The sequence below is a fragment of the Pipistrellus hanaki genome, assembly GCF_964339955.1.
Source record: "Pipistrellus hanaki genome assembly, chromosome: 2".
Taxonomy (NCBI): domain Eukaryota; kingdom Metazoa; phylum Chordata; class Mammalia; order Chiroptera; family Vespertilionidae; genus Pipistrellus; species Pipistrellus hanaki.
The window spans coordinates 154,219,230-154,507,587 of NC_140504.1; the positions used below are offsets into that span (position 1 = coordinate 154,219,230).

The window sequence follows — 288,358 nt, forward strand, 5'->3', positions numbered from 1 at the left end:
CTAGCATCATTTATTGAAAAGACTACTCCTCCTGCATTGAATTGCTTTTGGGCCTTGGTCAAAAATCAGCTTGGCATGTTTGTGTGGGCCTGTTCTCGGGTTCTCTATTCTGTTTTATTTATGTACATGTCTATCCATCCAGCAATATGACACGATCATGATTACTGTAGCTATATTGTAAACCTTAATATCAAGTAGAGGGATTCTTTTCATTTTATTCTTCTGTTTTAAGTGTGTTTTTAGCTATTCTATATATTATGCCTTTCCATATAAATTTTAAAATAAGCTTGTCTATGTTCACAAGAAATCTTGCTGGGATTTTGACAAGAATTATAATTATATTAAATATAGAGATCAATTTGGAGAAAACTGCATATTTACCCAGTGTGTCTTCTAACCCATGAACATATTATGTCTCATCATGTATTTAGGTCTTCTTTGATTTCTTTATTAGGATTTTGTAATTTTCAGCATTCATATCCTTTATGTGTTTTGTTAAGCATATACAAAGTATTTAATTTTCTTTAGCATGATTGTAAATAGTTTTGAGTTTTTCATTTTGGTTTCTACATATTCTGTGTTACTATGTAAAAATATTTTTCTTTTGATCTATCTGTCATTAAATGTGAAATGAGTTTCTTCTCAGTTCAAATACCACATTGGCTTGTGAATGTTTTAGTGCGTTTTCTTGTTGTTAATCCTCACCAAGGATATCTTTTTTCCATTGATTTTTTAGAGAGAGTGGAAAGGAGGAGAGAGAGAGAGAGAGAGAGAGAGAGAGAGAGAGAGAGAGAGAGAGCATTGATGTGAGAGACACATCAATTGGTTGCTTCTGATATGAGACCCAAACGGGGGCCAAGGATCAAACCTACAACCCAGGTATACACCCTTGATTGGGAATCAAACCTGAGACCCATCTGTGTGCAGGCCAGTGCTCTAACCGCTGAACACACTTGCAAGGGCTTTTATTTATTTATTTATTTATTTATTTATTTATTTATTTTTTAATTCACTCTACCAGTCTGCCTTTTTAATTGGTCTATTTATACTAATTTGCATTTAGGCTATTTTAAAAATATATTTGAGGTTATGTGATTTTATTATTTGTTTTCTGGTTTTCCTCTGTTTCTTTTTTCTCACCTTTTTGTGGGTTACTGGAACATTTCTTTAGATTTTCATGTTAGTTTTCTTTTAGTTTGCTTGAATATATCTCTGTATAAAAAGTTGTTGTTCTGGACATTAAAATATTCATATGTGACTTATCACAGTCTATTGGTTTCAACATTTTGCCACTTTGAGTGAAGTATGGAAACCTTACCTCTATTTCAGGCTCTTTGCCTTCCCTAATTTTAAATATTATTGCTCTGAGTATCAGATATTGTTATGACTTTTTGTTTCAGTCATCAAATATGATTGTAAAACCTCATGAAAAGATAATCTGTCATATTTACCCCTACTTTTTTAAAAAATATATTTTGATATTCTACTTTCCTTTTTGAAATTCCAAGTTGTCCTCTGTTATCTTTTCCTTTTTTGTGTGAAAAAGCCTCCCTTTTCCATTCATTAAAGCTATGTCATTAGCAACAAATACTCTTAGCTTTTCTGAACATATCACTATTTCTTCTGTGTTTCTTGAAAGATCACTTTTTTGGATATAGAATTTAGTGTTTTGAGTGTTTTTCTTTCAGCACCTGAAAAATGTCATGCCATTTACTCTGGCATTTATGGTTTCAAATGAGATATCTGCTGTCATCAGAATTAGTGCTTCTCTATAGGAAATATGTTACTGTTTTTCCTAGCTGCTTTCCAAAGTTTTGTGTGTATGTGTGTGTGTTCAGCTTTCAGAATGTGATTATAGTCGTTCCTCTCTACTTGTGGCTTCACTTTCTAAGGTTTCAGTTACTCACAGTCAACCACTATCCAATAATATTAAGTGAAAAAATCCACAAATAAATAATTCACAAGTTTTAAATTGTATGCTGTTCTGAGTAGTGTCATGAAATCTCCCGCCATCCTGGTCTATCCCACCTGCGATGTGAATCGTCGATTTGTCCAGCATATCTATGCTATACATTCGACCCACCTATTAATCATTCAGTAGCCATTTGGGTTATCAAGATTGCCTGTCATGGTATTGTAGGACTTGTGTTCATGTAACCCTTATTTGACTTAATAATGGCCCCAAAGCACAAGAGTAAGTGGTGCTGGCAGTTTGAATATGTCAACAGAAGCTGTAAAGTGCTTAATTTAAGTGGAAAGGTGAAAGTTACCCACTCAGGAATGAAAGGGAAAAGATCATATGCTGAGGTTGCTAAGACCTATAGTAATAGCGAATCTTCTGTGAAATTGCCTCATTTATAAACGAAGCTTAGGTATGTGTGCATAGAAAGAAGCATAGTTAAACATAAGGTTTGGTAATATTTGCAGTTTCAGGCCTACATGGGATCTTGGAATGCATCCCCCACAAATTAGGGAGGCGGCCGTATGTGTTTTGACATGGGTTTCCCTGCAATTATCCTGGTAGCGTTTGCTCAGTCTCTTGGAACTTAGGTTGTGTCTTTCACTAAATTTGAGAAAATTTCAGTCATCATTTCTTCATTACTGAGACCCACTCTCTTTCCCCCTGCTTCTGGGGCTTTAATGACAGAAATGCAGGAATGTACTACGTGTCCTTGAGACTATTCAGTCCCCCCGCCCCTCCGCAGTCTAATATCTCTCTGTTGTTTACATTAGTGCCTTTTATTGCTTTATCCTCAGCTCACCGATTCTATCCGCCGCCACCTCCATTCTACTATTGAACCCATTAGGAAGCTTTAAAAAGTTAAACCCTGGCCAGTGTGCCTTAGATGACTGAGTGTCATACCAAGCACAGAGAGGTTTGCCAGTTCAATTCCCAGTCAGGGACACATGCCTGGGCTCGATTCCCAGTAGCAGGTGTGCAGGAAACAGCCCGGGGATGTTCTTCTCATTAATGTTTCTCTCTCCCATCCTCTCCCTATAAAGTCAATAAAAGCATATTTTTGAAAAAGTATTTTTCAGTTCTATAATTTTCATTTAGATCCTTTTTATATATTTTATTTGCTGAAGTTTTTATTTTACTTGTTTCAAAACAAAGCGTGCTTGTTGAACTATAATGGCTGCTTTAAAATCCTTCTCACATTATTCCAACATCTGATTCATTTCAATGTTAGTTTCAGTTAATTGCCTTTTTCCCTGATATGCATATCTCCAAATTGTGAATCCTAACTAGCTGATATCTATTTCGGAACTCTGTTGTAGCCAGTTCTTTGAATCCTCTGGCCCAGTATAGTGCTGGCTTCCTGGGATTGCTCTCTTCTTTTTTTGTGTGGGTTTTTTGTCATTGTTGTTAATCCTCACCCAAGGATATTTTCCCATTGATTTTTAGAGAGAGTGGAAGGGAGGGAGGGAGGGAGGGAGGGAGAGAGAGAGAGAGAGAGAGAGAGAGAGAGAGAGAGAGAGAGAGAAACATCAATGTGAGAGAAACACATTGACTGGTTGCCTCTTGCACACACCCTGACCAGGGCCAGGGATTGAGCCTGCAACCCAGTTACATGCCCTTGACCGGAATCAAACCCATGGTGGATGCTTTATCCACTGAGCAAACTGGCTAGGGCTATAGTGCTCTTCTTAAGGTAAAGTATTTTATGCTAGCTTGTGAGATATAAGACTCATTTTGGGCGTGAGAGCTGTGGTTTCATATTTTTCATTTAATTGTGCTTTTCTGGGATTTAAAGGCTTTAACTTTGGGGTACAGTATATATTTTTCCACCCCAATTTTTCCTGGTGTGTGTGTGTGTGTGTGTGTGTGTGTGTGTGTCTTGCCTCCAAAAGCATCTTTATTCGTGCCCTGTTTTTTTGTTTTTTTTTAAAATAAGGTTTTTGTGATGATCAAATGAGACACTGTAGAAAGAAAAGGGATGAGGGTGATAGCTGCTTAATGTCCCTGGGTTTAGAGGGCACCCTTATCCCTCTGACATGGAACCTGTCTAAACCACAGGGAAGCCACAGGGAGGAAGGTCCTGCAGTCTCTTAAAACAGAAATCTTAGCATGGCTAAGCCCGCAGAGGAGAGTGCCTGTGAATCCGGGACCCCCTCCCCTCCTCCGGCCCTGGGCTCAGGGTACAGGCACTCTCAGGTGTGGGGGACGCCAGAGGGAAGGCTGGGGGAGGGGTGGGCATGCATCTGTGCTGGACCAGCCCCCCACAAGGACCGTCCCCCCTCTGCATAGCCTGCAAGTGGAGTCTCCCAGCCTGCGCCCCCAGGTTTAACAGGAGCATTTTGGGAGCATTTCTCTCCGAACCTCGGAACCTCGGAGCAAGCTGGTGCTGCTGCGCTCCTGTTGCAGCTTCAGGTAAGCGATGGGTGACGCATCTGCAAATACCGCCATTGCCTGCCGCCTGGGTCCGGAATGAATTTGCCCGCTGGCATCTTGCTCTTTAAGTATTCTATTTAAAAAACAGACAAACAAATAGTTCTTAGCTAATGTTTCTAGTGGCGTCATTCCATTCCTGAAAGACAAATATCCTAGCTATTTTTCAGGAGACTTCCCCTTGAAAAATGCATTGCGTCATTTGTTGCCTTTTGCAGATGAGCAAGGGATTGCTAAACGCCCCTCTAGAAGGGGGCGGATGTGGGTTTATGTGGCAGTAACACATAGTACAAAATATATTTTTTAAAGATCATGGCAGATATTTAGGCTGCATGCCAGGATTTCTACATGACAGCGGAGCAGATACCGATCAAACCTTCCCTCACGCAGATGCTCTGCGTTCTGTTACTTTAACCCTCAGGAGCCTTCAGCGAAGTGGCTGCCGTTTGGCCCATTTTGCAGATGGAAACACGTATAAAGGTCACAAAGCCTGTAGGTGACAGAGCCTGTTAGCTAAAGGCAGATGTTTGTTTCTGGTTCCCTGGGATAGGTCTCTTCTTAAGATAAAAGAGTTTTCTGCAAATATTGGAGGTGTAAGACTCATTCTCAGTGTAAGAGCTGTGGTTTCACAGTGTCATCATTCTGCTGGGTTATCTTTTAATTTGGCCTCGCTGGCATGTAACGGCTTTAACTTTGGGTATATATTTTTATACTCCAATTTTTTTCTCTGTGTGTGCGCGCGGGGCACTGGGGTGGGGGGTAGAGGGGACGGTTGTGGAGTGGGGGGATGGACTGGGGGATGAACTGGCGGGCACGTCCTCCCTGGATGGCACGAGTGGGCAGTGGGTACCAATTGGCACCATGAACCAGGCATCCTGGCTCCTGAGGTTTCAGTTCATTTTATTTTTACTTTTATTTTTTAAAAATATATTTTATTGATTTTTACAAAGAGGAAGAGAGAGGGATAGAGAGTTAGAAACTCGATGAGAGAGAATCATCGATCAGCTGCCTCTTGCACACCCCCCGCTGGGGATGTGACTGCAACCAAGGTACATGCCCTGACCGGAATTGAACCCGCGACCCTTCACTCTGCAGGCCGACGCTCTATCCACTGAGCCAAACCGGTTTTTGCCAAACCGGTTTTTGGCTCAGTTGTTAATTTTAAACAGTAGCCACCTGGCACAGCGTCCTTGGCGAGATCCTGGGGTCTGTTACAAGCAAAACTCCGCCTAAGAGGAGAGAGGATGTGTGGGGTTGGGGAGCCAGCTGAGACCCTCCCCAGCGCCCCCAGGGAGGTTGTAAGTCCAGGTTACAAGCCCCATCTCTCTCCCTTTCTCCCTCCCTAGGCTCCGCCCGCTCCGTGCCACCTAAGCTGTGCGCTCGCCTCCGTGCCAGTTCCCCACAATGGGCAACTCCTGCTCCGGCCTCAAGGAGAAGCTGGGGCAGAGGGTGCGGCCTTCGCCCACGCTGAGCTTCCTCCGCTCGGTGCTGTTCCCCAAGAAGAAGAAGGATTTCTGCGTGGTGGTCCTGGGCTCTGCCGGCGTGGGCAAGAGCGCGCTGGTGCAGCGGTGGGTGAACAGCTGCTTCTCGGAGAAGTACGAGCCGCCCGCGCCCCTGTCGGATGTCATCTACCACGTGCCGGACGGCCTGTTCGGCTCGGGGACCAAGATGCGCATCACCGACCTCCCGGGGGGCCAGCTGTACCCGGCGCTGCAGTGCCTCAAGATTGCCAGGGGCCACGCCTTCATCCTGGTCTACTCGGTCACCCAGAAGCAAACCCTGGAGGAGCTGACGCAATTCTACATGCTCATCCGCGAGATCAAAGGCGCCAACCTGCACAAGTACCCGGTGGTGCTGGTGGGCAACAAATGCGACGAGGCCCGCCGCGAGCTCACCACGCTAGATGGCGCTGCCTACGCGCTCAAGTGGAATTGTGGCTTCTTCGAGACCTCGGCCAAGAGGAACATCAATGTGGAGGAGCTGTTTTTCGAGCTGCTGACCCATGAGAGGGGGGCGGAGACCAGCCCCCAGGCCACCCCGGAGAAATCCCAGATGCCCGATGCCGCCGCCGAGGACAGGCTGGCAGCTGCCACGTAAGGGGAGCCCCGGGTGCTAGGAGCCTCACCACCTTCTCCCTCCGACCAGTATGTAGAGAAACGTGGGCCGATGACAGTGTTAGGTGTCACCTGTACATGAGTGTGCTGAGGGTTGGGTTGTTAACAGCCAGACATCAGTATGGGTCCCCTGTACATTCATAATTTTTTCTCTCTCTCTTTTTTCCCCCCCCAGGCAAGAGACTTCACGTTGTTACATCGTTGGTATTGCAGGAGGGGGAAAATAGGAGACTTAAGTCTTGACAGACTTCAGAGAAAACGGTTTGGAAAAGAGAATGGAATAGCAAAATACATGGAAAGAGACCATGCGGCCGTCCTTGTCATGCTGTTACCATTTTTAAACGTTTCAAGTCTTGTAAATGTCCAATTGGACCTTTCTGTTGTGTGTGTAATTGTTAAGAAATTGTGTTTTTGCAACAAAAGCTTTGCTAGATGACTGGGAGAGAGATAGATCTACTTAAACGAGATAAATGAATATTTTGAGTATTGAGGGTGGGGGGCAGAGAAAATTATGAAAGCGGAGACTGGGAGGGGAGGTGGGAAGGAGGGAAATGAGATATCTGTAATTCTATCAACAATAAAAAATAAATCTAAAAAATAAATTAGTTAATTAATTAATTAATTAATAAAGAAAGAAAGAAAGAAAGATGTGCCAGCTTCCTGAGTCATTTAAAAATGTTTGTTTGGGTAGTCCACATTGTGGTTTTAAAAAAGCATAATGGTTCCATGACTTAAATCTTTTCCTGCATACGATCACCTGTGATAATTATTTTCCACTGGACCACAACAGCACAATTACATAAGAGCATTAAGATTTCAGCCCTGGCTGCTTTGCTCTGTGGATATAACGTCAGCCTGTGGACTGAAGGGTTTGATTCTGGTCAGGCCACATACCCGGGTTGTGTGAGCTTGATCCTCAGTAGGGGAGTGCAGGAGGCAGCCGAACAATTATTATCTCTCATCATTGATGTTTCTCTCTCTCCCTTCTGAAATCAATAAAAATATATATTAAAATAATAAAAAGTCAATGTCACCAGGGGTGGGGGGTGCGGGAGACAACATATTTTCAACCACATCTGGTGAAGGTTTTTGATAAGACTTGCTCACATGGACACTCTTGAAATTAGCCAGTGTGGGGAGCGGGAGGGAGGGCCACGGCCATGCAGAGCTGGTGTATAACCACAATCTTCTGGGCTGACATCTGGAAGAACTCCAGGGGTCTTTGAAGAAGAGGCTCACTCTGGTGCTGTCTTAGTGGTGCTGGTGAAAAGCAAACCTCAACATACGGCTGCCTCAAAAATGTTCCCTCAAGAAATACTGGATCCCTAGCTGGTTTGGCTCAGTGGAGAAGAGCGTTGGCCTGCAAACTGAAGGGTCTGGGGTTTATTCTAGTCAGGGGCACATGCCGGGGTTACGGGCTCCATCCCCAGTGGGGGGCGTGCAGGGGGCGGCTATTCAATGATTCTCTATCATCTTTGATGTTTCTGTTTCTCTTTCCCCTCTCCCTTCCTCTGAAACCAATAAAACTATGTGTGTGTTTTTAAAAGAAATACTGGATATAGGGGGATGGAAGGTAAGGGGAGAAATGGTAGGGATTTGAAATTTGAGAAAGTCCTTCCTAAGGCAAGTTTTAAAAAAGATTAATTTTATATTTGAACATGATTTTTGAGAGAGAGAGAACATATCTATACATGTCCTTGCTTTCTAATGTTTTTGTTTGTTTGTTTGTTTGTTTGTTTTTTCCAATTGGGGGAAGAAAGGGAAGGCTCTCAATCTGGTGATTCCTCCCCTCCCCCTCTGCCCCCTGCCATAAAATATTGAGCCAAATACTGAATAATTTATGTGTTTTTTTAAAAATATATTTTATTGATTTTTTACAGAGAGGAAGAGAGAGGGAGAGAGAGTTAGAAACATCCATGAGAGAGAATCATCGATCAGCTGCCTCTTGCACACCCCCTACTGGGGATGTGCTGGCAACCAAGGTACATGCCCTTGACCGGAATCGAACCTGGGACCTTTAAGTCCGCAGACCGACGCTCTATCCACTGAGCCAAACCAGTTTCGGCAATTTATGCGTTTTTTAAAAAAATGATTTTATATAGCATAATTTTCAGGGAACATGCACACTGTTGAGAAGGAACCATAAACATCTATTTCATAATAGTATAAAAGTTTTGAGCTTAGAAAATCCATTCAGTAGCTCACTTGTTTAAACAGTCAATTATTTAAGATTTTCCTTATTTATGTTCAAAGCAATTATTCTCAACCACTAGGAAATACCTAAGTGGTCTTACCATATTGCTCTTTATATACTCTAAAAAATAATTCTTAGCTAAAGTTCCTAGTGGAGTTATTCCATTTCTAAAAGAAAAATAGTCTATCAGCTGTTTTCAAGGAGAATTACCCTTGAACATGTATTGCATTAGCTTTAAAAATCCATTTAATGGCTCATTTTAAACAGTCATATTTTTTAAGATTTCCATTTTTCACTTTTGAAGCAATTATTTTCAACAACTAGAAAATACCTAAGTGTTCTTATAATATTGCTTTTTAAGTATTCTACTTTTAAAAAATAGTTCTTAGCTGAAGTTTCTAGTGTAGTTACTCCGCTTCTAAAAGAAAAATACTCGATCCTGGTTAGTTTTCAGAATTCTCCATGAAAAATGTATTGCATTCATTATTGCTTCTTGTGGATGAACAAGGGATTACTAAGTGGCAAATACTACCCTTTAGAAAGGGGAGGACATGTTTCTCATATTGCAGTAAATACATAGCATAAAATATTTTAAGGTTATAATCAATATTTATAAGTAACAGTCAATAATAGCTACATGCTCGTGTTTCTACATCACATAGGAGCAAATACTGATCAATCCTTTTCACATGCCAGTGTTCTGTACTGTATTATTTTAACCCTCACGATAATTCAATGAAGTGGTTACTGTTTTGCCCATCTTGCAGATGGAAACACTGAGAAGGATCACAAACCAGTAAGTGGCAGAGCCGATTGTTGGAGCCAGATGCTCTGCTCCAGAGTCAGTGCTCTTCAGCACAGGGGTGCGCTTTCTCCCCAAGATGACTAGTCAAAGGACAAGTGGCTGACTTTTCCGTTTCCAGTATTACACCTGTGTGGGAAAGAAAGTGTCTGCAGAGCCTCTCTGGAATCCAAGTGGGAGGTTAAGAAGCAAATCAACCATTACAACATGGGTGGGGATGGGGAGTGTTAGAAACTGGGAAGAGAAGCACTATATTATGGGGCATTGGAGAACATTTCCCCGCAGAGATTGCATGTCTGGAATCTTTTATGCCTAGTGGGAATTGGTTTAGGTGGAGTTGGTATGGGTGGGGGAAGGAGAGGATGACATGGTTAGGGGAACAGAACAATGTGGGGAAAAAAGGTCTGGACAAAATGTGGGGGTCTAAGAGATCACAGTATGTTTCCAGAAATGGATGGAGCAAACTGTGGCAGATGAGCCTGCGAAGTCAGAGTTTAGAATTCACCCTCTAGAGACAATGGGGATTCACTAGGGATTTTATCAGACTTTTATTAAAGAGAGATCACTCTGGAGCCTCTGTAAGAGGTACCAAAACGAGGTAGGTAGACAAATTTAAAAATATTAGAACAGTATTTTGGTTAATCAAGGCATTGTCAGGAGAGGTGGAGACAAAGGGATGGATCTGAGAACGATTTAGAAGGGAAAATGGCCAGAGCGTGGTGGTATGTTACAAGAGAGTTTGGAAGAGAAGACGAAACTAACAGAGATGACTTGTGTTTGAGTGGGATTCCTAAGTAAGTTCGAAACTAACAGAGATGACTTGTGTTTGAGTGGGATTCCTGAGTAAGTTCAGGGGCCATTAGCCAAATTCAGTAAGGCAGAAAGAAGAACCAATTTGGAGGAACATCTATTTGCCTATGCACATGAGGAGAATAAGTTACCTGTTGAGTGACAGTTGCCAGGATAGCCAGGTGGACGTTTCCAATGGGAACTAGACTGGGATTAGGGACTGGAAACAGATTTGTGAGTTTTCAGCACACAGCTGGTGGTAAGGTGGTGAAGGGAGGCAAGAGGAGGCACGATCAAAAGGCTTAGCTGGGACGGAGTCCTGGGCAACACCACCACTTGGAACGCTACTGACCCAGAGGAAGCTGAAGGACACATAGAAGTCACCAAAAGATAGGAGGAAACGCATAATGGGCAGTAATAAATGCTGGGGGAGAAGGCGTTTCAAGAAGAATGTACACCATCCTAGGAAAAATTTTTAACAAGTAAGATAAGCATTAGAAAGTGTTGCTTAGATTTAGTATTTAGGAGACTTCAGATTCCAACCAAGACAAAGTAGCCCCATTCCTCCCAGCACTCCTCTTACAGCTGAAATGACCCTGGACCTAACACGACAAAGGAGCAAAGGAAAACACTTCACAGTGGACAGAGTGGACACCTAGGGACCTCGGGAGGCGAGGAATGACATGACGGTGATGTCCCTGAGTCTCCTTATGATCTCCCACACACCCTGCAGAAACCTTCAGGTTCCAACTGCCAACAGGCACAGACTATTTCCCCTAGCTAACCACTCAGGAAAAGGGTGGTTTGTTTATTTATTTGTTTACTAGAGGCCCGGTGCATTTAATATGTGCACGTGGGATGGGGGCGTGTCCCTCAGTGCAGCCTGTGCCCTCTTGCAGTCTGGGACCCTTCGCTCTTTACTGCCCACCTGCTCACTGCTCCTTACCGCTCAGCTTGCTGCTCCTTAGCACTGCCGTGGAGGCGGAAGAGGCTCCTGCCACCACCACTGTGCTCACCAGCTATGAGCCCAGCTTCATAGCGGCGCTCCCCCTGTGGGAGTGCACTGACCACCAGGGGGCAGCTCCTGCATTGAGTGTCTGCCCCCTGATGGTCAGCGTGCATCATAGTGACAGGTCATTCTGGTTGTTCTGCCATAATAGTTGCTTAGGCTTTTATTATATAGATTTATTAATCCTCACCAGAGGATATTTTTCCATTGATTTTTGGGGAGATTGGAAGAGAGAGGTAAAGACAGAGAGACGTCAAAGTGAGAGAAACACATTGGCTGCCTCTTGCAAGTACCCCAACCAGGGATGAACTCACAATCAAGGTACGCACCCTTAACTGGAATCCACCCCAGGACCCTTTGGTCCACAGGTCAATGCTTCATTAACTGAGCCAAACCAGCCATGACCAGGAAAAGGGTAGTTTAATAACAGAAAACTTTTTAGGCAGTACGCACCCTACTCCACACCAACACCAACACCAACACCAACAGCAAAACCTCTGCTCCTCTTCCTGCCTCCACATCAAACTAGTCTTCCACACCTGATACCCTACCCTGTGGAAGTGGGTGTCAGTGTTCTGTTGACCCTGCCTGCTAGCAGGACAGCACAGGGAGCTCAACTCTCCCAGAGTGGCAGATTCCCTCAGCCCCTCCCGCTGGCAGGGTGATGGGGGTGGGGCTGAGCAGGGAGCCGATGTGCTCAGGCCCCTTCCAGGGAGTTCCTCAGGTGCATGGCAGGGAGCTAAGCCTCTTGCCCACCTGCCAGCACTGAGACTGAAGGCAGCAGTGAGAAGAGAGCAAGTCAGTTCTCCAGTTCTCCCTCACCCGACACCACTCCCCCCTACAGGGTCTCAGCTTCCTTGGCCAATAAAACAAAAGTCTGGGACAAGATGATTTCTTAGAGAGAGAGAGGGACTTGACATTACTTTTGCTTGGAGGGGAGCAGGGAGGATATAAACCATTCTAACCGTTCTTTGATCTAATAGTGTTGTTCAAAGGAGCTGGAACCTACAGCTACTATTTTTTTATTTTATTTTATTTTTTTTTTTTTGCATTATCCAATAGAGTAGCCTCTAGTCTTGTGTTACTTCTTCACTTTGAATGTAGCTACTACAAAGTGAGATGGGTTGCATTACATGTTGAAAGGAGAATATTTTAGATATACTGGGTTCAATAACCTATATTATTTAAATAATTTATGTTTGTTCTTACCTTTTAAAATATGGCTACCAGAAAAATTTAAATTATATTTGTGGCTCGTTTTTGTGGCTCATATTATATTCCTACTAGTGGCCCAGTGCATGAAATTCATACACATTAACAGGGAATTAATTAGAGAAAATATTTTAATATTTTTATTTGCCCTTCTCTATAATAGAAGTGTCAGAGATGAAAGAAAATCAGTAAAATGTATATAAAAATCTTTCTCCTGTCAGAGTCTGGGGCCCACCGCGGGACCAAGAATCAAGTCCCCACCCACCCATGCATGCCTCAAAATTGCACAAGACCCAAACCTGACCACCCCCTTTCGCATTAAGCCCTGCTGGGCAGGGGGTGCAGCCTCAGGTCCCTGCTGATCACTCATTATGGCTAGTTATGATAACCCCACCTCTGCTGTAACTGCAGCCATTTTGTGATGGTATGAGGGTCAGTTTGCATATTACGGGTACCTCTTTATTATATAGGATTGGACAGTGCTATTGTATGTTATGAGTGAAATTATTCCCCCTACATTAATATTAAATTTAATAAATGTAACTATTTGACACTAGTATGGTGGGTATACATGGGAGTGTTCATAGCTGCTCATCTGTCTTGTCCTCCAGGTTATTAAGTGCAGCCTGAAAGAAATCTTCCAAACTTATAAGAACATTGTCCTGCCCCCATGTTCTGCCTCCAAATTTCCTTCCCAGTCTTCTCATAACATAAGGAAGCCTTTCCCCAATGAACTTGGACAATTTGCTGTTCACCCAAACATCCTATGTGGTTGTACCTGTTTCCTCAATTAGGCACCTTTTCTTCCATTTTCTGCCTATCAAAATTTTATTCACTCTTTAAAACTCAGCCCAAATACCACCCCCATTGAGGGCTTCTCTGTCTTTCAGAAATTATTCAAAAAGTTTTCAGTTGGCAATATGCTGGCCCTGTAAGAAGCTTGCCATTTAACAAGACAGATGAGGAAGGAAATAGAAAAGCACAGCAGAGTGGGACAAGTGCTGTAAGTGGGTCCATTCTTCACTCTGCTATCATAGGGATCTTTCAAAAATGTAATTTGATTAGACTGCTGTTCTAAGAGCTATCATCTGTCCGATATTCAGACAAATATTCACAGCTGTGTGGACAAGGACGTGTGTGAATCTCATCTCTGCCACATACTGTGTGTCTGTGGGGTCAATAAGGAAGTTTTCTGGGCATCGTTTCCTTGCATGTAAAATGGAGGAGGTGACAATACTTTCTATCCAGGATGGTTGCATTTAAAGAGGCTGATACACATGGAAGACTTAGAATAGTGCTTAACACATCATAAGCAGTCCAAAAATATCAGATATTATTATTTTTAAAAAAATATATTCTTATTGATTTCAGAGAGGAAGGGAGAGGGAGAGATAAAAACATCAATGATGAGAGAGAATCATTGATCAGCTGCCTCCTGCATGCCCCCTACTGGGGATCGAGCCCACAACCCAGGCATGTGCCCTGACAGGGAATGGAACTGTGACCTCCTGGTTCATAGCTTGACACTTAACCACTGAACCACACCAGCTGGGCAGCTACTGTTATTATTAACAAAAGACTGGAAATTACCTAAATGACCAATGTATATTAAAATAATGAGGTGATATGGCCCAACACATATTATCTCAAAGATTTATTTTAAATTCACTCCCATTTGAGGTTTTGTGTGTGTGTGTGTGTGTGTGTGTGTGTGAATAATAGAAAATTTCTAGAAGGAATTCAAGTAATTGTTAATAGACATTTGTCCTGAAGAAGGGAATGACAGCTTAGTAGGGAAAGAAAACCAGCTTTCATTTTATAACCTTTAATACAGTTTGAATTATATGACTATGTGCATACATTATTTTCGAATTTTGAAAAAACTGATAATTACCTTGAGTCTCAGCAGAAAAGGACAAAGTGGGGACTAGAATCCTAATTTTCTAACCTCAACCCCAATGCTTTTTCTTTAAAATCTATTTTTTGTTGATTTCAGAGAGAAAGGGAGAGGGAGAGAGAGCTACAAACATCAATGATGAGAGAATAATTGATCAGCTGCATCCTGCATGCCCCCTACTGGGGACTGAGCCCTGTAACCAGGGCATGTGCCCTTGACGGAACTGAACCTGGGACCCTTCAGCCCACAGATGTTTTATTCACTGAGCCAAACCGGCTAGGGCAACCCCAGAGCTTTTTCAATTTTATTCAGCATTAAAGTAACCCAAGGGAGGAATTAGATGTTCTAATTAAAAGAACTCTAAATGTATTGTGCCTCTAGCCGATGGCATTTAACAGATGAGGAACAGATGAAGCTCAGGATAGTTAAATAAGTAACCTAAGGTCAATGCTGGGGTCACTGAAATTGGGATTCTCTCCCCAACCACCACCTCATCGACGTGATGTCACTGAGATGAAGCCCAGAGTCAAAATATGCGGAGTTAGTCCTCTGTCTTTCCTTCTTTGCCTTTTCTGCTGCTGACAACCTTGAGAGCTGTGAACTATGTTCACGGTGCCTGGCACGTAGTGAGTCCTCAGCAGCTCAGCTGAATTAGGTTGATGCTTCCTTCCCTATTTACCTCTCCTAGATATTTCCTCAAAGACTAATGCAAATGGCATGCTACCCAACACCACCGCCCCTGGACTCAGGGAGATTATGTGTTCCCCTGATATTTTCAGGAGAAGCACATCTAAAAAATTCCATTTCTAAAAGCTGTAAACCCAGGCGTGGGAGTAACTGGCCCGCCACATTCATGCATGTCCTCCTGTTTGCTCCTTTTGCTCAGAAAGCTAAGGCGGCCTCTTTGTAAAGGTAGTCATTAATTTAGAGTTGGAGAGAAAGAAATGAATTCAGAGAGAAATTACTCATAATTGCAGTCCTCTATTAGTATGTTTTTCTCTGCAACCTGGAGCTGAACACTGTGTTCCCAGTGTAATTTAAGTGTGAATTAAGTAGTGCTCTGAGGATGGGTTATTTGAGAACAAAGCAGCTTGTCACGTGTTTGGGATTGCTTGAAAATGCCCACCTGATGGAAATTGCCTCCTCTCCTGCTAGTATGGGCACTCTGAAAGGTAATAATTTTGATATCAGCTCTGCCATTCTAAAAGAGCTGGCAACCTCTGGAAACTTCTGAGAACTGTCGTTTTTTTCATGTTTAAAATGATAGGAACTCAGCACTAGCTGGTTTGGCTCAGTGATAGAGCATTGGCCTGAGGACTGAAGGGTCCCGGGTTGGATTCTGGTCAAGGGCATATGCCTGGGTTGCAGGGCTCGATCCCCAGTCAGGGGAGGGGTTTGCAGGAGGCAGCCAATTGATTATTCTCTCTCATCATTGATGTTTCTATCTCTTCCTCTCCTTTCCTCTTGGAAATAAGTAAAAAAATAAAATAAAATAAAATAAAAAATAAAATTAGAGGAACTCAAACTCAAGGTCCACAGCAGGCGAGAAAAGGAGTCTAAATTATGCTATATGGGAAAATTATGCCCATTCTATATAGTCAGTGGCTTCTACTAAGTTCTGTTGAAAAATGTGAAATAGCCCTAGCTGGTTTGGCTCAGGGAATAGAATGTCGGCCTGGGGGCTGAAGGGTCCCAGGTTTGATTCCAGTCAAGGGCACATGCTGGGTTGTGGGCTCAATCCCCAGTATGAGGAGTACAGGAAGCAGCCAATCATTGATTCTGAATCATCATTGATGTTTCTATCTCACCCTCTTCCTTCCTCTCTGAAATCAATAAAAAAAATGTATTTGTTTTTTAAAACGTGAGATGGACTGCATTACATGTTGAGACAATAATATTAGATACAGTGGGTTAAAGAAAATATGTTGTCTAAATAATATGTGTTTCTGCTTACCTTTTAAAATAGGGTGACCAGAAAATTTTCAGTTACATTTGTGGCTCATTTCTGTGACTCACATTATATTCCTGTTGGACAGTGCTATTCTATATTAAGAGTGGCTGTCGGAACTAATTTCTAATTTGAATTTGATTACTTACATTAGCCAGGATCAACAATCGAGTGCTGAGAAAGGTCTGCATGTATTTAAAATAATGTGTTGTCCGATGCCTAAGGAACCTCACAAAATTCGAGGTTAACAGCAGTGTGACAAAATCCACTGAGAGGTATGTTCACATCTTCCCCTCAATGCTCCAGAGCAGGAGACATTGGGTCGAGTTGTACAGCAGCTGAACAGGGTCTTTCTCCCGTGATCACAATGGTCAACCACATGAATGATGTGGGTACAGTTTATAGTCACACGATGCCTAGAGGGCGAAGGATGTGGTGGGTAAAAGCTCATATAACTGTCATTTATTCATACATTTACTCAAATATTCATTGAGTACCCAACGGGCAGGAAGGCAAAATGCTATTTCCCGTGGGAGTTATAAAGTAGAGTGAGATTGAGGTCTTGCCCTTAAGTAGGGGTGTAGAACTCAATCAGAGAAGGGGCCAAAATCTAAAATCCAGCCTAAATCGCAGGCCGAATGGTTTACTGAACAGTCATAAACTGACAATGTCATAAACTGACAGCAGAGTGCAGTGATGACAGCACGGTGCGGGCCACATTGCAAGGCCTGGCGGGCTGGATTTGGCCCGCGGGCCGTGTGTTTGACACATGTGCCCTTAAGGAATGCCCTGTCTCCAACAGGAAGAAGGAACATTTCTTGAACTCTTCCATCATGCCAGGCTACTGTTCTGAGCATTTTTACATGTGGTAGCTCTTTGGACTGGCACAACAAATGTCTAGGTCACATGTTTTTATTCCAGTTCCCATGATAGAAAGGAGAAAGCTGAAGCAAGAAGGGAGGAAGGCACTTGCCTATCATCCTGGGACATGTGCTCTCATTGAAGAGATGAGTGGAAGTCCCTGGGAAGAGGTTGCATGTGCACTGGGCCCAGGAAGGACCATACCAAGAAACAGAAACTTGAGGTGGGTGCCCAGGCAATGTGGCAATATGTGAAGAGTAATGGGGACAAGGAGTTAAACATGGAGCCAACATGGCACAGAGCTGGTGCTTCGTAAATATCTGTGGGATAAAGATTTGAGGAGAAACAATAGTAAGAAAAACACATAGGTACTAGTAGTGTACTGGGACTACATTGCTGAAGGCCTGGAAGGCCAAGTTCAGGCGTTAAGTCATTACATCAGCTTTGCATCCTGGATACCCATCACCACCATCACCCCTTGTTCATGCCGGAGTATTTTCCCCATGCTACTAAACATTTCTTGAAACAACCACATACTTGGCTGAGTGCAAGCTGATGTAATTAAGTAATTTGCTATGGCTGGATGTTTTCTTTGGTTCCTATTTTGTTTCCATAGTTGTCAACAGTGGTTCAGGGAATCACCTGTACAATAATCTTAACCCTTGTCTCTGAATATTTCCTCAGATTCAGTTCCTAAGAGTTAAATTATTGGGTTGAGGGGTTTGAGCATTTTTAAGGTTCTTCAACTGCATTTCTCAATTGCTTTCTGAAAAGACTGCAACAATTTGCATATCCCCAAGCCCTGGGCAGAAGTTCCGGTGTACATTTTGTGTCAGCTTATAAATATCTAACCCTGGATGGCGTCAGTTATTCCCACTTCCAAACTTGCTTTTAAGTAATTTGACTTGGGTTATATACCAGGTCAAGACAGTTCCTTCTTAAAACCTGGTTTGCCCTGTGGACTGGGGATTAGGTAAATCATCGTTTAACTTGTGACAATAGAAATAAAGACTGACGTCATTGAGCTCATTGCCTGACAGAAAGGAAAGCACTGGGAGAACATTTTCTAAAGAAAGGGCAGGACGGACTTTTCTGACACCTTCTTGTTGTCATCTTGAACATAAGCAATCCTGGTGATTTGGGGCCTGGTGATTCAGAATGTTTCTCTCTTTTCTGTCGCCTCCTAATGAGTTGGGATTGGACCAACTTATTTTCCATTAGCATCTCCACCAGGTACTGGAAGAAGGAATCAAAGGAAAAGGACACCAAGGCTGCCCAGGCTTCTCTTTTAATTGATAGGAGGATAAAATCAGAAGGTAGGTTAACACTTTAATGATTCCTGTTTCTCTTGCCCCTCAAATTACAGAAAATTGAAAGATTGTTTTAGAAATAACTGGGAGGGTTTTTCTTTCCATCACAAAAGGTGCCTGACTTTTCTAGCTTGGGATATTTCTAATCTTTTTAAAATCTCTAACATACAGAAGGTTTCATGTTTCTCCAAGAAGCTCCCCAGGATTTTGCTGTGTCTCATCTCACTGATTCCCACAGCACACCCTGTTGGCTTATCTGAGTGATGAGCAGGAGGGTCAATTAGGTGAGTGTTTCCCAACCTTCTCTCATGATGAGAATCACCTGGTGGAGTTGTTAAAACACAGATTCCTGAATCCCAACTAAGAAGTGCTAAACTAGAATTTTTGAGAACATATAGGTAAAATTGCATACCTAACTTAGTGCTCTGTATATAACATCTGTGTTAGAGCACTAGTTAAGTATACAATTTTACCTATATGTTCCCAAAAATTCTAGTTTAGCACTTCTTAGTTGGGATTCAGGAATCTGTGTTTTAACAACTCCACCAGGTGATTCTCATCATGAGAGAAGGTTGGGAAACACTGAATTAGGTGACCGTGACCTCTAACCCCAATGGTTCTTTGATTCTAGCATCTGAATCCAGGATGAATGCCTCGTGAGAAAGATTGAGGAAGCAGAGGACTCTTTCTCTGTGGCATCTCATATAGGCAAACAATAATTCCTTCCCACAACAGCTACATTATTCTAAATGTGCTACAAATATTGTCACATCTGGTCCTAAAGAGAACAGGTACTATTAATCCGCAATTTACGGATGAGGAAACTGAGGCACAGTTATCTTAACTTTTTTAGCCAAGGTCTCGCATACAATAAGTTGCAGAGATGCCTCTTAAATCAAGCCAGACTGTCCCCAAAGTGGGGGCTCAACTACCATGCTATGCTGCCTCCATAACAGTCTCTGTCAATTAGCCTCTGGATGGTTCAAATCCTGTTGACTGTGCTTCCCAATACTGACCCTTTAAACAGGTCTGTGTCTCACATACCTCAAACAGAAAATGGGAACACAAGCATATCTCACTGGGGTGGTGTGAAGCATAATCAGAATATTGTTTGTAAAAATACTTTTATTTATTTATTGCCATTTGTTAGCTGTGCAACCTTAGGCAAGTATACTTACTCTGTACCTCAGTTTACATATCTGTCAAGTATCCATTGCAGGGGGGCTGCAATGAAAATAAGTTAATACATGTAAAATACTCAGAACAGTATCTGTCACAATGGAAGTACTTTTTAAGTTTATTAATACCATTCTATTATATTACATTACATTCTATTAGATTACTTTACATTACATGATAGATGGGCTTCCCTCAGGTCTAGTAGGGGAAATTTTTTGAACAAATGGTAAAGGTTAGGAGTATTACAAAATAAAACTGCAGGTTTCTCTAGTAGCATCCAATATAAAGCTCTAACCAGGACTAGGGATTAGATAAGTCTTTTTAAAGAAAGTAACTTAGGGCAGCAGACACTGAAATCTTAATTTCTCCCCAGGAATGTTCCACCCTTACTTTCTGTATTGCCTCCTCTGCTCTCTTCACTCCCACCATCCAATCTGTGAACAAACCCAACAGGCTTTATTTCTAAAATGCACCTCAATTCTCTCCAATCCCACTGATTTCACCCTCATCTGAACCACCAACAACTCTACCTTGCCTCCTGTCGGTGCCTCCCAAGGTCCCCCTCCCGTGCTTTCTCTCTGTCACCTTTACTCGCCAGTTTTGATTGTGCTGTTGTTTTTACTCGCCAGTTTTCACAGGGTAATCTTCTTAAAGTATAAGCGTAAATTGAAATGCTCTAGGGACTCCCATTTATACTTAAAATCTGAGCCCCTTTCCATGGCTTATACTGTCCTAGATGACCTGCCCCACCCACCTCGGACCTATGGTATACCTCTCTATCTCCATCACTGTGCCCAGGAACCCGGGCCTTCCTTTTCCCTCAACTTTACAAGGCTCAGCCCTGCCTCCGGACCTTTGCACTTGTTGCTGTCTTCCTCCCTGGAATATGTTTTTGATCATTTATGTCACAGTTCAGACCACTAAGAGGTGATCCTATCAATGCATACCAACCTTTCCCGCCCAGTCACCACCCTCCAGAGAGCCTGCTGTCCCCTATCCCATTCCTTTCTTATTGCCTTCTCAATAAATACCACAAGAAATTACCTTGTTTGTTCATTGCTTCCTTGTTTACTCTCTGTCTCTCAAAGCTAGAATATGAAATTCGTGGAACCAGAAGCTCTGCCTTTCCATTCAGTATTGTCGCCAACATCTAAAGCAGTGCCTGACACACAGTTGGCATTCAGTAAGTACTTGTGACTTGAATTACTGACGTTAATTTAAGCTGAATCCTAAAGAAAGATGGGATTTAACCAAGTGAAGATGAGGAGCAAGAGTCTTCCAAGAAGGAGAACAGTATGTTCAGAAGCCTAGGGTGTGAGGAGGACTGACATGGTATCGAAGTGAATTGAAAAGAAGGCTAATGCAGTTGGAGTTCAGAGAACAAGAGAGGACATGTGACGGGAGAAGCATGCTGCGCCCTGTAAGTCATACTAAAGATGGTAGACTTTTTTTGAGGGCAGTAGGATGTTGTCCTAAGACTTAAACAACAGCCCTAGCTGGTTTAGCTCAGTGGTTAGAGTGTTGGCCCTCAGACTGAAGTGTTGTGAGTTTGATTCTCATCAAGGGCATGTACCCCAGTTGCAGGTTCTCCCCAGTCCTGGTTGGGGAACTTGCAGGAGGCAACCGATGAATGTGTCTCTCTTATAGCTACGTTTCTCTCTCCCAGTCTCTCCCCCTTCCTTCCACTCTTTCTGAAAACTAATGGAAAAAATACCCTAGGGTGAGGACTAACCAAACAAAATAAACAAAAAAAGAAATTTAAGCCACAGGTTCAGGTTAGTATTTTAAAAGAATCCTCTGTGGCAAATGGGTGGTTTTCGAGTAGATATAGAACTCCAGGTCATAGCTCCCTCTCCCTTGCCTCGATCTTGAAAAAAAAGAAAACCTGTCGGGTAGACAAGGAAGGTAAGATTACCTCAAACTGTAGCCTGAAAAAGCAAAGATTCTGAGAGCATAAACAAGCTGCTGATGCTCAGGGTGACTTTATTCTGGCCTTTCCTGGCTTGCAGCTGCCATGAACAGAAACAACAACAAGGAGATGACTGAAGAGCTCACCCCACTGAATGTCCTTGGAGTCTCTCCTCCTCCCTGTCCTTCGGAGGGAGGGCTTTGGGCACAATATACATGAGAACCTTTGCTTGGACTAAATCTTCTACTTCCCTGTGAAAAGACTATCATGAATCTTGTCTCTTCAAGAGCCTCTCTGCTTCATGAATTTTAACAACCTTCTTCAGTGAAGCAACGTGGCCTCTTGTCATGTTAAAATTCAAATCTTGGATGCTTAGAAATATTATGCCTCTGGGCTGCCAGAATGATAAGGCCATTCATCCATCAGCCTCAGACCGGGCCAATTTTTTTCACCTGCAAATGATGAGTCTTCTGCCCTTCCACCCCACTCTTCTCCCACTCCTTTCCCAGAGGATAGAGAGAGCCCGGAATCACAGCTGCCTCAGGGGGCAAAGGGAGGCACCAAGCAGTTACAGAACACCCACTCTGTGAGTGAGGTGCTACACGAGCCTGATCTCATTTCACCCAGGCACAACCATCCCTAAGCTGTTTTGCTGAGTAACATACATAACTCACATTTTTCAGGTAAAATATACCAATACTTTAGAATCAAAGACAATGTTTTTTATTTTGACTACTCCCCTCCCCCCCCAAAAAAATCCATCTGAATTCAGCACAAATCAGGATAGCTGCCCTGTTCAGAAACACTCCCTGGATCCCTCTGCCCGCAGTTTACTGTTCAACAAGGAACTGAACCAATCCTGCTAGAAGAAGAACACAGAAAAGGGCTGTAGGGTGATGAGGGGGCAATGACTCATGGTGCTTTAGCTAGCGGAGCCGTGGTGGTGGGGCGGGAAGGCTTAACCGAAGGCCGCTGAGCTGGGTTTGCTGGCCTGGCAGGTAGAGAGGCCTCTCTAAACGGAAAGCAGCTGCCTGAGCCAAGGCACTGAGAGGTGAAAGCCGTGGCTCTGGCTGCCCCTGGGACACGTAACAGGCTGGTACCGCACTGCGGCATCTTTTCCAGGCTCCGAGGAGCAGCATAGCAACAAGCATTGATTTGTTACAGCTGGGCATTAGGGCTGTTTATCTGATGTTAGCATCCATGTGAACTGCATGCTGATTTATGAAGCTCCCTTTCTTCACCAATACAGGCACACAGAGTTAGCAGCACAGGCAGGAAGAGCTTGGGGAAGGGCAGCCTCTAGGGAAGACCAAGGCTACCCTCTCCTTTGCCCCGACTCTGAAGCCCTGGTTTGGATCAAGGCCATGGGAAATAGAGCCACTGCACGGGGGCTGAGTTTCTAGTGTGATAAGGAAAATTATATTAAAAAATAATAATAAAACCACACATAAACAAACAAACAAACAAACAAAAACAACACACACAAAAACAACCACCACAACAACAACACAGGAGTTCAAGTGCCATGGTGTCTCTTGACTTTTCCCTTTTCATCTTCTATATTTGGCCTTGGGAAGTAGATCTTGTGGTGTCTTCTTGACTTTCCCAGGGCAGATATAACCCTAAGGGGCTCAGACAAAGAAGCTTTGTCTGTCTACTGTGGCATTTCCTACTCTAGACTTAAAGCTAAAGGGGCAAAGAGAGTCCTTCACATTTTCCCAGCTCTGCTTACTGGGACCACGGGCTCCACAGAGGCACTAGGCCTAAGTCATAGCTAATAATAATGAAGGTCCATTTGCCTAGGTTCATTCTCTCTATATATTACTTTTATGAAACTTGGCAGCCTAAAGTCAATAATAGTTGGGGATTTGTCCAAAAGTTTAGAGTTCCATGTCTCAGGGCCACACAGAGGAGAAATAAGGAGGACTCAAAATTCAAGCCTTGTGATTGGTGTGTCTGCGACTCTGGCAGGCTCTGATAGAAACCCACAGTAGGCTCTAAAAGCAAGCACATGGATAGTCAGCCTCAACTGCATTCTGCCAAAAGCAGAATTCCCACTGATAAATGCATATTAACCCATCCTAGGCCACCTACCCCTCTTGCACTGCTTTTGCATGCCACTACACCTTTTCTCTAGGCTTGCTCATGAATTTAGCCAAACCATAGGATTCAACTGATCTATAGATTTAAGGCAATTCCTACAAAATCCCAGCATGGTTTGACAGGAATAGACATGCTTATTTTAAAACGTATATGAAAAAGGGCAAAGTGCTAGAATGGCCAAAATAAATTTTAAAAGAAGAATAAGTATGTATAAAAATTCTTGATATTAAGGCTTCATATGGAGTTACAACAATCAAGCCAGTATGATATTGGCAGAGAGATAGGCACACAGATCAAGGGGACAGAACAGAGTGCCCAGAAGTAGACCCACACATGCATGTCCAACTGATTTATTTTTGTTTTTGTTTTATTGTTGACACTATTACAGATGTTTCCCATTTTTTCCCTTTTCGCCCCTTCCATCCAACCCCCACCCAAAGCCAGGTAGTCCAACTGATTTTTAACAAAGGTGCAAAAGCAATTCGATGTAGGAAGGATAGCCTTTACAACTAATGGTGCTGGAGTGGTAGAACATTGCTATGGACTAAATTATGCCCCTCCTCCCCAAAATTTAAATGTTTAAGCTCTTACCCCAAATGTATTTGAGAAAATAGAACTTTTAGGAGGTAGTTAAGGTTAAAGAGATCATCAGGGTGGGGTCCTAATATGATAAGATTAGTGGCCTTATAAGAAGAGGAATAGAGAGAGAGATCCTGCATATGAGACTGAGTGAGAGGGCAGCTGGCTATCTGCCAGCCAGGAAGAGGAACTTCATCAGGAACCCAACCCTGATCTTGGACTTCTTGCCTCCAGGACCATGAGAAAAAAGTTTCAGTTGTTTAAGCAACCCCGTCTATAAAGGTTTATTATGGCAGCCTGGACTAATACAGACATCTAAAGGCAAAAAAAAAAAACAACAACCACAACTCCTGTAGCCTATGCCCATACTTTGCACAAAAGTTAATGCAAAACTCAATCACAGACTTGACTGGAAAATACAAAGGTTTAAAATTTTTAGAAAGAAATATAGATTTAAAATCTTTGGAACCTAAGACTATGTCAAGAGTGCATGAATTTGCCTAGCCAGGGTGGCTCAGTGGTTGAGTGTCAACCTATGAACCAGGAGGTCATGGTTTGATTCCCAGTCAGGGCACCCCCAGAAGTGGAGCCTGTGGTCCAATTTGATTCATCAGTGGATCCTTGCCCAGCCTTAGATATAGACAGGATTGGCAGCTCCTCACTGGCCATTCTAAATTGGTGGAGCAATTTGTTTGGTGAATTCTGATAAAGGAGGAGATTCTGACATGCTCACTAGTTATGTGACCCTGAGAAGCCACTGTCCCCATCATTTTAAAGGGACAAGTTGTGTTCAGCCATGCCAGATTGAGCATTAACAAGTCTGTGATCCCTTAGTGGGCAGGACTGCCACTGAGACAATGATCAGCTGAGGTATGCCTAGGTTATGCCAGCAGTATGGTAACCCAATGAATGCATTCCCCATCAGGAACTGCAAGTGCAGGTCATAAACTTACATTAAGTCCCTGCATGTTCAGCCAGTCACTCCTGCCAATTGTATGGTTTAGTGAAGCACTTAGATAGGTTCCCCTGCAAAGGCCATAGCCATGGTGGAGGCTGAAAGATGATTGAATTTACTTTTGTAAAAAATTGAAGTCATAACAATATTTCATAGCTGATCAAGGTCAGTCATTGCTTTCTCCGTGTTATGTAAAATGATCTGGGGCAGTGTGACAAGCTGGCAGTAATCAAGGCCCCTGTGCTGAGGTCTCCCTTGTGGCTTGTTCCACTGGCTCCCTGGGGAGTCCCAGTGTTACCTGAAAGGGAGCTGGACCTGGAGTAGGTCTATCGAGGGCCAGCTGGCAGTGTGTGGGTTCTTGACTTTGTGCAGAAAAAATGTCACAATATGAGTCCAAGTGATTCTGAGAGCACATTTATTAAAGCGGGACAGTGAAAAGGGAAGGACATAATATAGAAAAATAGGAGGAGCCCTAACAGGTTTGGCTTAGTAGATAGAGGGTCGACCTGCGGACTGAAGGGTCCCAGGTTCAATTCTGGTCAAGGGAGTGTACCTTGGTTGCGGGCACATCCCTGGTAGGGAGCATGTAGGGGGCAGCTGAATCAATGTTTCTCTCTCATTGATGTTTCTAACTCTCTATCCCTCTCCCTCTCCATTTCTTTCTGTAAAAAAATCAATAAAATAGCCGAAACCGGTTTGGCTCAATGGATAGAGCGTCGGCTTGGGGACTGAAGGGACCCGGGTTCGATTCCGGTCAAGGGCATGTACCTTGGTTGCGGGCATATCCCTGGTAGGGGGTGTGCGGGAGGCAGCTGATCGATGACTCTCTCTCATCGATGTTTCTAGCTCTCTATCTCTCTCCCTTCCTCTCTGTACAAAATCAATAAAATATATTTTTAAAAAATCAATAAAATATATTTTTAAAAAAGAAAGAAAAATGAAAAACAGGAGGAGACCTAGATGGACTATCCTAAGTCACTGGAAGTCAGAGAAAGGGGGCCTTGGAGGCAGGGTCAGCGGGTTGGCCTTGGATGAGCTGTCGCTGCCCATTGCTCTTCCAGTTGCTGGTGTCCTGAGTTTAGGAGATGCGTTTCTGTGGGGGAAGAAGAAGAGAGAGGAAAACAGAGGGAGAGTGCAGGCTGGGTCCTTTGTTTTGAGAGTTTTAAAAGCTGGGAGTTCAGGGGAGGTCTTAGTGGAGACCCAATAGAATATTCATCAGCTTCCAGGTGTGCCCTTTCAGGTTCTCAGATTCATGGTCTCTACTGATTGGCCATCGCCAGGGCAGGGGTCATTAGCCATTGCAGCTGGTCCTGGTGCTGCCCACCTGGCTTTGCTGTTTTTTTTTTTGTTTTGTTTTGTTTTCTGGGCCTGGAGCTGAAATACAATAGAGGCCTAGATGTTACTTTTGGGGAGGTGACATCTGTATCTGGCTGTAAATTGCTGGGCCACTTTGTTATCTGTCTCAGTTTCCCCATTCCACTTGCCAAGGAATTCTCCTAGCTCCATATTATCCTGCCTCACCAAGAGCTATCTGAGCCCAGCTTTCAGTGGAACAGACTGATCGACTTCAGAGGGAACCTAAGAAATCAGACACAGAAGACCACAAATGATAGGATTCCATTTCCATTACATTTTTTTTTTTTTTTTGAAAAGGCAAACCTATGAGAGACAGAAAATACATTATTGTTTGTTTAGCCCTAAGAATTCAGAGCCAGGAGTGAAGATGGGCAGGAGGGATCATTTTGAGGTAATGGAAATGTTCTAAAATTTGATTGAGGTTATGGTTGCACAATATAGTCAATTCACTAAAAAAATCATTGAATTGACATGAGTGAATTTTAGGTTACACCTCAAGAAAGCTGATCATTTTTTTTTAAAGTTAATTTTAAAGTTAGTTTGCACATTAATTTACAGAAAAACTCTTTTAAAGACTCAAGATATTAATTATGTCCACATAGCTTTAAGGTGATTCCCAGGTAATGGAAGTTAGGGAGACCATTTGTTCTATGCCCTCAGGTTTCATTCCAGCAGTGAGAGTTCTTGATGCTAAGATGCTGAGTTCAAATTAAAATTTATCATGGAGAATTGCAAATACAGTGGGTCTGCCATTATTCTACAGCATATTGTATATTCAGATTTTCAGAGCTCCATTTCCCAGAGCTGTCATTATTAAAGACATTATGGCTTTTTGAAGAAATTGTACCATATTAAAATTTACAAGTTATATTGAGAAATTAGATCAGTGGTAGAAATAAAAATAATTCATTTTATACCCATGTTCTGATCTCAGTGGAAAATTTCACCCGGTACAAAATCATAATTTTAATTTTACAATTTTACCTGGCTCTCAGGTGTTCTTATATTTATTCCCAAGCTTAAAAAGTGAGGGAAATAGCTCTCTATTTCAAAGAAGTTCAGCTACCCTTAGAGAACAAATGAGCCGCACTAGAGAATTCTAGTGCAAGATCAACATTTGAATTGTCATATTTTGTTTGCTAAGAATATGTAGAAACATATTTTCTGACTGCCAAGATGTGGAATCTTCAGCTCATTCTTTCAACTGCCCATCTGTTCAGTGCTCAACCACTTTTATTTTTATAGCATGAAGATAATTTAGTCTCAGTAGAGCAAGAGACTAAGAATAGAACAAAATATACAGGGGTAGCCAAAAATAGGTTTACAGTGGTAATACAAATAAGTAATACAACTGTTAATAAATAAGGATATAAGAAGTCCAGCAGGCATGGCTCAGTGATTGAGCATCAGTCTATGAATTAGGAGGTCATGGTTTGATTCCCGGTCAGGGCACATGCCTGGGTTGCAGGTTCGATCCCCAGTGTGGGACGTGCAGGAGCCAGCCAATCAATGATTTTCTCTCATTATTGATGTTTCTGACTCTCTCTTCCTTCCTCTCTGAAATCAATAAAAATATACTTAAAAAAGGAACATAAGAATAAACTCTTGTTTCGCATTCTCACAACTGTAAACCTACTCTTGCCTCACCCTGTATATATCATGGTGAGCTGTAGCCTCAGAGAGGTTTTTATTATTTTTTTCTAAATACAGTTAATATTTTTTTCTCTCTCTCTTTTTTAATCTAAAGAGAAGACTCTATGTTCAATGGTTGTGGGCGATATATAAAAATATTTGAAAACCATTTTTTTTACTATAAGAACAAACTGATATAAGGAGCATTTGGGTAATGAAAAGGAGGCTTGGATTCTGGTCCCAGCTGTGTCTCACAACGTGGGCCAGTCACTTATCATGCTTAGGTCTCCCTTTCCTCTTGTTTGAAGTACTGTATGAGATTTAGGAAAGAGAATTTCTAGAATGAATCCCTAGGCCTAAAATCTATGATTCAGAGGTGTTGTTTAAAAAAAGAATTTCTTGAGCAGACAATTTGAACAACAGTTTTGCATAAGATACTATGTACAATTGTGAAATGTGGTGGTTTTGGAGTCAGAATTCTGCCTCTGCCACTTTCAAACTATTACCTTGGTCAAGCTGTTTCTTCATTCTGAGCCCTAGTTTTGCAACCATTAAACATGAGGTTAATTGTACGTTAGGGTTGGAGTATGGTTTAAGTAACACTAGCTGATATGACATAAAATCACTAAGTCTCAGGTTATTTCTTGCTCTTCAAAGATTACGATGGTGAAAGAGGCCAAGGCTCCTTCCACTTTATGAGTCATCGATCATTTAACACGTACTTTTTCAGGTTTCTGTGAAGGTAAAAGGCAGAGTGGGAAAGACATACATACTTCCTAACCACATCACCTCTGTTCAGATTTCATTGGCAAAAACTAGCCCTGTGGCCATACCTCGCTATAAGAAAGATTTATAGAAAATATAATCTGGTTGGGCAATTCCTAGAAGCAGCTCTGTGCTATGGGAGGGAAGCACACATTTTTGAATGGGAAGCTAGCTATCTCTACCACAGGTTGTAGGGGAAATTTAAATGAATCTTTATTTGTTAAGTGCTTAGTCCAACATAGAGCCTGGAAAAAAGTTAAAATTTGGTAAGTATAGAAGGATGAAAAAATAGTAAAACGTTTGGTTGGAAATATATATACATTTTGGCAGGAATATACATATATTTATATTCAACAGGATAAAAAGTGACATTAAAGAATAAAATGCAATGGGACATTGTATTCATTTCCTAGTGTTTCTCTAACAAATTACCAGAAACCTAACAACTTCAAAGAGCATTAATGTATTGTTTTACAGTTCTGGAGATCAGAACTTTGAAAAGGGTCTATTGGGCTAAGGTCAAGGGTCAGCAGGGCTATGTTTCTTCTGGAGATTCTAGGGGAAAGTTCATTCCTTGACTTTTCCAGCCCCTGAGAGCTGCCTTCATTCCTTATTTCTCCAAACTCTGCTTCTGTTGTCATATGTCCTCTGACTCTGATCCTCCACCTTACTCTTATAAGGACCCTTGTTTAATGATCTCCTCATCACAAGATCCTTTTTGATCACATCTGCAAAATCATTTTGCCTCCTAAGGTAATATATTCACACCTTCTGGAGATTAGAATATGGATGCCTTTTGGGAGGGGAGAGATTATTTTGTCTAGCATGGACATCAAAGGAAGAAGAGACAATGGTGATAATTTAGAATTTGGAGAGTGACATGTACTTGAAAACCAGTACTATCTTTTGATAGCTACATGACTGCAAAATTTGTCCCACTTTTTTTCTTCTGTAAAATGGGGATGGCAATAGTAACTCCCTCATAAATTTGTAAGAATTTCAGAGTCAGTGTGTGTAAATTATCTGGCCCATAATAGTTTCTCAGGAAGGAGATCCATTACTCTGTTACTATTTCATTATCTCATCATATATTCTGGAGGCCATACACCCTCCTTATAACCCTGGGGCCTTTACATCTATGTTGAAGCATCATGCGTACCATGAAGGTACAAAGAGATGGTCAATCAAGTTCAGCATATTGACCTCCTTTTGAAATAAAAGCAGATTAATAAGTTTTAGGACGTGTGCACTCACAAAGACTGAGCAATATGGTTTTTCCGCTATGTCTAACAACCCCTACATTCTAGGGTGTTGTCATGGTCTGAGTTTTCTGAGGACAGTGGTTTTACTGTATACTTGATACCCCAGGAAACTATTTGGCAGGGAATAAAAAAGCTGGAGCATTTTTTCCCATGAGATACATAGTTAGACAAATTGGTCTCAAGAACTTGGCCACATAGCGGGCAGGAGTAGGAATGACCTCCTGGAAGGCTATCTCCTAGCTCAAGAGCACCAGGGCTTTAGGACCGAACTACGAGCCCCAGCCCCACCCACCCACACCTCTTTTAAGTGATTTGGAAGTCTCTCTCTTAATTCTTGCCACAGCTATAAAATGCTATTTCCAGTTAGAAAAATCTTCTGGCTGGCATCCCACCATACACCAAAAGATTTGTAGGCGAAAGTCTATCATAAACAATTTGGCTTCAGAGAACTTTGATTATGTCAGTGTTAACTGTTAGGTAGGATCTAATCATCTAGAATGACTTCAAAGCTCCTAAGTTTTCTCATTAGCAAAACACTTATAATAATATGTGAAAGAACATCTCCATTATAACATGGGGGCGGCCCCTCCCAAGGTTAGCTTCAGATGTCAGAAGTCTTAAGAACGGTCCTTTGGCATGTTCAGAGAAAGCTTTATTACATGGGAGGGGAAGTCCCAAGATGAGAGGCAAGGGGGATGGGTCCGCTGGAGAAGGTTCAGAAGAGAGAGTGTAGTGCACAGGCATTTGTAGAGAGGAAGTTCTGCTCCTGGGAGGAGAGCCCACCCTCTGCCATGAAATGTGAAAGAGGCAGTAACAGCACACACGAGCTTATGGGGTAGAAGTAAAAGAATGTAAACTTTATCACACAGTTAGTTGACAGAGATAGGCAGAGATGAGACTAGGTGTTTACTGGCATTAAATCAAATGTCATTGGGAGTTCAAATTTCTTTCCTATGCTCTTTGCAATTCACGCGAGATATTTGGGTTAATTCAGCAACCTCCCAGGTTTCCTGTCAATAAATGTATACTTCAGAGAGCCCAGACTTGCAAAGCCAACCTAAAACAATAAGGCCAACAATTGTTATTACAGCTCACAGACAGATTGTGAGGAGTCAACGTGCTCTGGCAGAGATAGCCAGAAGAAGAAATCAGTGGAGTCCAGGAAATCTATGGGAATATTTAAGTAATGATGTTGATAATTTTGGTTCATTGTTTTATTTGTTACACTCCTTTGCAGAAATTTCTTGTGTTATTGACCCACATGTAGTGGAGGTGTCCTTCAAGGCATACACTCCACTTTGGGACGCCAGTAGTTAATCTAGTATCAGATACCATAGCAACCAGAGAGTTTTGACTCTTATTAATGATATCTAGGGCTTGGGCTGTTTGATGTATGTGGCCTTCAGGGAGTGGTGACCTTCTGTGTGACCTTGTCTGTGTGGCCTCTTTGAGGTGAGTCGGTGTTACAGAGAGATCTATGAAAGGATAAAATGGAATAATGCCTATTTTCCATAATAACTGGCAATTCTTATGAAATAGTCCAGTTCCTAAGTACATGCACATTAAGAACAGTGGCAGTTGGATAGGCTATCCTCCATGTCATCCCACAGGAGAAGGGAAAAGAATAGCATTATGTTTGCCTGCCAGGCATGGGAAGGTTTGGGCTAGCTATTTGAGGAGCTAGGTCAAAGATTTCAACAGATTGCTAACTTAAGGACCTTGAGAGACACTGGACATCTGGACATCTATCTAATTCTGAGGTGTTTAGGTTGAGTTGTGCATCTGTATTGAAGAGATAATAAACTATAAGCTTCTAGTTATAAGATAAACAAGTACCATGAATGTTGTGTACATGAAGACTATACTTAACATTACTGTGTGGTATATATGAAAGTTATTAAGAGAGTAAATCCTAAGTGTTCTCATCACAAGAAAACACACACATATTTTTATTTTTATTTTTTTGTGTTAATATAAGGAGATTGGTATTAACTAACTTATTTCAAAATATATGTAAGTCAAATCATTATGTCATATACCTTAAACTTATAGTGCTGTATGTAAATTATATCTCAATAAAACTGAAAAAAATGTGACACACACACACACACACACACAAACACTTAAAAAAAAACTAGCAAGTGGCATACCAATACAAAGTAATATTATTATTTTGTAGCTAAATACTTATTCAGTGAATAGCAGGTACCAATTTGTCTTGCCTGGCATGAATGGTGAATGAATGATGCAAAGAGAAAGTTTTAAAAAAATAAATTAGGAAATAGATTGGAGAAAAATACTAGGATAAGTGAGATATAGAAGACAGACATGCAGAGTGGGGAAGAGAGGCAGCAGGAGAGAGAGAGATTCATTCTATAAGATGGCAGGAGAATAATTGCTACAAAAGACAGAGCCATGCTGCTTCTCTGCTGGAGCTGAGAAAGCGCTAGATGGAGGGGGTGGGAACTCTTAATCTTTCCCCATTGTACTTAACAATTTCCTCTAAAGCCTCTTTTTGAGTTTGTCACTTTTTCACATTAACATTCATTTCTTTTTAAAATTCTTGAGATAATCATAGCAATTATTCTGAGGCCACAATCTACATAATAAATGTAACAGGACTGACTGCATGCACTTCAGAGCAGAACCAAGGTTAAACATTGAAGTCATACTTTCTTGTTTTTCTAAGCTAGTGGTAAATATCAAAATTTATCTGTCATGCTTTGTACAAAAGGCCATTTATCTGATATTATGTGCTGTTGAATGAACAATGGGAAAACGAATGACTATTAGATAAATTAACCCATTCATTGGCCATTGCTATGGACATTCGTATGTTAGACGGTAAAGTCTACCCAGAAGGAACCACTAAGTTGGAGATACCAAGAAAGAATATTTGACCACATTTTGGAAGCAGGCAATTGTTGGCAACCCATGAAAAACAAAGGATAATTTTAGTCACAAGTCCTAGTGAATCGCACTGCTAAGAACTCACAGAAGTGTGCAGATTGTTCAGATATGGGCGGGTTTCCAAGACCATACCACAGGACTGTGAACTTTTATTGGTGTGACTTGGATGTATGAGGAGGGAAGGGGGAAACTTGATACAAAGCAGATTCCTGTCTTGAGATGATTTACGTGTTGTTGGAAAAATAAGATATACATTTTGAACAATAAGAGTGAACTTTAAATCTAGAGCCAAATTTAGGTCAAGGGGAGTGAGAGTCAAAATGGAAGTTCTGAGATCAAGTTCAGTGTAGATAGGGGAAAAAGGATGAAAATTGCTGTCACAAGATCCCAGAGCCCCAGATAGGTGAACAAATATTCTGTGTAATTTGGATTGAAGCCTCAAGTTTGGTTTTTTTGTTTGTTTGTTTTTTATCAGTACAAAGGGGTTAATAATGTATACCCTGCTTACTTGCTAGACTGCTCTATAAATCACACAAGGTCATCTATGTGGATGTGTTAAATAGTGGAGCAAATGATACCATGTTTCCCTAAAATAAGACATCCTCCAAAAATAAGACCTACTTACAGGTTTCCTTCTGAGTGAAATATAAGGCATCCCTCCAAAAATAAGGGCCCCCTAAGCTAAACATGAGAGATTTGGTCCACTGATTCTGAAAGAAATGGAGTCACAAGAAATTCACCAGGAAATTCAGGAATTGGATTGTTATGATGATGCTCCAGAAGATGATGACATGATTGTCATTGAATAAATGAGTAAATTCTTGATACTGTAGGATTCACAGTTTGTCTGGTTTGTGTTGACAACTACCATACTACCATACTGTATACAGGTAATAAATTTCCTTTATTTTCATTTAACAATAAATGTGTACCATATTCTTCTTCATGAAAAAATAAGACATCCCCTCAAAATAAGACCTAGCGCATCTTTGGGAGCAAAAATTAATATAAGACACTGTCTTATTTTTGGGGAAACAGGGTAGTTAATACAGATGGACATTGAAGGGTGAATTTTTAAGACTGGCAAAAAGATAGGCTAGATTGTCCTACAGCAATGAATAGCATGAAGTTTGGAGGTAAAAAATTACATGGAAGAGTGAAAATCCTGGCCTCATCTATGCATTCAGTATAACATCTATTATAGGGAATATATCATGCTAAAGCATTTTTTTTTTTTTTTGCCATTTGTCTGAAATTCAAATTTAATTGCATGTTCGTATTTTTATTTCTAAATCTGGTAACTCTACCCAGGCTTCCCCTTTTCTGCTGCCAAAGTTCAGCTCATGTCTCAAGGCCAAAAACTGTTTATTCCACTAGGTTTTCTGTTTCTCCAGGTTATACAAGATGGAGGAAGAGCTGTATTATTTAGTGTTTAAGAGGTTAGGCTCTGGAGCCAGGCCAGTGTGGGTCAGTGATTGAGTGCTGGCCTATGAAACAGGAGGTCAGGGCACGTGCCCAAGTTGGCTTCATCCCTAGACTTGCAAGAGGCAGCCAATCAATGATTCTCTCTCATGGTTAATGTTTCTATTGCTCTCTCTCCCCCTTTCTCAATGAAATCAATCATTTTTTTTAAAAAAAAGGACAGATGCAAATGTAAGCAAAGAGATGGAAATTCTAAGAAAGAAACAAAAAGAGTATGAATAGATATTATATGTGCATGTGGCCTTTTCTTCTTTTTCCTTACCTGAGTTTTCTCTTTTCTTCAGAAAATGTGTTTATAAATAATACATAATAGAAAATAAATAGTAGTAAGAAACTGTTTTGTTTTACTTTTAAAAAATTAGCTTGTTGCTGAGTGAGGCTACAATTACCTTAGATAAAGTCGGTCAGTTGGATGTCAGGGATTTCATACGGTTCAATGTATTGATAGTAGGCAGCCTTCTTTGGCCACTGGAAGCAAAGCATGGAATGCAGCTTATTTCAGGAGCAGACAGCATCCTCACTCCTCAGCCTTCATTGCCTTTCCACTCCTTTATTTTATCTTCTACTCCCAAGGATAATTTCAAACAACCTCACATTCACAAAACTCTTGTTTAAAAGTGTCGTATTGATTGCTTGTGTGCTTTATGTTCCCATTTCAATTGCCCTGGTGGATATTTAGGGTGCATTGTGCCTCATAAATCTGGAGGTAAAACAGGAGGCTACATGCCTACTGTTCTAAGAATTCAGTCACACACACACACACACACACACACACACACACACACGTGCACAAGCAAATTGCTAAAACTAAGTTCCATTCCAAGAATTATGACACAAAGAAAATGTCAATGCAGCAAGTAGAATAATAATATTTTAATGTAGCTTTAAACATGTATTAGGTGTATCCTCCGGCCCCATGATTCCAGTGGAAAATATGGAATTCCATACGAGAGTCCTACAAATTCATTAGCTTGAGAGAGTTCCCAGTGCAGTGAGGCAGTGCCCATGAGTGCCAATGGCAGATCAAAGCCGAAGAGGAAGAAGAGGAAATAATAGGGTCTTTTCTTGGGACAGTGATTAGTACAGACATTAGGAATACTATTAGCAATGGAATACCCAACTAACGTTAGCTGAAACAAATACAGGTATTTATATTTTTCATATAATAATAAATTTGAGATAGGTGATTGCTAGTATGGGCCCAGCATCAATGAATTCCTCCTTATCCCTTTAATCTGCTATGCTTAGCCTGTTGTCTTTTTGTTCTTACACTTGGTTTGTCATGGCTACAGCATATCCCTGTAGCTTCTCACAACTATAAAGTTTTGTCTGGCACATAGTAGGTTCTCACAAATGTCAGTTAGTGCCTTTCTCTGACCAATTTTTAGTCCTTAGTGTAGGGCATGAAAGAGCAAAGAAAGATCCACTTTCTCTTTGCTTACTCATCAGGTATACTTCTCCAAAAGGAAAATTTGACTGACTGACTTCTCGGTATGATGTGGCCCTATTGGGCAGATGTCCTACCAGGCTCCCTCATAGGCAGGGCACTTCTTGCTACATGGTCCAGTCAGCCATGGCTGAGATATGAGGGCCACAGAGTTCATACAGAGGACAGTTGAGCCCTCTGGGCTTCTTCCTTAGGAGGTAGCTGTGTACACGGGCTCCTGACATCTGAGTCTTCAGAGGTTCCTCCTGCAAACTGTGCCCAGTGGAGTGAAGTGCATTAGTGGAAAGACCATTCATAAGAATGAGAGGAATAATGATCTATGGAAAGCTACTAGCATTATTAAATCAGATGTGACATTGTCTGTTCTTCCATTCATTCAACAGATTGTTTTGAACACTCACCATATCTCAGGCACTGCTCTTGGTGCTTGGGATATAGCAGTGAATTTAACAAACAAAACCCTCATTCACTGTATGCAAAGTGCACACACACACACACACACACACACACACACACACACACCCAGCAATCCTTTTTCCACCCTCCTCTGCCTGTTTGTTCTCCAGGAGATTGTCCATTGTAGACTTCCCCACCAGGGCTAACCTTGACTTCTAACTTCTGGTGGGCTTTGGCTATTGGAAGGTATAGTAGGAGATTGGAAGTTGAGAAGTGAAAGGAAATCAACATATTTCTTCTCACTCCCAGGGCTTTGGCACAGGGGTTCTGGTCATCCCTCTAGACAACAAGTTCCCACTAGGCAACCCCTCTTCCATGGCCCCAGCTCTCACTGGGTCTTGAACACTTATCTTTCTTCTTGTTCCTATAGTTCTAAGTGTGGTAACATCTTCCTATCACTCCTAATCTAGGGGTCCTTCAATAGTCTTTGTTGCTTGACTATCTCATTCTGTAAGGATCCTCTTAATTCAAGTCTCTTGAACCATCAGAATTGCATTCTGTTTTTGCTAGGATCCTGACTTAAGGCTAGTTATGTAATTTGTGAGGCCTAGTGCAAAGTGAAAATGAGGGAATTCTATTAAAAAGGCAGGAAAAAAAGTCCTGTTAAAGGTACTAAAATATAAAGCTTTTCCTTAAAATATTTTTTATTGATTATAAAATCTAATAAGAGTGATACATGAGTAATACATAAGCTTACATATTGAAAAACAATATTTCTGGTGTCAATTTTTTATACTCTATAAATAATAGATTAATGTTATAGCTTGATCATAAAAAATTTCTGGATCACTTTTCTGCAAATTATTTTATTATGTCATCTAAATTTATATTTTTAACAACTTTATTTCAATAAGTAAAATTGAAAAACATCAATCACTTGCAATATTGCAAGTAATGTTTGATAATTTTTAATTTTGAGAAGGGTCTTTTTGCTGATGCAGCTATGACTGAAATGTTGAGTATTTTATAGGCTGTAGCTACACTGGGATTATACTTAAACCTGTTGATTTTCATGAAATAATTTTTCTAAAATTATTTAACCCTTCTTAAAATGAGTTCTGTTTAACCCTAAATTTAATTTTAAATGTAAATTTACCAAATGGTATTTTGTTTCTCTTGACTTTCTTTACCTTATGGAGATTGTATAAGAAACTGAAAGTAACTTCATGGTTTATATAAAGTTCAAAATGCCAATTCATGCATCCTATCACTATATCTTCAATTTAAAATAAAAAAATATATATCTTCCTTGTTAATAATAGGCTCATCTGAAGCTTCATATGAAATTGATACTCTTTCTGTCAGATACAACAATCTTTATAATTTAACTAGAGGCCCGATGCATGAAGATTTGTGCAAGAATGGACCTTCCTTCCTCTGGCTGCGGTACCGCCTTCGCTCTGTCTGGAGACACCTTTTCACTCCGGCCCTGAGCCACCTTTCTGCCTTCCCATGCTGCCCGAAGGCCCAGAGTGGCTGGGGTGGTGCGGAATGTCTGTGTCCCGCCCCACCCCCGGCTGCTCAGTGCCTGTGTATGCAAATTAACCTGCCATGTTTGTTGGGTTAATTTGTATACTCACTCCTGATTGGCTGGTGGGGATCATAAAAGTATGGCCAATTTGCATCTTATTCTTTTTTAAAATATATTTTATTGAGTTTTTTATAGAGAGGAAGGAAGAGGGATAGAGAGTTAGAAACATCGGGAGAGAAACATTGATCAGCTGCTTCCAGCACACCCCCTACTGGGGATGTGCTTGCAACCAAGGTACATGCCCTTGACCAGAATTGAACCTGGGGCATTTCAGTCTGCAGGCTGACACTTTATCCACTGAGCCAAACCAGTTTCGTCTGCATCTTATTATTTTATTAGTGTAGACTAGAGGCTTTGTGCACAACATTTGTGCACAGGTAGGGTCCCTAGGCCTGGCTGGCAATCAGGGTCAATCTCTGGGGTGACTGGCAGGGTGATTTGGGGAGAGGGGCCCACCGGCACCTGCATTGACTGGCCTGGGGTCTGCAGGCTGGGGGCAGCTCCTGAGTTGAGTATCTGGCCCCTGGTGGTCAGTGTGCATCATAGCAACTTGTTGTCCCACCAATCATTCTGTTGTTTGGTTGATTTACATATTAGGCTTTTATCATATAGGATGTTTATTTCTAAGCTTATAAATATTTATTTTTGTAATACTGCAGCTGTTTTCAAAAGTGAAGTAGCTTTTATAGTAACTTTCTGCTTTGCTTTATTATAATTTCAGTATATATGTGTTTATTTTATTCTTATTTGTTGACAAAGCTTACTGTCTGAACATCAGCAAGTTCAGTCTTGATGCTTCCCAAGGCTGGGAAGTTAGTATTTGTGCAAAGTTAAGAACAAGCCCAGGGACAGGTGGGCAGGGCAGCCTCCCACAGTGGTTCTGAAGTGGTTCCCCAACTCAGACTCTCTCCTCTCTCCTACACCCATGACTCCTGCTGCATCTGCACCAATGTTGTTATCATCACCGCCAATCTGAGGCTCATCCAGAGCCTCCACTGCCTCAGTTCACAGCGCCCTGGTCTGCCCCATACACCAAATGTTAAGGATAGCTGTGCGTATGGGCACTGCTGCTAGACCACAGTTGCAGACCTGTGCTATTGTCCAGCGTATCTTTCCTGCTCATCCTGTCCTCTGGGCAAACTACACTGTCACATTGCACTTCACTTTCAGCACACAAGTTCAAAGATAAAAGTATTAAGAATTTTAAGACAACAATAGCCGAGGATTAAATACAGAACCTGAGTATGAGGCACTGTTCTACAACTTAGGTCACACTTCAATGAAGCCAGCCCTGATCCAATATGTACGCTTCATGAAATTTATATTCTAGTAGAAGATACTGAAGATGAATAGGTAAACAGGGAAATGTATATTAAAATACTGGTAACAATAATGAAGTATTATAGAAAATAAAACAGGGTAAGGAGAAAGCCAGGGGCTGAGGTGCATATACTAGCCAGCGTGTTTAAGAAAAGTCTCTCTGATGACAGTGAGGAAAGATAGGCAAGAATTGAGAGAGTGGGTCCTGGTCATGCGTGGGGGCAGAGCATTCCCTGCATAGGGCAGAGCAGATGCCTACTCCCTGAGCGGGGAACATGCTTGGGGGGTTCAGGCAAAAGCAAGAGAAGCAGAGTACCAGGAGGACAGACAATAAACAAGTTGGAGAGTAGTGGGAAGTGAGGTCAGGAGACTGCCTGCACTTTGGATTTTGTTGTAAGTGTGTGGGAAGCCATTGGAGAGCTGAGAGCTGGGACCAGAGAAGATCAGGAGGTGGGCAGAAGGCAGGAATGCATGAAGTTCTTCCCTGCAACCTCACTGATGCCCCACTCCTCCTCTCTCATCACACTCATTGTCTCCTTCCTCACAGTCTTCTCCCAGGTCTTCCACGACTTCTTTCTCCCCTAGAACCTCCCTTCATGCTGTTCTTTTTGCCTGGACGTCCTCTGACTGCTTTTCTCATGGTGGACTCTTCCCTACCCTTCTGGTCTTAGCTTAGATGTCACCTCCTGTACTCCATGTATCTTCCTGAGATTCTGCCTCAGCTCTGTTCAAGCTTCCTTCATGACATTGACTTATATCTGCATTATCTATTTTCTTACTTGACTACAGTTTGCAGTTTTTGTTTATTTGTTTACTTTTTTGTGTCTCTTTCCCCAAGTAAATGTGGAATGTTTGAGGGCAGAGACTACGTTTTTTTGTTCCCCACTATTCACAGTGCCTGGTAAATGCTGGTGATGAATAGCCATTTGCCCCATGAATGGATCCCTCCTCTGTACTTACACCACAATACTCATCCTGGGGCTTGGCAATTCTGCTCCTTTGCCTGAAATTGTAAATTTTCATTCTCAAATTGTCATCTAACAAGTATACATTCAGCTTTCACGTCTTAGCTGCATCCTTGCCTCCACTGAGGGAAGGTTTGCACGTCACACGCACACACACATACACCTTCACACTTCCCTGATCCATCTATTGTTTCTTCCTTGTGTTTCCAACACACTTCACCCCTACCTGTCAAAGCACCCATCACATTGTATAACATTGTGTTATAATTATCTTTCTACATCTTTGTCTCTTTAATGCTGCAAGCCCCTTGATGGCCAAGAGCAAATCCAGCTCACGTTAGCAATCCCTGCTTCTAGCATTGCTCTAGCACATGGAGGTGACCCATGTGTGTTTGGGAAACAAATATAGATGCATCTTAAAAACTTCTTTTATGCATGGCCTTCTTCTGCAGCCAGATCAAACATTACACCCTGCAGTTCTATTAGCATGGTGTTATTTACATAGTTTTATTATTTTTTAATGAAAAGTTAAATGTAATAATAACATTCTTGTGCTCTTAGAGTCCCCCTTCCATTTGATATTCCATCATACATCTTCCCTAACTGTGAGAGAGCATGGTATATATTTGCAAAGCCTCAGACCCAAAGAGAAAAAGTGTTGACTTACAAAGACACCATGTTGGCTCTCAGGTGTCCTTATTAACCAGGATTTATTACTGGACAGACCTGGAGTGGGACTGGGGAAAGCCAGAAATGGAAGGAAGCTCCACTTGGTGTCAGCTCTGAGAGTAGACAGCCTGGCAATTTTTCCATGAGGCCACTGTCTCATGGGCTAGGCAATAGTTATCCTCAGGCTGGCAGCCAGAACCTAATTCTGTCTCTGCCCAGCCTGGCAGATGGAGCTGGTGTATCACAAGGTGGGCTTATTAAATTCCTTAGAGATGAAGGCTGCTGCTCAGAGAGTGATCACTTCAGAGAAGGGTCTGCAACTCACTTTAACCCTTCACACTCTGATTCTCCTGTGACATGCACGAGACGTGGTGATCCTCTGACAAAACCCTCTGCCCAGTTGCCTCTCTCTGCCTCCCACTCTAAGAAACACACACTCAGCATGTAAGTCACTTTATATGCATCGTCTTACTTTTAACCTCAGGACAGCTCAGGGAGGTAACCATCGCATCCCCATTTTATAGATCAGGATACTGGGCCCTCACTAGGTTAAATGGCTTGCATAAAGTAGGGGCTTAGCCAGGATTTGGAATCCTATTTGTTGATATGAGCATGCTGATATATGTCCAAAATTGTTCAGGAATGTACATTTGTGTCTGAATGTAGACATTTGTGTATGAACATACATTATCTGGGGGGGGGGGGGGGAATATCTCCTGCCTTGGCATTGTAACTTAAACATTTTAAGTGAGAAATTAAAAACTTAGAATCATAGACACAAAAAGGTATGGGTTTAGAGGGACCTTAAAGATTATCTAGATTATCACCCTCATTGGACAGAGAGGATAAGATGGTCACAGACCTACTGTAGAACATCTAACCCAGCTTTCTTGATTTCCAGTTTGAATGCGTCCAGAATAGGACTCCTACTGGAAACCCCCTTTTCCAGTTCTCAGCTGTGATTATAACCCAAGTCTGACCTGGTAATGGTTTTTCTGTTTGTAGCCTTTTCTCATTCAATGCCTCAGCACCTAGCATAAAGATAAGATCCTTTCTCTCAACCCTACACAGGTGTGCTAACCTTCTGCACCAGATGATGAGCCAGACCTTCGATCATGCAGGCTCTTCTGGGTGAAAAACTGACGGGCCACCAGAACTGGTGAGGGAAGCACAGTTCATGCCCCAGGCTGATAGGAAGCTAGGCCCTCCTACGGTCCCTCAAAGCCCAGTCAATCTCTTTTTATCGCTTCTAGATATATCAAAGGGATTTGATATACAACCACTCAGGGCAAACATAAGCTTCTTGCTCAAATAAAATATAGTTTTATGAGATCCCCTGGGTCGCTTCTCTGGCTGGTGGAGGGGAGGCTGAGCTTCAAAATCTGTGCAGCTGAGCCCAACACGCAAGCCCTAAGCTCAGAGGCCCCCTCCTTACCCCAAAGGGAATAGGCCTCTGCATAACCACAAGCCCAGCCGCCTCCTCTCAAAGCACAGAAAGGGGGGCAGGTCACATGAGAGCAGATGCCAGAACCCATTGCTGGAGTCTGTTTTCCATCAAGCAGAGAAGATTGAATGTGTTTACCAGTTTACAAGCAAAACTATGGCAGACTCCTTTGGAATCAGCTCGAATTTCACCTCTATGATTTGTTCCCTCAGCCCCTGAAGCAATATGCATCTCCGCCTCTTCTGCTTGCCCCCTAGGGTTTTTTGTTTGTTTGTTTGTTTGTTTGTTTTAAACAAATGAGCTTGTATGGCTTTATGGCTCTTTCTTTATACATGTTTTATGGCACAATGTCAGTTAATTGCCAACCACAGTCAGACACACATTTCCACTCTCCTGAATGGTTTGGTGCATATATAAGCATGCACAAATCAACAAATAAGAGTTTGAATCCTGGCTAAGTCCCTTCCCGGTGCAAGTATTTTAGCCCAGTGCAGGCCCAATAAAACACAGATTGCAAGGCCTACTTCCCTGAGCTGTCCTGAGGTTTCAGTTGGTAAATACCACCTATAAAATGAATTAATGGCATTTGACACTCAGTGAGGTATTCAGTCAATGTTTTGCTGGCCATATCAGTCTCTCTCTTTATGCAGGCATGTAATCCATATATGGAAACTCATAGCCAGAAGCATTTCAGAAGTTCACATTTGTTCAAAATGTTCATATTTTTAACACCTTCATTGAGTCTGAGGCAGCACACCATTCCTTTAACATATTGATATTGTTCAGTGAGCTGTCTGAAGACCTGGCCTCTGTTTAGATGAATGGAATAAAGTCTGTAATCAGCTTCAAATCAATTGGGTCAGGTTTGCTGTCAAACAAATGTAAATTTCTGCAAAAGCTTTCTGTTTCAGAGTCCTTTGGACTTTGGAACTATGGCAAAGGGATCATGAACCTTGCGTTATGATTAGTGGTAAAGACATTGAATCCCCATGAGATATTAAAGGCAGGTTTAGCATTTGTTTCCCTTAGTGCCTGCCTCATAGCAGAAACTCAATAAGCCTTTTTGAATGACCAAGTAAATGAAAGAAAGGATGTTTTTCCTTAAGAAACGTGAGTGCCATCCCTTTTCGCCATCACTCACAGATGGGATTAGTCTTTGCTCCTCTCCATTTCACCTCCTGCACATAGATATTTGATTAGACACCGAAGAGTGGGTGATATGGGGAGAGAGGAGAGGTAACACATCAGAGTAAATCTAAAAAGACAACAAGGGTTTCTCTTCTAAGGGTAGAAAGGCACAAGAACAAAAAGAACAGGAGAGGAAAAGAAAGCAACAAAATGGAAGCTGGGAAGCAAAAGGATAAAAGGCAACTGACTCAGGGGACTTCAAAACATTGAATTCTAATTTGACCATGGGAGAGTCCAGGAGCAACCTGACATGAGCTGCAGGATGACTGAGAATTGGAAACATCAGAGATCTGTGAAAGTGCGTGTGTGCCTGTGTGTGTGCGAAGATTGGTTGAAAATCTATTCACAACCCAGTTAGACCCTTATACCCCTCTCTTCCATCTCAAAACCAAGAGCTGCCCCTTCCCTAGAAGGAGAAGACAGAAATTGACTCTGAAGACAGTGAACCAAAGGGACTCTAGAGTGGGGGCATTGGGATGGAGGGCAGGGATAATAATCTGAAAACCAGGGGAATTTAATGAAAATTCACATATTGAATTTTGAGACTCCCTCACCCCACGTCTTCATAGGTTGTCAGGTAGCCAACCTGCCTACCAGGAAGCTCACCCATCCACCAGCCCTGCTCATGCCCCTCCATGTGGCTTTTTGAGTAACCTGTTCTTAAATGTGTGCTGACAGCCCACAGCTCATTCGAAGACACTTGAAGAAAATCTCTAACCTGAATGTTTGATGGAGAACAAAACAAATACCAAAAAAAGAGAGAGAGAGAGAGACAATGTAGGGAGAAGTGTTTAAAAGAGAAAAATAACTATCAATATCTTTGTAGAGAAAGGAGACTATTGCAAAATAAGAACAGGTTTTTATTTTTACAAGGAATATTCATAAAACAAAAAAGAGTGCTTGGAAATCTAAAAATTAGAGACCAAAGATGAAAAGAGTTGGCAAATACCACCAGCAAAACGTGTACAAGAAAAGTGCATACCTTCTGGCTGAACTATGAATAAAATGTACCTGGTCAGTTTGATGTCACCAGATATCACGATATAAATATTTTAAGAAAAATGGAGGAAGCAAAGTTTGTGTTTTGGAGGAAGAGAATAAAGGAACTGAATTCTCATCTTCCATAGCAAAAAGGCAAAGCATAATCTCTAATTGGAGAAGTAGTAAAATAACAACATTATTGAGAAACGTGGAGATAAATAACCAAAGAAACTGCTATAGGGGTTCAGAGCAGTTCCCTCTGGGCATAAATGATTTGATGGATCTGAGTGAGTATGACAGGTCAGTTTATTTACCTTTACTAAGCTTTGTAGAATTAGCTTTTAAAACCACATTCAGCCTGGCTGGTATGGCTCAGTGGTTCAGCATCAACATATAAACCAAGAGGTCACAGTTTGATTCCCAGTTGGGCATATGCCTGGATTGAGGGCTCAATCTCTAGTGTGGGGCATGCAGAAGGCAGCTGATTAATGATTCTCTCTCATCACTGATGTTTCTATCTCTTGCTTCCTCTCTTCCTATCTGAAATCAATAAAATATATTTTCTGAAAATAAATAAAATATAGCATTTTTAAAAAACATCCTATATAATAAAGATGTAATATGCAAATGGTCATTACGCCTGAAGCATAAAGACCGACTGCATAATGACTGGATCACTGATCAGCATGTGGGTGGGGAGCTAGCGACAAGTGGGCAGCGGAGAGCTACAGGAGGGGGCAGGGCAGCAAGCTCTGAGGGAGTGCGGGGAAAGCTACAGGAGGTTTGGGCAGTGGGCAGAGAACTACTAGAGGGTGGCAGCGAGCTACTAGTGAGCTACTGGCACACAGATTCATGCACAGGGCTACTAGTGTTTACGTAAGTTTTTAAAATTGAAATTGACTTTTTAAATGAGTAAATGTACAGGGTCTAGCACAAACAGATTATTTATTTATATAACACTAGAGGTCCGGTGCACAGATTCGTGCACTAATGGGGTCCCTTGGCTTGATCTGCAGGGATGAAGCCAAAACTGGCTCTCTGACACCCCTCAAGGGGTCCTGGATTGTGAGACACACCCTGGAATCAGGCTCCCTCCTCTCTGATTCCGACTGCATCACCTGAGAACACAGCTGCCAAGTCACTGCAGCTTGGCAGCTCCTGAATTGAGCATCTGCTCCCTGGTGATCAGTGTTTGTCATAGCTACCAATTGGAGTATCTTCCCAGTGGTGGTCATTGTGCATCATAGCTACCACTCAGACAGTTGCTTAGGCTTTTATATATATAGATTATCATTAGTTTTCTATTCTTCTTATTGTATGATTCATTCTTAATATTTAACTCTATGAATGTTGTGTATAACATTCCAGGAAAACACAACGCTTTCTTGTATACTAGCAAAAACACCAAAAATTTTATAAGGCATATTTTGCAGTGAGAATGAACCAGGAGGCATCCCGCCCTCTTTGCAACCAACCCACCCTCCATCCCATAACTGATGAAATTAAGCACAGGACATGCTCAACCCCACTTGCTTAGCCTGGGTCCAGAGTGAGCTGATCTAGTCAGGGAAAGCAGGAAAGCCACTGTCTTACTGTTATGGATCCAATGCACCTGCTGGAACTTCTAAATTCATGGGTAAGAAACCGAGGAGAGAACCTGCACAGCTCCAGTTCCAGTCAGGTAGAGAGTTAGCAGTTCTGAAGCTTTAGGCACATACACTTAATTTACTCCCCAGGTCTTTCCAAGTGGCAACTCATTAACACCTGAAGGCTAGCATTTTACATTCTAATTGAATGTATATTCACGTAATGAGATTTGTGTTCTGGCTGCTTCTCTGGAAAAAACAAACAAACAAACAAACAAAAACAAACAAACAAAAAAAATGGGAGAAAAGTGAGATACTTTCTGGAACTAATAGCCACATACTATTAAACTCCTTAGAGTTTGAACTTACCAGATGTTGTTCATTTATGCTGCCTTGTAACATTATAAAATGTTGGAGGAACATATTAAGTGTTCTCACTTGACAAATGAGAAAACTCAAGTACAGATATGGTTTGCCCATATAGTCTCACAGCTCAATAAAGATGAGTCAGGGAGTCCATTGATTCCAAATCTTTTTATTTTTATTGAATTTATTGGGGTGATATTGGTTAATAAAATTATATAGGTTTTAGGTATAAAATTCCATAATATATCATCTGTTTATTGTGTGTTCACCCCCCAAAGTCAAGTCTCCTTCTATCATGATTTATCCCCCCCTCTCCTACCTACCAACTCCTCAAACCTTCCTTTCCCTCTGATAATCACCATACTTTTTGTCCCTAATCTGAGACATCCTTCAGGGCAAACCAGCTGCCCGCCCCCCCCTCATGCACCAAGCCTAATAAAAGGGTAATATGCTAATTAGACTGGGAGACCTTCCAGGAGACTTTCCTGACATTCTTCTGGACAAAGCCATGGTGGCAGGGCTGACGTAGAGGCAGTTAGAGGCCAAGAGGGGAGGGCAGTTGTGGGTAATCAGGCTGGTGGGGGCAGGGCCATTGGGGGTAAGCAGACAGCAGTGGGGCCAGTTGGGGGCAAGCAGGACATCAGTGGGGGTCAATTGGAAGTGATCAGGATAGCAGGGGGTGGGAGTGAGAGACAGTTTGGAGTGAGCAGGCCAGCAGGGGGGCAGTTGGGGATAAGCACACTGGCACGGGTGGCAGTTGGGATGATCAGGCTGGCGGGGGACCATTTGGGAGCAAGCAGGCCGGTGGTGGGGGGCAGTTGGGGGCAAGCAGGCAGAGTGGTTAGGGGCAATCAGGCAGGCAGGCAGGTAGGTGAACAGTTAGGAGTCAGCAATCCCAGATTATGAGAGGGATGTCCGACTGCTGGTTGAGGCTCAATCCCTGTAAACTGGCAGTAGGACATCCTTCGAGGGGTCCCAGACTGGAGAGGGTACAGGCCACTGGTCCAAAATAAGTTGCTAGGGGTGCCAATCTTTAGAGATGGAAAGAACTGTGGAAGAATAGGGTTTGGCAGCAAGCAATCAAGGGTTCTTAGGCCATTCAAAAATCACTTGCTTGAAGCCATAGAGCTAGGCCGTGACAGAGCTTGAGTTATAGTTGATCCTTGATCCTGTGATTCCATCCTATTTGTTCCTAGGTGATTAAATTGCCATAGTCTAATCTTGGCAAAGAGGGAAGTAAATTTATCATGATGTGTAGGCAATTACATTAAATTGCAATCAAGCCTTTGCTCTTTTGGAAATAAACCTAAGAAAAATAAGGGGGAAAGTAGGGCAAGGATTGCCAGAACTGTCACTAACTATGCACTTACTGACCAGTGTTGGTGTGTCCAGCATTGCTTGGCACTTAGGAGATGCCAATATCTACAAGACAGGACTCCTGCCTTCAAAAAGCTTGTAATGTGGTTCAGCAGTTTCCAAATAATTGAGTACCAAGAGAGATCTGTGAGTGTTACATAGGAAAGGGGTTCCATGGACAATCAGTTAGACAAAGATGGGTAGATTTCTATATTGCAGGGCTTCTCATTGACTTGCATCAACCAACATACTTTGTGAAACTTGGGAGGGGAGAAATATGGCTTATAGTCCTTTCTAAGAGTATTTGACCAAATAATCTTTATTTGGCAGATCCTTGTCTTGTAACATTAGAACATACCTGCGTTTCCTAAAACAGGATTTGAGAAAACATTATCTAGTTGGAAATATACCACATTTTCTTTATCCATTCATCTACTGATGAGCATTTAGGTTGTTTCTACAATATGTCTTGGTGTTTTCTTTTTTGGGGAGTGGGGGAGGGTGTGTGATAAGTACCCGGAAATAGAATTGCTGGATGATGTGATAGTTCCATTTTTAATTTTTTGAGGAACCTCCATACTGTGTTCCATAGTGGCCGAATCAATTTACATTCCTACCAACAGGGTACAAAGGGTTCCCTTTTCTCCACATCTTTGCCATCTTATTTCTTATATATATATATATATATATTTTTTATGCCAACTGTACTTTATTTTTTTTTTTATTTTTTTTTTGTTTTTTTTTTTTAATAAATTTTTATTGTTCATATTATTACAAGTGTTCCTTTCCCCCCCCTTCCCACCCCACCCTCTGCCCTTTCCCCACTCCCCATTGTCCTCATCCATAGGTGCACAGTTTATGTTCAGTCTCTTCCCAAATTCCCCTCTCCCCTTTTCCCCAAGAATCATCAGTTCACTCCCCTTCCATACCTCTGATTCTATTATATTCAACAGTTAATATTGTTCATCAGATTTTTTTTTTAATTTCCTTGGTTTTTAGATTCACTTGTTGATAGTTACGTATTTGTTGTTCATAATTTTTATCTTTATTTACTTTCTCTTCTGAAAGAACCCCCTTCAGCAATTCATATAATTCTGGTTTGGTGGTGATGAACTCCTTTAGCTTTTTTTTATTAGTGAAGCTCTTTATCTGACCTTCGATTCTGAGTGATAGCTTTGCTGGGTAGAGTATTTTTGGCTGTAAGTTCTTGCTATTCATCACCTTGAATATTTCTTGCCATTCCCGTCTGGCCTGCATGGTTTCTGTTGAGAAATCAGCTGACAATCGTATAGGTGCTCCTTTATAGGTAACCACCTGCTTAGCTCTTGCTGCTTTTAATATTCTCTCTTTGTCCTTTGCTCTTGGAATCTTAATTATGATTTGTCTTGGTGTGGTCTTCTTTGGATTCCTTTTGTTTGGAGTTCTGTGCGCTTCCTGGACTTGTAAGTCCAATTCTTTCCCCAGGTGGGGGAAGTTTTCTGTCACTATTTCTTTCAGTATGTTTTCGATATCTTGCTCTCTCTCATCTTCTGGGACCCCCATGATTCTGATGTTGGATCGTTTGAAGTTGTCCCAGAGGTTTCTTACATTATCTTCAATTTTCTGGATTCTCTTGCCTTCTAGCTTCTGCAGAGGAGTGTCTTCTGGCTCTTTATGTTCCAAATCTTTGACTTGATTCTTGCAATCTTCTATTCTGTTTTTAGGACTCTGTATAATATTTTTTATTTCAGACAATGTATTCTTTATTTCTTGTTGATCCCTTAGCATTTCTTGTTGATCCCTTTTCATATCCTCATAGGTCTCATTTATTTTATCGGCCTTTTCTAGGAGTCTCTTGAAAAACCTTATAAGTGTGGTTTTGAACTCTATATCCAGTCGCTTTTTGTCCTCCATTTCTTTCGTTTGTGACCTATTTGGTTTAGGCATTTTCGCAGGCAGCTTTTCTGATGGGGCGGAGTTTCAGGGTGGAGCCTACAGCCTTGGCTTCCGTCAGCCCCGCCCTATGCGACTCCTGAGACTCAGGGTCCTTCAGTACTTGTTGCAAGTGCCTCTGAGAGAAAGGTGCCCTCGATTTTCGCCTGCTACCAAACAGTGTAAGCTCTCCCGCAATGGGCCCGAAACTGGGGTTCAGTTCAGTTGGAAGTGGAGTTGGAGGTGGCGTTCAGAGCAGTCTGGAGCCTGTCTCCTTCCCGCCAGGGCAGTCCTACGGCACAGCCGGCCGGCCCTTCTCTGCGCGCTGTGTGCGCGCCTCTGGGACCTCCTTTCGCCGCTTCCCCGGGTACCGCCTTACAGCCCAGCTCCCTCTGGATGAGCCTGGGTCCCCAGGGTCTGGCCTAGAACGGGGGTTCAGAGCAGTTGGGGGCCCAGCACAGTCGGAGTGTTTATCTCCTTCCCGCTAGGGAACGCCAGCCAGGCACTCGGCCTCCCTCCTCTCCGGCTCTGTACTCTCCGCGCGCGCCGCGTGTCTCCGTACCTTGGGCTTTTACAGCTCCTCTGCGCTTCCTTCTGGTTTTCTCCTTGCTTCTCGTTGTAGAATTTCCAGTCAGTGGACTTTCCTGTAGTTCTGGGTAATGTCCATTTTATATTTTAGTTGTATTTTATTGAAATTGTTGCGTGCGGCTGCGGCTAGGTGCCTACCCGAGCAGCCATCTTGGATTCTCCTATGCCAACTCTCTTATATATTTTTTGTAACAGCCATTCTAACAGGTGTGAGGTGATATTTCATGTGTGTTTGATTTATATTTCCCTGATGATTAGTTATGCTAGACACTGAACCTTGAATTTGACCAGAGCTTTGGAACTCAGGGATGTAAAGAGACCTATCTTTGAGGAGTCACTCAAAAAAGTTCCACCCTTGCAGGTCCTGAGGAGCTGTTCTCTTATGGAACCTACAGCAAATTAGGAAGGCAGTGACATTGGGACCATGGCTTTGCCCACATCTGGCCCTATCCTTTTTTTTTTTTTTTTTTTTTTTTTTGCCCTCCATTTTGCTTGCTTCTAGTTTATAGATGAAGAAACTGAGGTATGGTGGATTTTCAACATTTATTTAAAGTCACACAACTGGTAAAAAGTGGAGCCAGGATGCAAAACCAGGTGGGTGGAATTCAGCTCCTTCTCATCATTCACTTTGCCAAGACTAAGTGTGTATGCGGGGAAAGGCCAGCAAGAGGAGCAGAGAACAGTGAGGTCTCCCTCCACCCCTCTACCTCGCCTCATCCTCACCTCTGGGAAGGCCTGTTGGGTCCTGGCCAGGACGGTGGGAGAAGTTGTATCTGGCCTCCCAGCCAGAGCCTCGTGACCTGGGGAAGTCCCAGTCTCTCTCTGATACAGAGATTTCAGGCAGCTTTCCAGGGAAGAGTCACCAAGACTCAGAGGCCACCTTGATGGCATGCTTAATTACAATAACAAATGTGCATGGAGTGCTTACTGCATGCTGGGCACTGAGAGCTCTGCGGGCATTCACCTGCACATCCTTTAGCAGCTCTGTGAGGGAGGTAGTGCTGTCATTATTCCCATGATTACAAATGGGGAAACGGAGGCACCAAAAGAACAACGAACTTACTGCTTGAGCAGTAAGTGGCAGATCCAGGTTTCGCACTGTGGCCATCCATCTGCAAGTCCCCCACTCTCCTCATTCTGCTTCTCCACCCAGAGGAGCATACCCTCGGCAGTTACACTGATAGGTTCGAATCCTGGCTTTGCTATGCAGCTCCAAGCATCTTACTCCAGTTCTCCGGGCATGTCTTCTCAATCACAATAAAGAAGCACTTCCTAGAATTGTTGGAGCATTAATGACATACACTGAGTGGCCAGATTATTATGATCTCTGAATGCATAATAATCTGGCCACTCAATATATATATAAGAGGGAGGCCTGGTGCATAAATTCATTCGTGGGTGGGGTCCAGCCAGCCTGGCCAGGGGGAGGGGACATGGGTGGTTGGCCGGCCTGCCTGCTGGTCAAACTTCAAACTCCTGGTCAAGGGGACAATTTGCATATTAGCTTTTTATTATATAGGATATACACTGAGTGGCCAGAATATTATGCGTTCAGAGATCATAATAATCTGGCCACTCAGTGTAAAGCATCTGAGGCAGCTGCCGAGAATCCTGACACTTAGTAATCCTATCTAATAAAATGGTAATATGCAAATTAAGCATCACTCTGTCACAAAGATGGTGCACCACATAGCCACAAGATGGAGGTGCCCAGTCCTCTCAGCTCTACCAGAGTTACCCAGTCTTGGGTAGGGGTGGGGTGGGAGTGGCCCCCGAGAGCAGGCAGCATGAACAGCCTGGTGAAATGCTTGTTTTGTCACCATGGCAACGAGGCAAGTGTTTCATGCCTGACCGTGGGCCTCTGGGGTGTGGAGAGCCTCTGGGCAATGAGCTCAGAGTGGCCAGGCCCCGCAGAGAGCTACTGGCACACAGATTCGTGCACAGAGTTACTAGCTATCCAATAAATGTGGGTAGATTTTGCTATTGGATGGATTTAAGCACCCAGGAAGCCCCATAACTGATTGCTTCTTCCATGGCGTATAGATTCAACCCAAGTGGCCAGTGTGACCTAGAGAGTGACTGGGTGGGTGAGAGGAGGGGATGCAAGGATGGGGAAGGGCTGCTGGGGTGGGAGGGAGAGGGAAGCTTACACTCGGGGCTCTGAAGTTTGACACTGAAGAGCTGCTAGAGGATGAAAGAGGCCAGCAGACCCCACCTCTCAGTTTCTTCATAAACAAATGGGCTGCTTGATTTGGAAGGGAGGGAAGGAGAGAGAAACTGGACTGAGTCTGCAGAGGAACAAAGCCAGCTGCTTTCATGCAGCCATGGCGGGGCAATCCTGAACTCTCCATGCCTGGCTGCTTCCTTCCAGAGCCTGGCCCTGCATACCAATGAGGCCACTTTCTGCTCCCACCTCACCAGCCTGGCAGCTGGAACCTCCTGAGTCTGGGCCAGACTGGTCTGAGCCGTTCCTTCCCCCTCCCTGTCAGGTCTCTGGCCTTGGAAACCTCTCTGGCTTCGTCTTTTGCTCTCCCTTGATGCTTCTGCCTCTAGAAGCCCCGGGCACCTGTAACCATTGAGGGGAACCCACAGATGGCCTGAGAGGGTGTGCAGGCCTGTGGTCTGTCCACACCTGCCCCAGGACATGAGTGAGAGAGAACACGTCTCCTTCAGGTTAGAAATCGGGAAGCAGGTGCCCAACTTCGCAGCACTGGGGACTGAGCCTGGTGAAAACCTGGGAGAGTGTTGTACTCACAGCCAGAGTGTCAGCAGCCAGCTGAGCACACGTGCAGGCCTTCACCTGCACCCCCTCTGATATCCCTCATAAGCAGCCAGGAAGCAGGTAGATTAACACCCCCGTTTTGAGGAAAATGAAAGAGGCTGGGAAAGTGGTCTCTGAGGAGTTGAGTGCAGACCCAGGATGAAATACGAGTACAACCGAGTCCAGAGTCCTTGTTCTAAACCCCGTCTGTGCACTAGGTCCTTGGCAGCGGCCTCCGTCCTCTGCTCACACGCCTCAGGCTGCTGCGGCTGCTAACCAAACACTGGAGCTTGCAGCTCTAATCAACTCTGCCCTCCCAGCGAAATTAATTATCAGTGCTTTTTAAAATCAGAAGCAAATACGAAAACAGAATATCTCCAAAGGTTAATTGACTCAGCTGCACCTGACAAATACTTTTAGAGCATCCGTCAGCTCAGTGGTACACAGATTTAAATGCTATGGGGAATGTCAGGGGCGAGGAGAGAAGGGGAGAGGCCAAGAAGGGGAGAGGCCAAGAAGAAGAAATAAAATGGGAAAATGCTCAGTCCTTGTTCTCAGTCCTTGTTTCATCTGAAGGTGAAAACACTCGGTGATTAGAACGGGACCTAAACAAGTGTTGTGTTTTTAATGACTTAGCTGGGAGGAGAAAAAAAAGGTGGATAAAAATACTGTCAACATGAACACAAGCCAGGCTGACATTGCGCTGGGCTCAAGTACCAGACAGGGACACACACCCCAGTCTCTGGCTCTGCTCCACGTCACCATGGTAACCGCCAGAGCTCTCACTGCCAGATGGTTTTTTTATATCTTCTGTGTGTAGCTGGAAAGGAGAATAGATGGCTAGCTGAAGTACCTTCATTCTCAGCAGCCCAGAGGCCCCCAGGGTGTCTCTCGAAATGAGTCTCCTTAGCAGCAGCATCTTGAGGAAATCCTACTGTGTCCGAGGAGATAGATGTCTGAAGCTGGTGCAGACCGAATCCCAAGCACTCCAGCCTGCGGATGGTATATCTGTTTGCTATGACAAAGCATCACAAATAGATGGCGTAAACCACTATTTCTTTTCTCACAGTTCTGGAGGCTGGAAGCCCAAGGTCAAAGCATCCAGCAGGTTTAAAATCTCCTGGCCTCTCTCTTTTGCTTTCAGATGTTCTCCTTCTTGTTATCTTGTATCACCTTCGTGGTATCTCTCCATGTGTCCAAATTTCCTTCTAAGAACATCAGTCAGATTGGATCAAGGCCCACCTCATTGGCCTTGTTTGAACATAGTCACCTCTTTAAAGGCCATATCTCCAAATACAGTCACATTCTGAGGTACAGATGGTTAGGGCTCCAACACATGAATATGGGGAGACAGGACACAATTCAAACATTGTTCTCATCACTTCATTTCTATTCCTTACAATGAGCCAAGGGTTAAGTACTATTATTATGAATTGAGGAAACTTGTTCAGAGAATCTAAGAAACTAACTCTAATGCTCTATGGCTAGAAAGGGGTTGTGTTTGCTTTCCATTGCTGCAGCGACAAAGAACCACAAACCCTGTGGCTTAAAACTACACGTGTGTATTATAGTTGTGTCATGCAGAAGTTTAAAAAGGGTCTCATTGGATTTGAGTCAAGGTGTCAACAGGCTGCATTCCTTGCTGGAGGCTCCAGGTGAGAATGTTGCCAGGGTCTATATCTTTCATCCCTGCCATCCCAGTGCCGAGCACAGTGCTTCCATATTGTAGGAGCTCGAAAATTAGATAAGAAAATAAATATTACCAAGCCCAACTACCATGGCTTGGTAATTGAGCTTCAACCTATGAACCAGGAGGTTAAGGTTTGATTCCCAGTCAGGGCACACGCCTGGGTTGTGGGCTTGGTCCCCATTGCGGGGCCTTTGGAAGGCAGCCCGTTCAATGATCCTCTCTCATCATTGTTTCTCTCTCTCTCCCTCTCCCTTCCTTTCTGAAATCAATAAATATTTTTTTTTTTAAAAAGAAACTTAACTTCTTCCTAGTTCTACCACTATTCTACCAGGAGAGCTGGAGAGATTTATCTCAAGGCCCAGGAGTTCATCTTTTTCATCTGCATTATGAAGGCGTTTGTCTAATCTTGAATGTCCATGTTAAGTCTAACATCTTAGGATTCTCAGCCAGGGCACCAGCAGCTCCTGCTTTGTTTTTATTTTTGTTTTCCTATTTCACAAAGCCTCCAGCTTCCCACAGCTCCAGGGAGCCTAATCCTTAGCACTTGTCAGTCATGTCTGTCCGCACATTGCCACAATCCAACCCATACACTCTCATCTTTCCCAGATGCCTCCTGGCCTGTTCTCAAGCCATTAGCTCTCCCTTTCTCAATAAGCCTGTTTCATCCTCAGAGCCTCAGAGCAATTTTCTTTCTTTGTGAATGCTCCCAGGCACTCCAGCCCCAGAGCTCTCTCCTCTCTTTGGCATCAGAGCAAAAACCTTTAGTGCCACTGCTTCCGGAGTAAAGGAACAAAGGGGTGATTCATTCATTGAACACATATTTGGCGAGCACATCCTGTTTTTCCTGTAGTCCTCCAGTTGCTGGAGTACAATAATGAGCAAGACACACATAGTCCCTGCCCTAAGGGAACTCGTGTGTCTACATATTCTGGATATTAAAAAATGCCAAATATGGGGACATCTCAAATGTCATATAGTTAGAGGTTAGGAGGATAGGAATGAAGATAATAAAGGGGCAACAGGAAAATTTTGATGATATAGCAACATCCTGATTATGGTGAAGATTTCAGGAGTGTATACGTAGGCCAATACGTGTCAAACAGTACACTTAAAATATGTGTAGTTTATTGCATATCAAGCATGCCTCAATAAAGCTGTTAACAATTAACTTTTTCTGCCGAAACTGATTTGGCTCAGTATATAGATCGTCCGCCTGTGGACTGAAAGGTCCCGGGTTCAATTCCGGTCAAGGGCATGTATCTTGGTTGTGGGCACATCCCCTGTAGGGAATGTGGAGGAGGCAGCTGGTCCATGTTTCTCTCTCATCGATGTTTCTAACTTTCTATCCCTCTCCCTTCCTCTCTGTAAAAAAATCAATAAAATATATTTTAAAAAACACAAACACAATTAACTTTTTCTGATCAAGATGAGAAATTCAATGTGTGTGTGTGTGTGTGTGTGTGTGTATGTGCATGTGTGTGTCCCGCGAGAAGAAGGAAAGTGGTGTTTTTAAAGAGGGGGAAGAAGGATAGAGCGGTTAGATATTTGTCATCTTACAGATCAGAGCTTAGAAATTGTTCAGACCCACAACTTAAGTTCCCATCTGGGAGGCCAAGGCTCTGAGGGTTATGATAATTTTCCTAAGGTCCTATAGCTCTGATCATCAATACTCTGAATAACAGCTACCATCATTTAGGCACTGAGAACCATGCCCTGTAAGAGGTGCTTGAAGTCCATTATCGCACCATCCTCATAGTTTCCCTTCTAAGAAGACATCATTTCTCCCTTTGTGATGAATGAGGAAACAAGCTCAGTTAAATACCTTCCTGAATCCCACCTGGCTAGAAAATAGATGAGCTGCGATTTAAGTTCAGGTCAGTCTGAGTCCAAAGACAGTGCAGTTTTCATTTTGATAAAACCTAGCATTAATAACTACCTCCAGAGCACTTTGATTTCAAGTATAAGGAAAAATTATCATATAAATATTAAATTATAAAACACAGGGCCCAGAAAGTGTTTTGGGGACTGGAGAGAAGAGATGGTTGTACAACACTGTGATTGTATTAAATGCCACTGAATTGTATACTTCAAAATGATTACCTTTATGTAATGTGAATTTCACCTCAATTAAAAAAACAAATATTTTGCTGAAACCAGTTGGCTAAGTGGTAGAGCGTAGGTCTGCGGACTGAAAGGTCCCAGGTTCGATTCCGGTCATGGGCATGTATGTTGGTTGCAGGCACATCCCCGGTAGGGGGTGTGCAGGAGGCAGCTGGTCGATGTTTTTCTCTCTCATTGACGTTTCTAGCTCTCTATCTCTCTCTCTTCCTCTCTGTAAAAAATCAATAAAATATATTTAAAAAACAAACAAACAAAAAACAAATATTTAACTTTAGTTAAGGTCAAACACAGAACTTGCTGCATCATTAAGTTTAATAAAATTGAGCTTTTTCTAGCCCAGTATTTTAACAGAGCTATTAGTTTGAAAGCATTGGGAAATATTTTTAGGCTGCAGAATAATAACATATGAAAAATAAGAGCACATTAACAGTGCTGAGAGTATGGCAGAAAAAGCTGTTGTCGTGGCCAGGGGCTGTGTGGGCTGGAAGTTTACCCACGTTGGATCTTGGGTGAGCCTCTTTGCTTCTTGAAAGCTTTGTTTCTTAAAACCAGAATAATACAACCTGTACCTGCTCACCTCCAAGCCTTATTGAGAGGCTCAACTAAGAGACTCAGTGGAAGCTTTTTTTGTAAAATCTAAAAAGCTCATCAAAATGGAGGCTCGATGATGAGCATTCTGAGCCGTGTCTTTAAGGGAGCAGCGAGCTCCTTTGTTGTGAGGAGCAGAGATGATGTGCACGAAGCATCTAACGAGGTGGCGGTGACTCAGGGGGCTAGTGGCAGAAGTCACACCAGGCCAGTTTCTGGGCTTAACACTTAAAGACCGGGCACTTCTGTTTCCTGTCTCTTCCTGTCATTCTCAGAGAAGCCAGTCACGTGTAAAAAGTGTGACTATCCCGACACTGACATGCTGTGTGGAAGCCTGAGCCAGCCACAGGGAGAGGCTGGGTGGAGAGGGATGGGCAATCTACTGATGTCCCAGCCATTTAACCCAGGCACCGGATATGTGAGTGAAGACACTATTTTGGACATCAGTAGATGTGGAGAAAAATCCAAGGGACTCACTGGAAAATCAGGGCTAAGCCCACAAAATACAGCCCCTGTGGAGCTATCTGAGCTCTCTCCTGTTCTTGGGGTCACCCCCGCTGAGACCCCAGTCAGTGAGGGGCAGAGATGAGCCATTCCTACTGTGCCCTGAGTGCTTCCCCACAGAATCATCACCGTGATAAAACGGTGGTGGTTTTTACTCCACTGCCTTGTGGGCTGGCTTGTCCTGCAACAAAAGATAGCAGGTGCATCAAGAAAGGGGAGAGACCATGGGCCATGGAAACAGGCTGCACTTGATTCCAGGCCCCTCCACTTACCCACACGGCGGGGGTGTGACCTTGGACATTTTGACGAGCATCTCTGAGCCTCAGCATCCTCCTATGTCCAGAGGAAGCAGTCACACCTGCACTGCAGGGTTAAGGTAAGGAGTGTACCCACTGCGTGCAGACTCGCAGGCATAGACTGGCCTTCATAAATGGTGCCTGTAATAGTTACTTTCATTCTTGCTGGGCTTTCAGTCCTCAGACCTAAGAAAAAATGGGAACGTCCCTGCAATGAATGTGTAGTTTAATTCTGCTGAACCCAGAGAAGCTACCAGATTGCTCTCCTAACCAGAGGCCCTTTCCCAGGGCTGTGCGGTTTGTGAGCTGCTTTTCCCCAGGGGATACCACCTGCCCCCATCCTTTCCAAACGCCCATATTCATTTCCCTTTGAACCTGGGACTCTGTGCTGGCCCAGGTCTTGGCCCTGGACTGTTTGGGTCCTTGGCAGGGATGCGAATCCCAAATATCCCTCACTCCCCTGGCTCACCTCTTTCTTTGCTTTCTCCTATCACAGCCACCAGCAGGCAGGGAAGGGAGAGAGGGATGTGCTGACAGCCCCCCTCCCCACGCCATTGAATTTCCTTTCCCTCCAAATTCAAGCCGCCTCCCTTTGGACCTGTTTAGAGAGACTAATTTATCAGTTGCAAATACCAACAGTGGGATTGCAGGGGATCGTGAGTAGCATGGCTTCTTTATAAATGTTTCCGTTAACTAGACAATTTTCCCTGCTTCTTTTTTCTCCCTCCCATTATAAAGTACATGTGGGAGAAAGATGAGGGGCTGAGAGAACGAAGAATGAGAGAGACCGCACCCTTAGACACCAGGCCCTATATGCCAGGCCCTGTATGCCATGGCCACGTGAGGAGCCTGGATGGCCCTGAGCAGCGGGCCAGCCACCTCTCAGATAAAAGGTGTCAGAGTGGTCTGTGAAACAGCAGCCAGAACATGTGGCAGTTTGGACATTTATTTTCTCATCTTCCTGGAAACAGCAATCAGCGCCCAGCGGTCTCTGATGTCAGACGGCAGCCCTCCTGTGGGCAGCAGCCCAGTTATCACCAGCGAAAACCAGTCTGGCTCCCAGGAGCAATTCATCGGTGCCCCCAGTTCCCTCTGCCTAGAAAGAAAGAGCCAGAAGGGAGTCCTGGGAGTGAAAAGAGGAAAGTGCTCCCACCAACCCATCAGAGCTGGTTTTCTCAGGAGCTTGCTCACTGTTCACAAGGTCTCCATAGCAGCCGAAGGTTGCCATGGCAACTCTTCCCTCTGTATCTTCTGGATGAGAACTCACATATACCGAGCCAGGGGCTTTAGAAAACCCTATTGTATGTGCCTACTTTTATCCCCCGTTCCTAGAGGAAAAAACTAAAGCTCCTGGAAGTTTTAGTCACATCATCTGTGTTCATTTTAGCACAAAAACTATTCCTAAAACAATTGCCTCAAACCTTGTGGCTGAAAACAACAGGAATTATTCTCTCACAGTTCAAAACCAACGTGTCAGTAGGGCCATGCTCTCCGTGAAGGCTGTAGGGCAAAGTCAGTAAATACTCAGCAGGTGTTGTTGGTGCCCCCTCCACTTCAATGCACTTCCACCTGACTTCCTCCCACCAGCACCTGTCTTCCTCCTGCTGCTGGAGCCTCCATTGCTACCCAGGAGGCAGGCCTGGAGAGCCAGGGAATGAACGCTCCCTGGGGGTAGCTGTCAGGGGTAGCTGTTCTCTTGTCCCCTGGGAGGAATGTCTTTGAGCTGCATGCGTTACATTGCTTCCAAAAGTTCCCCAGCCTGATTAAGCTCCAGTTGTCCACGGTGGTGAGTAACTTCTCATGGACACCTAACCTCTCTCACACTTCCCTACCTCTCTCCTCATGATCCCCTTTTACCTCCCAAATAAACTACGGGCACCCAAATCCCTGTCTCAGAGTTGGCTTCTGGGGAACTTCAAACTAAGACAAAAGTAAAGCTGTCACTATTATAATGATACATATCATGTCGGTAAGCCTCTATAATTGCTAAAAAGACTTCTTTAGTACATTGAGCTGAAATCTGCATCCAAGTAGGTTTCAACCATTGGTCTTGATCTTGCCTCTAAGCGATATGAATTGCTTTTTTCTCTGTTTCTACTCCAGAGATCTTCCCATCAGCCACCCATCTTGCCTTTTTCCCCATCATTAAGTCTTTTGTTCTCCATTGTTAAATTTCCTGTGTTGTACCCTCATCCTTTCATTATAAGTCTTTTATCATAAGTCTCCTGGTCTAGCTCTCTCCTCATTCTGCAGAAACCAGATCTATCTCCTTTTGGGACATTCTCCACCCTGTTCCCAAGAAGTTTATTTGCTTAATCCATTATCCAGATCTACTTTTGTCATTGGAGCCCATGAAAGATGGTACTCCTTACATACCCAAGGTTATAAACTGAGTTTTGTTCTTACACACCACCAGAGTGCTGTGGATTTGACTTCATCTCCTCCCCTTACTATTTGCCTTATATTATTACAGCCACTAAGCTTTCTTGTGCTTAGCGTTTGAATTATATACCTTTTTCCACTCTTATATTTTTCACAAAAATGAACCATATTTTCACATTTTTCTGTGCTTAGAAATGTCAGTGATTTCCCACTGTCGACTTGCTGTCTAAATCCTTCAGCATTGGAGGAAAGACTGTTATCCAACAGCAACCTTCCCAGCATCGTCTGCTATCAGTGCTTTATAGTCGGAATTTTTGGCATCCTTATTATGTGATGTTATGTTAAGTAAAAGTCTAAGGAAAAGAGTGGATCTAGGGAAATTTTTCTAAGTCCTAATGAGGCCATGAACTATTATGAGAATTAGGTCAAACAAACAAACAAACAAAAAGTACTTCATATTTTTTGTTCTCAACTTCATAAAGAGAAGGTTGTAATAAATGGTCTCTAACGTATACATCACACATCACTGAAACACATCAACTGTGATATTCTGTGATTCTAGCAGAATCAACTTTAGTTTTACAAGTGACTCACCAACATGATATTATGATATTTTAGTGCCTTAGCTGGATGTTTAAAAAAAGTGCTTCACTTTCTACCCTTCTGAAATTTGCAGAAACTTTTTATTCTAAAAAAAAGAGCCATGATCTAATAATCACCTGGTCCTTCTCAGGGTCTCTCCAATGTTTAACTTTCCCTTCCTTCCTCTGCCCCATCTCCATTCCCATAATCTCTCAGCTAGAGTAGTTGGGTTGTCATCCAAGCACTGGCCATGAGCTTTGCTGCATGGAAACAACTCTGAGTGAACGCTTTCATCTAAAACGTAAGGTTAACTTTAGCCTGGAGCCACATTTCTCTGCTCTCCCTGACATTTGACTCATTTTGGAAGAGACCTTCAGGTAAGCCAAGCAAATGATTGTCTTTAACTTGAAAAAAGCTAAACAACAAAAAACCCATTAAAGAGGTCTTGTAAGATTTCCAGTCTCTTAGATTTTAGCTTTATCTAAGTCAAAAGTCAAAGGAGCCTGCAAATGTAGTTCCTATTTGGACACATTCCTTTTCTGCTTAATTTAGACCAGTATCAACAATTCCAGTGGTTTCAAATGCCCCACCAATTGACATTACACAAAGAATATTCCATAAAACAACAAATAAGAGTTTTTTGATGAAAGAATTATCTGAGATTAAAACAGCCTGGGAAACATTAGGTCAAATAAGTTTCCTTATTGTAAGTCTGGAGACATATGCTAATGAGGACCATGAATCTCTGAGAGAAGGGATAGTGTATGGACAGCTCAAGCCTGGTCTTCTGTTAAAGACACTGGGAAATCTTCCAGATGATTCTTTGACCTTGGCCAGAATCAACTGTCAATACATATATCAATGTGTGTGTGTGTGTGGGGGGGGGGGCAAGTAATAATAAATGGCATTAAGTAAACTGGTCCCTCGGGGGAAAAGTAAACTTGAATTCTATTCTATCCTGTGACACTGACTTTCAAAGACTATGAGTAAGCCCAAGCACTGAGCTCCCTGATGACATGGATCAGGTCTGCCTCCTCAGTGTTTGGGGAATTACCTGGCATTGGTATTCAAGAAGTGTTTATTGAAATAAATTTAATGTGCAGGTTTGCACACACATTGCTACCTTCCCATGGGCATGTATGGGTTTATATGCATGAGCAACTGCATTCACTTAATTCACCATAACGTTTTGCTTCCCACTCGTATCTCTAGCACTGCATGTATGAAAAATTTTCTGTCAGCAACACAAAGAATGTTGCACTCCTCGGTTCTAATTTCCTCTGAAAGCCAGGAACACTGAAATGAGAAGAAAATGGGCCCTGAGGCTGAGAGGCACTTACAGGTGACCTTCCAGCATGGAAATTGTTGCCCTCTTAGTTGCGCCTCCAGAACCTCCCCAGCACACAAAACAGAGTGGCAGCAAATACCCTCTTCACTCTGGCTGATGGTGGTGTAGTGTGGAGCAGCCCCAGAAGCAAGTAAATATCACTTCCCCTATCCCTTTTGGAAGACAGCTCAGGAGCCATGGTGTGCTGCAGGTCACATTTCCCCCAGATGATATTCTTTTGCTTCTGGGTTTTAGATAGTTTCCATTTCTAAGGAGAAAAGAGGAGCACCTCCCAAAGAGAGCTATGCCCGAGTTTTCCTGACTGTGTCTGCTAACAACATGTCCAGCAGGATAAGTGTTTGGTGGGGCTATTTCCCCACTAGAACATCAGTGCTGTTGTAACCTGAAAGAAGTACCATGCCCTTGGGGAGCATTTGGAGAGAGGCATAGTATAAGGATACGTGTATTGGTTTTTCCCACCATCCCCTGAGCTCTGCAAGGACCTTCTTTGTCTCCTCTACCTTTGGACTAAAATCTTTCCACTGACAGGGCTGAGCTAGTTTGGCAGAAGAGGGTAGGTGGATAGTTCTATTACTGTAAAAAAAAAAAAAAAGTAATTTACCTCAAAGTCAGATAATTTAATAACCATCAAGGCTTTGTCAGGTTGTTTCTTCAACAAATTACCAATATTATTTCTCTCCTTCTTCAAAGAAATGAAATTTTAAGTTGGGTCCATGACTGTCCAGTCACCTTAGACATAGCCATGTGTGCAAGAGTGACAGTGAACTTTACAAGTTCCAGGTGGTATCCTTCAAGGAGAGGCACGCTCTCTCCATACTCATTCTTCCTCCCCACAGCCTGAATGGCAGGCAGGTGTGGGGTGACCCGTCCGGGACCATACAAACATCACAGTGCCCAGGAATGGCGGAGCCACAGAACAGAAGGCATCGGGGCCCCTGCTGGTTCTGTGAAGTGGAGCTTCTCTTCCAGATACGTCTGTTACATGAGAGGCATATATCTACTCCCTTAAGCCATTGTTGTTTTGGGATTTTGTCTCGTGCAGCTACACACTTATGCTTACAAAATTAGTATCTATGTATTTAATATATCTTCAACTTAATTTTCTGTTCCTGTGCCTTTGGGAAGATATTTCATTCTGGATTTCTTCAATTATTAAAAGGAATGATATCAGTATCTATCTCATAGCATTGTTGTAAGAATTAATCCATCCATAAATTTAGTCAACAGATATTACCATGTGTCAGTTAATGTACTGTGTACTAGCTGTGTGTATGTAGTGTCAATTGTTTTCCTAACAATCTATCAAGGGAGGCAACAACAACAAAAAAAGCTAATCACCTTATAGTGCAATAGTTTTTACAATAAGAGATTAGGCACAGTGTTTTATGGAAACAGTGTGGGGCATCCAGCTCTGCCGGGTGGGGGCTGTCTGAGGCAGAATGGGATCAAAGGAGCTGATGTCCGATCAAAACTCCCACACCGTCAGGAGCTGTACACCCCTGGGGGCTATGCAAACCATTTGCTGTCTTTCTCACTTACTCAGTTGATAATGTATGTTGTGTCCTGCTTTGTACAAGGCACTGTGCTGAATGCTACACATACAGCAATGACTAAAACATGGTCTGTGCTCTGCTTAGGGGAAGTACACAGTCTAGTAAGGGAGACAGACATTAAGAGAGAAATTATAAAACACAGTGAGAAGTACTTCAAGGGGACCCTGAAGTAGAAAAACAGAGCACAAGTAAAAATAATAGTAATTAACTCTTACTGAGCTCTCCCCATGAACTCAGCACTATGCTCAGTACTTTATACATATAGATGATTTTTAATGATGATAGCAATAGCACAGGGCTTGAGCCAGGTGCTCTTCAACATGCTTTGTATACATTAATTTATTTATTCTTCACAATAACAACCCTAAAAGGTAAATAATGTTATCCTCATTCTCAGGTGAGAAAACTCAGGCACAGACAGCTCAAATGACTTAATTGCTCAAGGTCATGTGGCTGATGAGTGGTAAAACAAGGACATGAACTTGGGCTTCAACTCTACATTGTCAGCCACTCTGCTGGAGCTGCCCCAGAGCAACTAAGACATGTAGAGACAAAGAAAAGGCTTGGGGGGAGACGAAAGTTGATATGGCCCTGAGTTAAAGTAGATCAATACTTATAGTGAGGAGATTGCAGCTATCTGAGGGAGACTTGACAGAATTCGGCTTATTATATATTGGTGATGGGTGGAGGAGAGGCAGAGAGAGCTAAGAAGCTGATGATAGACCTTGGGAGGCACTAGCAAAAAAGGATGGGAAAAATGTTAATACGATTCATCAAGAAAATGAGAAGAGGACAGATAAAGGGAAAGATAAAGAACCTTGTTTTGATTATGTTCTTGAAAGGCCTGATGAATGTCCAAATGCAGGTTAGGAGTGGGAGCTCAAGGAAGAGGAGAAGGCCAGAAATGTCAACATGTTGTAGCTGGTTATAGAAGCTCTGAGATGAGATTGTACCTGGAGTATATGTGTATGACAAGAATATAAGATAACAAAGAAGGGAACCAGGGTAAACCCTCATGCTTAAGGGTGGACTGAGTTGGTGAGACAATAAAAAAAGATTGTGTCAGGTGGAAGTTCTTCCCTTCTATTTTCCATGAACAAGGAAATAAATTCTGGAGCCTTAGCAGCCATCTTATAACAGTGAGTTAATAAGAGGAGGAAAAATTAAGAGAATCACAGGTTTGGCTTTCTAAGATTTCTGAATAGGTATTCATGCAACAGTGGAGATTATTCTTAGCTATAATGTGAGAATAGCTGTCACAAAGGACAACCGAAAGCTAAGCCTAGAACAGTGTTTTTTGTATATTCTACACTTCTTGAGCAGTTGTGGCACAAAAGATATGTGGTGGTAAAATTTTCTTAAGTGTTTATCTGACAATATAAAAACAAAGTTAAGGAAAACAAATGGTTGGAAATCTGTAGAGTTGGGGACCAATTGCAGGGGGTAAAGAGAATGGGTAACAGAGAGTAAATGCTGAAAATATGTTTCTATGACCATTGAGTTTGAGTTGGGTAAAGAAGGTAAATCCAGGTAACTGTTGACATCTTGGATCTTCCCAAGATCCAGATTCAGTGTCCGGTGAGAACCCTCTTCCTGGTTTGCAGTTGGTGACCTTCTCACATTATCCTCACTTGGCAGGAGAAAGAGAACTCCTATCTCTTCCTCTTTTCATAAGGACTTTTATCCTATCTTAAGGATCCCACGCTCACTGCCTAATCTAACCTTAATTACTTCCCAATGGCCCCACCTCTAATACCATCACACTGGAGATTAGAGCTTCAACAGATGATTTGGGAGGGCAGGCCACAGTGTTCAGTTTACAAGCATCCAGGTACACCCTGCTGTTATCTGGTGGTGCTTGTATCCAAGCTCAGATCTGATTCCCAAGCCCAAGTGACTTCTTTCTTCTTCCTCTAAATTGTACACATTATCTTCTTCCACAATATATCAGAACAGGCTCTTACATCTAACATAGGTGTTGGCAGGGCTCTGTTCCTTCTGGAGGTCCCAGGAGAGAACTCATTTCCTTGACTTGTTCATCTTCAAGTGGCTGTCAGCATTCCTTGGCAAATGGACCCTCCCTCCATCTCCAAAATTCATCCCTCCAAGCTCTGCTTCTATCAGTACATCTGTTTTTTCACTGTGACCTTCCGCTCCCTCTTATAAGGACCCTTGTGGTTACATGGACCTACCCAGATAACCCAGGATAATCTTCCCAAGTGAAGACCTTAATCATATCTGAAAAGTCCCTTTTTCCATGCAAGAAACATATTCATAGGCTCCTCAGGGATTTAGGGCAAGGACATCTCTGAGGGGGAAGCATCACTGAGCCTACCACACCTAGTAATGGTTGGTCATTAGTGAATAGTTGAACTAGGAGGAAATTACATTTCAAAGTATTGTTTATTATAGGCACCTTCCCCTCCTCTTCCCAGAGGCAAACCTTCCTCTCACTCTCTGCAGAGGGAGGGTGGCCACTGTGCATCACTTCCTATGTAACTCAGACATTCATCATTTCAGGGTCCCTCCCCTGAGGACAGACTCCATCTGTACATGCAGGGTGAACATCTGCCCTCATTACATCCCCTGAGAGAAAACAGAGCCGGAGGAACCTGATATTGCTTTGATCTCAGATCCAGAAACCTGGGGTTTGCTATCAAGATAAGAATAACTGTAGATAGATACACAAACTCATCACCACCTGAGTGGGCGGGGGAGCTGGCTGATTTATTTATGGTCACCTTTACATTAGAGCTGCAGAATTTTGAGGTCCCAGCTTTATACATGGGATCTCCTATTATACTTACCAGTTTGGGCTTTTTCTCCTTTTCCCCTCACCCTGTGAGATTGTGAAAGAGAAACTCAAGATCACCAGTTTGGTGTATACCCTCAGGGTAAAAACTATTTCATGCCTAAAGTTTAAGTTTGAATTCCTGATATCATTTGTTTTTTGTTATTTAATTAAGGTTGAGTTCTTTTTATTTATTTATTTATTTATTTATTTATTTATTTATTTATTTATTTATTTTTACCTTAGTTCTGTACAGAAGTGGGCTAAGGTAGGCTTACAGTTGTGAATGCACAGGACACAGTTTACTCTTATATTGTTATTTCTTAATTATTATATTATTTTCCATTCAAACAACTATAAACCTACTTTTGCCCACCCATACAATTGAAGTGCCATAAACTACATATCTGATGAATTTTAGCAGTATGCAGCCTTGAAACCATCACTGTAACCAAGATAATGAATATTTTCATCAGCCCCAGCATTTCCTCCTGCCCGTCTGAAACACATTCCCCCACCTGCCCTCCAAGCAACCACTTTCTATCACTATGACACCACCATTACTATAGAACTACTTGCTATTTCTATAGATTTGGTTGCATTTTCTAGAATTTTATAGAAATTAAATTATACAGTGTGCACTCTCATTTGCTTGCCTCCTTTCACTTAGCATAATAGTGATAGAATTGATCCATTTTGTCCCTCTCCCCCCCTTTGGTTTTAGATGTATTCTCTATGTTGTTTCTAACTCATATTACACATAATTTTTAAAAAATATTTTATCCAGACTTTTCAATCATTTTTCATAGGAAGGTCAGTCGGAGTACATAGTTTGCCATATTTCCAGAAGCAGATATTTCATCTTAATGTCCAGTGGAAATGTGTCTTCTGATGCCTTTTGATAGCCATTGCTGGGGAGTGAATGAGTTGTGTATAGTAACATCCACTCCAGGATTCCTATCTTCCTAAGAATTTCATTTCTTTGGCTACATGATACCAATATGTTTCTAGCATCTCAGCTTCATATAGATACCAGAAACTACCTAAAGAAGGACTTGCTTCAGGGTAGTTTGAGGCTGGTTTTAGCTTCCACCCAAGTTTCCATCTGCCCTTTACACTTTGATGTGAACAGTCGGTATTTTCCAGTCTTGCATAGTGCCAGGCAAATACAGTTTGCCATGCATCCTTTCCCTTCCAATGTGATTGCACCTCATAATTCCCTCCCATTTTGGCACTCCAAGTTACATTTGTATGTAGGGGAAAGTTATGAGGCCATTTAACAACAAAATCAATGTGTATTGTGTCAGCAGACAGGATCCAGGACACTACACAAGCTACAGACATGACAGGAGGGCTGAGAAATGTCAGAGGCCAATGGCTACCTCTAAGGCAATGGAATAGCTATAACCAGGACAGTCCCTAGGGGGCTGCAGTCCTAAAGTTTATCCCATGAATTAGCCCTTTAGCACCTCCCAACATGTTAAAGGAGATAAAAGGAGGTTAAAATTAAGCCTATGGCAACTCAAAGGTGGGAAAAGAAGTCAAAGGCATCCAATGTCAAACTGTCTCTCAAGCCTAGCCCAGGTCTTAGCATACAGTAAGTGCATTAAAAACACAACGAGCCAAAACACACGTATCAATTCAGGTGACCTATTAGGGATAAATACTTCAAATACTGGAGACCCTCCCTTTTTTACTATATATTTGCCAAATTTAATCCAAACTCAAAAAAAAAAAATGTTATTGTTCAGCATGGGCTAGATAAGAAGGGATTGCCAATATGGGTATTGTGGACCTGGGTTCAAATCCAAGCTCTTCCATATATTCGCTGTATAGACACATCACTTGGGAGGAAGGGAAGATGTGTCTGTCTCTTCATCTTCAAATGGAACAAAACAACAACCTGCCCTGACTTCCTTACCAATTGTTCCAATCCAGAAATGAGAGAATTAGAGGTGGAATTTCTTTGAAAAGTGTATAGTGGTAATTCAGTATAAAGAGCAATTATCACCATTTTTGCTGTTGATAATAATATTGTGTTTCCCCGAAAATAAGACATCCTCTGAAAATAAGACCTAGCGCATGGAAAGATAAGACATCCCCTGAAAATAAGAACTAGCGCAACTTTGGGAGAAAAAATTAATATAAGACACTCTTATTTTCATGGAAACAGGGTACTAACAACTCAACCTATTTACTCTTCCATTTGAATGGGTTTTTAGCATAGGAATTCTAGACTGGAAAATATGTTTATCGCTTTAAAAAAAAAATATATATATATATATATATATATATATATATATATGTTATTTTTAATTCATTTCAGAGAAGGAGAGAGGGATAGAAACATCAATGATGAGGAGAATCATTGGCTGCCTCCTGCATGCCTCTATTCGGGACCGAGCCCACAAGCTGGCCATGTGCCCTGACCAGGAATAGAACTGTGACCTTCTGGTTCATAGATTAATGCTCAACCATTGAGCTACACCGGTTGGGCATGTTTATTACTTTTTCAAGCAACTACAGGCCACATTCATGAGGTTTGTCTGAATCATGGCCTGTTTCCTTCTCTGCAACCTCATGGCAAACTGGAAAAAATACTACTTTGGATGAGGAAAAAAACCTCATGCAATGGCAACCGTGTGGGCCAGGCTTTCGAAGGAGAGTTGCATAGGTTGCACCATGATTCCCTCAGTGCCAAGAGCTGTGTGGACCTCCATTAAGATAAGTCCACAGGAATTTATTTAGAGCCAGGAAGCTCCAAACATAGGCAGCCACCTCATCCTGACTCACAAAGATGATTTTAAACTCAAGAGTCATCTCCCATCCTCCTGGCAAACAGGGCTTGCGTTTTATTCTAGTATGTGATTCCTTCCTTGAGTGACTCAGAAGGAAGATTGTGATTACTTCAAGTCAACCTTGGTGGTCCCAGTTCTCAAAATATATTTATTGAGCACCTACTATATGCCAGACACACTCTAGGTCCTGGGGAATCAGCAGTGAACAAAACATAATCCCTTTCCTCAATCTAGAGGACCTAACAAAAGATTAAAAAATAAATAAAACAGCCGAAACCAGTTTGGCTCAATGGATAGAGCGTCGGCTTGGAGACTAAAGAGTCCCGGGTTTGATTCCGGTCAAGGGCATGTACCTTGGTTGCAGGCATATCCCCAGTGGGGGGTGTGCAGGAGGCAGCTGATTGATGACTCTTTCTCATCGATGTTTCTAGCTCTCTATATCTCTCCATTCCTCTCTGTAAAAAATCAATAAAATATATATTAAAATAAATAAATAAATAAATAAAACAGTATAATGTTATACCCTATGAAAAGAAGTGCTTTAAACAATAGTGAAGCAGAATAAAGATTCAAAGAGAGTGACAGGGGGTACTATTTTAGATAGCATGGTCAGGGAAGAACTTTCAAAGATTACATTTTTAAAAAAAATGTATTTTATTGATTTTTTACAGAGAGGAAGGGAGAGGGATAGAGAGTTAGAAACATCGATCAGCTGCCTTCTGCACCCCCTACTGGGGATGCACCCACAACCAAGGTACATGCCCTTGACCGGAATCAAACCTGGGACCTTTGAGTCTGTAGGCTGATGCTCTAGCCATTGAGCAAAACCAGTTAGGGCCAGAGATTACATTTTAGCAGAAACTTAAAGACGGGCGAAAATTTAATTATAAACACACCTTGGTATAGCGGAACCTAAAGCACCTTTGAACAGGTATACCTGCTATTTAAGTTTTTTTAGTAATACTAGTCTTCCAGTACTCAGAGTGGTGTGGCCCAGGAGTAGACAAGCTCCACAGGTACAGACCAGAATGAAGAGCCACAGCCAGACATCAGCCCGTCTCTGGTTTCCCACAGCTTCATGAGTCACTGAGTGCTGTGTTTACATTCATCTGCTCAGTTACCATAACAACACCAGCCTTGCAGTGTTACATATCTTTGGAGAAATGCCAACATGTGATGAATGAGGAGTTTATTATTTCAGATGCCTTTAAAGTAAAGGAAAAGCATCCTAAGGGCAGTATTCACAGACATAACTTCTTGATGCATGGGGAGGCCAGTTCACCACCCCATCATCACCAAAGCTGTGCTTCTGTATTTGTCTGACCAACCCCTGATAGGTTTAGTGAGGAGCAAGCATGTGACTTGGCTCTTCCCAGTGAGATGTGAGCAAAGGTATCTGGCCATGTTTTTCTTGGTCTTAAAAAGACACACCTACCTGAAAAGGCCATATACTGTATGATGCCAATCATCCCAGTCTGGAAAAAACACAACTACGGAGACAGTAAAAGACCAGTAGTTACCAGGGGTTAGAGAGGATGCAGGGTTGAATAGGTGGAGCACCTATATGAAACCTAATGGAGGATTACTATTCTGTATTCTGTATGTATGATGCCGACTTCATTTCTCATCCTTATGACTTCAATTCACCCATCTTTGTATTGGAAACTCCTGTGAGCCCCAAAGCCCTGTAGTTAACCCTTCTGGGTGCCTCCAATCAAGGCTGGGTGTTCGAAGCTGTACACTTCCTTTCCAACACACTGACAACTAAGAAAATGAGAACTACAGCTGTTGTTTTATACAATGGGGAGCCCTCCACTTTAATCTTAAAAAATCAACAAACAAGCAAATGAAATCATCACTTTCTTTTTTATTTTTCCCCATCTAACTAATGACATCAATATTTGTGGCTGAAGCATCCACATGGATGAGCCACTCTGGCCTCTCAATTCCAATGACATTTTCTTCACACCCCCTCAAGCACCTGCTTCATGGTATTTTCTACTCCTTGTCATCACCAGAAAATGGTTAAAGTTAGCAGAAAATGAATCACATTTTTTAATTTCCTTTTTTTTAATCAAATTATTATCTGTGTACATATTTTAACATTGCCCCCCTAATTTCTTTTTTTTTTAAATGACCCCAGCCTTTGCCGATATGGCTCAGTGGATAAAGTGTCGGCCTGCAGATTTGAAGGGTCCAGGGTTTGATTCAAGTCAAGGGCACATGACTGGGTTGCAGCACAGTCCCCAGTAGGGGGCATATAGGAGGCAGCCAATCAATGATTCTTTCACATTATTGATGTTTCCATTCTCTCTCCCTCTTCCTTCCTCTCTGAAATCAATAAAAACTTTTTTTTAATAAAAGGAACCCCAAATTATAAGCTTCCAGCCCCACAAAACCAATTCCACCTCTGCCAGGTGTTACGTATTTTGAATATCACCCCTGGCAATCATCCAAGCAGCTGGACACTGCTGTGTTATGTGTGTGTCACACCTTTCCATGGCAACTATGACCTGGTCCCTGCCCGTGTCCCCACCTGATCTGCTTATCTGCCATGGTCCTCTTCACTCTGCCCTCAGCCACACTGGTCATCCTCCGCTTCCCCTTGTGTCCTTTACACATCCATTTTCTCTGCTGGAAATGCTCCTCTCTTACCTACCCATCGGGTCTCCACTCCTGACCATTCTTGCTAACGCAGGTGCCCCTGTCCATCAATCTTTTTCTAGTCCTTCCTGCAAAATTAAATTGTTATTATTTATTTTTGTGAATTTGCTGTTTTGTCTTTATCCTCCATGCAACCATATCCTCCACAAGTACAAGGATGGGATCTGTTTGTCCACTGCTGTGTCCCCAGCACCTAGCATGTAAATATTTTGAATTAATTCGGAATGACACAGACTCTCTGGGGTTGTTAGTGAGGGTCTACAGCAGAAGGAAAAGTCTGTCAGTAAAGGTTACAGAGGTTACCACCCTTACTAAAGCAGGTGCCCCTGTCCATCAATCTTTTGGTGTGAGAAGCAACCCATCAGACTTCTCCAAGTTCTTTCTGTGGTTAAGAATTGAGCTCTTCTCCCAGGCACATTACCTTGTGCAGGCTGGCTTCCCAGATTGTTTCCGAAAACCCCAAATGCTTCCAAACCCTCTGCAGGACAGCAAGACAGTTTCATGATGCTCTAGAGAAGCCACAGTACTCCGTTGACTCCTTTGCTGTAGCAAGAATGAGGCCTCCTCCTTCGCCTGCAACTTCTCCTAGCTCCTTCCATTTGGCCATAAATGCTGGGTTCTGTCCTCTGCATTAGGGGATGGCTCAGGGAAAAGGATATCCCCAGCATGACCCCCATGGGGTAAAAATTGAAGACTGTTGAACGCAGTATGCAAAATTATACAAATGTCCATGCGTATTCATGAGTGGCAATTATATGAAATGAACGTTCTGACTGCCCGGGGCTGGAAATATGGTAGCTTTAAGCAATGATTTCTTGAGGGAGGGAATGCTGACAACTTGCCTGGGATGTGAGGGATTCCAGGTGTGCTTGTGAAGAAACTGTTCTATGAGAGCAGCTGCTTTTTATTCCCACCATCACTGACTACTGACAGACATCCCCTGAACCTCTTTTTGAACAGGGCAGTGTGTTAGGCACTCTTGCCTGCCTTGGCTGCCCACTCTCATCATTCCCATTGGTACAATGTACATTTTCAAAAAACTTTGATTTGAGGTAATATGCAGTGGTTCATGCAATTCTAATGAGATATTATTACGCCCCTTTTATAGATGAGAAAACTGAGGACATTCAGAAGCAATAAGCCCTACAAGAAAGCATGTGATATTTGCCAGAGCCTATGCCTGTAATATGTGCTCCAGGTGAGACCCAACACACCTAATGATGTGTTGGCATCACAGAGTGAAGAAAAGGCCAGGTCCAGGCTTTCAAACATATGTGTCTGGTCCCAGCTTGCCCCATACTAGCTTGTAAGGCTTTACAACCCTTTAGACACTTGTTTATCTGACTGCTAAATGAAGCCATTGGACTCATCAGTGGTTGTCCATCTGGGTTGTACATAAGGATATCAGAGGAGTTTTTAAAAATCCCTGGGCCCCACTCCCATTCTAGACCAATAAAATCTAATCTCTGGGGCTGAGAGTCTCGGATTTACCCATGTTTGACTAATACTCCCCTGGCTATTCCAAAATGCAACCAAGGTTGAAAACATTTGCTTTGAACTAAACAATCCCTTGGATTTTACCACGTACTTCAAACTTCCATCTAAAGACAACCTGAAGCATTGGTCAATATAACTGTTCACTAATTGAGTTGTCCCAAGATAAACCCACTTAAATAGTTTAGCCAAGCCTCTCCCAATCATACATGACTATAAAAAGTTTCTTCATGTGATAATTATTAATACCCCATTACTGTCCCAGAGATAAGTATTCTGGAAAACACTCCAAGGTCTGTCCTGAATAAAAAACAAAACAATTTTGAAGAGTTTCATTCTCTGAGTTATTTGCTGTTATACATATGTGCCTTAGGAAAACTATTTTGCAAAATGCCAGCACATCTGCTTGCATTTATTGTTCTTGTGCTTGGGTTAAGCTCTCTTCAGCATTCTCTTCAGCATGTTCTGTGTCTAGAGCAATAAGATGGAACTTTCTGCATTTATTTAATGATAGAGGCCCAGTGCACAAAATTCATGCACAGGTAGGGGGTCCCTAGCGGCTGCCAGCTGCCAGCTAGGGCCCCCCTTCCCTGGCTGCCAGCTGCCAACCAGGCCTTCCTTAATTCTTCACTGCCCCCTTGGTGGTCAGCACATATCATAGGGAGTAACTGAACTCCCAGTGGGTCGAACTCCTGAGGGGACACTTTGCATATTAGGCTTTTATACACCGTATTTTCCAGCGTATAAGACGACCCCCTAATTTTACAGTTAAAACATAGGTTTAGGCCTATATTCGCTGTATAAGACTACCCCCCACTTCAAATAAAAGACTTACTTTGCCATCAAGATCTGCAGGTAATTTTTGTGCAATTTTGGTCTTTTGCCCCTGATTTTCGGTTGACTTTTTTTCATTTCAAAAGTCTTCTTATACGCCAGAAAATACGGTATATAAATGTTTCATATGGTTTAAAGAGCCACTGTGAAATAAAAGCAATAAAAGTATAAAATAAGCTAAAGCAGAATATACAAAGAACAAAATGAAAAAAGCAAGCAAGATAAAGTTGAGTATATCAGACTTTTAAATGGAAGAGGACTTCATAGACTAAAAATAAAAGCAATACAGACTTGGAGGAGATACCTGCGCCATATATAACAAACCACAGACCTGTGTAATATATAAGAGTGTTGCCAAAACCTGTTTGGCTCAGTGGATACAGCATCAGCCTGTTTCTCTCTCATCGATGTTTCTAACTATCTCTCTCCCTTCCTCTCTGTAAAAAAATCAATAAAATGTATTAAAAAAAAAAAAAAGTGTTGACCTATAGACTGAATGATCCCTGGTTCAATAAAACAAAGACAGATAGCCCCAAATAAAGATAAATAAAGATATGTGGAGGTTATCTGCAGAAGAAAGACAAATAACCAAAGTGAAAGATGCACGGCCTCACTAGTGATCAAGGGAAAACAGACTGCAAATAGAACAGGACCTCATTTCTCACCCATGAGATTGGCACAAAATGTAGAAGATTGATAACAGCAGGTTTTCCTGAAGAATAGCAGAAGGTATGTTCTTGCACACTGTGGGGGAGGAAATAAATTTTTTTAAAAAGCCTTTTTTGGAGGACAATTTGGAGTAGCTAATAAATTTTTAAGTTCTCATTCCCTCCCACCCAGCAATTCCACTTCTTGGTTTCTACACTGAAGAATGACTTGCAAGTAGACAGGGAGACAGATACAGCTATGGCCATGCTGTTTATAATGGGAAAACAACTGGGAAAAGTCTAAATAGCCATCACATACATTTACATACATCCAATATATGTAAATGTTTTCATTTACATATAGGCAAATATGTTTGCCTATATGTAAATGCAAAGAAAAACATCTGGAGCTCCAGGGAAATTAGTATGTGGTGGTCAAAGTGCATAGCTTTTATCTGATTATTTCAATTTTCTTCTTTTCTCTCTCTCTCTTTCTTTTTGGATAAAATTGTCTTAATGACAGTGCCCAACTCATAAATTTACTAGTTAAGTGAATATATGTAAACACTCAATGCCTGTCCGTACTTAAGTATTTAAACACATATTGACACCGAAACCAGATAGCAGGATCGAAGCATGAAGCCAGGCACCAGAGGAGTTCAAACAAGGCAGGAGTTTGTTGCAAACAAACACAGGCTCACTGCTTGGGAAGGGATTCAAATGGGTTGCCCTCGAAGCATTGTGCTCTTCCCCTTCTACCTGCTAAAGGCCTGCTCTTTATCTGCACCGCTCCCTGATTGGTTCCTGGCCTTTGGGCAACATTTTAGTTTGCACTTGCAAGAAAAACATCCTTGTTTCAAAACACCCTGCTTTTCTGCTATGCTGTTTTTCTGCAAGACCTTTTTGTGGTTTCAGCTAGCTCTATGATTCCTCCTTCTCCCACCCCTTACTTTGCCTAATTCTGCTTTCATCCCTTTCACTGTCATTGGAAGTATTTTCATCGTCTTTAGCAATAGTGAAATTTAATAACTGCCTGTGACTCAGGGATGCCTCCTTGCCCCTGCTCTGCCATTGCGGTGAAAGGGCTTTATGCCACCTACCCTTGGCTTTGGGGACGTTGTATCTTTAAAAGTCCCTTCCTCCTCCATTCGTGCACAGATCCGTGCAGTGATCAATACATGTAGTGTTCCTGGGTCAAGATGACAGCATGCATTGTTTTCTCAAGCCTCTGAGGTGAAGCCTGCCTCAGGCAGCATGGGAAATATGCCCATGCCATGCTTAGTAATTGTGTTTGCTGACTACCCACTCACTTCTCCCCAAAAGCCCCTTTTTCCCTTTCGTCAGGGAAGATGCCTGCCTCCACCACATGAGGGAGAACTTGGAAGGCGAGCTTGGGAAAGGACATCACCAATCCTTAGTCAGCCCCTGGAGACAAACTTGCGCAGCTTCTCTAAAACGCATGGACATGCAGCCCTGGAAGAAGTTAACCAGTACCGCAAAGAAAAGGCATTTCAGTAAATCAGTTTTTTCTCACAGCACTAATGAAGCAATGGCAGAGGGTGAGGGAAGGGCTGGTTTCAGAGCTTGTAAAGTTGGAGAGATTCCAAGAAGGAATGAGCCTCCACTGGCAGGTCTGCTCAGGGAAACATGAGGAAGCAAAGCAGCAGACTGGGAAATGTGCTGCAGACCTGGGCCTTGCTGCAGATCAGTTTATTTATGTCTGTTTCTCTCCCACAAACATATATATTTTTTCAAAACTTTAACTTTGCAAATAAAATTTTTTTTATTCATTTAGCTTTGCAAATAAATCAAATTCTCATTTGGAGAATATGAGACCCAAAGAGGTGTGATGGTGTGGCCAGGGACACAAGGAGGAGAGGAAGAACTGCCACTGAACTCCATTCTCTTTAACTGAAGATAAGAGTTTTTCCACTTCATCCCATGTCCCCATACCTTTTCATCCATTCAGCCACCCAACCATTCATCATCAAGTCATTCAACAAAAAGTTTTGAGTGCCCACCCATCACGAGCCAGGCATTGTACCAGGTACTATGCAAATAGAAATATGAGTTAGCCATAGCTTCTCTTTGATACATCCTCTATGCTAGCATAGCTCCACATCTGCTACCCTAACTCTTCTAACAGACTCATTTCCAAAACCTCAAATTTCTAATTTTCTTAGCTGTCCTACCTCAACTATAATTGGTAAGTTAGTTTCTATTCCAAACCTGCTGTTAGAAGGAGCTAGATGTGGTCTTATGCTGCTCTTGCCCATGGGATGCTCCAAATATTATAAGGATGCTCCTACATTCCAAGTCAACCCTATCAGCTTTCCTCTTGCTTACTTGAAAACCTGCTTCCTTTTTACCTCCTTAACCAGAGTTGAGCCTGGTTCTGCATGAGGCCTTTATCCCAGCTACCTCTTTTTGAAGTTGACTTGGTTGACTTCTCCTTACTTTACTTACTTGCTTATTTATTTTAGTATATTTTAGTTGATTTCAGAGAGGAAAGGAGAGGGATAGATAAAAACATCAATGGTGAGAGAGAATCATTGATCAGCTGCTTCCTACACATCCCACACTGAGGATTGAGCCTGCTACCCAGACATGTGGCCCAACCAGGAATTGAACCATGACCTCCTGGGCCATAGGTCAACACTCAGCCACTGAACCATGCCAGTTGGGTGACTTCTCTTCACTTTAGAGAGGTTTTATCCAGAGATTGGTCCTATTTCCTGTCTTTCTTCTCTTCTTTTCCTTGAGGGAATGTCTCCATGATCAAATTTCCATTCTTATTCAGAGGCAAATGGTTTTCAAGAAACAGATTCCTTGAAGACTTTCAAATTCTTATGCATGGCTATTGCTTCCAAAGCTTTCATTCTGCTCACCTCCCTGAGCTCCCACCAAGTCCCAGCTACTTCTGCACCCTGATTAGGGAACATCCTCCTTGTTTCTCTTAGCCAATGTAAACTTCACCAAGTCCAATGCAAGTTCCACCTCTCCTAAAAAGCCTTTTAGGACCTCCCCAGCCACAACTAATCGCCCCTAATCTGGATTCTCATTACACAATGTCTATCTCACTTAAACACTCCATCATCTATATAGTTTGTGAAGAACTGTGAGGAATATACAAAGTTATAACAAGTGAAGCTGTGTGCACATATTTCTACCTTCTAGGTATAGTACTGGGCATAGGGAATACAGAGATAATAATAATAAAAAAAAAAAAGAATCCCTCCCTTCATCAGCTCTTATAGCCTAGGAAGGACAACATATTTTCTCTGTATTCAAACCCGCTGGTTGAATGAGAGGATTGGAAATATTATCATTTGTTCCTTTTGGAGTCAATTGCGCCTATTCTTAAACTCCTCAGTAGGACTCAGAATCTTTGATGGGACAATATATACACAGTACCTGAATAAGGAAAAAAATTTATATTAATTCCTTGAGACAATTAGTTTTATGGCATTATTTCTCACTGGTTTATTTTTCTACTTTCTTTTCTTTTCTCTCTAGGAAATATCAGATATATAGGGCATACAGCCATTAAAAAAATCATACAAAACACATATATTTAAGAGGAAACACTATATAAAGACATATTTCACATGTAACATGCAGACCATGTCTATAACCTGAGAATCCCTGGGTGATCCAGTTTCTAATACTCATTCACTTTGCGGACACATCTGCTATCCTAACTCTTCTAACAGACTCATTTCCAAAACCCCAAATTTCCAATTTCTTAGCTGTCCTACCTCGACTATAATTGGTAATTTAGATTCTATCCAAACCTGCTCTTAGAAGGAGCTATATTTGGTTTTAAGTTGCTGTTGCCCATAGGATGCTCCAAATATTAAGACTGAGCAGAAAATGCTCCCTGGACTTAGGAACATTATTTCTCTGTGCCTCCCAGATGTTCCTGGCCACTCTTCAGACTCTTTTACGTTGGCTCAGAACTTTCAAAACCATGTATATTCTTTTTAAAAAGTTCATTTCACTGTCGGAAACCCTTCTCTTTCTATTCCCTTTCAAATATGTTCACTTTCTCTCTCTCTCTCTCTCTCTTTTAACTTATTTCTGTACTTGCTACCCTAAGTCATTTCAGAGTTCTCTTGGACCATTTCCTCAGCGAATTTCGAAGGTTTCTCTCTACACATAGCATTCCTATACCAGGGCTTTCTTCCATGCCAATCACTTCTTGTTAACATCCTTTATTACTCTGTCTCCCAGTTTTGTTACTCTTCCTGCATCAGAACCCCTGTAGGACATTCTGATTCTCTGAAACATATTGCTTTCTCTCTCAGTTGAGAATTACTCAACTATACAGCTGATATACCTAGTGGATGGTAAATTTCATGAGAAAGGAAGCTATGGCTAACTCATATTTCTACTTGAATAGTACCTGGTACAAAGCCTGGCTCATGAAGGGTGGGCACTCAAAAGCTTTTTGTTGAATGACTTGATGATGAATGGTTGGATGGCTGAATGGATGGACAGGTAGGGGGCATGGGATGAAGTGGAAAAACTCTTGTCTTCAGTTAAAGAGAATGGAGTTCAGTGGCAGTTCTTCCTCTCCTCCTTGTGTCCCTGGCCACACCATCACACCTCTTGGGGTCTCATATTCTCCAGAAGAAATGTGAACTGCCTTACCTGAGGGTGTTCTGAAAATCAAACGAGATATTTTATATGAAAGTGTTCTCTGGACTATGAAGAACCTACAAACGAGAAGGAATCCAATGGTGATTTGAAGGCTTTCCATGTAGATTGCATTTAAAGACATCCAGATAATTTCCTTCTCTGGTACCATCACAAGAACACTAGCATTATATAAATATAGCAAGAGAGGCCCCAAACCCAAAATACAAAGACAAGTAAGTATATTGGCATCAACCAGCCTTTTATTTTTTATTTTTATTTTCTTAATATATTTTATTGATTTTTTGCAGAGAGGAAGAGAGAGGGATAGAGAGTTAGAAACATCGATGAGACAGAAACATTGATCAGCTGCTTCCTGCACACCCCCTACTGGGGATGTGCCCACAACCAAGGTACATGCCCTTGACCAGAATCGAACCCGGGACATTTCAGTCCGCAGACCAATGCTCTATGCATTGAGCCAAACCGGTTTCCGCAAGCCTTTTATTTTTTAAATATATTTTTATTGGTTTCAGGGAGGAAGGGAGAGGGAGAGAGAAATAGAAACATCAATGTTGAGAAAGAGTCATTGATCGGCTGCCTCCTACACATGAGCCTGCAACTAGGATATATGGCCTGACCAGGAATGGAACCATGACTTCCTGGTTCAAAGGTAGATGCTCAACCACTGAGCCAGGCCAGCAAGCCTCAACCAGCTTTTTAAATTGTTCTCTCAGTAGTAAGTAGGAATGGATTTGGATAATTATGTGAGCTTTCAGCACTGTAATCTCCTATTACAAATAAATTACAAAGCCTGACACAAATTTGTGTCAAAAGCATGAAATGCCTCCCATGTGTTTTATAAACACTGCATTGCTTTAATCCTCGCACCTCAAGGATAGTTGCACACTGTATTTCCTGGACCTTGGCTGCCGAGAGGGAATGTAAGGAGGGGCCTGTAACCGAGCAGTAAGACCCTGGCTCTACCTGTGATTTCTGAGCAGAGGAGACTGCAATAGTCACCCCGACCTGCTCAGACACTACCGTGTTTCCCCGAAAATAAGACATCCTCCGAAAATAAGACCTACTTACAGTTTCCTTCTGAGTGAAATATAAGGCATCCCTCCAAAAATAAGGCCCCCCTAAGCTAAACATGAGAGATTTGGTCCACTGATTCTGAAAGAAATGGAGTCACAAGAAATTCACCAGGAAATTCAGGAATTGGATTGTTATGATGATGCTCCAGAAGATGATGACATGATTGTCATTGAATAAATGAGTAAATTCTTGATACTGTAGGATTCACAGTTTTTCTGGTTTGTGTTGACAACTACCGCAGTACTATACTGTATACAGGTAATAAATTTCCTTTATTTTCGTTTAACAATAAATGTGTACCATATTCTTCTTCATGGAAAAATAAGACATCCCCTGAAAATAAGACCTAGCGCATCTTTGGGAGCAAAAATTAATATAAGACACTGTCTTATTTTCGGGGAAACAGGGTATCTCTGAAAAGTGGAATCACAGACTAGAGGTCCTGGGGGTGATACTAGATGACTCACTGGTATGGTAGCTAGAGGACTGTGACAGTTTTCCAGCTTGCTAACCAACATGCACTGGGCTGGGACCGGGAAGTTTTGTGTTTGCACTCATGCATAGCATTTCCATCAGCCTGTATGCAAAGGTTATCTTTCCCAGGAAATATGAGGGATTAATGATAACAATTTGAATCATTATCCAGGGTTATGAATTAACCAACTCTATTTCCCTGAACAAACATTTGTGGAGCAACTATAGTTAGTTAGACACTGGATAAGACAACAGTGCTACTAAAATGCAAGCATCCAGATGGACTTGTTAGAGAAAAAGCATTGAATCTCAACTCAGTTTCAGAGGGGCCGGTCTAAGAAATGAACAACGAATGGTGGAAGTTTTGGGTCCTAGTCCAAGCTCTGACCTTTTCTCACTGTGGGTCAGCAAGTGAGTTTATGAACCGTGCTGTCACACAACAAAGGAAGAGTTAATCAGTCACAAATAAGGCAACGAAGGTGAAAGCTTCCTTTTTTGTAAAACCAGAAAGAAAAAGAGCACATGCATGGACTGTTGGAGGCATAGACACCTTTGGAGGTATGCACAAAAACTAGTAACATCGCCCACCTCCTGGGAGGGTTACAATGTGGATTGTCAAAAGGACCAGAAGGAAAATTTTTAAGGTAAGGAAATCAAAACATGTAGCAGTTAAATACTTTCCCAAGGACACCTAGATAATATCTAAAAACAAACAAACAAAAACTACCATAAACAAGCAAACAAAAAAAAAACCACAGGGGCTCAATCTTAGCCTAATCACAGCACTCACTCTGCCACCTACAGGCCCCACAGCCTCCTGATGCTCTGAGGAGGAGGTGTCCATGCTGGAAAGCTTGGGAACTGCTCTGACAGCACAGCCCACACACTCAGCCATCATCTGGAGAATTCAGTCTACCGACCATTTCCCCCTCATTTCCGGGCTGATGTGCGACCCTGGCTGAGAACATTATGTATTTCATTCAATGCCTTCCTTTCTCTGGCACCAGTCAATACAAAGACACAACGATTTCTCAGAAAACATGCACAGATTTCCTTTCCCAGGTCTGTTCTTCAACGTCATGTCCCTGAGAGTTGGAGAAGAAGCCTTTATTTTATCAGGAAGGATCCTCCCCGATGACACTAATTGAAATGTTGTTTGTGTCCGGGAGATGTTTGAACAGAAAATGTCTAATGTAATTTGTTGGTGCCTTTCCAAAAGTCGCTGCCCGCCTCAGGGATCTCTGGCCACGTGTGCCTGGCTCTTTTCACTTAATTGGAAACATAAGCCTTGTATCCTGACTGCGGTGGTGGTCGATGCAGGATTCTCACCATGCCTCTCCAGCTGCCCTGTTTTAATCACTCCTCGGCCCATGTTGAAATTCTTCCCAGAGACTTTCAATGTGACCTGCCTGCTTTAAGACTGACACTGAAGCTGTTATTCCTCTTGGGTTGGAATATGTTAGCAGACTTAAATGGATAACCCGAGGGCTCACTTCAGTGAACAAAGTCATTTCCCTTTCAAACAAGGCCCACGTTTTCTGACCTTCCTTCAAGCTGGTAACTTGATTTCCATTCTGCTGCATCAAGCTCCTCAATTCCGGGGCCACACCAGGCCTCAGCACTATCTTTTCCTCCATTTCCACTGCAGAAATACTACACTTAGAAATCCCACTGCCTGATCACAGCTTCCTGAGCCTCTACCCTTCAAACCATCCCCAAATCCTCTTAAGAATCCAGCACCCTCATCGCCCATTCTCACCGGGCTTCACTTTCTTTCCTGTTCAAGCTGGATGATTTCAAGGTCAAATGCTTCCAATCCAATAGCAATATCCTCATTTCCTCACTAGACTATTGTTTTGCTATGTCTGCTAGAATGGCTCCCAACTCTTGAAGACTTTATCAAGTCTGTGTCTCTGCTTCTGCTCTCAGGCTTCCAGGAGTAAAAGCAAGCACACAGCCTTGCAGGTTGATGATGCCCTCCACTGAGGTTCAGATCTCGAACCTCTTTACTAGGCCCTCATAAATTTCCTTTCCCTCCCGGCATAGAAACTATACTAAGGCTTTCATGCCCTCCTCATCAGTTACCATTGCATTTGGGTGTGTAAAACTGAAACACAAGATAACAGTGACCTAAACTTGATACAATTTTATTTCTCAATTAAGTAAAAAAAAATCAGACATTGGCAAAACAAGTGTGAGATGTGCGATGGAGACACCACAGTCATTAAAACCTCCGCCATCTTCAACAGACAGCTTCTAGCCTCGAGATTGCCTCATGACCCAGAAGGGCTGGAGCACCATTCATCATGTTCACATTCTAGAGAGCAGAAACATGAGAGAAAGGAAGAGCAAAAGAATTTTCTTCAAAGATGAGTTATCTCACTTTAAAAAACCTTCATAGATGCGCCATACAACACTCTATTGATATCTTGCTAGCTATAACTTAATCAAGAGAAACTAAGAAATGCAGCCTTTTATTTTTTAAAATATTCTTTAAAATGTTTCAATTACAGTTGGCATTCAATATTACATTAGTTTCATGCGTGCGGCACAGTGGTCAGATGTTTATATAATTTACAAAGTGATCCCATGAATACCTCCAGTATTCACCTAGCACCATACTTAGTTATTACAATATTATTGGCTATATTCCCTATTCCGTAACTTTACGTCTCTGTGACTGTTTTGTAACTACCAACTTGTTCTTCTTAATCCCTTCATTATTTACACCCTACCTTCTGAACCCACCTCCCATCTGGCAACCATTAGTCTGTTCTCTATCTATGAATTCATTTCTGTTTTGTTTGTTCACTTTATATTGTTCTTTAGAGTTTACATAAAGGTAAAATGATATGGTATTTATTTTCCTCTGTCTAATTTCACTTAGCGTAATACCCTCCATGTCCATCCATGTTGTTGCAAATGGTAAGATGTTATTTTTTATGGCTGAGTAATATTCCATTGTTTATAAGTATCACATTTTTTTTATTCAATCACCTACTAATGGGCCCTTAGGTTGCTTGCATATCTTGGCTTCTATAATGTTACAATGAACGTAGGGATGCATATATCTTTTCTAGTTAGTGTTCTGCATTTCTTGAAATAAATAAATACCCAAAAGTGGAATTGCTAGATCATAAGGTAGTTTTATTTTTAATTTTTTTAGGAACCTCCATATTGTTTTCCATAGTGACTACAGCAAATAGCAATATCTCCAACAATGCACAAGGGTTTCCTTTTCTCCACATCCTCGCCAACTCTTGTCATTTGTTGATGATAGCCATTCTGACAGGTGTGAGGCAATACCTCATTCTGGTTTTAATCTGTAGAGAAATACAGTCTTTTAACTGTCTATATCACCAACCTAAATAAAATCAAGGCTCCGTTACTAAGAAACCATTAAATGCTTACTTAAAATGGATTTTGAGTAAGCATTTAACTGTTACTATCTCACTTCCTAACCCCTCTACTCCCACACTTACCTTTCTCATTTCAGTATGGCAAATCAACTCTTTTTCTGGGAAAAGAGACCATCAGGTATCAAATCCCTTAATATCTCTCATCATCCATTTTTAACTTATTAGTTTATAAAACCCACTTTTATTTTATTCCTTTCTCAGAGGAAGAAGGGCCCCTACTTCTCTTCAAGGCAAGAAACTGTTAATATGTACAGTTTATCATATGCCAAGCACAGATCAATAAAGCTGTTCAAAATTTTTAAATTTTAAATTCATTCACTTCTTAATCTCTTACCATCTGTTTTTTTAGTCATTATTCTCCTGAACCTCTTCCAGCTAGGCTCAACAATTAATATCAAGTTGCCAAAACAAAAGTAAGTTTTCAAAACACAATTTGGTGGTTCCTCAAAAAGTTAATCATAGAATGATCATATAACCCCACTATTCTATTTCTACATATAAACTCCAAAAACTTGAAAACAGATATTTAAAAGGTACATGTACATGGTCACAGCACCACTATCCACAATAGCCAATAGATAGAAACAGCCCAAACAGCTATCAGAGAATAAATGGATATAATATTTGTAACATACATGAATATTATTATAATATTAGAAGCCCAGTGCATGAAATTCATGCACGGTGGTGGGGGGTGAGGGGTGTCCCTCACCCCGGCCTGCATCCTCTTGCAATCAAGGACCTTTTGGGGGATGTCTGACTGCTGGTTTAGACCTGATCCCACTGCGGATTGGGCCTAAACTGGCAGTTGGACATCCCTCTTGCAATCTGGGACTGCTGGCTCCTAATTGCTCTCCTGCCTGCCTGATCACTCCTAACCATTCTGCCTGCCTACCTGATTGCCCTTAACCGCTCATCTGCCTGCCTGATCGTTCCTGACCACTCTCCTGCCTACCTGCTTGCCCCTAAACACTTGCTTGCCTACCTCATCACCCCTAACCACTCTACCTGCCTGCCTGATCACTCCTGACCACTCTCCTGCCTGCCTGATCACCCCTAACTGCCTCTGCCTGCCTACCTCATCACTCCTAACCACTTGCCTGCCTACCTCATTGCCCTTAATTGCCTCTGCCTGCCTGCCTCATTGCCCCTAACCACTCACCTGCCTGCCTGATCATCTCTAACCACTTTGCCTGCCTGCCTGATTGCCCCTAACTGCTTCCTAGGGGGACAGGGCCAGCTGGGGCAAGGGGCCATGGCGTTCTGGTCTCTGTTCATTCTGGTCATTCCACTATTTCAGTCACTGGGCTTTTATTATATAAGATATTGAATATTATTCAGCCTTAAAAAGCAATGAAGTACTGATAAATGCTACACTATAGACAAACCTTGAAATCATTATGCTACACAAAAGAATGATTCTCATCATCCTTAACCACAAAGGTCACATGTTGTCTGATTCCATTTATATAAAATATTCAGAATAGATAAATCCATAGAGATATAACACAGATTGAAGGATGGTCATCACCAATGAGGGCTGAGGGAGGGAAATGGGGAACAGCCATTTTAATGAGTACAGGGTTGAAGTTATGGATAGATTTTGAAACTAGGTAGAAATGGTGGTTGCACAGCATTGTGACTATACTCAATGGCACTAAATTTTTTCCTGTGAAATAATTAATTTGATGTTATGTGAATTTCACCTCATAAATTTATTTTTGTTTAACATCAGTTTTCACCTCTCATCTTACTCACACTTTGTACTATTGACCATCATGTGCTTCCCAAATGTTTCCTTGATTTCTTGGCCATCATTTTTTTTTTCTGGTTTTCCACATACTTTTCTGATTATATTTTATTCTGTCTCTTTTTCTGCCTCAACTTTTTTTCTAATCATGTGATGCTGGGGAATTTTCCAGACTCTTCATTTTGGACCTCTTCTATTCTTGTTCTCTTAGGATTCGCTCCTCCATTATCTCAGTTCTATTAGGTACAACTTTATGCTCCTGTCCTCATGTCTCTGGATAAAGGATTCCCATGTCCAAGAAGAAACAGTATTGGAAAAACACACCAGAATTGAGTGTGACACCTATATTGTATAGTCCTTCATAAGGAGAGGTAAGATATTGAAGTCCATGGTTTGCTGTGTGGCCTGCCCTCTCTCTTTTTGTATCAACCTGTGGAAAACACAAATTCTGCTCTCTTCCATATGCTAATGGAACATAACTATAGGGCTTTAGAAGGAAATTAGTCGGTTCAAATCAGAAAAGATCGTTTTAGGAAGCCCAGTTGTGGCAACTCACTGGGCCAGTCTTGTTAGTAATGAAACAGAATGTTGATCTCCATCTATTGACCTCTTTATTTAGTTCTCTATTCTTAATTCAGAGGGAGAAGGATATTGCCTAATGGCCCCTTAAGCTTCAGTAGGCTCAACCTACTCATATGATTCCTGAAACCGGAAGCAGGAAACCATCAAGGACCAAGGCAGCTGAACTTGTCCCTTTTTAAATCTTCTCCTTATTCCAGGAGCTACTCCGGTCACCTTCTCACAAGTGCCCCTTTGCTACTTCAGATTGCTTTATAGAGTTTCTCTTATTTGTAACCAATATCTGTTACATTCTCCCTATGTTTCATTATTTTCCAGGTTTTCCTCAAACACATAACCATTAAAGAACAAGCTTTTACTCATGAATAACATACCTACATATCCTAGTCTGTTTGGGCTGTTATAACAAAGTACCATAATCCAGGTGACTTATAAATAATCAAAATTTATATATCACAGTTCTTTTTCCCCCCAGCAGGGATGTTTTTGTATTTATTTAAAATTTTATTTTTCAATTACAGTTGACACACAATATAATACCAGTTTCAGGTGTACAACATAGTGATTAGACATTTATATACCTTACTACATTTCTCACAGTTCTTGAAGCTGGAAGTTCAAGATCAGAAGGCCAGTGTGGTTAGGTTCTGGTGAGGGCCCAATTCTCCATTGCAAATGCTGCCTTCTTGTTGTATCTTCACATGGTGGAAAGCAGAGGTAGGAAGGACACTCTCTCATATCTCTTCTTCTAAGGGCACTAATCCCATTCAGGAGGGCTCTACCCTCATGACCTAGTCATCTCTTAAAGGCCTCCTGCCTCCCATTCCTATTTAATCACACTGGGGGTGCAGATTTCAACATATAAATTTTGGTGTGTGGAGACACAAATTTTGTCAATGTGACAAAAATCTGACACCCATTTTATACAGTTCTTCCTAGGGAGACATTAAGATGGTGGTTGCTGTTCAGAACACCACACTACCCTTCATTTAATCCTTATGTTGGACTAATGGTCTGACTGCCCACTCAGCCTCCTTTCTTCCCCCTCCAGCGTGCCTGTTTGTACTGTGAAAGCTGGAAGGCTTTAAAGCTGCCTTCCCAGACTCCTTTGCATCTAGAAGGATACAAATTATGTCCCACCAATTAGATGCACTTGTGCAAGGCAGAAATGGAGCAGAGGACTTTCTTACCCCCTTTGGATTGCTTTCTTTTTTTTCTCCTGGAAAACATTATCTTGGATGTAGGAGATCTTTCTAAGGCAGGATTCCAGTGCCTATTGGAGAAGCAGTTGTGACAGAGGCAATGGGAGGTAGAAACCTTCTGGTTCTGGCTTCCAGATCCTTTGAAAGTACCATGAAAATCATGCAATGCAGGGTCCTTAGCCACAGGGTGGTGAGTTCTTCTACTCAAAATTTCCAGGGGTGGCCTCATAGGTGGTAACTCTCCAGGAATTGGTCCTTCTGATAACTTTTTTGTTCTTCCCACACTTCCAATGATTTTTACTAGCACCAAATTTTCTTCATTAAATCCCTTCTTCTGTAAAATAGCTAACATGTCTTCTCTTTCCTGTACTGAAAAAATACACTATCCTACTTTCTATGCCCAAGAGGTAGAGTGAAATAATGATTTTATGCTCCAGAAATGCCCAAATCCTACTCTATATATATTCCCTTGCATTGGAGTTTCTGAAGGAGCCATCTAAAAATAGGCTAATAAATGCAAATGAAAGTACCGCTTTATTACAAGTTGTGCACAAACTTAAAATGCTAATAGGATGCCTGGGAAAAGGTTACGTTTTTTCCATTTGGGCATCTTTTATCACTTAGGCAGGAAGGAAGTTGAAGAGTGTGTCAACAGAGTCATCTAGAATTCACTTATTCACCCACCTATGAGAACTAAAAGAAGAAAAAAAGAGGTAGTATTAGGATATAGTAACCTTGCCCACTAACCAGCATGACCTAATCAATTGTCCTCAATCCTGACCACTCAAACTAATAATTTTTACCAGGGGAAAATTAGGGAAGGGACCCAGAAAACTGGGTGGACCATGGGAAGAGGGATGGGTACACAGGAAGGGGCTGGCCAGGCAAAGCAGAGGGACAAGGACTGGTGAGTGTTATGGTCTCCTATTTTGCTCCATGCAAATGCTTTAATGTGTGTTTACATCTTGTCTGTCCCTCTGAAGTCACTTGCAGAACAAAATCCTTCCAAGTTGCCTGATCTTGTGATAGATGAGGGTGTGTGTGTGAAGGAAAAGAGGATAAGAGAGGTGGGGAAGATGGTGTGGGGGTTGTGGTATGAATAAGAAGGGAGGTGTTGATCACCATCATGAATTCTGAGTGAATTTTTAAGATTAATTGGCCTTAATGGAAATACTAGCAGAGACACTACCAGAATATTCTGATTTTCTGGGAGGGAGAGACCACAAGCAGAAGTCTTGGATGTGCCTCTAACAGGCTGTTTGACTTAACCAATTGGGAAGGGAATGGGTGATATGAACTTTAAACTTCTTTCTAACTACTCTGTAATCCAAACTGGAAACACCTGAGTTATTTTCATTCTCCAAAAAGCTTCTGACTCAAATACATCAACAAACACTTCCCTCATACTGGTAATAACTGGCTTCTGAAGACATCCCTTTATTTTTGCTTATGCTAAAGAACAGAAATACAGCCTGGCTGGTATGGCTCAGTGGTTGAATGTTGACACACAAGCCAGGAGGTCAGGACTTGATTCCCTATCAGAGCATATGCCCAGGCTGTGGGCTCAATCCCCAATATGGGGCGTGCAGGAAGCAGCTGATCAATGATTGTCTCTCATCTTTGATAGTTTTCTCTCTCTCTCTCCCTCTCCCTTCCTCTCTCTGAAAATCAATAAAAACATACTTTTTTTTAAAAAAAAGAACAGAAACACATCTTTCTGAAAGCAAAAAAAGGAAGACATCAGAACTTATTTTTTTAATTCAAATTGATTCTTTGTGAAAATAGGCCAGAGAAAGTCAGAAAAATTAAAATATCTAGAAAACAGAGAGAATCCAAGATGGCTGCACAGGTAAACACCTAACCGCAGCTGCACACAACAATTTCAATAAAATACAACTAAAATATAAAATGGACATTACCCAGAACTACAGGAAAGTCGACTGACTGGAAATTCTACAATGAGAAGGAAAGAGAAAACCAGAAGGAAGAGTGGAGGAGCTGTAAAAGCCTAAGAGTCCTAAAAACAGAATGGAAGATCGCAAGAATCAAGTCAAAGATTTGGAACATAAAGAGCCAGAAGACACTCCTCCACAGAAGCAAGAAGGCAAGAGAATCCAGAAAGTTGAAGATAATGTAAGAAACCTCTGAGACAACTTCAAGCGAACCAACATCAGAATTATGGGGGTCACAGAAGATGAGAGAGAGCAAGATATCGAAAACATACTGAAAGAAATAGTGACAGAAAACTTCCCCCACCTGGTGAAAGAATTAGACTTACAAGTCCAGGAAGCGCACAGAACACCAAACAAAAGGAATCCAAAGAAGACCACACCAAGACAAATCATAATTAAAATTCCAAGAGCAAAAGACAAAGAGAGAATATTAAAAGCAGCAAGAGCAAAGCAGGTAGTTACCTATAAAGGAGCACCTATACGATTGTCAGCTGATTTCTCAACAGAAACCATGCAGGCCAGACGGGAATGGCAAGAAATATTCAAGGTGATGAATAGTAAGAACCTACAGCCAAAAATAATCTATCCAGCAAAGCTATCACTCAGAATTGAAGGCCAGATAAAGAGCTTCACTAAAAAAAAAAAAAGCTAATGGAGTTCATCACCACCAAACCAGAATTATATGAATTGCTGAAGGGGGTTCTTTCGGAAGAGAAAGTAAATAAAGATAAAAATCATGAACAACAAATACATAACTATCAACAAGTGAATCTAAAAACCAAGGAAATTAAAAAAAAAATCTGATGAACAATATTAACTGTTGAATATAATAGAATCAGAGGTATGGAAGGGTAGTGAACTGACGATTCTTGGGGAAAAGGGAAGTGGGGGTGCGGGAAGAGACTGAACATAAACTGTGCACCTACGGATGAGGACAATGGGGGGTGAGGAAAGGGCAGAGGGTGGGGTGGGAACCTGGTGGAGGAGAGCAACGAAGGGGGGAGCGGGGAGAGGAACATTTGTAATAATATGAACAATAAAGATTTATTAAAAAAGAAAAAAAAATCTAGAAAACAAAATCCTATTTTGTTTGTATTGTTGAAAGTATAGTTTATATTGTTGAATAATCTAATCATGGATGACTCAAGTTTATAGTCATGTCTTTAACCATTACTCTCACAAACTTTAGAGCTTTGTATTAATACTGTCCTTGAGAATATATTCCAAGAATTATGTCATCTCCATCAGAGATGAAATTTCTTAGGGGCAAAAACTGTCTCATTAACACCTACATCCTTCATAGCATAGATGCTACATAATGGGCTCTAGGAAATGTTGGATGAATGGAGAGATGGCGGGATGGATGGTTAGACAGATGGTTGCACAGATGGCAGGATGGATAAATATGACGAGTTAGTTTTGTTATCTCAATCAATACACTCCTTTGGAAATGCTTCAAGATGACTTTGTATAATGTTGAATTCTGTTGAAAGAGAGTAGGGAGGAGCCAGAAATTATAGTAAAACCCAGACAAAACACAACAAAACTTATTAGTATTAAAGGTGTGTTTTTTTTTAAATGTTACATTCTAAAGTCAATAACCTGGTTAAATATTTTTCTTTTTCTATTTTAAGGCCCTATTATTCATTTCTTATATTTCAGTACTCTCAAAATAATGCCTCCTCCAGAACCTGACTATACTGACACCTTGATCTCGGACTTCCAGCCTCCAGAACCATAAGAATACATTTTTAAAAAAATAAGCTGCCATGTTAAAGAGAAAATTTCCAAGGCGATTGTCTAGATGAGTTTTCTCTCAGATGCTCTCTCAGAAGAGGAAGAATGAAAGAAGCAACCTCAGCGGATACTTAGGGTTGCACAGAGACAGAATCAGGTTGTGCACCTGCAGGCATCAATGAGATAAAGTGCATGCCAGTCTCCAAAATGACTGTCTGTTTCTGGATGCTGATACAAGTCCGCTTCATCGAGAGCTTTCTGTTGCTTTAAGATGCAGCCAGAAGTCAGACTCTCCATGCTCTCCCCCCATTTTCACAGGACTCAGGTGCACAGCACGAATGGACCACCTCAACAGCTACACCAGGGAAAGTTTTAATCCAGTGAAGCTCAAACTGCTCACTGCTCAAACTGGTCAACATGGGCTTGTGGGCAGCCGGTGAGTCAGGTGACAATGAGTTGGAACAAGGAAAGCCAGCAGGCCAAGAAGATGGCAGACTAGCATCTTAAAAAACAATCTTGAGAAAGTAAAGAATCCTGGCTTCTTTAAGTGTCAGAGGAAAGAGGAAACAGAGGGGTTTGAGGTCAGGAGGGGATTGATGACTGCAGACATCTGAACGTCAGCCAGTGTCCAAGGGGGATGGTGAAACTTTTTTTAGTCAACAAACTCGGGTTACTGTGGTCTCTAGTCACAAGGCTCCTTTTGATAAATCCTTTTGATAAACAATCATTGTTTTTGTACATACCTTCCTTATCTCCTTGGGGAGATTGTTTCAGGGATTCCTAGGCTATAAGTGAGATTCCTTTAATGATTTGTGTATCAATGTGCAGGACTCAGCAAAAGTTGCTAACCATGGAAACGGGTGGGCTTCAGCAAGAGGGAGTCAGGAAGACTGATTCTTCTATTACAGGCTGGATAACCACAAATTTAAAGCACAGGAAAAAGATCAGTTTGAAAGATAAAGGAAAGAGGGTGCCACCACTGGGATAAATGGACTGAAACCATATTTAATCACTGTAGTCATGGGAGGAAGAGGCAAATCAAAACCCTGGCTTAGTCAAATTTATTTCCAATTTCTCAGAAAGGTATTTGATTTCACATATGTACACCCCTAGCTTGTGTCAGGAGGAATGCAGGGGCCCTCAGAACATGATAAGGGTGATGTGTCAGGTGCAGGAGCCAAAGTCTCCTCTCCTTCCCTTTTTATATGGGCCATCTTGCAACAGTACAGCCTAATGTTTTGGAGCCAGGCTCTGGGGCCAGAATAATGCAGGGAACCTTCTGTCCCTGGCTCTGTCACCCACGGGTTGTGTCTTGCACACACTTCTTAATTTCTCTGTGACTCAGCCTCCTCATCCATAAACAGGAGTGCATTCATTCAATCAAAATTTATTGAGCACTTACTATGTGCCAGATAATTCTAGGCACTGGTAATTCAGCCAGAACACACTCGCACAACAGCACAGGTTGTTAAGAAACTCACCCCCAACTTCATGACTGCCCCAACCTCTACCCCAGAACTCTTTGCCACAACATAGCAACAAAAGGGGTGAAAGCTGGAAGAGCAGGAACCTTCCAAAAGCCTGCCACAGGGCCCCTGCCCGTGTCTGTGGGTGCCTGTGCTATAACAATTGGTAATTGGGTTTTAATATGGCCTCTACATACAATAAAAAAATAAACAGGCAAAACTTCCCTTTAGATCCAGACAGACAATAAGCAAGTATGCATTGTGTATTTTACAGTGTAATAAATGCTATGGAGAGAAGTTAAACAGAAAAGGATGATCTAGAGCACATGTGTCAAACACAAGGCCCGCGGGCCAAATCCAGCCCGCCAGGCCTTGCAATGTGGCCCGCACCGCACTGTCATCACTGCACTCCGCTGTCAGTTTATGACATTGTCAGTTTATGACTGTTCAGTAAACCATTCGGCCCGCGATTTAGGCTGGATTTTAGATTTTGGCCCCTTCTCTGATTGAGTTCGACACCCCTAATCTAGAGTGTCAGGTTTAAATAAGATGGTCAGAGAAGGCCCACTGAGAAGGAAACATTAAGGAAAAGACATGAAGAAGGGGCAGGAGAATGACGGCATCTCAGGAGGAGCAGCAGAGCACAGACCTGGGAACCCCAAGGAGCATAAGTGAGCCTAACGTGGAGGAGATGATAAAATATAATATGAGGATCTGCCTAGGATAGTTGTAAAGATTAAATGGATTGCATTTAGTTAATTGGATGATCCTAACTCTGTGTCCCCATTGAACACACTTCAGATGTTTTCCTCAGGGCTATCGTTTCATACCTCAAAACACCCTCTGAGGATGCTTTGATATCTCATGAGTTTCATCACGACCTGCATGATCCAGCACTTGTGGTAATAGGGTCACATCCCAGGACCCCAACCATATCACATCCTGTGTGCATCTCCTCCAAGGAAAGATCCCACAATATTTAGAAGTTCAGAGTTTGAGTTGTAATCCTTAATAATCACTCTCCACTTATTGCCTTAGAACAGGGGTCTTCAAACTACGGCCCACGGGCCACATGCGGCCCGCGGAGGAGTCTGATCCGGCCCGCCAGGTTTTTTGGGCAGTGAGCGCAGCCGAGGTGTTACAGTAGGAATTAGTAGTTCATATAGTCCGGCCCTCCAGCTCTCTGAGGGACCGTGATCTGGCCCCCACTTTAAAAAGTTTGAAGACCCCTGAGAGGTTTGAGATAATGTAACATCTCCCACCACTCTAATATTGTTGCCTCCATCTCTTCTTCTTTCCTAAACATCTTTCCCACTACTCTGCCTTTGCCCGAGGGCTTTAAAGACTCCTCTTGGGCTGTTTCTAGCCTGTCCTCAGCACATCTCCCCGGTATACCCCCAGTCAGCAGTGACCTACCCACATAAGGGTGGTGGCCCTTATCTCCATCACTGAGGGGCTCCAATTCTAAGGGAGGGTATAGTCTCTGAGACAGATGTGAGTGTCCAAAGAGTTGTAAAATCCCAGATGAACACACACACACACACACACACACACACACACACACACACACTGTAACCAATATGTCCTGACCCACAGGTTCAGAGTACAAATGTACTTTCTTTTTTACTTGAATACTCAAAACACTCTTTATTAGCAAGAGATGGTATCTTGGCTTGTTTTCAACTCCAAGTAGTCCAGCCATCTCCCAAGACCTTATACGATATTCAGACCTGCCCCTCTGTACCAAGCTGAAAAAGCAGTGGGTGGATGGGTCCAGAACCACCAGGTCTTCTCCCCAGTGTCACTTTGGGGGCTTGTTTGGACAAGTCTGTCTTTCAGATGACACCCGCATTCTCGGGAACTCTTCCTCTCACTCTTTTCACTGTGCCAGGATAGCTGGCCCAGAGGAGCAACTCGTATGAGTGATGCAGGAACCAGCCCGAAATAATACACTTTAAGGTCTTGATCCAGGTCATCAGCCTAGACATCCCTCATCTATAAGTTGATGTTGTGATAGGAACTGCATAGCCTCTCCCTTCTTTGGGTCGACTAGGAGCCCTCACCCTCCCTCAGGTCCAGGGAGCAGAGTTTGGAACCTTGGCCCCTTGGGCCTCAGGCAAATCATTTGTTATCTTCCCCAAAAAATCCGTTTCCCCAGGTAGCAGCCTTGCTGGATGACAAAATTCAGGTATGCCCCAAGCCCAGAACAACGGGGGCCCATAAACCCTCTGTTAAATTACTAACGGGTCCGCTGAAGGAACAGCATGGCAGACAGATGAGCCTTTCTTGATATTACATATGCCCAGGCATTTCAGACGAAAAAGGAAAGGCTGGTGACCAAAACCAGGGCTATTTGTGTCTGCCACGTTTTTATTTGATCTGTCCAAACATCACTATACATTTCATTAATTTCCTTTTTCGGTCTGATTTGGGTGAGCCCAGGAAGACTTGAGTGATGAAGAAGTGCAGACAGTAGTAGAGATAGCGTGTAACTCTTCTTTCAACATACCGGTTTCTGGCAGCTTTCAGAAAGCCATTTTGATATAGAAACCCCATTCTCTCCTCAGTGGAACATGTTTGTGAAAAGTAAACTGCTACCCGATGGAAGCCCTAAGATCCTCTGCTGCAAGAGGAAAATGTGGCTGCTGTGGGTAAGCGTTGCCCAGGGCCCGCAGACGTGAACCTGTCCCCTCTCCCGAGGAAAAGAAGTGATGGAGGGATGCATCCCCCACTCGTGGTTGTGCATTGTAACCTGGAGACATCAGCTTTAAGGCGCCCGGCGGCGTGAATAAGCCGAGAGAAACACATTCCGCTCACCAGAATTGTTAAACAGCTTATGAAACAACCCTGGGGGAGAGGCTGATCCCAGGCCAGCAGCATCCGCAGTCCTCTTAATCTCCAGATCCGCCTCCACACGTCTTTTTGTCTGGAGCTTATTGAAAACCTCAATTTCCTCTCAAAGGGAAAACTGATTAAAAGTCGGCTCTCTCAGACTCTGACTCATGCACTCGTAGGCCAGGGATAACAAACAGATTTTCATCTACAGGGCCAACTCTGATCAATAATGGATTCGGCATCTTCACAGGGCTGACAGCCAAGAGTAATATCTGCTTAGTCACAAAGGAGGGGCCGGGTGTGAGGAGGGGGGCCTGGGGGCGGAGTGAGGAGCTTGTCTCATTCGCCTCAGTGTTCTCAGCACCTCAGACAGTGCCCAGCTCACAGAAGGCACTCATTCTGTGAGCTGGGCACTGTTTCCCATTCACTCATTCATCCCACACACTCAATGTGTGTGGGATGAATGAGTGAATGAACAAATGAATCTATCACCTCCAGTTTATATCTTTGAAAAAGTTCAGGGTTATAGAACTTTTTCACACTAAACTAAGAGATGTGAGTCCCGGTGCTGCCAACTACCTGGTTAAGTCTCTTTACCATTGAGTCTCAGTTTCCCTCTCTTTAAAATGAACAGAGTAATGTTCTCCCTGATTGATCAGCAGCTGAAACACTGCATTACACTGAAAACGACCCCGTTTCATATATTTTTCTGTCTTGAGTCCATCAGTTCGACTTTCCCATCAGTCTTTCAGAATAAGCCTGCTTTTTTTGCAGCCTACCAGACCCTCAGGACTTGCTAGAGACACACCTGATTCTATTTCAGGTGCGACCTTCTAAAAGCAGCCTCAAAAGGACCAAGAAAGACCAATAGTCAGAATGTCAGAAAAGGTGGTTTGCAATAAATAGACTCTTCGGTAGTGAAATTGTTAACTCCTGAGTGAACTTTACAATAATGTAATAATAATAATTTTAAAAAGCATGAATAATCCGAGTCCAATGGAGTGACATTTAGATACAAGAGGATTGCTGAGATATCTCCATGACAACTGGAGGCAGAGGGGAGGGAGCATAACTGTCTGCAGCCTGTTACAGTCAAAACAAGCTCTCACTTCATTACATCTGTTCTGGATGGAGGCTCTCTGGGTTCCACACACAAAAAAAATCATATTTACTTTATTAGAGTCATTGGTTTAAATGAATTCAAAAATCAAATAAAAATCTCAGCGACTTTAGAGAATCACATTCAAAATTGTCGAGCAGCATTCCAGCTCCTCAGTGATCAGAGCCCATTCATCGCTCTATTCTCTGTCCTCAGCTCAGATCTTGCCAAAGGCTTTCCATTCACTTGGAATATCACACAGATAAGATCTGCATGACCAGGCCTCACATTAGCTCCCCCAGGCATCTGCTAACAGACTGCCCTCACCCTCTCTGCTGTAGGCATGTGATTCTCTTCTTAAAAAAAAAATAAAAAAATTCTTTATTAATTTCAGAGAGGAAGGGAGAGGGAGAAAAATAAAAACATCAAGAATGAGAGAGAATTGTTGATCAGCTGCCTCCCGCACACCCCCTGCTTGGAATTGAGCCCACAACCCAGGCATGTACCTTTGACTGGAATCAAGCCCAGACCCTTCAGTCCACAGACTGATGCTTTATTCCCTGAACCAGACCATCTAGGGAAGCATGTTATTCCTTGAACAGGGATCCCCTGCTCCAGACTTTTGTATATGCTGTGCCTCATCCTGGACCACTTTTCATTAGACACGCATGAGAATCTCTCCTTATTTTCTGTCAGCTCTCTGCTGACATATTAGCTTATTGAAGAGGACCTCCCTGGCCATTCGTTTGACAGGGAACCTCCAACCCCAGCATTCCCAATTTTCTAACCCTTTTAACATTTTTCTTCATTGATCTTATACCATCTGACATTTCTATATGTGTGTGAACATATATCTTATCCAATAAAATAGTAATATGCAAATTGACCATCACTCCAACAGAAGATGGCTGCCCTCATGTGGACACAAGATGGCCGGCAGGGGAGGGCAGTTGGGGTGACCAGGCCTACAGGGGAGGGAAGTTAGGAGTGACCAGGCCTGCATGGGAAGGCAGTTGAGGGGGACCAGGACTGCAGGGGAGGGCAGCTGGAGGTAACCAGGCTTGCAAGAGGGCATGTGGGCCAGGGCCACAACTCACTGATGCAGTGTGGCTAGGACAGGACAGTTAGGGGTGACTGGGCCAGCAGGGGAGGGCAGTTAGAGACAATCAGGCTGGCAGGGAAGCAGTTAGGCATCCATCAGACTGGCAGGGGAATGGTTAGGGAGTGATCAGGCTGGCAGGCAGAAGTGATTAGGGGCAATCAGGCAGGTAGGCAGGTGAGCAGTTGGGAGCCAGCAGTCCTGGATTGTGAGAGGGATATCCGACTGCCCATTTAGGCCCAATCCCACCAGGATCAGGCCTAAATGGGTAGTCAAATATCCCTTGAGGGTTCCCATATTGGAGAGGGTACAGGCTGGGCTGAGGGACACCAATATCCCCTCTCCCTGTGCATGAATTTTGTGCACTGGGCCTCTAGAATGTACATATTTGTTTATTTACTTTTGGTGTATCTTTCCTTAACAGAATGTAAGTCCTGAAGCAGGCACTTTGATTTCACTGCCTAGGATAGTACTGGGTGTGGACTTAATAAAAATGTGTTGAATAAATGAATTAACCTTTCTACCCAGCTACTCTCCCATCACACTCATCCAATCTCCTTCCTCACATGCATGACACACCACATCTCCAAACCTGGGCCCATTGCTGTCCCTCCTCCTAGAACACCTTTTCCTTTGTTTATGGTTCCTAGAAGGAATCTGTCTATTGCAAGAGTGGGACTGCAAGAGTGGGACTGAATGGGAGGAAAGGACAGGAGAGGGGAAGAGGGAGCTGCCAGAAAAGGTTGCAGCAGAAAGGAACTATGGGACTAACAACAGGATAATTGGATGAAAAAGTTACTTCAGGGAATGAGAAGGGAAAGGATGAGGGGCGATCTGGAGCGACCATCCTCACTAACCTCAGCCTTGCGCCTTAGACATGCACTTAAGTGTGTGCTTTGTTGCCAGCATTGAGGATGAAGTCCTCACTTCCCTCTTCTTAGCTTTTCACCATCCAAATGTTTCTTAGCCCTGCAGGATCTATTAGGTGCCCATCCAGAGGTTCCCCCAGCCAAACCTTCTGAGTTCATCTCCCCGAGCAACTCTGGGGAAGTCCTCTGTCCAACATTAGAGAGAAGTGGGTACCCCCCACTTTTTTCTCCAACTAACTGTAAACTTTCTGGGGAACAACGATATATAGACTTTTGAGACATAGTTGAATTTTCACTCCAATATTTAGTATTTTATTTCATTGAATATAATCTGATGAAAGACTTAGCATTATTTTCTATACCACTAACACCAGAAAAATACTGCCAATTAACTGAAGACACTGTCAATTGTTTAATCGGAGTGTTTCCCAAACTTTTGACATATGTGTACCCCTTCTATAATTTTTGTAACGCGCAGCTAAGCACGGTGCAGTGCATATCCCCACTAAACTCTGGTGCAACTCGTACCCCCACCAAACTCTTCCCGTACCCCTGGGAAACATTGGTTAATGCATCTTGACTGCCGAGATCTGAAGATGTAAAAAAGGTGCCACAAAGAATTGGTGTGATATGGAAGGTGTGTGGACTTACTAGTAGACAAGTGGCTAAAGCTCTTTGAACTTCAGACTCTCCATTTATAAAATGAAAAACATATTTTTTAATCCATTGAACAAATATTTATTGAGTGTTAAAGTATTGGGTTGTTTTGTTTGTGTGTTTTCTTTTTTTATTTGAATGGAATAGGAATTGGTTATGATTGACTTAAGCAGAATGATATTTATCAGAAGGATTTTGGGAGCTCAGAGAAAGACAGTAGGAAAGCTAGGAAACCATGGCAACAGGATCCCACCAGGAGGGATCCTGGCAAGACAGAGATGCTGGTACTATTGCCTTCTCCTTGTTCCTGGGTGAACTCTGAAGCCTCCGATGGATGGAGTCTGCTCCCTGGTGTAGGGGGTCTGGATCAGCATTTGCCCCCTTTGGATTTCAAATTAGGAGTTCAGCACTTGAATTTGCCATCTATATATAACAAGAGAGAGATAATCCCTTAAAGTGATTTGAGACACTTTTAGGAAGGCAAGAAAGGGAGATAGAATACTATATGGCAAAACAAACATAGTTCTTAATAGATGCCTGGCCATGCTCCCAAACAGTCATGTTCCCTGCTTTCTTAAGGGTTACTCTCCAGTGAAAAAAGCAGATATTGCAAAATGATAATGATGATGATAATGATGATGATGATGATGATGATGATAACAATGGGATACTTTCCATAAAGAAAACTGTGATGGGACAGAATAGCTGGAAGACTTGATACTTGGCTAAACTCAATGATCTATTCCCAGCCTCATTTTATATTATCTGTCAACAGCTTTTGACACAGTTGATCACCCCCTGTCTGTGAAACGCGGTCTTCACTTGTCTTTGAGGAGATCATGGCCTCATGGTTTTCCTCCTTCTTCACTAGCTGCTCCTTTTCCTTTGTTGGATCCTTCATCTTCCCAGCCGTTAAATGCTGGCAGACCTCAGGGTTCAGATCCCTACTCTGCCTGCACTCACTCCCTTGGTGGGGCCACCCAATTTTAAGGTTTTAATAATACCTACACACTGAAAACTAATTTATTTCTCATGTAAGATTCACATAGGAAGCCAATAAAGTACTGTGACTTAGAGTCTGAGCTGCACTGTTTACATGTGAGGAAGTATGATCATTTTCACTCCACAGGGCATATTTGGACAGTCTGCCCATTTATTAATCATTTATACAGACTAAAAAAGAAAAAGAAAATTTGTTTTGCTACCTGCATCACAGGTTAAAGGCCAAAAAATCTTTTCCTTCCCTCTATATCAAAGGAACATTTCCTATTCTCTTCTCACTCACCTCAATACCCACCCACCCTCCAAATCCCACATGAAATAAAAAGCTGAAAACACCCACAAAGTAATGTTACTGAATAATATAGTAATTATGGACAGCATTTCTGAAAACATGTTTATAAAGCACCCAAAATATCTTAGGAAAATGGAGCATGTGGTGAACTGAGCTAGTAGGAAAGAAAAAAGATAAATATGGGGATGGGGGGAAGAGCTGGCTGACCCCTGCTGTAGCATCAAGCCCACTTCTTCCCAAGAAAAATCCAAGCTGCATTCACATTACATCAACCTCCGAACAAAATGAGCTTGCACCTCTCCCTCCTGCCAGGCTGGGAATATGAAATTATGAGCCCACAGACAGCAATTGCACATCTTTCAGCAGCTTAGGAAAGGCAACCAAACAGAAGGTAATTGGATTCAGTGCAGTGTGTTTGGCAGGGGCTGATTTCCCAGCACTTGCGTTCTACCAGGCGAGCTTCCGCTCTCTCCGTCTTCATGGCTTGCCTGTCCAGTTAGACCAGTCCATTGCAGAAGGGCTCCATCTTCCTGAAAATGCAGTTGGGAGGAAGGATCATTAAGGAGGAGCGCCTGCCATGGACTAAAAGCTTCAAAGGACCTGAAAGAGACTCTGCCACCTTGCTGCGACTTGTGTCCTTCAATCGTGAGGTCGTGCCTGGAAGGCTGCCCACAACTACCAAGGCTGCCATAGGATGAAGCCTCGAGGGAGGGAGCCGGGGCAGAAGGGTCATTTGGGGATATTGTGATAATGTAGTAAGTGCTTGCTTTGCAGCAGGACTGTGCTAGGCACCTTATCGGCATGCATTACCTAATTTTATACTCACACGAACCTGTGAGGTTGTACTAATATGCTCACCATTCTACAGGTGAAGAAAGGGGCTCAGAGGGGTTATGTGAGGCTTTAGTGTTACTCTTGTGCTCGCACTATCAGCAGTTAGGATGAAGGGGCTTTTCATGAAATGAAGCACCCAAATCCAATACACACACACACACACACACACACACACCTTTGTCTCTTGTAAAGAGCCACAGAGGATATTGCTCTTATAGCTGTTGCTGCCTGTGCACATGCCTGGAGGTCAGCCAGCTGGGCTGTGCTTTCAGGGCTTTTGCACTCTGGCTGTGTGCCCCTCAAGACTCCATCCTGATGTAGCTGAGAAGGTATGGTTTCTAAATCTGGGCTTTTACAAAGAAATATTGCCATCTAGTGGACACCTGCCCACACTATTTAAAATCTCTGAAAAAATCCTAAAAGCAAGGGGGAGGGAGGTATACTTTGGACTTGAGTTGTTTTCTTTCAGCCTCAACTCTTTCAGCCTTGGTTGGAGGTCCCTTGTATGTATTACACCATTAAATGGACTTACTTCTTTTGCCCTAGTCAGTTTGGCACAGTGGATAGAGCATCAGCCTGGGGACTGAAGGGTCCTGGGTTCGATTCTGATCAAGGGTATAAACCTGGGTGGTGGGTTCAATCCCCAGTAGGAGTTATGCAGGAGGCAGACAATTGATGATTCTCTCTCATCATTGATGTTTCAATCTCTCTCTTTCTCTCTGAAAATGTATATATTTTTCACATAGACATTTTTTTGTAGACACACATCAGTCCTCAGAATTTATAGACTTCTAAAAATAACATGACCACTGCCTACCACCCCCCTTACAAATCAAGACCTCTTCTTGTTTCACCATCTTGATAAAGTCACCTCCATCGACCCAGTTGTTCAATCAAGCTTCTTGGGATTTATTTTTACTACCTCATTCTTCCTCACCTGCCCTCCCTGCCCCCAGCATACAGTCCCTCACCATATCTTGTCAATCTTAACTCCAAAGCATACTTTAAAACTACCCATTCCTCTCTCTATTGCCTTGGTTATAATGCCAATTGCTAGTAAATCTTGCTGGGTTTATACAGTAGTCTCCTGGCTGATCACCTCCTTCTTATCTGGGTCCTGCCTAGATGGCTAAACTCATCTCACATCACTCTTTCACCTTGCTCTGCATTCCTGCTACAGCAGCTTGCTTTGGGATTTACACATCTCAAGCTCTTTCCAGCCTCAGGACCTTCCATACATGCTGTTCCCGTTGGCTGAGTCCGTTGGCTTCTGGCTCTGCAGTGCCTGCACAGCCCCTCCTCATTTTTCAGGTCTGAACTGAAAGTACTCAACTCTCCTTGGAAATGAATTCTCCAGTCTTCTTTTTCATGTCATTTGGTTTTTCCTTTTAGGACACATCACTTTTTATAATTATACACATGTGTTTTTGTTCTATAATAATGTTTTTCGAATCCTCGCCTACCTCATGACTATAAGTTACATGAGAGGAGAAGCCATATCTGTTAAGTTAACCTCTGTATCCCTGCTTCCTGGCACAGAGTTTTATGTATCAAAGATTAAAAAATATATAAAGATTGAAAGCTTACTTTTATGGCACATATTACTACGTTTGTTGTTAATAATGTTCTACTTTCTTTTTAACACTTGGTTTATTAGAAATGCTGCTGTCATTTCATTAAAGAGGATATACCAGATATGTTGCTGTGGACTATATGTTTGTGCCCTCCTTCCCTCATGCCTATGTTAAATCCTACGGCCCAATGCAATGTGATGGTATCTGGAGGTTGGCCCTTTAGGAGGCAATTAGGTCATAACGGTGGAGCCCCAGTGATGAGTGTCCTTATAAGGAGAGGAGGAGAGCTAGCCCTTTATCTCCTCTGCCACATGAGGATTGAGAAGACAGTCATCTGTGCTCCAGAAGGTTATCTTCACCAAGCACCCAGTCAGGTAGGCACCCTGATCCTAGACTTCCAGCCTTCAGAACTATGAGAAATAATAATGGTCTGAGCCACCCAGTCTGTGTTATTCTGGCCTAGCAGCTCACACTGACTAAGAAAAATGACCAATAAGCACATGAAAAGATGTTTGACCTTATCAGGTGTTAATCTCTCTATTCATTTCTACCATATTATTTTAACTAAAAGCCCGATGCATGAAGATTCCTGCTGGAATGAGCTTTCCTTTCCCTGGCTGCCAGCACTGCCTTTCCACTCTGGCCCGCTCCTTTCCCCTCAGGCCCTGGAGCTGTCTCTTTCTGATCCAGCCCCGCCTTCCCATGCTGCCCAGAAGCTATGAGAGACCTGGGGTAGGGCAGAATGCCTGCATCCTCCCCACTCATTCACACCTGTGTATGCAAATAAAGCCAACAAAGAAGTTGGGTTAATTTGCTTTGACTCCTGATTGGCTGGTAGCATAGCAGAGGTACAGTCACTTTACATGTTTGTCTATTATTAGCTAAGATTATATTATCCTTTGCAGTTATGCCAAACTGTTTGTCTTGATCACCACTCCTGCCCAATTTAGTCCCAAATTCTCATTTCTTGCATTACCAAACAGTCCACTGAAGTGTTTTTACAAACAAGAGCAGTTCTTTCCTCCAAAATTGTGGCAACAAACCTCCTAGAAAAAAAGTTTTCAAGTTGAGGGTCCAGACTCATTACTGAGTCAAGAAACCCATTGAGTGGGTTGCAACAAGCATTAATTTAAGTTAGAAAAGACACTAGCTACAAGCAATGTTTAAAATAATGACTTTTTTTTTTTATCTCTATGAAACAGAAATATGAAGAAGGGAAGCTGTGTTTTTCTTCTCCCCACGTTTTCATCTCAACAGAAAAGAGAACGTGCCTGTCCAGCTGCCAGGAGGGAGACTGTTGCTACCCACACTCTCAGCCCCTCTCTAGGCCCCTCCTCAGTTCCCCCAAAGAGGGAGCCAGCAGGCGCTAACCCAAGAAACTGGAGCCTAATTTGAATTGGGCCACTTCTTCTTTTTTTTCCTAATTCTCACCAGAGGAGTTTTTGTTGATTTGAAAGAGAGGAAGAGGGTGGGAGGGAGAGAGAGAAACATTGATGTGAGAGAGGAACATCATTTGGTTGCCTCCCATAGACGCCCTGAAGGACCAGGAATCAAACCCGGAACCCTTTGGTATATGGGATGACTCCCCAATGAACTGAGCCACTTCTAATGGCTGCCAGGCCAGTTATTTGCTTCCTCCTCTACTTCATGGTCTTGACTCCCTTCTTGACCTTTTATGGAGATCACACCCTGGGCACAGCTGTCTCTTCGAGCTAGGCTTAGCAGTCCTCATGCTCTCTGTCCAGCTTTTTGGTCTACAAGGTGGAGGGGTGGGGGGGAGTTGGGAGGGGGGGAGGCAGCCTGCCTTTCTCTCCTGCACAGCGGGTTGGGTGAGTGGATTAGAACCTGCTGCACAGACCTCGCCCTTTGAGACTCAGCCAGTCTCCACTTAAGGGAGCAGGAAACCCCATGTTGGCCTCCAGACCCAATCCTCCCGCACAGCTAACCAGACCTCCCTGCTGTTCTGGTTAATAAATCTGGTTCTTTATTTTCTAATTTGCTATTGATCTTTAGATATGTGCCTCCTTTGGCAGGGAGCCCTGGAGGTTTGGGGAACCAAAACCCTGCTGCAAATGTGTAACAAAAAATATGGGTGACTTTGAGAATATATAAAGCAGTTGTATTTCATGAGTATTTTAAAACTTCACTCAATTGCTGTAACACTTTAGGCAAGTTTTTAATCTTTTAGTGTTGCCTTTTAGGACCTGATATCTCATCCATAAGGTAGATTGATAATCATATTTACCTCATAGGAAATAATAGAATTTCATAAGATAATACATACAAAGCTTTTAGAACAGTGTCTTGCACACAAAAAGCTTAATAAATGTTAGTTATTAATCGTCCTACTATTTCTCTCCAACTTAAAACACACACATGATTTTACTATATTTCAACACATGCCTGCAATGACTAAGAATGTAAGTCTAAAATACTTTGTCGTCATGGTCATCAAAGCAAGGAAAACATGAAGGTCAATAATAAAAATAAAGGAAAAATATGACTCAAGGGAAAAGCAAGTTAAGTAAAACATGCTCTAAGGTCCAAGAGAAGAAGAGAAAAGGCACAAGATAATGAGCCTTAATATCAGAGGACTAGAAACATTAAGCTTATGTACCTTTACTGTGATCACATTTAAACTCGGGCAGCACAGCTTCGCAGAGATGTGACTATCAGAAAATCAGAGCCTGCTGCCACCACAGGCAAGCTGGCACCGTTTTTACCTGAAAAGCCCAACTCTGTGCCCAGATAGCGAGTTACTGGTACGTGATAAAACATAGTTGATTGAACACAAAATTGTCTCTACCCCTCCTCTCCATCCCACTGAAATAATATTAAATGAAAAACAAAAAGGTGCAGAAAGTCACACGAATAAGGACAATGGAAGGAAAGACTAAAGCAGATCTGGAGTAGAAAGAGGATGAACAAGTGGCAAGGCAACTGAGGGCAGAACCAAGGAAGCTGAGATTCAAAGGTCTGGAAGGGTAAGGGGATGCTAACGTAAAGCAAGCTAGTTCCTTCCACCCTAACCTGCAAAGGCTCTGGGATTGGAGGCACTGAGCACTTTTGAAGATAGGATGTGAGGTGAGGTTGAATATAGGAGGACTGATTGAAAGTCTGTATAAAGAGCACTTAGACCTCCAAACCCCTGCCACTTCCATTTGCTGTCAGCTGCCTCACTGCACGCCACTTCACTCCCATCCCCGCACCGACACTCATGCTTTGGCTGAACAGATGAGATGTATTCCTCTTAGAATGTAAAGCTCTGTGTGGGCAGGATTTTCATCTATTTGAATTTCTGGCAGATTCCCAAACACCTAGAATTATGCCTGGCATAAAATGCTAAGGGGAGACTGGATAAATATTTGTTGGCTAAATATTTGAATAGATGGTTCAGATAGTATGGCCATGAGCCACAGTTTAAGTGTGGGCTACTTGAAAAACAAGATCAAGTGAGAATCTAGATTTATAAAACCACCATGGGACTTCCAGGCTTCTGGAATACAGGCAGCCCAACTTAAAACTTCCCCACCTCCCAAGTAGAGTATATGACCCTTTTCTGGTGTGTCTGACTAGCCCAAGAAGAAACCTACAGAAACCAATAGAGGTGTGCAGGCTGACAAAGAGCCAAATCTTTGCCATATCACCTACCCCCAGCATTCAGTAAGCCCTGTACACACACACACACACACACACACACACACACACACACACGCGCATCAATCAGCCAAAGATCCATTGATAGTTGAGGAAAGCTGCTAAGCTGAAAAACACAGATTAAAAACAAGAAAACATTTTTTAAAACAGAAAGTAGAAAGAAAAGACACTCAAAGGAAATAGGGACAATAAAAATAATCTCCTATATATATTAATATATACATATATAATTAACACTCTTGAAGAGATGAGAATATATCACATTCATATAGCCAGAACAGTTATTATTAAAAAATAAAGTGTGTATGCAGGGGAGAGAGGTGAGAAAAGAGGCATTTAGAGAATAAAAGAGGTTGTGTATTTTTTTTAATGCCAAGAAGACAAAAGTAATTGTCAGTAACAACACATATCATTAGAATCTATATCTCTTAGAGGCAAAATTTTATAGCAGGTGATGCAGTTTTGGAGGAAAATATGGACCACCATAATAGAAAAATTCTTATGTATTTAAGAATACTTAAAAAGAGTATACCATTAATATAACACTAAAATTCACGTGCACAAAATAACAATGTTATTTTATAAGAACACAAACAATTAAAAAGATACCTGTCAGAATTATATTTGTCTACAAATAGGAAGGGAATGAGAAAAGAAATAGGGTAAAAGGTATGAATGAAAATCCAATCAATCAAACCATAGAAGGTTCTTGCACCAATGAACAATGAGGGTTAAGTGAGGAACTGAGAAGCAATTGGCTGGAGCTTTTGCATCCAATCTAAGAGAGTGTCACTGAATTCTCCACAACTCTTTTGGTTGGAAATGACAGAAACCCAAATTATACCAGGATAAACAAATACATGAGAAGGTATGCACTGACTCATGGAAAAATCCAGAGGTAGTACTGCTTCAGGCAGGTACTCAAATGGCACCTACAACTCTCAGCTCTGCTATCCCAAAACTTAGTGGTATGAAATAACCAGTTCACTTTGTTTGGGAAATTGTGTATTAGGAATGCAGGGAAGGTTCAACTGAATGGTTCATTTTCAATTCACTTGGCACAGGTGGTATCTGGCCAGGGCCAGAGGTTTCTCTTTTACAATCGTTTCTACATTCATATGCCTGGTACCTCGTGTGCCCTTTGCCCCTACTCCTACACACACACACACACACACACACACACACACACACAGTGTGTTGTAGTTTAGTTTTTACTCAATTGCTATTTCTGTAAACTACCCTAATAATTTAGCTCATGTAAAGTTCCTTATTTCCATAATTTCTTCAGTAATGCACTCTGTTTAACATGTGTACGGATGGAGCCCAGGCAAATATCCATGGCCTTGCAGTCACTGTTCTGCGTCCATAGTTTAGCCTCTAAGTGGGCTAACAGGCTAAATACATACAAAGCTTGGGTGAGAGCAGACCCGTGTTCTGAATTCAGAAGGCCTGTAAGCATAGTTCAGTGCACGGTAAAAAAATATAACATGTTATAAAAATGTGGGTTGCCAGTTATGGAGTGAATACTGTGTCTGCGTAGAAAACCTCCCTTCACCTTTAGCTTACTGGAAAAGTTGTTTTAGACCAAAACCTTAATTGTTTTAGACCAAAGGTTCCTAAAGGTTTCTGAATTCCAGAAAGGTTTGGGTTTTTGCTTTTTTGTTCATTTTGGCAAGGGAAGGGGGCACATGTAGAGATACCTTCCAGGAAGAGCAATGTGACCTCACTAAGGGGGGATTAGGAGAGAGCCTAGACCTATGATCTCTAAATGTTTTTTATTATGCATTTGATCAAGAAACAATGTGACCATGAAGCTCCAATATATGTGTTTTTATTTATACCTAGAGGCCTGATGCACAAAATTCGTGCAAGAGTTGGCCTCCCCCCGGCGCCGCCCCCCCCCCCCCCCCTGCTGCCAGCACTGTGGCATCTGGGACCCAGGCTTCCCTCCAGTCACTGGAAGGCACCCACCCGCCACCTGGAAGGTCGTCTGGAAGGACATCCGGTCTAATTAGCATAATTTGCTTATATTATTATGGATTTTATACTGTATTAACAAAAGGAAGAGACACAAAATAAATAGAGCTGTGGTTTCTAGTATTTATTTCCTCATGTAATCTAATATTATACCCCAGAAGACTGCCTTGGAGACTAGAGTCAGACACGGGGAGAGGTTTTTGCAATGGTCACATGAGGTTTTTAGGAAAATTACTCAATCATCAAGTTCATCAATAAAACACTAATTAATTTACGAATGTTGGTAAAGATAACACACTAACCTTCCTGGTTTAGGAAGAAGGAATACACTTGCTATTATGGGACAGGAGTGCTGAACACTGGTCCCGGTGTTATGAGGCTAAGAAAAGAGGTCAGGGTGGCAACCCCATTGTGAGACATAATTAATATTTGTAAAGGGCTTAGAGCCAATCAGATTAAGAAGCAGGGTGAAAGGCAAGATTCATTATTACTGCCAGGTTTCTGAATTCCAAGCAGATTCCAAAAATGTGACCTAATCCACCAAGAGCTTTGGCAGACACACAGGCAGAGGAGCTTGCATCCCGCAACATTCTCAAATGGCAAATGGGTAGAATGTAATCTTCCAGTCCCTGAGCAGGAGGCTTTGCTCTCAGCAAAACTTGCTTAATTTCCTTGATTGGTATTCAAGCTTCCTATAATAGGGCCCTGGTCTAGCTCTCATCCACTTATTCATTCATTCATTCATTCCATACTTAATGAGCACTACTACTAGTATGTGTCAAGCAATGTTAGAACTGAGGATACAACAGTAAGCCAGACAGACATAGCAAGAGCCCCCATGGAGCTTCCAGCCTGAGAAGGGAGATGATATTTTTAAATGTACAAAATCATGTCAAGCAATGATAAGTGGGAAAGAATTATAATGAATGAGTTAGAGTGATAGGGAAGACTGCTGCTGACAGTCAAGATGGAGAAAAGAAACTGGTTTTATCCTCCTGTGTGGAACAACCTAAAAATAGATAAAAGGCCGAAACCAGTTTGGCTCAATGGATAGAGAGTCAGCCTGCGGACTGAAAGGTTCCAGATTCGATTCAGGTCAAGGGCATGTACCTTGATTGCGGGCACATCTCCAGTAGGGGGTGTGCAAGAGGCAGCTGATCGATGTTTCTCCCTCATCGATGTTTCTCTCTATCCCTCTCTCTTCCTCTCTGTAAAAAATCAATTTAAAAAAATACACACACACAGCCAAAACCAGTTTGGCTCAATGGATAGAGCGACGGCTTGGGGACTGAAAGGTCCTGGGTTCGATTCTGGTCAAGGGCATGTACCTTGATTGCGGGCACTTCTCCAGTACAGGGTGTGCAAGAGGCAGCTGATTGATGACTCTCTCTCATCGATGTTTCTAACTCTCTATCTTCTCCCTTCCTCCCTGTTCAAAATCAATAAAATATATATTTTTTAAAAATACACACACATGAGAGAGAGATAGAGAGAGATAGAGAGAGATAGAGAGAGAGAGAGAGAGAGAGAGAGAGAGAGATGCCTGAGAGATGGGGAGAATCCTACAAGTCCCTGTGTACTGGCCTAGCTTCCAGGCCACAGCAAGGGGGGTGGGGAGGCTGTGTGTGTTACAAAGAGCCTGGTGGATTCCTGTGAGGAAATGGGGATGAGAGTTCGGGAAGATCAAGGCCACTGGGAGTCACAGGACAGAGACCCAGAGAGAAGAGCACCAAACAGAAAGAGAACCCTGATATGAGAAGTAGGTCCCCCTTAGGCAGGATGGTGCCTGTGATGAGTGGGAGGAGGGATAATGAACTCATGCAGGCAAAGCAGCTGCCCAAGGCCAGGGGAAGAAGCTTCTGTGAGGGTTAGAGTACCCGTGCCTGATGCTCACTCAGGGTCCACAATGATGCCTCTTCCCACCAGACCAGAAAACCTTAAGGTTTATGGAGCATTGAGTAGACCATTATGCAGGTCTTGCTTCAATAGGGGGGATTAGCTCTAGAGTGATAACTGTTCCAATTACGCTGAATCAATCTTAAGAGCAAGATCTAAAAGGATAAATATGTTTCCAAGCAATTTAACTATATTCCAGAACAGAGCTCAGGGCTATTTATAGGAACACAAAAATACCCAGAACAACCCATTAGAGACTGCTGGAAGTAGATCCATGCCCAGTTGGTACGGAGACCACACATGACTAATAATTATATGAAAAGGTGCCCAACCTTCTTAGAAACCAAGAAAGTAGCAAAGAAAACAACTAGGCTCCTTGGGAGAGTTTACATGGAGAGGAATGTGGTCGGAATATACTAAAATAAGGCATCTCTTTTACCCCTAAACTTTTAAGGCGGTATGTAATCTCAGGGTAGTTTCAAGGCCGAAATAGGCCATGTTTTTATTTTTCAAAATGCTAAGATAATAGAGTAAAAGCAGCAAGAACAAGTCCTGGCATTGTTGTTGGTATCACTCTGTTATCTCAGTATTTCTAGGGTAATGCTGGAATACTGAAACAAAACAAAGCAAAACACATTTTAATCACATTTCCTGAGATTCCCCCGCACTCTGGAAAAACATTTTAGGTATTTTTGAGAACCATGCAGTGTCAATTGGATTGGCACAGAGCTTACAGACTTGATATTTTCCATTCTCACCAGAATATGGAGCTAAATGAGATGACTATCAGAGGGCCAGGGAAAATACTTCCAGTCCCCATCACAGTTCAGCTCCCAGGTCCTCATCGTCTACCAGGCTGCTTTGCTTCCCTTCCTGACACAGCAGGGGCCTTATATTTTCTTCGAGGAAGATCTGGGGTAAGTGGTTGACATAGAGAACATTTCTGTTGAACCATTTAATTACTTGGTATCCAAGGGCATTCCACATCAGGGCCATTATCCAGTTCCTCTGGCCAAGTTCTGGAAATGAGCAAGGGCCTGGCAGTGCTCGGGCTGGCATTGGTTATCCTTGCTTGAGTGGTTTCTGTAAGTGAGAGCATTCCTGGTACCACTGATGGTGAAGGAGAAAGATCCCAAACCTATTCTATGTACCTGGAAGCCAGGTGCATTATGCGGGAGGGGAAGGTTGAAGGAAAACTGGAGGAAAGTGTGATGGAGGAATGAGGGATGAGCAGGGATTTGTCCCACCCAATTCCCTGCCTTTTCACCTGAGAACCTGACACCTTCCTTTCCTCCACAGCTCCCCTGGCTTTGGGACCTCTCCCTCTTGCTCCATGATGATTTATTTTGTCCAGGATTTCCTCAATCATTCTTTCTTAAAGAGACCCGAGCCAGGAGGAGAGATAAACCTCAGTCTTCTACCTCCTGCACCCTTATCTGAGGGTCAAAACAGAGAACGTGGCCCAGCTGGCAGGGCTCAGTGGTTGAGTGTCAATCTATGAACCAGGAGGTCACGGTTTGATTCCCAGTCAGGGCATATACCTGGGTTGCAGGCTCAATCCCCAGTTTGAGTCATGCAGGAGACAGCCAATCAATGATTTTCTCTTATCATTGAGGTTTCTATCTCTCTGTCTCTCTCCCTTCTCCTCTGAAATAAATAAAAATATTAAAAACAAACAAACAAACAAAATAAATAAATAAATAAACAAAAACAAAGAAACAAAAAACATAGAACATTCTGGTGACCTTATCTCACTGGAAAAATGGGAAGAAAGAGGTCAAGCAAAAGGAGGAGGAGGAAGAGCAGGAGGAGCAGGCAGAGAAAAGAGAGAGGAGGAGAAGGAGAATGAGGAAGGGAACAAGGGGCAGGAAGAAGGAGAATACATTAACTACCCAAATAATGGTATTGTCCTTTTCTTCTGTCATTACAATCACTACTCAGAACTGGGAGGCACTTTCAGATAAACAGACTTTTTTTTTTTTAACAGAAAATTTAGACACATTGAAAGCTGTATAACTAGTAATACCTAGTTTGCAATTTGCCATAATGAAAAGGTTTTCTAGTTTAATTATCTACACAAGGGTTGCCACACTTCTTCTCTAAAGAGGCACATATTTTGGGCTTTTCAGGCCATAAGAGCTCTGCCACAACAATTCCACTCAACCATTGTAAAGCAAAGGTGGCCAAACACAATAGATAAATGAATGGGTGTAGTTGTGTACCAATAAAACTTTATTTACAAAAACAGATTGCCAAGGACACTAATCTCTTATCTATCTTTCCCCCTTTTTATATGCAATGAAAAAAAAAGACACTTTTAATGTAAAAAAACACACACCATTATTCAGAGTAAAATTATACATTCAATGTAAAAAAATAAATAAATAAATTCATGCTGTATTAAAAAAAAGTTTAGGTTATCCCACATCCCATCATCCTGAGAAAATCACTGTTAACATTTGGCAAAAGAATTGCAGATAGCCCAGCTAGTGTGGCTCAGTGGTTGAGCATCTACCATGAATCAAGAGGTTGCCAGTTCGGGTTCGATTCCTGGTTAGGGCACATGCCTGGGTGGTGGGCTGTGGATCACTGGTGGGAAGGGTGAAGGAGGCAGCCAATCGATGTTTCTCCCTCATCAATGTTTCTATCTCTCTATTCCTCTCCCTTCCTCTCTCTCTAAAATCAATAAAAACATATTTTTTTAATAAATTGCAGATATATAGACATTTGTGTGTGTGTGTGTGTGTGTGTGTGTGTATGTGTGTGTGTGTTGTATGAGTGCTTTTTTGTACATGAGTAGGGAACTCTATACATGTTCTTTCACAACCTGAAATGCTCAAAAATATATTCAGAGCATCTTTTCATATGAATATAGTTAGATCTACATCTTTTCATAGGGTTCTTTAGATGGAGGTGCCATGTCTTATTGGTGGATATTGGGTTACTTCCCCGGATATCCTCTACATCTCCACTTCCTAGCTGACTACTGGTTGAACTCCTCCAATAATGAGAAATTCACTAATTCTGGAGCTCAAGTATTTGACTTCTAGGCAACAGTGTTTGAGAACATACCTTCTCTAAAACTAGAGGGCCTGGCACTGTCACAAGCCAGAAAGCTCATTCTCAGTTACTAATCCTCTAACTTGAGTTAGTGCCTCAATTTGGGGCTAATCCGATCCAGACCTCCGAAGGCTCCCACCCACGTGAGGATGGAACTATGTTAAAGCCCTACTGATCTGTAGCCAGTTTGGGCCACAGCTCCTGCCTGTGGGAATACACGTTTCAACAAGTCACTTGGGAATTTCCAGGATGTGGGTACGTCTCTCTGACCTAACTTCTACATGGGAATATGGCAGCCTCTGACTGAGCAGAAAAACCAGTTTGTGAAACACTTACCAGGGTAATCTATTCAAAAGGCAGCAGCTCTCCATAACTCCTAGGACAGGTCCAGACGAGTGTGGCTCTGTGCAACAGAATGAATAAAACCCTTAAGAAGCAAAGCTGATATCCCAGAATATTGCTCCGAAGCCTGTGAAGACCTGGTCACCTACGGACAGACTGATTTTCTTCGTTTTTCACCATTTTCACGCATAACTGACTGATGCTTTAGTGAGGGTGTTGTTATTGCTTATTGACTAGAAGTTCACAGAAGTAGAGCTTCATATGTGAGCTGCAGCTAATTTTAAAAATATGTTGTCCTGAGTCATAAAACCATTTCTTTTGCTTGCTTCGTGAGGGATTGTGCAGGAAAGAAAGCTGTCTCTTCTAAAATTGTAATTTTCATAGAATTCAGGTGTTAGAGGCCATTCTCTTACAATTTCTTTAAAATAAAGATAAGAAAATGCCTGGTTAAGTGATTAACCAGGTTAGGTAATTGCCCAAAATTCACAGAGTTTGTTAGTGACCAAGTTAGAACCTATTGCCAAGGGCAACACCTCATAAGGGGTAATATTTTACTTCATTTACTACACTGCTACTCTCTCATAGGCAACTGCTTTGTTTGTTTCTTTGTTTGTTTGTCTGTCTGTCTTGAGAGCCATTGGAGGGGTGAAATATAGTTGGGCCAGGCATAAAAAGAGAAGGGAAAAATGTTTAAGATAAGTCTGGAGGCCGGAGGGAGAGGAAATTAAATAGGCTCAGGAAGAGAAAGGTAAAATTACAACCAAAAATTGCCCAGGTGCTACATGGAGGAGCAAGGGGTTAAGCCCTGGGCTGGGTTCCTGTTATGACTGACTGTAAACCCAAGACAGATCTCAGAGATAACCAATAGCAGGCACACTGCGGAGCCAATCCCAGACCCCTGTTCAAGGCTAACAACATACTCCTGGGCTGCTGGGAGTATTACTTCCTGGCCACTCACATCTGTGCCAACCAGTAGGCACTGCCCTCAGTGAACTGCTTTGACCATGACCACATTTCTTCCCAGGGATGCAGAATATGGAGACACAAAAGCCCAGTCCCCAGAGTTGGTCCAACTCTGAAGAGCCACCCAACTTCGATCTGCACTGACTGCAGGGCCAACTCTAAGCACACTGAGCGGCAGCTTCTACCTCTGCCCCTGCCAGTCTCACGTTCTTACGGGTGTATCTTTCTAACCACTTGCCCAAAAACTTTCCTCTTGCAGTCTATGTTTCTAGGGCAAACCACGGCTCTCGAGCCACGTGCGGCTCTTTGGCCCCTTGAGTGTGGCTCTTCCACAAAATATCATGGCCTGGGTGAGTCTATTTTGAAGAAGTGGTATCAGAAGAAGTTTAAGTTTAAAAATTTTGGCTCTCAAAAGAAATTTCAATCGTTGTACTGTTGATATTTGGTTCTGTTGACTAATGAGTTTGCTGACCACCATGATACCACCCACATTCACGTGTTATGGGTATCACTCAGAATTGGGACTAAACCCCAGGTTTCCTACATCATCATCTCATTAACCCAAACCATTCTCAACTGCTATACCTCTATAGCAGTGTTTCCCAAACTTCTCTCATGATAAGAATCACCTGGTGGAGTTGTTAAAACACAGATTCCTGAATCCCAACTAAGAAGTGCTAAACTAGAATTTTTGGGAACATATAGGTAAAATTGCATACCTAACTTAGTGCTCTGTATATAAAATCTGTCTTAGAGCACTAGTTAGGTATACAATTTTACCTATATGTTCCCAAAAATTCTAGTTTAGCACTTCTTAGTTGGGATTCAGGAATCTGTGTTTTAACAACTCCACCAGGTGATTCTCATCATGAGAGAAGGTTGGGAAACACTGGCCTATAGTCTCTCACACACACCTGTGAGGTCACACAGGGCCCAGTACTTGGTTTAATGCCCTTGAAATTCTTAATCTATTACAAATTTTAAAATCTTGTATTGAGCCCTGCAAAACATATGGTTGGTCCTGATTCGGACATGTAACAAGGAAACAGAGATAGGGGAGTGGGGAGTGAGATCCGGAAAAGTAAGAAAGGCAAGCAAGAATAGGTAAATGGGATCGAAAATATGGTGACCCGAGGATACTTAGTGGTGAACATGTTATAATGTTTACAGTTATCTACATACTTAAAAGCCTAAGAAACAGGCCGACCCTCAGCCCATTTGAGTGTCTGAATGATAGCTATGATGCACACTGACCACCAGAGGGTAGACGCTCAGCTCAGGAGCTGAGAGCTGTCCTGACTTGTCAGCTATGGTTCTCAGGTGACGCACCCGGAACCAAAGAGGAGGGAGCCCGATTTTGGGGAGACATCACCAGAGAACAACCTTCTCGTAATCTGGGATCCAGGATGTTGGAGATCCAGTTTTAGACCAATCCCTGCAGGTCAGGACGAGGGACCCTCTGGTGCGCAAATCCATGCACCAGGCCTTTAGTTGAATTATAATGTTGTACACCTGAAACTGCTGGAAAAAAAATCAGTTTCACTAAAACAGATGCTGACAGGAAGCCAGGAAGGCTGGTCAACAACCTTAATTGCTCTAACCACTCATCCTTTAGTTGAGACATTGTTAGCTGAAGCAGCCTCCACCTTGTTTGTCCCGTGTAAGTTTCTGTTATTTCCTGCCTAATGGCTACATGTAAATTTCTATTTATATTGCCTGAGATGGTTTCCCCAAAGCCTTAATAAAAGGGGATGGCAAGGCCAGAGCAGGAGTAGTTCTCCCATTAGAGTTGGACTACTGCCTGGCCCCCCATATCGCCAAGGTGAATTTCTTCAAGTCTCAAGTCTCTTCATCTGTGCGCGGCCCTTCTCCAGAACCTGAACCCTGAATTGGAACTCTTTCCATGTGGGCCATGAAAGAGATTCATATATCTGGCGCCCAACGTATATGAAACTTTTATGATGTTAATCAGTCACCTTAATAATAATAAAAATAATGTGATATCCAACCAGGTTCCATAAGGGAAGGGGAGAGAATTTGGCCCAGTCTTGAAGGAAGCTCTGTAAACAGTGGAGATCCAACCTAGAGTTGTCCTGACTGCAGGAATTGGAGTTATTTATACCCTCATGTCCCTTAGTCATTGGAAAAAGGCTGGGCTACACATTACTTCCCAGTTACTTCCAGCTGTCCCAGAAGCAGGCAAAGCAAACCCTGCAAGCTAAGGGTGGTGCTCTGACGAGGGAGCAGGTCCTAGTGATGAGAATGAAAGCATAGCTGAAATCAGTGTGCTCAACATTCAACAAGAGTCAGAGGGAGGGAGGCTGACAGAGCACTGACAGAAATTGCCCGAGTCAGGCTTGTACTTAATGTGATCCAGGGTAAGAGACACGCTTGCCTATCAAACCCAAGATTTCATGGGTGAAGTCACTAATAGCAAGGTAATATATGTGAGAAATATCAAAAGTAAGCCAATCAAAAATATAAGTGAAAAAAATCATATAGGAGGTACAATGATATGGAGGTGAAATATGAGTGGCTGAAGTTTGGACACATTGGCAGAATGGAAAGAACAGTGGATGCAGGGCCGTGGGTAAAGCACAGAGTCTGGTTCTGCTACTTTTGGGATACATGGCCTACCGTCCCAGTGTTTACCTGCTAGGGTGAGGAGGATTTAAAGCGACATCTGCCAAGTAAGTATTAGTTCTTATTACCCCACCTAGTCCGTGCCTCTCAAACTATCTGTGGTATTTCATTTTAAATCTGTTACAGCTGATGCTTTTATACAACATGATAGATACAGAATGGATAATGAGAAAATGAAATAGACATACAAAACCCAAGGCCATATTTTTAGTTATTAAAGTCAACAGGCAGAATATGACTCAGTCAAATTGCTTTAAAAGTTTCAATTTGCTCATCTTCAACTCCTATGCTCATCCCATTACAGATGGGTAACACGTCCCAGACTGTCCCTGTTCTCTGGACCAGTGGACTTTGAACAGCCCTGGATTAGAAAATCTTCGGTAAGCCACTTACATTTTTGATGTCACCGTTTTTAGGTTTTTGCGAGAGCTGAATGAGCTTATGCACTTATGACACTACAGAGTGCCTCATAAATGGAAATTGCTGGTAAGGGCTGTAGGAGTTGATTCTGTAGTCGGTGGCCAAAAGATAGAAACTCCAGGGTGTGATAGTCCCTGTTGGCATCACACTCTTCTGTATAGGTATATGCTTTGGAGGTGTCAGGGTCCGTAAGTCAGTCAAGCATTTTCTACCACTGTATGATGCAGGAAACAAAGGGCTTACACCCCAACAACTACCGCCATCCACCGGTGGCTACAGCCACCCTCCTGGGGCAAAGCATGCAAACAAGAAACTTCCTCCACCTGCAGCAGCCCTTCTGCAGCTTGGCCAAGTGATTTCACCAGAATGATATTTGAGTCGCCGTAGAAATAAAGGGTGAAGATAATGTCCTTACTACACTAGGCCTCACTTCTCTTCAGTGGGTGAAACTCAGTTCCCAGACACCCCTTGCCAATGCTCTTAGGCTCCATTTTCAAGTATGGACTCTGCCCACACTGGTTCTACGTGACCTACTTTGGCCTCACCTTCTCTTTTTATCTCCACCCTGTCAAACGACAAAGCAGACATTTAGGGATATGTGGGGAGTTGTCTAAGTAATAAGATTCTGTACATTTGTTTTTGTTTTTTTTACTCTTTCTGGACACCCCATCTGATTCATCTTGGTTTCTCCCCATCATCTTTAAGGCAACCTGTGGCACATAGCAGGTGCTCAGTAAATGTTCACTGAATGACTCTATGTACCAGTCGTTTGAAGTCTGTGAAAATAGAAGTGGCTCTTCCAACTCCGGACCCTGAATCCATTCAGAAGAAAACCTAGCCAAATCCAATGAATCCATGAAACTCTGCCAGGTGCTGGGCATTAGGAAACACGCGTTTTATGGGGGAAGAGATGGAGGTGAAAAGCTCCTAATGGGTGCCTGTACTTCAAACACAACAATCCACAGATGTCTCTCTCCACTTTCTGGGAAACGAAATCTCTCCGTGGCCCCAGGGCCCTTTAAATTTTACTGTGACTGTTTTCTTAAGAAATTCCTGGAGCGGAGCCTAAGTTTGGTTGTAGGGGGTTGGCAGCGCGCACATCGGTGGCCCAGGGGACTGCTGGCATCAGGGTTGGCGAGGAGTTCGCACGCGAATGAAACTCCCCAGAAGTCAGAGCAGCCCCCCTGGAAGGCAGCGAAGTGGGGGGCCCACCCCTGAGAATCCTTGAACTCCAGGGCTTCCGTGAATTCTGGAAAGGACCCACGAGAATGGCCAAAGCGGCCAGATGTTGGCGGAGTTTCACAGCTCCCGACCTACCTACCCCCTCTGCCCGCGACAAGGGGTCGGAGTCCGCACCGGGGAGCGGCCAGGGCGTCTGGGGCGAAGGGAGGGCTCGGCCGCAGGAAGGAGTCCCGGCCGCCGCCGCCCCGCCCGCCCGTCGGACTGTCCGCCCCGCCTACCCCGAGCGAGGCGGGGCCGGGGCGAGAGGAGGAGAAGGAGGAGGAGGAGGAGGAGAGGTCGGAGCCGTCTCCAGGAGCCCTTAGAGACCGAGTCCCCGGCGGCGGCGGCGGCGGGGCGGCCACGGGCACACCAGGGAGCACCAGCGGCGGGCGCAGGGGTGAGCGGGGCCCCCGCGGGGACAGGGCGCAGCGCGGGGCGTCGGTTGGCCGGCTCGGGGGCCGCCTCCGGGTTCCCGGTGCTGGGAAGCGAGATGGAGGGAGGGGACGGAGGAAGGGAGGAAGGAGGGAAGAGTGTCCGGAGGGAGGGCGGGGACTGGTCGCGGCCCTGGTCGCCGCCGGAGAAGGGGATGAGGGAGGGAGGGCGGGCGAGGGGCGCCCTGAGCCGGGACGGACGGCGCGCTCGCCGGGACTGGCGCAGCCGGGAGCGCGGGGAGCCCGGGGCCCTTCGGGGCTGGGGCTGGGGCTGGGGTAGCGGAGCCTGGGAGGGGAGGTGTGGCGGGGGGGGGGGGGGGTTGGGGGAGCATGAAGCCCGGGGTTGGTCTCCCAGCTCGCTTTCTCGCCGTGCGCCCGGAGCCGGTTCGGGGCTGGGAGGCTCCCGCGTTCCGGGCACTGGCTTGGCGGCGGTGCCAGGTTTGGGAGGAGGGCCAGCTTCTGGGGGCGACCTGGCGCCACGCCCCTCTTCCCTACTTTCCTCCGCTCTTTCCGGGGTCCGGCCCGCGGGTGCGGAGCCCGGGAACCCGCTGGGCGCGGGGGTCTGGCGGGGAGATAGCGGGTCCGAGAGAGGAAGACCCAGAGCGCACTCATCCCGCCGGGGACCCCAGCAGGTGGTGACCCCAGAGGGTACTGGCAGGTGATAGATACACGGGAAGCCAAGACTCGGATTAAAAATAAAAATTAAGAGTATTGCCCTCCCTCCGGGACACTCTTCCCTCCTTACTCCGTCCCCTCCCTCCATCTCGCCTCAGATACTTAAGGCGTGTATCAGGGCTACTTTTTTTTTTTTCCTTCTCCACTTTATTATTATCTAGATGTTCACGAGGGCACATCCATGAAAGCTAATTTCCAAACGCGGTAGCTCACGCCTCCGACACTCACTTGTGTCCCTCTCCTTAACGTTTTGTGTCTCGTAAACTTGGCTTACATCATTCATAACTTTCGAAAAGGAACTCGTGATTCTCGGTAAATCACTGCCGCCGAGTTGAACTTGGGACAAGTGGGGATCTAAGCGGAGGGACCGCCGGGACCCGCCGTCCGGTGGTCCCCCCGGTGCCCGGGCGTGGCTGTGTGTACGGACCGGCGCCCGGAGGAGGAAACGGACCGAACCGGGAAAAGGGAGGTCCCGGCGCCCACGTGTCCCGGCACGTTCCATGGCTGCCCCGAGTGGAAACAAACCGGGGATTTGTTAGACCGTGTGTGTGGAGTTGGAGAAACTTCACATGACCCGCTTCCTTCCCATCAGTTATCTGTCCCCCCCACTTTCTCTCCCCCCCCCCCTTGTCTGTGCTGACCGACGCTGTTTATATTTCCTGGGGCTGCCTTAGCTTGGTCCGAATGGATTGTCTATAATGAATCTTTTGGATGTTGTCAGAGGCAGGGTCTGTATCCGGGTGTTCTCTCTCCTTGAAGAGCGAGGTTTGCTGTGGTTTTTAAAGGGCCAGTCCCGTTACTGCACCGCCGCTGGTGCTCCAGAGCTCTCCCTGTAGGTCCTCCGGGATGGCCCGCTCACCTAGGAGAACCAGGAAGGCAGGCAGCGCTGGAGTGACAGGTTAGGTATTGGTACTGTTGCCAAAACAATCTCCTTCCAGTAAGGAGATGGTGTGTTGTTGTTTTTTCAAATCAAATTGTATGTATTAGCAAGTCCCCTTTTCCAATAAACACAAATGATTCACAGGTCACATAGTTTTTCAAAGTAATCAAACTTTTTATAATGAGACTTAAATGATAAAAGGACTTCAGGATCAAATGTTCAGTCCCTTTGAGTGCCCTAACAGTTAACCAGCATCATAAAACCTTGGGTTAGAGCCAAAAAAATACTGTTCAGTCTATAAGAACTGTGACTTTAAACCTCATAAAAAATGCAGTCATATATTTATATGTATTTTTTTACAGCCGTATTTTTTTTTTTTTAACTGTGTTTAACCCAGGGTAAATTCACTAGGTGTTGAAACCCCGACAGCGTTTAGATTTGTATAGAAATACATAAATGGCGTGAATCTGTGCTTTACAAGAGACTGGAAAGATTAATCTTATAAAATTTTCTGTGTGGCATGCTGCAGGCTCCTGTGAAAGACTAGCTCCCTAACAGTAAAATGTGAGGTGTCAGGCTTGTGTTGTTGTCACTTGTTGAAGGAGGAGTGGTTTGTCAGGTGTGACAGCTAAGAGCTTCACAGTGAAAGCACTTGAGGAAATGGTTAGGTAATTCAAGATTAGTTCTTGTTTTTTATGTTGAAATCCTCTCTCTGAGGAAAAAAAAAAACATTCACAGGGGGAGGAGGGGAGATAAATGGTGATGAAAGGAGACTTGACTTGAAGTGGTGAATGAACAATACAAAATACAGATGATGTGATGTATTATAGAATTGTATACCTGAAACCTATACAGTGTTATTAACTAATGTTGGCCCAAATAAACTCAAGAAAAACGAAAATTCACATTAAGAATTATGTCATTTATTGTGTTGTATTTGTAATTGTGTGGTGTTGTTTCTTTTTTTAATTTTATATGTAAGCTAGGGAGGTAGGTTGTGGAAGTCAAATAAAGTTTTCTGAGGCCTGATTCAGAAGAGAAGCAGTTTCACAGTGGTTTGTGGTGTGGGTTTTGGTGTCTTGTGGACAGACCTGGATCCGAATCTCTGTTATTTAACCTTTTCTCGGTTTGCATTATAAAATGGGGATGACAGTGGTCTCTACTTCTAGGGTTTTTATGAAAGTATGTGAAATCTTTGGAAAACACTTTGCACCTAACACACAGTTAATGTCTGAACAATTAGATATTTTGTGATCTAGCTGACGTTGGCAGCAGGCTTTTGGATAAATGATAAGATGTCTAGAACCTTCAGGAAATGCTGGATAGTGTAATTTTAAATTCCAAAGAAGGTACCTGATGTTACAGACTGGTAGATAGATGATAGATAGATGTAAAATATTTGTGTACCTATGTGTGTCATGTTTCTCCCACAGTGATATGAATAATTACGTTTAATGGATTAACAGTTTCAGTATGCTTTTAGTGTTCAAGTTGCAGATGTATAATATTTCTTAGAACTAAGCAGTCAGAAACATCTCATTAATCATATTTACATTTAAAGAGAATTTATATATTTCAAACAGTCCTGTGCATTAGCTGTGTATAGGAAATTAAACCAGGAACAGAAGTATTTGTCTTTAACCAAGCATGACTTTTAGTTAAAATATGAAGAAATGTGACCCAGGGATATCCAGCTATTTACTTTCTCATGCACCGATGTCCAGGGCCAACAGATAAGCCACAAGTAGTGTTTAGGGCTGATTGGGAATGTTTAGTAAACGTTTTGTAAAAGCCTTATGACTGATGATAAACTTCCAGGGGAATGCATGTTCAGCTAATTCAGGAAATCGACTCATCCTTGAAACATTTGCAAAATTTAAAAAAATGCTTTCATCTTTAAAAACAAGCCCTTTCATAAGCGCCTTTTGTTTTCCTTAATGCACATTGGGTGCAAAGAATTGGACTGATTGGGATCATAGCTCGTGCCACACATGGCTTCTCATGTTACTAATTGTTCCACAGGGACACAGAGAGGGTGCTTGGTAGTATTTTAAAATAGCTGTAAAGGATATAGTGTAGTTATGAATCATTTCTTGCCTATCACATTGTACTCTGAAGCAGTGGAGGACTTGACTGAATCAATTATTGATTCTTTTTACTCCTAGGACAAACATCGTATGTAACATAGTGATGGATTCCTGGCTCCTGCCTCTAGGTGTGTATAGTGTGGCAAGTTACTTAATATCTCTGTGCTTAATATCTCGGTGCTGTGAGGAAGTCATGAATCAATCTGTCTAAAGCATTCAGAACAGTGCCTGATACATAGACTATCTATAATAATAAAAGTGTAATATGCTAATTAGACTGGACATTCTTCCAGACGAAGCCACAGCAACAGGGGACAAGGCAGAGGCAGCCGCCCATGGCAGCGGGGGGGTCAAGCCCCTTGCACGAATTTCATGCATCAGGCCTCTATAAATATTAATGTTAAATAAACATTAATGTTAATATTATTAACATGTTCAATAAATATTAATGTTAAATTATTACTTACTGAAATTTTCTCTTTCTAAATGTTATATAATGAGCATGTATCATTTTTGTAACAAAAACAACTGTACAAAATTTCAGTGTTTCCCAAAAATCTAACAAAGCTCAGTATTTTTAAAAAATCCTGCCAAGCAGTACTTATGAAGTAAGAGAATATACTTAGACAATTGGCATTGCATCTTTTAAATGTGAAATGTGACACAAGTTAATCCTCCTAGATCTCATTCTTATTTTCCTTTCTTATTAAAAACTTAAAAAAGAAATCAATACTCCACGAAGTCCATGTTTTCTAGGTTAAATAGGGAAAGGGCAATGGGCACATTACAGTGCATTATTACAATTACAACCAGGTTTTAAAAAGCATGTGCATAAACAGAAAGTCTAGAAGAACATCCAGACAAATGGATGATGGGATTTTGATGCTTTCCCCCTTTTCTCTCCCCATTTTCTCCAATGAGCATGAATCCTATATAATAAAAGCCTAATATGCTAAGTGTCCAGTCATCCAGTTGGCCATTCAACCAATCAAAGTATAATATACTAATGATATGCTAAGGCCTGGGACTGAGCAAGATTGGCCGGACATGCCCTCCTGCTGTCCCTCTCTGGCTGGCCAACCTCCCACATCCTTCCCCAGCCCTGATCGTGCACCAGTGGGGTCCCTCAGCCTGGCCTGCGCCCTCTTGTAATACAGGACCCCTCAGGAGATATCGGAGAGTCGGTTTCAGCCCGATCCCGCAGGCCAGGCCCAGGGACCCCACTGGAGCATGAATTAGTGCATCAAGCCTCTAATATAGGGGTGTCGAACTCAATCAGAGAAGGGGCCAAAATCTAACATCCAGCCTAAATCGCGGGCCGAATGGTTTACTGAACAGTCATAAACTGACAATGTCATAAACTGACAGCGGAGTGCAGTGATGACAGCGCGGTGCGGGCCACATTGCAAGGCCTGGCGGGCTGGATTTGGCCCGCGGGCCTTGTGTTTGACACATGTGCTCTAATATATAATAAAAGCAATCTATTTGTGTAACAGTAACTCAGTGAAAGTTCTGATTTATTAGCTACAAATAGCAAGATTTTGTTATTTTAGAAAAACAAAAAACACCAGCCCACATAGCAGTTAAATGTCAAAACTTTGGTAGTGAGAACTGTTTAGCAGTACAAGAAAGGTTCTTTCAGAAGTTTGCAGTTTTATCTTTTACGAGATGTTGGACTTTGCAATTAGACTCCGTACACAGACCTAGTCCAACAACCTTGACTATGGGAGTTGTCACTGCATTGACGAGCTGCATGCACACAACACTTTCAGCATATCCGAAGCCTGCCAGACAGTCATGAGGAAGACACAGTGAATTTAATTTAAGCGGAAAGTCCGATAGCTAAAAAATTCTTCCGGCAGAACTGTGTGACTTTGTTTATTGAGCTGTTCTACATCCTTGCCCCAGGTCCAAGCCCTTTGCATACATGGTCTTGCTCAGTCTTCTCAACTGAGGAGGAGGAAGCCAAGGCTCCCTCAGTGGCCAGACCAGAAGTCGACCCAGAGTTGTTCAGCTCCACGCACCACTCACTAAGCACTGTGCTGAGAGCTGAAGTGGAGGTGCGTCCAGCTTCTCTTACAGTTGGGATGACCCACCTGAGAATTATTGCCTTTCATTGGTCTCACCCTTCTTCAGCCATAGGCATTGAAAACTTCTAGAATGGTGCCAGAAACCCGGCAGGCCTGAAGTGATCTGTGAAATCGGCTTCTCCCTCCCCTGCATTCCCAAAGAGGGTTTGGGAGTCCAGATGAAGGAACTGGCCTGCTAAGTCCTATTCTAGAACCAGCTCAGACCAATCGGTCCTCCTCCCTGTCCTCACCTCTTTTCCTCTTTTAGGAATGAAAGGAGAAGAATGAGCAGGTGGCTTGGATCCCGGGCAGAGAGTGGAGGTGATTTGATGGAAGGTTACTTCTGATTGAATTATTACACTTATTGCCGAGTCTCTTGAAAATCATTTCTAGTGTCACTTAAATGTTTGGTTTATCATGTCAGGCTTTATTGGGTATCATAAAACTGCTTCGCTGTGAGGGTCTGGTTGCCATCCTCTGACAGGGAGGCTTTTTGTCTTCTTTTAATGGGCCTGCATTTCAGAGGATTACTGTATAATAAAAACCAGGGTGTTGCAGACTCTTAAGACTTTTCATACTTTCAACTCTGCTGGAGAATTAATAGCTAAAGGAAGAATTTCTTTTAGGTCTATCTTAGTAAATCAGTGGCTAAGAATCTTTGGCAATTTTCCTCCGTTGATTATAAGCAGGTGACTTTGGAGACAGAGGGATAGGAGGACTTACATGCCCCGTGTGCTTTCTTACGGAATAGACTGTCATTCCCCTTGCAATTAATGTCATGTAATTGACATGTTTGGTTGACTCAGAAGAAGTGTGACTTTTGATTTAATTTGGGTTGTTCACTGGAGAGGGTTCTGAATCAGCCTTCCTCTCTGCACTTGCATTCTGTATATAGAGAGTTGCCTTCATTCCAATAGCTGTATGAAAACCAATATGAACACTGTGGGGTAGAATCTTGCCTTTACTGATGTAGGGCAATCAGGCTTTTAGTTAGCTGCAGATTATCAGCCAAAATGTCCCTGAGCACTGGATAGTAAACCCTCAGCTCCACTGGGGACCCTTTGACTGAGGCCCCAAGCTTTCAGTGACCTCAAATTTTGTCTGCTTTTCAGGAAGAAATTACTGCAGAGGAACATGGTTTAGCTCTCAACAGGAGCAAAATAAACCTAAGGATGGAAAGAGGAGTCAAAATCCGAGAGCTGCTTAGGTTTTATTAAGACTCAGAGAGGACTTGATTGCTATAAAACCATCACACACCAGTTTAGTCAACCTGAATCTCGGGCAGATTGGGCAAGTGTTGAAACCAGCACTGTCCTGTACTGAAACCTTTGAGTTATTAGTCTGTTGCTGGCACAGGAGACCACCTTCACATGAGTGTATAAGGTCATCATCAGCTGCTTAGGCAAATTGTTAGGGAGAGTTGGATGTCTGGCCAATGAGCAGAAGGATTGGATTGTCACTTCCTGACAGGGCTGTCTTGAACCCCTGTACAGGTTATTCACTGCCCAAGAGTGCTGGCCAAGGAAACAAGTGGTAACTCAAATCTTCTTAAGGAAACTGTGTGTTCTGACCCAGACTGCCTCTGCCAGAGGAAGGGCCACTTCTCTCTGATGCCCTCAACCCTGCAAGGCCAGCTCCACCAGGAGGGGTTGCCTCTCTCTGACACACACAAAGTTGTGATGCGGTCAGCAGTCGCATTGCCTCTCACAGACCCTCCAGCCCTTGAAAGCATGAGCCAGCAGATTCTGACACATGTAGATGCTTAGTAAATGCCATTGGAAAAGAATAAAGCACGTTCTCTACAGCGTGTGCCAGCCACGTGCAGGAGCCACTGTTCTTTTTTAATCAAAAGAGTAAAACTGATGGTCCTGGCTAGGAATGGCCGCTCAGTGGCTCACGGTCCTTGTGACAGGCTTCAGTTCCATCATTTCCTAAGACGAGCACTGGGGATGGTGTTGACATTGCCGACTGTTGGTCGAATGCCAACAACTTGCTTAGTGCTGCCTGACACATGCCGGGGTCCCTGCACCCCTATTGTAGTCCACCCGATGAAGGGAATGCAGTGCTGACTCCTGGGAATGGGCACAGGGGCTCATGTTATCTATTGACCAATGGTGGGCTCTCCCCTTGGGGACAGGATGCCAAGGACCGTGTGGCCTTAGGAGCCTTTGGAACTTACCTGTGAGCGCTGCTGCTTGTGTAAAAAGACTTTTCTGGCTTAGGGGGTAACAAGTAGGGAGCCTTAATGCTAAAGCTACCAAAAATTAAGAAAGGGAGTACATGAGTGAGTGTGTGTGTGTGTATCTGTCCGTCCGTCCGTCCGTGTCCATGTCCTCAGTGCCAGCTGGCGCTTCTTGCAGGCCTTTTCTTTTAAGTTGATCCTTTAGAACAGTGTTTCCCAACCTTCTCTCATGATGAGAGTCACCTGGTGGAGTTGTTAAAACACAGATTCCTGAATCCCAACTAAGAAGTGCTAAACTAGAATTTTTGGGAACATATAGGTAAAATTGTATACTTAACTAGTGCTCTAACACAGATGTTATATACAGAGCACTAAGTTAAGTATGCAATTTTACCTATATGTTCCCAAAAATTCTAGTTTAGCACTTCTTAGTTGGGATTCAGGAATCTGTGTTTTAACAACTCCACCAGGTGATTCTCATCATGAGAGAAGGTTGGGAAACACTGCTCTAGAAAACCTACTCTCAGAATCATCTTCCCACTCCTGTTCCTCTCCTGGGAGGTGATCTGCACAGCAGGTAAGGATCAGCCATGTTCAGTGGATCAAACTGCTTGGGCAGTGGTTCTGAGGAGGAAGGTTTGTACTCCGGACCTTGATCTTCTACTGCTTCATGGAGAGGCTGCACCTTGTGGGAAAAGCCCACAGGCATAGGAAGGTGAACGCCGTTCATGTTTAATCTGGTTAAATGCAATTTTCTTCAGGCAAATTCTCATTCCTAAAGCAGAAATGGCAAGAGATAACAATCCGCAACAAGGGTTCCCTATAGACTTTTTTTTTTTTTTTTTTTTTTTTTTAGATTGCAAACTTAACCTGTTGCATGTACACTATGATTTGATTTTACAAAATTCCAGGAGTCTCAACTTTTCAGGAATATTTCTCTGTCGAATTAAGCAGAATATTCCCGCACATGCTTTGCCCTCATTTTTTTTTTTCTTAAACATAAATATTTGATGAGTGGTGTGCTTCAGCCATTACTGTCCAAATCCAGAGAGCAAATAAAAGCTCCTGGCATGCTGCCTGGGAGCCAACCGTAGTGCCTCCCATTCACCCAGAGGTCTCTGACTTCCTTCTGGCTGTGATCACACCAGGGGGCCCAGGGACACCCACACCCAGCAGGTAACATAAAACAGGGCAGAGATCAACTCTCCACGTTCACTCTGCTCACCTCCTGAACTCTGGACCCAGCTTCCTCTGACTTACTGACACGAGAACTCACCTGCCTTCACCCAGGTTTCCCAGATCCCTGAGCGAAACTCCTTAGCCTTGTGTCTTCCAAGCTGGTCTTGTCTTGTTCTTCACACTCATATGAAAAGTGGCTTATGCAACCTCTTCATTTTTTAAAATAGGTATTATGTTTATTTTGTCCCCAAGAACCTGACAACCCTATCAAAAGGTTCACACTGGGAAAGCTTGCCCCCCTCTCATCCAAGCCTTTGCCACACTCTCTCCAGGTAACAACCTGTAAATACAACCGAATAAGAATATATATGTGTATTCTTCCTCCTTTCACAAAAGATAGCGTATTATATATACTCTGCTGGCGTATTATAAATACTCTTCTGTGCCTTGCTTTCTAAAATTAGTTGTACGTCCTGGAAGTCTCAGCTCAGCACATAGAGTTCTCTCTCAATCTCACTCTCGCTCTGTTCTGTCTCTCAGCATAATAGTTTTCCCTTATGTGGATGGACCATAATTTATTTGGCCAATCTCTATTACTGGGCCTTTGGAGTATTTTCAGTCTTGTGCTATTATAAACTGTGCTGCATCAAATAAAGGTGTAATAAGTCATTTTGCCCTTGTGCAGGGGTACCTAAAAGCCGGATTCCCAGAAGTGGGCTGCTGAATCACAGGGCTCATTAATCCCCCTCTGGAAGGGCTGACTCATAATTGCCCTCCCACAGGCGATGCACTACTGGATGGCCTGTTTTCCCACAGCCCCAGCAGCAAGAAGAGTGTCATCTCATTTTATTTTTCTTAATCTGGTTAGGAGGAAATGGTAACTTTGGCTCATTAAACATTTTCAAATGACAAGTAGGTGGGGGTTGGGGGCCATTTGTACATCATTTCTTGTGTGCTGTCCACACCTATTGATCCTCTTGTGGGCATTTATTGACCTTTCTTCCTGAAGCAAGACTCTTGGCTTACACTGCTGTCAAAATATCTTAGATACCGACTTAAGAATGTGATGGCTCTTTTGAGCCTAAGGGTAGAAGTTGGCTGCCAGATTGTCAGCGCAAAATTGAGAGAAGTGGAAAGTAGGGTTTTATGCCAGTCGCTAATGTCTGATTTATAAATAGTTTTCTGCTAATGGTATTATTCTACTGGGGCTTCTCCAAAACCATTATGAGGATGATCTTCGAGTCTAGAATTTCTCCCTCTTCAACAAAAGCAAGAGAGGGAGGTTGAGATTATATAAATTACAATGGTACTTTCTGCAAAATCTCATCAGAAATGTGGGGTTTCCCATTTATATGCATCTCCGGGAAGGTCATACCCGCCGCATTTTTAATCTGCTGAAGTGGGCTCCCCTTCTCCCTTTGACCTCACCGAGAGCTGTGTACTCCATTTCCAAGGTGAAGGAGAAGAGAAAGTAAGAGGACCATGTGGGGAGATCGGCCAAAGTTCAGGGTTTGAACAACAGGTGTGGAGTTGGAGTTTCACACAATCGTCTTTCTTTTTGAGATGTTCTTTCAGTCAGCTCTTCGTAATGCTGGTGTAATGTATTATACATTAATTTTCCTCTATTTAAAAATGAAATCCATCGAGAGAGAACTTACAGGTTAGGATGCAGACTGCGCTTTTGTTTGGTTGCATTTAGAAATTCGTAAAGCTAGCTGACATCTCCATCATAAAGAAACAAAGAAGAAAACTTCACAACAGAGATCACGAAAACCTCTCCCCAGAGATCCTGCACTTTGCTCTGGAAAGTGGGACTGGTCTCCCAGCCCGTGCTCCCTTGTCAGCTTCTGGGTTTTGATTTTTGTGGAAGTTGCTTTTCAGCTCTCTGGAGGCTTATTGTTTCTCCCGGTGCTTCTCCTTCCCTGTCCCTGGAGTGTTGCTCTCCCACCACAGTGCCAGCACCATGGGGCAGGCTCCGGGTCTGTGGCTCTGTCCCCAGTGTCTAGCATGTGACCTCGCACCTTGCAGTTCTCCATTGACAGTGGATGGACGACTGCTGCTACAGGTACCTAACATGCTGTTTGTTTTTGTTTAACTGCTGAATTGGGCTCTTGGCCAGGTCTTTGTGATCAACATTTTAGAGATCTTATGTCAGACATGGACCTGATTGGGGCTAGGGTGTGGAGAGAATCATGTTAGCCATTCCTGGCCTGTCAGCAGGATTCTGTAGCCCTTATGTGCTCTCTGACAGCGTGCATGAGAGTTAGAGCAGTGGTTCTCAACCTCTAATACAGTTCCTCATGTTGTGGTGACCCCCAACCATAAAATTATTTTCGTTGCTACTTCATAACTGTAATTTTGCTATTGTGAATGAATCATAATGTAAATATCTGTGTTTTCCGATGGTCTTAGGCTCTACAGCAGCGGTTCTCAACCTGTGGGTCACGACCCACAGATTGAGAACAGCTGGCAGCATTGCCTAAGATCATAAAGGGTCCTGGCATTAGAAAGGTTGAGAACCACTGCCTTAAGGTATAATTCGGGCACCAGAGGGTGCTTGGAATCTCTTTGAGGGGCTCTTCTGCTCCACTTCTCTGCCTCCCGCCAGAGAATATTCTCTCTCATAAAACAAGGCTCATTGGATTCGATTGGCCCCACCTGGATCATCCAAGCTACCCCCCGCTGTAACTTTAATCACACCTGCGAAGTCCCTTTTGCCTCCTTACAGAACATATTCTCAGGTTCCAGGGATTAGAACATAGACATCTTGGGGGGAGGGGAGGGAGGAAAGGGAGGGAAGAGAAGGGTATTCTGCCTATCACAAAGAATTGTCCCCATATCAGAGATGTTAAAATGTGAACAGAATATGCTTCTTAGAATTGATAGAATACTATATCTTGAGTTTAGGGATAAAGGAGCTACTAATGTATATAAAGCATTCAGCCTGTTAATAGTAAGTGCTCAGGTGTTAACTATTGTTATTGTAATTATTGATCATAGGGCTCACAGAATACCCATCCCCTCTCAGTTCCATAGAAGTTCTTCTCACAGTTAAATGTGTTTGTCCAACCCTGAGAGAAAACAGTGTGGCAGCAGTTGGTTTGATGACAGTGAGCGTGATAGTTACCCCTTGAGTGACAGCTGCATCCCACGTGCTAGGAGCTTCACATACACTTTCTCTCACCTTGCGGTAGCCCTCCGAGGTAGGGAATACACGCACAGGTGAGGAAGCAGGTTCTGAGAGGGTGCACACTGCGTCACAGCAGGCAGTAAGTGGTGGTGGCACCTTGCTCTCAAGCCAGGTCTGTCTGACTCTGCAGTCAGCGGTCTGCGTGGGGCCAGCTTACCTGTCCCACGGTCTCTGGGGGTGTTGTGTGAGAAGGGCAAGAGGAAGAAGTGTCCACCAGGTGTGTGGGCTGGAGGGGGTGGCCTCCTGGAAGGGGAAGGAACACAGAGAACAGACATTGCTCTGGGAGGTGTCTCTCTTGTACTCATAGTTGTACTCTGCTAATAATTGCTTAGCTCATTGAATACTAAGGGCCTGTTTTGTCATCTTTTTTCCAGTTTAAGCACAAAAATGATCTTTTTTTCATTGACATTATCAGTTACCTACGCTAGGGGGGGACAGCTATGAACAGTATTGTGATATTTTGATTTATAATAAGAAATATATATATATATATATATATATATATATATATATATACACACACACACACTTCATTTTCTGGCACAGAACTTCTAAAAACCTTGGAATTTCTTAAATGATGAAATAAATGTATCTTGCTTATGTTAATGAGGTGACTTTTGGACTCCACGTAAGGGATTGGTTTTCCTCACAAACAGCCCCCATCCTTAGGTGAAGTCCAAAAGTCACCTCATTAACATAAGCAAGATATCAAAACATCACAGTACTTTCAATCCCACTCTTCAGACTTCCTGGAAGCAGGGAAGGCGGGAGTTTGAGTCAGTCACCAAAGGCTGGTGGTTTAATCCATCATGCCTGCAGAATGAAGCCTCCATGAAAACCCAGAAGGATGAGGTTCAGGAAGCTTCTGGGTTGGTGAACAGGTGGAGATGAGGGGACATGGAATCTCAGTGCCCTTCCCCCATTCTTTGCCCTCTGCATCTCTTGCCTTGAACATCCTTTGTGATAAATCAATAATCTAGTGAGTAAATGGGTTTTCTGAGTTTCTGAGCCACTCCAGCAAATTAATCAAACACAAGGAGGGGGCCCTGGGCACCTCTGACCTATGGCTGGTGGGTGAGAAGCACAGGTGAAGCTGCAGGGCTGAACCCTTGACCTGTGGGATCTGATGGGATCTTTGGGGAGATAATGTCAGAATTGAGTTCAGTTTTAGGAAACCCCGCTGGTGTCCATTCCTGATGGTGTGGAAACACCCCTGTTCCCCTCCTCCATGGAAACTGGGATTGTTGACCAGACCAGACCCTTTTGTATAGTGTGTGTGATTTCTAGCAGTAGAGAACTTCTTTTTAAGCCAGGGGTCCTCAAACTTTTTAAAGTGGGGGCCAGATCACGGTCCCTCAGAGAGCTGGAGGGCCGGACTATATGAACTACTAATTCCTACTGTAACACCTCGACTGCGCTCACTGCCCAAAAAACCTGGCGGGCCGGATCAGACTCCTCTGCAGGCCGCATGTGGCCCGCGGGCCGTAGTTTGAAGACCCCTGTTTTAAGCCATTCTAAGTGTAACCTGGACAAATGGTCAAAGAGAAAAGGAGGAGAGCAGTTCAGCAGAACTGGAGTAAAAATAGTCCTCGTTGGAATTCGGTAAACTAAGATCACAGTTTCTAGAGTTTTCCTAAGACACAACTACAGATTGTCTGTCTTAGACTCTTCAAATTCAGGTAGACATTGTTGGAAAACATCTAATTATCTTCCCATCAAAACCTGCTTTTCTTCCTGCTTCCTCTGAAAAAGTCAGTGAAAAACATCTCCATCCCCCCAGGAAGCCAGGCTCCGAACCATTGAGTCATCTGGAGCCCCTCCCTGCCCCCCCCCCCCCCCCCCCAGCTCAGACACCGCTCCCTCCCCACCAATGCCTGCACACCTACTTCGGAACTAGCCCACATGCCTGCTCTCTGCCCTTACTGCCTCTCACCTGGATTGTTGCCATGGCTTCCTAGCTGACCTCTGCCCTCCGAACTGCCACCAGGGTGATTTTTCTAAAAGATAGATCTAAATGGCCCTTCCTGTCTCCCAGCTGCATGAAGGCATTATAGTTAGTGATGCGTTCCACACTGTCCAGGTTCAAGGCCTGCCTGTGCTTTTGATGAACGCCGGAATCTTGAAAGAGTTATTCGGTTACTCTGTCTCAGTTTCCCCATCTGTAAAATGGGAGTGATAACAACACCTACCTCACAGGTTTTGGAATTTCAGTGAGGTAGCGTGTATGGAGCACTCAGGACAGTGCCTGGCCCTCAGGAAACATTATTATCCCATAGTCCTTGACAGCACACCCAGAGCTCATCTTCCCTACTGCTCCCCACCTCACCCCCCCCCCCCTCCCGGTGCTGCACAAAGCGTGATCTACAGACAGAACCGTTTGTCCATGATCTGCAGCTAGGTGAGTGCACACCTGGAGAGTACAGAGTGAGAGATTTCCATAGCAATTAAAACCCTCATTTTACACCTCTTGAATCTAATAAAACACTAGACTTGGCTTTTATATTTCGTTTTTCTAACGGTTTGCTTTTATTGCATTTTATAAAAGTATTGGTCCATGGTGAATTAGAAATAAAACCAGAAAGCTGACTGATCTTTCACCATAGGAAGAATTTCTGTGTTCCCACACACCCTTTCTATGGATTCACACTGGCCAGGTTACCCCTACTCACCATGTGACATTAAATCTCTCTGGATTTTTGTTACACCGTTTCCTCACATTAAGCACCTGTAATAAGTGCCAGACTCTGGGGACATAGGTTGACTAAGGTACTGCCTCTACTTTTGAGAAAGTTTTACTCAAACTACCCAGCGAGTTCCTGCTTGTCTTTTGAAACCTAGCATAATTTCATTCTTTCTGTCATCCATTAAGAAATAATTTATAAAATACCAACTGGCTTAGTAGGCACTTGCTGCATTTTGTTCCTGCCTTTAAGGGCCACCAAGCTAATGGGGGTGACAGACACGCAATGGCAGTAGGATAGAGTGTTAAACAGCAATGTGAGGAGGGAAGAGTGAAGGTACAGAGGAGGGTGTGCCGTCTTTGCCTCGGCTGGGGCAAGGCCATGGGGAGGTCAGAATGGTTTCACAGTTAAAGTAGATGCAGTGTCATCAAAAGATGAAGGTCCAGATCTTGAGGGCAAGCCCAAGGCCAAAGCCCAGCTCCGTCACTTGCCAGCCATGTGACTTTGAGTGAGTGACTGCCTGTCTGTTTTATTCCGTTCAGGCCACATAACAGAACACCATAGACAAAGTGGCGTATCAGTGATAGCAATTTGTTTCTCTACTTCTGGAGGCTGGGAAGTCCAAGGTCAGGACACCGTAGGTCCAGCGTCTGATGAGAGCCCCCTCTCTGGTTCCTAAACAACTGTCTTCTCTTCTCCCTGCGTTCTGACACGGGGACGGTGAGGAGCTGTGCACTGTCTCTTGTGTAAAGGCACTAATCTTACTCAGGAGGGCTCCACCTTTGTGACCTAATCACCTCCCAGAGACCCCTCACCTCCTAGTACCATCACAGCTGGGTTTAGGATTTCAACATGAATCTTGAGGGGACACACACGTTCAAGAACACAGTATTCTCTGAATTTCAGAGTCCTCTGTAAGATGGGGATAACAGTACCTCACAAGGCTATTTTGAGGCTCACCTGAAATTATTATATACACACTAGAGGCCCGGTACACAAAATTCATGCATAGGAGGGGGAGTCCCTCAGCCCAGCCCGCACCCTCTCCAATCTGGGACCCCCCTCATAAGCCTGGACCATTGGCTCCTAATCGCTCACTTGCCTGCCTGCCTGGTTGCCTCTAATCAGGGGTCCTCAAACTTTTTAAAGTGGGGGCCAGATCACGGTCCCTCAGAGAGCTGGAGGGCCGGACTATATGAACTACTAATTCCTACTGTAACACCTCGGCTGTGCTCACTGCCCAAAAAACCTGGCGGGCCGGATCAGACTCCTCTGCGGGCCGCATGTGGTCCGCGGGCCGTAGTTTGAAGACCCCTGCCTCTAATGATTCCCCCACCTCCCGCAGGCCTGATAGCTCCTAACTGCCTCCCCTGGTGCCAGCCAGATTGCCCCCAACTTCCCCCTCCCTGCCAGCTTGGTCACTCTTAACTGCCCCGCCCCGGTGGCCTGGTCACCTCTTACTGCCCCCCGCTCCAGGCCTGGTTATAGATAGCCACCTTGTGAGAGTATGATGGTCAATTTACATATTACCTCTTTATTATATAGGATGGGTCTAGAACAGTGCCTGACATCTACAACTCCATAAATGTTAGGTGATATTACAATTACTGGCACCTTTTTAATCTCTTCTTTACCCTTATTGCTGGACATCTTTAGCTTTCCCCTTGTCTGGGTTTCCAGGGGCATGTTGTTCAACCAATTCTTACACCGAATGGTACAGGTTTACCTGCCATACTTGTGGCTCCCCTCCAGGATGCATTGTGTCCCCTGGAGTCAGTGACATTCTTTCATCGTTATATTGCCAGTGACGGGCAGTGTCCAGGGCAGAGAACACTCAGTGGGTGTTTAGAGAATGTCTATTGTATTAAAGGAACCCAACTTCGAGCACTTTTGAGAAAGCTTTGTGAGGAGTCTGGTTGTCATAGACTGAATGCTTCTGTTCCTCCACATTCATGTGTTGGGGTGCTAACCTGAACAGAAGGGTGTTAGGAGGTGAGTCCTTTGGGAAGTGAGTGGAGCTCTCCTGGGTAGGACTACTGTCCTTATCATAGGGTCCTAGAGACTGGTCTTGCCCCACCCACCTGTGAGGACACAGTGAGGAATCAGCCACTTCTGAACCCAGAAGGAGGCTCTCCCCGAATCTGTAGTGCCTTGGTCTTGGACTTCCAGCTCCATGACTGTGAGAAATACCAGTTTGTTGTTCAAGCCACCCAGTCAGTGGTATTTTTGTGATAGCAGCCTGAATGGACTAAAACGCTGGTCAGACATTTATTTCCATTTTACCAATGGAGAAAATGAGGCTTTCTCTAGATAGTTTCTGTTACTGATCCAAGGGCATGGAGCTAGCAAATGGCGGAAGTGAGAGCAGAACTCCATGCCTCTTATTTTCCTGTTTTGTGCAGCCTTGTCCAATGCACCCTGTGAGTTGGGGGGTCTGTCTGGGGGCCGGCCTGCTAGGCTAGGAACCTCTTATCACCCAGCCCCGCCTATACCAGCCTATAACAGAATGGCTGAGTGGGCAGGAACCAGGCTTGGAGAAACCTGGTGACACACCCTCTCTCCACCCATCTCACCCTCCGCTGCCCCACTGGTATTTATGGGTCACACCCTCCTTGGGGAGGGCCCACCTGGAAACCTGGGGTGGAGGTGGGGACAGAGGCGGACTGAGCTGGAGGCAGGAGGGAGGACCTTACCGAAGAGTGGACAATTTATAAGGAAGACTATCGGGCTCAGTGAGTTGAAGAGGAGCCACCCAGCGAAGGTTGGAGACTTAAGGAAGCTCTTGTGAGGATATCCAGAGGGCAGTGAAGCTGTTCCTTGGACTTCTTTTCCCTTCAGAAATGTCTTGATGCATTTTCCTTCCCACCTTCTTTGAAAGGGGACAGATAGCCTTTATTTGCACTCAGGAATATAGTCTGTGTTCTACTCATTTATTTATTTATTTTATTTTATTTTATTGATTTTGTACAGAGAGGAAAGGAGAGAGATAGAGAGCTAGAAACATCGATGAGAGAGAGTCATCGATCAGCTGCCCCTTGCACACCCCCCACTGGGGATATGCCCGCAACCAAGGTACATGCCCTTGACCGGAATCGAACCCGGATCGCTTCAGTCCCGAAGCCGACGCTCTATCCATTGAGCCAAACTGGTCTCAGCTGTGTTCTACTCATTTATTAAGGAGCAGGGCACACCAAGGACTCTGACCTCAAACTTTCTCCCCAAGAAAAGTTTAACAAGTAGGACTTTGTATCTTTTTAAAAATATTTTTTTTAGAAAAAGAAGAAGGATACTTCTCAAAGGGAATAGAATGTAGTGGCCCAGGCAGCCTTGATAACAGGAGACCAAGGCAGTGGTTTGGAAACTCATCTGCACGTTAGTCAGCTGGGGAGTGATTTTGAAAACCCCAAAGGCCTGGCTGCACCCCAGACCTGTGAAGTCAGCCCCTCTGGCGTGGGGCCCAGAGGGCAGCGGCTCTCAGGAAGCTCCCAGGAGGTTCAAGCTCGCAGCCAAGGGTGGGGAGCACCGGGAGGATGGCCTTCTTGCTGCTCCGTCACCCCATCACCCCGGAGCCTCTGCAGTGCAGATCTTCGAACCGAGGGGATGTTGTAATGTGGCTGCCGATGAGTCTTCTGGATTCTGGCTCATTTTCCTCCTGTGTTTATGGAGTCTGAGAGCAACCTTTTGAGCAAAAATCCTGTCTGCCTGCAGATCCCCTTCCTTGAAACAGGCTGAACCCTACCTTTAAGCTGTCTAACCCAGCTCTTCTACCCTGTTTCCCCGAAAATAAGACAGTGTCTTATATTAATTTTTTCTCCCAAAGTTGCGCTAGGTCTTATTTTCAGGGGATGTCTTATATTTCCATGCGCTAGGTCTTATTTTCGGAGGATGTCTTATTTTCGGGGAAACACGCTACTTGGGAACCAATTATCAGTGCTTCCTGCAAGGTGGAAACAAAAAGGAGTGTCCCTGAAGGGAGTGTCACCATTCATTCCCATTTGGATTTGGACGCTCACCCATAGTGTAACTCTGGGGACAGGCTACATGTGTGGGAAGTCGTACCATCTCCTGGACAGTTTTTTTTTTTTTTGAGAAAGCTGAATTCTGGGATTCTGAGACATAAGTGTCACGTATGGCCAGGTCAATCCTATGGAGCCTAAGAGCAAATTATTGTTTTTGAGGGGTATGTTAGGCTCTTGAATTTTGACTAGAAATGGTTTTAGTTGTCAGTGTACATTTTGTTCTGTGTCCAATAGAAGCTTTTTTTTTTTTTTTTTTTTTTTTTTTTTTTAATCAGACAGTAAAGGAAACATTGTGATAAAGGTGGCCTGCAAAATTCATAGTCGTGGAATTGATTTGGGAATTTGTTTTGCTGGATACAAATACCTTTTTTGGGGGGCGGGGAACGTAAGATTTTGTTTGGATTGAATGTCTGTTTCACCTAGATTTTCCTCTTGAGAGCTAGAAGCCTTCTGTATCGTAACACTTTCCAGAAACATCTGAAAGTGAGAGTCCCTCGGGAACTCATATGGTTATAAACTGAATAAAAGTGAAATGTCAAGAATGCAACCTGGTTTTCCAACTAACTTCACTTTTTACAACTTTTGAGGATGAGGGTGAGAGGGAGGTAACTTTTTGTGTATCTTCTCTTGACCAGGCATTACAACCCCGTAAAGTATATACTTAGTTCATTTTACCAAAGAGGAAACTACAGAGAGGCTTAGTCACCTGCCTAAGGCTGCACAGCTCATGAGTTGCAGAGGGAAAATTCATACCTGAGCCTCTTAACTAGATCACACAGCCCTCTAGTTCTAAAACACACACACACACACACACTTAATAACTGTTCATTTTCTAGTCCCTTTAAGAGACTTTTATTGTCCTCAGAAGATTGTCCTAATAAGCATATAAAACATAAAAGCACAGTGAAGCCTGAGTTTTTACAGAGTCAGCATCTCTGTGAGGACAGAAAGTCCAGAGAAGAGGAAGTTGAAGCGGCTTCCTGGCAGGTACCTTGTTTCTAAAGAGCCCAGCAATCGCTCATGCAGATTTGTTGTTAAACTGACTCACAACAGCTGCGAACACGGGGGTTATCACGTCCCTTGCACAATTGTCGGTGCCTTCCCCGTGTTCACTACGAAGTTGTCATAGGTAGGGACAGTTTCACTAGGAGTTAATATGCCTCCAGTTGATCGTTGCACCTAATGCAGGCATGTTGGTTATTTCACAGAAAACAATGGTGAGGGACTTTAGAGCAATTGTTGGGAAAGAGACAGAATTAAAGGGCTGGCTTCTCCAGAATTTCTAAACAGGAAGTGCTCAGGGTTGACAGCCTGAAAGGGGTGTTTGCTTATTAGCAAATACAATTTTTCAAAAACTTTTCAATCCTTTGTAATGTTTTCTAAAGGTGTTTTTAAATGTATACTTTATAAGGTGAAACAGTGCTCTGTAATGGCAGAAAGCTGGAGCCTGGCTGACAGAGACTAATCCCAGCTCTGCCACTTGCTACTGGGTGACCTTGAACAAGCTGGTACTTAACCTTTTTGAGGCCTCAGTTCTGTCTCCTGGAAAAGGGAGATGATAACGCGCCTTCTTCCTGGAATTATTGTGACACATAAGTTACAATATATAAACTGCTTAGTGCCTGACACTAAGTGAACTAAGTCACTCAATAAATGCTTGCCATTGTTATTTTAATTAATTGGAATTTAATTGGAGAGATTTATAGGGGTAACAGTGGGGAGGAAGATGCTCAGGTCCCCCCAAGCCACCCTTTTGCCAGGAGAGGTAAGTAATTCTGTTCAGCTCCATGATTTGAAGTGCACGTTGTTTTTATTCTCACTGCACTCCACGTTTACATTTCTACAGTGTGGTGTACTGGGAAAGTCATTGAATTATTTAATTTTTAAACGTGGCATCATTCTAGCTGACTTGGAAAAAAGTGTTAGATGTAGATGTGGCCTCTGCTGAATATATATTGCCCCCCCCCCCAAAAAAAAAAATGTATACATACACTTTGAATAATTATAAAGGCAGTGTTTATTAAAATGCATCTCATTTTCAAAATTGAGCTGTCGGCTGTTATCGTGTACATACGTTTTGGGGGGAACGCCCTGTCTATCCAGGGGGGTGGAGCTGTCAGGAGCTCTGTACGTGATCCACCCGTGTTCCAGGTGCAGGTGCCGTGGAGATGGGGCCGGCGCTCAGGCCTGACTGCCGCATAGCCATCCCATCCTCTGGGAACCCAGGGCCCCCTCCCCACTCCAAATTCAGAGCGAACAGTGTCGTTTCCTTCTGTGGTGAAGAGAAGTGTATCAGCTTTCCGGAGAAACGCACTGTCTTTCTGGCCCTAAACTCGAGTGGTCATGTAGGTTCTTATGTGAAGGACATTGGGGATAGATAGGTCCCTTAGTATCTTTCAGAAGTTCTTCCTGGGGAATATTCAGAGAGATTGTCGTGTGGCTGTTTCTTAGGTTAGCCTTCAAATAATGAGCAAGATGCTTCTTACTTCAATCTCATTGAGTGACTGTATTTCTACAGGAAATACTAAAGACCTCGGGCTTTCTGTGGATCTGATCTGACCCGGGGTCAGCAGGGAAGTCCTGGGAAAGAAAAGTGAGTGGAGCCGGGAATCTGCTGACTGGAGTTTTAGGTACAGAATTATGGAGCCCAGCTTCTGCTTTTGACAGATGAGGGAACTGAGGCTCGGAGATTTGCCTGAGTTCAGAGAACTAATTGCCAGTACTGTCCCTGAGATTCCAATTCCAGGACCCACTGCTCTTTCCCGCCAACGCCCTCCTGTCACGAAGCCTGTGCTGTAGAGCAGCTCTGAGCTCTAGCGCTCCCGGGAGTGGCGGCAGTGCTCCGTCCGGCCAGTGTGGTAGTCACCAGCCACATGTGGCTCTCCAGCACTTGAAACGTGGCTAGTTAACTGAGTTTTTTTTTTTTTTTTTTTGCTTAATTTAATTGTAATTAAAATTTAAGCCCCACCCTCGTGGCTCAGTAGTTGAGCGTTGGCCTAGGAACCAGGAGGTCACAGTTGATTCCCAGTCAGGGCACATGCCCACATTGTGGGCTCTATCCCCAGTAGGGGACATGCAGGAGGCAGCTGATTGATGATTCTCATCATTGACGTTTCTATTTCTCTCTGCCTCTCCCTTCCTCTCTGTAATCAATAAAAATATATTTTAAACAATTTAAATTTATATAGGGATGTGTGGCTAGTGGTGGTCATTTTAGAGAGCCCAACTTTAGAGACATTGAGAAGGAGAAAAGTCCCGTCCTTACCTCCTGCCTCAGTCTCACCAGGTGGGAGGCCCTTTTCCAGTGGCTCAGGTATAGCCAGTCTGTGCCAAAGCAGGAGAGTCGCCCTGGGCCAGTCACCGCCTCTTTCCCGATGAAGGGTGGCTCCTCTAAAACATAAGGGTGTTGGACCAGATCTCTCGCCGAGACCTCGTGATGACTATGGGCCTGACTCTCCACGGATAGGCAGTGTGATCTTTAACAGAGCCCTTAGCCTCCCTGTGCCTCAGTTTCCCCATCTGTGGCCTGAAATTACCACCTGTTCTGTCATCCTCCCTTCCTGCCCCCTGCCCCCCATGATATTGGGAGAAGCTCAAATTAGAAAAATCAGCCAGAAGAGCTCCCTGTGGCAACTTTTTAAAAAATAGTCTTTGGTGTCTCAAAATATTTTTGGTTTTGATATAAGTGGTGGGTGGGTTTTCTTTTCTCTTAGATGCTGCAGTTGATGAGCTTACCCTGTCAAGGTTATCCTCATTGTCAAGAGTAGAGACAATAACAACACAGTCCGTATGAAACAGGAGCTGGAAGTCATGGTACTGATGACAGATAGCTGATTTGATCAGTGGAAGCTAGTTTTTCACAGTAATCTTGCTTAACTAGGCATTCTTTACCATCACTTCACACTCGGCTGTTTTCATCTGAGAAGCCAAAGCAAATCTTTCCGCCCCCACACCCGCCCCCTCCCCCCAAAGAACTAAGGCTCTCCTTTACTGGCTTTTCTTCCTTTTGCTTATTTTCTCCCATCAGCCTGTGTTAAGTCCCGTGTGGAATCCACAGTACCATGTGTTCTTCAATAAACAAATAAACCCCCTCAGGATGGTTTCCTTGGTTATACTTCTGCCTCCTAAGTTCTCAAACCTTATTCCAAGATAGCGATTCTCCACTGTGTACCCACAGCTCACTGGTGGCGGTCTCTCGATCAAAAGATCAAGAGTTATAATGTATTTTTAAAAATATATTTTATTGATTTTTTACAGAGAGGACAGTAGAGGGATAGAAAGCTAGAAACATCAATGAGAGAGAAACATCGACCAGCCGCCTCCTGCACACACACACCACCACCACCACCCCCTCACCGGGGATGTGCCCGCAACCAAGGTATATGCCCCAGACCGACACTCTATCCACTGAGCCATATAATGTATTTTTGCTACCACAGATGAAATGGGTCTTCTGACCTGATGCGAGTGGGGTACAACTCATTCTGGGCTGCGAGCAGTGTAATATCCAGCTGGGCCAAAGAAGATAGTTGCTAGGTTGGCACTTGTTGGATGTTTGCTCCCAGGCATGGGAGTGGAGTGGGGCCAGCCGTGTGGTGCTGGCGGGTGACCCTGTGCAGACGGGCTTAGTTGCAGATGCCCTTTAACACACAGCGAAGCATTGTTTTACTGCAGCAGCGTTTGCCTTAAAATTATGGTCGCATGGTTTAGTGTTGTGTTGAGGCTTTTAATTCTTTTTATTTTATTTTATTTTTTTTTAAAGAGTGCTTTTTTATTTTATTTATTTATTTATATTTTATTGATTTTTTACAGAGAGGAGGAGAGAGAGATAGAGAGCTAGAAACGTCGATGAGAGAGAATCATCGACCAGCTGCCTCTTGCACACCCCCTACCGGGGATGTGCCCGCAACCAATGTACATGCCCTTGACCGGAATCGAACCTGAGACCCTTCAGTCCGCAGACCGACGCTCTACCACTGAGCCAAACCGGTTTCGGCTAATTCTTTTTTTTTTGAGGCTTTTAATTCTTTGCTCGATGCCACCAACCGTTGTAGCATCTGCATCTATGCCAACGACCACTGTTTCCTGCCCTGGAGGTTCGGGGGATGGCTGAGGGGAACGAGGCAGGACCCGGGGTACATGGGAGCTCTCTCCCTACCCAGTACCATCAGAGCTGTTTCAAGTTTCCATGCTTCACAAATCAGCCCTCTGAAGGAGATCCCTTTTGAAGAAAGGATTCCTCGGCTTACAAGATAAAAATGTTGAAAGCCACTACTCTAAAGCAGTGCCTCTCAAATGTTAGTGAGCACCAGAATCACCCGGAGGGTTTATTTAAACCAGGGGTCCTCAAACTTTTTAAAGTGGGGGCCAGATCATGGTCCCTCAGAGAGCTGGAGGGCCGGACTATATGAACTACTAATTCCTACTGTAACACCTCGGCTGCACTCACTGCCCAAAAAACCTGGCGGGCCGGATCAGACTCCTCTGCGGGCCGCATGTGGCCCGTGGGCCGTAGTTTGAAGACCCCTGATTAAACAAAGATTGCTAGACTGAATTGAGGCTTGAAAATTCGTATTTTAACCACTTCCCAGATGCTGCTACTGATGCTGATGCTGGCCCAGGGTCACACTTTGAACACGGAACCACTGAGTTTAGAGAACAGAAATAATGTCATGAATTGTGTATTGGGTACTGTGTTAGATGTGATCAATTCCGTCTCATTTGAAGCTAAAATCCTTGTATTGCTATTCACATTTTATAAAGGAGAAAACTGAAGCATACTGAGTTTCAGTAACTCACTTGTCTTTAAATTGCTGATCAGTAGAGAACTGGAATTTGAGTGGAGGTCTGGCAGTTAATACCAGACCTCTTTAATCTAGGACACCACGTGCCTTTCTTGTACAATAGTTGTCCCCAATTTATGGTCCAAGGTGGGGATGAGAGCTGATTTATTGCAAGGGGTTTGCACATTCAGATGTAAAGCGAGCTTGGACCTCAGACTGAAGGTCTCACCTATTGGGTGGCTGCTGTGCAAATGTAATTTTGTGATAAGGACACTATGAAGTCAGATTATAATTATATCACTTCACGTGCACCGAGCATCTTTTCACAACAGATACTAAACTGACAGCTACTACTCCTGAGTGTCTGGAAAGCTGTGCTTTTGTTTTTGGTGCTAAGAACTTGTCTTCATACTAGAAAAAGTTAGGAATTTCACTGAGGCACCGTGTCTGGTTGCCCTGTCTAAGACTGGGCCTAGGGAAGGAGGGAGACATAATATTCACGAACTGGTTCTCATTCAAGAAGGTTGCTGGAGAAAGTAGTGCCATCCTGCTGAAGGATTCCATCAGGAAGCCGTGCAGGAACTCTGCCTTCAGCGGCGGGACAGCCAGCATCAGCTGCCCACAGCCTGAGCCGCTCTCTCCGCTCTCTCCTGCCCTGCTGCTTTCCAAGGCCAGCCCTTCCTCCCGGAACCTGTCCTGTGTCCCTTGCCTGCATTCCTTCCCCCTCAATTGTCTTCTCCCCCAGTTGCATTTTTGCTTTCCTAGTCTCTCATTCAAATAATTTTTTTTTATGCTCACCACATACCAGCAGCTGCCTCCCCAGTGTGCTCAGGCCTGCCAGCTCTGCTCATAGTTGCGATGGTTACTCTCCTACAAGTGCCCGGCTTGGGTGAAGTACTAAACTTGCCTCAGGTACCACTGACCACTAGTAGGTTCTTGGGTAAGCTGCCTACATTTGCTAATCATCTGTAAAAAGGGTGCATAACGTCAAAAGGTTGTTGAGAGGATAAAAGTGGAATAAGACATGTGAAGCACTGAATGCGGAAAGTGCTCAGTGTGGTTATGGCTCAGGGAAGGGAAGGAGGAAAAGTCGTTGTCAACTGCTGTTCACCCACGTCTCCTGCATTCAGTCCCCGCGGGCGCAGAATCACCTTGTCATAGATCAGTGCTTCTCACCTTTTCTTTTTTCTTTTCATTATCACCCCATAAGAAGAAAAGGTAAAATACATTTAACCCTTTGCACTCCGAACCATTCTGGACATTGGCTACCAGCTACTCGACGCTACTTTGCGGCGGAAACGTGCGTTGAAATAACTCAATTCCCCGTAATCACTAATAAAACTGCAATGTCCCCTGAGAGGGGACATCCGAGTGATATGCTAGAATTCCGATGTCCCCTGAGAGGGGACAGCGGAGTGCAAAGGGTTAATTAGCTTACATTTAAATTAACTTGAATTTCTCCCTAATGAGGAGAAATTAAATACTAAGGGATATATTATTAAGGCATAAGATTTTTATGAGGTTAGGATTGAACAATAGAGGCCATGCACTATTGTAATAGCTAAGAAATTATTTACTCCTCTCACCCCAAAATCCCTTCCATGCATTATGGCTGTAACAGTTGTCTATTTGTGAAATCCTCTAGCTTCTCTGCCTGGCCTCCTTAGTCTCTCCTTTTACTGCCCCATCCTGTGCCTGCTGCTCCTCTTACGGCTCTTTTTCTATCTGCTTTCCTGGTCCATTCAGTCACATGGGGACTGAGATGTCCAGGACAAGGTCACATCTTAGTAGAGAGAGAGACACACACCTCACTCTCCAACAGCAGGACAGAGACCAAAGAGTAGGGGGGAGGAGGGGGCAGAAGGAAGCCAGTGGGAGCTTGGGAGCTGAGCCAGGGAGAGGTGAGTGTGGTGGGGCGTGGAGGACACAGCGGGCAGGGCAGGGAGAGGTAGCAGACAGGACAACCCCGGGGCAGTGTGGGAACCAGACCTTCAGATGTCCCACTTTAAACACTTGATGGTGGCCCTAATGATAGCTTTGTTTTGTTTTGTCCTCATGTTAATATATGGCCTTCTAAATAATTAGTGCCACAAGTGCCACTTTTCAAGACACTTCCCTGGGAAGCAGTGAGTGCCTCGCAGGCAGGCGGCGAGAACAGAGTATGTGGAGTCTGGTGCCGCGGGAGCATCAAATGTCGGGTTTGGCAGAGCAGCAGGAGTGGCGGCTGGAGGCTGGAGACAGAACCTGAATGTGCCTTGCAGACTAGGGTTAGGAGCCAGCAAATGGCTTTAGACAGGTGCTTCCTTTCTGTGTCCCTGATCCCTGTTTTCTTTTTTTCCATTTGCCCTCGTTTTTTTCTGCCATATGCCCCCGAGACATGAATCGATCCTTTACTCTGTGTCTTTCCCTGACTGTCCATTCCCTCTCCGCAGAGGACCTACAGACCCTCGTTGAAAGTCTGATTCTTTGGCATCTGCAGGACCAGCCTTCTGGGCACCTCCATCAGGATGCCCTGTGGGCACCTGCACATCAGCTCATTCTTCTGGGCACCCAGGCTTGAAACCTTAAAATGATCCGATGTGTTTGCCTTCTTTCTCTAGGTTAGAAACCCCAAGAAGGGCTTATAGATTAGTTCTCTGGCACCGCCCAGGTTCACTCAGGCATTCAACAGAAATTTCCCTCTCCTCCCCCTTCATTTCCGCCCCCTTTCCTTCCTCCCTCTCACCTTTCCCCCTCTTTTCTCTTGTAGTTAATATTTATTGAGCCAAGATCGGTGCTGCTGCTTTGTGTGCATATTTTCCATTTTGCATTCACAACAACTTGGTGAAATGATATTATCTCATTCTGCAGCAGAGGAAACTAAGGATCAAGCAGGAAGGGCAACTTGTCCAAAATCACAGTTAAATGCCAGAATTGGGGAGAATCTGGGAGGGGTGTCTGACACCCCCACTCCACCACCCACGGCAAGCCTTTCACCTAGAAGATTCACTGAAAGATTCCAGATGGGCCTCTGCTTCTCTTCTCCCCACTTCAAGCCTTCCCAGACCTTGCTCGGTTTAATCCTCTATAGCACGAATGTGAGCATGTAACTCCCTCACTCCAGATTCCTTGGGCCATAAACCACTTGTACTGACATCCAGGCCCCTCAGAGCATGGCCCTGGTTTCTGTCACTTTGGACGTGAGGGTTTTCGTGGTGAGAACACCAGGGGATTTGGTGCCACAAGTCCTGGGTTGAGCCTCGGGGCCGCCACTTGAGCAGATAATGAATTTGTCTGAACCTTATTTGCTTGCTTCTTCAGAGAGTATTGGTTGTGAGCCTTTCAGGTGGACTCACTGTGCGAGGGTTTTGAATATTCATTCGTGAAGAAAACAGGCAGGGTTTCTGCCTCCAAAGAGCCCCCAGGCCGACCTCAGTGTCCTTATCTGTGCAAGAGGGATGATCCTAATCGCCATCTCCTTGGGCCATTGCAGGGAATTGATAGAGATGGCGGACGTGACTGTGCTTTCCGTGTGCAAGGTGCTGGCCACCTGATGTTGTGTTTTCTTACGCTTCTGCTCCCGGTGCATTTCTAGGTCCTCAGCTTAGCTTGTGCTCCTCCCAGCCTTCCCTGCCTTAAACGTCCTAGGTGGTCTTGATGGCCCAACTGAAGACATTTCTTATCCAGAACCTCCTTGCTTACTATGAAGTTTTATTCATTCATTAAGAGTTCCAAGAACACTTACTAAACACTTTTTAAAAGAGTGTTTTTTCATGGTGTGGTTCATAGACTGAGGGTCTCAAGATCCTTTCAGGGAATCCCAAGGTCAAATTTATTTTTGTAAATTTTACGACATTATTCGATGGCTTCATAGTGACACTTGGAAAGATGCTGCAAAAGCCGTGGTGGCTAAAACTCCTGGTGCTAAAGGTTTTCAGCTCATTCATAGGCCGCGCTGCACCCGGGCCCACATTCCTCACCAACACACACAAGAGGAAAACAATACGAAGTGCCCTTTTCACTTAAGAATGTCCTTAAAGCGGTACAAATAATTATCTTTATTAAGTCTCAACCCTTGAACACACATCTGTTTAATATTCTGGATGACTGAATGGGGAGAATAAAGCTCATAATTTAGTGTGATGATTGTCTCGAGGAGAAACACTTGTGCAATGGAGTTGCAAGCTGAACTAGCTGCTATTTCACCTAACACCATTTTCACTCGAATGTCTCACAGACAAACTATGATTATCCAGACTTGGACATTTGGTTCTTAAAAAAAAAAAAAAAGAACAACAACAAAGCTAGCCCACCACTCCAAGGAAAACACCTGTCAGTATTTGTTGCCAATGGTAAAAGCCTAGCTTTCAAGCAAAGATTAGAATTTTGAGAAACTTGTGTCTGCCACTGTACGCTTGACAGCTTTCTAATACTTAAAGACTTTGCTGTTGAGATCACTACTGACGTTAATGAGTGTGCTCTTTTGATACTGCGTGATGAACTGTGTCAACATTTGAAAAATCTGCATAACTCAATGAACCGGCATTTCTCAATGACCAGTGTGTGATGTTACAAGCCCTGCATGGGTAAAAGGTGTATTCAAATGAAGATAGACGAATCCACTACAATACTGTGGCAGAGTATGAAAAGTCCATTGAAAGGTTTTCAGCTATCCTTTTAAAAAACTGCCCCTTACTTAAGGTGTTTTATCAGTAGAATATGCATAGTTACCTGAAAAGGTTTTCCATCTATATCTGTGTGAGGCCAGCCTTTCTTTATATACTATTAGAGACCCGGTGCACGAAATCCGTGCACTCTGGGAGGGGTCCCCCCACCAGGCCTGTACCCTCTCGCAGTTCGGGAGCCTTCAGGGGATGTCCTAAATTCGTGCACTTGAGGGATGTCCCTGTGAGGAGAGGCCTAAGCTGTCAGTCAGACATCCTTAGCACTGTCTCGGAGGCAGGAGAGGCTCCTGCCACCTCCACTGCACTTGCCGGCTAATGGCCGAGTGGCACTCCCACCGTGGGAGTGTGCTAATCACCAGGGGAAGCTCCTGCATTCAGCGTCTGCCCCTGGTGGTCAGTGCACATCATAGCGACCAGTTGTTCTGCTGTTCGGCAAATTTGCATAGTAGGCTTTTATTATATAGAGTAACCAAAACAACATATCCCAACAGATAAAAGTTAGAAAAGGAAATGAGGATTCAGCTATCTTCTATTAGAGAATTGCAGCCCCAGCTGGCATGGCTCAGTGATTGAGCATTAACCTATGAACCAGGAAATCACGGTTCAATTCCCAGTCAGGGAACATTCCAGGTTGTGGGGTCAGTCCCCAGGAGGCAGGTGATCAATGATTCTCTCTCTACTTCCCTCTCCCCTGCTCTCTGAAATCAATCTATATGTATAAAAGCCTAATCAACCATTCTACCTTTAGACTGGTAGCTATGATGTGCACTGACCACCAGGGGGCAGATGCTCAATGCACAAGCATGGAAACATGGAACAGACTGATGAATCTCAAAGGGAAGGGTGGAGGATGGGAAGAGACTAACCAAAGATCTTATATCCATACTAGAGGCCTAACCTGTGGGGATTGGTTCTCCAACATCCCCCAAGGGGTCCCAGACTGTGAGAAGGCATAAGCCAGGCCGAGGGACCCCACCAGTGCATGAATCCATGCACCAGGCCTCTAGTAAAAATATATTTAAAAAAGAGATTTGCAGAGACTTGACATTAAAGAGACTTACAAAAATGTAAAAACAGTTCTTTGCTAAGTTTTCTTTTGTTATGGAAAAAAATTTTTCATAAAATGTTGTTTTTATTAAGATCTAATGGATTTATCATTGTTATAATTTTTAATGCATTAGTAAATATTTTTGAAACTTCTGTTTTAGTTTCTAACTATGAATAACTATATATTCAGTCAATAGATTAAGCCTAATAAACAAAAGCCCTTTGTGGTCCTCAATTTCAAAGACTGTAAAGGGGCCCAAAACCAAAAAGTTTGAGAGCTGCTGTATTAGAATTGTGTGTAAACAGTTCTAGTCACTGGTCTATAGCAGTGAAACCTTAAATCCCTCCTCAAATAAAGTTTATCCATGAATAGCACAGTGGTTCTGGGTTCTCCAACATGACCTAGTTAGGTACAAAGTTAGGATAAAGAGGTGTGAACTGATTATAGAATAATATACAGTACTCTATCTTCCATGGCCACGGCTAGGGATGCATTGTATTATATAATAAGTCCACGAGAGGCCCAGTGGACAAAATTGTGCGTGAGTAGGGTCCCTAGGCCTAGCCTGTGATCAGGGCCATCTTCCACCCTCTCAACAGTCCCCAGTCCCTCCGCCACCCACCCTGATATATTGTGGTTCCCTGTTTGCCATCCTGTGATCGGAGCCTGTGGGCCGGGGGTAGGGACCAAGAGGTCCACTCACCAGTTCCCAGTCCCGCTGCCACCCACTCGATTCCCCGTGGTTCCCCGTTTGCCATCATATGATCGGAGCCTGCGGGCCAGGGAAAGGGACCGAAAGGTGGTCAATGCACCTCATAGCGACTGGTGGAGTGGTTGTTCTGGTTGTTACACCGTTATGGTCACTGGGCTTTTATTATATAGGACTAGAGGCCCAGTCCATGAAATTTGTGCACAGAGCAAGGTGTCCCTCAGCCCAGCCTGCATTCTGTCCAATCTGGGACCTCTCGAGGGATGTCCAACTGCCCGTTTAGGCCCTGCTGGCTCTGAACTGCCCGTTTAGGGCGGCTGGCTCTGAACTGCTCACCTGCCTGCCTTCCTGATTGCCCCTAAACACTTCTGCCTGCCAACCTGATCGCCTCTTAACCACTCCCATGCCAGCCTGATTGATGCCTAACTGCTCCCCTGCCAGCCTGTTTGCCCTTAACTGCCCTCCCCTTCAGGCCTGGTCACCCCTAACTGTCCTCCCCTGCAGGCTTGATTGCCCCCAACTGCCTTCCCTTGCAGGCCTGGTTCCTCTCAACTGCCCTCCCCTGCTGGCCATCTTGTGGTGGTCATACTATGTCCACATGGGGGCAGAATCTTTGACCACCTGGTGGCAGCCATCTTGTGTGTTGGAGTGATAGTTAATTTGCATATTACTCTTTTATTAGATAGGATAGAGGCCTAGTGCATGGGTGGGGGCTGGCACCCGCCTTGGCTGGCCTGGGGCCTGTGGTCTGGGGGCAGCTCCTCATTGAGTGTCTGCCTCTGGGACAAAGTTAGGTACAAAGTTAGGATAAAGAGGTGTGAACTGATTATAAATGCACAAGCATGGAAACATGGAACAGACTGATGGTCAGTGTGCATCATAGTGGCCGGTCGTCCCTCTAGTCATTTTTCCTTTCGGTCAATTTGCATATTAGGCTTTTATTATATGCTAGAGGCCCAGTGCATGAAATTTGGCCTGCATCTTCTCCAATCCGGGACCCCTCTGGTGATGTCTGACAGTCGGACATTCCTCTTGCAATCTGGGCCCGCTGGCTCCTAACTTCTCACCTGTCTGCCTGCCTTATTGTCCCTAACTGCCTCTGCCTGCCTGCCTGATAACCCCTAACCACCTCTGCCTGCTGGCCTGATCACCCCTAAATGCTCCCCTGCCTGCCTGCCTGATCACCCCTAACAGCCTCTGCCTGCTGGCCTGATCGCCCCTAATTGCCCTCCCCAGCCTGGTTGCCTGCCCTTAACTGCCTCTGGCTCAGCCCCTGTCACCATGGCTAAGCTTTAAGGTAGAATTGCATTAGTAGAAATGAAGAGACATTTCATTAAAAAAATGTATATTGGTTTGATATGATTCAAATCCACTTGTTTTTTACAAAAATCAAGCCTTTACGAATAGGATTGCTTGCCCTGGCTGGTTTGGCTCAATGGCTAGAACTTCAGCCTGAGGACTAAAGGGTCCAAAGTTTGATTTTGGTCAAGGGCACATACATGTCTGGGTTGCCGGCTCGATCTCCAGTAGGGCGTGTGCAGGAGGCAGCTGATCAATGATTCTCACTCATCATTGATGTTTCTCTCTTCCTCTCCCTTCCTCTCTGAAATCAATGAAAACTTATTTTAAAAAATAAAAGAATACGATTGCTTTGTTATCAAAGCCAAGTAAGGTGTGTCATTCATTGTCTCTGATGCAGTCTGAGCAGCTCAGTTGCTAAGCAACTTCACTGGGTTCTTATCAAATAAAATCCTTGGAGAAGAAACTTCGCCCACCATGCATTTAGGCTCTAAAGACTGAAAGTTGGGGAGGACAGAGTGCTTCTGGGGTAGGAGACAGAGGGTCAGTGGCTGGGAGGCAGGGAAGATGCTGGAATGCCCAGTGCCTGGAAGCAAGTACCAGAGGGCCTGGGAGATGCTAATCTGCTGGGGGCAGGGGAGGCCCTGCATTCTGAGAGGTCAGGTCTGGAGGGAGGGCAGGGGTGCAATTCCCAGGGATCCCTGTCCTGCGAGGCTCCCCCTTTTCCCCTAAACCCCCTATCCTGTCCATTTGGATGAAGGGGTTGGGAAGCAAGTACACAATGCCTGGGCGGATGCCCCTCAGTCCTGGATCCCTCCTGGGGTGGGGGAGGGGTGTTCATATTGGTTTATTTGATTCTTCTTACACATTGAAGCGGGTGGCAGGGGAGTCATCCGTCAGACATGGTTTCCTTCTGCCCCAAGTGATGTCTTTTCCCTTCCTTCCCTGCTGCCCCGAGCTATTGCACATGAGATTGCCCGGGATGAAACCGGCCCCTTCCGCTACCACACACCTTCCCCCCCCCCCCCCCCCACACACACACACACAGTTGAATTGCATGGAGATTGCACTGCACAGGAACCTGCCTGATCCAGGGAGGGTTGGGGGCATTCGCTGTGGGAAAGGCTGGATTTAAGCGAAGCTGCCACTTAGATAGGTGCCAGTGGGTTTATCCTACTTTCTGGCTGTTTCCTGGGAAACCACAAACTCAAGATAGCAGTGGAATGCTGGTCCCCTTATCTGAAACCCTAATTCTCTAGGCCATTGACTTAGATGCCCCAGGCAAGTGTGGGAAGTCCCTTTCTTCCTGATCTGATGTCTTAGGTAGGCTAGGATTTGGGCTCCTACCTGGCCAGGTGAAGGGGTCAGGGACACAGCCTGCTGATATGGTTATTATGTGATGACATAATGGACAATTTGCATATTCCTCTATTAGTATAGATGATACATGTATGTATATATACATGTTCTTGAACAGAAGACTGGGAATGGAATTTGGGGAAGAATAATAGACTGGCTTGGTGAATAGGAAGGATCTGAAGAGAGAGCATTTGAGCCAGAGAAGCGGGTTTTAAAGCCATTGTGGTAGTCACTGGGGGCACTGGTTGCCTCAGGCCTGCTTACTTATTGAACTTGAAGAGCCTGAGAGAGGTCTTGGCTCCGAGGAAATGGTTTTCTTGTTGTGGACATCTCAGAGGCAGCAATCATGTTGACCGAACTGGACTGATTCTTCTTTTTTTCTTCTTCAACCCCATTTTTCTAGGTCAGATCTGAAAAAAGTTTAATGAGAAGTATTTGAATAAAATCAATTAGGGATTTTTTCAAAAGTTAGAAATACCACAGCAAGGGCCCTTTGTCTTTAAGCCAAATAACCCTGGTTGGTCTTTTTGAGATTTCAGGGGTGGAGTGTTAGGTTTTATTTTTGTGCTATACATACTTGGTTTTTTTTCTTCTTCACAGTTGGTTGAACTTAATGGTTTACAGCTGCCTGACTCAACTGTGCTTATGGTTCTGAGTGCTCAGCAACAGCCAGACTGCCTTTCTCTATGGGCTCTTGTCTTGCACTTGGTGACACATCCACTGAAGTGGGGGTCTCCTGCCTTTCAAAGGCCTTTATTAATGGAAGAATAAATCAGGTATGAATAGAAAAATAATCTTAAGTGTTATTTTTGGTGAGGATGCCTTTTGGTGTGTTTTAACTCCTAAACGTGTAAAATTCCAAGTTAGAATGAGCCAGGTATTAAAGTGGGGTGAGCTGAGGTCGGAAGCTAACAAATCCATTTCTATTGACCTTAACATGTTTGCTGGTAAGCAATTGATTCTCCATATTCCATCTATAACATGTTAATGATCTTAACCATCTCTTTCTTAGTGTGGACACAAGAGTTAAATGAACAAAAATGCAACTTGACCAATAAACATGTATTACTGAGCATCTGCTGTAGGTCATATACTCTGCGTCTGGCATTATAGAAGACGAGATAGAAATGGGCTCACAGGAAAGCACTTAAAACTGTGTTTTAGTATATAGTAAGATACTCAATAAATGATACCGTTGTTGTTATTTTCATTTGAGGGAGATGCAGCCAAGTTGAGGAATTATTGAGCAAGCCAGAATTAGTCCTGGGGAGGGTGTGGAAATGCAGGCCTCAAGAAAAAAGCATCCTGAGTGTGCCAGTCTCAGCAAGGAATGACGCCCCTGCAGAGCACAGACTGGCTTACCTGAATTTACAGTTTGGAAAGAGTCACGTGTTGTGCTTTTCACACACACACACACACACACACACACACACACTCACACTCACACAGCATTCATTGCCATGTGGCCTCCGGCACTGAGAACAATGTATACTAGTATGTGTAGCCTGGCAAATAAATGGGTGTCGTTTTTCAGTAGGGCATTCATTTTCATCAGAGGCACCTAAGAAGGCATGCTTTTCAAACTTGGTCACGTGTTAAATTGTGAACATGCATTTTGCAAGAATTATGTAATATTTATCGTAAGAGGGTCCATGGAGATAAAAGAGTAGAAATAAGAGCCGATTTTGAGTGATTTTATTAAATACTGAACTTTTATTGGACTCTTAAGACAAAAGCTGTGCTTTTGAGTCCAGACTCACATTCTGATGCCAGGCAGTGTCCACATGCATATTTTTTAAAAAAATATATTTTATTGATTTTGTACAGAGAGGAAGGGGGAGAGATAGAGAGTTAGAAACATCGATGAGAGAGAGTCATCGATCAGCTGCCTCTTGCACACCCGTACTGGGGATATGCCCGCAACCAAGGTACATGCCCTTGACCGGAATCGAACCTGGGACCTTTCAGTCCCCAAGCCAACGCTCTATCCATTGAGCCAAACCGATTTCGGCCACATGCATATTTTTGTGTAGTTGGGGTCAGGGCATGCATCCTTTTTGTTGCTCTACTTTTGCATCTGACCTTGGTTTTCATTTCCTTAAACATCCTCACACTCCACGTCTTTCTCCTTGCGATGGCAATCAAATGATCCCCTGCACTGATAAATAGCCATTGGCCTAACTTTTCATTCAGTACTGGACATTTAGGTTTGTTTCCAGAGTTTCACGGTGAGGAACATATTTGCTAAAAATATTGTGTACAGATTGCTTAGTCTTATGCACCTTCTAGAATGGCTCTCTCTGCCAAAGTCTTGGAAGTGATATCAACTCATTAGATTGAGTCTTAAGAACTGGCTGTCAGAGTTTCCTGAGACTCCATCTGATTCTTTGACTTGTGCTTATTCATTTATGAGCAGATATGGAGGGAGAACCTATCATGTGCCAGGGAGTCCCAGGCACTTTGGTGAGCAAAGTAGGAAAGGTCTCTGACTGATGGTGCACATAGCGGCTCATAGATGCGAGGCGAGAAGCAGAAGGCACAGCGGTGGCACTGTCAGCCTTTGAACACAGAGTCAGCTTTCCAGGTGAAAGATGGACATTTGGTCTGAGTGCTGCAAATGTCTGGATACAGGACAATGTCACCACTTTAGATGAGCTGTAGACAGTGGGATGGGGTGGTCAAAATTGTGGACTATTAAAAAAAGTACGGTTATTTCTAAATGCGGCTTACAAAGTGATGGCTAGGTTTGAAGCTGCATGCTGTAGTGAAAAGCACAAGGCTGGTGAATTCAGGCAGTCCTAGGTTTGACTCTAACCTCTGCCACCTGTAGAATAGTGGTGTGGGGATAAACATTTAAAACTTCTGAACGTCAGTACCCTTATCTGTAAGAGGGGCGTCTGTCCTTGGCTTGTTTATATCCTCAGTGTCTAGTGCAGTGCCCAACACTGGGTAGGGGCTCAGGAATTGATAGTTGGCCAAAAAAAACCAAAAAACAAAAAACAAAAACAAAGGCTGGATGCATGGATAGATGGATGGATAGACAGATGATTGTTTAGATGGATAGATAAATGGATAGAGAGATGACTCTGGATTGAGAGGACCAAGGGCCTCTGTGCTAACTAATGTACATTAAAGTATACATAGAGTATGTATGCATATATACATAAGATAAATGATTTATGCATGTTATATTTGCCCTATTAGCTTGAGATTTGCTAAGCAAATTCTTTTACTGCTAATTTAGTTGAGACCAAATTAAGATCCATAAACCTCTTTTTGATGTATATCAGGTTAAGTAACAGAAATCATGGCTAATTGTGGCCGTAACAAGTAGGGGGTTAGTTTCCACATCTTTGAAAGTCGGAAGGAAGCAGCGGATTCTCCTATTTGCCATTGATCTTTGCTCTATTCATTCCTTTGGTCCACCCTCTCTGCTATGTTGAGTTTTTTGTTGTTGTTGTTGCTACCTATATTTCTTTTGACTAGCATTAACATGGTACATTGTTTTTCAATCTTTGACTTTTATTTGCATTAATATTTAAAGTGATTTTTTTATAGCTGGTATATACTTGGTTCTTGTTTTTTTTTCCTCCATTCTGACCATCTGCTTTTTCGTGATTACTTATATGCTTGGATTTAAATCTATCATCTATGTTGAATTTTACAAATTTAGACTTGCTTTCTCATGGTCGCCAAATGGCTGTCACAGTTCTGTGCTTCATGACTAGTTTCAAAGTTGAGAACTAAGGAGGTGCCTATTACACAGCTCCTGGCAAAAAGCCTTTCCCAGAATTCTCACAGAATTTCCCCTAAGGCCTCGCTGGATTGGCAGGCCACACAGGTGGCCACCCTTAGAGCAGGGCTCCCACCTTTTCCTGAGCCCACGGCTTCTCTTCCCAGACAACTGGGATTCTGTTAGAAGGGAACTGTGGAGGGGGAGCCATCATAGTGTCATTTTTACCCATGTAAACTGTGGTGTTTGGGTTTTTTTTAAAGGCAGAAGTTCCAGTTTCATGGATATGGTTCACTTGTAAGACTGACATATGTAAGCAGATTCAGGATTTGCAAGCCTCCCAGTTGGGATGTTAACACATTGTGGACGACGGATCTCATGTTTTCTGTTCTAAGGCTTGTGGCCAATAATATTTTTAAAAGATGTTAGCTCATAAGAACATGTAATAAATAACTTCAAAATGCAATGGGTATTTAAAGTGTGCCTATGACATTTATGTAAGACTTTTTTTTGTACTCATTCAATAGAAACTTATCTGGCTACTGCATAAAGCTAGCAATAAACCTGTTGGTCTACAATGTGTTAAGATCGTGTTGGTTTTAAGCTGAGCAGAAGTGTTTTTGTGACTGTATGTCTTTGTTGTGTATATGAGAATTTTCTTTTTCTTCTTCCTTTTTGAGTGACAGAAGAAAAGAGGAGTTAAAATTTAAATTAGTCATATTTCCTGGAGTTAGGGGGAGGCCTCTGAAATGCTGCAGCCCTGACAGCCCTATGCGGAAACTGGCCAAAGGGCTGCGGACAGAATACTTCCCGCCAGGCCTAGTGGAGAGAAGAAAATGTAAAACAGCATTGGAGGGAGGCCAGGTGGGGGGTGGGGAGAGGGGCTGAAAGGAGGGTTGGCAGTGAAGCTTTGCAGAGCAGTGCAGAAATTTGAGGGTCGGTTATGGTATCACCAGGGTGGTTTATGTTGGCTCTGCCCAGGCTCACTGTTCAGAGGACAGAGGAAGAGCGGAAGCCCCTTGCACAGTCCGAGCAGGATGCAAAGGCTACAGTGGAACCAAGCCCAGAGTTAAATTGCATGCATACACACATTCTAGGAATCCAGATTTGTAGTTTAAAAAAAAAAAAAATCAAAGTATTTTGTGGAAGCTTTGGACTTGGATGACAAAATGCTTACTAATCAGAATCCATCATTTTCCTCTTCTGGACAAGCCACCTAACAACTTCCTTTCCTAAATGATTAAATAAATAGGATTCTGTGTAATAAACATCAAAACTTTGAAGCTTAAAAGAAAGACTTACAACGTGTAAATGAAAGTTCACCAAGATTTGACTGTGATTCATTGCATTTTATTGATTGAGGATGTACAAGGGCAGAGCTGATATTGGTCAAAGTTTTCTAGTTATGTTATTTCTTTAAAAATATATATATATTATTTCAGAAAGGGAGGGAGGAGAGAGAGAGAGAGAAACATCAATGATGAGCAAGAATCCTGCACAGCCCCTAATGGGGATAGAGCCCACAACCCAGGCCTGATCCGGAATCGAACCATGATCTCCTGGTTCATAGGTCAACACTTATGGCTTAGTTATGGTATTTCTAATGTTAGCATTTGATCATATCCTCAAGTGACTGGAGGTTAATATTATGTTGTTTTTATATAAAAATTTCAAAATCTCCCGTATAAAAGCTCCAGAAAGGCGATGTTTTAAGGAACAGAGGCGTAGACAAAAATGCCAGTGGACCGAACTTTTTGTAGCTGAGGTTCGCTAAAAGGCCAAGCAAAGGAGAGAACAGTGGAATTCACAGAAGGCGATACGGGTCCCAGTGGAGCAGCATTCACTGCCACGCTGGGAAAATGCCAGCGGACTGGGAGAATGGAGGGAACACTGACCACTTGGTGCATCGTGATAAATGAGGCTCATTCATGGAGGAAAACACTGAGCTTCTGAAAAGCATCCATATTGGAGGAGCAACCAGAAAATCCAAATGTATTGGCTGGCAGGAGGCATCTCTTTTTCCTTCTGTCTCTTCCCAAGGGTTTTTTTAATATTACACAATATTTTCTGTGGCCCCCGGGCCCAAGCTGCCTGAGAGGGTACAACAAAAGGAGGGCAGCAAGCCACTTGGCATCGACATCGGAGCCAGCCGTATTCAGAGTTAACTGAAAGAAACCCTGATTCTGCCATAAATAAGGCAGACAGTCCCTTTATTGAATTCTCTGAGGGTTGTTTTTTTTTTTTTTTTTTTTTTTTTTTTTTGTGTGTGTGTGTGTGTGTGTGTGTGTGAGGTAGTAAAGCTTTAAGGCTTTATTTAGCATGAGGCAAAAAAATTGCAAAACATGTCAGATGCTTAGTAAAAACCCAGGGTAAAGCCATGAATTTGTATACATTTCTATCCCCATTAGGGGCTGTGCAGCTACCACAGCATTGACCCCCCCCCCCCAATGGGGTAGCACCCTAGCACTCCCCAGTGGGGTGTCTCAGAGAAGACAGATATATCAGGATTCAGTGGGGGTGGGGGGCATGTGTCACCTAAAAAATCATCTATTATCTTATGATTCACTTGGGAAGAGGGGAAGTATTTATTTCATAACACAAATATCCGAAAATGAAGTTCAACAAAACATTTCTGGTTGGGTGAGACCATGCATTCATTCAGTAACAAGAAACATTTTTTTATTGAATGCCTAGTCTGTGTCAGGCGGCGCCTCGGGCCCTGGGGCTACAGCAGGGAACACAGCATCCTTTTCTTGTGGCGTTTACATTCCAGGGGAGGAGAGGGCTCCTAAGCCACAGCATAGCAAATAGCACGGTAAGTACCGTGGAGAAAACAGCAGGGTAAGCGCGAGAGGGTGGGCCTTTTCGCAGGAGGCGACTCTTGTCCCCGAGACCTGAAGGATGTGAGGTTGTGGAGGGTGCAGGCCTAGGGGATCTGTGAGAAGTCCAGTGGGAGGAAGAATCCATGCTCTGACCTGAGGCAGGAGACTGCTTGGAATACTTGAGGATTAGGATGGTCAGTGGCTGGATAGAAAGAGCCAGAGCTGGTTCATGTTTAGCCCGGTAGGCCAAAGGGTGGGCTTTAGTGTGTGTGCTCAGCATGCTGGGAGGCCACGGGAGAGATGGACAGGGGAATAAAGTGATCTGATGACACTCCTCCTGCGAGAGGGAGACTCCACTTGGTGGTCTTGTGGGGGCAGGGAGAGTGAAGTCAGAGATCAGTATGGAGGCTGCTGAAGTCATCAGGTGAGACAAGCTGTCATTTTTTACCATCGTGGTGGGGTGGGGGGAGCAGGTGGAGGAGATGCTGAGAGGTGATCGGATTCAGGAGATGCATTGTGAAGGCAGGGCTTGCAGGATATTCTGATGGACCGAGAGGATGTGGAGTAGGTGAGAATGGAGCCAAAGATGGATGAGGATTTGGGCTTGAACTAGGGCATGAATGATGGTTTCCCACTTTCAGTACCGGTAGCCGCAGGGGAGGAATGGTGTGAGGAAATGATTAATTTGGTGCTATCTGTGGTTACGTTTGAGACCCCTAACAAGGCATCTTAGGGGGGATGTTATGATAACTCTGAAATTCGTAGAAAAGGCTGGGATTAGAGATGTCGATTTGAAAGTTACTAGATTTAGGCAAGAGGACAGCATCCAGCAAAGGCAGGTGGCAACGTATATTATAGTTTCCAAAAATGGCTAAGGAATGGCGGGCACATCAGAAGCTAATTGAGGAAGGGAAGGCTTCTGTGGTTATCAAAGAGGAGTGTGAGTTTTAGAGTTAAGAAAGTCTGTCCTACGTTATCAGTACCCACATCTGGCAGTAAAATTTGAACAGACACGTTCACAGGGTCAAAAGCTAGCTTTTCCAATAGAAGGTAAAGAGGGACCTAATGTATGAATTTGTTTTTCCATTCCTTTCCCACTAGGCCACTGTGAGCATTAGGTATACACGTGTACATCCAGAACTTTTTTTCCCTTCCGTTTATTGGAATCCCAGGGTGTGTTAGGTCAAGAGTTCACTTTTGTGGGCAGGAAAGCAAATACATAGAAATATAGAGGATAGACTGTGCAGCCAAAGACCTCAGTGTCAAGTTGTCCATGCAGATAGGTAAACAAAGGAGAAGCAGGAGGGCCCACGGAAAGGGGCCGAGCGTGGGAATGGCTGGTTCCATGGTTAGAACATTGTCGAATGTCCTGGATGCCTCTACCTGCACTCCCAGTGTCTGATGAACGACGGGCATTTTTCTCTTGGCTCCTTGCGGTGGTCTTGGTTATTTTTCTGGCGCAGTGAGTATGTGCTGGTGTCCTTCCCCAAAGGGTGAGCCGCTTGCCTGTGTGGTTCAGAATACATGTAAAGGGGGAGGGGAGGTGTGTGCATAAATGTCTGGAAAACTGTTGCAATTGAGGCAGCAAAGGTGGCTTTGCCCAGGAAACAAGTGGGAGGGGTAAGAACAGGTGGGTCCTTCTACATTCTGTTGAATCGTGTGGATTTTATTTTTGTTGTTAACTGAGAATTAACCAGATTATCTTTTAACATTTAATACAGAAAATCTTCCTTTAAAGTTTTGGTTTTACTCAGCCACACAGAGTAGTCAACATATTTTCATGTTTAAATTTAAAACATTAAACCCATACAATTCAACAGGAAGTAGGAAGTGCCTACCTGTTCTGACCCCTCCTGTGTGGTGAGCGGATTACGCTGAGCACAGTCGGCTTTGTTGCTCTCTTGGTGACACAGAAAAAGAGGAACAAGTCCTTGGAATCTCAATATCCTGTCTACTCCTTCGATTGGTTTTCTATGACAAAGATTCTCAATGCCCAGCCATGTTTTGGCTGCTACAATTTAAGACTGAACCATTTAGAGTCAAACCCCCCAAACCAAAGGAGTGGAATCCCCACTCCACCCATCTATGAAGTTGGAGGCTGGGGCGTGGCGGGGGCCACAGCCTCACCAAAGAGCACTCTCATTTCCTTCTGTTGAGTCCGAAACTCGGAGAAGAAAACACATCCCCTGAAGGTCTGACCGCCTCAAAACCCAACCACCCCCTCTCAGGCCCAGGGCAGTGCCCTTTGCTGTATGTAACCTGCCCTTAATTCACTGCACAGTCAGCGAACCAGAATATTTCTGCGATGACTCTTTTTCAGTGTCTAATAGAAAGTGTGTCATCGAAAGGAATGATACGATCAGAGAGCTATGCCTCGTAGACAAAATGATTATTTTCAACATACAGCAGAATCTCGATTTACCCACAATGATCCCCTATAAAACTGAAATTTTTAGAGGGAAACGCAGGTCTAATATACATTACCAATAATAAGTGCTACTAACTTTTACTTTTTTAAAAAAGTTTCCTGAGGCTAATAAAAATTTAATTCTATGGATGGTTTTATTTGTTTGTTTCTTGAATAGCTTTATTCAAGCCTGGTCGGATTTTTTTCCTTTTAATATTTTATTGTTTTTTTACAGAGAGGAGGAGAGAAGGATAGAGAGTTAGAAACACTGATGAGAAAGAATCATTGATCAGCTGCCTCTTGGTGTGTCCACAATCAAGGTACATGACCTTGACCGGAATCGAACCCGGGACCTTTCAGTCTGCAGGCTGTCGCTCTATCCACTGAGCCAAACTGGTTTCTGCAAGCCTGGTCAGATTTTAAACATATTTTTGCATTGAAGACTAACCAGAAATGTGTTGGAGGTCATTGTTTGTTGCCAGAGAGAGTCTGAGGCTCATATCCTCACCCGGTTCTGTCAGGAGTTCTCACAAGGAGTATTGAGCCTGGCTGAGGTTGGCTGAGCTTCCTGGGGCTGGGCACGGGGGAGGAGATGAGAGGGTGGGTGCCTTTGAAGTGGGATTTAATAGTGGGCCCTTGGCTCTGACCATGTTGAAGCCCTTCTGCATCTTCCTCAGCTGCTGCTGTCCTCACGACCCCCTTGTTGGGAAAGAAGTGCCCTAGAAGAGCTTAGGGTCCCTTTTATCGGACGGACTGTGTGCAGCAGCTGCCGGAGTCAGAGCACTGCAGCCAAGGTGGAAATGTTGCCGTCATCTCACCCACAGTCCCTGGTGCTTGTCTGTAGCTCTGCATGGCTCAGTTTTTCACTTTCATTCCGCAAAGATTTATCAGCCACTCTCTGCCTGTTAAATACAGCCATAAAGCATTCCCTCATGGGGCTATGGTTATTGGAAACTGTGTTGTGTTGTTTTTCTTTGTTTTCTAAACATCCTTAACTGTCTCAATAGTAAGAATGTAAGCCACCGCAATGGGGAGGTACTGGAAGAGCTCCAGTTAACAAAGATACACGAAAATATGTGAATTACTGTGTGTGGCTAAGTAGACTAATTTTTTAAGGAAGATTTTCCATATTAAAAGTTATAAGATAATCTGGTTAATTCTCAATTAACTTCAAAAATTAAATTCAGTCTGTTGGCTAATTATTATTTTCCATGAGCATCAAGTAAGCGATTCCCTTGAGCTACTGATCACTAGCTCACTAGGCTCTAAGCCTAGTGCTTTGTGCTTTGCCAATGTTAGTCCGTATGAATTATTGCAAATGGTATAGGATCCCCAGGCATCCCCCAAGATATCCCAGAGGCTTCCGTAGCTTAAACGGTCCAGGTTAGCTTCCGGGGGCTTAGCTCATATTTAACTTTGCCCCAGTTCCAATATAAAAACCTGGGGCATAAATCCTACCGTCTGCTTCACACAAACCCTATGGTTTGCTTCACAAACTCTGAGTGGGCGACTAGCCTTCTTACTTTGTGTCGCACTGAAGGATTCCTGAGACATGGGACTTTCAGTGCTAAACCTGGGCAGTCCCACTCACGCCAACATGTGTTAGTTTCCCTAGACCCGTGTTCAGCAAACTGCCGCTCTGTTGACTGATGAGTTTGCTGACCACTAGACTGAATGTTACCGTGTAGTTGGAAGCTGTGAGGATTAGGCAGTTGTGGCATATTGTGTGCAAAGAGGTAAAGGGTAGTATATGACAGTGGTTGGCAAACTCATTAGTCAACAGAGCGGCAAACCACGGCTCGCGAGCCTCATGTGGCTCGAGAGCCGCGGTTTGCCTACCACTGCCTTAGACAGAAGTAGGATCAGTGGCCAGAAAGGAATATCATTAACTGTTTCTTCTACAGCCAGCATCTAAACTGTAACATGGAGATAATCCTGTCTTCCTCATGGGGTTATAATAGGCCTGCTCACCATTCCTTTCTGTGGGGTTGGGTAGCGGCTGTTGGTTTTTCTTTGGAATTGGGGACCGGCCTCGTCTCTGAGGGGGCAGTGTGTCCCCTGGCTCTTCAGAGGCCTGACACCTAAAAGGGCATTGGCTGTTCCTCTGGGTGAGTCAGTGCCAGCTCTTTCTGTTGTGAGGGTGCTAGTTACTGGGTGGTTTCCATGGGCCCCATGGTTACTTACTGCGAGGTTATTTATCCACTTTGGGTTCACCTGCTCCTGCCCCAATGGAGAGAGTGAGCCTTCTCTCCATTTGAAACTCCTTTACTGCAGTGCCCTGAGCTGTTTGCCGCCCTCAGCCAGCACATGCTTCCTCTCGGGCATTTGCACAAGCGGCTCCCTCTTCCTTGCTCACACCTCCTTCCTTTCATCTTCTGGCTGACCCTGGTCATTCTCCATACTTGAGCATCCATACCACTTCCTCCTGGAAGCCTCTGTGATCTTCCTAGACTGCTCCGGGTGCCTCTCCTGTGTGATCTCAGAGCTCCTTGTACTTCCTGCAGTTCAACTATGTGCCGTTGGAGCTGTGACTGCCCAATCAGTTGACTGCATGACTTGCCATAGGCTCTTTGAGGAGAGGGACTAGATTCTCTCTTGGTTGTATCCCCAGCACCCTTCCACATTGATGGGGACGTGGTAGGTAGAGAGGCTTGTAAGGAGCAGGTGGTGGAAGAGTCACTAGACAAACCAGCTTCCCCTACAATTTGCTTTGGCCTTTCTGTAGCCCTGACAGCCGCTGGCCTTCCTGTTCTCCATGGGGGACAGAAGCCGTTCTAGAACTTTCTCAGACGAACCACATCCTCTCCATTGAGGAACTACCTTCCAGTTTAGTTAGGTCTTCATTTGCCCTGTAAGGCACTGAGCATGTAGGAAAATGCACACACAGTAGCCAACCTAAAGTGCCAAGGGTTACGTAAATATCAATAGGACCTGAGGATATTATGTAGGATGGGGGCATAAAATTTTGTGTGTATTTTTAGATATAAATATGTGGAATAAAGATTGTTCTACTATGACAGGTTTCAATAAAGTGTGAGATCTTCCCCTCAGTTCCGAAGATCGGATGACTCACAGGCTGTCGTGTATCATATTGTGAATGCTGGGCATCTCATTTCATAATTTGATCCAGTTATTTTCCCTAGTGAACATTAATAGTTTCCTGTGAATTTTCCTGATATTAGGAAACAGATGTTCTGTGTTTTTTTTTTTAACTTTATTTTTGTTGTTGACGCTATAGATGTTTCCTATTTTTAACTGAGTTTTTCCAATGTGCTGAACCAGGACTTTTGTGCTTACATGGTGTGCGTGTGTGTGTGTGTGTGTGTGTGTGTGTGTGTGTGTGTTTGTAGAGAAACGAGTAATATCAGATTTTTCAAAGAAAAGCATAACAGACATATCTATAGAATGATTTATCCAAGGCTGGATACGTTTTTGGAGAATCTGTTTAAAGTAGTTTAGTATTGTTTAACTAATGTAGACTTTTGACCTAAAATTGTGTTAGACCTGTATCAAGATAGAAGGCTTACCAGAATAAGGTGTGGTGTAGCAATAAGCACACAATTAATGCAACCTATACTTTAATGCTCTGATCTTTAACCAAAGTGTAATTTTTTTTATGCCTCTGTTGTCTCTTAGCTATATAAGATTCTTCCGCCACCTCTGCATAAAATCCTGAATGACCTCCACCTTTGTGCAGAGCAGGGTGCTGGGCTCTTGGGGAGAGACAAACATAAACAAGACATGGACCCTTGGTACCTTATCCACTAGAAGAGATGAAACATATATTGAAGTACCTGTAATAGAATGTAGAAAGTGGTGTAAAGGTGTAGAAATGCAAGGAAGGAGCTGTTTCTTTGAGCCAAAGAGTGAGGGAATACTGGGGGAAGAAGTAATATTTATACTGGTTAAAAAGAATAAAAAGCAACACTTAATTTAGATCTAATTTATTTAAATTATTTTAACTGCTTTATGCTTTATGCGTCATGGCTTAGTGAGTGCTTCAGTGTCGACCCATGAACCAGTAGATCTCGGTTTGATCCCGTTCAGGCACATGCCTGGGTTGCAGTCTTTTTTTTTTTTTTTTTTTTCCTGGGTTGCAATCTTGATCCCCAATGTCAGGCGTGCAGGAGGCAGCCAGTCAACAATTCTTTGCCATCATTGATGTTTCTATCTCTCCCTCTCCCTTCCTCTTGGAAATCAATAAAAATATATATATTTTTTAAAAACACACACACACAAAAACTGCTAAAGATGATTTGTTATGTAAGCCATTGTTTTTTTGTTTTTTGGTGGTTTTGCTAAAATAATAGTAACATTTCTTGAGCACCTCCATGTAGCAGACACAGTTCTCTGATGCTTTGTATAAAAGTTTTTTAATAGAAAATGATGTAGAAATGGTGCTTTGGATAATAATGCATTTCACACAAAACACATGTCTTTGTTTTACCTCCCAAGCTTCCTTTCAACAGGAGTCCTCTGGTTCAGAGAAAGGACATGGAATCCAGAGTGCACTAATTTCAAGATTCAGTGACTGACTAAGTCACCTGGCCTGTCTAGGGCTCAGTCTTTGCCACTTTACAGTGGGAATTGTCAGAATCTCCGACTTACTCACAGGGTTGCTGTGAAAATCAAAGTGGGAGTAAATGGACATTAAAAAGCAATCAAAAGCCAAAAATTTGCCAAGAGGCCATATACTAACTCAGAGGTTGGCAAACTCATTAGTCAACAGAGCCAAATATCAATAGTACAACAATTGAAATTTCTTTTGAGAGCCAATTTTTTAAAGCTTCTTTTAATGCTATTTCTTCAAAATAGACTTGCCCAGGCTGTGGTATTTTGTGGAAGAGCCACACTCAAGGGGCCAAAGAGCCGCATGTGGCTCTCGAGTCGCAGTTTGCAGACCACTGTCCTAGCTGATGAGGTTTATATAAAATACTAGAGGCCCAGAGCATGAAATTCATGCATGGGTAGGTTCCCTAGTGGCTGCCAGCTGTTGGCTGGGGCCTTCCTTCACTCCGTGCTGCCCTCATGTGATTGATATACATTATAGTGAGCAATCAAACTCCCAGTTGGTCAAACTCCCAAGGGGACACTTTGCATATTAGGCTTTTATATCTATATATGAGTGTTGCTTATTGTTTATTAAAGCATGTGTAAATGAAAAGATTATCTCAAAATTATAAACTATATCTGAAATATTTTCATAGCAAATGCATATGTAAACTCGATTATCATCACTATAAAGAACTCATTCAGCCCAGCCAGTGTGGCTCAGTGGTTGAGCATCAACCATGAACCAAGAGATCATCGGTTTGATTCCTGGTCAGGGCACATATACCTGGGTTGCAGGCTCTATCCCCAGTAGGGGATGTGCAAGAGGCAGCCGGTTGATATTTCTCTCATCGATGTTTCTATCTCTCTATCCTTCTCCCTTCCTCTCTCTAAAAATCAACAAAAAACATATTAAAAAAGAACTCATTCAAATTCAAAAGAAAATTGTCAAGATCCTACTACATAAATAAGCAAAGAATATAAACTTACAAGGTGACAAATCATTAATGAACAAACAGGAAAACCTGTCTCTCCTCCCCAATTAATTTAGAAGCACAAATTAAAACAGCATTAGGAATAGCATTTTGTGGACAAAATGTCAGGGTTTCGGAAATTTTATTTTATTAGTGGTATTATTGTTTGTTAATAAAAGACGCTTTAAAAGCAAAAAGAGCTACTAATTCTAGTGTAGGAATTTAGAGAAGCTAGGGAAATAAGTTAAAGGAAAAAAAAGAGTTGAAAGCATGAAGATATCTGATGTAATCTTATAATTGACTATAACTTAAATATTTAGCATTAGGGGAGTGATTTAGTAAATTAACATTCTCAACATGAAGGACTATTACTAGGCCCTTTCGTAAGTTAGATAATCATTATGAAGATGCATAGAATCACACAACAAATATTTAAAATTTGAAGTAAAATGGAAGAAGAAAATAATAGCCATCCCTTGTGGAGTTTCTCCTGGTGGCACTGCACCAATGCTCTCCCTTGTGCAAAAGGGTCTTTCCACTTCAGAGGTCTATTTTCCAAAACCTTACAGCTCATTCGTTAAGGAGCCAACTCCCAGATCTGTCCTGCTCCAATGCCTTCACTGGGTTTACTACCAATAGCACATAACTGGCCATAGTCATATAAAAACATGTGTCTGTGGAGGGCTAACAGGCACAAATAGATAGTAGCCTTGGTATGGTGGGAATATGGGTCAATTCCAGAGAAGCTTGCTATCCGTTTAAAACGTTCATTAACAAACAACAACAAAAGCCCAACTGTTGTTGCCCTTTCAAGAGAAAAATAGAAAAATATGCTGTGTGTGATATTTCAATTTATTGTTTACTCTTTTTATGTATTCTCTTAAATATTGGCAAAATAGAAATGCATGTGTGTTTTTTTTTTATTTCTCGCCAACTTTGGCATAATCAGGATTATCCCCATACAAACCCCAGCCTATCTACAAATAACTTGAGGACATATGCCACTATCTCCTCCATTGAAAACCAAAACTTGAGGTCTCTGGAGATCTCTGTGGATTGAGGACAGTGACAGACGGAAGAGTTTCTCCAGGTGAACAGCCCAGACCAGCTCTTCCTGACAGAGTCAATGTCAAGGCAGAGATAATGGGGTGGCACCATTTGGTTAAAGTAGGCCAGTTCTACCCACTCAGGGTGTGTCCCTCCCTGGGACAGAAGCCCTTGCACAATGGGGGCAAATGTCCTACTGTCTCTTAGCTTTGGGGCTCAAGACTTGATTTCTGATTCTTGAGCACATATAGATATCATTACTTTATAAAATCAGTATCCCTGCCAGCATCTAATGCCAGGCAAATTTCTGTGTTGGACTCAATGCTCAGGGTATATTTCTTTCAATTTAGCCTCAACTTTGCAGAACATGTACCCTTTATGCCTACAATAGGGTCTTTTATATGTTTCAAAGGCCCTTTTATATCTCTTTTGCCCTTTGAGATAACATCATGTCAGAATTTGCAAGTGAAAGCATAATAGACCTGACTAGAGCACAGCAGAGATGGCTCCAGAGCTGGAAACATTCTCCAACATACTTCTCAGTGCAGCCCATTCGGGGTTGCGCCCTGTTTTGTAGGTGCGGAAATAGAGGCCCAGCTTAGTTAAGTGTTGACTGGAAGTCACTGGTAGTGAAGACATTGGAAGCCAAACCTATGCATCTAGTACTCAGTCTGCTCTCCTATAGTGTCTATGTTTTGTTATTTTGGATTAAAATGAGACTGGAAGCCACTGCGTTCACACAGATCAGAATCCAATCCCCATTCAAAGCTAAAGGCCTCCCAGGGCTATACAGTAGTCCCCTTACACTCAGTTTCACTTTCTGCAGCTTGTCACCTGCGGTCAACTTAAGTCCGAAGATATTAAATGGAGAATTCCAGAAGTAAACAATTCCTAAATTTTAAATTGAGCTTCGTTCTGAGTAGTGTGGTGAAATCTTGCACCGCCCAGGCCCGACCCACTTGAGACGTGAATCATCCTTTTGTCCGGCCTATCCGTGGTGCACACTCCCCATCTGTTAGTCACTTAGGAGCCATCTTAGTTATCAGATCAACTGTCTCAGTACTGCAATGTTTCAAGTAACTTATTGTACTTAATAATGTCTCACCTCACTTCATCTCATCACGTCAATAATTTATCATCTCACCTCACAAGAGGAAGGCTGAGTATAGTTTAATAAGCTATGGGGGGGAAAGGGAGGAGAAGCCACATTTACCTAATTTTTATTATAATATATTACAATTATTCTATTTTATTAGTTATTGTTGTCAATCTTTTACTGTGCGAAATTTATAAATCTAAATTTGTCATTTGTATGTGTATGTATACGAAAAAAGCATAGCATGTATAGGGTACAGTACTATACCCAGTTTCAGTTGTCCACTGGAAGTCTTGGACTGTATCTCCTGCAGATGAGGGGAACTACTATAATTTTATAATTGCAATAAAGTTTACAGTAATGAAAGTCTAACAAGTTCTCATGTACATTCTAGACAAGTGCTGCCCAATAGACTTTATGGTGATGGAAATATTCTATATCCATGCTGTATAAATAAATTAGTGGCTTTCGTTCACTTGAAATGTGGCTCATGCAACTGGAGGGAATGAGTTTTTAATTGTATTTAATTTAAATTCTCATATGTGCTGGTGGCTACTGAATTGGACAGCACGGTTCAACACTTCAATGCTTTCTTGACATTTCTACTTGGATGTGTCAAAGTTAACACAGTCAATCAGAATTCTTGGTTGTTGTTTTTTTTGTTTTTGTTTTTGTTTTTTGTCCTCAACCTGTTTCTCCCCAAACAAAGCCGTCACCATGGACCCAGTTGCTTGAGCCAAAGCCTAGGTGTTATCTCGACCTCTTTCTCTTCCTCATTTCCTGCATCTACTTGATCAGCAGGTCCTGATTATTTTACCTTCAGAACCTCTACTTCTCTCCATCTCCACTGGTGAACCAAGGCACCATCATATCTCACCTGAGCAATTGAATGGCCTCCAGTGATGGTTGGTTACCAGTGATCCATTCATCACTGTTGCGTCTTCAGAATTCCTCCATACAGCTACCAAAGACACTATCAGTAGGTTGGGTCACTCCCTGCTTATATGGAAACATTTGTGGGACTTTGAATACTTATTTTCTATCCCCCATTACAATGGGAATTCCCCTATATCAGGAACCTTATCTCTTTCAATACTATCTCTCTAGCACCTACAACCCTGCTCAGCACACAGGTTTGCACTCAGTAAACCTCTCAATAACAATTCAGTGAATATTTATTGTGGAAGAAGATGAAATAGCAAGAGTCAAATGTGATCTATAACTTGGTTGTTAATAGCTGAGATGATCCTGGCATCCATATACATGGGAGTCGATGGTTTCTTTTACATTCTGGATGTAGAAGGAAGGGTGGGCATTGTGGCTAATAACTCCCAAATCTGTGAATTGGGAGGCTGGTCTACAGAACTGATGTACTAGTAATCTCTGCCATGAACTGGAAAGAGCTTTTTCTTTCTCCCTAGAGCTCTGTGTATGTCCCAGATCTTGAAACTTTTGTCTTTCCCATTGTTAGATAAAGAGGAGAGGGTCACTGAAACTGGTTTGGCTCAGTGGATAGAACGTCAGCTTGGACTGAAAGGTCCCAGGTTCGATTCTGGTCAAGGGCATGTACCTTGGTTGCGGGCACATCTCCAGTAGGGGTTGTGCAAGAGGCAACTGATGGATGTTTCTTTCTCATCGATGTTTCTAACTCTCTATCCCTCTCGCTTCCTCTTTGTAAAAAATCAATAAGATATATACTAAAAAAAATAAAAATAAAAAGAGTAGAGTGCCTTCCTACAAGTTCAATTTTTATATTTATCCAAGAGAAGTTTAGATAGTAATGGAAAGAAACATATTATGGAACTCAGGTGTAGTGAATGGCGAAGTCCTGTCTGGCCAGCAAAAGGAGATTTTCAACATGAGACTGTTGCTTAAAAACAGTATTTGGCATATGATCATAATTGAGTTATTTGAAACCAAGAAACCTTAGGAAGCAGGGTTTTTTCCTTGACTATTGCATTTTTTAAGGAAATATCTTTTCTAGCATTCCTTTATAATGATGAACCAAGGCTTTGAGAAGGCATGCTATGACTTAGATCCATTGACCCATGCACAAAGCTAAATGAAGCTGATGAGCTAGTTGGAGATACGATCAACTTGGTCAAGCCCTAAGTTGCATTTATTTCCCCTGGTACTGAACAGGCCCTGGAAATGACCCTCCCCTCAGCACTGGCTGGACTTAGAAGATGAAGTTAAAGCTTGCTTTGCCTAATGTTCATTTCAGACTCTTAATCCCAGTGGGTTTTTATCAGGTACCAGTTTATAGCCCTGCCCCCATCCTTCCAATGCAGTCCCAGTGTTTTCCTGTGTGTGCCTTTATTAAGCAACTACTCTGCACCAAAAACCTTGGTAGGTCCTGGAAAGACAAAGATGAGTTAAACATGTTCTCAAGTTTCAGATTCTCTGAAGTGGAGTGAGAGATCAATAAACAAAACAAAACAAACAAAAATAAGGAAACAGAAGCCACTTGCGGTAACAGAGGGAAATGCAGTAACAATGAGAGTAGAAGGCAGCAGGCGGTTAAGAGTGCAGGCTCAGGAACCACGTTGTTTGGGTTCACAGTCTCACTCTGCGATTATAAACCGATTTATAAACCATGTGGCCTTAGGCTACTGACTTAACCTCTGTGCTTCAGTTTGCTCACCTGTTAAATGGGGTAATAAAAGCACCTACCCCACATCGTTACTCAGTGGGTTAAAGCAGCGTTTTTCAACCGCTGTTCCGCGGCACACTTGGACTTGATCCTAAAACCCAGAAACAGGAGATGTTGCCTGGTGTGCCGTAGGTGCAGACAAGACAAGAATTTTATAATTTTTCACTATTTTGTTTACTTAATATTTCATAATAAAGTAATTATAAAATACTTTCTTTGTGTTTATTTGATTCCTATTCAAGAGAATTACTTTATATATAGTCAATATAGGCACAGAGTTAAATTTTTTAACATTTTCTAATGGTGGTGTGCCTCGTGATTTTTTTCATGAAACAAGTGTGCCTTTGCCCAAAAAAGGTTGAAAAACACTGGGTTAAAGAAGCACACTAAGCGCTTGGAACACAGCGCCATAAAAACCAGCCTTTGTCATCATCAGTAGCAGTAGTACATAATTGTCGATTGAACTGAGTGAATACGTCTACTCCTGCGGAGAAGTGGTCGGTAAGCCAGCCAGGGGAGTTGACAAAGGCTTCCCAGAGTGGGTGGCTTTTGAACTGAAATTTGAAGAGAGCCTAATATTGTCAGGAAAGGACAGCTGTGATAGAACAGAATCTGCAAAGCCTTAGAGGAGTGTGAGTGTGGGGTGTTTATGGTCCTGTAAATAGGTCTGTGAGGATACAAGACAGGGTGCCTGGGGGAGAGGCCTGAGGTCACTGGGGCTTTGGAGACTGGGCTGAGGAACTTGGACTTGATCCTAAAACCCAGAGGAAGCACTGAAGGACATCCAGCAGGTTCGGCGCTCAGCACGCAAGACTGGGCAGCAGCCTCCCTCAGTGGCCTCCGCCTGTGGCCTGTTGATTCTAAGAGTCATTGACCAGCCTCCTGCCCTGTGATTTGGATAGGGAGTTCCCATATGTGGGCCTGATACTTCTCACCAGGTGTGATTTCTTTGGGAATCACACAGATTAATAATGTGTTTCCTTGATTCTTTTCTACCTGATTCCTCTTCTCTCACTCCCTACCCCTGCTAAGACTGATACGGGGATGACTGTCTTACCCCGTGGAGAATTGGATGAAAGTGATAGATCCTTCTCTCAGAAAAATCATGAAGATAAGATTTTCCAGAGCCACCACGTGTCCCTTCCCCTGCACCCCACCTCGGTCATCCAAATAGGCTCCCAGACCCAGGGCCACCTTTTGACCCCAGGCCTGCTTGTGGTTTTTGTGTTCTTACCCCAAATTGTTAACTTGCTAGCACATCCACTTTTCCGTCTGCCATCACTGCTATTATCTGACCGTATATCATGAGAGCAGCCTTGGATCACTTGGAGGTTATAATTAAAACAAAGCAATTATCTTATATTGAAGCCGTTCAAATTTAATTGCGAGTATGTTGGCTGAGGACATGGGCTCAGGGAAGGATGGTGGCGGGGGAGGAGGGCAGGCTGTGTGGATTAGAATCCCAGCTCTGTTATGGTCTTATAACTTTGCGTAAACTACTTAATCTCTCCGTGCCTCAGTTTACTCATTACAAAATGGGGATGCTATCATATGTTTCCCTCATGAAGTTATTGTGAGGATTAATTGTGGTAACACAGGAACACGCCGAGAACAGTTCCTGGCATGGAGTAAGAGCTATATAAGTATTATTACATTATTATTTCTACTGAAATGACATCATGAATGGGATAATGTGGATTACTAAGAGCAGGAAAATAGATGAGTAAAATTTCCATATGCATTTGACTCACTTTGGAGCCTTGCCAGTACCTGATGGCCAGGAATAGATCCTCTACGTCTGAACTGTCTGGGGGGCAGTCACTGGCCTCTGTGGCTGTTGAGTACTTGAAGTGTGACTAGCATGCGTTGAGATGTACTGAATCTTGAAGATTTAGCATGAAAAAAAAAAAATCTCAAGAGTAATTTTTATACTGGTTACAATGAAAAGATATTTTGAATAAATTCAGTTAAATGAAATGTATTATTAAAAATAATTTTGCCAGGTTTTTTTTGCTTGCTTCATGTGACTACTAGATAATACAAAGTTATATGCGTGGCTTGTTTTTTATTTCTACTGAGCAGCATTGCCTTAGGCCCGTGGTCGGCAAACTGCAGCTCGAGAGCCACATGCGGCTCTTTGGCCCCTTGAGTGTGACTCTTCCACAAAATATCACGGCCTGGGCGAGACTATATTGAAGAAGTGGCGTTAGAAGAAGCTTAAGTTCAAAAAATTTGGCTCTTCAAAGAAATTCCAATCATTGTACTGTTGATATGTGGCTCTGTTGACTAATGAGTTTGCCGACCACTGCCTTAGGCTCACCATTATCACTAAAACAACATTTCGTGGTTGCGATAAGGTGGCCACTGTTGGAAAGCCTTATACATGCCTCCCGTTGCCATTCAAGTTATATTGAACCGTCCATTTTTTAAATTGGTTTCTTCAGGGAGCCATGGCTTGGTCCTAGCAGAAGGGGATTGAGGGTTGAAGGCAAGAGCAATAACTAGGGAGGCTTCCACTAACTTGGAGGGGTTTGGATGAAAACACTACCATTTATAGTTATACTGGGCTCAGCCTGTCAGCACTCCCTGAGGTGGATGAGAGAGAGCCTTCTCTCCAGGAAGTTGAAGTATGTAGGCGAAAAACTCTCTCTATTCCATCAGGAGCCAGAAAAGGCTTGGCTCGTCTTTAACTGAAAGAATAACACTCAACGTTATGTCAGTCACTTGGGATCGAAAGCACACCCTTTCCAAATGTGAGTTACTTAAGGAGTGTTTTGTTTAATTCTGTTTCAGATTCACTCCTCCACTTGAAACCTGAAAACGGTGGGCCACACACAGTCTGATTGGTAAGTTCTCTTTCATTTTTAAAACAAAGTGACTGCGGGACATTATTTTTGAAATGATATTCACACTTTTAAATTAGATGCATCTCTACCAGTACTATGATTAGATGTCTATTTATTCACACTATTTTTTTTTCTCTCCCTGAAATAATTTAAGAAGTTTTCATTTCTTTAAAAAAAAAAAAAAAAATCAATCCATTTTCCTTTTGCTAAGATCATGGTCAGGGAACAGATCTGTGATTATATGCCAAATCCTATTAAAATAAAAAGCTTTTCTTTTGTAATGGAACTATTTCCAGGCCCCTGTTGATGGTCTGCTTATTTCAGGCAGTATCCACAACAACAGTGTGACTTCAGCCAAGGAATGCAGACAGTCCTTTGCAGTGTGTTGTAATGAAAATTGGCCCACAGCTATAACATATTAGCTTTCTTATTGCTCTATTTTTTCCCTCCTCTCTTTTTGAACCTGAATGTGATTGTTGTGAGGTAAGAGTTCTGGGATAGAAAACTGCCTTTCAACCTAGGAAAGGAATATACTTTTTAAGTGCAAAAGCTTTGGGGGCTTTCATGTGATATCACTCCGTGATGTTGTGGCCATCCTATTATCTGCAGTGTGTAGCAGATAGCTTTTGCCACGTAACAAACCGTTCCCAAATTTAAAGCCAAAAATGTGAGCTGAAACTTACTGACTCAAAAGGACAATCGTTTCTTCATCCCACAATACTGCAGATTAGCGATTTGGGCTGGGCTCCGCTGTGTGATTCTTTTGGTTTCAGGTGGGACTTACTTATATGTCTGTCCTTGACCAGAATTGAACCCTGGGACCCTTCAGTCCACCAGCCGATGCTCTATCCACTGAACCAAACCAACTAGGGCCCAAGGAGCATTCATAATTGACTCAGTTCAGATTTCTTGCTTGAATCAACTTAGCCAGAAGTAGGTAGTAGACAATAACCAAAACCTGTTTGGCCATGCCTTGTTGATGTGTTCCTTGAGAGAAGGTGAATACCACCAGAATCACATGGAATGGGGTCCCCTATTTAAAAAGATGGATTTATTTTATTTATTTATTTATTTTTTTACCAGAAGAAGGAAGGAAAGATAAAATTTCTACGTATTAGAGTCCATTGATTTAGAAATTCTTAATTTGGGGTCCGCTAACCTTGGAAGGTTTAAACTTAGATTCAGCATCAATTACATTGACTATCCAATGGAAATTTGGTGTCATGATTGAGACTATAGCCATAGTGAGCATTTGGAGAGGATGAGGATAAATGGCTCCACTGTGGGTAGATAGCTTTTGAGCTGAGGACCTCAGGACCCACAGGAGTGGATATTAATCTAGAGACAATGAATGGTCTTCAGTGTATTTATAATCCATGGTAGGATTCAATCTATGGGCTTCTATAAATATTACTAGAGGCCCTGTGCATGAAATTTGTGCACAGGGATATGTGTCCCTCAGCCCAGCCTGCACCCTCTCCAAACTGGGACCGCTGGATGGATGTTCAACTGCCCACCAGGATTGGGCCTAAACGGGCAGTTGGACATCCCTCTCACAATCCAAGACTGCTGGCTCCCAACTGCTTGCCTGTCTGCCTTCCTGATTGCTCCTGACGGCTTCTGCCTGCCAACCTGATCACCTGCTAACCACTCCCCTGCCAGTCTGATTGCCCCTAACTGCCCTCCCCTGCATGCCTGGTCCTTCTCAACTACCCTCCCCTGCTGGCCATCTTGTGGTGGCCATCTTATGTCCTCATAGGGGCAGCCATCTTTGACCACATTGTGTGTTGGAATGATGGTCAATTTGCATATTACTCTTATTAGATAGGGTAGAGGCCAGGTGCATGGGTGGGGGCCAGCTGGTTTGCCCTGAAGGGTGTCCTGGATCAGGGTAAGGGTTCCATTAGAACATGGGGTGGCCTGGATGAGGAGCCTGTGGTGGTTTGCAGGCCGGCCACACTAAAGTGGAGGTTCTAGTATCTGGGATTTATTTATCTTCTATAATTGAAATTTTGTAGCCTTCAGTGGAGGCCAGGGCAGGCCAGAAACTTGGCTTCCTCCATTGCCAGGGAAACCCAAGCCTCCTGCTCACTTCATGGCCCAAGCTGTTTTTGTTGGTATTTATTTATCTTTTATAATTGAAACTTTGTAGCCTTGAGTGGAGTCCTGGGCCAGCCAGGGTGTGCAGGAAGCTTGGCTTCCTCCATTGCTGAGAAAACCCAAGCCTCCTGCTCACTCCATGGCCATAGCAGGAGGGTTAATTAGCATACTCACTCCTGATTGGCTGGTAAGGTTAATTAGCATATCCACTCCTGATTGGCTAGTAGGCATGGCTTGTGGGTGTAGCAGAGGTATGGTCAATTTGACTATTATTCTTTTATTATATAGAAATATTTATTTTTATACTGGAGAAAAGGATTATTCTTCCATCATTTCTCATAGGATTCCATACTTAAGAGCCATTGCTTCAGTCTTAGTTGAATTGTTTTAGATTTGGCTGGTGTAATTTTATGTGTTCATTTCTAGTCCTGGCTCCACTGGTGAAGTTTGGCGTCCATGATAAACATAGCTCCTATGGAGCAGAGACAATGATGTCAGTGGCTGAGTATGTTGCATTAAATTACATGTTGAGGTTTTTAGGCATATATGTCAACTCTGCACAGTTGTAGTTGCTATGTACCTAATGCTTCCTTTGGTGCCAGGCTCAGTGCTAAGTGCTTTACGTTCATCATGGAACTGTATACTTAATACACATGACTATAATTCTGTGAGCCTCGGGTCTGTGTATATACCACCTGCTGGAACCAACTCCTTCCAGCCGTCTCTCTGGAAACACCAGATACAGACTCTAAGTTTCTCTTTTTCTTTGTGTCTGCTGTTGTGGGTCCACCTGTCCCCACCTTCCCTCCTCCAGGTGATCGAGTCATAGAATCTCAGAGTTGGAAGTGACCACTAAGATCATGAAATGCAGTGGTTTTTGGACTCTGCTTTTTGGTTTTCTAGTTCAAGTATGCCTGAGAAAGAGGAGCAGGACCCAAGCCCTTGTCCTGCTTTGGTCACAACTGTCTGCTGAAATCCACTCGCCTGGGACAATAAAAGAGTTCAGGGTTAGAGGTCAGACATGAGGCCGAGTCCAGGCTACTGCTTTACTTACCTTCCTGTGTGACCAGGAAAACTGCCTAACCTTTCTGAGCCACAGTTTTCTCATTTGAAAAAGAGATAATAATGCCAGCCTCATGGAGTTGCTAGGGGGACTGAATGACGTAAGAAGGTCCGTAAAGATCTTGACCTGTAATGAAAAGTCCTAAGGCCACTTTAAGTCACACACACACACACACACTCACACTTTGGAACCTGGAAACACTCACTGTACTCTAGGGACAGTCAGTATTCATTCCAAGAGGAGATTTTCCTCCATCTTGCCAGTGAAGTCCCTCTCCTCCAGCTGCCCACCCACCATCCCAGGCCTCCCCAGGTGTGTGTGAGAGAGAGAGAGAGAGAGAGAGAGAGAGAGAGAGAGAGAGAGAGAGAGAGAGAGAAAGTTCTTACCTGACTGCCCCTGTTCCGCCTTGCCCTGGGTCCTCTGAGCCTGGCTAATAGGGAAGGGACTCTGCTCTCTTGGCTGCTTTCGTGGCTTTCTCAAGGACCCCACTGGAACTTTCCATCCGGGACCTCCCAGGACTCGGGCAGTGCCTCTCCTGCGGCTGCTATGTCTGCCAGCAGCTTCTGGCTTCCATTCAGATATTCTCTTTGGGGGCCTCTCACCCTCAGGCTGAAGCCCTCTTGGGTAGAACCTGTTTTTAAAGACCCCCAGGCTGACATTCCTGATGCCCAGAATTCATATTCCTTTAACCACACCTCTCACCACCACATGAGGGGAGGGGACAAGCAGTCACTCTGACCTCTCTCACCTTTGACGAGGCCACTTTGCCCCCTCCCTCCCCAGCTCACACTTGCTTTCTCAGGCAGGTGTCACATACCAGTCCCCACACTCTAGGAGGCACCTGCCAAGTCCTCCAGATGGTGCCTTTGAAACCCTCTCTCCAGACTTGAGCTGAAAAGCTAGTCTCCAGCATCCACCCACCTTTGGGAGACCAGAATCTGAGCATTTCTGAGGAATCTGCCCCCAAATGCCCCATCACTTTCCACTGTCCTGAGCCTGTTTATATTCTCCTTCTGGGTCGTTCTGCCAGCTAGGCCAACTGCTTTAAAATTTACACATAATGGTCTGGCCCCTGGCTTTGGAATTTCCCATCTGTTGACTCTTGATGCTGCCTGTGGAAACTTCCACTTTAGGCTCTTGTTATAGTAACTGTAATTGCCCAGTTCAAGGCACTCCTCTTCAGCCCTTGTATAAGCTGTCCTTCATCCTGCGCTTGCAGCCTGTCCAGGCGGGGGACTCCTTCCTGAGCATCCCCTTCAGATACCCGGATAACTTGCAATTGTTGGAGAAATGTTGCTGCTGTGAAGCTAGGCCTGGCTCCTGGTAACGCCCCCATGGATGGGGTCTGAGGAATCTGCCTGGGAGGGAGAGATCCTGAGTGGCGGCCAGGCTTTCACTGACACCCTGGTCTCCAAAACCACAGAGAGGCCTTGGACCTTGTCTCTGGGTGAGTTTTCTCCACCGTCACACCACAATGCACTTGACAATAACCCCAAGAGGAAGCTGGCATTTGGAAACACTGTGCCCAGTGACCGTTTTTCATGCTCATGACATAGTGTCTCTTGATCTGAGGGCTGATTTCATGCCTCATGGGGGCATGTTCATCAGGGCTCCATCTAGAGCTGTGAACTCAGCAAAATCAAGCCTTGTAGCATGTGCCCCGCCCTCGACCTCCAAAGACACTCCGGTTGGCTTGGTTGGTTGGAGTGTCATCCCATACACCAGAAAGATTGTGGGTTTGATTCCTGGTCAGGGCGCATACCTAGGTTGCAGGTTCGATCCTAGGTATCAGGGTGCTTACTGGAGGCAACTGATTGATGTTTGTCTCTCACATGCATGTTTCCTCTCTCCCTCTCTCTCTCTCTCTCTCTCTCTCTCTCTCTCTCTCTCTCTCAAATCAATAAATATATCCTCAGGTGAGGATTTAAAAATATATATGTAATTTAAAAAAAAAAAAAAAGGGCAGCAGTGCAGCCACTCTCATTGGTTGGTCAACAAGTGTTTCTTGAGCATCTGCTATGTGCTTGGTACAGGGTGAGAGGGAGCAGAACCAAAGGGAGACTCTGTGCCACCGACCACCTACATCGCTCCCCAACTCCTCAGCTGAGCCTCAGGACCTCCTGCTGGCATTGTGTGGACAAGGGAAACCTCTTATCAACGTGCTCCTCCACCCGCAGGGCCGGCGGCAGAGCAATGCCAGTTTGGAGCTTAGGCTTGAGGGCCTTTCGGTGCCAAAGACCCCTCCGGAGCCCTGTAGCTAATGTGATGGTCCTAACTTTTGTATTCTTTTCCTAAAGAATTCAATAAGGCTGAGGACCCACAAACACTGGATCTGACCCTGGGCCAGGGAGAATTGTCACCCTCTTTGGGTCTTCCCCTCAGCTCAGTTTCACCATCACCAAGACACAAAAACCCGTTTCCTTCTCCCTCAGGAACAGGCTTTGCCCCTGTGTGTGTCTCTTCTGCACCTGAACCTGAGTTCTCCCGGGAGCTCCTAACCCTTTAAGTAAGTGAGGGGGATGGGGACGCATTGAGGAATTGCTGCCTGGGGTCCTTCCTGGCCACCAGACACCCTCCACGGAGTGGAAAGGTCCCACCATCCCTGCAGGAAGGCAGGGAAGGTGTTCTCAGACCTCCAGACTTTGTGGTTGATCTGAGGGAGCCCTTGCAAAGGAGCTGGTGGGAGGGAGCCAGGCCTCCCTGCAGGAGGGAGTATCAGCTGTCCAGTATAGGCCCCGTGAAAAGTTCTCCAAACAAGGAAAAAAGAAGGGGATATCTTTGAAGCTATGACAGTTTTGGCAAAACCATAATCCTGATCTCAAGTTGTGGGAGAATGGGCCAGCCAATCTAGAATTGTGCTAATGAAGTGTCCTGCTCACTCTGGGCCCTTAATCATGGCCCTTCCCTCTCATTCCACAAAAGGCCTGGACTGCTTTCTAATCAGCCACAATTCAGTGTATTGAGAAGGAGTGGAAGGACGGAAAGGCCTTTTTATACATGAATATCTTTCTAACACTGTGAAAATCCAAGTTTGAAAGTAATTTCCCTTTTCAGTGAAATGCTGGCCAACTTCGCCCCCTGGAGGAGAGATGAAGAATTGTTTACAATGAGCCCTGTAGGGCAAGTATGTCAAACTCAAAGGCTACTGAGAGGCCAAGTAAACACGGTTTACATTTATGTGGGCTGCAAACACACACACACACACACACACACACACACACACACACACACACAGCTTCACTTTTCATAGAAATGTAGATTTCGATAGAGACATGAGTGAGTATTTAGCTTGTATTGTGTTTTCTATAATAAGTGCTTTCATATTAAAAATCTGTCTTTTGTTCATTCATTCGTGTCCCTGGGTGAAAGTTTGTCACCCACATTGTTTCGGATCTCCATCTCCCAAGTGGAGGGACAGTCCTGGCATTTATATTAGTGATGCTCATAATAGTGTTTTGGGTGTTTGTTTTTCTTTGTTTGTTTGTTTTTTCCTTTCTCTGCTCAGCAACCCTGAGCTGCACTACAGGAAATAGCATGTTAAGAGGGTGTTACATCAGATTAATTGCCTATTTGGGGCTGTCTTTCCTCAAATGAAGGATGTGAAAAGAAAACAGTATACAAACACCGTCTGAGTTATTGTTGTTTATTTTTTAATATTTGACAGAGGCATCTAATGCTTATTGGCCATATTTTTATATATTTGTGGCTACTTTGATTTGCGATTTCATGTAATTTTCATGTAAGAAAACATTTTTTGACATTACTATCTGTTTGCTTTTTCCTTGGTGTATAGAAATTGTCCTAAGTGCTAAACAAGCACTATTAAGGGGGAGGGCGCATATATTTCCTGCAGGATTCCTTCCTCAGAGCTCTGGTATCTGGCAACTTTGACAAAGCCCAGAGGAAGGAATGGGCCAGGGGACCTGGCATTCCTACTGATCCAGTCGCAGTTCATGGCACAGGCTGGTTCCTCCTCTTTCTGAACATCCACCCTCCTTGCCCATGGCTGCAGCCACCACCCCTGTTATTTGGAGGAGAAAACACACACGGACCTCTCTCTCTCCTGGGGCATCTGTCCCCTTTCCTGCTGAAAGTGGCCAAAAATCTACTGTGAGACGGCATGGCTCATTAATGATTCCTTGATGTCCCAGTAATTGCAAGACTGAGCAACACAGAATGGTTTGCGAGTCCCCTCTAATTTCAGAGCATTTGCAAGCTGTGGTTACTATTCACAAATTGCAACACGCCAACATTCAGACTGCTGACTGGACAGACAGACAGAGAGGAGAAGGGCAGGCTTTAGAAATTGTTGTTGAGATAGGGCAGGGTAAGGGCAATGTGTTGTAGACATTTTGAAGGAATTCCGTGGTAAGCACTGTGAGGTGGAACTGGAGAGGGTCCGTGATTTCTCCCTTGCTCCCCAGCTGCAGCAAGCTCTGCCTTTTTCACAAAGTACCAGGCTCTTGTCTGTCTCCACCTGGAGCACCCCCTCCAGTGACCTGCCACTGAGATATTTCATAGCCTTTAGCACCAACTGTATTGTATTGTTATTTCTTTACATGAGAGCTTGATGCCAGCATCCAGAAAAATACTGGCACAAAACAGATTCTCAGTGTATATTTGCTGAATGGATGAAGGTATGAACACAGGAACGAATGTATTCGATGTTTTGGGAGGAACAATGGCCTGCATAATCATGCTTCAAACAGGTGGGGAACCTTTTTTCTGCCAATGGCCACTTGGATATTTATAACATCATTCGACGGCCATACAAAATTGTCATCTTAAAAATTAACCTGCTATATTTGGTCAAACTTTAAAAAATTTATATATATATATATATATATATATATATATATATATATATATATATATATATTATTTCAGAGAGGAAAGGAGGAGAGAGAGATAGAAACATCAATGATGACATCAATCTTTGATCAGCTGCCTCCTGCACGCCCCCTACTGGAGATTGAGCATGTGCCCTGACCAGAAACTGAACTTTTACCTCCTGGTTCATAAGTCAGTCAATGCTCAACCACTGAGCCACGCGGCTGGGCTTTGGTCAAACATTAATTAACTTACCCTAATGCCTTGGCAGGGCCAGTCCAAATGACTGCATGGGCCTTATACAGCTCTGGGGCCGGACATTCCCCACCCCTGCTTTAAAATGAAGTTGACTAACACAGCAATGCAGTATTATTTATTGTCTTTGAGTCAAAATATATCTTTACTACATGCCAGTATGCAAGGCCAGTTAGCCTGAGGTGGAGTAGACACATCAGTGTGGGAGCACAAATGGACAGGAGTGTTTTTGTTTTTTGGTAATCTTCACGGAGAACATTTTTTCATTGATTTTTAGAGATAGTAGAAGGAAGGAAGAGAAACAAAGAGAGAAACATGGATATGAGAGAGACACATGCATATCAATTGGTTGTCTCCCGCAAGTACCTGGACCAGGGCCAGGGATAGAGCCTGCAACCAAGATACATGCCCTCGGCCGGAATCGAACCTGCAATGCTTCAATCCGAGGGCCGCTGCTCTGTCCACTGAGCCAAACCGCCTAGGGCTGGACAGCAGCTTTAAAAAAAAAGTGTTATTTAGCTCTAGCCGATTTGGCTCAGTGGATACAGCATCAGCCTGCAGACCAAAGAGTCCCAGGTTTGATTCTGGTTAAGGGCACATACCTTGGTTGCAGGCTCCTCCCGACTTGGGTCCTAGTCAGGGCTCATGCAGGAGGCAACCAATCAGTGTGTTCCTCTCACATCGATGTTTCTCACTGACTTTCCCTCTCTCTTCCACTCTCCCTAAAATTCAGTGGAAAAATATCCTTGGATGAGGATTAACAACAATAAAAAAAGTTATTTACCTTTCAGTAGCCTTAAAATATTCTTTAATGCCACAAATAAATAATTAATTTTAGAAATTAATAAAAGCCAATAGATAGTTGGCAGGAAGAGAGAGAAAGCTTCATTTTGGAATTATAACAAAATGATAAAACAACCCAAGATTTTACAGTAAGGGAATGTTGACAAACTCAAATTGAGGGGCAGGCCACAAAATAATTGATCTTTACTCTTTAAAAAATCGATGTCATGAAATACAAAGGAAGACTCAAGAGCCGTCCCTGATGAAAGGAAACTAAAGAGAGAGGACAATTCAACGCAGTGTAGAACTTTGGATTTTCTTTCGCTGTAAAGGACGTTGTGCAAGCAGTAGGAGGTGCCTCCTGTGGTTCTGGAGCTCGAATTCCTCACTTTACTTGCCAGTTCTTTGGAAAGTTGCTGAAACTTGAATAAAATTGTAGATTAGATAATAGCAGTGTGTTAATTGTAGTGTGGTTGTGTAAGAGAACTTATTTATAGAAAGTACATTGAAGTGTTTAGGGATAAAGCAACATATTCTCTCTCTCTCTTTTTCTCTCTCCCCTCCCCCTCTTGCAGGAAGAATATAGGATATAAAATGTTGGTATTTCAGGAATCCAAATCTGGGTGAAGGGTATCAGAGAATTCTTTATATTATTCCTGTAACTTCTCTTAAAAGTCTGAGATTATGTAATACATGGTGCTTATGCAGAGTTTGTACTCACATAGAAAAGGAGAATATAAAATGGAATAATAGTGTGTGATTCAGGGACTTTAAAAAAGTCACGGACAAAAAGAGTAGGTACAATATGATGCTTCTTAATTGATATTACTATGTGTTTTATAGATATAAGTGTGTGTGTAAATACTTAATATGTTCTGTAAAAAGATGGACCTTTTTAGGACAAGATCAAATAGGACTTTAGTCTCACTTCTAATGTTTCACTATTCACAAAGAACAGGTATTTATACTATTTGTCTAATAGTCTAATTAAAAATAGTTAAATATTAAACAAAACCAAAAAAGAACAAAAACTCATGGACAAAATATTAGAAGGAAATATAGCAACGTGTTAACTTTTATCTCTTATCTGAGTTAATACATTTTATGCATTTTCTCTAAATAACATATTTCTTGAAAAATTAGGAGGAAAAAAATCTAAGTGAAGATGCAGCTTTCTGAGTGAAATTGCTCTTTGTGTCTTTACACATGCACCTCAATCTGTTAAAAGGATATGTGCATATACACATACACATGGCACACATATACACATGCACATGCATACACACATCTACATAGATATATACATACATGCACGCACACACACACACAAAAAAACCCTTTTTAAACATTTGCTTTTTTAGTGGTATTTTGAGGGAAATCCTATATTGGGCAGGAGTTTAAGCCAGGTGACCTCGGAAGCTGAAATTTTTGCTTTACTCTCCAGTTCTTTGGAAGTCAGCACCTTTGCAGTCCGTACATGGTGCTGGGTGCTGAATACATGAAGATGGAGGAGCCACCCGCTCCATTTTCTAAAAAAAGTCCCTGTGCACAGATAAACCTGTGATCACCACCCTGTGCTAGGTGCTAGGAGAGTATAGATGTTCCGATGAAAAACTAGCTTGACTAGGTGGCCAGCGTGACGGTCAGGCCAGGCAAGCATTGATCCCTAGACCCAGAAAGCCAGAGGAGATCTGGCCAGTCAGAGAAGGGTGGCAAAGCATGCAGGGCTGAGTGTTCCAACGTGTCTGGCAGATGTGCTCACGGTGGCCCACGCTGTATCACCTTGGAGACCTGGCTTGGAGGCCACTCTTCCTAAGACCTGGGGGGCTCCAGAGCCTGCAGGGCCTGCTTTCCCCGGGGGTGGAGAGGCCGCTGGGTGCCCGGTCCTGCTGCAAGCAGTAGGAGGTGCTTCCTGTGGCTCCAGAGCAAGGCCTCCAGCCCTGTACTCAGTCCTCCATTTGCAACATCACTTGGGGAGTTTGCCTGAAGGCACACACCATGGAAAGGGATGTTGCCTGGGAATCCCCAGGGGGGACAGAATGAAGAGTGATGTACTCAATAGAGCTGCTTTATTCATTTAAGAAATAAAGCCAAAGGGTTGGGTTTGGCGCTGGGCCTTGTAGGCTCTGTCGCTGTGTCTGGAGTCCCAGTGTTACCTCAGAGCAGTGCTGCTGTTAGGAAATGTGCTCCCTCTTTTCCATCATTTGCCTGGGCCGTCCTCCATTCAGGTCATGAGAGGCCAGGGACACCAGTGCGTGAGGATCTGTAACCCACCCCACAACTAAGTGAGCAGACATAAAACAGTGGTTAGGAATCCTACAGCTGGGTTCCGGTTGAAAGCATCTCCATTTATCTTGGGACCTTTCCTTTTCTGTTTTAACCATTTTAGAGCTTGATAATTTTACTCGGGTATTATTTCCATTTTGAAGATATTGCATAGGTTGTTAGGAGCCTTGCAGGAGCTGATACAAATGCAGGGCCTGGCGCACAGCGAGCGTTTGCTAACTCCCAGTTATTATTACTGAAGACTAGCACAGTGCCTGAGGGAAGAGCATTGGCTCTTGGTCAGGAGACCTGGCTTCTCGTTCTAGCGCTCTCTCCTCTCTCTCTCTCTCTCTCTCTCTCTCTCTCTCAAATCCTTGAAGTAAAGAGAAGCTGATCTGGGAAGAGGCCTTAGAAATCTCTCGGCATCTAATCCAACCTTTTCGGAAAGGTATGAGCTTATTCCTTGCAGCTTAAATGTTTTCCAACTCATTTGTCGAGCTGGAGTAATAACCACATCCCCATCCTATGATTGTTGCAAGGATTACAAGCCAGTCTCTCTCAAACTCTTGGCACCGTAAGTACCTGGCAGCAGAGCAAGTCCTTAATTCGTATTAAGTGGTGTTGTTATTGTGAACTCCCTATAATTATCTTCATCACCCAATTGGCTGTGAAGAGAGAGACCTGCTCTCCTTGCTTACCATTATGTCCCCGCCACCTGGCACAGGGACGGGATCACAGGAGGTGCTCGATCCATGGTTTTTGAATGATTGGAGGAAGGGTCTTGAGGAGGGTAGAATTTACTTCAAGCCTGCAGCCCAAGTCCTAACTCTGAGGGCCAGGTTTTCCACACGGTTGCACGTCAGCTTCCTTCTCTCTCTGACTTTAGGTAACTGGCTTCATTTCCCTGGGCTTCAGTTCCTTTACTTTGGACGGGATCCATCAGGTGCCTTTCCTGTTCTCAGCACTCTGTGCTTTGGCCCACCAGCTTTTTGGGAAGACACGTGTGTGTGCTTTGCTGGCCACTAGGTGGCATGGTTGGCCAAATATCAGAGAAAGAAAGAAAAAAGGGGGGCGGGGGGTGGGGGGGAGAGAATGTGCATAGCATTGAACTAATAGCCCCACCGAGAGTATAGTAGGAATGGTCTTATCCTTGGAAACTACTTGCACTTGGAGTTTACCTTGGGGCGGCAGCACTCCCAGGATTTGTGTGCATGTTCTTCGGAGCCAAGTGTGGGATTAGATCCCACGGCTCTCAGACGCTGAACACCTTGGAACTTCCTGGGGGCCTTGTTATAGAGATGTCGTGCATTAGTGTTGTCAGGCATCGGACATGCTCAGCACTTGGCCAGGATGGAGGAAGAGCTCTCTAAGGTTAGCAGCTATGAGAGCTGCTTCTGGTATAAAATGAAATGCCATGCTTCTGTTCCCTGCCAAGCCACGTGGACGCGCTCCCTGATTTATTATAAAGCCAGAATTTTAAGTATTGCCGACGCGAGCACTACAAGGCCAGGATTTTGAATAGCCCCTCGAATGGCAGAATGGGTGACATATCAGTAGCAGGTTAAAGGGAAGCCTGGACTATTTAGAGTAGGGGTGTCGAACTCAATCAGAGAAGGGGCCAAAATCTAAAATCCAGCCTAAATCACGGGCCGAATGGTTTACTGAACAGTCATAAACTGACAATGTCATAAACTGACAGCGGAGTGCAGTGATGACAGCGCGGTGCGGGCCACATTGCAAGGCCTGGCGGGCTGGATTTGGCCCGTGGGCCTTGTGTTTGACACATGTGATTTAGAGGGATAGCAGAACTCTTGGGAGAGTCACTGCAGAGTTTTAGGAGCCCCAAGCAGAGTGCTTTGTGCATAACTGGGTGGCGGGGGGTGATGAGAGCATAGTCACAAAATGGTCTTGGCTGAAATAGTTCAAAGAAAGAAGCTCTTTGTTGCACGGACCATCATTCAGACCAGTGTCTTGTTTTAAGTAATTCGGGGGAGAATCTAAGAATAACAATAATTAGCATTTATTGCATATTTACTATATGTAACCTATTATGCTAAACATACACATGCATTATTCTATTTAATCCTCACAACAGCCCTATGAGGTAGGTTTGGTTGTTATGCCCATTTTATAGATGAGGAAGTTGAGGTGCAGAAAGATTATAGTAACAGCCAACAAATACAGCCTGCTTACTAAAAGTCAGGCATCATTTATTCTAAGATGTGTAAGTATCATTCTCATAATCACCCAATAAGGTAGATGCTGTTATTGCCTTCATTTTACAAATGAGGAAACAGCCACAGAGGGGTAATGTAGCTTTGTTAAGGTCACAAGGGACTGATTTGAATAGTCTGAACACTAACTCTGGCCCATCTGATTGCCAAGCTCCTTTTTTTTTTTTTTCTCACCACTGTACGATGCTGCCTCCCACAATACTTTGTATGTATACAGTAGGTACTTGCTAAGAGTTTATCGAGTTGAGTAGCTCTCACACTGTAAGCGACTCGGAGAAGAGTCTGTAAGGAAGAATGCTACAGGTCTTCATAGTCCTACCCTCACCAGCACTGGCCTGGCCTTCATTAATGTTGCGGGTTACCTATACTGCTCCCCGTGCTGACTTTTTGTTGCAATAAGATACTCTTCCATTGGAGCAGTCAGAAAAAAGGCCGAACCCATGGCAGATATTTTCAAGAAACACTTCCACGGGGAGGAGCCGGCTAATTGTATTTGTTTCACCCTTTTCTGGCAGACACGTCATGGGTTGGTTTGTTCTGGGATAGTGGTGTCCGGCCCCTTCTCTTATCCTCTAAAAGCCAGGCCCGGAGTGTTGCCAGCGTGTCCAGCCAGCCCTCGGTGTTGTACCATCAGTGTGTGCTCTGGCACGCACAGGGCACAGCGCACCTCCCAAACCTCAGGTGAGGCCAGTCCAAAGCCAGAGCCGAGGGCACCTGCTACCCCATAAGCAAACTGGCCGTTGCTACCAAACAATAATTTCTAGTCATCATGGTGCCGATGGAGTGTGAGGAAGGAAGGAAGGGCCCGGGCCACATTCATCATTCTGCAGGTGGAATAATTCAGTCCCAAGGGGTTGGTTCCTTGTGTTTTCATGTGTCCCTGCGTTAGGAGACACAAAGGAAGTCAGACACAGGCTTTTTCCTCAGACCTGTGTCTGAGACTTGAGCTTTCATAACCATCTGTCCCTTGCTGCTCTTTCTCTCTGAGGGCACTGAGTCACCTTGATCCTCCTCACGTAGGAAAGGCTCCTACTTGTCATTACATCTGTAGTCCTACTGCTTGTCACCTTCTGGCCTGCCGGTCCTGTACTCACCTTCCCAGGAGGGATCGTGTTTACTCTGTCATTGAGAGAGCTAGTGGGCACCTGAGAGACGATAGGCCACGGGAGATTCTGGCCCATGTGGGTTTTTCTCTCTTCTAACCTACTTAGAACACGGCTTCCTACCTGTTTCCTCAGAAGAGCAAAAGTAGGACCTCAGAACGCTCAGACCACCGTGTGGGGGCCAGTGCCTGGGGCCTGAGGCTTCAACAGCCAGTTCCTGCCTGGCACACCTCCACCTCAACCAGGGGAATGGGCTGAGAAGCTCTGACCCTCCAAGTCCAGATTACCCCTGCAGTCAGTTGTCAAGCACCCTTTCCACCAAACCTTTCTGTTGCCCAAAGTTGGAACTCCCCAGTAGGTGCTGATTTTAGAGATTTTAAGATTCAGATTGTTTGTGGCACTTGTGGGAAAAACTGAGGACCAAGCAGGCTTGAGCGGGGACACAAAGGAAGCAGTGGCAAGGTTGGGACCAGAACTGTCCTTGTACATGCATAACTATGGGAAAGGAGTGAATAAGGAAATAGGACTTCATATCACACACATGCACGTGTGCATACACATACACACATGCAAACACACACACACACACACACACACACTGGGTTCAGCAGGCCCATTCTGCTTCTCTTAAAGTACCAGATTTTCATATTTCATTCTAACAACCCAATAGAAATTTTAAAGCTCTGTCCTGGACCTTGCGGCCTCCAGCTCCCCATCCCGAACCCAGAAGGTGGGAGGCTGATAGCCAGAGCTGCCATCCCTTTGAGCTACAGCCACAGCACCAGCTCTTGAGGACCCACGCTCAACCTGTTTCTGTTCAGAGAAGCCTCTGCTACTCCACAGTGAGTGACTGCAGCAACCTCTGGCCAGTGCTCCTGGCTCCACGCCGGTCGCTACCATCCCAGAATGCAGCCTGAGTGGACTTGTTACAAACAAGTCTGATTGCACTACAACTTTTCATCTTTTTTCTTTTTTAAAATATGTTTTTGTTGATTTCAGAGAGGAAGAGAGAGAAACATCAATGACGAGAGAATCGGCTACCTCCTGCACGCCCCCTACTGGGGGATTGGAGCTCACAACCGGGGCATGTGGCCTTGACCGGGATTTGAACCGTGACCTCCTGGTATATGGGTCGATACTCAACCAACTGAGCCACATTGGCCGGGCATACTTGTTTGTCTTTCTTTGTCCCTTGTCCCCTTTGTCCCGGATTAATTAGCGTTGCCTCTGCACTCAGATACAGCATAGATGTGCCTCTGGGAGGACTTCCCAACTCGCCGACTGCAGCGTGGGCCTCCTATCTCACTCTCCACTGAGTTCCTAGAACACCACACTGTTTTGAAGTCTTCTGTTTTACTCCTCCTCTCCCTCCCCAGATGCTAAGCCCTTGAGGACAGTGGGCCTGTCTTACCTGTTGTAGCCCCAGGGCTTGGCGCAAGCAGGATGGACGCGCATTGCGCACTCACCAGGCAGCTAGCTGTGCTGCTCGGGCTTGAGGTTTGGCCTCTTTCTGCGGCGCCTCGCTCTGCTTGTTGTTCTGCTGGAAAGCCTTCACAGCGTGGCCGTATCAAGGCTCTCGTATAAACAAACAAAACTTAACCACTAGTGATGTCCCAAGACCGGGATATATTTAGCACAATTTGCTGATAATTACTGTTCATCATTATGACCCTAGGACACTATAAAAGTCTTAAGTGCCTTTGACTCATCAGAGACTAAATTATTCATTTGGCAAACACGTTGAGTATCCACTCTGAGTACAAAGCACGCAGTTGGTACTGTGAGGTGCAGAGAGGAAGGGGAAGGGGGCTTCTGAGAGGTAGGCTAGAGGGCCTGCCACTGAGGGAAACATTAAAAAAAAACAAAAACATCTTGCATTGCTCAGAGGAGAGCAAGCCCTCTCGGAGTTTGCTTGTAATGGAGAAGACCCACAAGCACTAATGGAAGAAATACAGGTTCTATGGGAGCACAGCAGGAAGGCTTCTTGGAGGAAGTGACATCCAAATTGTGGAAGAAGTCAGGTGTTGTTTTTTATGAGAAAGTCATTCTGCCTGCGAAGGAGGGACTGGCAGGGATTCTGACAGAAGGTAGACCAGCTAGGGAGCTGTCGCAGTGTTGCAGTAGTAAGTGGGGAGCTGCTGATAGCCCCAGCTAGGGTGGTGGCAAGCACTGCAGGTGGTGGCAAGTCTAAGGGTAAAAATACAGACTCATTTGAGAAATATTGCGGAGGCAGAGGGAGCAGGACTAGGAGGCCGCAAAGGAGGTGCGGTGGGAGAGGGGAGGCCAGGGTGACTCCAGAGTGTCTGGCTTGGGCAGCTGCCCGGGCGGGGAGGCCACTCCCTGAGCCGGAGACCGCAGCAGTGGGCGGAGGCTTGTGGTGGGGACGGGAATGGTGAGTTCAGGTATGGCTGGCGCTCAGTGTGTGGGAGGCGGGTGGGGCGACAAACGAGCCAGGGAGAGAATCAGGAGCCAGAACATGCACGGCCTCTGGGCCATGCTGGTGGGTTGGTTACACTTGATCTTCCTAAGAATCTGTGCAGACAATGGTGACGAGAACTGGAGACCAAACAAAATGCCCTGAGCTGCATTAGAAAGGTCACAGCTCTGCAGGCCTGGGCACGGGCTGGCAGCTGCAGGGTTCTCGTGTGTGACGGTCACACAGGCTGCACGGAGTGGGCTAGAAGGAAGTGTGAGGTGGCCACAAAGGGACGGGGATATGCTAGAGGGACCGCCGCCCCTTTACACAGCAGCGTCAGGAAAAGGAGAAGTGATAACCTGCCTCGGACTTGGCAGAGCCCTCGGTACAGTCACACGCAGGGCGCACCGCCTGTGCCGCTGGGCAGGGCTTCTCCCCTCCGCCAGCACCGAGTGAAACTACCCGAGGGACAGGGCCGTTCTGGACACGGGTTTCTGCCCTCCCTACTCGGCCGGTGCTCCTTCTGCTACCGATCCCATCCAAGAATCTTTATTCTTCACTAAGAGCAGGGATTATGGCACCCAGGGCAGTATGGGAAGCAGGGAAGGGCAAAAGAAGAGGGAGAAAGAAAACAGTGTGAGGGCAGCACCAGAGCATGAGTGAACATGGTGCCTTTGCTGCGCAGAGGCTGCAAGGGAGGGAAGAGGTGGGGAGAGGAAAGACCCTGAGGGGCCTGCCCGCCTGCCGGCCTCAGTTCCAGTTTGTCTGAGCCAGCACCTTGCTTGATGAGGTAAACGTTCTCCCACAGTCGAGGTTGTTTTGGATCATGTGTTCAGTGTGGAGCGTGAGTTGAAGCCCTGAGAGTATTTTAAAAACAGGAGGGTGTGCGTGTGTGTTGTGCATTCACTTTATTTACTGAACACCCACTATGTATGAGTCCCGGGTGCTGGGCGTTAGAGATGAGTGAGGCATGGGTCTTGCCTTCATGAAGTTAGCAGGGAGGACAGTTGCATAGCCTGGCCATTGTAGGACAGTGAGGTGGGTGCAGTAAACACAGTGAGGACAGTGGTGGCACATAGGAGGCCGAAGGGAGGCCACCAATCCAGCCTGGGAGTCACCAGGAAAAGAGTGGAAGCTGTGGAATAATCAGGTTTGAGCTACCCTTCCCTTCTTCGGGATTGTTGTAGAGACAAGGGAACATAAATTGGCGCTTCACGTCTAACAGTGTCTGGCACGTAGCAAGCATGGGATGGATGGTAGCTCACGTTATTTGTAGCTCAGACTAGTGAGGGATTCGCTGAGAATAGAGAAGATGTTGCTGAAATAAAGTAATGATACCTTAGCCAGCTGTCAGTTGCATCCAGGTAAGAATTGGCAGTGTACAAAATGAATTAGAACAGGAATAGCTCACTGTTTTCAACATGGGTGCCACCTACAGTGGACTGGAGCCAGGTGTTGAAATGGTCATTAACTCATGTCTGGGTCCAACAGGAGAGAGCACTGATCCATTAGTGATGTCTGCCGTGGGTGCAGGCGGGGGAAGGGACAGCGTACATCGGCCATCCTAAAATTAGAATAACCGGGATCTGACCACATAAAACCTGTGATCCCCACCCCTGCACTCTGGGCATTTCTCAGACGAACAGCGGTGCTCTGTTGGTGTGTGAAATGCTTTAAAGTAAGCAGTCATCCTTTCAAAGGGGCCTGTTGAATCCAGGTGCATTCAGACCAGTCTCTCATACTGGCTACCGCCAGGCGGCTGCCCTCTTGTCACTGTGCTCAGAGCTGGAAGCAGGAATTCTATTTCTCCCAACGGTAATGGAGAAAAGGAATATATGTTAGGTTTCCTCTGCGAGCTGGTGTAAGGAAAGGGCAGGCAATGAATATCCAGGTGTTCAGGGCTTCCCATAAAGGGTCCGTCGCATCAGTCCAGGTCGAAGGGAGACGGCAGTTCCTTGTGTCTTGGTAGTAATTCTTGCTGAAGGACACTTGTGACACCATTGCACCGCACCAGTACTTGCCACGCTTCACAGTTATTAACCTGACATCTCTGCTGTGCTGCGTTAAATGTTGATTTGGGCTGGAAAAGCAGCCGTGAACTCCATGGGGGGAGGCGCATTTGGCCCACGGGTTCAGCATGCTAGGTTTGGGAGTGCTTCCTATCTGCTTGTTGTTTCTGTTTGGCACTTCTAGAATATCCCCAGGATAATCCTTTCTGCCAGTCTTAGAAATACACGAGACATGATGCTCTTCATCCTGGAAAATTATATAGATGCATCTTTTCAAGATGCTTTTGCATGGGAACAAGAGCTAAGGTATGGCCTTTTAGGTTCTTACGTGTCTAGGGAGCTATTACAAGGTGTAGTACAAAGGCAGGCATCTGGGTGCATGTTATTTTGTACGAATGGTCCAAAACATGGTAACCCTGACCTTCTGGAAGGCCCTGCCCTGGACAGTGGACAGTGTTCTCACAGAACTGCCACTCTGCAGGCTCTGAGGGAGCCTGGGCCCTGGAGCCCCAAACTGTTCTCCCCGTGGCCTGGCTGGTAGTGTTTGTCCTCCCCTAGCCATGGAGAGCTTTTCTCACACATGTGGAGTCACTCTCCAGGGCAGACCATCAAATCATCTCTCTGTGCTCCAGCAAGCAAGCATCTTACCGACTCCGCCTTATTTTTGAACGATAGTTCTTACTTTTAAAGCTAATGTCATTCATTTATTTAGTGGCAAAAAAAATATTTTAATGGCCTCAAATAAATATATATGCAATATATGTGAACAAAAATACAAATGGCCAGTCCTGAGGTTGTGATTTATTTTTTCTACATATTGTCTTTTTTTTTAAAACAGATAGAATATAAATGGATATATAGAAATGTGCAGCCAAAGTATATGCATCTTTCTTAATGATGAGCAAAAATAATGTCTTCTTTTGTTTTTGAAGTATCGAATCATTACCTACATAAAGTATCATAAAATATGAAAATACATCCAACAAGAGGGATGTATTTAGTCACAGATGTAACTAAACAGAATCATGACATCGAAAGAACATACTCCATGAATGTGTATCTGAGAAAATGAAATGGCTCCATTACGAGGGTATATACATATGAATAGGATATTCTGAGAAATGAACAGGCTTGGAAACCTAACCCCCAGTAGTAACACTGTTTCTATGGGAAAATATGCTTCATAAGTACCTTCTTTGAAGCCAACTCTTGAAACCCTGCCCGTTTATAAGTTGGGGGTTAATGGTATAAAGCAATCACCTAGTGCTCTGTAACATTCCCAGCGGCTAGTCCATCATCAAGAGTTTATTAACTGCTGGGTGGATTACGCAGTGATAAGCATAGCAGGGTGAGACCAAAGAAATAAAGGAGCATTTCTGCCCTCAAGAAGCTTGTACCTCGCTGGAGGGAGAAAGCATGCACACACAGCAACCCGAGAGTTTTCACAGAGCTGGGCCTGCAAAGCAATTGTCCTGCAGGCCGCAGTGCAGGAGGCCATGAGGCCAGTGTGGTTAATCAGGAAAATGTGGGGCTCCACAGGCAGAGCATGCTCCCCATTCATTTGTAATCTCCCCCCTCTCCCCTCCAAGGCACACCAAAGGCTCTCTCTCAGTCTTCCTGCAGAGCCTTGCACAAGCGTGAAGGGAAGGGATGGCGGCCGTGAATGTCACGTGATCCTTCAGTGCTGAGCAATTCGAAACCACAAATGGCATGTGGCATTACCTTATTAGGAAAGGTTCGCCCTTTTTCTTCCTTCCTTTCTTTCTTTTCAATGTTGTTGTTAAAGGAGGATTGGTTTTTGGCAGGCTGGTAGTGAGTGGTGTACCTCCCATCCCCAAAGTTCCAGCCCTGAAGTACGCCCTGGTGAATCAGAGCTGCCTGGGATTGGGAGCCTGCCTTCTTGAGTTTTTGTGTCATTGTCTGGGAAAATCTACAAATGGGACAGGCCTTAACCGGTGACTCAGTTACCAGCAGTCAGGGTCCTTGCTTTGTGAGGAGGAGCCATTGTTTTTCATTCCTCTCAAGCCTTGAGATCACCAAAAGGGAGAAGGGGCATGGGGGGGGGGGGGGTGGTGGTGGGGGGTTGGTTGTAAATTCCTGAGTCCAGGGCTGTGTCTTGTCTCCCAGAGAAGGCTGACAGCCTGTGGAGAGGGGGACGGGGCTGAGGCAGGCCCGCCAGGTAAGGCATGCAGATCAGCCACCGTGCCCTCACTGGAAACGCCTAAAATTGGACACTTGGCTCTGTTCCGCATGTTGCCTCTGGGAAGTGCTTCCCAGGGGCTGAAATAATTGCATGAAACCTTCCTTAGGCCATTATTCTTTAGCTTTTAGAAGCGCTGATTCTGGTTGCTCTTTGTGCATTGCTTCCTATCCAAAGGGTTTACATTAAGATAATAATAGCAATAATAATCATAATAGCAAAGCAAACATTTGTCTAGTGTTTACTGTGTTTTAGCAACTAGATGCAATCCATATGCTTTGTCTCAGTTACTTCTCCTTACATCCCTAGAAGGGTTTTATTATCCCCCCCCATAGAATAGTTTTATTTATGTATTTATTTACTTTAAATTGATCTTTATTGTTGGAAATATTACAGATCCCCTCCACCCCCCAATAATCCCCTCTACCTTGCTCTCACCTCCCCTGCTCCCCCCAGGCCTTCCCCATACTATGGTAGGTCCATGGGCTATGGGCGCTATGCATATATATGCATGTGCATCATTGGTTAATCTCTCCCTGCCCCGACCTTCTCTATGAAATACTTCAGTCTGTTCAGAAGGGTTTTCTTATTATCCCCACTATGCAGATGAGAAAACTGAGGCTTCGGGAGATTAAGTAACCAATCCCAAGCCTCACTGCTAGTAAATGGCAAAGCCAGATGCAAACGTAGAGCTGTCTGTGCCTACCTTTAATGACCGGAGTAGTCTTTCTCAGACCCCTTTTTTGAAATTTACAGTTTCTTACAGGTCTGAATCTCTTCTTTATTCTCCTGCGTTATTAAGGGAGAAGGGAGCTTCTTTCCCTCCAGCAGAGTGAGAAGAGGGAGAGGTCTTGGAAAAATAAAGTCAGTGATGAATTTATTTGGAAAAACGAGGGCTTGTGAGGGAAGCGTTGAGCTGGCCTGCAGAGAGGGAGGCTCTCCGGGAAGTTGCCTGTGTTTCGGAAGAATGCGTGGAAACGAGTGGGAGAAACAGAAAGTAAACCAGGACAGGGCAGGTTCCAAGGGAAGGAACAGTTACCATCAGCAAAGAAAGGGAAGCTCTGCCTTCAGAAGTGGCTCGTTAATGATTAGCGCTCTGCAAACGTTTCAGAGCTCACATGCCCTCGGCGGTATGCAGAACCCCCTCGTTTGGGGGGAGTTCTGCTTTCCGAAGAACAAAACCATGACGTTTAATTCTGAGTTTCTGCAAGGACTGGATGAAATCACGACTGGAAAAACAAGAATGGCGGTGCATGTTAATTATTTCAGGAACTCTTAGAGGGTGCAAATAAACCACCTGCCATCCAAGGAGAGACACTGCGGTCCTTCTCTTCTTGCTGCCCCAGACAGACCCCTGTTCCGCTTCCTCTCCCATTTTGCTGTCTCGATTGAAGATCCCACATCCCCTGTGTTTCTCTGAAGAAAGAAAGAAAAAAAAATGCATAAAGCAGATTTTTGTACAGCAAACTGCCTCTTCCCAGAAGCCCACAGTATCTTTCCTGTGCTTCTCTGACCTTCCTGTGGAATTGATCTTTGATTGGCAGCCTGCCTCCTAACACGTTAGCCTCTCTGCCACCTAGCATTTGAAAAGCCAGGGTTGTTTTGTTTTTGTCTGATCTTTAACCAAACTCTTAAATACCCAGGATTTCCCTCTTCAAAAGAATCATTTTGCAAGCAGAAGAATCCTGCTTTAAAAGTGAATTGTAGTGCACTTTGCAGGTTCTCTCCCCTTTTTTTCTCCCTAAAAGGAGGAATCTTTATTCCTGCCCTCCCTCTCTCCACACCCCCCCCCCACCCCCGCCACCGCCGCCTCTGCCCCCACGCAGACAAACAGTCTCTGGTTCTAATATAGCAAGTTCTGTAACGATTTGTCCTTTGCAGATTAGCATGCTGACACATCGCAACCACTTTGCCCCAGTGAGGAGAACTGTATGCTCCACCATCCTCCTCCCCGTGGCCAGCAGCCTCAAGTCCCACAGTATCTCTGCCTTGGCACAGGGAGCCAACATTGTTTGCATAGCGTACATTCCTGGACAACTGAACTAACCAATTTAACCTTCAGAGCATCCCCATCGGTTTGTGGGTGTTTGTTCCGGGGAGAGGGCGAGAAATGGTGGCTCTCATGGTTCACACATGATGCTACCCCCCCCCCCCACACACACACACACACTCACACACACAATGTTCCACATCTCTAGAGATCAGCTGAACATTGCGCTGCTAAAATTCACAAGTGAAATCAAGTATTTAAAGGTGCCTCAGTCTTTCTGACCAAAAAAGCCCATAACTTCTTATAACACTTCCCACTCACCCCACTCCCATTATCCGGGAACATTTTAAAAATAGCACCCATGTCATGTGAAATGAATCTCCATTCATTAAGATCCTATGAGAGCACCTCTTTCTTGAAATACATTCTGATTACGGCGACGTTAACATTCTTATCTCAAAGACCACGTCTTGGACCACCCGATCCTCAGAAGATTCTTAATGCTTTTAAAGCTGCCCATTAGGAATTGGTTCCAGAAATGACATGGGGAAAGATATGAGTAGGCTGAAACTTACCGGTTTCTGTTCCATTTTGAATTAGTTTTTAGCCCATGGCTCTTCCCTCTTCCCCTTTACCTCCTGAAATAAAACTTTTAAAATATGTTATTTGCTTTAGGGCTGCCTAGCTGCCTTTTGCTTTCAGTCTGGAAGTTAAGCCTTCTGCATCATCACCCCCCCCACCTTCCTTTTATCTCCTTTCGCCTTTCCAGACATTCAAAGAGAAACAAATGTTTTAGAACCTTGACATCAAAATGAAATCGCAAACCTCCCTGGACTGCTTACCGGTACATAATTTAAAAATCAAAACACCAACTGGTGGATTTCAGCCAAACTCCCTATTTTTAGAAGAAGCATTTAAAAATTGCAGATTTTATTTTGGGCCACACAGATGAACAGGGGTGGGGGGGGGGGGGGGGGCTGCTGGCCATGCCTCCAGCCCTCTGGGCAAGAGCTGGCGCAGCCACCTCCTGGCTGGGTAGCTGCCTCCCTCCAGTTGCTTTTTCCAGCACAGCTACTTCTGAGCCTCTGACGATTGGTTACTGGGAAGAAAGGATATTGCAGGCTTCATTTTGAAAAGAAAAGAGAAAACCCCCCAAAAAGTGTAGCTCCTTTCTGTCCTAGTGAATTTGAGTGCTCCTTGAGCTTGGGGGCAAAGTGGGGTCTACATTTTTAATTAAGGACGGAGGAGAAAAGTTGTCTTCTGTTTCTTACAAGAGTCAACTTAATTATGCCTTTGTCAGCAGGTAGTTTATAAGGGAGTCGATTTTTAAAAAAGGCCAAGGCTCTGGCCTTTAATTATCTCAGTTGGTATTCAGCTCTGGAAAGCTGGTGTGCCTGCTGAGTATGTTAATTTAACCACTTTATAGTATCTTAACTCGCCATTCCCCACCCAAACCACCTCCCCAGAGAAAAGAATTTAGAGCGGGCGGGTAATACAGAAGAACTTTATACCTGCATATCTTCCTTCTGTTTCTCAGTACTTTGGACATTAATTAAAATCTTCAGGTCGGGGTGTTTTGCTTTGTTTTTGGTGTGTGTGTGTGTGGGGGGTTTCTTATGCAACTTTAAAGTCATTTATTCATTGATTCCCATATTCCTACTTCCCACAAATTCAATCAATAGATTTTTCTTAAGGACTTACTTATTTTTTTATCCAATGCAGGAATATAGACAGAGATGCCCTGCCTTTGGGGACCTTAGATTCTAGGGGGACAGAAGGACAAGTAAATAAGACTGTGTTCAATGATAGAATCATTTTCACAGAGATTTACTAAGTGCACACCTGTCACCCAGAAACGGGAGATGCTCACGCAGATCTGTCTCTGCCAAGGGTGTCTCAGATCCACTTCCTTATTTGCCCCAAACCCTGTGAGGTAAAGGGGGGCATTTTCTTCACCTTAGGATAGGAGGAAATCGAAATTCAAAGAAATGAAGCCATTTGTCGAAAGTTATAAAATTCCAGTGGAACCAGAACGACTTGGACCCGATGTCTGCCTGTCCTCTTTCCTGCCCTGTGCCATGCCACCGGGTGGCACTGGGACCTGGCAGCTTTTAACGTGTCTGGGTTCCAGACAATGAAATGCTTTCTCCAAGTGACACAGCTAATTCACATTGGATCGGGGACTAACACCCAGGCCTTGGTTCTTCAGTTCAGCAGTTCAGAGCAAAGCCTCCTAGTCCCACGGCCAGTGCTGGTGGTGGGCTTGCTGGGTTGGCTTCTGCGGGAGCTGATCCAATGCATTTTCCACTGATAGTGTATCCATTAGCGCTTGGTTTGTCAGCTGTGTGTACGGAAAAGCCTCTGTGAGACAGCGTTTGTATCTTTGTCTTTATTTCACAAACTCAAATGTGAGTCAACCGTCTACAAATATTAACTCATGCGTTCCTCAGAACAACCTGAGAGGAAAGGTACTATTATATGCCTACTTTAGGGGTGAGGAAGGAGGCACAGAGAAAGTAAGTGATGGCCCTCGGTCACACAGCTGGTAAGTGGCTGAGCTGGTCCAGCCCGGGCATCCTGGCTGCAGTCTGGGGATTTCGGCACCTCTCCGTCTGGTGCTTTACATGGGGTGACGTACGCCCTCAGTGATATGCCAGGAGGGAGGGTTTGAAGCTAGAGAAGGCCCGGGTTCAAAAGGCCCCTTCTTTAGGTGTGTGATTTGGCACAAATGATTGAAGCTCGCTGGGCCTCACTCTTCCCATCTCTGACAGGGGCCTGATGCGCATTTTGTAGGGTTACAGTGAGAATGAAACGGATGGCGTTGACACAGCCCATCACAAAACCACCCGAGTCCTCCCAGCAGTTCCACGTGTCATGGTTACACATTCTCAGTTCCGGACCCGTCCCCGTTTCTCTGTGCTTACGTAAAGATATGTGGGCTCTCTCCAGAGACTACAAACTGGCACCCCTTCTCCTGAACATCCTTTATAGATGGAATGTCAGGGACTTAGAGAGGTGCCTGATGGCCTGGGATGCGGTGAAGAGGAAACACCACCCACCAGAGGCCTCTGCCTTTCCTTGGACATCCTGAGAGTCCAGCAGCTCGGGCTCTGGCTTTCTGACAGCAAGTAGCTCTGAGCCTGGAGCCATCTTGCTTAGAAGGCAGCTGAGAGACCAGCACTTAAAAGCAAAGGTTTGGAGTCAGTCTGCTGATCCCAGCGCTGATTTGCCAGCTCCAATTTACTTAATTTTTTCAGGCCTCCCTTTGAAGTGGGGATGATAGGATTAGTGTGAAGAGCAAATGAAGTGGCTCTTGCCTAGCACTTAGCACAGTGCCTGGTATACAGTAAGAACCCAATAAACACCGTTTCTTATTGTCAGTATTGTCATCATTGGAAAGCAATGCCTTTCAGAATTCTCTCTTCCTCTTCCCATCTCTCTCCTTCCTTTTCTTTCTCCCTCCCTCCTTCTGTCTCTCCCACCTCTCGCTCACATACCCAAAGTGGCTTATTATCATTATATTAGTTTATATTATTATTATTAAGATGGACCATTTTCAACTCTCTACATAATCAGTCCCATTTTCTCCATCTTCAGAAAATTATTTAGCATCCGAATGATGTTCCCAAGTCTCTTAGGGACCAATCCCTTTGAAGAAAAAAAGAGCTTGATGGAAAAAAAAAAGGGGGGGGGGTTCAGTGGAAAGTAACCTCACAGGGAGATCTGACCATAAATTCCTAACTAGGCATGTCATGGTGGGTAGTCACACCCCAGGCTTATAAAGTCTTCAGTAAAAGGTTTATCGTCGCCTTAAGCAAGCCCATTGTTTCTGTGCATCAAGGTACGCACACCTTTAAAATACACCATAACCACCCCCAGGAGAGCACACCATTTTAACTGGCCTACAAGTTGATTCCCCCCACCCTCACGTAGTCTTCCTTACAGGTCTCCTTCATCTCAAGTGCATAAAAGAAACTGCAAACTGTTGTTCTCTGATGCATTTTTCTCAGTCCGTTGAGATCTTGCTTCCAGGTGTATCCTGTTTGGCTCAAACAAATTTTTATAAAAATTCTCTACAGGTTTGGATGTTTTTTACGTAGACATACCCTGTTTCCAAGACAAAAGGATTCCGTTGACTGATGAGCAGAAATATAGAAATAGCCTTAGCATTGCAGCAGCCTTTGTTACTTGCCCTTTTGAGTTTTCTGAAGCTTTAAAAATATATATCAGGTTTAAATAGGGCTTCTTTGTGTGTGTGTGTGTGTGTGTGTGTGTGTGTGACAGAAGGAGAGAGAGAGAGAGAGAGAGAGAGAGAGAGAGAGAGAGAGAGACCGACCAACAGACAGACAGACAGACAAGATTAAGGAGCAAATTTACACAAAGGCAGATGAGTAAACCTAAACTGTCCGTTTTCCCTGGGGCTTCACCCACCGTGCAAAGGGTCCTTTTCCCCGAAGACATGCCCCCCGGCCTCCTTATCTAATCCAGCCTTATCTAGGTTTCATTCTAGTTCTGCTGCTTTGGTCCTGCTTTGGTCCGTATCTGCAGCAAACACACACACACAAAAAAAAACACACAACAGCGGTGCCATGGAATTGGGTGCAGTTTTTATTATTTGCTAACAAACACGTGATGCATTTTGCTTTATTTAACCGGGCTGTGATGTTGTTTTGCCTCCCCGGGGCTGACAATGGCAAGAAGAACCTTGCTTCTGCTTCGGAGGGTACGAGGTACAGTACGTACTAAAGCTCGATGCTGAGAATCCAAGATTCAAATTCCTAAGATACTAGACGGCATTTTGTTTTCACCCAGCTTCCCACTCCTTCCTTACTTCAGATTCCAGGAAGGTGACTTGATGATAACGCTCCACCCAGAGACACTATATTGTTAGCAAACCCAGAGTTACTGTGAGTTTTACCATAAGTAAGCAATCGGAGACTTTTGTTCCTCCTCATTAACTAATAGCCTGCATCTTTACTCTCCTCATGAGTAAAACACCAGTATATTGCAGGCCATCATCCGAATATTTACGGTACCAACATGCCCCCTGATACATGTTTATTGTTTTTCTTTAAATCTATTTCAAATGAGCCCATTTGTTAAGTTAGCCATTTCTCAAACAATGCCGTCCTTAAAGCCATTGGTCTAGTATATAATTATCTTTTCCTTATAAACATTAAAATAAATATTAGTTGTTAGTATTAAAATAAAGAGTGCATGACTGTGTACCACCAAAAGTCACTGTCTGTTCCAAAGACTGGAAAATCACATTCTGATGCAGAGACCCGTCAGAGGGTATAATTTGCTGTTTCTTTTTTGAGGTAATATGTGTCGCTTTGAACACACTGTTCTACACTAGTGTTCTTCATCTTCTCTGCACTCTACCTATCATTTGGAGCCCACTGATCATTCTTTATATTTCTCTATTGAGATAAGAATCCCACGAACCTCAGAGCGCCATGCTGGGGATGCAAGCTCGGTGCCTGGCACAGAGTGAAGGGCTGTCTCCTCTCTGGTCTGTGTGGGAGTTTGCTCCCCAGCTCAGTTCGTCAAATTCTTGGGATCAGAGAATTCCCGAATTCTCTCGTGAATATATTGTAATAGTGGCTTGCCTTCGGAAGATGCCCAGCACGGATCAATGGAAATGATTAGAAGTTTGGTGGTTGTAGAAGTCAGGGGGAGTAGCAGAAACGGGGGTTGAGAGGATAGCACGCATCTTGGTGGCAGTGTATTCATGCACGTGGCTGTGGATGAGTCCCTTTGGTGACTCCCTTCTTCCAGGCACTCCTGAAAGGCCATGGGAGACTCTCTCTGCCTTGTTTCCCCTCATTCATGCTGCCTCTAAGTGGAGAAGGAAGAAGAACTGAAACTCAGTCTCAGGACTTTGGGAGTTTTTTTCTTTTAATAAATATATTTTATTGATTTTAGAGAGGAAGGGAGAGGGGGAGAGAGGGATAGAAACATCAGTGATGAGAGAGAATTCCATCGGCTGCCTCCTGCACGCCCCTCTCTGGGGATTGAGCCTGCACCCCGGGCATGTGCCCTGACCGGGGAATCGAACCTTGACCACCTGGTTCATAGGTGCTGAGCCATGCAGATCGGGCAGGACTTTGAGGTTTTCAATACCTAAACTTAATCATTGGTCCCATCACCTGCTTGGAACATTGGAACAATGTTCCCAAAGATGGCTTACCCTGGGGTCAGCCTCGGATGGATGCTCGAGGACCCAGGCCAGGACAGCGGAGCTGTGAGTGAGGCTGGTCCACCTGGGATCTGCAGCCTCGGGGGAGTGTGCCCTCTGGAGAGAAGCTAGAAACCTGGACTTTTATGTGAAAAGTCCCAATTTCTAAATGTTGGCTTCATTTGTTGTTGTCTAAACAATTCTCTGCAAGCCAAGTAAAACAAGCCTGTAGGCCAGCTTCTACCCACCAGCTGCCAGTGTGTGACTTTTGACTTAGATTTTGCTTCCTTGATGGATTTTAGAGTTTGCCCTTAGACATTTTCTCAATAATGTATTCCAATGTCAAACAGCTAGTCTAATTGTTGTAAACTCTTAAGAATGCTGGAATGGAGGAATGATTTGTAACTTTGGTGGCCAGTTACTATTGGGGACGATCCCAGCTCCTCCAAAATCTGAGATTGTGTTCTTGGACCTAAAGCAGAGGCTGGAATGTTGTCACTCTTTGCAAACAGGCACCAGGTAACGTGGTAGGGACTTTGGTTTAGGATATGGTGAACTTTCTTCCAGGAACTTGAAGGAACGGCTTGGAAGAAAAGTTCACGTTGGCTGCACTGCCCTTGTCAATGACATTATACAAGAAGCTCATAGCTCTAAAGTCCAGGCGCGCAATCAGTCAGAATAGCCAGGAACTCTCATTTGTTTGTTTTTCCCAAAGGCCAAAGAGGCCTTAAAAAGCAAACCAAAAACATGTAAATTTTTAATTCTCAGAACTAATCTTTAAGAAGTATTTCTCTGTCTCCTTTCCCCAGTATATATTTTATAAAAATGATCTGAGGTCAAATTAGCTAAGCTATATGATTAATGCATGACTTACATACCCAAGTTGAAGAAGTGGAAATAACATGGAGATGTATTTGAAGGAGTCATTTGTTTAAAAAAAAAATTTTTTTTAAGAACTAGTGGATGGCTCGGCCAGTGTGGCTTAGTGGTAGAGCATAGACCCATGAACCTAGAGATCATGGTTTGATTTCCAGTCAGAGCACATGCCCGGTTGCCGGCTCAATCCCTAGTGGCGGGCATGCAGAGGGCAGCTGATGTTTCTATCTCTCTCTCCCCTCTCACTTCTTCTTTCTGAAATGAATAAAAAGACATATATTTTTAAATAATCACAAGAAAATCATCATTTGAAGAAAGATAAAAAAAGAGCTAGTGGATGAAAGTATAAAACAGGTGGTTTCCTGTGTATTCATAGACTACCACTAGGTTATAGATAAGGTGGGCTTTTGAGTGTAGTCAGGAGCTTTCATGACTCTAGTTCAGAGGTTGGCACACTTCTAAGAGCCAGCTGGTAACTATTGTAGGCTGTTTAGACCATATAGGCTCTGTCATAACTACTCAGTTCTGCCAGCAAAGGGTGAAAGCAGCCAAGGATAATATATAAGCAAGTGGGCATTCTATGTTCTAATAAAACTTTATTTTAAAAAAAAAATTGACTGCAGATTTGATTTGGCCCATAGGTTGTAATTTGCAGACCCTTGCTTTAGGTAGGTGAGAAAGAACTACAGAAGACTTATTTATTTGTTTAGGTGTTGTATTCTTACTAGAGATCCAGTGCATGTATTTTTGCACAGGTGCAGTCTCTCGGCCTGGCTGGTGATCAGGGCTGTCTCACCCAGACCCAATAGGGGCTAGCTGGCAGGGGGAGGGACTGCAGGAGGTTGACTGTGAGAGCACACTGACCTCCAGGGGGCAGTTCCTGCACTGAGCGTCTGCCCCCTGGTGGTCAGTGCGTGTCATAGTGACCCGTCCATGGGTCGTTCGGTCAACTGGTTATAACGATTGTTTAGGCTTTTATATATATAGATTTTTCTCGCTCAAAACAATAATAACAAAAGAATATTTATAGTCCTATTTAGTGAATTAGCTTTGCTTCCTATGTTCTGGCCAGAGATCAGCTGGCATGGAGCACACATACCCATACAACACCCATAACAAGACTTATCACCTTTACAAGATTGACTTTGCCTCCCTGCCATATCCCTGGAACTTCACATAGGGCCTGGCATGCAATAGGTATCCAGCAAACTTAGGTTGAATTGCGATCTTGCCCCTGCATGGGAAAGCTGCCTTGCATTGGTGGTCAGGGAATGCAAAGAAGGTTGTAAGGACTCGCTCTATTCTGCAGCAGAGACTGGAATTAAGGTGGTCTTCTAAGCCAGGAACTGGTGAAAATCAAACACAATGGAAGAGATGGTATTCCTGGGGCAGCGGCAGACAAAAAAACACGTAGAATATGTCAGGGAGTGATCCACATTCAGAAGAAAATTGAAGCAAAGTTAGAGGAAATGAAGTGACAGGGAAGGTAGGATGATGGCTCTTTCAGGAAGGGTAATCAAAAAAGGCCTTCTGAGGAGATGATGTGAGCAGAAAACTGAGAAAACAAAGAGGATAACCCATGCACATACCTAAGGAAAGCGCATTCCAGGCAGGGGGGAACAGCATATGCTAAGGCCCCGTGGCGGGAGTAGGCCTTGCACATTTATGGGAAAGCTAGTAGACCACAAGAATTGGGAGAGTGGGAGACAAGACTGGAGTAATGGCCTCAGGCCAGACCCAAGGTCTCATAAACCATGTAAAGAACTTGGAATTCCCATATTCTAGGAATGATGGGAAACCACTGAAGGATTTGATGGGGTGGGGCGGGGTGGGGGGGGGGGGAGAGAACAATGTGATCAGATTGAATTTAGAAAGCTTCCCTCCAGCTGCTGATTGTGAAATAAACTGTAGGGCGGCAGGAGAGAAATGGGAAAGGCCAGCTAAAAGGTCGTCTGAGGAGTCTAGGAGAAAGGTGAGGGTGGCCTGGACCACGCTGGGAGCAGGGAGTTGCTAAAAGCCTCGGTTCAGGATGTGTTTTTGTAGGTGGTATCAGCGGAGCTCCCTTGGGGTGAAGAGGAAGAAAGGAGTCAAAATGGCTCCAAGTATTTGGGGCCTGAGCATTTGGACGAGAGGTGTTGCCATTTTAGAAATGGGGGATGCCAAGGGAGGAAAGATGTTGGCCGACATCGGGGAAGAATTGGAGGTGGTTTACACATGTTCAGTTTGAGGTGTGTTTTATTTTTTACTTTGTCATCCTTGCACAGGGGCCATGCTAATCTTCTCTGCATCCTTCCCATTTTAGTACATGTGCTGCCGAAGTGAGCGTTGAGGTGTGTTTCAGAGACAGCCGAGTGGAGATGTTGAGCAGACGGTGGATATTAGAAGCCAGATCTCCAAGGGGAGGTTGAGGCTGGAGATAAGCAGAGGGAGGGCTGAGGATCATGGGAAAGACCTGGTGTGGGCCAGAGCTCTGTGCGGACAGTGACCGGGCCTGTGGTATTCACCTCTATGTGCCCAGCAGGACCGTTCGGTCTGTGCCTGATGTGTGAATTAGTCTGTGGCTAGTCAGCTGTTGCATGATGGAATGTGGTTTAGTGCAAAACAGAAATCACTAACTGAAAAGTGGCTTTATTATCCCAAACAAAAAAAAATAGAAACCTGGTGTGTAGTTTCTTAAGAAATAATTGGCGTATGATAAAATCAGAGCTTGAAGCCACTTCATGGAAAAGTTCCAAGTGTGTGGACAGAGGGTGGTAAGGGGAGCAAGCGGGGGACTGCCAAGGGTGAGAGGATGTTCCTAAGGGGCCACACATCAGCTGCGACCTGAATAAATAAGGCCTTGAACATCCGCGTTCTTGTTCAAGTATATGAAGATGTTGCCGTTAATAAAGTAGAACAACATTCCAGTTAATGTTTTGTCACTGTGCATTTTTGTAACCGGAGATTCCCAAAGAACAACTGTCTTTGGAGGGCAGAGAGTTTAGTGAGTGTTCGTACATTCTGAGGAGTCTTCATAAGGAAATGGGTGCAAACATGGATCTAATCCGGGCCCCTTGCTTTACTGATACAGAAAGGGAAAGGGAGTGGGATTAAGTGATTTGCTTAATTAGGCTGACCCTAGGTCTCCGAACCTGGGCCCAAAGCTCTTTCCACCACCCATAGATCTGTTCTGTCTTTCAGAACCAACTTTCTTCAGACCAATTAACAAGGCATTGCCTTGGAACAGAAACCATCCATATTTGGCTTATTTGAATTATTTTAGTGATTTATTTTGCTAATGACTTAATATGAGAATTGTAATTAAATTTTGCTCTTAGCTAATTTCAAAACCCATGTACAATTCCCTAAGCACATTCCACTTGGCAATACAAAAGAAGGATCCCCGAAAGTAAGCTTTTTAATTTTCAGTAGATAATTTGCCAAGTAACGTTCATGTCAGAAATGAAGAACTGATTTTAGTTGCAAACACCATTTTAAAGAAGCTCAGAAGCCCATGTAGAATTTCAAGAGGGGACACATCTCAATAGCCACCCGTCCTAGTTCAAGTCCAGGCTCCACAACTCCAGCACCGGTCCCGACCTTGGCCATGCTATCTCACCCCTCCAAGCCTCCGTTTTTGCATCTGCAAACTGGGGAGCGAGATGCTTCCTCTGCAGGGTTCCCGTGGACATTAGAAAGCACGCACACACACACACACATTTGCTGCCTGCACAGACAAGGCCTTGGGGAAAGAGAGGAGACCCTGTCATCTTACACCTGAGGAAACTGAGGCTGGTTGGAAGTGGCCCAAAGAAACCATCCTGAGTCTAGCCTGGAGTCCAATCCCCTAGGTTTTAATTACCCGCCAACTTCATTCCCCACCTCCCAGTGTTCCTGGCTCCTGCCTTCCCCAGGCTCTGCGGTCCATTACCACATGGACGGTTTCCCTGGCAGAGAAGGTGGCCCCGTGAGGGGCCCCTGACCCTGGGGCCGGCGTCAGGAGTCTGAGCCTGTGGGCTGCCTGCGCAAGTTTCGCTGAAGCTGCCCCCAGTGGCTCCATTACTCACACATCCCTGCCACACTGCAGCTGGCCCAGGCCCAAGCACAAGTTCATTTACATAGTTGCACAACAGGAAGCTGGTCCAGTGCTAAGAGCCACTCAGGCCCACTGAGAGCAAATTGCCTCAGGTGCCCTGGGTGCTGGGGCCCTGGGCTGTGTGCCCTCAGCTTCCACGTAGGGAGCATCGGGGAGCAGCGGCCTTCTCCTGCGGCTGGGAGGAGAGCTTGGCATTTTGATGATGTTGTTGATGTCTTGTGGGGGGTTTTTTGGGAGGGTGGGGAGTTGCTTTTGTCAACTGTCACATGTTTGGCAGGCATGACCGGAAAGGGGGGTGGGGGCTGCCGCATCAGGCAGGAAGGGGGTGCCTTTTGTGGAGTCAGTTCCTGCGTAGTTCTCCCACCGCGGCTGCAAGCGAAACGGCAGATGCATGAGTCACCCCGTCAGATGGGAACAGGAAGGCGTCCTGTGAATGCCAAGCCGTTTTCAGTTCAGTTATGAGAATCTATCCCCATAAAAAGGCAGCCTGCGCCTCCCTCCTCTCCCTGAGCGCGGGGGGCCCAGCACCTGGGTCTGCCCCTTGGGGAGGAAGTCTCAGCTTGGTGTGGTGCTCTGGACGTCGGCCTTGCTGTCCCTGGTCTGCTTCTGTTGCCGTTTCATAAAACCCTCGTGGGCCCAAGAAACTCTCTGTCTGAGCTACTTTTTAAAAACGTTTCCCCTTGTTTCTCCGCCCCGTGGAGTGGTAACGCGCTTTATGGTGTTTTAGGATTTTCTTTTGTGCAAACATTTTTCATGGTGTTCTCACAGGAACTGTCAGCAAAGATCACTCCCGAGGATTAGTATTTTGCCGGGATTCTCTGCTTCTTTTAATGAGTTCTCATAATTCCTTTGTTCTTAAATCGTCCCGTATTCTCAGTAATCATTATTATGTCTCCCACTTACTGAATGCTTAGAGCCAAGCACCATTTTAGGAACTTCACATGAGCCCTTAATTCTCACCACAGCTTCCCATTTTGCAGATGAAGAGCTTGAGTCTCAGGTTAAGCAATTTCCAAAGTTACACAAAGTGAGTTAAATGGCAAGAGCCAACGCGTAAGCCCTGCTCCTAACAACTCCTTTTGCCCACATTCACTCAACGTGTGGCCGGCAGAACCCTGTTCTCACAAGCTGTTCCTAGAAAAACGTTATCTGTGTTCCAATAATTGGGGGAGATGCTACCGGCCACATGCCTGTTGCAAGTAAGTGCATCTTCCTGCAAAAAGACCTTGAGAAGTCTTGCATGAAGGAAGCCCACCACTATCTTTGCTTGAACTAGGGCTTTTTAAAAACATACGGGCCATGGAACTGTTTTTCCATGCTCCGTACACCTCGTCAGTTGTCACGCGTCTTGAGAAAAAGCACACGAGCATAAGAAGGCATGTAACCTGTGGGTTAAGTGTGTGTAGGCTTTGGAGCCAAAGACCTGGATTTAAATCCTCCATCTGCCACTACCAAGGTAAATGACTTTGCTTCCTCTGCCTCACTTTCCCCATCTGTGCAATGGGGAAATAGGATGGCGCCCTCCCTCGGGGTGACAGTGAGAACTGTATTGGTCAGTGTGTCTGAAGGACCGAGAAGAGTGTCATGCACATTATTCTTAATGTCGTGCTGGGAATCAAAACACGTGCCACCTCTGTGTCTGGCCAGCGCCAACATGCTGTTTCACCGGGTTCAGTCAACACCGCAGAGGAGGCTGGCCCTCCCTCAGGCAGCAGAAGGGCAGAGGCCTGCTCTTCCCCGTGGTGTCCTCCGAAGCTACTCCGTATTCTTTCGGCCTCTCACCATCTGGCTGGTCCAGATAGCAGCTCAGACCTGGGCTCGGTCTCTGCCCCTGAGTCAGGATTAGCATGCTCTCCTCCTGGGACGGGGGATAGCTATCAGGGTTAGCCACACGCTTGTGGGTGGCCCAGGCAGGATCTGCAGAGAGAATGTGCTGGTGAGAAAGGAGCTCGAGTTCCCTGTGTTTAAACAAAGCAGCTGCCCTCGCCAACCGTGGGCCCCTGGATTTCCAGGAGGGAAAACGGTTGCAAAGCAATTGCACTTCCACTGACCGTGCCTCTCCCCCTTGTCACCTGCCCCTGTCCAGAGCAGATCCTCCAAGGGAGTGGGCGCTGGGTGAGGAGGCTTGCATTTCTGCAGGCTCAGCTTCCAGGTACTGGTGTCTCAGCACGCAGCAGCCCGAACCACTTCTTGGAAAGTCCTGCAGCCGGCAGATAGCGCTTGTGTGGTCTTGTTCCTCCCCGCCCTGCGTGGTCTGAGGTTGGTCGGGCAATGACTCCCAGGATGATTGGGGGGAAAAGAGAGCGATGGCAGGAATTAACTAATTTTTAAAATGAATCCTACATAATTATATTTCCTTTGTGTGTTTTTTCTATAAATGTTAAATGTCTCAAGATAAAAATTTTAAATTAGAAAAATGCACCAACTCCCTGTATGAGCAAAGCTGGCTGCTCATGATATATCTATTGGTGGGTGAAAAAATGAAATTTGCAGAACTCTATGTACATATGATGTTTATTTTAAAAAAAACCACGTGCACATGTGTGATGTATGTGTTTGCGAAGGCCAAAAAGAGGGGTGGAGGGAAGGAAAAAGACTATGGACAGTAGTTACCCCCTTGGAGTGGAACCAGAAGGAGTTTCTGTCCTGGACACATGCATAATAGTTTGAATTTTTTTCAGCGTATTCCTATTGTTGTTATTATTTTTTTTTAAGAAAATAAGAAAAGGCTAACACTCCGATCTAGCTCCAAAAATAGGGCTAGACTAAATAGTAGTGACCAATAATGGGTGTTGCCTGACTGAGCTGGAGGCTTTGCAGGGAGAAGGAAGGAAACTCAGACCAGAAAACAGACCTGTGCTTGTGGCCGTCAGCACAGGGCACACTCAGCCTGACCGTGCAGCGTGCGGCTTTGGGCCTGTGCAGTTGCAAACGGGGGCTACGTTTTGCTTTTGCTTTCCCAGGACTTCCCTGAGGGAAGCCACCCAGGCTGCTCAGATCCTCGGGGTTCGGCTCTGCGTGTATTGCCCTTGGCCGTGATACAGCCCTTTAATCATCCAGGCCCTGAGCAAGCGGAGGGGCCCACCCCAAGCTCAAACACAAGTGGGAACAACCGCTGTGAGGGCAATTGTTATCGCAGGGTCACCTCTGCGGAGTGCTGGCTCCGGTGAAAGTTCCTCCCCCGGAGCCCTGGAGCCCCGCCAAGGCGGAAGGGATTAGAGCGTGTGAGGCGGAGTGGGGAAAGCCGGGCTGGAAGTGGAGGACTGGGGTTCTTTCCCAGCTCGGAGGGGCCTGGGCCAGGCGTCCAATTTCCTCCTGCTCCTGTTTTCTCAGGCACTGGATGTACAAAGTAATCTAATTACAGGGTGATTCTGAGGAGTGATAACAGAAGTGGAAGAGATTCAAAAGGGAAGAGGTGGTGATGTGCAGAGAGAGAGACTGCCCCATGGACATTCTTCTTAACATGGACATTCTTCTTAATGGTCCTGACCTCGGGGGCCTGCTGCTTGGCGCCCGAACAGATTTCTCTCCAGTGCAGTATTGCTCGTTTGCAAGGCAGGGTCACCTCCTCTGCAGCGAAGTACTTGCTGTCATAGAAATCCCGTGTTTGCAGATAAGAAACCCAAGGGCCTGGGAGGTTGCAGTCTGTCTCTTTCCCCCACCTTCCCAGATCCCAGCATGAGTCCGGGAACAGGGACCCCGGCCAGACTCCCAGGTGCCGGGTTCTGGGTGTTAATTGGCATTTAAGCGGACTCTCCTGAAATAATGGCCCCTTTATCCCGAGGGCTCCCCTGACACTGAGAGTGCTCGCTGGGAACTCAGGCTGGGACAGCGCTCCTCACGTGTGCTTCCTGGAACGGGCCTTAGGTAACTGGACGCCGCAGTCTTTCCCGCTGGCTGTCACTCAGCACGGGGAGCATGTAGGCAGAGACGCCGGGTTGTAAGGTGGAACAGAGCACCTGAACCTGCCCACCTCATTGACGTTGCACCCTGTTTTTTTGTTTTTTCTTTCTCACCTTCCCACTCTCCCCATTTATTCAAAACCCATTTTAAGCAGACGCTGCGCCTTCGTTGAAGTGAGTATTTATTGAGTGCCACTGTGCATGAGACAGGATGCTAGCACTAAAACCGTTTCTGTCTTTCATTAGCTCAAGCCCAGCGGTGGTGGGGAGCACAGAAAGATAAGCACACAGATAAGCACATTACAGCGCAAGAGGCAGTTAAGTGCCACAGAGGCAGAACAGTATGTTTCAGACCTGCAAAGGAGGGGAAGATCATCTCCATCCGTGGGATTTTTCCAAGAAGGCACATTTCTGGTATTCCATTTTAACATTTTCTGGTGGCACTCAGTTGCCTGCAACCTAAAAATTCAAAATTCTGAGCCAGGGGACCAACATTTTGATGCCAAGCCACACCCCTTCAAAGTTCTTCTTCATCGGTCTCTGCTCTGGGTGAGCCCAGCTACCTGCTTGTCCTTGCACAGCACCAGGTCTTTGACAGTACTGGCCTTTGGCCCTCCGTTTAGAATGCCCGCCCCTCCCAGCTACAAGTCCTGCAGAGCAGTGCCACCTCCTCCACGAAGCCTGCCCAGATTTTCCCCAGCCGTAAGGAACCCATTCTCTCCTCTGAACTCCCCTCGGACTGACCTCTCTTTCATGTTTCTTTTCTGCCCACAGTTATTTATGGGTGCATCTTGTTTTTCCTCTACTGGGTTGAAAGTGCTTTGAGGGTTTGTTTATTTGTATATGCTCAGTGCCTACTGAAGGACAGGAGCCAACCCCTGATAAATAGCCATGGGAGGAAGGCAGGGAGTAGTCTCCGGCTGGAGGATCAGCAGGGACTTGGTGGAAGAGGTGACCTGACTTGACCTGGAAACAAGGGTGGCATCTCACCTGGGGGAGTTGGGAGGGGCCAGGGCTTTCCGGGAAAAAGTAATAGAGCAAGTCCAGAGTTCAATTCCAGGAACCATTTGCGTTCCTGCAGGTAAGATGGTTTTTTCTTTATTCCTTTTGGGGTACGGGGTCTCTTTGATTCATGCTTCGGACCCTCTCCCCAGAAAGTGTACATACCCACAGCATTTCACAGTGTCTCCCAGAAGGTATCTAGGATAAAGAATCCCCCAAAACAAACAAACAAAAATAGTTGAGAGAAGACTGAAAAGGTATGGTACAGCCACATTGTAAAGGGCTTCTGGGCCAAAGTTGCACTTATTTGGGAGCAGTTGGTGGTTTTGTTTTGTTTTTGTGACGTGTGTGTGTGTGTGTGTGTGTGTGTGTGTGTTTAATATATTTTTATTGATTTCAGAAAGGAAGGGAGAGGAAGAGGGAGAGAATTAAACATCAATGATAAGAACCTTGATTGACTGCTACCCTCACGCCCCAACTGGGACCAAGTGCGCAACCTGGGCATGTGTCCTTGACCTGAATCGAACCCGAGACCTTTCAGTCCTCAAGCTGACACTCTATCAATCCACTGAGCCAAATTGGCTAGGGTTGTTTTTGTGACTTTTTATTGAAGTATAATATCACACAACACCTTACCCAAATCATAAGTGTAATCATTTTTCTTTTACAAGCTGAACACACGTGCATATATGTCGCCAGCACTGGGTAAAGCCGCCTGGTGCCCCCTCAGCCAGTTCCCCCTTCAAAAGCAACCCTGGCCTGCTGCTTGACAGCATAGTTTCACTGTGTTTGTACTTAATGAACTCCTATGATAGGTACTCCTCTTTTTACTTTTTTGTGTGGCTTTTTTCACTCACCTTTATGTTTGTGAGGTTCCTGCACATTGCATGTATTTGAAGTTCATTCACTGTCATTGCTATGGGGTATTTCATTGAGTGGGTTATTCTTCCGTTTGGGTCATTTGGGCAGTTTCCCTGTGGGGCTGTTATGAATGGTGCTGCTCTGAACATTCAAATGCATGTCTTCTGGTGAACACGTGTACACCTTTCTGTCGGATATACCCCTAGGATTAGAATGGCCATAAGGGAATACATTGCCACCAACCAATTGATTTTTGAGGGGCAGCAGCATATGGATTAGAGATGACTTTTAAGAAGATAGATCTGGCTGTGGCAGCCAGGATGGCTGAGGGCAGGGGTTCCCGATTGTCTCCCGGAGCCCTGGGGATCTCAGCATCCTCTCAGGCACTGCCACCAGGGAGAGAGAAGGGGAAAGCTGTGCTGGTGGTGGTGCTCCAGGTCCCTCCTTCCCAGCCACCCTCCAACAGAGCAGGCGTGCTCATGTCTGTTTAATGAGCTGTGGCTGTCAGCGAGGATCACTGGTCCAGGGCCAGCAGTGTGACAGGCTGACAGCTGGGGGAGAGCACAGGGATACCAAGGAAATGAAGGCCGTTGAGGTCATCTCCCAGCACAGATCCAGGGAGGGGCCTGGCCCAGAGGTTGATGGCAAAGGCACTAGGGAGGAAGGTTCGGATAGGACAGAACCTGTAGGACCCGTCACAACCGCTTTGGATATCAGGGAACAAGGGGGTGGTCTCAGAAACAGAACTAAAGTTTGCAGTTTAGGGAACTACGATAGAAGCTGTTTCGTTAGCAGAGAGGTTGAGAAGCCCAGTCCAGAGAAGGGCCTCCTGGGTCAAGGAAGGGGGTTCCAGCTGCCATCAAGTTTGAGGCAGGAGGGTCTCCTAGACTGCCAGGGCCAAATGCAAATGTCAGAGTCCTCTGCCAGCCCTCCGGGGATGAATGAAAGGGAGGGCAGAGAGGAAAAACAGGAACTTGGGCACAGTCTTCAAGCACAGCTGAACTTAGAGGATTTGGCGAGAGAACGTTGTCAGCCCGGGAGACAGAGCAGGATGGTCAGAGACGGGTCCAGGGAGGGCACGGCCCAGAGAGCAAGGACAGAGCCCGGAGGGTGGGACAGCCCAGCAGGCTCAGGGCTGAACGGAAATGAACTTGTACCTGGAACGATGAGCTTTCCTGAAGTGCCTTCTTGACCAGCAGCGGCGCTCAGGGTTATGTGTGTACTCTGCTGTTATCTTTGAAAGCTGGCAGCAGTGTGCCTTTGCACATGGCAACTCAACCAGAAATTTCAATGTGCCCTAACACCCTTTCCCAGCACATTCTGGCTGAAAAAGAGCTTACCGTATTTGTGGGCACGGCCTTATTTTTAAACGACCATAAACACTATTTTCTGTCCAGTGTGCTTGATTGCTTTAGAAGCCACTTGGTAAGGAAAGACGCCCTGCCTCTTTGGGCTGGGCCCCAGTTGGAAGTCTTCTGGGTCTTCCGAAGCAGCCCGTAATTCTTTCAGGGCCCTACATGTTTGTGTCACCTTCGGGTTTACTTTAGTGACAGTCCCTGCTTGATCATCATGATAGTCTACAAACATTAAGAGCTTAAACCGATGGTCTGAATCTTTCCCAAGTCAGGAAAGAGAGGACCATTCAGGGGGAAGCAGAGGGAGAGGCACAGAGCATCTATGTTGCTCTTTGTTCAGGATGAGAAGCCTGGAGCTCAGAAAGGGGAAGTGACTCGCCTAAGTCCCCTGCTTACTCCAGGCGAGCAGTCAGGGAGACCTGGGAATTGTGTCTGAGTAATCCTGATGTGTTCAAGTCCCATGGCTCTTTCCCCAGGGTGCATGTTCACATCACCAGGAGCGGTTTCAGAATGTGCCTTTCCTGGGGCTGACCTCTTGAGATTCTGATTCTGAGATTAGGGGGTGAGGTTTGGTCTTGGGCGCTTTACAAGAGCTGCCAAGGTGATTCTGGAAGGCAGCCCTGGTAGGAACCCAACTTCTGGTCACCTTGTGGTTTCTGTCTTTCCCTGGACATATCTCTTAAGTGTAGGTCTAATCTACTTCTAAGAAAACGTCATGAAGTGGGTTGTATTTAAGAGAGGAAACACCAGTACTTTCCTCCATTTAAGAAGCATGTGGAATTGCATGAAAAATTAAAAGTGAAAATACACTAAATATTAAGAAGGGAAGCACCAAAGGCTACTAGGGTAAAGAATTCGCAGGAGACAAAAGGATGCTGATACTTCTCCAATTCTCTGCAAAAGTATCTTATTTATTGACTAGGAGCCCAATGCGTGATTAGAAATCGTGTGGCATCACCCAGCCTAGAGTCACTGGTCCGACCCTGCCTCCCTCTCCAGCCCTTGAAGCAGTCACGCCCACTGCTGATCAGGCCCCCCTCAGTGCAGGCACAGGGAGACCCCAGCCTCTCTGCCCCCAATGCTGTGTGCACAACCTCCTCCTCTCCGGTCGACCCGTTACGGCGTCCCGGTTCATTAGCAAATTTCTCTATTTTTTTATACATATAGATAATATAAATTTGCATGCCAAATTTAAATTTCTACTCATAAGTAGAAATTAAAATAAAGTTCATTGACTCTGTCCAATACAGATGGTCTATGAGAAAGCACTTTGTAAATTACGGTCTTTTATGGCATGTTCATCGTATCAGACTGAGCACATCAGAAATAGAATGCCAGGTTTCTACATTGAGTAAAAGCAGACATGACATACAAATACGCGTGTGACACTTAGGTATGATTCCCCAGAATTTCGCTGGGGATTGTTTTCATTTATAAATGAAGGAACGAGCATCCAGCAGAACGTCATTGCCACGACCGTGCGTGTATCCAGGGCTGTTTGGAAGACTTGTATGCATTTATTTACTCAATCTAGTAAAGTCAGTCTCAGAATTTTGACATGTAGCATAAGCATGTGTCACTTATTTTTGACTTATATTGTGCACTCAAGTGTTCCAAAGAATCTCACGCCCTGCGGAAAATATCCAAGGACACACACACACACTTTTGGGAGGGTCGGCTTCATGCTTCCAAAACTCCTATTTGGTCACAGTCAACTGAACGGCTGTTCCTGGTGATCTCTCTCAGGAGTTTAGTCCCTGGGCTCATTAAGTGTTAGGAAAGTTTAATTACCTGAATTAAATACACGAATAAGTAAAACATACTAACATTGTTGTGTTAGCTACTAAGATTTGCTTGGAAGTGTATGCTATGCCCAGTGCCATTCATAAGAGGATTAGCCCTGGGAAGCAGCCCTTTTCCTCCACTTGAACTTCCTGACCTGCACAGGTAGGTTTAAGCAGTGGAGGCTTCCAAGGGGAACGTCTTTCTAGCCAGAGCTTGCAGCATCAGAATTGGGCTTTCCTATCTCTGCCTTAGCACATGGGAGAAAGTGCCACCAAAGATAGAGGCCAACCGAAACCAGTTTGGCTCAGTGGATAGAGCATTGGTCTGCGGACTGAGGGGTCCCAGGTTTGATTCCAGTCAAGGGCATGTACATTGGTGTGGGCACATCCCTGGTAGGGGATGTGCAGGAGGCAACTGGTCAATGATTCTCTCTCATCAATGTTTCTGTATATCTATCCCTTTCCTTTCCTCTCTGTGAAAAATGAATAAAATATATATTAAAAAAAAAAAAAAAAAAAAAGACAGAGGCCAAATAAGGAGCTGCTTTGGGAAACCAAGGATATGGGTAGGCCAACACCAAAGTCTGTATCACCGTCTCTTCCATAAGTGCAGGGGTGAGGAAAGTATGCACACTAGCATTAGACTTTGAAAGTGCCTGAAAGACTCCTGAAGATACAAGGAGCTGTGCAAAATGTAATGTCATAATTTAGATTTTTATTATGCTTCCTAATTGATATTTAATCAGAATCAGAGCTAAACTGTGATTTTTCTTTGACTTCTCTTCTTTGTTCTACAGACCGTGAATCAGGACAGTATTATCTGAAGGAGTCCTTTTGTAATGTGGCATGATTGATCCCCATTTGTCTCATACCTTCTGATTTTTATGCATGGGGGTCAGGCGCTTATCACTCACCTAAAATACCCCCACATGTCCTTGTGCCATCATTTCACTGGATGTTTATTGAGGTCCTGCCCTGTGTCTGGCCCCAGGAACATATTGTTCCTTCTTTTTCCTAATATACAATGAGGAAGACTTGGCAAGGCTGTTGCTTCTCGCCAAGGCCATTCACCTGACTCGTCACAAATCAGATCAGTATATCTTCCTTCTTTGTGTATTGCATGTGGAAGTGGTAAAGAATCATGTAATACAGGGTGCTTGGCCTCAGGGGACCCACCATCAGATAGAGTATTAGACTTACGGAAGGGCTCTGATGGTAAAGGAGATGTCAGAATTTGTGAGAGAAGTATGACGACCATCGTTTTAAAGCCAGCTCTTGGGATGCGTGGTCTGGTAGGTGACTAGCGTGCCAAGAGCAGCAGAGCCATTGAGGTGGTTCTAGCCCGGAAAGGCTGGGCCTGAGAGTAGCCATAGAAATTCTTCTTCGGGGCTTACAAGCAGAAATATTTACCACTACATTCCACTGGATGAGCTGGTATTGTGAAATTCTTGAGTTTTAAGAGAATAAAACTTAATAAGCAAGTTGTTGATAGCAAGTGGCGTGATGTGTATTTAAATGGGTGTCGTCTTTCCCTTTGGTTTAAGTGACGTTGTGTCACGATGTGTTTTGTTCGACTCAACCCTCTTTCTCAAACGTTTTCTCATTTAAAGAAAAATATTAGTGAGTTTGAATTACTTCATCTTGCGGGAAAATTTTATATCACTCCTTAAGACGAACTGGAGACACTTCTGAAGTTTTACAGAACTCAGTGGGCTAACGTGGACGTTTGCCTTTTGGGTGCTAAATTCTTTAAATTGCATGGATGTTACTGATGAGGTTTGGACCCGAAATGACTTGGCTTCCTGTTCCATGTTTCCCCTCAAGTAACTTTTATTTTAAAAAAAGGAATTAGTCCACTGGTTTGCATTTAGAGGGAGAATTCTAATCGGTTTACATGGAGAATTAGAACTGCGAGAAGCTAACATGAGGATTCCTTGTATCTTCAGTGCGTTTCCTTTGAAAATATATAAACTTTTAGGTACCAACAGGCTCAAAACAACAAGTGCTCTAACTGCGAGGGCAGTTATGTTCGTTTTCCTGGTCAGCTCAGGAATTTGATAGATTTCCCTTTTCCTGAAAGCAGTTACCAAGTCCAGACATGTTTGAAGGGACTAGGGTCATGTTTCTTGGGAGAAGGTGAGATGAAGGAAGAAAGAAAAGTTAAGTACCCTATTTTGTGATCTTTTATGGGTCTCTGGACCACAGTGTTGGGCCTTTTGTGTGTGAGTTTGGGGGGAAAAGGGGGAGGAATGCAAGAAGAGATGCTTGCTGGCCAGTTACACTTTGGCATCAGTGACCCAGGGCCCGAGCACTGTGTAAAACGGGCAGAGGGCCCAGATCCTGGCTGTTTTAATCCCATCTGTGCCTCCTCCAAAGGCAATTACTTCCTTTGCTCTGTGGACATTGGACATCCCTGCCAGATCACGATCTGGTGGAGGAAATGGTAGATAATAATTAACGTAACTTCTATGCCTTAATGACAGAGTTCATCTTATAGTGTTAATAATTATCGTGTTATAGGTTCTGAAGGGTTTAGAACCAGAGAATTTTACTTTGATTTTTTTTTTATGCCTGAAATTTTCAAACATGCTGACATAGAAGGCATCCCATGTACCCTTCACTCTATTGCAACAATGAGCCACTAACTCACGGCCAGTCTTGCTCCATCTCTCTGTGTCCTTACCCACTCTCACCTCTCCTAGTTTCTGTCACCATGCATTAGTTTTGTCTTAAACTTTATATAAATGGGATTAGAACTTTATATAAATGGGGACTGGCTTTCTGAGCTCAGGTGATATCTAAGAGATTCGCCCGTATTGTTGCGGGAACTGTCGGTTCGTTTCCCTAGTCCCCTCACCTTTCAGAGAATGTCCAGGCTGAGCCTCATGGCGCCCTGCTCCCCACTTTTCCACCTCTGTGTCTTTCAGGCCTCCGTTTCCCAGCCTCTGCTGTCCTCCTGTCCACGCTCAGTCCAGAGCCCATGCTGTCTGGCTCTCTCAGTGATCCCACTCCATCCGCTCTCTAGCATCATCACTCCCTAGTTGCTCAACACTCCTCCTCTGCTTTGGAAAATGCTCAGATGACAACCGTCTCTTACAATCCTCTTCCTAAAAATGTCCATTCCATTCCTTGTCTCCACCCCACTACCCTAAATACACTCACTGCCTCATTTCCTGAAGTAATAATTCTCTTCTCTTCAGCCCCTTATCATTTGACCTCCATGACCTTCACGCTGTGAAAGCCACTAGCGCAGAGGCCCCCAGGAAGCCCTAATAGCCTAGCCCGCTGAGCTGTGCTTGCTCTCTCTCCTTCCTTTATCCCTGGAAAGAATTGCTCTTTCTCCTGGTTTGGGGAATAACAATTGCTGGGATTTTTTTTTTTTTTTTTTTTAATCATAAAAGTATCTCACATGGTTAAGAGCACAGACTGGAGCCAGGCTGCTGGGATCAGAGTGCTGCCGCCTCCACTTACCTTTGCTCTGACCTTGGCTCTGACCTTAGCTATGTTCGAAACTGCTGTCCTCACTTCCTTTAGTTCTAAATTGGGAAAGCCATAGGGTAACAACCTCAGAGCATCATTATGTAAACTGTTAGAACAATGCTTAGCAATTGTAACTGCTATGTAAGTATTAGCTATTAAGACCAGGGGAAAAAAAATTTTAAAAAATGTTGGAATGCATAAAAACACTATAAATCTCCTAAAATTCTCACCACCTAGCAATAGCTACATTTTGGAGTATAGTCTCCCAATATGTTTTCTGGGTAAAATATATTTTCAATTCAACATAATCTATACTGCACTGACTTTTGCCTTTCCTCCCCAAATTCCATCTCTTACCCGAGCTTTGGTGACCCAAAGTTACTTTGTCCCTTCACAAATGCTTGGCAACTCGGCCACCGTGGAACTTATCTTCAGTATGTTCTTATGTTCTTTGGAAATCATTCTCTCATTTCATACAGCATTGTTCTCCCCTCCCCCACCCCACCCCACCCCCCCAAAAAAAGCAGGGAGCCCTTTGAGGGCTTCTGCTTCTCTGATCCATCCCTCTTCCTCTGCTTGGCCCCCCGAGCTCCTAATAAGGGACCTGCAGGCAGATGCAGTGCGGTGATGACTGGGAGGGAGCACCAGGGCTGGTGTCAGCCCGGCTCCTCCTCATGACTCACCGGGTATCCTTGAGAGCTTCAATGTCCTTATTTGGAAAGTGGGTTAATAACACCTTTACCATGCTGTCCAGAATATAATGTTAATTAAAATTTTTATAAAGGGTGCAGCGCCGTGCATACAACATACTCTCGTTTATATTTTTAAGACAGATTATGAATAATCATACTCGTGTATGCACGGAATGTCTTCAGAAAGAAAGATGAGAAACTGATTACAGTGACTCCCCCTAGGGAAGTCTAGAGTAGGACAATTTGTTTATGCACTTTAGAATTGTTTATAATTTTTACCTATGCGTATATTCTTTTAAAACTATTCAGGGGTGTTATGAAGAGTAAATTAAATAATTTCATATAAACTTTTACCACAGTGCATGACGCAGAAAAAGCACCCTGTAAATGTGAGCCTTTGTGTCCAATGTCAAATAGTTGTTGCATGCATCAGATTCATTTATTTACTCATTCATGAGTAAACAAAGGAAACATCCAGCCATCCTAAGTCAGCCAGGCAGATAGGAGAAAATCCTTTCTCAGCCAGACTTGCTTCTCCAGGTAGAGCGTGCAATGTGTGTGTAAAGGTCACTCTCAGTGTTGGCTATAAACATAGGTCTCTGCCTGGCGGGGCCCAGGATACCACACAAGGGGCTGGCTCCTGCGCCTCTGTGGGTCACGGTCAGAGAGCTGCTCCCCAGGCCCACCTTCACCGGGAGGAACCTGTTGGGGGCACAGTACGGGGGTGCAAAGCAGCGTTGTCCTTGGAATCTGGATGCCACACATGAGGCCAGCCTGTGCTGGGGGTGAAAGTTCATGGCACCCGCAACTGACCTTAATCAAGTGCATGAGAGTCTCAGAGACGCCACCCCGGCTTCTCGGAGCTGAGCAGGAAATCGAGCAGGTGGGTAACCTTTGGCTTGGAACACTCGGCATTTGCAGGATACCTGTGGAAAGGTGAGCAGGGTGTATCCTGTTTCTAAGAAAACAAACACTGTGTACATAAACACCCCAGGGTGAGAGGTTCGAGCTGGCCCATGTGTTGGTTGCTACATCGCGTGTCCTAATCTACTTATGGAGGCCCCATTCTCTGCATTAGTCAATAGGAGAGAGAGACAATGGAATGGAACAACTCACTGGCCTGGTTAAGGGCAGGGCTTTAAAGTAGGGGAGATCTGGGTTTAAATCCTGTTTCTGCTACTTACTAGCTGTCTGATCTTACGCCAGTTATTTCACCTTCCTGAGCTTCAATGGATATGATAAATCCAACCTCTGTGGTTGCAGATAATATTAAAGGAACTAATGTATATAGAAAATGCTTGGTAAAGTAGCTGGCACATAGCAAGTAATGAAAAAGAAAATGCAATTGCTATGCTATTATTATTGAGCTAGACTTCCCACAGTTTGGTGGGAAGACAGTATTCACACACAGTCCATGACATAAAAATAAGCATTAAATAACATACAATTATGCACCGAAATAAATGGGTATGGACCCTTTTGGGAGCTTGGTGATAGCTATAAATCATCAATTTTGGAAAGAGTAAAGTAGGCATCCGCAGTGAATTTTGCACACAATTTTAGGAAATTCATGCACCCCCTGCTCCTGCTTGCTCTTCTCATGCATGAGCCAGCCCCTTGAACCCCTGAGCATAGAGCAGGAATCCACAAAGGGAATTAATCCCTGGAGGTAATAGTAGTTAGGGAGGCCTTCCTGGAAGAGGTGAAACTGTGAACTAAGGCCTAAAAGAAATAGAGACTGTAAACAGCAAGAGAAGCAGGCAGAGAACCTGGGCAGAGACTTGCAGGTGGCGCCAGTGAAGGCAGCAGGGATATAGTACATAGCAACACAGGCGTGGGGCCAGGCCTCTGGCTCAGACTCCCTCAGCCAAGCAGCTGGCTCTTTGACACTAGGCACGTAAGTCACTTCTCTGTGCCTTGGTTTGTTCGTTGGTAATGGGGATGAAAATAGAACCTACGTCACAGGAACAGTGTGGGTATTCAGGAGGATAATGTCTTGACAGTGATTGGCACATAGTCTGGTGACGGGCATACAGTAAGCCCCATGTGGTCACACGCTGCTTTTATGAGGTTTTCGGTTATGGTGGCAGAAGTATCAGAGAGGACTTTGACTGCAAAGCCAAGTCCTTTGGACTTTTCCTGGGGGCACCAGGGAATCCTTTTTTTTTTTTTAAGAAATAAGCTGGAAGCACTGCTGTCTCAGAGCACAGTGGTCAGGAGAGACTAGATTGGGGAAGATAAGGGGCATGAGTCCTGTCCCAAAGCTGATGCAGTGGCTGTAGTGGTTCTGGGAGCCAATGCTGAGGTAAAATAGAAGCCAGGGGAATGGGGAAAAATAAAAATGGGGGGTTGTCCAAGTCAGAAGACAATTTGGAAAGTACCAGAGTTTAAGGTTGCACCGTCGAATCAGGCAGTCACTGGAAGGGACTGTTTGAGCCCTTTGAAGTGTGGCTCATCAAAATCAATGTCACTTCCTTTTAATGTGGCCACTGCAGAATTTAGAATCCCACATCTGTATTGCACAGCATGCGGCCTAAGGAATCAAGAAGAGGGCTGGGGGAGACGGATGTGCCATGACCAGGGCCATGGTGGTGTCCCTCGCTGAGAAAGGGTCTTCCGAAAGGTCGGGACCGGGCAGCGATGTCTCATTGCTGTCGGCATGCTGTGTGTGAAGTAGCCGTGCACCGTTGGGGTGTACATTTAAACAGGCTTTCATTTCGACAATGGGTTTAGGGTAAAGGGTCAGCGCTGTATGCGGTCATAGCTAAAGTCAGAAGGGGAGAGCATCATCTACCGTAACTGCGGGCCAGTGTGGGTCAGGCAGGTGCTGAGTAATTTACATGTGTTCTCTCATTTCCTCCTGGTGGCAAGCCTATGAGGGAGGCGCTATTATTATCCCTTCCCATGTCAACAATGAGGGAACTGAAAATCAGAGAGCTGAAGCCACTTGAGGTAGTCTGTGATGAGCCAGGACTTGAACTGCCTCTGACTGTGAAAGCCCTCGTTCCCTCGGCCACACCAGGCCTCCAGCACGGAGCCCCTGGGAAACCACGCCAGGAGGAGAGATGCGGAATGTCACTGCGCAGGCACGGACAGGAGAGGCCAGCATCACTGAAGCCAGGGAGGAGACACTGTCCAGGAGGACGCATGTGTTAAGAAAACAAAGTTAGACTCTTGTAGCAAAGAAAGATAGTGCGTGATCAGAGCCATTTCAAACTGAAGGGGTCTTAATCCTGTAGGGTAAGAACATTTTTTAAAAATGAGAATTTTCCAGGGCTTCTTCAGAGCTTTGCAAAGGTAAACATGGATAGGAAGGAGCATTTTTTTTTTTTAAATCGGATGTGACCAGGCAGAAGGAAACATGGGCATGACTATGAGGCAGAGACCTGATAATCATTGTTAGTGTTTCTCATGAGGACCTACATCAGAATCACTTTGGAAGCTTTTACATACAGATTCTCAGGCCTTGCCCCAGACCTACGGAAGCAGATTTTTTTTTATAATATATTTTATTGATTTTTTACAGAGAGAAAGGGGGAGAGATAGAGAGCTAGAAACATCGATAAGAGAGAAACATCGACCAGCTGCCTCTTGCACACCCCCTACCAAGGATGTGCCCACAACCAACGTACATGCCCCTGACCGGAATTGAACCTGGGACCTTTCAGTCCACAGACCGATGCTCTACCATTGAGCCAAACCGGTTTTGGCTGAAGCAGATTTTTTTAACAGGTGCCCCAAGTGTTCTAGATACACAGTGAAGTGAGGAACCCGCTGCTCAGGCTCGGCAGCTCTCTCCTCCAGATTTATTACCCGGGATTGGCTCATCCTCGTGGTTCCCTGCCAGGTTTGCCAAGGACGGGAGGAGGATGGGACCATCCTGTTCTTTAGCAACAGTCTTACCTGGAATCTGGGGCAGTTTTCCTTTCAAATAAGAATAGCCAATTCTTCTCACTTAGGCTTTTTCCCACGGCCCCTCGTGCTGTCTTTGCTAGAGGGAACACCTATCAGAACGAGCAGCAGGCCCGTGCTCCTGGCTCACACTTGCTCCTGCTTCCTCCCTTCTCTGTCCTTGCACCCTTGCTGTTCGGGGGAAACAGTATAGAGTGGTGATTGAGAGGATGACCTTGAGAGTCAGGTGGTCCGAGTCCCAGCTCTGCTTCGTTATGTCAACGTAATCTTGACAAGACCTTTTGACCACTCTGATTTGTCTGTCAAATAGAAATGATAAAGGAATTCATCTCTAAGAGGATTAAATGTAATGATTCATGGAACTGACTTACCGAACACATACTGAGTACTCAATAAGTGGTGGTAGTTATCCACTTTCTTTCTTTTTTTAAAAAAATATATAATTGATTTCAGAGAGAAAGGGAGAGGGAGAGAAAAGATAGAAACATCAATGATGAGAATCATTGATCGGCTGCTTCCTGCACACCCCTTACTGGGGATTGAGCACACACCCTGGGCATGTACCCTTGACCAGAATCAAATCTGAGATCCTTCAGTCCACAGGCCAATGAGCCAAACCAGCTAGGGCGGTAGTTTTCCATTTTCATCATTATAACAGTAACTTTATCATCATCATCATCATTATTATTCAGGGACATGTGCCCTGGATGGAGGGTAGAATCAACTAATGAAAAATGAGGACCTCAGAAGGGCTTGCAAATACAGAAGCACAACTTCCAGCAGCCGAGCTCTGTTGGGGTCTAAAGAGAGAGAGCTGCCCATGTTCTTTTTCGCTCTGCTGATCCTGGGTCTCCATAAACTTCTTAGAAGAGCACTGGTCACTCTCTCTCTCCATCTCCAGCTATGATCCCCACCGCTCCCAGCAGCCTTTCCTCGTCTCCCATTTTCCTCCCCAATGGGCACTTGGTTCTTTTTGCTCTTTGCTGTCAGTGCTGGACGGGAGCAGGATTGGACAGGTCACAGTTTCAACCGCCCTTGGCCTCAGGGCCTGTGGGCTTTGGTCAGGGAGAAGGAGAAAAAGAATTTTGTCTTACCTTTCCCTTTTCAAGGGCACATGCCCTGGTTGCGGGCTTGATCTCGGGGCAAGGGGGTGGAGGGTGCAGGAGGCAGCTGATCAATGATTCTATCTCTCTCTCCCTCTACCATCCTCTCTGAAATCAATAAGAATATATATATATTTTAAAGGGTTTAGAATTTAGCATATTCAGCAGTAGTGGCCCAATAATAATAGGAATCATAGCTGACCTTTGCAAGTTATTTACGGATCACAAAACGGCACATTAACCATTGTGTATCAGTTGGGATTCAGCTACAGCAAACAGAAATGCACTCTTGGAAACAGCAGAATGGGCTTTAATTCCGGGGATGGGGAGCTTGCATAATCAAAGGAAGGCCTGGAGGGCTCTGGATGGTGCCCTCCACCGATTTCCAGTCTTCACCGCAGAGCTGGCCCCAGGGCCAGGCAGGAAGTGAAGAGTTGGGAGGCTGCTGCAGCCACACAGCTCTTAGCATCGTATTGCTAGTGACGGCTCCGGCGCCACCACCTCCACAAAGAGCAACTTGCCCCTCACCCCGCTTGCCAGTAGAAATGAGCCAACAGCAGGAGAGTGGCCTTCTCCCTGGGGTCACACAGAGCCCTAGCTGCTGGGGAACAACCTGGTGTCTGAGTTGGCTCTGGCTGCCATAACAAGGCATCGCCGACAGGGTCGCTTAAACAACAGAAATGAACTTTCCCAGTGTCTTGGAGGGTGGAGGTCTGTGAGCGAGGTGTCGGCAGGGTTGGTTTCTTCCGAGGCCTCTTTCTTTGGCTCCCTTGCTAGCTTGCTTCTCCCTGTGTCTTCATATGGTTATCCCTTTGTACCTGTGTCTGCATCCCCTCTTTGTATGTGGCCACCAATAGTACTGGATTAGGGCCCATTCTAATGATCGCCTTTTAAGTTAATCGCCACCCTAAAGGTCCTATCTCCAAATACAGCTCATGCTGAGGTACTGGGGGTTAGGACTTCAACATATGAAATTGGGGGGGGGGGGGGGGGGAGAAGGAGCACAATCCAACAATCCAGCTAATACCACGAGGAGACTTAGCGTCTTACTTTCCATCCCTGCACTACAGCAGGGCGCCCAGGAGGGCAGGGTAGCTGCCCAGCACCACCCATCAGGGACTGTGGAGTGCTTTGAGCACTTTGCATGGGATGTGATCAGAGGGTGCCCATATTATTAATGCTCAGCCCAAGTACTCTTTATACTTATTGCACTCACATGCTTATTTTATCTGATCTTAACAGTCCTTTGAGATACAAAAGTATTATTACCCCCCAATTTTCCCATGAGAAAATGGAGGCTTAGAGAGATGACAAGTCCTTCCCAGGGCCCTAAAGCTAGAAAGGGCCAGGAGTGAGCTCAAAACGGCACTGGATGCCTGGAACTAGATAGCCAAGGCATAGTACAAAGGAAGGCCACGTCACACGTTCAACTGGAGGGCCCGGGCCCAGCAACGGGGCTGGCAAGTGTTTAAGGGGCAGCCACTACTCAGATCCAGCCCAGATTGTAAGATTTCTCCAACTTTTCCAGAAATCTTTACATTTGCAAACGTTGACAATCACTGCAATGTTAAAACACAGATCCTTTTGAGTTAACCCTTTGTGGGCCCCAACCAAACACATCTGCGGGATGGATTCAGCCCATAGTCCCTGGCAGAAAATAAGTGCTCGTGAAAATAGGAAAACTGTCCCCAAGAATCTAACTCTGCACTCCCCACACTTCCTGCCATGTTAGAAAGATGTTTCTACCTGGTCATACGACCCTGAAATTCTTCTTGTGCTATCTGAATTTTCCTCTTGTGTCTCGCCACATACATGCTTTCTGCCTTGTTAAGGAGCCTAGGGGCCCAGCATTCCATGAGCATTTGTAGGTACAGGGTGCATCACTGATAGGCAGTCCCAACAACCGTAGGAGATAGGGATTGTACCCCTTTAAGAAATGAGAGGACAGGCAGGAGCTGGAGTAATACCCCAATAACTGAAGGCAAGATCAGAGGGTAAGTGGAAGCCTGTTTTTTGTTTTCCCTGCTCTTTTCTAACAGCCACAAGGGGTGTGTTTACTCATGAGCCTTGGCCTCACTCCAGTAATTCAGTTCCTGGCCAGGCCACAGTGGCTTGTGATGCAGATCCTGGGGCTGCCTAGTGTCTTCCTTCCAGAGTGTGATATTCTTCCCACCTCTTCCCTTCTCTCCCTGCTTCAGGTCTCTAGACAAAGATTAAAATGTCCATATTTCCCTAAGGGGACATTCTATTCCTAGGAATTTCTGGGACCCTGGGAATTCAGCTTTAAAACCAATGCAAATTATCTGAATAGCTAACTGCTCTATATGTTTATTCAAATCTGTTAACCACATGCAAAAATGAAAACAAGGCTACTGGAGGTCTGCACAGGCATGCACAGGCCTTGGCCTTTCCGAGAGGCTCAAGATCTCCAGATGCTGACCTCAGTCCTTGCCTGGGAGCAGCAGCAAGAACATTCTTGCTTAACTTGCAGACTGGGAGAGGAGTTGGGGTCAGGAGGGGTGGGGGGGAGAGGGGACTGTCCTCCGGGGCATTAGACAGATAAGCAGATACCTCCTGCGCCAGAACAGGTATTGCACAAACACGAGGCAGTCGGCAAGCGCGTAACTCCAGGTCTTGGAGCGTCAAGGTCACCCTTGATCAAGAACCACATCGTGCACTGTTCGGTGATGACCCGAGTATTTGTGAATCAAATCTGTTGGCACTGCATCCTTTGGGTGGTACCGTGGGAAGTGTGGCTTCTGGGGTGAAAAGGCTTACAAACGAGGTTAGCTTGGAGCAAGTTTTTCTTACCCCAAGTTGTCTCATCTATGAAACAAGGATAAAATCGTGATACACCTTTTGGAATCAGAGCCGGGCTTCATGGACTAGTGCATGTGAAAGCACCGTGTGCAGTCTGCAGTTGCATACAAAGAGCAGGTATTGTTTGCCTTGGAAGCTATTCCTGGAGTAAGAATAAAGCGTGCTTTTCATCCACCTAGCAGCACAAACAAACAGCTAGATATCCTTGCCATGAAGGGGAGACCAAAGAAAACCCTCTGAAGGTGCAGAGGTGTTTGTTTCCCAGCCTCCTGCTCTGATGCGGCTCTGGCCCAGCTGTTGAGATGCGAAGCAGCAGCTGCAGCTTGGGAGGAAATCCTCCGCGGGCCCTCCAGCCCCTGATGCAGCCCCCCCTCTTTGAGAACTCACAGCCATGGCCCTCCTTGCAAGACAAGAGGCAACTCGGCTTCTTACTAAGCTGAAACAATGTAATTTTGATCTAGATTTCTCCACAGGAAGCGTGATATAAGATTTTATTCTTGGAAAAGAGAAATTATGTTTGCGTTGGGAGCCAGAGAGAGGATGGCAGGGCAGAAGGGGATGGCAGGCTACCTGAGCAGGGGAGAAGCTGTCTGATGCCTGGGGAGGCTGTCTGGGAGCGGGTAGGTCAGAACACAGACTGCAAGATGCGGGAGAGCTGCACGGAGCCATGCTGGCGGGTGTGCATTGTGAATTGCTGGCTGTTTTTTAATCGCAACTATAACAGAGCCAGGAAGTAAGAAAGTCCTTCTTGTACTAGATGCAAAGTTTCTGGCCAGTGTTCGAGAGGCCTACCCAAGCGTTTTATAAATAGAACCTGACTGCGGACTATTTGCTTATGGCCATGCGGGTGGGAGCAAAATGACTGATCGGGTCCTGATGTGTGTGAACTGTTCTGCAGTTACAGGAAAGCTTGCTCAGGCCCTGGAAACCTTAGCCCCGGAGGTTGCGAAGAGGAGGAGAATGCTTGGCGCTAGTCTCATGCAAGGGGAACATTTAGAAAATCCTTAGGATGCAGCCTGGAAACCACAGGCCGTCAGAAAGGGTGTCGTGTTCGCTTTTCTGGAGGCTTGGCGGGGGTGGGGGGGGGGGGGGGCGGCGGCGGTGCTCAGAATCGGGGCCAACTGGCAGGGCAGCCCAGGGTAACGTGCCACAGGGAACAAAATAGGGAAGAAGCATGCTGTGAACCAGGGCACTTCATCCTTTTCCCAGCGAGCCTGCCTGCTGCCTGGGTCCCATTTCAAAGACTGTTCATAAGCTCTCGTGCCTGGGAGCACAGGAATGGGCTGGGCCAGGCCAGTGGGTGTGAGCAAAATCCCCGGATGGACCTCCTCCGCCTGCCGGCCTGCCTGGGTGGGGTGGGACAACTGAAGAATCTGAGGAAGAGGCAGCTGGTCAGGGAGTGGATTGAAACGAGGTCACCAGAAGCCACCAGCCCCGCCCCAGCATTCCCCCCTCCTCCCGGCTTCTGCACTGCTAGAGCTCCCTTATTGCAGGGGGTTCCTCTGTGGGATGTCACACACCATTCCATTCTGTCCTGACACTGGCGTGCAGCAGAACTGCCTACGGATGCTATCAAAAGGGGGACTGATGCCCATAGACCACCCAGACCTCGTCAGTCCAAACCCTTGCGGTTCACTGACCAGGGCAGGCAGACAGGTACACAGGGAATTTCGGTTCGTTGTGCTAGGTGTGACCCCGGAGGAGAAACATAATAGCAGCTGCTGTTCATAGAGTGCCTTGGTCCTATGCTAAACACTACATGTGGGTCAGCAAATTAAACCCTCAAAAATAATTGTATCCTTATATTACAAGTGAGAAAACTTGGGCTCCTGGAGGCTAACCTGTTTCAGGAACCAGTGTCGTCCAGCTAGTGTGAGGCAGAGGCAGCGTCCAAACCCAGGAATGTGACACTTGCTGATTAGCCTGGATTTTCAGAGTTTTGCACACAGTTTTATCGGTGCATTTGACCCAAAGCTGCCTGTGATCTCAGAGGGCAGAAACCCTGCCCAAGGCCTTGAACTCAGCCCCTGGGAGCATTCTAAGCGTGGAACGTGGGTGGACACGGTGGAGCCCACAGGTCACCTGGGTTTTGCAGCCTTGTCTGGTCTACGCCTTTATGCCAGGCATGCTTTGTGCAGCTGCGGCCCCTCCACACCGTTGAGACAACCTGGGTTTGCTGCTGGTGCCACAGCACCCTAAGACTGCTCAGCCCTCCCACAGCACCGTGGCGGCACACCTACCGTCATCCACCTGCTGCTATGAGTCATACAACCGCCGCCCGGCTGCCAGGCCTGCCAGCCCTGAATTTCCCTGCAGATGCCACTGGGCCCAGAGAGAACTTAGCCATATATGGCAGGGCTCCAGCCGGCCCTCCCCTTAGCATATACCCCTGGACAACCGGATGGGTTGAAGCTCAAGGTCCAGGAGGTTTCCTTTGATTGTCACTGGGTGGCTGGGCAAAGGGAGGAAGAGGCAGACTAGAATCCAAGGGCTGAGGCCCGAGAGGAGAGTCAGCCCGGGAACATGGAGTGGGTGCAGGATTAGCAAGTGCCCTGGCTGCCAGGATGAGGCCCGAGAGGTCAAAGGAGGGAATGATTAAGTTTCACTAAATATGTCAGGCTGTTCAGTTTATCCCACTTGCCATTTGCCGTGGATCTGTCTGTCCCTGAGAGTCTTCCAGCTGAGAGGTCCCTACACGTTTTCTGGGATAAAGACGTCCTTATCTGCCTAGCCAATAGTCTCCCAACTCTTGCAAACCCTGGGAGCACCTAAGACTGCACCCTTTGTGCAGAGTTCTCCAGGGGCACTGTCTTTTGCCATTTTTCTGTTGCCAGAACTTGCATCCGTGTCATAGTTGGGTAAGCAAGCCAGAGTGAAGTGAAACCAAGCCTTCTATCAAAGCACACGGCAGTAGTACTAATTGCATGTGAAATGTGGCTCAGGTTGCACATGATCGTGTCTGCTGGGGCCTCTCTACCCACTGCAAATGTTTATGTATGTTTGTTCCCCTTTAGAAAACTCTAGAACAGGCTACTTTATGCTGTCTATGGGGTGCATGGGTTGAACTACTAACTAGTACTGGGTTTCTGCAGACCAAAGGTTTATAAAGGGGCTCAAATGGGTAGCAAGCTTAGACACCCAGGCCACCACTCACTGCCGAGGGGTATTTCATTGGAGATGTTTACTGGGAAAACGCATCCTTTCCCTCTCATGTAACACAAAGCATTAAAAATGTTTAATCAACATAAAGATGATTGTTATTCAACTTTAAAAAAAAACCAAAAAAAAAACTCTCTTCGGCTTTCAGGTAAATACAATAATTGAAGATGTCAAGCAAAACAGCAAGCACCAACAACATCACCCAGGCAAGGAGAACTGTGCAGCAGTTAAGACTAGAAGCTTCCATCGAGAGAATAAAGGTACGATGATGGGATGGGATGCGTTTTCTGAAGGCCGGGCCACGTTTCAGAGAAGGTGATGCTGCTTCATGCAGCTTGGTGCCAGGATGTTCCTAGAGCAGTGGTCGGCAAACTGCTCTTTGGCCCGGAGTGTGGCTCTTCCACAAAATACCACGGGCGCACGCGCATGTACAGTGCAATGGAAACTTCGTGGCCCATGCGCAGAAGTCGGTTGTCGGCTCTCAGAAGAAATTTCAGTCGTTGTACTGTTGATATTTGGCTCTGTTGACTAATGAGTTTGCCGACCACTGTCCTAGAGCAAGCTGCAAGCCGTAGTAGACTCTTCATTTTCATTTCTACCAAGCACAGGCCTCATTTCAAAAGCACCGGGGAGTCAGAGCGTCCGAGTTAGCCTCAGAAAACCTAAAACCTGTGGCAGCATTTCCGGAGGGCCTACCTTCCCTGAGCCAAACGGTCAGGCCCTGGGATTTGCTGGGTTTTATGTTGACACAGGGATTCCTCATCAGCCCCCCTGGAATTAAGTTCTGATTTCCCAGTGCAGCTGAGGCAGGCCTGCATTGCAAGTCAGCAATCGGGGCCTCCTTTTTAGGAGAATGCAGCTTTCTAACTGTGTGTGGGCTTGAGTGGCCACGCTCTGCACCTGGGTGAGCCATGCCAGCCCTGGTAGAAACGGGAAGGCATGTGCTGTGCTAGTCACCTGCCTTAGGAGTCCCCTCACCTCCCCACGCCCCACCCGCACCCCCCCCAAAAAAAAAAAATCCCAAGAAAGGACTCGCCCGGTGAGTGCCCTGGAATGCTGTGACTAATGCTGTTTCCTAGAAACTGAACCGGTCACCTGATAAATTCCTCTGGGCCTGGAGATAGTCACCTGTCTTTAAAGCACGAGGCCTGCTGTGCTGCAGTTGACAGGGTTCAGCTGAGGACACCGGTCTGAGCATTCGCAGGGATCTCCCACCGGCGTGCCTGGCGTTTTCCATTTTTAACTCAAGCCAGAGCAAGGTCCTGCCTCTCCCCATGCTGGCTTTGTCTCTTTTATTACTTTCCCGAGCCCAATCAGTAAATCTTGAAACTCCAGTAGTGTTTGGCTCTAAACCCATAATTTGGTTTTTTAACTGTGTTCTGCATCCTAATCGATTTTGGGGGTGCGGAGGGGGAAGATAGAAACTTAGATACAACCTTCCATAGATTCTTCTTCTTACCACCCCCCACTCCCAACTTTTTATTTTGAGAAATGTCAAATCTATGGAAGAGTTGTTATAGCAAACACCCATGGACTCTTTACCAGGATTCATCCATTGTTAGCATTTTGCCCCCCCCCCCCCCCTTTTTTCTGTCCCTGCACACACATATTCACAAAGTACATGTCATTTTTTTTCTTTGAACCACTTAAAAGTTATTGGCAGACATCCTGACTCATTACCCCTAACTACTTCACCCAAGTACAAGAGCATTCTCCTACATGCCTGCGGTACGGTGCTAACACTCGGGATCCGCCGAGAATACTAGTGTTATCTAACACACAGTTCATTCATGAAGAATCCAGGCCGCTCGCTCTGTCTGCCGAGTGGCCCTCATTCCAGATGGAATTGTTCGCTGGTGATTAGATTCCAGTTAAATGATTTGGCGGAACACTAGCCAGCTGGTGATGTGTTCACAGTAGGAGATAGATGATGTCCGTTTTATCCCTTGATTAAGGAAGGCCTTATATGCCAGATTTCTCCATGTAAATGTACCTTTCCCCCTTTTAACAAGTAATCTGCGGCTGACATTGTTCGCTAACAGTATTCCACCTAATGCATGAGCCTTCAAACACTCTCTCCCCCCCCTTCCCCCCCCGTTTGTAAATAAAGCATTCCCTTTCTTGTCTGCCTGTTAGGTATCAAAGGCATCAGCCGATCTCATGTCCTACTGTGAGGAGCATGCCAGGAATGACCCTCTGCTGATAGGGATACCAACCTCGGAAAACCCTTTCAAGGACAAGAAAACGTGCATCATCTTATAGAGGAAGAGGGAACCCGTTCCTCACGTCTCTTCAGCAAATCAAATTATGAGCAGCTCCTTGAAGAGAATTACCTTCAGCCTATTTGGTAACCACTGCTAATAACTAAAATGTTCTTAACATGGAATAATAGACTCTGAAGTCTTTATTTTCCAAGGTGTCCTTTCTCTGAAATACCCTTTACTGATCTAAGACAAAGTAACAATCTTGTTTTCCATTTGGTAAGCATGGTGTCATATTGGGTCGCTGCTTAATGAAAGTCAGTCTGGGCCTTTTAAAAAAACACACACGAAGATATGCTCTCAAATATATGAATGATCCATTTATGTCAAGACCTAAATTGCCTAAGCCCCTGTCTAGATGAAAATGCCAAGAATAACTTTTAAGTCATTAAACCATTATATTACAATGTGTTCTTAATAGGGTTGCGCCAACCTGTACAGTGTATACGGATGAGGAGTGTTTTGTGTATATAGATATATATACATGTCTTTGTATATACACATATCAAAGCTTATTTGCTTATTAAAATGTCTTTCCATACCATCAGTCCCTCAGCTCCAGAAGTTATCCCTTTATCTGAAGCTATGTGTAAGTAGAATAAGACATTCTTTTTATGTAGTTATTGTACAAAAACTAAAGGCCATCTGAAAGGTTGTATTCATTGCCATCAAGTAATGAAGTCATCTCTTGCTGACCCTCTTCAGCTACAATCAACTGTGCCAATTAAAACTTATAAAGTGACCTGAACACCCTTTTATAATGTGAGGTATTCGTTCCCAAGAGGCCTTTCGGGCTTCAGTGATCCTGAGTCTGGAGAAGCAGAGGACACTGGGGAGGTGTGCCCAGGGCTCACGGTCTCTGGATTCGGGGTAGACACCTGACATTGCCACCCTCATGATGGGAATGGATAGGCAGAGTGCTCAGGAGCCTTGCAGAGAGAGGCACAGCAATGTTTTGAAAACCAGCTGCTATTCCTGATCAGAATTGGTGACTTAGCTCCTCTTTTTCTCACTGCCTTGCCCTTTATCTTTCCTCTTCTGCCAGAACATCTCTTGGCAGAGGTAATGTTCACCTCCCCACCCCAGTGGGGGGAACATGGTGGGAACTGAACATACAAAAAAAAAAATAAAGATAACGGTATTAAGACACAAGCTCTTTTCAAACATCTCAGTGTCAGTGTCATCCCTACCTTGCCCACAAACCATCCGAGAGACGTGGGTTCAGTGGCATATGACCCAGGCCCCAGGGTTCCAGCCGCTGGGCATTGGGTTTCTTGATTTTCCTCTGGGCATATGTAGCCCTCACATTCTCACAGTGTCCAGTGGGGATCCCAAAAGAAGGAATCTCCTATAACCAGAGAGTTGTTAACTTTGTCAAAGGGGAGGAGACATTCTTTTTCTTTTTTTTTTTTATTAAATGCTCAGTTAAGGGCCCAAACCATACCCTTAGCCTTTGATATTTTAATTCACCTTTAGTTCATTCAAAATAACTACTAATGAAGGATTATTAACATATTCTCAAAAAAGGATTCAACCCCAAGAAAGAATTCTTTGCAACGGATTTTTCCTAGTTCGGTGCAATCTTGCTCTACCATGCAAGCCCCTTTCGAAATTGAACGTCGGGGCTTGGAGTATTGTGGTAATTGTGGATTAACAAATGCGGGACTATTTTTTTAAATATGTTCAGTATTTCTCCACGCCACCTATCTATCTACTCAGCATAGTGAACTGCCCTTGCTTTTCTAAGGCCATGTGAATCTCTCCACTGCCCCACACCGCTTTGCCATCTGGAGCTTGGCTCTGCAGCATGACCAATTCTCAAGTAAGTGATAGCCACCTGTCTAGGAGGGAGAAGGGTTCACTTTTCCAACGGTGAACTTTGAAATGTACACTAAAAAGACAACTTTACATTTAATGCTTCACTTAAGGAGATATTCTTTTTTTTTTTTTTTTTAATAAGTACATTTTTCTGGTAGTTTTAGAACACTGTTTCTTTAAATATTTATAATACGTCTTGTTAAAGTATTTTCATGAAATTATGTTTATTATACAGGTGTGTGCACAATTTTGGTAGCAGGCATAGTTTATTCTTTTAATACTAAAACATGTTCTTTTACCTAACAGAAAACAAATAATATTTTGCTATATACTGTTCATATGCTTCTAAAGATAAGAAATGGAATTGAGGCCCCAGGAGATTTTATTTTTGCTGGCCAGGCATAAGAGCCATAAGTATAATTGTCATGTAACTTCCTAACTAGGTAGAGGGCCTGTTCAAGGAAAGTGAAATCAAATTCTTCAACGCTGGACCCAAGCGGGGGGGAAATTGTAACTAAATGCTGACTTACTTATAGCTAGATGTCTATGTGAGAAAATATAATATATGTATACATATATATGTTATGCAGAAGTCACTTTTATTTATCAGGCTTTATTCTACTTATGAAGCCACAGTTCAACTGTTCTGCAGCAGCTGGTTTATGATGATGGACAAATGCCCAGTGTGTGTTATCTTTCTGACTGCCACTATAATGACACACAATCACATATATACATGCAGCTTCTTGGCTTCCCATCTATGAAGCCCTTTAAATATGTTCACTCTGCTTCATCTTTGATGCTGCTTCTGTTAACAGCAATCTTTTTTTTTATTCTTATACCTTCACTCATTCATCATAAATCTGTCCAGTTAAGGCCTCAGGATCATGGCAAGGCATGCTAGACAAAATGTCATAACTCCAAAGAATTTTCTAGAGAGAAAACATTTTATATACCAGGTGGTTCCCAAGTTATAGATTGTAAGTACTTTTTTTTTCCTAAAAAAGAATCAGGTTTTTGTATTTCCTTACTTTATTAAAATAAAAAAAAAGTGCCATCCTTATCTTTTAAAGGAAAGGCGTGATTTGCTTTCTCTTTATTTGGACTATTTTTGTACCTGACTGATTTTTAAAAACTATCAGAAAAAGAACTGTACTGATGATTGAGATATAGGTTAGTTTAGGTAGTGGGGGATGTGCCAAATTTTTTCTTCAGTGCCTCTTTTCAACCGATTTCCAATTACAATAGTGTTGTCTGAGTGACACCCCCGAATTTTGATTTAAGAATGAGTAGGTCTAAGAAGTGAATTACACTACATTGTCAGTCCTTTCTCAATAAAATAAATAGAATACAGACTATGTTATGAATTGTGTTGATTTCTTTTATGGTGTATCTGTTAACAGGAAAAGTACATTAAATCCATAGAGTTATACGTATGTTAAAATAGAGCACTTACCTAAAGCTGGGTGGCTTCGTTTTCTAGCCAGTCCTATGTCCCTGTGCCCCATGGCTTTGGACAAGGCACTTCATCTCCCTGGGCTGCCACTTGCCATCTGTAGAACAAGGGGCTTGTTTTAGATGGTGGCCGAGGTCCCTTCCCACCCTCAGATGCCTCGGGCCAAGGACCCACCCCTCTACTTGTCTGCCAACGTGTTGGTGCTATAAGCTGCTTCAAATACAAAATTGGTTTGTCTATCATGTTTGCTCATTTAATAGCTTCTGAAAGGCCTTTTTTGTCATACAGATTTTTTTTCTCTCTCCCAGTTTTGTGGACTTGATTGCTGTAATAATGTCTTGTTTTTAGCTGTGTAACTATAAGCATACATTCTCTTGATGTCTCGGTAAAATCTGATATGTAGTTGATGGGATCTTGTTATTTTATAAAATTCTTTGGCTACTCATCTGTCCAGCATCTGATTCACCTAAACACTGTGATCATTGTTTGGAAATCTGTCCTATGGAAAGAATAAAAGCATTTGTTTCACAGCTAACATGTTCACAGATTTGAAAGACGTTTCATTAAAGCACCATTGATCTCTGTCCTGGGTCAGTGCCTCATTGTATCATCCTATGCATGTTTGGCTGAACAAATGAAAAGACCAGTCTCTTCCCCTTTTCCTTCATTCCTTCAGTTAACACTTTCTGAGCACCTGCTAAGAGCCAGGTGTTGAACGCAGACTCTGATGGCACTCAAATCAGACACACATCAGCCCATGAGAAGCTTACAGTCTCGAGGGGGGAGGGTAGGAATCCCAGATATATAGTGAATAATTACATCACCGTGTGAAACATGCCACATAATTCAGGGGAATGCCCAGTGCTATGAGGGCCCAGAAGAAAGAGAGCTCCACATGAGAAGGCTTATCAAGGAGGTGATGTGTGAGCTGGGTCTTCAGAGAAGAAACACTTTAAGCATTTGAATGAAGTCTTAGGAGGAAATGGCGGAGGAGAAATGGGAGTTCAAAAGCTAGTGTGCAGAGTGTCTCCCATACTACCTGTTTGTCCCACAGGAAACAGGAAGTCAGTGGAGGTTGTCAGGGAGTGACATAAGGATTCCCAATGTGTGGAGGGCTGTTTTCCATGTTGAGACCCAGCAGTGACCATGGCAACAGATAACAAATGGGAAGGTCATTAGACTCGCAATGACTCATAGTCACCAAGCCTTTGCTGAAGGTGCCCAGCCTCCTCCTCAACCCCTTTTCCCAGGGCTGGGATTCCCATGGAGATGAAAGACAACTTCATCTAAAAAAGGGCAAAACGGCCAGTGAGCACCTGATTGTGGACTGGGGAGAGGTGGCCTCTGCTTCTGAGAACCAGTAGTCACACCCTACAAAGAGTTGGAGCAAGTGACAGTCACTTGATTCTTTCTAGGAAAGGATTGAAGAATTTAGACACTTTCCCTATGAAAAAATAGGCAACAACTGACAAACACTTTCTCTGGCACAGGCCCAACTATCAGAAGTTCTTGTGACTTTCAATGGAAGGCAATTGCATGGGGGATGGTAGATGGTTGGGTAGCAATGAGTTTAAAACAAGGTGAAGAGAAGAAGGTGAATGAAGCCAAAATGGGTAGACTGTGTAAGCAATCATGGCAGATCATATGTTACACTTAATGTCATGAACAAGGAGCTCAGACCTGCAGGTAATGATGGGAGCATGTCACATGGCCTTTTAGCTCTCCTGGCTATGAGCAGTGATCAGCTTCTCATTGACAAAATACACATATCCATATGGGTAGTCATTGTAAGCCACCTTTGTAAAGCTAGGTAGTCAGTCAGTCTTGAGTATTTCACCCTCCTTCCTCCCCTATGCCCAAGTTTGCAAACTTTTAGCTTACAGCTCTGACCACAGAACCTGGTCCCATGATCAGCTCTATCCACCTCCGCACAACCTGGTGTGACTATCGCCTTTAGCTTGCTTTTCAGAGTACAGTCCTATTCTACTTACTCCTCTGCCCCTTTACCACTGCCAACCGCTAATAACCTCTGTCTTCAGAAGAGCCCTTTTGTTTCTCCAATGACTCTCCTTATCTGAGTCATTCACATCTATTAAAGGTTGCTCAACTGCAGGCTAGCCCTGGGCAAACATGTACAGTTGGTCTCAGGAACCCTCATCTCCACTATCAGTTTTTAAAGAAACTAGTATTTTCTCTGCTCTGGAGGAAATTGAAAGTTCAAATAAGTTCATCCTAAAAACTCTAATGGCTTAATATACAAGTCCATAGAAAACCATTGGCCCTACAAAATAGAACTATGTAGAAAGCAATGCTTAGCAAAAGGAGTGGAAGTTAAAGTTTTAGGTATCACTGAGAATGAATTTTACAATTGAAACATTTCTATATTCCTAGATAATTATCATGAAAGCAAGTGATTTAAGTGGTTGAGTTACTTAATGGTAAGATCTTGAGTTTGGGAATCTAAGAAATGTGCAGCTGAGACAGCTATGTGCCAGTTGTTACTTCTGGCCTCCAGGTCCACCCTCCTCCCCCTGCCCATTCTACATACACACTGCTTAGTGACAGAAGCCAGAGCTCCCTCCTAGAAAAGACCTTAAATCTGATATAGGACATTCCCCATGTGATATCACTGGATCCACAAGTTGCTATGTTGGGGCAGGTCTAAGGTAGTCAGTCACTCACTGAACAGATGTGGCCAGTGGTACCTACCTGGTTATTAATGTCACCTAAGATGAGGGTAAGGATAACCTTAAAAATTGGCATGTGAGCCAGGACCGGTTTGGCTCAGTGGATAGAGCGTCAGTCTGCGGACTGAAAGGTCCCGGGTTCGATTCTGATCAAGGGCATGTACATTGGTTGCAGGCACATCCCCATAGGGGGTGTGCAAGAGGCAGCTGATCGACGATTCTCTCTTATCGATGTTTCTAACTCTCTATCCCTCTCTCTTCCTCTCTGTGAAAAACCAATAAAAATATATTTTTTTAAAAATTGGCATGTGAGATTTAGATAGTACACAAATTTATGTACCATTGAGACTGAACTGTGCAGGTCCACTTATATGGGGATTTTTTTTTTTTCAATAAATGCCTGTACTTTTTTGAGCTGCAGATGGGAGTCTGCAGATGCAGAGAGCTGACTGTATGCATTGATGTACTCCATTTTATATAGGGAACTTGGGCATCCACGGATTTGGGTATCCATAGAAGGTTCTCGAACCAATCTGCCCATGCATGCTAAATTTTGGAGGACTCAAAAGTCATACACAGATTTTCAACTGCTGGGGTGTCAGCACCCCTAACCCCCGCGTTCTTCAAGGACCAACTGCATTGGGAAAACTAGAACTAGCACTGGTAATGATATAAAGTTTCCTTCTAAAATAGACGTCAATAAAAAGCCAATTTATATTTTCAAAATGTAAACATCTATAGTACAGCTTGTACTTGGATATGTTAAAATTCGTAAAGGAGCCTTCCAGTGTGTCAGGATACAAACATCCTTTAGGAGAACTGCACTCCGTGAGTCCTGCATGTGTGCCACAGAGCAGTGCTGCCTTTAACCTTCAAAAGGCCAATGTATTTTTCCCCCACTGGCCAAAGCATTAGATTGGTTCTAAATGGAGCCTTGTAGATCTGACATCAATATGGGCCATATAACATCTGTCGATATTATAAGACATTTGTGTAAGGCGCTGGGAAAAGGAAGGACCCAACCATGCCACTAGGCTAGCACTCTGCATCTGTTCTCTCATTCTAAGCCTCACAACAACTCTTAAAGGACAGTAGATGTTATTTTACTCTATCCCACAGATGAGGAACTGAAGCTCAGAAGTTAAGAAAGTTATGCAGGATCCTACAATTAAAACGTACAGATGCTAATTTCATACACGGAGGTCATTTGGACACCACAGCAAATGGACTGTCTTTATACTTGTAGCATTGTTTGAACAGGGGGAGAAAAACAAAATAACTTTGGGAAAAATTAATCCAGTAAGGCAAATAAGTCCTTCAGTAATCAAGAGTGTCATGGTCTAGACCTTAACTAAGAACAAGCAAGAATAAATTGCAGTCACTTACTTTGGTCAGGTATTATTCTCAGCATTTTGTACCTATTAATTAACTTAATTCTCACAACCAACCATGAGGTTGCTATTATTATTATCCACATTTTACATATAAGCTTGCAGAGATTCAAGGCATATTTGGTACACTTTTAAAGAAACACTGCATTTTTCATAGACAGTATGAAGTAAGAGAAAGAGCACATGCCTTGGACTCAGGAGATGTAGGTTCTAGTCTGACAATTTGCTGAACAACCTAAGGACCTTTATGACTTCTGGTCATGTTTCCAGGGGGGAAAAATATCTATTATTTTAAAAAAGATCTAGACTAGTAATCGTTAACATTTTTTCTAGCTTTACATTTTATACAAATTTGAGAAAGGAGAGCAATTCACTTTTGGTTGCTTTTTGCCATCCCCACCCCACATCATTCTACATTTTCCTTCTTGAATTGAAAATCAAGAGGAAAAGAACCAAAGTCTAGAGTATGGGGTCAAAGAAGGGTATGTGGGTTTGCTGTGGATAATTATAGGTATTTAAAAGATATTTAAAGATTCACTTCCTGATACTTCAGCTGCTGACTCATCAGCAGGACTGGGAAGAATTTTTAAGGAAAAGTGAATATAGAAAGGTATTTTGTATATAGGCAATTAATAGAATTAAATGAGCAAATTTCTTCAACAAACAAGATCTCAATGCCCTATAAGAAGATCTCACAAAACATAATACAAAAAGTTAAACTAGTCCACTCAAACATTCCATTTCAATAACAGAACATTTTCATTTTTAGAAGCAGGTCAGACGAATTTATTCATTTGTTAAGCTTCTACTCAGAATATTATAGCTCCTGCTTGCACTATGCAAAGTGTGCCCTAGGATAAACCCAGAAAAGACAAGGATCTCCCAGGATGGTGGGAGTGGGGGTGGGGTGGGCAATAAGAGGTAAACAGATAAATCACTATACAATGTGGTAAGTGCTATTATAAGAAGCTGCTCTAACTTAATGAGTCAGAAAAGGTTGCACAGAGGAGGCAATAAATCAGTTAGGCCTTGAAGGATGAGTAGGAGTTTTTCATAAGAATAGGGAAAGATATTCTCAGCTGCAAAAACAACAGTGGATCCAAATTCTAGGTTCTAAAGATTTCTGGGATATCACAGATCTTTGTGGTGGGAATATGGAAATTCTAATGAGGCTAGAAAGGAAGTTTGTGTCCAAAGTATAAGAGTTTGTATTGATTATGAACAAAAAGAGGGAGTTGGTAGAAATTTTAAAATAAGGTCTTTTCACAAAGGTAATTAGACTGGACAAGGATAATAAATTAGTGGAGACAAACTGGCAGTAGTAGTAGTATTTCTTTTTTTTTCTTCTTTTTTATTCTAAGGTATTTTTGGCAGTAGTATTTCTAATTTTTGTTGAGCCCCAATGGTATCTTACAATCCTTTTATTAGGATTATTCAATTCCTCCATCCCAAACCTTTTTCACCCTCTTCAAACCCTCCTATTTATCTCCTTCCCATCATAAAATAAATAAATAAATTTAAAAAAAATCCTGCCTTCTCCATAAAATAAAATGTTGGGACTATTTGGCCTGAATTCTTAAAACTTCCCACATCCAAATGTCTCCATCACACTCATCTGAATATCTTCCATCAGATGCTCAGGCTAAGAAGCAACCTATGGTTCAAGAAATACTACTACTGCCAGTTTGTCTCCACTAATTTATTATCCTTGTCCAGTCTAATTACCTTTGTCTTAAGTCTTCCAGCTATTCCCCACGTCCCTAATCCTCTTCTCTCCTTTATTAAAATGTTCCAAATAGTGGACCACCTTCCCTGTCTTCTTTTCCCCTCCTCCCATTTCTCAATTGGCTGCAATCTGGATTTGCTCCCACCTATGTAATGAAACTGATTTTTTTCAGTAGAATGGCCAGTGAATACCTGATTTCCAAGTTCAGTGGAACCTTTAGTCTCTGCCTCCAGGTCCCCTCTGAGATTTGAGTCATCCTCTTCTGTAAACTCTCCTGTGTGTACTACCCTCTTTTTGTTTGTCTTTGTTTTTGTTTTTTTTGTTTGTTTTTTTGTTAATCCTCACCTGAGGATATTTTTCCATTGATTTTTTTTTTTTTTTTTTTTTTGTTTGTTTGTTAGGGAGAGTTTTTTTTTTAGGGAGAGTTGCTGTCAAGGAGGTTTACCACCAGATCTGCAATCTACGGGGCAGATTTGGTAAATTGTGTGACCAACTGATAGACACGATCGAGGTCTTCTCGGTCAGACATGGATATGAGAGAAACACATCGATTGGTTGCCTTTTGCACACCAAGATACATGGCCTTGACTGGAATCGAACCTGGGACCCTTCAGTCTGCAGGCCAATGCTCTATCCACTGAGAAAACGAATGAGGACTGTACTACCATCTTTATGACATCACTCTCATTTTTCCCCTCCTCTGTCTCCTCTTCCTATGTCTACCTCCTAAAATCCCATCCTTAGTCTCAAGTTTCTATTTTAGCCCACTGCTGCTCTTCTCATTGAACCCATTCTCAAAGATCTCACCCCTTCTTATAGTTTTTATATGCTTAGAACAAAACAAAATCAAATCAAAACATCCAGCCTATATTTTATCCAAGCATCAAACTTGCCTATCCTCCTGGATGGTCACCCAAGGACCAGAAATACAACCCGCGCCACCCCACCCCCCACCCCCACCCCCTGCGCTAAAATTTCATTGGTGGCACTATCATTACTAAATTGCCCTCACTGGAAACCTGAGAGGCATTCAAGAATTCTCCTCATTCCTTACATCTGATCACCCAGTCTTGCCTATTCTATTTCCCAAGTACTTCTCAAATCCATCTCTGATTTTCCCCATCAACTACAAGTTCAGGCCCGTTTCATCTCTTGACTGAACTACTGCAAAAGCCTCTGTCTAGACTGCAGCCTCTGTGGTTGCCCCTGGTATTAGGGTAATCAACTGTCTGGGTTCACTTGGGACTGTCCAGGTGTTAGCCCAGAAAATCTCGTATCCCAGAAATCCTTCAGCTTCCATTGTTCACCCTGCTTTTAATTGCAAATGAAACTAGATTAAGGCCATTTATTTTTCTTCTCTTGGTTCCAATGGGGAGATGAGGAGAGTGGGCAGTTGAGGGTGACTCACTGGGTGTATAGCTTGGAAATGGGGGCATGAGTCCCTGAGCGGAGCCCAGAGGGTCAAAAGGGCAAGCGGAGGAAAGGGATGGTGGATACAGAAAAACTCATCATAGCATCATCCAAAGGCTGCTGGAGTGAGAAGGTCCAAGCCTAGTAGGAATGCCCAGCTACAGGAGAATGAAATCAGAGGACTGTGCTTAACCGCCCCGCCCCCCCCCCCCCCCCCCCCCAGATGCCGAAACATGTTTGGCTCAGTGGATAGAGCGTCAGCCTGCGGACTGAAAGGTCCCTGGTTCGATTCCTGTCAAGGGCATGTACATTGGTTGTGGGCACATCCCCGGTAGGAGGTGTGCAAGAGGCAGCTGGTCGATGTCTCTCTCATAGATGTTTCTAGCTATCTTTCTCCTTTCCTCTCTGTAAAAAATCAATAACAAAATATTAAATAAATAAATAAATAAACCTGAGATCTTTCTCAGTCAGCCTATCCTGCTAGAACTTGAAGCACCACTCAAAATATGCAGTGATATCCATGGGCAATATTACAATTTGCTTAGACCAATGGTGGGCAAACTGCGGCTCGCAAGCCATGTGCGGCTCTTTGGCCCCTTGAGTGTGGCTCTTTCATAAAATACCACGGCCTGGCCAAGCCTATTTTGAGGAAGTTTAAGTTTAAAAAATTTGGCTCTCAAAAGAAATTTCAAATGTTGTACTGTTGATATTTGACCCTGTTGACTAATGAGTTTGCCGACCACTGGGTTAGGCTAATAAAGAGAGCCCTTGGAAGCTCAATCTCTGCATGTTATTGTCATAAAATGCACGCAGTTGGTACAGCCCATGGAACAATTTTTTTTTTTAATTTTAAGAATTCGTTTCAAAGGGATTGCTTATCTCTCTCATTGTCTTGTCATGTACAAACTGATTTTTATAGCTATCAACATTAGGAGTAACTTTCAACCTTGCCAGCATCACTGGTGTAATGTGTATTTAATTAAAGTGCACTTTCCCCTACTGTATACTTAAAATGATGATGAAAGCCATTATTTTAAATGCTTGTGACTCACTCCTAAAGCCAGAGTTTCTGTTGAAATATATACCGACACACCCCCAATACAAGAAGGCATGGTGGTGTGCCCATGCCACCTTCTTGAGGATTCAGAACCAGGTTTTTTAGCTCGAATAGCAATTAGTAACATAGTGCAGTTTAAGCTATAAACGTTAACAGCATTTTGTACAATTTCCATAGTTGATTCATTAAGTAATCCCTTTACAGCTGCATCAGGTCTGAACCTGTCCGTTCAGAAAGCTCCAAATTATAGAAGCAATACTCTGCTATACGAGGGACATTCTGCTTTCTTTGGCCTATATTCTTTATTTTGCATGAAGTTGAGACTTATAAGTCAAAACAAAGGAACTAACATACTACCTACCAGCTTATACAGAATGTACATAGCCTATGAGTTTTTAAAACTAAAATCTGTTAAAGAGAAATCTGTTTCTGTGTACTGTGTACAATACCATGTAATAAAAGTGAACTCAGACTTATTAAGTGACGAACTTGTTAAATCCTCTCAGTGTCTATATATCAGCACAATGCACACAAGAGCACTGTTGGTGGCATATTAATAGATTTGAATGAATAATTGCCCTGGAAACAAACAAACAGAAACAAGCTCAAGCACATTACTAAAAAGCCATGGGCTCGCTTCAGATGCAGTTGGATGCAGGCGCTCTGCTTTCAGGTTTCATCTTCCGTCCTTCGCTGTGGAACAGACTTACTTTCTGTGGCAGGCAAGCCGGCCAGCAATCAGCCAGCTGGGCAGCACAGCAGGGAGATTCTCTCCTCTGGCAGAAAAGTCTCAGCAAGACCTGATTGGCCCAGCTGATGTCACAGATCGATTCCCAACCAATCATCATGGCCAGGAGGGCTGCCCAGGCCTATATTACAAATTTACCCTGGAGGCTGGGGTGAGGGATGCTAAAAGGAAAGAAAGTTCACTGGAGGAAGAGGGGGGTGGGCAGGACAGACAAAAACAGTGAACAGCTGTCCCTTTATATTACCACCCCCTCTCCCCCCACTGCCCCGAGCTCCGCCGCCACCACCACCACTGAGATCCCACTCAGCACACTGTGGCTGGGCAGTTGGATCATCTGGGAAGAATGAGCCATAGAACACTCCAATTGGGCCGTTTTCATTTTCTACCTAAAATCCTCAGAGCCCTCATACCACTTGCAGGACAAGCCCATGCTCCTTAGAAGGGCAAACAAGGTTCTCTATGATCTGCTCTTTACCTTTCAGCCTCTCTCTCTCCACTCCCTTCCTTAACACTTAATTTTCTAGCAAACACTGCAGACTAAGGGAAAAAAGAAAAGAAAAAAAAAGCCCCACATTGTCACACTGTTCTCCCCTCACCAGCTCCTAACCAGGCTTCAAGATTCAGGTCAAGTATTTCCTTTGCCTGGAAGTCTTCCTCACACCACCACCAGCTTGCTTACACCCACTTACACACATGCATACACACACATACACACACACACACACACTACATGACCAAACTTGCCCTGGCACCACACTGACTTAAAATTATGTTTGTCAGATTCCTCTTCTCGACGGCAGGTAGGAGAAATTATACCACAATCACCTTTGGATAGCAAGTTCTAGCACAGTGCTTGGCACCCAGTACGGTACATGCTCAACCTTGGATTTTGAATTGAAACTGTTCTGATAATCCATGTAAGTGAGTAAGAGCCAAATTAAGTTAATAGAAACAGGAGAAACTAGATGAGTGAAAATTAGCAAAACTTAATTGGATGGTGTCTTTCCATATTCAGTTCTGTTGGGCTATGTAGTGTATTGGGGGTTTTCTCTTTTACTCAGATCACTCTAATTTACTAACATGGCATAATTACCTAGAAAACATACATAACACACATACATAACATACATAACTACCAACTCCTGGGAGACGGTCATTGTTATTGGGTTACATATGTTGACCGCTTCCAGAAGCTGAGCTAAGTGCTTTCTGCATTGTTTCCTTTAATACTCACAACAAACCTATGATATAAGCCTTGTTTGTTTTTCCTTTTTACTTTTTTAAAATATATTTTTATTGATCTCAGAGAGGAAGGGAGAGGGAGAGAGATAGAAACATCAATGATGAGAGAGAATCATTGATCAGCTGCCTCCTGATCAACATCCCACACGGGGGATTGAGCCCGCAACCTGGGCATGTGCCCTGACCAGGAATTGAACTGTGACCTCCTGGTTCACAGGTCGATGCTCAACCACTGAACCATGCCAGCCAGGCGTTTTCCCTCTTTACAATGGAAATAACTGAGGCTTAGAGAAGTTACACTAACTTTCCCAAGTTCTAGCTAGGATCCAAGATCCAAGCCCAGCTTTTCTGGCTCTAGCAGCCCATTGTCTCAACAGCTAGACTCTTACTCTTTATCTTTGGCCAGCTCTGTCTTTATTAGTTAGTTGCACAAAGAAATAAAAGAAACCAGAAGGTTCTTCTCCAGGTGAGTCATTTCTTGTCAAGCGATTATTTTGACAGTAACATGACTACAATATGGGGACATAAACAGGTGGTAAGTGGTGATACTAAGAAAGCTTGCAGCTTTTCTGCATTAAGTTCTTTCTCGGCACTTAATTGCAGAAAACACGTAGCATAAGAGCGCCCAGGGACGCAAAAATCACTTCTGCCTTGAAAGTTCTGAGATGAAAAAGAACAATTCTTAGAATTCACTCCTCCTGCTTTTCGTCTCCTTTGGTTTTCCTGAGGCTCTGTCCCACTTACGGGATAAGTCAAAGATTAGATCCAATTAGTTCCACCCTCCCCCAGGCTAACCTCTGCTGTCTGGCTGGCCTCTGAGAGACAGGGTCACAGAGGCCTGAGCTCATGGAGCAATTCTGAATTTTCCCCCTTCCTTGCCATGTGACCTTGGAGGCGTCTCTTGACCTCACTGAGCCTCAGTTGCTTTAGCAGGAAATTGAATTAGTCAATGTGACAGAAATTAGTCAATAAGCCAGAAAGTACTAATGGAGGTAAGAAAAGGGGGAACACCACTCACTTCCCAAGCTCACTTCTCAAGCTCCTACCTTGTTCCTGACATTGCGCAGTAAGCTGTGCAAAAACAGGTTTTTATCTGCATCTTCCTTGCCTTGTCCGAAGTGCCAGCGCTGTGTCTGGCACATGAGGTCAGCTCATCGGTCAGTTCAAGGCACTGCTAAGAGCCATTCTAGGTGTGGACGGTCCCACCTTTTGTGGTTCTTGTGCAGTAATCACTTTAGTAAACTGGTGACTTCTCTATCACAGGGAGCAAATTGTTTTAGTTAAAGCTCTTCCTTGGAAATCTCCTCAGCCTTTGCAGGGAGATGTGTATACCTCAGCTCCCCATGGGCTGACAGCCTGGAGACTGGAAGCCAATCAAGTGAAAGCTGCTGCCTCCCACTCTGACTCCCTGAGAATGGTGTTTCACCTGGGAGAACTCTGAGAGCGTGGAGAGCGTGCAGCATTCCTCAGAGTTCCCAGATAATAAGAATCACCTGAAGCCCTTGTTAAAAAAAACAAATTCTCAGCCCATCCCAACCCCACTTAATCTGAAGCTCCTGGAAAGAGGTCTTGAGAAGCTGTCTTTTAAATAAACACCTCCAGGTCTTTGTTATCGTCAGAACAATTTGAGAAATTCTAAGAGTGCAAACAGCTTGTCTTTTACACAGAAAGATTCGGAGCCGCAGACTGAGAGATACTACTAGTTGTTGGGGGTGAATGATGGACCTCACATCCCCAAGTGAGTTAGAAAGAGAAGCCTCAATCCAGTAGGATTGAGTTTACAGTAAGAAGGGTGAGGTCCGTGGCAAACTGGAAACCCTTTTATCTAAAAGGGAGGCACCTGCCCTGGCCCGTTTAGTGGTTCGAGCGTCAGCCTGCAGACCAAAGGGTCCTCTGTTTGATCCCTGGTCAAGGGCATGTACCTCTATTGCAGGTTCCCCAGCCCTGGTAGGGGTGAATGTGGGAGGCAAGCAATCAATGTATCTCTCTCAGGTTGATGTTTCTCTCTTTCTCCCCCGCCCCTCTCTACACTCTCTATAAAAATCAATGGTGAGGATTAAAAAATAAAACAAATAAATAAAGGGAGGTGCTCCTCTCAGCTCTAACCAATTGCTGCCATGCAGAATGTGGAACTATTGTTACCACAGATAGCAAATTTTCAATAGACAATAGAAACCAGGATTTATTTTTCCCAAGAAATTTCTCCATGTTTATTCTTTTCCTAAAAAAATCCTCACCCAAGGACATTTTCCCACTGATTTTAGAGAGTATAAGGGAGTGGGAGAAATAGAGAGAGAGAAACATCTATGTGAGAGAGACACATCAATTGTTTGCCTCCGCCCTGGGCCTGACTGGGGTTGGGGATTGAACTTGCAACCCAGGTACATGCCCTTGACCAAAATTGAACTCAGGATCCTTCAGTCCATAGGCTGATGCTCTATCCACTGAGCCAAACCAGCTGGGGTTCCATATTTAAAAATTGACAACTGATTTTTTTCTAAAAAAGTATTTTTGAACATTGTGTAAGCCCTATTTATCTTGGCTACCAGTTTCCAAGATAGACTTTAAGGACCATAGTTTCATCTTTTTTTTGTCTCTCTCATGTGTTAAGTTATTTTTAAATGGATGACTTTTTATCACCTAGTGCAGTGGTTGGCAAACAGAGCCAAATATCAACAGTACAACGATTGAAATTTCTTTTGAGAGCGGAAAACCGACTTCTGTGCATGGGCCACAAAGCTTCAATCGCACTGTATGTGCGTGACCGCACATGGTATTTTGTGGAAGAGCCACACTCAAGGGCCAAAGAGCCGCATGTGGCTCGCGAGCCACAGTTTGCCAACCACCTACCTAGTGAGAAGAGCCTGGCTATCAGGGCCCATCATGGTCTGGTTCATACCACCTTTCCCACACCGCATGTCATTGGAGAACACAGGTTCAAGAGCCAGATTGCCTAGGTTTGCATCCCGGATGGATTTGCCACCTACTAATAATGATTCTGAGCAAATTAATCTCTGTATATCAATCCCTTCACCTTAAAAATGGTGATGATAATAATAGTTCCTACTTCTATTTGGTTGTAGTGATTGCTATTATGTTACTATAAATAAAGTGTGCAGGACAGGCTCAGCACGGAGTCTCCAGAAGCTAGCCCCAAACATGTTGAATTCATACCCCCCAAAGTTGCAATTCCCCTCCCTGGAATACGTGCTCTTCACAGTCCTTGGCAGGTCTCTTCATCCCTCGGGTTTCACTGATCTGGCAAAGCTTCACCTAGGCAGTGGTCGGCAAACTCATTAGTCAACAGAGCCACATATCAACCCCTAGGCCTTGAGTCTACTCCAAAATCACTTCACACCCAGTATTTTCGGTGTCGGGCATCTCCACACCTGTGCACAGCCTTGAGGGCAGAGACCTTGCCTTCTCGTTTCTGTAATCCTAGGACCTACCACCGTGCCAGGTACTCGATGTGCTTTCAATAACCAGTGTCAAAGGAATGAAGGCACTGCCCTTGATTTCCCTACTTGATTTTAAACTTCTTGGGGACAAGCACTCCTATTGGCTATGTCTGTGTCTTCTTCATAGGACCTCGCAGAACTATCAATTCCATACAGACGGTTCCCGACTTACGATGATTCAACTGACAATTTTTCAACGTCATGGTGGCATGAAAACAGTCCTCATTCAGTAGAAGCGGCACTTTGAATGCTGAATTTCACCTTTTTCCCGGGCTAGCGATAGGCAATGCTCTCCTGTGATGCTGGGCAGAGGCAACAGCCGCAGCTCCAGGTCAGCCCTGGGATGATGAGGTTGAACAGCCGAAACTCCAGAGTGCAGTGATTACATGCATTTTCCACCTTCCGTGGGATTACCCTGATGCAACTTGAGGAGCTACGACAGTAATTTGTGCTGTTTGCAAAATATAACACTAGCTTCTGATCAAAGAGCTTACAACCTTTCCCCCATTTCATCCTCATATGCCATCCAGAGATGTCTACTCTTTGAACTCCCACAGCAATTCTCTGGACCTTTCTTATGGTACCGAACACTTTGTTTTTTTTGTTTTTGCTTTGGATTACATCTATCGATGTACATGTCTCATTGCTTCACTAGACTATGAACTCCCTGAGGCCGGGGTATGTGTCTGACTTCAAAATCACCACTGTAGTCCCTTGCCCACAGTCAGCATTCCTTAAGTATGTCTTGGTAGTCTTCATACATATAACCTTTTCGCTGAATTTCTTATATTTATCTAGGGATTGTTAGAGAGGAAAAACAAAAATTCAACTCAGTCTGCACGGTGTTAAATCATGCCATTGAGAGTTCTGTTCATTTGAAGGAAACGTTCGTTACTGTTTGAAGCACTGTACCGAGAATCAAAGAACAAAATTTAACCCACATAATTGAAAATTGAGGAAGCGGTGATTTCACAAAGGTTACAGTAAGGGAGATCAAAATGTGCTTTGGAAATGCTTCCAACAGACAGTATAAAAATGACCTTTTTTTTTTTTCTTTAGCTGGAAAATAATATATGTATTATAGGAGATTAGTTACCTTCATGAATCCTTTCATTATAGAAGTTTAACTTGCTGAGAGCCTTGGTTAATTGTAGAAAGGTGGAGGCAATGATATTTATGATGCCGAGGTGAAGTTGACAGTGGAAAATAGGTATTTTCCTCATACAACACACGCTAGGTAGATAAGGGGATTTTTGTTCCTGTTGTAACATTTCCACCGACTTCCAATAAGTAGGTTTAATTGCATTTAAGGCAACAACAGAATAATATTAGCATCAACTTGAGGTAGAAGCCAGCTATGCAGGTAATTGCACACCTTTATAATTACCTCATGTTTCACGATCAGATTTTTCAATGCCATGTTAATTTTATATAATGTTCAATCAGGGAAGAAAAACAACAGCTCAAACTTAAAAATCAAAACAACAGCTTTGTACTTATTGTTGAGATTTTACTGAAACAAAACAACCCGCAGAATGTATACGATCACTTCATATCTTTAAGCACTACTATGATTTAGGATAGAGATTACAAACTCCGTTCCTAAAATACATGCTATAAACAACATTTCTCTGGTGCCGTAAAGTTTCCCCGTTGCTATCCACGTGGGTTTTAGTAATAGACACACTACAGTGAGCACCTGTCACACGCCATGTGGTTTGCATTGATTAGTATTTCTAAATCACTCATTTAGTCAACAAATATTAACTCAACATTTACTGCTCACCGAGAAATGTGCTAAGCACTGGGCTGTAATTATGAACCAGACGTTAGCTCTTACCTTCGGGGAAGGTACAGCCTTGTTGGAAGCAACTGCTCTGCAAGACGGGTCATTTTATCTCAGCTTCACAGCTGAGGAAAACGGAAGGGGGAGGGACTGCTAGTGGCCAATCCTCATGCTCTCTGCACCCCGCAACCCAGCTTCTCTCCCTTCTGTGTTCCTACTTTAATTCACTCACCTTTGCAGGAGTGTTTTCAATCAAGTAATTGTGGCAAATAATTGAAAATGCTTACTTTAATGGGAAGGTAAAAAAAAAAAAATTTTTTTTGTTTTGTTTAAAACTTACTGCCCTCAATTTTTTGGTAACATAAAGAACAAATATTAAATACCAGTTATATTTTGGATTGGGGGCTGGCTTACATAAAATACAAGCCTTCACAAGGCCTAAATCCCCACATTTTTCACAGATGTGGAAAAACAACAGCTTAATGGCAAGGTGAAGGACTCAGGGGCCTATGTTATTCATAGACTCTGCAGAAACTTGGAGCTTTTTATTAGTTGGTTTATTTTTCTCTACTCTGATTTCTACTTTTCCCCCGATTGCATGTAGTCATGACAAAGATGTGAGGCAGATGGCAGGGGAGCCATGCAGGGTATGGTTTGAGAAGTAGGCAAACATCCAGTGGACTAAAGCGGCGTTAGTTTTTGCCTTAGAAGCGTTTTTTTGCATTCGTTGGCTATATCTCCACGAGAGTGTTGCAGTTAATTATCAAGCGATTGTTCCAACTGAAAGATGATTGTTCTGTGAAAGCCTTTTATTTCTTTTGCTCTTTTCTTCCATCTCTCCCATCTGACATCATTTAACCCGACCTCCCAGAGCCATAGCAGAAATGTCCAGCTGCAAGGCACACAGCTCTCGAGAGAGAATAAAGGCCCCCGAACTCTAGGTCAAGCCACGTCCCTGTTTACCCCTAAGTATGGTTCTGCAAAACGAGCAGCCCCAGCCTGTTACAGCTACTTCCGAATTGGCCTTCTCACCTACAGCCGCTTATCCCAATAAGCCGTCTTTCTGGGTCCCGGTGTTATCTTCCTAGAACACTGATCGCGTCACTCCTGCATGAAGGCCTGTGCAAGTTTATAGAAGGAAGCCCAAATGCCTAAGGGTGACACAGAACGCCCTTCAGTCCCAGCCTAATCCCCCCTCCTCCTTCGCCATTATCTCTCCCTATCTTTCTACGGCAGAGGCACTCACAGAATCATCCTTTGTTCCAGGAACAGGTTTTCCACACATTTGCACAAACTAGCGCCATGGCCAGCTATATATCCTTTCCCCCTCTCTAGCTGGGGAAATAAGATGCATGTGTTAAGATGCACATAAAATGATCTTTCTCCAGTAAAAACTTCCCTCGTCTTGCAGGTAACTTTAGTCACACTCCTCTCTTTGAATCCTTAGCATTTTGCATATAATCTAATTGTAGCACTTCAATCTTTGATCAAGCCTTAATGCTCCTTTTTCCTAACTGAAAACCCAACTCCTCTTAAATCACCTTCATTTCCTGACTTTGTGTAGAGTAGGGCATCAGAAAAATGTCTGCTAAATAAAGAAAAAGAAAAATATGCTCTCATGTCCAGCCCAAATGTTTAAGAAGTAGAAAAAAACATATACATGCATATATACACAGAGATATTTATCTACATACAGTATAGACACACACACATATTATACATATTTCAGAAATTTTAATTTTTTTCATATTAAAAAGCTTTTAAAAAATAAAGTCCAAGTTAAAAGAAACAAAAGCACACATTAAGGAATAATGCAATTATTCCATACCAGTTTATTGTAGGCATTGTTTCAAAACTTTTATAGCATAAATAACCTTTCATGTCAAAATAACTTAGTACAATTTATAATAAAACTTTGAGAATTTAACATCTCATCAAAATACAATAAAATATGGTTTTAAAATATGATTAACCCTTTCTGCTTTTCTTTTACGTGCGGGCATATAAACCCCAAATACCCAAACAACTGCTGCACATTTAAGCTTTAACAAAGCATATTTGGTTTAATTAAATGTAACTCGGCCATCCTAAATTAATACATAGTTTGCGTTCCTTCCTGCGTGGTTCTTTGTAATTTTTGTTCCTTTTGACTTGTATTTCTGTTTCAACACAGTTTCCTTCTTCATTTTCACCTCTTTCCATCTGCAAAGTCATCTAACTCTGGGCTCCCAGAGCATGTAGTTGAACTCAGCCCCTTGACATCAGTTTCTGTAATCCTTGCATCAGTGTGGGGAGTAATTGCTTGAGTAACTACAAAGGTATTTCAAAACTCCAGTGCAATTTGGTTCAGTTATTTTCATTCAGATGCCATCACCGTTCAGGAAGATTAATTACTGGAACCCACTGATCCATGTAGCGACTTTCCCGGCAGAAGCAAATAAGTTGACTTAAGGCGGGATCCTTCCACTGTGATGAATGTGGATTCTAGGAACAAATTTAGAAAGAAATAAGTTTACTATTAAAAAAAAAAAATCAGCATTTGCTAATAATTAAACTCCTGTGGAGGGGAAGACACGTGAACATTCAATACTTCGGCTGTGTGACATGAAGACCAGTTACAACCATAAAAATAAAATTTCTTCCGAGTCGTTGAGTTTCCTGCAAAGCCACTAAGGGTACTCGTGTACTAAACTATACTCTGCAAGGTTTAAAGTAATGCAACTCCACAGAGCCATATGCAGATGTTTGCATGACAGTATTTATTCAGTTTTGCATGCGAGTATCATTCACAGGTCTGTCTTACCAAACCTGTACTGTGGCAGAGACCTGAATGAAACAACTGAGAAATATCACCATGCTGTGCTCACAGTGAGATGAGACTTGCACAGCAGTTCACTAAAACTGCCACCTGTTATCCTCCCAAAACACAGTTTTGTGTTTGTTTTTGCTATTTTTCAGTAGCAGAATTAGGCAGCCAAAAAGTAGTAAAATGTAGGAGGCAAAGCTATCACATGGACTTCTGCAACCACAAGTTATCTACCTACGAAAGGTGTTGTTTTTTTTGTTGTTGTTTTTTAAATCAGGAAAACAAAAGAAAAGCTCCATTAAAAAAAAAATGCAAGATTGCAAAGAAAAAAATTTCCATTATCCTCTTCATGCATTTCTAGGGAATTAATTAGGTCTGTCTCCTACACCATTTCTATTTTTAGCTTTGACGGGCAGAGAATGAAGCCGACTCCTTTAATGAGAGCGAGCCAGGAATTTATTTGGCTTTATCTAATCTGCCCTGCTAAAGGAATTAGTCACGGGAGGTAGTGCCTATGTAGGTAGGGAGGAGCTGGGCTGACAGTGCTGACTCACAAGGATCCCTTCCGCTGCTGGCAGCCTCCAGCGTGCTCAGACATGTTCTGTACCAGAGAAAACCCCGATGATGAAACTGGCACATCTCGGCTGAAAGTCCAGCCACACACGCTAATGGGGCAAAGGCAGCAGCCACGCTCTTGACACCCTCCCTCCCCCCATTCCACTCTGCAGTCTGGCAGCCCTCAGGCCCGGCGCCCTCAGCGCCAGGACGCCAACCCCGATCCTCCGCACGGAGACCCCCTCCTCCCTCACCGTCACGAGCACGCAGTGCAGGTCCGGGGGCTGCTCGGCGCCCTCGCTGGCCCCCGGGCTGGCGTCCGTCTCCAGCAGCAGGAGCTTGGCCAGGCGGCCCGGGTTGCTGACGCGCAGGATGTTGATGTCGTTCTCGCAGCAGAACGCCTGGATGAGGGTGAAGTGGATCTGCAGGGCCACGTCCCTGTCGTCGTCCTCGTCGGCGGCCAGCAGGCAAAGCACCACGTTGTCCGGGTCGCTGCGGGCAGCGGGCGGGGCAGGTGAGCGCACAGGCACCACCACCAGCCCTGGTGGGCGCCCGCAACACCCGCCCCGCTCCGCTCGCTCCTTCCCCCCGGGGGGGGGGGGCAGACACCCACCCGCAGATGGAAACACAGCAGGAAGCGGCGCTGCAGGGCGACCTCCCGGGGTCGGGGTGGGGTGGGGGTGCCAGGAGAGAAGAGCGAGGGGCCCCACTTACACGTTAAGCAGCTTGGCCGCCTCGTACACCCCGACCGTGATGGTGCGCTGACTCAGGGCTTTGCTCAGCACTTCCTCCAGGGCATCCCCCACATTATCCATCCTGCGTGCCGGCCAGAGAAAGGGGGTCCCGTCAGTCCCGGTCCCTGGGGCTGTGGCCGCCAGCTCCCCCTGCACCGCGAGCGACCCTCCCTCCCGAGTGCATGAGCCACTGCGCATCCCAGCTTTCTGCAAACCCCCCGAACTCTTTCACCATTCACGACCCGTAGAAGCTGGGAGTCCCTGGAGAAGCCCCAAGAGTGCCCCCCGCCACGCTCCCCCGAGGGCGCTGCCAGTCCCTGGCGCCGGGCGCTGACAGAGGATGCCAGCTGCAGGAGCCGCACCGGCAAGGAGGGTCCTTCTACCCTTTGCAAGGGCTCGGAAGGGCTCGGCAGGGTTTGGGGTGCGGGGGAGCACGCTCTTTTCGCTCGCGGGGCACCCCTGGGAAGGTCCCCCGAGGAAGACAGAAGAGAGGTACCCTCTGCAAACTTTTGCACGCTCACTCCACCACCGCAAGCCTCCCACAGCCCGGCAGCACTGGGGTGCACAGCGGGGCCAGAGTTCCGGGAGACGCTCCGGCCGCCTTACCTCTCGGTCTTTTGCTCTCCAGCAGGGAATTCCTCCAAAGTCATATTGCAACTGCAGGTCCCCCACAGAGACAGAGCGGCGGGGCAGCTCTTGCACCCTAGGGCGCGCGGGCGCCGGCTCGGGATTCCCTCGCAGGCTCCTCCAGCGCCCGCCGCCACCGCGCAGTCCGCCCCTCCCGTCGGGATCGCTGCTCGCCCGTCCCCTCCGGGCTCCACTCTCAGCCCCGCCAGGAGCCGAGCAACCTGCACCTCAGCTGCCTCCCAGCCACTGAAGGACAAAGGCCCCCGAGCACGGGAGTTATCCTGCCAGCCCCCAGCCAACCACCTCCGGCCTCATTTGCATACGCGCAGCCATTGGGCTATGCAAATCAGCATTGGAGACAATTTGACCCCAGCTCCTGGAACAAGGCTTCGGAGCGGAAGGGGGAGGAGCTGCGCGGAAGCTGGCCCAGGGGGCGGGGCTGAGATACGGAGGGCGGGGCCTGGAGCTGACACATCCCTTTGGCCGTGTTTGCAGGACAGGAGTTCGTTGCCTTGGAGGGGAGTGGGGAGGGGTTGTTGTCTTCAGCTTGGGCTGGGGCAGGCTGCCAAGTGTTTTTCTAGTTGCTGCACTTTTTTTATTTTTATTTTATTGTAGTTTCATGTCTTTTGTTTTTAGGGGTTGCTATTAAAATCTATTTTCGGGGTAAGTGCACCCAAGTCTAGTAGTTATTAGTAAGCAGGTTACATAAAAAGATGTGTCCAGACCTCTGGGGCAAAGTTTACCTCAGAAGTGTTGTTTATGAAAGCCTAGGCAAAGCTGCTTACTACTGGTAGTATTATTTTGGTGCCCTGATGGCTGGTTTGATTTATTTTTGGAAGGTTGCAAGGGTTGGGAGCTCAGAAAAAGAAAAATCAACACATTTGTGTTTGGTGGTGGCAGGGAACCAAGTTGGAATCTTTTCCACAAAAAAAAAGCAGAAGGGCTTCCCACCTGCCTAGGGTAACTCTGGAAAACCATGCTCAGGAGGGAGTTGGTTGCCACACGTGTGTATCCTAGCCTTACAACCCAAATTCACCTCTCTCAGAAAGACTTTCCCAAGGTTGGATCCTTCTACTCCCCCACTAGCTAAGAGACAATGTTAGACACCCACAAAATTCAAAATGCTCTCACTATGCCCTAAGCTTTCTTTCATAGGCAAGTATGTCACTACCTTCCATGGCGAGCCTGTGATCTCACTCTGAATTATTGATGCTAGGTGCTGAATCATGAAGCTACAACTACAGGACCTTTTAGTCATATGCTAAAAAATCACCCTTGAGATAATGGCAACCTGTGGGTGGAAAGTAGGCATATTTTCAAAAAGCAAACTTTAATGTACAGACTTTCACTGAATAGGTTGAAGGTTCTTTCTTTGGTTTTATGAGTTGATGCAATAAATGAAAAAAAAACAAACATGTCTTAAACTTACTAAAGTCACCAAAAGTGGTGAAAATGCCTTCTGTTTGCATTCAAAACAGTGCTTGCATTACTAAGGTTATTCTATAGTCAAAGGTCACAGAAATCTTTTTTTTTTTTTTTTTTTTTTTTTGCAAATGTAAATGGGAGTTTTTGTATCATTTTAAACAAAATATTCTCCAAGTCTCTTGGTCTTAATTTAGTGGAAAAGAAAAGTGATGTCAGTTTTCTGGCTCATTTAGTTGAGCTGATATTTTGTACTTAGATCACTAACTGCAAGGGACAATGCTTGAGTACAGAAATGGTAGTGACTAATTTATAATTTTATCCAAGGGTGCTTGTGTATTTCATATCTATACCTTAAGTCCTAACACATAATGTCTTTGTTTAAAAATTATTTAAACTAGAAATTTATGTAAGTGCTGAGCGCTCTCAGTTTTGCAAACAAAACCTGCGTTACACAATCTGGCCTGAGTCATTATTTGGAGATTGTTGAATTGTGTTCTGTGGAACTCCAAGGTTTTATCCACAAGACATTTCTTTGAGGTTCTTTGGAAGAAAATGTGATCATAGCAAGCTGACAAAGATTGAGGAAATCTGTGAGTTTCTTGATAGCAGAGACTGTGACTTTATCAACTGGGTGTTCTCAGCACCTAACACAATTTCTGCATTCAGTAGAAGCACAGTCAATTTTTATGGAGTTGAATAGTATCTGAGAGTTCAACAAGATCTCAGAATTCTGCCTTCCTGTGTATTGCATGAATTCTAATATATTTCACATTTAACTTAAGTCTGAAAAACCTTTGATGTCTTCCTATATACCAATAACTGTGCAATTCCTGGACCTCTGCCTTTAAAGAGCTTATTATCTGATTGGTATGTCTACGCTTAAATTGGATTTTGGGACAAAATAGTATGCAATGTCATCAGCTAGCTATGCTGAAAGTCCCATGACTTAGTCATCTGAACAGAAACTGTAGGAGAGTAAAACCCCACATATTGTTTAGGGCAATTCAAATGAACCACAGCTCTAATAATGTTCCACCCAAGTAAAATAATAGGCAGTGAACATGTGGCATAAAATGGTTACTTCTAGTTTTTCATTCAAAAAGCATACTGCATGTTATCTTTCAGTTCATGTGAAAATTATTTGTTCAAGAGTTGTTCTCTGTGAGATAAGCCTAGTCTTCCAGTAGTCACAAATATTCACTTGTCATACCTTCTGACTCAGATAGCTTACATCATTATGCCTCATTACTGACTCTACCTAGAATGTTTCATCAGTGATTATCTGCACAGTTGGTCCTCATGGCTGGGAGTAGAAGCTGCATTTAGCTACAGTTATACTGCATTACACTTTAGGATGATCAGAGATGATCATTTCATAAATGCTTATTAGTCCCAGGGGCAGTTGGTATCCAATGATAAATCAGAGGAATTTCCTTAGGTCAGTATTTTATATTCACATATAAAATAACTCTAAAGTGTGAAGTTATTTTTAAAACTACCCAGGTAGCTCCTAGAAACTTCAAGTGCACAGGACTTGAATGACCTTCTAAGGGTATTTGTAAGGATGCCAAATAGTTATTGGAAGTGAGATGGAAACATGTACTCAAGATTGTTAAACTATTTTAGCACTGCTACTCACTTGGAATATTTTCTTCTCTTTTAGCATACATATATTCTTATATATTGTATAGTATTGAATGGCAACTTTTCTCTCTTTCAAAAATTAGTCAATCCTTTAACATCTGAAAGAAATTTTATGCTTATTATTTCAATATTAGACCATTGTTCACATGCAAGGAAATGAAACAATGACAGATTCATCTACTATCTACTGTATTATGTTGTATTTTATTGTTAAAAACCATAAGGTTTCTGATGTATTGTGTGTGTGTGTGTGTGTGTGTGTGTGTGTGTGTGTAAGTCTGGTGAAGTTTTTTTTTAAAGGTCAGCTCTAAATTTCCCTCTTTTTCTCTTTTTCCCAGAGAATATTATTCAGACAAAATTTACCATCACTTAAAAATGTGTCATTTCTTGCCGAAACCGGTTTGGCTCAGTGGATAGAGCGTCAGCCTGCGGACTAAAGGGTCCCGGGTTCGATTCCGGTCAAGGGCATGTACCTTGGTTGCGGGCACATCCCCAGTAGGGGATGTGCAAGAGGCAGCTGATCGATGATTCTCTCTCATTGATGTTTCTAACTCTCTATCCCTCTCTCTTCCTCTCTGTAAAAATATATCTTTTTAAAAAATGTGTCATTTCTTAGGATTAATACTTTTATTTGAATTTAACATAAATGTTTAGTTTCTTGGACCATACTGGAGTAGGCAAATTCTAAGATGACCTCAGTGATCTGTAACAACTGGTATTAAACTCTGCATAATCTTCTTCCCTTGAGTGTGGGCAAAACCCATGCCTACATCCTAGAGAATATGCAAAAGATATTGGGCTATCACACTCAATGGCAAAGGTTAAAAGATTTTGCAGATGTAAGTAAGGTCCCTAATCAGTTGACTTTGAGTTAATCCAGAGGGGGATTGTGCTAGGTGGGCCTGACCTAATCAGGTGAACCCTTTAGAAAAAAGCCTAAGCCTTCTCTGAAAAGAGACTATAGGTATCAGACTCTTTCTCTCCATTGGTGGCTTCCAAGAAGCAAACTTCAAGTAATTCTACAGCTGCAAGGAATTAATTTTGTAACAACACAAGAGAATTTAGAAATAGTTTCTTCCCAAGTCAAGCCTTCAGATGAGCCTGGGCAACATTGATTTTAGCCTTGTGAAGCCCTCATATGAGAACCCAGCTAAGCCTGGACTTCTGACCTGCAGAAACTGTGAGACAATAAATGAGTGTTGTTTATATATTTATAAATGATTTTTAGAGAGAGAGAAAGGAAGGGAAAGAGAGAGAGAAACTTTTATGTGAGAGGGTAACATCAGTCAGCTGCCTCCTACATGCCCCCTGTTGAGCCCACAACCCAAGCATGTGCCCTGATCAGGAATTGAACCAGCAACCTTTCAGTGCGAAGGATGAGACCCAACCTATTGGAGCCACACCCGGCCAGGGCTTACTCTTGTTTTAAATCACTAAATTTGTGGTGATTTTTTTTTTTTTTTTTGGAACATCTGAAACCTAAAATAGTGCCCTTAATGCCATTTTGTTGTGTGTTCAATAAAACCTTATTCTATGAAAATTTTCTTCAGCTATTAATATTCATAGCAGTGGAGTCATGATGTCGCATTGAGCTTTAGGCTAGCCACCTGTGTTTCCATCAGCTGCTCACATTTCACCAGTTATTCAGAGGCCAGCCAATGGAAGTGTCAAAGAGACTCACTAGGACATTTTTCAAAGACTTCCTCTTCCCATTCCTCCCCTCCACCCCTTGAGTTCAATGTGTGTCAGAAGCCTTCTACATAGTTCTTTCTGTGAATGTCTCTACTTGGTGGGGTAATCACAGATGAAGAAGGTAGGTAATCTGAGTTGGTAGTTGGTAATTTGTTCTGGTACCTTGAATAGGTTTTTCAAGTTTCTATCTCTGAAACTGCAGACTTGATTCTTTTTACTTTTGGATTACAAAGTTTTCTTTTTCCTAACTTTCAGCAGCTGTCCTTGGGTTTCTTCTCTATCTACACTTACTCTCTAGGTGACCTCATCCAGTCTCATGCCTTACATATTTTTTATATGCTGATGACTCCCAAATATATTTCTAATCTGGTCAGTCATCTCTTCTGAAGCTGAGGCTTAGTCATCTTCTCTGTTTCAATATATAATAAACATCTCAAACTTGAAGTGACAAAAGTTGACCTCCTTACTGTCCTCATGTATGTCAATGGCAACTCCATTCTTCCCATTGCTCAGTCCCCAAACCATGGTGTCTTTCCTTCACAACCCACATCCTGTCCATCAGCAAATCCTATCAGTTTACTTCAAAATGTAAAATAATTCAACCTTTCCTCAGGGCTGCCACCACCACCACCACCACCATCTCCTCCTGAGTAACTGCAACAACTGGTTTCTCTCTCTTTGCTTCTGCCCTTTCTCACCTTGCCTTCAGCAGCCAAAAATGACTATGAATAGCAAGTCAAATCACAGTCCATTCTCTGACCCAAATTTACCAAACTTATCAAAAAATGCAACCAACGAAAGTGGGATTCAATCAAAATACCTTTCTTTTCTAATATATAAGAAGAGATCACTATTTTTACTTAGTGTAAAAGCCAAAATTCTTACTCTGGCTTAAAAGACACCACAAAGATGTCTTGACCATGATGAAAACATCCTAATATGGATGGTGATGATAATACACAACACTTAATATTAAAAGCAACTGAACAGTATGTGCAGGGTGAATTGTATAAAATATGAATCACATCTTAAAAATGTGTTATTAAAAAATATTGATCCTACTGCAATCTTGTCTTTTACTACTATGCCCCATGCTCATTCCTCTGTAGCCACATTGGCCTTCCTTTTATCTTAGGGCCTCTGCACTGACTATATATCCAGATTATTCTTTTTCTTAATAACCACATTGCTCATTCCCTTCAAGTTCCCTTCTCTATGAGGCCTACCCTGTCCACCCTTCTTAAATTGCAATGCCTCTATTCTTGGCATTCCTTATCCCCTAAAACCTGTTCTCTCTCAAAAAACAAATTATATCACTGATCACTTTCTAACACATTTTACTTCTATATATTGTCTATAATCTGACTCCCTTCTTCTGCCCACTCTATTCTCCAAGTATAAGTTTAATGGGGTAGTATTTGTTTTGTTTACTGGTTGACCCCAAATGGTTAGAATTGTGCCTTGCACAGAGTGGGTCCTCAGTAAATATTTATTAAATCAGATATTGTTGAATGAATAAGTTATACAGATTTCAAGATGTAATTAGTGAACAAAAACATAAAGCTTCTGGTCCTTTGTGTATTAGAAAGGAAGATGTCCTGATTGAATCCTACTTTTGTTGTTTGTGTTATTTTTAATTACAGATGTTTGTGCACCCTTATCTGCATTTTAAATTCTTCTTCAGACTTTCTCTATCCCTACCCCTAATGATTTTTAAAATATTGTTTTCAGGAACTGGCCCATTTTAGAAACTAAGGATTTGTGACCTCAACCAGTTTGTATTGTATACACATAAAACCTATTAGATTAAAAGGTGCTTAATTGCCAAGCTTCAGGCTTGCTCTTCCAATGTAGCATATAAGATATTATAATGATGAGGAAAACAACCTTGAAAGGTTTTATGAAGGTGAGTTTTGAAGTGGAGGGTTTAAAAGAGCAGAGATGGGGTGTTTTGTTATAGAAGCAAATGACAAGAAACACAAATGGAGATGAGATTAAAGAAACAGAAATATTTAGGAGACTGCAAACAAAAGAGATAAGGGGTAAAGGAAAATAAGAGCATTCTTTACTACCATTTGAACTTTTATCTCTTACTCTGGCTTCCATGCTTGTAAGCATTTAATTTCTATTCACTGGAAATTTCTGACAGTAGAGCTCACACTTTGAAATTGAATACAAGGTCTGTTCTCTGAATAATATTCATTCTTATTTCCCTTTGGTCCTCCTTTACTTTGGCCATGAAATGTCAGTCTCAAAGTCTGGAAGATATTAAGTGTAAAAACAGGATAATTTATTATAAGGTCCTATAAGACTGTGATCTTTTAAAGAAGGTCTAGGACACAGTCTTTTGAAGCACCCATTTCTGGGTGGCTGGTCTTAGAGGTGGTCCAACAAGCACTCTGTCTGTCTGGCTTCTGTTTGACTTTACATTGTAAAGGTCCAAAGCAGCCTCGTTTTTAGTAACCAAAGAATGCAGTGAGCAGACTGTTATCTGGTTGTCCATTATGAACACTTTCCTCCTGTGCTCCATGGACCATATCAGTTTGTGGCAAAGTGATGGATTGCATTTAACATTTGGTTGTTGACCTGTAAGGATTTTTGCCATATGCTCTGGCTCATCCCCTAAAGATATAGCCGGGGGAGGGCACATTAGTATCGCTGGCCACTAAGCAGAAATGCGTCAGGGGTTTTGCTTTTTCAGCTGGAACATCACCCTTGTCAAGCCATCCACATCCTTAGTTTAAGAAAGCTTCACCACCAAATACAAGAAGGCCTGTTTATAGATGCATTTGACTGTTTATATTTCATGTTTGTCTTTTAAAGAAGTTTTGAAATGATGTAAAATAAAGATCTGTGGGGCTACTTTGCATGCACAGCCAACACGATAAATCCAATTTGGTGTTCTTCCAAGAGTGGGGCTGGAATGATGCACACTCTTGGGCAGTATTACCCCCTTTCCTCAGTTTCCCCATCTGTTAAGTATTTTTAATTTTTTTTTTTGGAAGAGCACTCCTTTCCCATAAAAAGAAATAGTAGGCATAATTCCCACATTCAGAGAGATAAAAGCAAAAGTATTCTGGCTGAAACAGCCAAATCGGAGTGGGGCTGAGGGATAGAGGTCTGTAGATTTCTTAGCACCCCTCTCAACTCAACCCATGCTTTTAGACACACATTGGTCCCAATCAGAAACTGAAAAGTTTATTCTATAAGACTCTTCTAGCTCTAGCACGTTTTGCTTAACATTTTATTCAAATTATTATTCCATAATTTTCAGCAGCCACTGAAGTACTTCTAATAGCTTATTTTATCACACTCACAAAAAAAAGTTATTTTTCTGGGCCTCAAAATTTTAATCACCAGATAATTTGCCTAAAGAATTAAAAAGACACTCATATTCTTTTGTGATATCAAAAATTTCAATCCACTTTATAGGTTGATATTATGTTACAACTTGCCTTACTAACCTTTAGATATTGCCTGGTTAGCAAACTCTGTGGAGTATGATCTGGCACTGCGTCTTAATAAACAGGTCGCACCTGGGAGCTAGTGGGAACTCTCCCTTCTGAGAAGAAACAGCCACAACAGATGGTAAAACGAAAGAAAGCCAGGTGGGGTCATTGTTTAATGACCATCTGAATTAAGTTTGGTTAATTTGGTGTGTCTCTCATTATCCCTGGCAACTGGACCCTCTACTCCTTTTATAAGTTTGGGTTTATGTCTTTCTCATAAACAAGTCCATCTGTGATCCTGAAGCTGTTCTCACCTTAAACTGAACCACCATGTAAATACCAACGTATTCGGTTAGGGCTGTGAAGAGCCCTTCGATGTGGGGCTTTGGCAGAATTCTGCCGTTTGCTTTTTCCTCAGGTTACTTCTTATCAACCATGACAAGGACATTTCCCCTCACTCTTTTTTTCTAATTGTTATTCATAAAAATAACTGCCTTTTAACCTAAAACCCTTACTAGCATAGTTTCTAAGAATCGGATATATCAAAATGTCAACCTGTGTGCACCCTTTAAAAGAATGTCTTCTCAAATCTGTCAGCAACAGGGAGTTAGCTTCCAGGGATGTTTCAGAAAATTTCTAACTAGATTTGTGATTTATTTATAAAAAACGGCTAATTTGTTATGTACTTATCATCTGCTTGGCACTATGATGCATTCTTATTTATAAGGCATCACTTGACTTACAGCCATCTTTGAGGTCAATACTGTTATCTTCATTTTCCTGTTTATGAAGTTCTGGTCTATTGGAAAGGCTAAGCTGTTACTAGCTCAAAAGACCCCTCTTTAAGTGGCAGAGCCAGGATGCAAATGCACATCTGTGAGACTCCAGATCTCATCTTCTTAGCCATGGGTTACCTTCTTCTAGAACAGCGGTAATTCACCCAGCATCTGAGCAGAGCATTCAGAATGCAGACTCTGTGCAGTCAGGCTTGGGCAATCCGCCTAACCTCTTTTGTCTCTTTCCTGAGTAATGATAGTACCTGTCTCGTAAGTTTATTATGTAATCGCATGAGATAATATGCGTACAGCACTTACAGTGCATGACACATGGAATGCCATAAATGTCAATTATATGGCACCCATTTTCCAATTCCCACTCCAATTTTCCTTGCTTTAAATTCCTTCATCAAAGTAAAATATTGTATTTCCATTTTCTCTAAATTTTCCGTTGCTGATGGCAAACGTGCAAGACTTCCCTCTTCCTGCCTAATGATGTAAAAAAAAAAATTCCACAAAATTTTAGTATAGCCACTGAAGAAGTGTTTCCTCTCTAACTACCCAGCTTGCCCCGTTTGTGCACTTTAGATCTTTATACTGTTTTGGTAGCCTGAATGATGTACTTCTGCGTGCTAAAGAAAGGGCTTGGTGTGTGTGTGTGTGTGTATGTGTGTGTGTGTGTGTGTGTGTGTAATACAGAACAATGGGTTTCTCAAACTGTAGAATGGCCTTACATTTCTTTTATCCTCTGAGAGCTTCCTGTATTTGTGAAGTCCTTTCAAATCAGCAACTGCAGCCTCAACATCTGGACCCTTCCTGCTGTAGGGAACATAAATTAACTGGCAGGGTCCTATAAATGTAATGGGCGGTGATCCGGGAGTGCACAGAGGCGGCCAGGGTGCGCTCAGTATCTAGCAGCTGGTCCCGAAGCAGTGCCTCAGAACTGGTTTTAGCTGACGTCAGATAACGCTGATGTGCACCAGATTGGCTTGTAGTACCAGTAAAGCTGACCCCTCCCACTTCCCCTCCTGTCCCTGGTGCTTGCCAGAATGCTGGAGACCATTATGAACTCACAGTTGTCATTTGATCTCCATCTGGCTGCTGTCACTAAAGCTGCCTTTTATCACTTGCCAAAAGTGTAAAGCTGAAGACACTCCTTTTTCTCACAGATCTTTGCTTCTGGTCCTTACTTTTCTAATTTTCTGGGCAGTTTCAAATAATTCCCCTTCTGTCTGAATCTATGCATTACCATCAGGAAACTTAACAAAGGACCCACTTGAATATTTACCCACATGCAAGCCTTCTGGGTGAACTAGATTTAGCAATAGATGTTTAGGAAGTGTTAGAGATGGGCTGTGGCTTCGCTGACTTCAAATAGTATATCTTCAGTTTAATGTGGTTTGAATTTCTGATAAAAATGTAAGATTTGCGTGTCTGATCTCATGCTGTGGTAAATTTTATGGAGCTGTTGATCACAACAGTCTAGCCATACAATTATATGAGTCCCTGTATTGAATTAGAATCTCCCAAGTTAAACAATAAATATAAGGGCAGCGTGCCATAAGTTGCATTGTATAACAGCTTAATAATCTGAGGAGGACAGAAGGATGAATTCTGAGGTGATGTTGATTATACTTAATAACTAGAATGTTCTTAGTTAAATCTGACCGTAAATCTGGTGCCAGCTTAAAGATTTACTGATAGCAATTGATTGTTCAGGTTAGCAATCTTAATGCTGCAGTCTGAAGATTATTCATAGTCAAGAAATCTCTATAGAGATGACATTTTATATTCAATAAGTGTTATTGATGGTAATGATGACAACTATCCTAGGCTCAAAAAATTTTTGAAACAAATTTAGAATCCTGATTTTTACTAGTTTAGCAAATTAATCCTTCTAAGTAGTAATTATAAGAAAAGATGAAATATGCCATTTGGAACAATATTAATGGGCCTTGAAAATGTTATGCTAAGCAAAATAAGTCAGGAAAAAAAGGAACCATATTTCACTCGGATGTGGAATCTAAAATTGAAACACACAGACAACAGATAACAGTATAGTGGTTACCAGAGGGAAAGAGGTGGAGGGACAGTAAAGGGCAAAGGGGCCAAATATATCATGACAGAAGATGATTTGACTTTGGGTGTTGTGCACACAATGCAACATACAGGCCATGTATCATAGAAATGTACATTTGAAACCTACATGACCTTATTAACCAATGTCACCCCAATCAATATTATTGTAATAATAGGATATTATGCTAATTAGACTGGGAGACCTTCTGGACATCCTTCTAGGCAAAGCCATGGTGATGGAGCTGAAGCAGAGGCAGTTAGGGGCTATCAGGCCAGGAAGGGAGGGCAATTGGGTGTGAGCAGGCTGGTAGGTGGGGCAGTTGGAGGTGATCAGGCCAGTAGGGGGGATAGTTGGGGGCAAGCAGGCCAGCAGGCAGAGTGGTCAGGGGCGATCAGGTAGGCAGGCAGGTGTGCGGTTAGGAGCCAGTGGCCCTGGATAGTGAGAGGGATGTCCGACTGTGGATGTCCGACTAAACTGGTAGTTGGACATTCCCCGAGGGGTCCCAGATTGGAGAAGGTGAAGGCTGAATCCCTGTGCATGAATTTTGTGCACTGGGCCACTAGTAAGTTTAATAAAAAAATAAAATAATCTTTTATGTATGCTCTTTGTATACTACTTATATAAAAAAACAAATTAGGAGGCACTATATTCAATATGAATACATGTTATGATGTATTCCCTTCCAAATTACTTCATTATGTATTAAAAAATAAAGTAATTTGGAAGGACACACATCACAGTGTAAACCATGTTCCTCTTTGAGTAATGACATTACAGGTTATTTATTTTGGGTTTCTTATTGTTTACTATTATTTGATAATATTTCATATAATAAGTATATGTTCCTTTTTTAAAAGGGTATTTTTTTTTATTGTTGGCTCTACTTAAATATTTTTAAGAGGTAAATTTACCTTCAATGAAAGACACAGATGATAAGTGTACAATCTGATGAATTTTGACAAATGTATACACTGATTAACCTAATCAGGACATATAGTCCAATCAAGCTATAACCCCAATAATGATATAATTCCAATCAAGATATATAACATTTCCACTGTCCAGAAAACTCCCTTATATCCCTTTGCAATCAATCCTTACATCCCATAAGCAGCCACTGTTCTAATTTATATCACTATAAATGAGCCAGTTACTTTTTAATTAAAAAACGTAGTATAGCCCAGCTAGGATGGCTCAATGGTTGAGTGTTGACCTATGAACCAGGAGGTCTCAGTTTAATTCCTGGTCAGGGCACATGCTGGGGATGTGGGCTCAATCCTCAATAGGGGGTGTGCAGAAGGCAGCTAATTAATAAATCTTTCTCATCATTGATGTTTCTATCACTCTTTCCCTTTCCCTTCCTCTCTGAAATCAATAAAAATATAAGAACAAAAAAGGTGTTGAAATAGTTTCCTGGTCAGTGAGGAGATGAGAAAAATAACAGAGCTTGGAGAGGGTATTTAAGAGCTAAATCATGTAACTCAAGAAAACTCAGAGAAGAGCAAGATAGTCACATAAGATTTTATAAGCTCTTGGATTCGTTTAGCTTCAACAGACAAAAAAGAGGGGGAATGTAAGAAAAGAAAAAAAGAGAAAAGGAAAGAAAAGAAAAACAGAAGAAAAGGGGTAAAGTCTACTAGAATATAAGCTCACTTTATTTTGTTCATTCCATCCTCAATGCCTTACACATTACCTGGCATAGGTACTGAACTCAAGAAATATTTGTGGGTTGAATTAGTATATACTATTATTCAGTTACTCAGTCAACAAAAATTTATTGACTTGTTACTATGTGATATGGATTATGCTAACTCCTGGAGATAGAATGGTAGACAATGGCCCCTAAAAATGATAGACATGTTCCCTAACCTCATGGAGCTTATATTGCATCTTGTCAGGAAGACTGATATTAACAGTGTTTATTACCAGTGATATTAACAGAGGCAGGTAGAATGGCACTAGTGAGGGATGAAAGAGGAAAGAGCTTGGTGAGGGTGAGCAAGTGAGAGAAGGTCAAATGCAAGGAGCAGAGGTAAGGAAGCAGAAGATGAGGCTGCTGAGTTAGTCAAAGACTAGATGATGCAGATGGGACCTTGTTGATTGTCAGATGGGCTTGGGATTTTATCCCAAGAACAACAGAAAGCTATGGAAGGGTTTTAAGCAGGGGAAGGAAACAATCAATTTTGTGTTTTTAAAATATCTTTCTGGCTGATGGACAGAGAGAGAATGGCTTGGATGAAGGCCAGGGTAGACACAGGAAGACTAGTCAAGAGACTGTTGTAGTAAGGGGGAGTTGAGGCTCTTATAGAGTGTCCCAGCAGGAGAATTAAAAAGGCATATTCAGAAGTAGAAATGAGCCTTGGTGAATGATTGGCTCTGGTGAATACATGAGTAGAAGTGGCAAGAGTGACTCCGGGTCCTGACATGAGCAAATTTGTTGATGGTGGGAAAACGTTATATTTTTTTTCTCTCCCACTATATGCAAAAGAAGCCAAGCTCATGGATTGACCATGTTGAGGGCCATACCTCTATTGGGCAGAGACCAAACCACAGACCTATAATGTGTCCATTGCATACGTGAGATGCAAAGGTGGTGATTTGGAATGGCTGGTATAAGGGGACATTGGTGATGGTGGAGGAATTTTATGCCCACCACCTGTTCTTGCTGTTGCACATGCTCATCCCTTTCTCTTTTTTTTGGGGGGGGGGGGGTATCTGAGAATGCCTCCTTATGAAAATAATTCCTGATAATTACAGAACTAAAAAGGGGGCTGCCTTTTCCCCACCCCACCCCAAAATTCCATATACCTTGAGACTTTGCATTTTAATAGGAATGGAATGAATATTAGGGAGATAGAATTGGTCACAGAGACAGTTGTAGTTTCTTAGACAAATGAGGCTGCCCTCAGCTGTGTAGTCTGGGACCATCTTATGGTTTTATATTTACCCTGTTATTTTCTTATTTGCCCCTTTTCAGTATTTTCTTTGCACTCTCTGCCTGCCAGTTATCTTTATTTCAGATCCTAGCTGTCAGCTTGGGAAATTTACTTAAGATCTCTGAGTCTTAGTTTCCTGAATCATAGTTGGGAGATGATATTGATGTCAGTGGATTTAATATCTTCTACATGGTAGTTTCTCACTATGAATTGCTCTTTTATACCTACTCATTCATTGGCTCCATTGTCTGGAGTTGTCAGGAAGCCACCCTCCGGCATACTCAGCATCTCTAAGCAAGCTTAAAGATACCACCACAGAGGATTTTGGAAGTGTTTCTCTCATCTCTATTCCCCTCCTTACTTGCCCACTACAACAGGACATGTCATCTTTGAGTAATGGTTATTTGCCTCACCACGTTGTAAGTGTATGCCACTGGACACAATAGGAGAGAGAATTAGGCTAGTCTGCACAAATCCATCTCTACTATGAGAAAAAGCATTCAATAAGTGTACATATATATTCTTGTGTATGAAGACTAGTTCTCTATATGCAAAATACACATATGAATCAAGCAAACTCACACATATCATTTATATCTATGAATAATATATATGTTTCCATAGATTTGTGGAACAAAAAAGAGATCCCAGAAATAAACCCATGTTTCATCGACTATATAGTCAACTAATCTATGGTAAAAGAGGCAAGAATATACAATGACAAATGACAGTCTTTTCAATAAATGGTGTTGGGAACTCTGGTGCTGGAAAATACATGCAAAAAAAAAAAAACAACACTGAACCACTCTCTAATACCAAATACAAAAATAAACTTAAAATAGATTAAAGACTTAAGTATACTTTAAACCATAAAACTCCTAGAAGAAAACATGGGCAGTAAATTCTTTGACATTGATCTCAGTGATTTCTTTTTTGGATATGTTTCCCTGGGCAGTGGCAAAAAAAGCAAAAATGGATAAATAGAACTACATCAAAATAAAAAACTTTTGCACAGAAAAGAAAATCATAAACAAAATGAAAACATATATCCTATAAGATAAGGGGCTTGCCGAAACCGGTTTGGCTCAGTGGATAGAGCATCGAACTGTGGACTGAAAGGTCCCAGGTTCAATTCCGGTAAAGGGCATGTACCTTGGTTGCAGGCTCATCCCCAATGGAAGATGTGCAGGAGGCAGCTGGTCGATGTTTCTCTCTCATCGATGTTTCTAACTATCTATCCCTCTCCCTTCCTCTCTGTAAAAAATCAATAAAATATATATTAAAAAAAAGATAAGGGGCTAATAGTTAAAATATATAAAAAATCATACAACTTAACATAAAAAGTTGATTAAAAATTAGTAGAAAACATATACATTTCTCTAAAAAAGACATATAGATGGCCAACAGACATGAAAAGATGCTTAACACTAATCATCAGGAAATTTCAAATCAAAACCACACTGAGATATCATCTCACACCTGTCAAAATAGCTGCTATCAATAAGTCAACAAAGAGAGTGTGTGGAGAAAAGGTAACCCTCATGCACTATGAGTAGGATTGTAAATTGGTGCAGCCACTATGGAAGTTCCTCTAAAAATTAAAAATGAAACTACTATACAACCTAGCAATTCCACTTTTAGGTATTTATCTGAGGAAAACAAAAACACTAATTTGAAAAGATTTATGTACCCTCTGTTCATTGCAGCATTATTTACAAAAGCCAATAGTATATGGAAGCAACCTAACTATCTATCAATAGATGAATGGATAAAGAATATGTGAGATATATATATAATAAATTATTATTCAGCAATAAAAGAGAAATCTTGCAATTTGTGACAGCATGGATGGAACTAGAGTGTAGTATGCTAAGTGAAATAAGTCAGATAAAGACAAATACCATATGATTTCACTTACATGTGAAATCTAAAAAATCAAAATAAGCAAATAAAACAGAAACAGACTCAGAGATACAGAAAACAAACTAATAATTGCCAGAGAGTAGGGGGTTAAAGGGTAAGTAAAATCATGAAGATATACAAACTTCTAGTTATAAAATAAATATATCATGGGGATATAATGTACAGCACAGAGAATGAATTCAATAATCTCATAATAACTTTGTACAGTGACAGATGGTTACTAGATTTATCATGGTGATTACAACATAAGGTATATAAAAGTTCAATCACTATGATGAAACTAGTATAATATTTTATGTCAACTGTTCTTTAACTAAAAATAATATGTGTTTATCCAAATTAATTAATAAGAGCCAAGTATCCACTTATTCATTTAGTCATACGTGGTTAAGCACCTACTATGTGGAAGAGCATGCACCAGGCACTGAGTCCCCAGTGATGAACATGACAGTTTCAGTGGAGTTCACATTCTGTTGAAGAAAATGCACTTGAAACAACTAGTTACACAATTAATCAATTATAGTTTTGGTAATTCTACAAACAATTACAGGTTGCTAAGAGAACTTACAGTAGGGAGAACCAATCGAGTTCTGGGAAGGAAAGAGAAGAGCTGCCTCGGTGTTTGGCAGGTGAAGGGTTTGAGTTTCCCAATGCGGTGGTGCAATCTCAGGATATGACCTTGGGTGACTTGGTGTTCTGAAGCTGGGTTCTGCAAGGATCCTCCCACTTGGTTACAACCAAGGGGAAGAAACCCATGCAGGCACCCTCAGTACCAGTGAATTACAATTGGGTGGAGAGTAGAAAGATAATTCAGTATCACTTAATTTCCCTCACCAAACACACACAGGTGCCTCAGGAACCTCACTTTTCTGGAAGTTTGTTTTGGGACAACTGTTTTACACATCTGTGAACTCACTCAGTCCTCCACTAACTTTGCAGATACAAACCCTCACGCCCAGGGTCACTGAGGGTGAGGGAGATTAAATAACCTGCCTATGATCACATCTGTACCAACTTTTGTCCCATGAAAGCTTTCAGCTACACGGAGCTGCCCAATTGTTAGCTTATTGTTCGAAGACTGCTGTTCTCCTTAGGGGCACTTTAAAAATTAAAAAAAAATTTTTTTTTTTTAAGTGACAGGGAGTCCCAGAACTAGAGTAAACCCAAGTATAATCTGCAATGTGCCTTTTAAAAAATATATATATTTTATTGATTTTTTTTATAGCGAGGAAGGAAGAGGGATAGAGAGATAGAGACATCAATGAGAGAGAAACATTGATCAGCTGCCTCCTGCACACACCCCACTGGGGATGTGCCCGCAACCCAGGTACATGCCCTTGATCAGAATTGAACCTGGGACCCTTGAGTCCACAGGCCGACGCTCTATCCACTAAAGCCAAACTGGTTTCGGCTGTACCCATTTTAAAAAATTGTCATTTGACAAAGATAATTATTACTGGTGGGCAGGTCCATGCTTTGACTATTTAAGTTTGTATACACTAATATTCTGGTTCCCTGGGTTTTATTGGCAAGGGGGTGATCGGCACCATTAGGAGAGTTTCTACAAATGGGCTGAACTTTGAAAAACGCAATGGAAGCGCGCATTAGAGTGATGAGGAGAAATAACTGAGTTGTGTGAGCCATTGTCGGACTCCCAGGATTCCAGAATGAAACTAATATTGCTGTATTTGCATCGAACTTTCATTTCCAAAGCACTAATGTGTAACTTAGTTTTATCCTGATTGTATTGAAGATCACATTCAAATAGTGCCAGAAAACCAAAGAGAAGTCAGGAAGCTTCTCGGGAACAGTTTGGCAATTGAGAAATCACATCAGAAGGGTTTAGGGACCATTTCTTTTTCTATTTCCTGGGAAAAAGTCAAGTGACCCAAAAAGCCCTGGTTCTTTGGAAGGAGATCAAGAAGCAAATAAATAGACTCTTCATGTGTCACTTTGCTTGTGGGAGTCGCACACATGGAAATCTACACAAGGGCTTTATTTTTTTGCAGTCTGTGCATTGACCTTCTCTTTCTCCTGTTTCTCTCTTATATCCGGGGGTGTCCCTGATATAAATGATGCTAAATAATTGTATTAATTCATTTTCCAGCACTGCTTTAAATCGGTCTGGCAGGCCTAAGCAAAATGGTGAGGTGTTCTCTTGAACCCCATACCCCTGTTTGAGCCTGTGATCCTTTCCTCTCTCCTCCCAGATTCCTTATGCACCTTGAGCGTAAATTCCTGTAAACTCTGTGCCTCATACTCACTTCTCAGATCTGCCCTTCTCAGACATCCCCACGGAAAGGGCCAAGTTCAAGATCCGAGCCTCTCAGGCCCGTGTAATTGCTGCTGCTGCCGGCTTTCCTCCGGTAACCTCCCTGTACTCCCTGTGGGAGTCCCGGAAGTATCTTTTTGCAAATGATCCAAGCAGACTGCAAAGTCCAGGCTACTCAGCATGGCATATGATCCGACCTCGGCCGTCCTCGCCAGTGTCATTTCCTGCCTCATAAAGTACTTCTGCCCCAGGTACTTCTTGTTCCAGCAATGCTGAAGCATTTATGGAGCCTGACACGCAACCTGTACCTTTGTGTGTGGGGCTCTGCGCGCAGAAGGTCTGTTTGATTTCATGCTCTGCTGTAATTGTGTTGGAATTCTTAATAATTTATTATCAGGAGGCCCTGAGTGTTCATTTGACACTGGGCTTTGCAAATTCTATAGCTGGTCTTGGTGCCCAAATATCATGCTGCTTCCTTCCTCTTTGTCTTGTACCTCCTCTTCTCTCTGCCTCACATATACTTCCCTTCATCTCCATCTCATGTGCTCTTCTTAGTCTTCCAAGCCTAATTTGAATGCCACCTCTTTAGTGAAATCTTCCCTGAACACCTGGCTTCCACTCTGACTACATTAATCACTCCCTCCTCTGTGCTATCCCCTTACATTGCTCACACGTCTATTATAGTCCTTCCATGATATGAGGTGATTAATCACGTACCTGTCTGTCTCCTTCTACCAACCTTTGATCCCTTCTGGAACAAGGGTCCACACAGGGCCAGCCAGTGCAGCATTATGGTTAGGGAGTCTGGAGCCAGACTATCTGGCTGCGTGTGATCCTCGAGAAATCACCTGGCTTCTTTCTGTCTTAGTTTCCTCACTTGTTACAAGGAGGGCAATCATGGAGTCTACTGTGAAGGGCTGGTGTGAGAGTTGAATAAGATAATCTATGCAAAGTGGTTGGAACAGGACCTGGCACACAGTAAGTGCTCAATAAATACTCCTCATCTTATACATTATTCTCTTCTGTGGACCTGAAACCTAATACAGTGGCTAGAACATGTGTGTCTGACATTTATTGAAAACCTACTGCATACCAGGCTCTGTGCTGGCTGCCTGAAATACAACAGGAATTTAACTTTAGTCAGGGAGAGAGATAAGCCATTAATGATCATGGTCCAGCTGATAAAACACTAAGTGCAAGTCAGTTTGAGAGCACAGAATAAAGGCATACGAGTCACTGCGGAGACAAAACCTGGTCTGAACTGTGCAGAATTAACAGGATTTGGCTAAGCACGGAAACGGGACAAGGTTAGTCTACGGAGACAGAATAGCACATGTAAAAGTATGTAAGTGTGACAAGTCTCATGGTTAAGGAAAATATGTGACATGTGGCTAGCGCAAATGGTGTTTGGTGACATTTAGGAACATGAGAGGTAGACTGGCGGGACTGGCAAATACACTGTAACTCTGGTCTATGGGTGGTCGCTGCCTGAAACAGTGTACAGAGAAGCATTCTGAAGCCATGTCCGGTCTCGATGGGAAAGAATGATGAGACACATTAGTTCCCTTTGTTCTGGGAGGAGAAGAGGGGGGTGGGAGCCTGTATGTCACATATCTGCCATTATTGATAGATTATGTAAAGTCTCATATGCTGTGTTAGGAGGCTGGATTTCCCCTGAAAACTATAGGGAATAATTGAACCAGTTTCAGTATGGCAGTGATACGATCAGATTACATAATAGGTGTCCCATAAATGCTTGCCAGATTGAACTAACTATGAGCCCCACTTCACCTATTAATGATTTAGTGTGTCAAATGCACCCAAATAATGTGAAGCCAGCAAATAAAACATGCATAGCTGAGCCGGTCCCGCTCGGAGCACTGTGCTGAGTGCTGGAAGCATTAGAGCCGCTTCTAAAGGTGCTTAACATGCTCCCGGGTGTCATTTACACAGTGAAATCGTCTGATTCACACTGCAGTTCCAAACAGAGGATTGAAATGGCATTAATAATTGATGCAGCTATAATATTTCATGCTATGAGCTGGGTGTATCTCAAAAGAAAGACTTCCAGGGGGCTTTTTGAACCTTTAGTCATCTTGCTGATTACAAATCAAGCAGTAAGAAATGGACTGGGAGAAACAGATTGTAATGTTTGAAAATACAAATATATCAATATGTTTTTATAAATATTGCTAATAGGTATTTCATTGGTACCTAAGTAGAGACAGCTCTGAGATTTTGGCTATTTAAAAAAGTAATAGCCATAGCGTCCACCTATAGACTGAAGGGTCCTGGGTTCAACTCTGGTCAAGGGCATGTGTTTTGGTTTCGGGCACATCACCAGTGCGGAGTGTGCAGGAGGTGTCTGATTGGTATTTCTCTCTCATCAATGTTTCTGATTCTTTATTCCTCTCCCTTCCTCTCTATAAAAAATCAATAAAATATATCAAAAAATATATATTAAACAAGTAATAAATACCCAGACTTATTATTCTTACTATGAAAACACTATAAAATTGTCATTTGTTATTGCATTAAAACATACTTTGTGAGAAGCTGTTCTTCTGAAAGTGTACACAAAGGAAGGCTGTCCTCGATAAATTTAGTATAATAGCTATTGAGACATTTCTATTGATTTTTCCCTTGATTTGAAATAGTATAGAACAGTGTAAGCAATACAGCAAGAAAAAAATAATTTAAAATAACTACAAAAAGAGGGAATTGGATTGTAAGGAAACCCAATGGAGCTCACATGTGGGATTAGTGCACAACATATGAGAAAGTTTGTGTATCTCAAGACACTCAGGCCAAGCAATACTTGAGTTCTTATCACATCCCAAGAAGAAAACTGAAATAAATGACATTTCTGATTTAATTATTATCAATGAAAAGATTAGAAGCAAATTTTTCAGATGCTGCCTAGAAATTATTAAAAAGAATCAATGAAGACACAGAGATGAAGATGAAAAGTTATACCACACTGACCAACTGTTCTCACTCTTTCTTGTGTCTGTTTTGTCTTTGTGGCTTCCTGGCATTTCCTCCCTTGGGCTTCCTATTATTATAAAGACTGTCATTGGTCATAGATCATTATGGAAGAGTCTTGTCTTTGTAAAAATACTCTCCTTTGCAGCCACACTTCAGGGGTGGAGGGTAAGAGAAAAGGATGTGGATTACAAACAACTTGAACAGTGTTATGTCTGTGTTACTAGGTTCTAGCACAGTTCCTAATGTTCAATTGTGGATTGAAAGAAGAAAACTTCACAAAATTTATGAATCCTTATAAAAATGTGTAGCTGCTTATGCCTATGTGATACCTTGGTCATAGCTTCCAAAACTCAATTCTTAATTTATATGGTCATGTTACCTGGACATTCAGTTCTAAAAGCATCTGGGCTACAGTGCAGCCCTCAGAAGGTCCATTAGGGAGACAAGGCGTGGAAGTCAAAGGAAAATCAAAGAGCGGGCAGAGAGCAACTCCCCTTCTTTTGCTGCTCAATTATTTGCTGTTTCCTTAATTCAAGCTTTTGTGAAAACAGGAAGACCTCCAGGGCCTCAAACAAGACCCTCCCACCCAGCTGACTTGGTTCTCAGAAAGGGTTTTGTTTTGTTTTAAACTTCCTTCCATCAAGACTAGAACAATTAAGAGATTTGGGCAGTAAAAAAAGGATCTCTCTCTCTCTCTTTCTCTCTCTCTCTCTCTCTCTCTCTCTCTCTCTCTCTCTCTCTCTCTTTTCTTTTCTTTTCTTTTCTTTTTTTGTATCTAGATGCTTTGTTAATCAGTTTAGCAGAGATTATACTATTTAATTCTCATAGAAATTTTGATAGGCAGGTATTCACACTTTATAAATTAAGAAACTACTGCTCACAATAATATCTAGCTTCAACAAGCATAAATAATGGGATGGAGCTAGGACATGTCTCCAGCTTCTTTCTCCCTTAGTATGCAAGAGAGGTACTTCCACTCAAGTCTTTCTCGGGGCCTTTCTTGTTTTTAATTGTTGATCAAGACCCTCTTTGCTCCATGATCACGAGGCATAGTAATCTTGCCCTGGAATGGGCAAAAATATTGTTTATAGTTCTAATACATTTGTCATTAACTGTTTTAACAGATAAGCCAAGTTGGCCAGGTACTTTACAATGACCTATTGTTTGAGCAGAAAAAGGAGGTCATGGCAAGAGTTTCTGTCACAAACACAATAGATCTCTAGCTCCATTGAAGTGTGTTGTTCAAATTACCAATATGATACAATGATGATGATGAAAGTGGTGATGAAGGTCGTAACATTCTCATTTAGTGAACTTTCGCATGTGCCAGGGATTGCTGTAAACACTCCTGTTGTGTCAATTTACCTCAACAATAGTTCAACGAAATAGGTGCTCTTGTCATCATTTTACAGATGAGAAAACTGAAGCTCAGAGTTGTGACTTGCTGGGTTCTTATAGGACTGCATGGCAGACCTGATTTTGAACTCATGCCCCTATTTTTAGTCATGATGTCACATAACCTTCGACAATAACAATCAGCATTAACATGATGCTTTCCCTTAGATTTTAATTTTGCTTTCATGTCTCTACCAGAATTGCATTTGTTAGGTTTTTTCCCCCCTAGTATACTTGTGTGTGTGTGTGTGTGTGTGTGTGTGTGTGTGTGTGTGTGTAATATGTGGTTGTAGTCAATTCTGCCATAAGGGAGAATTCTATCAACAATTTCACAAATCCAAGTGTCTTCTTAGTCAGAATATATTGGTTTGTTATGTAACTTAATTTTACTGTAACTTATAATGCTTATTTTTCTATAGTGATCTTCAGAACATGCTACTATATTATTTTACTTAATCCATATTATGTATATGCACACATAAACTGAAGAACTGGTGACTATAATCTCAGTCGCATTATTTCACCATTTCAGGTGAAATGGTGTCCATCTCATGACCCAGCTGCTGCCATTGTTCATTCATGCAGTATGTACTGAGTACCCACTGTAGGTGAGATGCTCCGCTAGCCATCCGGGACACAAAGATGTAAGGACATGGCTCAAGTACTCAAGGAATACATAGCAACTTATTCTAGTTTATGTTTAAAGCACAGATAAGGTTGATCCTCAATTAGTGGAATAGTGGTATAATTAGAAAAATATAGTCCACTAATCCTATTCCCCGTTTTCTGTAGAAAGGTAGCAGTCAGTTATAAAGTACCTATGTTTGGTGTGCAGAATAAGAAATACCCAGTGGCCTATCGATGGATTCTAGTCAGTTCCTGCTCAAGGAGTCTCCCAAAGTCCTGGAACACAAGACACTAAAGGGGTCCCAGAAACAAAGAGAGATCATCTTCATGATGATTAGAAGATTATATTATTTTAAACGTGTTATCCAAAGCCTATAGACAAATCCTGGCTTCTTGAGCCACTATCTGTATCCTGTTACTGTATAACTTAACTTTTCCTGAGCTTTGATAACCTTTTTTTGTAAAACAAAGATAATAATGCCTTTTATTGGTTTGCTTATATAGTCATTCATCTAGAAAACAGTTTTAAAATACCTACTACACCCCAGACCTTGAGGTAGTCAGTAGATGAACAATGTTTAATAAGGCAGCCATTGTTCCTGCCCCCATGGACCTTGCAGCCTGGTGAGGGAGAGAGGCACTAAATGAACTGGGGGCTCTGAGAGAGAATAGAGGGAGCTAAATGCTTTCAGGTGGATAGTCAGGAAGGCCTCTCTGCAGAGGTGACACTTAGGCTGACACGGAAAGAATGCAAAAGTACACTTTGTAAATAGCAAATGAGAGAAGTGTTTCAAGTATGGGAAGTGGTTTGGGCAAAGGCCCTGGGTTGATAAAGGGGGGTTGAGACACTGAAAGTAACCTAGTAGATTGAAAAGTAAAAAAGAGGGCATTACCCTAAAAAGTGAATATTGTCTATCCCAAACCCCAATAACCCCACTCCTGAGTATACGTCCTAGAAAAATTCTTGCCCGTGTCTATTATAAGACACTCCCAGTAGCACCACACTTTGTTTATGATAGCACAAAACTAAAACAACAAACATCAACAGAAGAAAGGAGAAGTAAGACTTAGTATATTCACATAACGATGAAAATGAATGAATTATGGCTCTTCAGACCACCAAAGATTATTTAAGTGTAGAGAAAAAAATCACTAAAAAGCAATTTACAGATGAAAAAAAACCCACAAAAGAAACAACTTACAGTATTATTTACTATGTATTTTAAATTATCTTAGAATATCCAAAATTTTAAAATATTAATTGTTGTGGATACACAGTATATTGTAAAAGGTTTTTGTTTGTTTGCTTTGTTTTACAAAAGCATTTTTCAAAAGCATGGGAATTGAAACGTCTGTTTTGGCCAACAAGATGTTTGGACTGGAGAGTAAATTTGCCCTCTGCTTTAAACAACTAGGAAACTAGAAAATTACAGTGTGAAACAATGGTTTTCAGAACTGGACGGCAGCCACGCAGGACTGTCATGCCTGAGCGAAGAAAAACAAACAAAAATAAACAAGGTGAGCTCTGATTGCACCATCTTACCCCCTGGAATGAGTTTCCAGTCGGTAGCATAGAAAGGGGAAACCCCACATCCATTTGTCTTGCTGAGTGGAGGAAACGGACTGGAATTAGGGGAGAATCAGGCAGCCACAAATTGCTGGGCGGTGAACCAAGAGGAGGGAGCTGTAGGGAATGAGAACTCCAGAGATCGGCAGGGGGATCACCCATTGGCTGAGTATCTGTCAGTGCATGAGTGACGCTGATTTACGTGGGGTGTGTGTGTGTGTGTGTGTGTGTGTGTGTGTGTGTGTGTATTTGTCAGGGAAGGACCCGTAGGAAAGGAATAGGCAGAACAATTCCTGGGCCTCACACAGCACTGGGAAAAGTTCTTGTTCCCACACATCAACAATCTCATAATATATGGAGTATCAGGTGAGAATCTTAGAAGTCAAACTTGGCTAGTGGGCCTGAAACCTTACTAAAGGCTACTGTGGACCCAACATAAAAAACTTAAAAGCAAGTTTCTAATTGTCCAAGTATGAACCAAATAACTGAGTGCCGGGGCGGGGGGTTTGGGGACACACACACACACACACACACACACACACACACACACAAACGATTTAAAGAAATACAAGAAAATCTAGCACAGCAATGTATTGTAAATTCACAATGGCCAGTGTCTGATTTTTAAAAATGATAATAGCTATGAGAACAGCGACAGTGGCAGTGACTGGCAGCTCAGGATGAATGCGCATAACAGAACCATCTGATTCTTCAGGAACACTTCCGGTTTCCTCTGTCACTGCCTTTGAGGAGGGATACAGATGGTACAGATGTGGCACTTAATAAGGAACTTGGACAACATTAGAGAATACAGAACTAAGTGATAGTCATCTGGTGGGCCTATTGGTAGTGGCCCAGAATATTAGGCTCGAGTTGGAGAGAGAGCTTTTTAAGCTTAGGCAAATGTATGGCAAAGCAGGCATGACTTCAGATTTGAGTATACCAAATTTGAAAATATCAAATCTGAAGTCATCGAAAAACCTCAGTCCTGAAAAAATAACACAAAATTTAACTGGTAATCTGTCCTAGATAAGTGGTACAATTGATCAGAAGTATCAGAATAAACATACATTTCTCAACTCTCAATTGTTCTTTTAATTCTGATTCCAAATAAATAATTTGGTGATGTTGGGTGGAAAAAAAAATAACTCAGGCATGCAAAGAAGCAAGAAAATGATGACCCAGAACCTACACAAAAACCAATCAATAGAAACAGACATAGAAATAATACTGATGTTTGAACTAGTAGATAAGGACACTAAAACAGTTATTATGAATATGTTCAAAAGGTAGAATAAAATATAGCAATAATAAATAAGAGAATTTAAAGATGTGGAAAAGACCCAAGTGGATGTCTACAGATAAAAATACAATATCCAAAGTAAAAAATACATTGGATAGCATTTATGCCACTGAATTATTTTTTAATCCTCTCCCGATGATATTTTTTCCATTGATTTTTCAGAGAGAGAGAGAGAGAGATTGATGTGAGAGAGACACATAGATTGTTTGCCTCCCACGCACTCCCTGACCTGAGGCCAGGAATGGAACCTGCAACCCAGGTTGGTGCCCTTGACAGGGAATCAAACCCTTGACCCTTCAGTGCATAGGCTGATACTCTAACCACTGAGCACACCAACCATGGCTGTGCCACTGAATTTAAAATGCATGTCTGGTAGAAAACATATATTGAATCTTGCTTTTAAAAATCCAATCTAATAATCTCTGACTTTTAATTGGAGTGTTTAGCCCATTCATATAAATGTATTAATTAATATAATTGATTGAAGTAGGCCATTTTGCTCTTTTATTATTATTTCATCTTTTTTATTGTTGTTGCTCTCTATTCCTCCTTTACTACTTTTTGTGCTTTGATAAAATGTATAATGTTTACTTTAAAGATTCATTTACCTTTTAAAGAAATTAAGATAATAACAGAGAAAATACAATATATAAGTAAGTATAATCTTTCTCATTTATACAAATATTTACCAATTCCAGTGTTTGCCCTTTCTTCCTCTGCATCTGAATTACCATCTGGTGTCATTTTCCTTTTCCTGGTGGACTTCCTTTAGCATTTCTTGTAATGCAGACATGCTAGCAACAGATTCCCTCCATTTGTTTATTTTGAATTATCTCTATTTTGTCTTCATTTTTAAGAATAGTTTAGATATATAATTCTTGGTTGACAAATTTTTCTTTTAACATCTGAATCATCATTGCAATGTTGTCTGGCTTCTATTGTTTCTGACAAGAAGTCAAGCATTATTTGAATTGTTTTTACCCTTTATTCATTCAAATATATTTTCTGCCCCTTCCACTTTCCTTCCTTTTGGAATTTCAACTACATGTGGAATAGACTGTTTCATATGATCTCTCACAGGTCTCCGAGTTTCTGTTTATTTTTCTTAATCTGTTTTTCCTCCCTACTCCACGGATTTTTAATTTCTATTGACCTGTCTTTAAGCTCCCTGACTTTCGTTTTTCACATCGAATCTTCTGATGGGCTCATCTATTAACTTTTCATTTCAGTATGGTACTTCTCAACATTAGAATTTCCTTTTTTTTTTTTTTTATAGAGTCTGTTTTCTGGTAGAGTCCCCAAGCAGGCATTTTTTGTACAAATTTACAAATTGATTAAAGAATCATAGGAAATGAATCTTAGAAGAGTCAAATAAGTTTGAAAAAAAGTAAAAGAAACATATTCTACATCT

At 43.7% G+C, this 288,358-nt stretch overlaps 4 protein-coding genes and 1 pseudogene across 6 annotated transcripts in view; 3 read left to right on the top strand and 2 right to left on the bottom strand.

Moving 5' to 3' along the window:
* Nucleotides 1-4,206: 4,206 nt before the first annotated feature.
* DIRAS3 (DIRAS family GTPase 3) lies at nt 4,207-7,514 on the top strand. Of its 2 annotated transcripts, none has more exons than XM_084875865.1 (3): nt 4,207-4,372; nt 5,737-6,483; nt 6,680-7,514. In XM_084875865.1, the coding sequence occupies exons 2-3, from the start codon at nt 5,795-5,797 to the stop codon at nt 6,729-6,731; spliced, it is 741 nt and encodes a 246-aa protein (XP_084731991.1). In that variant the 5' UTR covers nt 4,207-4,372; nt 5,737-5,794; the 3' UTR covers nt 6,732-7,514. The 2 variants fall into 2 exon arrangements, with proteins under 2 accessions (XP_084731991.1, XP_084731992.1); XM_084875866.1 differs by lacking the exon at nt 4,207-4,372 and adding an exon at nt 4,907-5,001 and having other exon boundaries at nt 6,680-7,124.
* A 94,629-nt stretch (nt 7,515-102,143) lies between these two features.
* Nucleotides 102,144-128,378, bottom strand: LOC311617453 (uncharacterized protein; the record flags this gene model as incomplete). The annotated part of the gene is made up of 5 exons (XM_084873814.1): nt 102,144-102,217; nt 115,022-115,088; nt 120,375-120,752; nt 126,051-126,131; nt 128,315-128,378. The coding sequence occupies 5 exons, from the start codon at nt 128,376-128,378 to the stop codon at nt 102,184-102,186; spliced, it is 624 nt and encodes a 207-aa protein (XP_084729940.1). The 3' UTR covers nt 102,144-102,183.
* Nucleotides 120,533-241,227, top strand: GNG12 (G protein subunit gamma 12). The gene is made up of 4 exons (XM_084875628.1): nt 120,533-120,671; nt 176,606-176,658; nt 235,257-235,368; nt 237,245-241,227. Exons 3-4 carry the CDS (start codon nt 235,276-235,278, stop codon nt 237,368-237,370), a joined length of 219 nt encoding a protein of 72 aa, XP_084731754.1. The 5' UTR covers nt 120,533-120,671; nt 176,606-176,658; nt 235,257-235,275; the 3' UTR covers nt 237,371-241,227.
* A 16,733-nt stretch (nt 241,228-257,960) lies between these two features.
* GADD45A (growth arrest and DNA damage inducible alpha) lies at nt 257,961-261,261 on the bottom strand. The gene is made up of 4 exons (XM_084872383.1): nt 260,850-261,261; nt 260,224-260,325; nt 259,764-260,001; nt 257,961-258,632 (listed from the first exon to the last, which is right to left on the bottom strand). Exons 1-4 carry the CDS (start codon nt 260,891-260,893, stop codon nt 258,519-258,521), a joined length of 498 nt encoding a protein of 165 aa, XP_084728509.1. The 5' UTR covers nt 260,894-261,261; the 3' UTR covers nt 257,961-258,518.
* A 16,558-nt stretch (nt 261,262-277,819) lies between these two features.
* LOC311617454 (ubiquitin-conjugating enzyme E2 variant 2-like) overlaps nt 277,820-288,358 on the top strand; it is an 11,616-nt pseudogene continuing 1,077 nt past the window's right edge. The window contains exons 1-2 of the transcript in view: nt 277,820-277,853; nt 279,067-279,161. The product of the transcript in view is annotated as a ubiquitin-conjugating enzyme E2 variant 2-like (transcript). The remainder of the gene's footprint in view (nt 277,854-279,066; nt 279,162-288,358) is intronic.

Coding starts and splice junctions, on each gene's coding strand:
- DIRAS3 (XM_084875865.1), top strand. CDS start 5,795: ATGGGCAACTCCTGCTCCGGCCTCAAGGAGAAGCTGGGGCAGAGGGTG. Junction 6,484..6,679: donor GACAGGCTGGCAGCTGCCAC/GTAAGGGGAGCC, acceptor TTCCCCCCCCAG/GCAAGAGACTTCACGTTGTT.
- GNG12 (XM_084875628.1), top strand. CDS start 235,276: ATGTCAAGCAAAACAGCAAGCACCAACAACATCACCCAGGCAAGGAGA. Junction 235,369..237,244: donor CTTCCATCGAGAGAATAAAG/GTACGATGATGG, acceptor TCTGCCTGTTAG/GTATCAAAGGCATCAGCCGA.
- GADD45A (XM_084872383.1), bottom strand. CDS start 260,893: ATGACTTTGGAGGAATTCCCTGCTGGAGAGCAAAAGACCGAGAG. Junction 260,326..260,849: donor GGAGAGCAAAAGACCGAGAG/GTAAGGCGGCCG, acceptor GCCGGCACGCAG/GATGGATAATGTGGGGGATG. Junction 260,002..260,223: donor GCGGCCAAGCTGCTTAACGT/GTAAGTGGGGCC, acceptor CGCTGCCCGCAG/CGACCCGGACAACGTGGTGC.